This window comes from Phoca vitulina, unplaced genomic scaffold (genome assembly GCF_004348235.1).
Source record: "Phoca vitulina isolate PV1807 unplaced genomic scaffold, GSC_HSeal_1.0 scaffold21, whole genome shotgun sequence".
Lineage (NCBI taxonomy): Eukaryota > Metazoa > Chordata > Mammalia > Carnivora > Phocidae > Phoca > Phoca vitulina.
This window is the reverse complement of record NW_022589724.1, coordinates 22,872,918-23,157,169: the sequence shown is the minus strand read 5'-3', so window position 1 is coordinate 23,157,169 and position 284,252 is coordinate 22,872,918. Positions and strand designations below refer to the sequence as shown.

The 284,252-nt window shown below is 51.6% G+C and overlaps 4 protein-coding genes and 1 pseudogene across 5 annotated transcripts in view; 3 read left to right on the top strand and 2 right to left on the bottom strand.

Moving 5' to 3' along the window:
- Nucleotides 1–7,245, top strand: part of NR5A1 (nuclear receptor subfamily 5 group A member 1) — a 19,733-nt gene extending 12,488 nt beyond the window's left edge. Inside the window, exon 6 of the mRNA XM_032418838.1 lies at nucleotides 6,998–7,245. Within this exon, the coding sequence (XP_032274729.1) occupies nucleotides 6,998–7,245 (248 nt within the window). The remainder of the gene's footprint in view (nucleotides 1–6,997) is intronic.
- Nucleotides 7,246–13,151: 5,906 nt separating this feature from the next.
- ADGRD2 (adhesion G protein-coupled receptor D2) lies at nucleotides 13,152–26,851 on the bottom strand. The gene is made up of 16 exons (XM_032419003.1): nucleotides 26,776–26,851; nucleotides 26,138–26,261; nucleotides 25,603–25,708; nucleotides 23,017–23,072; nucleotides 22,273–22,399; nucleotides 20,973–21,076; nucleotides 20,676–20,778; nucleotides 20,249–20,402; nucleotides 19,600–19,733; nucleotides 19,399–19,514; nucleotides 18,430–18,550; nucleotides 14,614–14,655; nucleotides 14,444–14,497; nucleotides 14,247–14,361; nucleotides 13,607–13,665; nucleotides 13,152–13,289 (listed from the first exon to the last, which is right to left on the bottom strand). Exons 1-16 carry the CDS (start codon nucleotides 26,849–26,851, stop codon nucleotides 13,152–13,154), a joined length of 1,629 nt encoding a protein of 542 aa, XP_032274894.1.
- Nucleotides 26,852–59,633: 32,782 nt separating this feature from the next.
- On the top strand, nucleotides 59,634–119,850 carry PSMB7 (proteasome 20S subunit beta 7). The gene is made up of 8 exons (XM_032418306.1): nucleotides 59,634–59,773; nucleotides 60,216–60,309; nucleotides 61,113–61,210; nucleotides 62,648–62,788; nucleotides 70,314–70,429; nucleotides 90,979–91,037; nucleotides 116,526–116,677; nucleotides 119,548–119,850. The coding sequence occupies exons 1-8, from the start codon at nucleotides 59,712–59,714 to the stop codon at nucleotides 119,657–119,659; spliced, it is 834 nt and encodes a 277-aa protein (XP_032274197.1). The 5' UTR covers nucleotides 59,634–59,711; the 3' UTR covers nucleotides 119,660–119,850.
- Nucleotides 119,851–122,377: 2,527 nt separating this feature from the next.
- On the bottom strand, nucleotides 122,378–205,106 carry NEK6 (NIMA related kinase 6). Of its 2 annotated transcripts, none has more exons than XM_032418416.1 (10): nucleotides 205,070–205,106; nucleotides 165,912–166,029; nucleotides 155,546–155,686; nucleotides 154,352–154,414; nucleotides 149,357–149,467; nucleotides 145,074–145,182; nucleotides 144,642–144,749; nucleotides 133,724–133,818; nucleotides 125,609–125,722; nucleotides 122,378–122,488 (listed from the first exon to the last, which is right to left on the bottom strand). In XM_032418416.1, exons 2-10 carry the CDS (start codon nucleotides 165,999–166,001, stop codon nucleotides 122,378–122,380), a joined length of 942 nt encoding a protein of 313 aa, XP_032274307.1. In that variant the 5' UTR covers nucleotides 166,002–166,029; nucleotides 205,070–205,106. The 2 variants fall into 2 exon arrangements, with proteins under 2 accessions (XP_032274307.1, XP_032274308.1); XM_032418417.1 differs by lacking the exon at nucleotides 205,070–205,106 and adding an exon at nucleotides 175,575–175,665.
- On the top strand, nucleotides 134,659–135,733 carry LOC116641051 (annotated as a pseudogene).
- Nucleotides 205,107–284,252: the final 79,146 nt, after the last annotated feature.

Sequence of the window (284,252 nt, the reverse complement as noted above, 5' to 3'; positions counted from 1 at the left end):
GGCAGAGGGTGAGCCCAGTCCACCAGCCCCACTCCCCGAGTCAGGGGTCTCCCTCTCATTGCCCTCCTGACGCACCCAGCCCGTCCCGCTCCAGCCTCCACGCTCCTCGGGGCTCTCCTCAGGCTGCCCTCCTGTCCTCCCTCACCTAGCGAGCCATCTGTGCCTTCCCCGGGTCCAGCAATGCTGTGAACATGAACGTGTCCTTGCTGCCAGGTGGCTCCCAGTCCGGTATAGGCCTCCACCTAGTGCTGCCAGGGCGGGGACAGAGATGGGGGACCCGGAGTGGGTAACAAGAGCTTTGCCTAGAAGGCTTCCTGGAAGAGGGACATCTGAGCAGGGCCTTGGAAGATGAGTAGGAGTTTGCTGGAAGGATAAATCTTTTGGCAGAGATGTAGATGGGATGGCAGGTCAGAACAGAAGGGCATGAATGCCTCATCACTTGGAGAGGGAGCAGGATTCGGATGTCGTCTTTGTGGTAGATGACCTCATAGCCCCAGTCTGGCAAGGGAGCGCCTGCCTGAGAGTGGGAAGAGCTGGGCGAGATGGGGGGTAATTAATGAAGAGTTGACCATGGGAAGCCCAGGCCTCAGGCTTTGGCCATGTGACTGGGTGCCTGGGCCAGTCTCCTGACTCCCGCACAGCAGGCTGGTAGCTGGAGGGCTTCTATGCAAGGCTACGAGGCTTGGTAGAGGACAACCCTGGTTCGTCGAGACAGAATCTTGGGCAGCCAGTTAGGAGATGTGGCCTGGAGCCCGTGGAGGGACCTCAGGGGCCCAGGCCGGGCTGGCTTCAGCTGGGGGAAGCTCCCTCCTTCTTCCCTCCAGTGGTACCCACCTCCCAACCTTGTGTCTGTGAGCTGTCAGGCTCTGGGAACTGGCTCAGGCCAAAGCCATGGTGGTGTGTGGTTTGGGGGTGTGGAGACTCCAGGAGTTATGTGCATGGTCGTGCCTTTGCATTTGTGCCTTTGTTTTCACACATGTGCAGACTATGAACTTTCACAGGCTTTTTACATGTCACGTTGTAGAAACAATCTGTATGTAATTGGGGAGTGATGCGAGATTTGGAGACATGAAGGATTTGGAGCGCACATAGAATTGGAGTGTGGGGCCCGTGATGGTCAGGGTGGTTTCTTGACATGACCCCCATCAAGAGGTCTCCAGGGAGGCCCAGAGGAGGGGTGGGTGGAAGGTGGGCTGCCAACCACCAGCCTTCTTGGCCAGGCCTCCCCGTAGAGCAGGTGCCATGTTTTGGCTTTCTAGACCCTCCCAGGGCCCGAGGCACACCCCTGTAGCCCCTGCCCCTCTTCCAACAAAGTCCTGGGCGCTGGGAACTGCCAGGCCCAGTACAGCTCTGGCCTCCAGCAGGCGATAAATCCAGGACTTCTCCTTGTATGGGGCGTAAGGATAGCAGAGCCGAGGCCAGCCCTCTTCCCCCGCTCCGGGTGAGTGGCCATGCTCCGAAGCCTCAGTGCCGGCCCCTCCTTCTTGCTAGTCTTCCTCCTGTTTGCCAGAGTGGGTAACTGGGGCCTGAGAGACAGGGACTCTCTCCAGTGCTTGGCTGGCATAGGCTGGAGGGGCCGGATGCAGGAGAGAGAGAGCGTGCATATATATGCGTGTGTGTTCACACGTGTGAGGCAGGGAGGGACAGTGGTTAGGAATGGCGCGTAGGGACGGACCGCCTGCATTCTAAATCCGGACTCTCTCTCTGGCTGTGTGCCCTTGAGCAAGTCACTCCCCTCTCTGAGCCTCTATTTTCCCATTTGTAAGATGACCATCATAATAATCTTTAATTCGCTATGAGGATTTCATGAGGGAATTCCCCCAAAGTGCTCAGTGCACGGTCTGGCCCCTTGGAATGTGCATCAGTGTTGTTTCTCTCCATCATTACCACCAGTGAGCAAATGAGCAAATGAATGAATGAAGTGAATGAATGATCAAGTCAGTCTCTGTCTTAATGGCTTCTGTGTCTGGCACAGTGCCTTATCGCAGGGAGGCGGGTCTGGCCGAGTTGGGTGGGGGGACGTCCAGCCCAGCAGGTTAGAAACTAACTCTAGTGAGGCCGAGTCTGGGAGGGGAGGAGGAGGAGGAGGAGGCCCCTGTGCTGGGGCCTGCCTGAGCTCCTGGGAGAACAGTAAGACAGGAGGCCAGGTGAGGTACAGGGGCTGTTGGGTGACAGGTTCCAGGTTCCAGGAGGAGCCTGAGCAGGCCAGTGTGATCAGGGTTGGACCAAAGAGAAGAAACCACCCACACCTAAGATATCAAGGAAGGCTTCTTGGAGGAGGGGCTTCTGAGCTGGGCCTTGCAGTATGAGTAGGAGTGTTCTAGGTGAAACAAAGCAAGCGGCAGCAAAGGGCTGTGCAAAGGGATGGGGAATCCTGGAAGTCTGCTGTGGTTGTGGGTCAGGGAGGGGCTGAGCTGAGGAAGGCCTCGAATGCCAGGCCAAGGACCTTGACCCTTCCCTTGGGAAGGCTTTTCAGCTGGAGTAACATGATCACATTTGCATTTTAGCAAGGTCCTTCTAGCTGCAGCATGGGAGAAGGATGGCAGGTGGCAGCCCATAGCCCTGCAAGAGGCTAGCCCCGGGGCTGGAGTGAAGTGGGCAAGTTTGGGCAAGATGAGGGGGAAGATCTGCCCAGAGTCTGGAAGGGCGATAGGGCTCTCCCATGTTCCCCGCCGCCAGGCCCCAAGAATAGGTCCCCAAGGGATCTGGAGCCCAGAGAGGGACGGCCACTTGCCCTTGGACCTCCAGCTGGCACGCTGGGCATCACCTCCTTGGGCTGGGCAGCCTCATGCCCTGTGACGACTGTCCCCCCACTCCCCCCACCCCATCGCCTGCAGCCCCCTCAGCGCCTCCTGCCCGCCTGCCTCCGCAGAAGGGTGCCATTTGGTGTCTAAATAGCCGTCTCCCTGCAGGCGTGGAGGCAGGTAAGGAGGTTTAATTAAAATTAGTGCCTCTCTCCTGGCAATCGCGGTGTTTATGAAGATGGGCCCGGCTGGCATTGTTCCGGAGAGGACTTAATCGAAGCTTAATGGATTGACCTAACATTCGATTTCCTGACTCCCATTGAGGCGGCCGCCGCAGCATTCCCTTAAGCGTTTGCAATTTACCCACTGCTCCGCGCCAACAAAAGGCGGCCTGAATAGCAGCCCCACTCGAGGGGCCATTGTGCGCGGGGGCGCCTGCCTGAGTCACCGCTATTGGGACAACATTCTTTATGCCTCGCTGGAATGAAAGGATTATTCAAATATTCAATTAAACCGTGAAAAGGGGGCTTTTCTGAGAACCTGGGGGCCCCCAGCTCCGCAGCGCTAGCAGGCTGCTCTCCGAGGTGGGGGTGCCATCTCCCAGCCCCCTCCCGCCTCCCACCTCCAGGATTGCTGGAGCTGAGCAGGCTGGGGGGACACGCCGGGCTTTTCTCCCCCATGCCCATCTCCAGCCTGCGGTGTCCCGGGGCCCAGAGCTCGGCAACACAGATCAGGTCCGGTTCTTGGGCACCCTGTGAGGTGGAGATTCGTCTGCCCCCATTTTGCAGATGACGGGAAACAGCTCAGGGGAAGGGCCTTGCCCAAGGTCACCCAGTTGGTGGTGGAGCTGGGATTTGAACCCCCGACATATTAAGGGGGCACCTCCAGGTCTGTGTGTCCCCTGCTCCCGTGTCCAACGGAAGAAAAGCATGGTGTTCATGCTCTGTCACACCCGTTATCCCACAAGCTTCACGACAGTCCCTTTGGGGGGGGGTGTGTGCAGGGAGGTGGGAGAGGGGGCATGACTTGACAGTGGTCTCCTCCAGGGTGAGGAGGAAGAGGAGTCTGGAGTCCAGAGTGGCCTCGGAAACCTAGGATCCCAGGGGTGGGGGCCCTTGGACAGGACTCCTGGATTGGACGAAACAAAGTTTTCATGTCCTGTCTCTCAGGAATTGACGTCCAAGCCTGACCCCGCCTGTGCTTACCCACCGGGCTTTGGAGCCAGGAGACCTGGATTTGCATCCAGACTCTGGCACCTGCTGGGTGTCCCAGGCACACCCCACTGTCCCTGCGCCTGGGGGATGCCCTTTCCCGCCTGCCTGGGTGTCTGTGGGGATTAATTGAGCCATGCACGATGCCCGGCGGGTACCTGGGAAACTGGGTGCGCTACACTATAGTCATCAGGGCTTAACTGGTGACTGCTTCCTCCCCCCAGCCCTGTAGCCCACCGCATGGGGGCGGCGGGGGTCTCCAGTCTGCAGAGAGCTGAGAGATCCAGAGAGCTGCTAAGAGTGGGGGCTGTCCCTGAGCGCTGTCCTTGTTCCGTACCCACCCCCTGCACTCCACCCCATTGTCCCTGGTACGGCGCTGCGGTGCTCTGGAGAACAGTAAATCCTGGTAAAGCCGAGGCTCTGGTCCTCCCAGCCCCCTCCCACTCCTGCCTCTACTGCAGCATCCTAGCCCATCCTCCTCCACTCCCAGCTGTTTCCTCTGGGCCCCCTTACTGCTGTGTGGCCTTGAGCTGGTCCCTACTCTTCTCTGGACCCCCAGCCTCCTACAGTGCATTGCCAGAAGGCAATGTCAGGAGAATTGCCCAGCCTGGGCTGGAGGTAGAGGGCAGGGGGCAGTGGGGAGAGGTGGGGGTGGGAGGTGAAGGTAGACAGGACCCTATAGGATGAAAAGAGGTTGGGACAGGGATGGGGTCAGTAGTCACCTCTTGTGCCTAGGAGGCCAGCTTCGGAGAGGGTGGGGGCTTCCTGTGACCTTTGAGTGTGTCTGGAGTAGTCCAGGCTAAGGAGCAGGGCTGCAATGCACAGTTGAACAGGTTGTTCACTGCACAAGGGCACCTAGGCAGATGATGAATAGGGGCTGACTTCCAGCTTGTATGCCCCTTGCCATACTGTCTCTGTGTACAAGGGGGAACTTTTTCGTAATTGGCACAAAGGTGCCTTAAGGGCTCATGGTGATCCTGAGGGAGGCAAGGAAGAAAATGACCCTGGCTCACTTACTGAAGGGGGGTGAGGGGGCCAGGGGTGGGGGTGGAGGACTGGGGCCAGATCCTGCCATACGCCTTGGGCCCAGCTCAGGTTTCCCTAAATCCAACTTTGGACAACACAGGCCTCAGCAGGCGCACCGGGGGCGGCTGGGGATCAGGGTTGCCAGGAGCATCAAGCCCTCCTGGCGCAGTGGGTGTTAAGAGGGATTAGAAGGGCCAAGGGCTGCACATGCTGGGCTCCAGACTCCCCCGCAGCCACAGAGGGGAAGTGGACGGATGACCACTCCCTGAACCACCGGATGCTATATCGCAGGCCAGGCTGGGCTGGATTTGGGGGTGGGGGACCGGTTCCGTAGATTCCTGCTGAACCTCAACTGCCAGGCAGGGCACCAGCTGGGGGTGCTGCCCAGGAGCTGAGAGACACCTGCCAAGCAGTGATGAGGACCTGAGTGACAAATTGACCCTCTCTGGGTGCCCCTGGGGTCCAGACACCTGGCCCCCAAGCTCTTAGCCCTGCAAGGTGAGCATGCGCCATTCACAGAGGAAGAAGGCCTCGCAGGCCAGGAGGGGCCAGGGCACAAAGCCGCAGCTCCTAACTGGTGGGCCTAGGATTTGAACCCCAATCGGCCTCATTCCAAAGACATTTTATTTTTCATGTCTTCACTGGACCTCCACTGGGCGTGCAGGAAGCACTGGTCACACTCCTCTGTCCCCGGCACAAGTGATCACCGGTCCATGCAGAGCTGACTGCCGTCGTCCCTCCCACAGGCAGCCACGCCTTGACGTTTAACTTGGATTCCCTGTTTTTCCCTGTTCTTACATAATGCGCATGCTTCTGTACAAGCATTTTTAGTTTATGTAGACGACTTTGCCTTGTGGATCTCATTCTGGATCTTCCTTTTCTGTTTTTTTCCACTGAGCTCTATGCTTTTAAAGATCTGTCCGTTTGCTCTGTGGTATGTCTGCTCCACTGCGTGTGTCTACCTCGCGGGACCCCCTTGGGAGCACCTCCCTAGATGCTGCTTAGTGAGCGTCCTCGTCCCCCACGGCCCCACGAGGGAATCTCCTTGCGGTACTAGAGGCTCTTGATCGGTCACAGGGTAGACCAAAGGAGTGCCTGTCGCTCTCTAGAATAGGGCCACCAGTGCATGAGCCTGGCAGCTGGGAGATGGGACCTTTGCAATCACAGCGTGCCTGCAGCTGATGCTGCTCATGGTGACCACTGTGGGGATGATGGCAACAGGATGGTTTTTTTTTGTTTGTTTGTTTTAAGTAGGTTCCACGCCCAGCGTGGAGCCCAACGTGGGGCTTGAACTCATGACCCTGAGATCAAGACCTGAACGGAGCTCAAGAGTTGGATGCTTAACTGACTGAGCCACCCAGGTGTCCCCAGGAAGGTTTTGACCCTGGGGCTGGGGATGGTGTTGATCACGGTGGGGTGAGAGTAGGGGTAATAATGGTGACATACTGGCCTTCTTATGTGCCAGACACTGTTCTCCACGCACTTTCCACCGACCAAGTCCCTGAATTCTCCCGACAATCTTGTGAAGTAGGTACTCCTGTCACTGTTTCGCAGGAAATTGAGAAGTTGAATCACATGCCCAGGGAGATAGCTGCTGAGGTTGGGGTGGTTTTGGAGGTGATGGAGGTGTTCCTCATGACCAGTGGGATAGTGGCAGTGGCAATAATGATGGTGACAGGTAATCGTGCTTGGGTGGGTGATGGTGGCGGCGGCCGTGTTTGGGATACCTGCAGAGAGGTCGGCGTTGGTGACCGCCGCTGACAGTTGGGTGGATGGTGGCGGCGGTGGCCACATGTGGGGGGGACACGGGGCGGTCAATATCGGTGACTGCTGCTGGTGGCCGTGCTCCTCAGCCCCGGTGATGGTGGTTCCGGTGGCGACGGGAGGCCCGGCCATGTCCTTGACGGTGGGAGCGCCCCGTCTTTGGTGCTTCTGGGGGACGTTGGTGTTGGTGTTGCGGGTGACCGCGGCCGATGTGATGGGCCGCTGGTGGTGACAGAGCTCCTCCCTTTGCAGATGTGAAGTTCATGAATAACCACAGCCTGGTGAAGGACGCTCAGGAGAAGGCCAATGCCGCCTTGCTCGATTACACCCTGTGTCACTACCCGCACTGCGGGGACAAGTTCCAGCAGCTGCTGCTATGCTTGGTGGAGGTGCGCGCACTGAGCGTGCAGGCCAGGGAGTACCTGTACCACAAGCACCTGGGCAACGAGATGCCCCGCAACAACCTGCTCATCGAGATGCTGCAAGCCAAGCAGACTTGAGCCTGGGCTGGGTGGGGCCGGGCCTGGGGCCAGGCTGGGGGTCGCAGCCACCCCCACGGCCCTCCAGATGGTTGAGTTTATTCTGCGACCCAGGAGCCCCACCCTGTAAGGCCCTCTGCCCCTGCGCTCTCTGAAGCCCCGTGTTTGGGAAGCTGGGTGAGGGGGGATGGGGCCTGGCTGAGGTAGGGTGGCCCCACGGGCACCTGCCTGCCACTCAGAGGGCCCCAAGAAGGCGGCTGCTAAGCACCCCTCCCCCTCCCCTTGCTCCCAGCTGTCTGTCCTGGAGTCTGGAAGCACAGGTCCAGGGAGGAGGTTTGGGATTCCCTGGTGGGCCTCCACGTCCCTTGGGTCAGAAGTCGTCCCTTTCCCCTCTCCGGGGAACGGAAGCAGAGAGACGTTGAGGGGGCATCAACTGGGGGAGAAGAGAGGGTCTCCAGAACCCTCTCCCAGAGACCAGGAGGGAAGCCCTCTGTTTTGTGAACTAGGAGTCACTGAGTTTGCAAAGTTGGTCAGGCACTGTGGGGCCTAGAGGACACTAGGGGGCGGGTTAGGACCAAGCCCTCCTCCCTAGCCCTTACACCCCATCTGACTTGTGCAGGGGAGAACTCTGACATGCTATCTGAAAAGAATTTCACTACAATCCGCTCTCTCTATCCCTCTCCCATCGGAGGAGAAGTTTCTATCCCTCTGCCACCAGGGAGCTAGAACGTTCTAGCCCCACCCACAGTTGGCCAGCCCAGGCTGGTATGTATCTGCAAAGGCTGTAGTCAAGAGGTTTGTGGGTTTGTGGGTTTGATTTGTTTTTTAATCTAGTACTCTAGATATCTTTGAAAGGCGTGTATGTGGTGGGGCAGGGAATGGATTTGAGGATTGAGGCTGGGACTTGGGGATTAGCCCCAAGTACAGCCCATGGTTTCCCTCCAAACACCCGCATGCCAAGTACCCCATGGGTGGTGTGGGACCGTTGTTTCAATCCAGAGAGGAGTTGTTGCTTGCCCCTGCTTCGATGAACAGCAGGGTGTCCTGTCGGGGCTCGGAGTCTCTGTGTGTAGGAACATGGGTGAACTTGAGGAGGGTGTATGGGTCTCCAGATGGGGGACATTGCTGATAAGCCCCTTCCTCATTGGCCCCATCCCACTGGGTCCCTTGCTGCAAACCCTTGAAGCTGGGTCTCAGCTCCCTGGCCTCCTCCTGCCCTGTGTCCTGAAGGACACTCTCCAGGGCCAGGAGCTAGGGGGAGGCCTTGGCTGTCCTCTGTCCCCGGGCTGGGCATCCACTGTCTTTCCTGCTTTCACGTTGCCATTGCAGCTTGTGCTGAGCCTGCCCAGTTGGAGGTGACTGGGCGTCCATTCTCCCTTGCCTTCCACCGCCCTGTCTCAGTGCCCACCCCTGCCCACTGAAATGTGTGCCCCTGCCAAGGCCAGAGACCCGCAGCCCCAAAATGAGAAGTGCCCTTAAGAATCTCCCCAGCCCTTGCAGCCCTGGAATAAATTTTGCAATTAGTTTCCAGCTACCTTTGCCTATTTACATTCTGGGGCCAAAGCAGAACCTCCAAGGTGGGTTTGGGTGGTCTAGGGCTGGGCGATGCTCTGATAGGGATGGACGTGACAGATAAGCTTTGGTTCAAAACCTGGGACCAGAGTGGGGGTATACCAGGCACCGTTGGGGAGCCTGTGGGCCCCACATCATCCCTGGGACCTTGTCATACCCAGGAGGCCTGGGAGATGCTTGTGTCTTCCTGGGCCTCAGCCGGAGTTCCACCCTGGCCGTGCATCTCAACCGCCATCTTGGGCAGAAGGGAGCAATGATTTCATGAGCACCTACTGTGTGCGGTCCCTTATGTCCCTGTCCCTACGGTAGCCCGGTCAGGCAGGGCTTAGGATCCAGGAGAGGCACTTGGCAGGTGCCCCTCAGTCAGTGATCTGCAGGGGCAGATTCAAGCCCGGGTCCTCCTGACTTGGGAGCACCGGCCTTTCCTCTTGGTCCATCTGGTGGCCCCGGGCCTGGCCCCTCTCCCTGAATCTCTTGCCTCCCCCGCTGGGAGGCAGCAGTGAGCGCGGCTGCTTTCTGAGGCGAGCTGCCTCTGCTCTAGATGTCCTCCAGGGCTTCACTGGCTTTGTCCTGTTTTGTTGTCCCATCTGCTCCTCAAAGCCACTTCGGTAGGTGGCAGCTCCAGATTACAGATGAGGAAACTGAGGTCTGGAGGGGTGAAGTGGCCTGTCCAAGGTCCCACATCAAGAAGGGGCAGAGCCATCACGCCAACCTCCATCATCCCGACCGACCTGACTAGTTCACCCCTGGGGCCACTCTCGGACCACTTCATGCCTCTGTGCACGACAGAAAAAAGATGCCCCCCCGCCAGGCACACAGCTTGGCAGTGGCTTTTATGCAAAGAAGAAGTGTCCTTTTCCCGCCTGGCACCTTCAGAAGTGAAGCAGATGCTCGGGTTCCTGCCTCTGGGGAGCTTCCAGTCTCGCAGGAGGCCTCTCAGTCATTTCGTAATCCTGTGTGATCCATCACATAAGAGCCAGCGAAGAGGAGGAAGGGATTGATTCTGCCCCTGGGGCGACAGGAAGTCTTCTCGGCAGAGGTGTCATCCAAGCTGGGTTTTAAAGGATGTCCAGGGGTTTGCCAGCTAAGACAAGAGTTGGGGGCAGTGTGGGCAGGTGGCTGGGGACCTAAGCGAAGTTATTTGGGCTGGAGAGTAAAGAGAGGGGGTGGTGGGAGGAAGGGTATGGAGTAGGAGGAGGGGAGACTGGAAAGGACTCCTTGGTGGCCACTCCTGGACCTCCCCCCCCCCCCGCACCCCCGCCAGTCCACATGACCACATGATTAGTCGGCGGGGAGGCAGGCCTCCCCTGGAGGTGAGGGGAAGGAGTCAGAGGACACTGCAAATGCAGGCAGGAGAGACCAAGTGGCCGCCCAATTCAGAGCCACCTTCTTGCTTCCCCGTGTCGTGGCGCCCCTCCTCCGGCTCCGTGGCAGCAGACAGCCAGGCTGAGTGCCTTGTTCTCTGGAACCTCAGCGGTGGTCCCCAGCCTGGCATCCTCTCTATGGCACTGCTGGGCCTTCCCAGAGCAGGCGGACCGCTGCTGCCTCCCCCACTGCCCAAACCTGCCGGCCTCCGTCTCTGCTGGGGGTCTTCAAAGCCCTACACATCTCCTCTACACAGTGGGCTCTGTGTGCCCCCAGTCCCCTGCACATCCTTCTCTGAAGACAGCCGACATTCCTACTATGTGCTGGGCCCAGGGAATAGCACACAAGACTGCACTTACCCTCTTGTTGCCTGTGGGGTGGGGCTTGATGGCCCCCGTTCTGCAGATGAGGGGCTTCGGAAGGTTCGACAGCCCCCATCCCCAGAATGAAATACCCAGCCCCCTGCCCTTGCCTGATGGGTCAACCCCTGGATAGATTTTGTCCCAGACAAGCCAGGTGGGGCCCAGAGTGGAAGCGACACATAAGGCTATGGGGAGAACTGGGTGCAACTTGTCCCTGGCTGGGTCTCGGGGCTTCTCATGTAACCCTGCCCCGCCTCCACTCACGTGCGCCTCCTCCAGGGAGGCTGCTCTGATGCTCCCCGGCTGTGCCACATCCTCTGGCTCCGGCAGCCTCTGGGCCAGCCTGAGGTCAGCAGGACAGTGTGAGCAGTCCCCGGGCCCCTCCTTCGCCTGGCTTCCACCTCAGGACCCACCCTAGTGCCCTAACACATCACCACCGCTGCTCCCCTCGGCCCTGAAACCAGCTCTACCTAAGAAGGGACCCGGACTCCCAGAAGAATCTTGCCCCCTGCCACAGAGTCAGTGGTGGCCGGACCTGGTCCCGTAGCCAGAGTCTGAGTTGGGGTCTCCCCGCAGCATGACCCGTCGTACCTGGAGCCAGTCCCACCTACCCTGATGCCTTCTCTGAGCGGTCTTTTCTGGGTGACTCCACCTCACTGTGACTGCCACCCCTTGGCCCCCAGACTACCAGCTGGGGAGGCCTTCTCTGAGCCTCAGTTTCTTCCTCTGTTACAACAGGGGCAACGGTGGTCACGGGGCTGAGGTGAGGACGCACAGCTCTAAGGCAATCAAGGGCTCAGTACCAGCCAGGTACACAGTAGGCACTAATAAGTGTTGGCTGCACCTACCCTGTTAATGAAACTGGGGTTGTCTTGAGTCCCAAAGACAAAGTGGCCGCTTCCCTTGTCCCATCCTCCTCCCAGGGACTCCCCAGGCCAGGGTGACCCCCAGGGAGGAACGGGTCACAGTAGTACTATTTATTACGAGAGCTACCACGGGGCTGTCAGAACTTCCAGGCAGGCGGGCAAGGTGTGGGGGGGACAATCTTGGACAAAGTTCGGGGGCTGGGCGGGGGGGGGGGGGCGCAGCAGCATTGGCACCATGCCAGGGCGAGGCTGAGGCAGAGGCTGCTATCTGTCCCGCAGGGGCCCCCGGTGGGACCTTTCAGAGGTCCCCACGCAGAGCCTGGAGGAAGGTCCGCTCGCACTGTCTAGAAACCTGGGAGGAAGGTGCCGGGCTGACCTGGTGGAGAATCGTGGTGGGGGCCCCTGGAGGGGACTGGGAACTGAGGCTGGGGGAAGCCCTGGGGGGGCGGATTCTGGCCCCGGGGGGCCCTGGGCAGTCTTCCCCATCCCCTCTCTGAGCTTCAGTTTCTCTCCAACACCTGATGCCCAGAGGCTTTCGGGAAGGGCGGTGGCTGCCTCGTGAGGGACCTCGTGCTCGGGCCACCTGAGAAGGTCGCGGGCTGCGGAGGGGGAGGGGGGCTAGGGCGTCCGGAGGGAGGGCGAGGCAGGTTGGGGGTGCGGAGGGTGGGGCCGGCCGCGGGCCGAGGTGGAAGAGGCTCCGTTGCTACGATCGGCCTTAGCAACGCACCCATTCAGCAGAGACAAAGGCGCTGTCACTTGAGCGCGGAGGCGCCGCTGCCGCTCTTGTTCCCACCGGCGCCGCGCCTGCGGGGGTGGGGGGAGGGGCGGGGGGGCGCGGGGCGGGGGCGGCTGGGGGCCCGCGGGAGCCGGGGCGCCGTCGGCCCTGCGGCAGGCCCACCGCGCGCTGGCCTGCAGGGGGCGCCCCCGGCCTACGTTGCAGAAGGGGGTGCTGAGGCTCCCGGGACTGGGACACCAGGCAGGGGAGGAGGCCCGCGGGAGCCTGGGCTCCTACAGACTTGGGTTTCGAATGTGCCTCCGTTTACACCTATGTGACTGCCCCGGTGCCTCACTTTCCCCATCGGCACGATGGGAGGATAGTGTCCCCAGGTCCCCAGATGAAAGGTGTCAGCCAACGCAGGGCTTTAGCCCAGAGCCCAGCCCCGGTTCGAGCCGCACAAACGGGCCTCCTGCCCACGCTGGGAAGGATCCCCCGGTTTGAGGCGGGGCAGTGGCCGGCAGCCCCTCCTACAGTCAGCTGTGTTCGAAGACTTGGGGGACTCAGGCGGAGAGAGGCTGACAGTGGCCAGAGGGCCCTCGGCTCCCCTCGGGCCAGGCTGAGCTCCCCAGACTCAGTCCTCTCCCTGAGCAGGGACTGGGGTGGCCCCAGCTTTGCCGCGCTGCCCACAGGCCCCCATCAGCCCTCCACTTGGGGGAACTGAGCCTGCGAGGAAAGCACTTGCTTCTCACCAGGTTTGGAAGTCGTTTCAGCCCACGAGGCATCAGGATAGGGACTCTGGGAGGGGTGCGGGCAGGAGGGGGGGCCCTGGGGGGCCAGATGGAGTGGGTGCACAGAGGAAGGCAGGCTCCTAGCTCACTGCCCCTCCCGCAGCACCGGCTCTGCGAAGGGGTCCCAAATCTATCCGGAGTGTGCCTCTCCCAAAGAGCACTGCACTTTGCTGACAGGCCCCCAGTGTGCTAATGGGGGACTTTCGGCACCGACAAGGAGCAGAACAAGAGGAAGGGCCCCGCAAGTAGTGGGAGGTCAGGTGCGCTCGCTTCTCAGATCACTTCCATCCCGGTGCAGTGGGGCTGAGGGGGGCGTCCAGGTGCCAAGGGGCAAAGGGGAACCCGCTGGGGTGGGAGCTGTACCTGACGCCTTGAACGCTGTCAGCTCCACACCCTGAGGACGGAGGAGGTCGTCAGGGGAGGGGTCCCCCACTCCTTCCATTCCCCCTTGCCCTGGGGACCCTGGGCGACCTTGGTGATGACTCCTCCACCCCCAGTGGCCTTGGCATTCAGGTTTTGCCCGTGCGTAGTCAGCACCTCCGGGCGGTTCCCAGTGCCCTACCACCTGGTAACTGAGGAATAGGGCCCCTTGGATCCCCAGAGGAAGCCCCCCTACCCCAACCCTCCCCTGGTCCCTGTGGTTTCCCCCACCCTGTGGGACATACTTGCTAGCCCCCTGGCAAGACCCTGCCACCCCTGTCCCAGCCTCACCGGTCTCTCAGGTTCTGCAATGGAGGAGAAGGTTGTGGGGATTCTGGGGCTGTGGGTCCCTACAGGAGAAAAACACTGGAGTAGGTGAACTTTTCGGAGGTTGAGGCAGGAAGCTCTCTCTCTGCTCTCCTGCCCTGGACAGGACCTCGTTATCAAAGACCCTAAGGATCCACTCAAAGGTTTACTCCACAGATTAATGATGAAGAAACTAAGGCCCAGAGGGGGAAGGTAACATGCCCAAGGGCACACAGCCGGTGAACTAGGAGCTGGGACTGAAACTCCTGGACTGGCCTTGAAGTCATTTAGCCCATGCTCTGTCTCAGGGCCCCAAACCTCATCTATTCACCTGGCTTTGGGAACCCCAACCCCCCTTTGCATGGAGACCCAAGGGAGGTGGCCCTGGGCAAGCCCTGCTTCGGGGCCAGGCAGCTGGGGCCCTTGTTCCCTGGTGGTGGTGGAAAAAAATAAGCCATTTCTAAGCCATCCCCCAGGCTCCGTGCTTGCAGAATTCTCTGGGCCTCAGTCTCTTTGTCTTTCGGATGGGCCAATAGGATCTGCCATCGCCTTCCCAGCTTTACCTGAGCACTGGGGAAACTGAGGCTCTGGGTAGTACTCAGAGTGGGGGCTGGTGTGGCCTTACCTCTAACAGCCAAATGTCTTCGGGCTGGAACCAAAGCTACAGGGTTGTCCTGCGCCACCTCCCAGGGACCCAGGAACCTCAGGCGGGACCCTGGGCCCATGGGGCTGGAGCAGGCCTGAAAGGAAGCGGTGTGGGCACTGGAATCCTGGTGGTGAGTGGGACCTCCCGCCCCAGGATCCCCACCTGCCCGCACCCACCGTGAAGGCCTCTGTTGTCTTTTTCTCCGTCATCCTCTGCAGGGCGCTCCAGACCTGGGGGTTGGGCATCAGGGTCAGGCCTAGGACCCTCCCCCTGACCCCCAGCCACAGGGGCCCTGCGAGTTAGTCCTGCCCACCCCACCCCCCAGCAGCCGGTGTCCCCAACTCACCTCCCCATTGTAGGCAGCATAAACCAGGAAGATGTATGGCCCCTGAGGATAGACCCAGCATGTGGGTGGGTGTCACTCCCCCCTTGGCCCTGTGGCCACAACAGAGACACACCCAGAGATACCCAGAGATATTGAGAGACACAGGCTGATGAACACAAATCCTGCCCTGCCCCTCTCCTGCACTTGGGAGGGGACATCTGTGACATTCTATGGCAGAGAGAACCAGAAGGGGCCTTTCCCCACTCGACCCCATGCCTTCAGCCTCTGGCCACCAGACAGCCTCTCTGCCCTCTTGTCGCTCTGCATCCCCCCACCCCTACTTGCCCCATCCTCACAGCCTCATCATGGCTGCAAGAGTGGGTGGTGGTGGTGGGGGGACACCTTCCTAAAATCAAGGCTAAATCAAGTCCTGGGACAGCAGACGTGTGAATGCATGCTGATTTGTGCCTCTAGCCGAGTGTCTCTCTGACCCTCTGTCTCTTCACCTGGAAAGCGGAAGCCCGGACTCAGCTCCTGCTGTGTGTGAAGGACTCAGCACGGTGGCTGGGTCGTAGCTGGCTCTTCCTGCCCACACACGTGAGGACCAAGAGGGCCTGGCCACTCACAAAGTACCATCACACTTGGGGTGACAATCCTCATAGCAGCTCCATGCTGGGGCAGTGTGGATTAATTCTTCCTGTTTGTTGGAGAGGGACTGTGGGGCCTGGGGCAGGGGACAGAGCAATGAGTCCCAGGCCAAAGTGTGACCCAGCAGGTGGAATTTGGAGCCTAGGCCTTCCTCAGATTCTACCTGGACAGGCAATAGCCCCTGCCCTGAGGCTCAGACTGGAGGACACAGGTTGGTGTCCAGCGGGCCTCCTGGAGGCCTTCTAGCTTCAGCCTCAGAGCCTGACTGCTCCCCCTGGTTCTTAGGCCCCAACTGGGTTGATACCACCCTCCACCCTAAGACAGGCCCTGGTGCCCCCCAGGCCTCTCCTCCCCCCAGCCAGCCTGTCTCCCCTCTGCAGCCTTTTACCCGCTCCTCCCACCCGAACAAAGGCAGCTTTTCAAACTCCACCCCAACCCCACCAGCACCTACCTGCCTAACATTCTCCGAGGCTCCCTGGCACCTCTGAGATCACATCTGAGCTCCTTACAACAGCTCTGGGGACCTCATCTGGCCGCCACCCCTCCTCTTGTCCCATTCTCACCGGCTCATGTGTCCCCACTTCATGTGTCCATTGGATCCCACCATGCTCCCCTGACCTAAAACATTCCTCTCTCTCATTGAGTTTGGGTATTGGCCGATAATCACTTCCTCCAGGAAGCACCCTTTCTGCCTCCCCATGAGTGGCTCCTCTGTCCCCAGCCTGCCCCCACGTTCCCTCAGCCTCTCGGCCTCCGTCATGCCATGCTGTGGGTGTGTGGCTCAGTTCTGGGATCCTGCGCACTAGCAGGCTCTCTCCAGCACGTGGCCCAGCGCGGGCCCCCAGAGCCTGAAGGAAACAAATCCGCGCCTGCTCATGGTGCTCCTGGTGGGTGCCACGTGTGGTGCTTTGCCCTTTGCAAATGTCACCTCACTTGAACCCCACAAGGATCCCATGGAGATGGAGAGTAGGATCCCCTGTATAGAGACGTGGAAGCTGAGGCTTGTTTCAACTTGTCCGGGCCTCCCAACAGGACTCCCTCCGCCCCAGGAACCAGAGCTGGTTAGAAGTGCGGCTCAGCTCTCCCGTCACAAAACCCTGCCCAGGAGCCACAAGGAGACACATCAGCCCTGAAGAGTGGCTGAGGCCCAGCCGAGTTCAGTCCCTCTGCCCCAGGCCGGCTCCAGGGAAGGAGGGCGGTCCTGAGGGCAGGTCCTGCCCAGCTGATGCCCCACAGTGACAGAGGGACACCTGGAGGTGAGCGGGGTGAGGAAGACAGGGAGGGACGGCAGGTGGAGGGAAGACAGAGGAGAGGAAAGGCCAGGCGTGGGGAGGGACCCAGAGAAGGCAGCCTGACTGGGGGACCTGCGTGGAGATGGTCCCGGGAACGTCGGGGCGGGCCCAGGTCACGCGCCATCTGACCCCACAAGGCAGCCTCTTCCCTCCTGCACCAGGAGACCTCGGCAAGGAAGGTCTGCGGCTGACTGAGAGGGGGAGAGGGGTCATGCTCAAGGACAAAAGCCAGCAGGGGTGGGGGGGTCAGGGGTCAACAGAAAGGGAGACACAGAGGGAGGGCCATGCCAGAGGAGGAGGGGACAGAGAAGGAACCGCAGAGAAAATTCAGAGAAGAGATGAAGAAGCGAGACAAGGGGAGCAGAAAGGATGGGGAGGGGGTCGGAGGGAGGGGGACGAGAGGTGGCACTGGTTCTGCGGCCACAGCGCTGCCCACCGGAGGGCCACCACAGGGATGACCGCAGTGGTCACCATGGCAATGGCCTGCTGCTGCCCCGGCCACTGCTGCAGGGGGTGGGGGCACCCCAGGCAGAGTCGCAGCCTAACCCGACAGGGCCCACATTTGAACCCAGGATGCTCTGGAAGCGCGGGGCTTGAGGAAGGGCTGCTCTGTGTCCGGGAAGGGGTGCGGTGCTGCCCTCCGTCCCCCACTGCTCAGGCCCACACAGGTCTCTGGGAGCCGTGCTTCTTTGGGAGTAGCTGGAAGCCCCGTTTTTCTTCATTTTCTGGGCCCCTCTCTGGGCATGGCCTCCACGCTCCCCCAGCAGCGGCCCCTTCTTTCCTCTCTCCACTCCCATGCCTGGCTGAGAGTGGCGCGTCCCCACGGCCCAGGGCGAGAAGGCGACGTGGACCGGGACCTGGTAGTCACCACCCTCGGCACCCTTCCTCGATCCCTGCTGCCCTCCCCCCCCAACACTTCACACCTGGCCTTGGCCATGGTCAGCTCTACAAGAACACGGCATTTTGCAGCCTCTGTTCCTGCTCTGTCCCCCCTGCCTGGAACAGTGCCTGGTGCCTGGCACCTCCTAGGCATTCGACAAATATCACGAGGATGGATGAATGACTGGCCCCTTCATCCCAGGAGAGGCGAGCAGGTCCCCAGGAGGAGCTCTGGGACACATGGACCCCGGGCAGAATTTGTACCTCATTTCCTGAGCTTGCTTTGTCCACCCGAGCCACTCCCTTTCTCAGCCCTGACAGGAGCTGGGAGGAGTAGGGGCGGGCAGCAGAAGAGCTGCTGCGGGGCGCAAGGGAGGCTGAGGGGAAGGGCAGGGCCAGAGAGGCCCTGCTTGGACCCACCTCCCTCCCAGAACTCAGGCCCCTGGGTTGTGCCTGTCTGTGTCTATATCTGGGTCCCCCCACGGGACCGCAAACCCCCTGGGCACCGGGGCCTGACCCCTCTCCGTGGCTCCCGGACACAGGCCCCTAGAGGCCCGCGGGAGGCCTGCTGCAGCGCCACTGGGACCGCCTCATTCATGTGGGCTGAGCGTCGTCCCCCTGAGCAAGTCCTCTCTAACTGCTGCCCTCACCAGTGCAGCGCCTAACGCTGCCCCACAGCGGGCCACCCACTGAGCCCGAGGGGACAGGTCACGGGTGTCTGAGGCCTCAAGTAGCTCTTGCACCAGCCAGGAGCCTGGACCCTCTGCCACACCCCTGAGTGTCTGGACCTCAGCTCCCTCGACTGTAAACTGTGGGCACAAAATCCTCCCTGATGTGCTGCTTCTTTGATTCGAGGCTTGGTTCCCACTCTTGCCCTCACCCTCCTGCCTCTTGACAACGTCCCCTGGTCGCTGTCAGTGACTCCCATGACGGAGAGGACACTCCTTGCCCGTCTCCTGACAAACCAGTCACTCCCTCTGAGCTCCACGGCATGTCAGAGCCCAGGGCCTGGAAGTACCTGAAAGGAATTGAGGCCCACGGCGGCGTAGGCCCAGCCTGGGCTGAGGTGCACCAGCACGCCGACCAGCCAGGTCAGGCCCAGGACGGGCAGCAGGACCAGCACCGGCTTCACCGTGGCCCTGCAGGAGAGCAGGCAGGGCTGAGGGAGGCCGGGGTGGCCTGGGAGCCCCTGCAGGCTACTGGGCAGGGCAGCACGTGGGAGGCGTATGGAGAGGGGTCGGAGTGGCCGACCGGGGTCCTCTGCTCAGGACTTAGGTGTAGCCGGAATCTTCAGCCGGACTTGGCTGTCCCTTCTCAAACCCAGAAATGGTTGGCACTGGTGAGATGGGGTCCCAGTCCCAATCCTGGCTCAGAGGAAGGGTGTCGCAGCTGTTCAGAGGGAGGGCTAAGGCGTAGGCAGTGGATCCAGGGGGCCTGGAGTCCAAAGTCTTCCTTTCTTAGGGACCCCTGGGGCTCCCTGGCTTTTCGGGGACCCACTGGCTTGGGTTGCCAAGGATGGGGTGGGGGAAAGCAAGGGCAAGGGGATCCTCCTTTCAGCAGGACATGGCCCTGGAGAGTGAGGGGAGTTCCTGCAGGGGTGGGGACCTAAATCCTCACTCTGAACCCGAACTTCTGGGGACCGCCTGATCTGGGGGTCTCCCCTACCTTGTCCCTACCAGGCCATCCGTGCCATCAGTAGACGGCGAGCTCCCAGGAAAGCGGCTCGTGTCTACATGGCCTCCCACTCGTCGACACTTAGGACTGATTACCATCCCGCAGGTGACACGCGTGGGCACATGCTCACCCACGTCCACACACATGAGTGTGCGTGCACACACGAGCAGGGACGCATGTGCACACTTATGCTCAGGGATAGCTTTGCATCCGTGAATGCACATGGCCTCAGGTCCACATCCTGCTGCCACGGACTCCCATAGGCTCCCATCTGATGAGCCTCCCATCCGCTCCCCCCACTTCCGGGCCTCACCATGTCTGGATCCTGACCTGCTCCTGCAGGCAGGGCTGTGGGCTTAGCATGCGGGCACGGCGGCGGGCACTGGCCACAGTGACCATGACCACGCGGACCAGGATGCAAGTGTTGGCCTGGAGAGCGGGCGTCAGCGGGTGAAAGGGCCTCCCCCTTCCCCAGCGTGACCCGCCCTGCCTCCCCCCAGGCCTCCCTGCTCACAGTCAGCACGAAGAGCACAGGGCCCACAAAGGCCCAGATGGTGTCTGTGTGTACGTTGAGCCAGCAGTGCCCGGCGGCCACGTAGTCATGGGGGGACATGGCCAGGGTGACGGCCACAATGGCCACAGGCACACCTAGGAGAAGAATGAGTGCCCTCGGGACCACGCCTCGCAGCCTGTCCTCTCGCGGACCTGGCCCTACCCCAGAGCTGCCGCCCATAGCTGTCCCACGGCAGCAGGCGCCCTGGTGGGCACGGGAAGATCTGGGCAGGGGGCTGGGTGGACCTGATCCTCCGGGGGTGGCCTCGGAGCCCCGAAGGGCTGGGGAGCGGGACATCTGGGATGGAGCTGAGAGCTTAGGGATGGGAATCAGTGGAGAAGGAGGGCAGTGACTGGCATGCGGGTCAGCGGGCCACGGATCAGGGAGGTGGCGCTAGCAGTCGGGAGTTGACGTGGTTGGAGAGGAAGACGATGAAGAGGGGCTGGGGCTGGGCAACACTGGGGGGTGACAGAGCTGAGCAACTTGAGCTTGCGTCAGAGATGGGTGCTGGGTGCCTGGTGGAGATGGGGATCGGGCGGTGCTGAACAGCAAGAGGCCGCACGAGGCAGAGTTGAGAACAGAGCGGGAGCAGAGAGCCGAGGGGCCTCACCCCAGCCTGTGGTGTAGTAGAGCGTCATCCTGGGGCCCGGGCGCATGCTCACGACCACCACCTTGCTCCACAGCAGGAGGCCCTCCACCAGCATCCAGGAGAATGCGACCAAAAAGAGGAGATGCATGACAGCTGTGACGGCCACACATGCCACCTGTGGGTGGGAGGGTGGCCGAGCCCCACCAAGGCCAGCTGTGGGTGCAGCCCTGCTCTGGGTCCCATGCCCGTGCCTGGCATCGCCAACCCAAGGAGGTATCAGTGGGGAAGGTCTCTGGGCATTGCCCTGGGCCCACCTTCACCATTCTGGGCCTTTTTTCATCTCTGGGCCATGCTCCCCCCAGGAAATGGAGCCAAGTGAAGATGTGGGGGGCAACCTAGAAAAGGCTGGTCCCCCCTGAGCTCACAAGCACATCTGCTGGGTGCCCACCTTGTTGGCCTTTGCCCACTCGCTGGCCATGAGGAAGCCCTCGGCAGAGGCCAGGGAGAAGATGAGGTTCTTGTGGACCGTGGCTCGCTCTGACTTGGGGACCCTGGATAGGCAGGAGTCCGTCACAAGGACACCAGCACCAGCCCCCACCCGCTATCAGCCTCTGCCTGCTCGGGTCCCCGTGGGTGAGCTAATGAAGACAGAGACGGCAGCTCCACGGGGGGCCCACAGCCCTAAGGGAGACCCTGGACCAGGGTCTTCTGGGACGAGGATGGACACGCCCGGAGCTCGTCTCACCCGGCTGCCAGGAAGAGCAAGAAGGTGGTGACCAGGGCGCAGAAGGACACACCGCAACCCACAAATGAGAGCGTCCTCAGCAGTGACTCCTCCTCGGCGCTCCTCTGCGGGAGGGCCGAAGACCCCGGAGGACAGTAGCCTTGTCACCGCCCTGACCTGAGCAGACCAGGCCTCACCCTGTCCCGGTCCAGCAAGGCTCCCCGAGCCTCCTTGTCTGCAGTGAAGCAGGGATGGCAACAGCCCCAGGCAGCAGGGCCAGGCTTACATACAGCAGGCACTTAATAAGACAGCATTTTCATGTCCTCTCCTGCTAGCTCTCCCTAACCTGGCCCGGATCAGTCCAGCTTTCACTGATTCTACAGCTCCTGAGAGCACTGGATGGGAGGTGACACCCCCCCACACACACTGGGGTGGGGGGGCGTGGAGCTGACAGGCAAACATGGCCCCGCTCTGGTTTCACAGCGTGAATCTGTCTGAGAGCGAGTTTCTCTAGTGTGCTCCCCAACACGCCAAGGGACCCTGGCATTCCTGAGCCTCTGGCCCTGTTGTCACTCAGTCTCTTAGCAAGTGACCCCTCCGAGTCCCTTGCCAGCTCTAGTGAGCACACCTGTCCTGCTCTCCTCCCGGAACTGGGTGTAAATGCTGGGGCCTCCCAGGGGCCTCCCTTGGTTCGGTCTCCTGTTCTGACCTCATCTCAGCCACGGCTTTACCTGCAGGCTCTTCATCTCCCGCTGAGCCCTCTCCTGCCCCGTCGCCCTCGGCCCCGTGGCCGGCCCCACCCCGTCACCCTCCTGTGCCCTCGCTGAGATGCCTCCCTCATCCCCCAGTTACCCAGGCCTTTGTCCCGGACCACCTCCTCCTTCCTCAGTCCCGTCTCCTCCATCTGCCCGCTGTCCCCTCAGGCCGGGCCCCTGTGCTCTGCCCCGCAGACCCCTCGCTGCTCTTTGCCCCTCCAGCTCACTCCTGGCACCAGAGGGCGCCCTCGGGGCAAATCCAACGCCCGTGGAACGTGCTCCTGTTGGTCCCCTACCCAGTGCATGAGCATCCTGGGCTCTGGGATCTGACCCCCTCACTTGTCCCTCCGTCTTTTTCCACTCCTGGGCTTGGCACCGGGAGCTCCAGACACAGCGAAGTTCTGGAATGTGCCCAGTCTGCCTGCCATTTCTAGTCTCCTTGCCTTTGCTCAGACTGACTCTCTGCTGCGAATGCCTTTCTGTTCCACTCTTGGTCATCATTTAAGACTTGGTTCTGACATCACCTCCCCACTGCCTCCGCCCAACGCTACCTCCCTGGGACTCACCTGGACGTCATACACCTGCAACAGGACAGCAAAGTTCGTGCTGTGATTGCAGAAGCAGGCAGTCGAGTCCTCGTACACGGTGGCCACAGAGCAGCCAGTAGGGGCCCACGAGCCCCCTGTGTCTGGGCTGGGGGAGGGCAGGGAACAGAAGGGCTCTTGAAATGGGGTGGGGGTGGGGGTAGCTGGCAAGCCGGGGAAAGCCTCTCTCCAAAGCTTGGGGCCCATCACTGCTCTGCCTCCAACCAGCTTTGTGACCTTGGGCAAGCCTTAGTTTCCCATCTGTAAAATGCACTTAACACTCTCAGGGATGATAGGGGGCCATGGGGCCAATACCAGTGATTACAACTGATTAATTGCGTTAATTACTAAGCGACAGTGATTGATGTTCAGCTAAGGATCCAGGGCAGGGAGCTGGGGCTCAGCTCTGAACCCTCCTCTGCTCCTTCACATGCCCGAGGGCCCTGGCCTTGGATATATCATCAAATCTAACACCTATTTGACAGATGGGTCTCTTCCTAGGCACCCCACAGAGTGTGCTCGCATATCTCCCATGACGGGGAGCTTACTTCCTCCTGGGTAACAGATTCTCTTGCTCCAGCTTGTGCTGGGGCTGGGGAGGGGCCTGAGGCAAGACAGGTGGTGATTGGAGACCAAAAACACACCTCATCCTCAAGCAGAATGGATGGCTTAAAAAAAACAAACACCAAATTGCCTTAAAGAAAGAACTTGGAAATGGAAACTCACCCACTACTGAAGTTCCAGAAAGCACAGACAGGCTCCACCAGTTTCTGCGGGAAGGCCTGAGGGCAGGAAACAGGAACAGAGCAGGTGTGCGAACGAGTATGGGGAGGAGAGACCAGGAGGATGCAGGGGGATGTTGAGGCCTCTGAGTTGGAGGGACCAGGGGTTGCCCAGCGTGGGTCATGGGTGAAGAAGCGGGGAAAAAAGGCCAGTGGGGAGGCAGAGGGGAGGGAAGGGCGGGAGGCTTGCTGCTAACATCATGTATAATATTGAAATACTGGGAACAAGCTAAATGCCCATCCTTTGGGGAGCGGTTAAACCACCATGACATCCCTCTTGGGATGCTCTGCACCTGGTAAGATGAACAGACAGGTCTCTATCTACTGGCAGGGAAAGAGCTCCGTTATACATTGCTCAATAAAGAAAAAAGCTGCACATCATCATGCATAATATGAACTTATTTATGTAAAAAAAAAAAAAATATATATATGGTCTATATAATTGTGAACACTCACACAAAAGGTCTGGGATTAAATGCACAGCTAATTTAACCATGGCTAGGTCTCAGTTTGAATGTGTCATAATGAACATATTAGTACTTTTGTAATTAAACAATGACAACAACATAGATTTTATAAGATGTCATTAAGCAACCGGTGGTACCAGCCCCAGTCCAGGCAGGGAAAGTGACCTGAGCTCAGGACTTGGGCTATGTGTCCCGACTGGAAAGGGTAACAGCAATGTCACCTCACTAGAATATGAGACTCTGTGTCATGTTTTTCATGTCCTTTATTGTGACTGATCTTCATAGCAACCTAGGAGACAGGTATAAATTCATGTAATTTCAAATGAGGAAACTGAGCTTAAGAGAGGGACATTAATCTGCTCAAGATCACACAGCACAGAGCTGAGGGTGGGTCCTGACTTGCTCATGCTCTTTCCACCACTCTGTGATGATGCCTCTCGAGGGTGTAGTATTTCTTTTTTTTTTTTTTAAAGATTTTTTATTTATTTATCTGAGAGAGAGAATGGGAGACAGAGAGCATGAGGGGGGAGGATCAGAGGGAGAAGCAGACTCCCCGCTGAGCAGGGAGTCCGATGCGGGACTCGACCCCGGGACTCCAGGATCATGACCTGAGCTGAAGGCAGTTGCTTAACCAACTGAGCCACCCAGGCGCCCGAGGGTGTAGTATTTCTTGGGTTGACTGAATTATCATCCAGTGTATTCATTCATCTGTAATATTTTTCCTAGGTCTCCGATCCTATGGTAGGTGCTGGGAACACAAAGAAAACCTGTTATTTGCTTTTAAAATGGATGATTGTTGGGGCACCTGGGTGGCTCAGTTGGTTAAGCATCTGACTTTAGCTCAGGTCATGACCTCAGGGTCCTGGGATCGAGCCCCACATTGGGCTCCCTGCTCCGCAGGAAGCCTGCTTCTCCCTCTCCCGCTCCCCCTGCTTGTGTTCCCTCTCTCGCTGTGTGTCTCTCTCTGTCAAATAAATAAATAAAATCTTCAAAAAAAAAAAAAAAGAGGAGCAAACTATTGAAACAGGCAACAATATGGATGATTCTCAAAAACCCCAGCTGACAAAAGATGCTAGAGCACAGCATACACTATGATTCCATTTATGGGAAACACTAGAAAAGACAGAATCTACAGTCACAAGAAGCAGATCAGTGATTCCCTGGTATGAAAGGGGAGGAAGATTGCCTGGCATGGGGGCCAAAGAAGCCCTTTGGGAAGGTGGAAACAGTCTTTACCTTGGTTAGGGCAGAGGTCCCTGAGTGTATATGCTGGTCAAAACCCATCAAGTTGTATACTTAAAATGGACCTTTTAGTGTATGGAAATTTATCTGCTTCAATCAAATTGATTTTTACAATCTTGGTTTGACACACCAAAGACTGATAAACTGTGGGGTATGTGTACATGTGTGTACGTGTCTAGGATTCGTGGTTGTGGGCAAAGCTGACTTTAGCTTTCTCTGAAACTAATGTTTCAAAAGCAGGAAGGAATTTGTGTATTTCATGTAATGAAATTAAGCAACATTTCTTGGCGATCTTTCCCTGTCAGGTTATAGAAAAAGACCTGTTCCTTGCATAACCCTAGCGGGTTATTCCAGTGCGTAGCTGCACGTGGCTTTTTGCGCAGTCCCCCTTGGTGGGCACTTCGACTGTTCCAGATCTCAGGAGCACGTTGCCATGCAGACCTCTGCACATCTCCCTGGATGTTCCAATGAGAACTACCAGTGTTTCGAGTCATGCACATGTATAATGAAATCTCAGCTCTGCCGCTTACAAGCTGGGGCCCATCACAGCCCCTCTGCCAAGCTCACTTTTTGCCTCTGTCGAATGGGCAGTTGGAGAATTACATGAACGTTGCTTATTTAAGGCACCCAGCATAAAGGGAGTGTGGAATAAACTACTTCTCTTTCCGTTCCCTTGAAGACAATGGGGTAGCTTATGAATGGGTGTTTTTCTTGAACATTTTTAGATCTTGGTTTAAATGAATGAATATTGGGGTAGGGGGCATCAAACCAGGATAAGTGTAGTGGGGTGGCAGTTCCCAGAAGCCGCCCCCCCCCAGTACCTGGGCCTGGTGCTGTAGGTGAAAGGTCACGGCCGTGCTGACCTCCCCGGTTTCATCCCATACCTCAGAGGAGATGATGGCTGAGCCCACCTGGGTGCTTAGAAACCTGCGGGGAGAAAGGGAGCTTTTAAGGGCACCAGCTGGCTGTGTGGGAGAGGTCCTGGACGGCCTGGAGAGGGGGAGATGATACCCTTTGTGTCCAAAGAAACATCAGGAAATGTCCTGTGCTTGGAATTAGGGCACATGGGTTCCAGTTTTGCTTTGGGGACTTGCTAGTAAATTCAGTAAGCCCTGTCTTCTGATTGAGTCTCAGTACTGAAGCCAGGACCCCAGACCGTCGTCAAGCCAGGTTCCAGGGGCACGCCTTTGGCAGGCCCAGAGAGATTGTGTGTGTTGGGGAAGGGAAGGGTTTGGTCCTGGCTGCTAAAGGCAGATGTACCTATCAGAATGAGGGCTCTGGGATGAGATGGAGGCCTGGCCTTCTCTGGGGAGGGGATCCAGACCCTCAGCAGCCTACTGGGTGGGGCCCACTCACCTCTGCGTCTTGCTTGCCTCTTCTGAGCTGTGAGAGGCCTGGGGCTCTAGGCCAGGCTCCCCTAGGGTGTGCTGGAAGACACTCGAGCTGAACCAGCTGTGGATCACGGTGACTCTGGAGAGGCCTGGATGAGGGGGAGGGGGCCCAAGACCCCACCCTGTGACTGAGCAAGTGCCACGGGTTGGCCCCGAGGGAGCTGCTCTGCCCACCTTACAGATAGGGAAACTGAGTCTCGTGGAGATTAACTGCCTTCCCAAAGATCACACAGTTAATAAGTGGTAGAACTGGAATTCCAACCAGCCATGGTTCATGCACTTAACCAGACAGCTCTAAGGCTTTTGGCTCCATGTCCTGATTTCCAGCCCTGGGTGGCAGCAAGGGTGGAGGCTCCCTCCACCACCCACTTCCAAGAGGAAATGCGTGGAGTTCAGTGGAGGAGACTCAGTGAACACCTACTATGTGACAAGTGCTTTTAACCTCATAACAACCCACAAGGCAAGTACAAAGAGGACAGTCTTACAGATAAGGAAACAGGCTCTGAACTGTGAGGTGACTTATTCCAAGTAGCAGAGTTAGCAACACAAGGGCTGACCCAGACCCCAAGAGGGACCCACTCCCCACCCGTCCCCCTTACCCACCTTTCCCGAGGAGCTGCTTCACTTCACTTGCGGGGATGCGGATGTGGCCGGGCCCCTCCGGATGCCCATGGGGCATCGTGAACACATAGCCCTCTTTGCTGGCCTCCTTCAAGTGTAGGCTCTGCACCTCCAGACCTGGGATCAAACGGGGCTGGGTGGCTGGACCTCCAGAGGGAGGTCTTTCTGCTGAGCTGGCCCCCGCCAGCAGGGTCCGCCTCCCCTCTCCCGGCCACAGGTCCAGGCCACTAATCCAGCTCAGAGAGGCTCAGCACCTCGCCCAAGGTAAGTCTGACTTCTTCAAGTCCAGGGCAGAGGATCACTGAGAGGCAGGTCCCTGGGGGCCAGGAACCAAATATCAATGTGCCCCCAGAAACTACTGGGTGCCCAAAGGACACAGTTTTTGCCAAAGGTCCACCATATGCGCCCCAGTCAATCTACAAACACTCACTGAGTGTGTACTTGGGTCTGGCCTGAGATGCAGAAATGACTCAGAAATGGTCCTGGCACTCAGGGGGCTTCAGGAGGAATGAGGTCATTACCACAAATGCAACAAGAGAAAAGTTCAAGCCGCCGGGGTGACAGCGGAAGGAGGAACTGACTGTCAGGAGAGAGCTAAAACCAGGCAAGGCTTCCTGGAGAAGTTGATGCTCCAGCAAGGTTCTGAAGGATAGATAGGAGTTTGCCAGGAGGTCAAGGGAGAGGGCATCTGGAGGGAGGGCAGGGCTCGGGCAAAGGCAGGAAACAGAATGGAAGTGATGGAGGCTGAGAAGAGACGTCTGAGCCCTGGCCCCACGCAGGGCCCAGCCGTGTGGGATGGGTGGCTAAGCAGGCTCACCGGCTCGCCGGCGCTCGATGTGCAGTCGGGGCCGCTCAGAGGTCAGCACGGGCCTCAGCAGGGGCGCCAGGCGCTGTACACTTGCCACCAGGGCCATGGGGCTGCCGACCACCTGGGAGGAGCCGCATCTCAGCTCCCTCCCGCTCCGCACCCTGCTGCCCCCCACTCTGCCCGCTGTGGTGAACGCATTCCCAGCGATCAGTCGGTGAAGCGGCCTCCCTGCTGCAGATGCTCAGTGGCTCCTCAGGGCCTCCAGGATCAAGTCCTGGGTCCTCGGGCTGGTGTTGAGGCCTGGCCCGATGGGCCTCCTCTGACCTCTCCGAGCCTCTCCTGAGCCACAGCATCACCTAGTCCAGGCGAAGGCCTCCCAGTGCTCTGTGCCTACTGGCTGGTCGTTGGCCAACTGGGCACACTCTGAAGGGGGCTTCGTGCCTCCCCCTTCTTTGGTCTCAGTGCTAGACCCACAGAAGGCGCTCAGCCTTTAGATTCCAAAAGAGAAGCCATGTGGGGGGTGAGGCCCAGGCATGGGCGGGCGAGGGCGTGCAGTAATGGGGCAACTTCTCTGGAGAGCAGCTCTCTTGTTCTCCTGAGCATCTGGGCTGTTTTGGAAGACAAGATGGCTGAACACCCAGCATAGAAGACCTCCCTCTTAAGGGGGTCACCAGGTTCTTGGATATGGGGGAGGTCCTTATGGATTAGTGGCTCTTATTTCCAACTGCAGAAATTATTACTCAAGAGTGGTTGTGTGTGGAAGTTCAACTTCTATAATAGACAAAAAAGGAGCTTCTGGGGTTCCTGGGTGGCTCAGTTGGTTAAAGTGTCTGCCTTCAGCTCAGGTCAGGATCCCAGAGTCCCCAGGTCAAGTCCCACATCAGGCTCCCTCCTCAGGGAGCCTGCTTCTCCCTCTCCCTCTGCTGCTCCCCCTGCTTGTGCTCTCTCTCTCAAATAAATAAATAAATAAAATCTTTTTTTTTTTTTTTTAAGAGGAGCTTCTTTTGATGGATGGAGAGCTAGAGCGCAGCAATGGGTACTGACTGGCCCATGGCCACACAAGCTGGGGGGAAGGATGGAGCTGGAGCCCAGGCCCCCCGCCCGCCTCCCCCAGCCCTGCCAGCCTCACCTCGCTGACTGAGAGCCACGCTCCAGCCAACTGCTCCTCCAGGACCAGGCTGGCCACAGACACAATGCCCCGGCCTAGCTGCTCCCAGGGCCCACTTAAGGGCTCTGGCTCCCCAGCCCCGAGGGCTGTCACCCTCTTCAGGAAGTGCACGACGGCCAGCAATGCAGCAGGCCCCAGGGGAGCTGCCTCCTTTGCCAGGACTCTCTCCAGGATACCCAGGAAGCTGGAGGCCTCAGCCGGCGACAGGTGTCCATGGACTTCAGAGAGAGGGTCCGGGAGGAGCTGTGGGTAGAGAAGCCACTTACAGCTGGTCTGGCTGTTAGGAGAGACCTCCCAGGGGCCCCGCTTGGGCCCCACTAGGGTCTTCTTGGTGGGCACATGTCAAACGTATCATAAGCCCCCGGCTCTCAAGGGCTCCAAAATAGGAAATATGAACAACCTTAATTGCTGAAAACATGTTAGGTGGGTGTCCCCTTTATAGGTGAGGAAACTGAGGTGCAGGGAGGTGACCCATAGTGTCCCCAGACTCTTCAGCCCCCTGGAAGGGGGGCTCACCACAATGGTGTTGGCCAAGGCATTGACTCGGCTGATAACATCCTGGCCAGGCCATGACTGGGCGTCCTGCAGCCGCTGATAAGTCTCTGCAAAGGAGAGGATGGATGCCAGGCTGGGTCTCGAGCGACATGGCCCAGGGGTGCCCCATCCACCATTTGCTGCCCAGGGAGGAAGAGCATATTGGCAGCTGTATTTCTGGAGCCTTACAGTGTTCTAGATGGGGAAACTGAGTCATACAATGGCAAAATCACTTGCCCAAGGACACACAGCTGGGATTCACCTCCGGGTCTGTCTGGCCCCACAGTCCTGTGGTTTGGACTCTGTGGAGGCCCTGAGACTTTAAGAATATTCTGAATTCCCTGTTTGTACCAACTGCTCCCCCCCCCCCCCCCCCCGGCCTACACTGGTCCATACCCGGCTTCCCCTTCAGCAGGGCCCCAGGCACTGCCAGGGCGCACCTGTCCGGTAGCAACAGAGGAAGGGCCGTGGTTGAAGGCAGAGCAAAGAGCCCTCGGTACGGGATCCTGGGTTCCACGTAGGGCACTCCTCTGAGGGCACTGGCAGGGATGGGACAGGTGTCAGGGATGTACCTGGCTCCCAAGCAGCCCCTGTGACCCACCGGCCTGTTCGGGCCTTGAAGGCACCTGTACACCGTAGGGGGCCAGGACGCACAGCCCCCGAGTTAGGGGGCAACGTGGGAACCCGGGTGAAAGGCGCTGTAGCCAGCACAAGGCCGGTCAAGGAGGCTACGCGGTGACCCCACTCACTCAGGCTACTGAGACTGGGCATTTGGGGAGGGCGTGACCAGAGCTGGGCGTGGCCAGGTTCGCAAGAGGTGGGCTGGGTCTCGAGCTCAGAAGGCAGCTTACAGGAGCCAGGGGGCGGGGCGTTGAGCGGAACGGTGGGGCGGGGCCTAGCAGCCAGTGGGCGGGGCGGGCCGTACCGGGACAGAGAAGGCGCACCCGCAGGGCCGGCAGCAGCGACGGCGTGACGTCCAGGGCGCCCAGGTCCCAGCGGAAGAGCAGGCCGCCGGGGGGCGCCGCACAGGCCCGCGCCCGGCGCAGCTGCGCGGGGCTCAGCGCCCGAGCCCACAGGTGGAAGCCGGTGAGGTTGCCGCTGAAGGCATCGCGCGCCGAGAAGCCGCCGCCCAGAGAGTCCTGATCCTGGCCCAGCACGAGGATGCCGCCCGCTGGTACCGGGTGGCCCGCGCCCAGTCCCCGCGCCCCGGCGCGCCGCCACCCGTCGGCAAACAGCGCCCAGCTCCCGCCGCGCTGCTCCCACGTGGCGCACAAGTGGTGCCAGCGGCCGTCGGCGCGGAAGGCGGCGAGGAAGGGCGCGTGGTGGCCGCGCACCACCAGGGCCGCGTGCACGGCGCCGCCCGGCTCGGCGAAGGCGCGCAGCTGCAGGGCGTTGGGCAGCGCCGGCGCCGCGAGGGAGAAGAGCGCGGCCGTGTCGGGCGAGGCGGCGTCCCACTGCACGTGCGCGCACGCGGTCAGCGCCCCCAGCGCGGGCAGGGGCGTCCGCAGCCGCGCCGCCTTGTCCGCAGTCCGCTCCCTGAACACTAGCGCGGCCGTGGTGAGCGCGCCTGCGGGGACATGCAGGCCGGGACCTCAGTGTCCCCAGCTGCACACAGCCTCTGGCTACCCATTGGCGCAGCTGCAGGGCCCCTTCTAGGCTTTGGGGTATCTCCCTCTCTCGGGAAGGAAGAAATGGGGGCTCCAGGGCCCATACCCAGGCTGTCAACCCTCTATTTTAGTCCAGGACAAGGGAACCTGGAGATGCGACGGGGACTTCTGGGCTCCACCCAAGAGGACTGTCACTGTGGGCTCCCTCTCTGGAGGTCGCCAAAGCCTCTGCCCCCTACCTCCTCCTCCCAGGCCCTGGGCCCACACTCACGTCTTTTCGGGGGTCTCCGAAGAAGGGCCTCTTTTTGGCCCACCCAGATGGGGTTGGGCAGCCGTGGAGCAAGGACCTCAGGTGGGGGCGCGAGTGCCAGGTGGCCAAACCTCTGCTCACAGGACTCTTGAGCCTGCCACCAGCTCAGCTGCTGCCCTGGAGACTTGCACACCCCATCTGTAGTCTCCACCACCTCACTGGGGCCCACTGGAGCTGCAGGGTCAGAGAAGAGACAGTGTGGGAGAGCAGTGTGTGCCCATGTGACCCTTGGAGTGGGGCTGGCTGTGGACATTGAACTAGGACTTATTCAGGGCTGAATGCTCTGTGACCTGGCAGGTCTAGTCCCTTTGCTGAGCCTGTTTTGTCATCTGTATGGTGGCAAGAATAAGATGGACACAAGTGAAACCTTCAGCCCAGGGCCCGGGATGATGGGGTTGAACTAAATGGCATCTTTCTCCTTCCTTTGCCTTAGAGGCCAGTGCACCAGGTGGACCACAGGCTGGCTGAGCTGGGGGAAGGGGAAGCCCCTCTGGGGCCCTCATACCAACCTGTCACCCAGGAGCTCCTTGATTCAGCTGGTGAGTTGGAGGGGGTCCCAGAGAGACTCCTTATCTGAGAAAGAAGAGGACAGGTCAGGGCTGGGTCAGGTCAGTTATTGAATACCTACTGTGTGCTCCGGCAGGATGCATTGGAAGCTGCAAGCTCTGGAGTCAGACCTGGGTTCAAGTCCCCCCCCAGAGTGGATCTTAGGCAGGGCGTTTCACTGCCTTGAGCCTGTCCAGTCCCCCGGCCCCTCCCCCCACTGTGTGAGGAATAAACAAGCTGATGAGGAAATGTAAAAGGTGCAGCACCAGTGGATGCTTTTATTCTATTATTATTGCTAAGGGCTTATCTCATGTGACCTTCGCAATGACCTCAGAGGTGCCCACTTGGAACCCAGCAGCTTTGAGTCCCCATGGCCGCCTCCCCCCAGCCCCCCCTCCCCCACCATCCCCCAGGTTCAGGTACCAGGAGGTAGAAGACGCAGTAGCACCAGGAGGCCATTCTGGATCCAGCAGGGGCAGGTGAGGGACAGCAAGGGTCACAGATGTGGCCACTGTGGACTGAAGAAGGAAAGAAGCAAAGGAAAGGAGCTCAGCGTCCTGCCTTACTACCCCCTCTGTCTCCTACGGGGTCATCTTCCCCCATGTTTGGCTCCCGGAACCTTACTGGGCTGGGAGCCCAGGATGGGCTGGGCACATCTACTTGACATTTACTTGCACAAAAGGATGGTCTCCAGGAGCCCCTTCTAGTACCACAGCTGGGGAACGCTGTAGCCCTGGTGAGCTGGGAACGGCTGGGGGGTGGGGAGGGAAGGCAGCAGCCCCAACCTGGCCAGAGAGAGGCAGAAACAGAGCACGGGATCCCTGTTAGGCTTCCTTGTGTTCTTTTGGGCTCAGAGCTTGGCATTCAAGGCTCTGCTTCACGAAGTCTCTGCTTCATGAGGCCTCTGCTGAGCTCGCTGGCCTCACCGGTCTCACTATCCACCTCCCCCCACCCCCGTGCAGTCACCTGTCCCCTGTCCCCCAAGTTGCTCCCATTTCTCCGGGCAGCATCTCTTCTAAGACCTTTGAGTGCATCTCCCTCTTGCCTGGACTGGCTTCCCACTTCCTCAGCACCTCCCGGGGGACCGGTCTCTGATCACTGCCTCCACCCCGCACCGATGGCAGGCCTGCCATGGCCACGCGCTGTAGTGAGTTGAGGATACCCGAATCGTGGGTGGTTTGGGGGTCACTCTTAGCAGTCTGGGGGGCTTCAGGCTTCCTGGGTCTCTATCCCAACAGTGACCAAGCACCAATGGGTCCCAGAAAACACTGGAGAACAAAGAATGCTCCTCTGTGGCCTGCCAGCTGGCCTCATGCCATCTGGACGTCTGGAGCCATCACCAGTGATAATTCATACCCTTTCCCCCTTTCCAGATAAAGGGCCTAAGTGTGAAAATCAAACACATCCCCACACAGGAATACATGGGGGTTCACACTTGGGATTCTGAAATGCACTTTATTGTCACTTTCCCCCTTTTTATTTATATATTTATTTTAATTAAGTAGGCTCCACACCCAAGGTGGGGCTTGAACCCACCACCCCGAGATCAAGAGTTGCATGCTGTACCCACGGAGCCAGCCAGGCGCCCCACTTTTCCTTTTTTAAACAGCACCTGACCCCCCCCCCCCACCTTCTGGGTGGGGAATGGTAGGAGTCTGGTCCAAGACTGAGCCTTGGTCCCTAGCATGTGCTAGGCACATAGTATGGGCTCATTAAATGCTAGCCGCCTCACTCCCCTGTTCACGTTTGCCTGTATTTGCCCCCCACAAACTCCTTGCCCCACCTTCCTTGCTCACCATACACTCGTTGGCACCCAAGAGAGAGATGCGAAGTCCGGGACGACACTGCGTGTCCCTCCTCCGCGAGGGGCCAGTGGGGAAATCCCTCCTAGGCTGATGGGCCAGGACAAGCGCCCCCCCCCCCCTTCACCCGCGCTGATCCCTTCCCTGTTCAGAGCCGAGCTCCTCACCTGCTGCGTCTGGCCTGGCGCCTACGGCCGGCTCACCCGCTGCGAAGTGTCTCAGGGACGAGGTCCCGCGGCTGCATCTCTGCGCTAGCTCTGTGCGTCGCACGGAAACCCGCGGGGGCGGGGCGGTGCCGGGGCGGAACTAGGAGACCCCGCCCCTCGGCCCCAGCCGCTTAGAGTCAGGGACCCCCGCCCTCCTGCGCGCGCCGGACTGGCCAGGCGCCCGAGCGGTGGCCGCGCACGCACGTGGGGTGCACCCGCTGGGAGTTCCTCAGTTCCTGGACCGGACCTGCTATGCTTCTCCCCACGACTCGCAGGTGAAGTCACTCGATTAGAAGGGGCCACCTTGTGAGGCTTGGATTCCAAATAAACTTGGACTTCCCCAACCCCACCTCCGCCTGGACGGTGGGAAAGGAAGGAGCATTCAGTACCCGGAGCTGGCCCCCTACAGGCCTCCTCTCCTTTACCTTTAACCCACTGTGAGGAGGGGCCGTCATACCCATTTTCCAGATAAGGACTGAGGGCTCTCTCCAAGTTAGGCAGCCAGTGAGGGGCAGAGCCCAGCCTTGAATCTGGGTCTTTGGGTCTTCATCCAGGACATTCAAAAGGTAAGGGCAAGGTGGGCCGGGGAGGCCCTCTGTGTGTGAGGTGGGGGTGAATTAAACTGAAAAGGTTTTGGCCCCTGAGGGCAGAGCCTGGGCCTGGTGGTGGGGCCGGGAGCAGAGGGAGGCTAAGGGGAAGGGAAAGGGGACGCAGAGGCGGAGCTCCCAGTAGGAGGGGTCTGCGGCTGGGACTGGAGGCACTCTTTTTTTCTTTTAATATTTTATTTATTTATTTGACAGAGAGAGAGCAGAGGCAGGGGGAGCGGCAGGCAGAGGGAGAGGGAGAAGCAGGCTCCTAGCTGAGCAAGGAGTCCCACGCGGGGCTCGATCCCAGGACCCTGGGACCAGGCCCCGAGCCGAAGGCAGACGCTTAACCTACTGAGCCACTCAGGCGCCCCTGGAGGCACTCTCTTGCATCCCTAGCGGGGCTTCCTGCTTAGGAGGGAGATCAGACAGATCCAAGTTCATCTTGACTGACTCAAGGGACGTTGGCTAATTTCTCTGAGCCTCAGTTTCCCCATCTGTAACACGTGGATAATAGTGCACAAGTCAAGGGGCTGCTGTGTGATTTAGGTGACGTTGTCGAAGCCTGTGGCTTGTACCAGGCGTGTATAGTACGTTTATCATTCTTGTCAAAACTTCCCTTACAGGGCGCCTGGGTGGCTCAGTTGGTTAAGCGACTGCCTTTGGTTCAGGTCATGATCCTGGAGACCCAGGACGGGTCTGCATCGGGCTCCCTGCTCAGCGGGGAGCCTGCTTCTCCCTCTGACCCTCCCCCCTCTTGTGCTCTCTCTCTCATTCTCTCTCTCAAATAAATAAATAAAATCTTAAAAAAAAAAACAACGAAAAACGTCGCTTACAGTTGTTCCAAAAGCTTGCTGGCAACACAATGGTTTATGGGCTTTTTCCCCAATTTTTTTTCTTTTTAAAGATTTTATTCATTTATTTGACACACACAGAGAGATAGTGAGAGCAGGAACACAAGCAGGGGGAGCAGGAGAGGGAGAAGCAGGCTTCCTACGGAGCGGGGAGCCAGAACCCTGGGATCATGACCCTAGCCGAAGGCAGACGCTTAACGACTGAGCCACCCAGGTGCCCCCCAATTTTTTCTATTGTAGTAAAATACATAGAACAAAGTTTACCATCTTATGATGGTTTTTATTTCTATTTTGTAAATATTTTATTTATTTATTTGAGGGAGAGAGCATGAGAGAGCTTGGTGGGGGGCAGGAAGCAGGCTCCCTGCTGAGCTTGATCCCAGGACTCTGGGATCTCTACCTGAGCTGAGGGCAGGCAGACGTTTTACCCACTGAGCCACCCAGCCACCCCATATGATGGTTTATTTTTAAAAGAAAAGGGAAGGGAATCAAACTGGTTGTTATATTGGTGTTCAGTGTGCTCTTCTAGCTTTCCCCAGGTTTGAGAATTTTCAAAATGAAATTGGGAGATAGGAGGTCCCCATTGGAGCAGAGTTCTGAGCATTTCCCAGGTTCCTGGGCCTACAGAATGTCTACAGGACTTAGCTGTCCCTTGTCTTTGTGGCCCACCCACACCCTGCCCAGGATGGAGCCCTTGCTGCCTGGCCCTGGTGGGCCCTCCCACATTTGCTCTCTCATTCAAGACAGGGACACTTGAGGGTCCCATTTTTACATATGTGCTAACTGAGCCCAGAGAGAACACAGGGCTCCACACAGCAAGGAAGAGGTGAACTCCAGGTCTGCCTCTTTCTCTCTGTGGGTGGGGTGGATCTACCCCAATTCTCCTAGCCTCCTTTGTATGCCTCGCCTTCCCGTCCCAACCCCAATCTCTCCCCTGTCGCCTGAGTTACAACCTTCCCAGCCTTGGTAACACCCCTGCCTGGGGGCTCTGGGCCAACTCCCTTCCTTCAGTGGGGTCACATTTCCTAAGAGTCACTCCTGGAGATGGCTTCACTCCTGGAGATGGCTAAGTACGGGGCTAAGGGGGTGGGGAGGTGTTGGGGGGGGCCTCCATGGACCCTCAGCTGTTTGGGCCCTGTTCTAGCCTAATCTCTCCGCCCCAGAGCCTGGGTATTGTCCGACTGGCAGCCTAGAGCCATTCATCGTGCCTGTGGCGGTGGTTCTGACAGGCCTCTTGTCTCCCTAGATAGGGCCTGGAGGCTGTGAGTGAGTGATAGCCATGGGGTTGCTGGGCTCGTTGTCTGTGTAGATGGGGTGGGGAGCCAGGGCGGCAGCCAGGGCTGTGCTTGTCCTGGGGCCTGGTCCTGCCCTGTCCGCTCAGCTAAGTTGTCCATAGTGCAAGCATAGGAATTTTGGAAGGAGGAGTTGGCCACTGGGACATTGTCACTTTGGGGTTGCCACAGACCCAACAGAATTGGAACTTGGCCATCAACCAACTTTTCTGTGACCTGGGCAAGTCTCTGTACCCTGTGTCTTCTCACACAGAAGGTAGGGAATCACCCGCTCTTCTCAGGGACATAAAGGGTGGCTGGGAGGGGAGATGTGTGAGTATCAGGGTTGGGGGAGCCCCACACCCTGACCCAGTTGTCAGTTTTCTCTGGTGGTGACTGGCTCCGGCTCGGTAGATAAGAGTCCCTTCCCCTACCCCCACCCCTGCATACCTTGATTCCAGAGACACTGGATGTGCCCGAAACCAGCCTGCCTCCCCTCTTGCCCACTCCAGCCCCTTCTCCACTCAGCAGGCAGAACGAGCTCTGTGAAATTTCCATCTGCTCCTGTCCCTCCCCTGCTCAAAACCTTTCTGTGGCTCCCTGGTGCTCCAGGAAAGTCCAAGGTCCGCATGTGGCTAACACGATCCTTCTCTGTCCCCTGTCCTCCCTCACTGTGCCTCTTCCCCATCACACTCCATAGCCCAGCCTATAGCCAGAGGGAACATCTGTCTGTTCACACCCCCTGGCCTTCACACATGCTGTTCCCTTTGCCTAGGAATAGCCAGGAGCCCCCCTCTTCCAAGTCCTTTGTGGCTCATTTCTACTCATTTTTCAGGTCTCAGCTTAGACCTTCTAGGATGCCTTCCCTGCCCCCAACATTAAACTGTTTCAGGAACCCCAGATCCCTATAAATGCTGGGGAACTGTCTGCCTGTCCGTTCCTCCTCGCCACCGCCCCTTTCCTTCCCCGTCCCCCGCCACCCCCCAGCGCCAGGGACAGGGCCTGACAGAGTGAGCACTTGCATTTGTTGAAGGACTGACGGAATGATCTAACAGATCTAGGCACATGCAGACAGACCCTTGTGACTCTAAGGTTGGGGTGTGTGTGCCTGGGGGGTTGGTATGGGGGGCTCTGGGAAGAGGATTCTGCTTAGTGGACCCCATGCCTGCCACCCACACCACTGATTATGGCCACAGGAGAGAGAAGCAACTACTTCTTGCCAAGCTGATTCCAGCCCCTCTCACTCCTCCTATTCCTCTCCCCACCTGTCCCCACCTGTCACTGGGGCAGCTCCAGAAGCCAGAGGCAGCTGATGTAGAGGCCTTGAGCTGGGAGTCAAGGCCAGCCCCACCCTCCATTCCAGGCCCCTCTCTGTGACCAACAAGCATAGGGACCCAAATGACCATGTCTCTGCTCTTGGTCTTGGTTCCCCTCTTGGGTAAAGTTGGGCTTCTTACCCCAATTTAGAGAGAATGGTCATGCCTATCTGTGACATGCCTGGCCTGGAGCCTGGCACACAGCAGGTGCTCAATAAATACCTATTTGTATTAGGGGAAACCAAGAACCAGAGGGGGAAGTGACCTGTGGTCACATAGCAAATCCATGGCATAGCTTAAACCTCCACTTTCCTTACGCAGCCCCTCCCCCACCCCCACCATCGCTTTTCTCCAAGCTTAAAAATACTTTTGCCTCCATCTGACATGACAATGAGTGCTAGCAGGTGCAGAGTTTCTTTTGGGGGGTGATGAAGTGTTCTAAAATTGATTGTGGTGATGGTTGCATCATTGTGTGAATGTCCTAAAAAACATTAAGTTGTGTACTTTAAATGAGTGAGTTGCATGGAATGTGAATTACATTCCAGTAAACTGTAATTTTAAAAAATAACTGTAGTGTGCAAGAAAAAGTGCCAGACAGAAGAACTGCCTCTTAGTAGCTGCACGGACTTTTGAGCCCAGTTCCCTTGCTCTGTGACTTGGATCCTATTCCCCGCTCTGCCTTCCTCCCAGGAATTTGTAGGATCAAATGAAAAAGTAGAAGTTGTAACATTCCCAGAGTTGAAACTGGTATCAACAGTATGGCCATTTCTATAAAAATGAATCTCTCACTCTCAAAAATGCCTGGATAAAGAAAGGAACAAATACTTTACAAAAGAGGAAAAACAAAGTGAAAAATACATGGGGAACAATGTTCCTCCTCAATGTTAATCAAAGGAGTGAAAACAAAAGCAACTTTAAGGTATCATTTTAAAATGGTAAAACTCTGTGCTGGCACAGTTGTGGTGAAATTGATACATCCAAGTACTGTTACACCGTGTAGAATAGCACAATCCTCTTGGAAATCAAGAGAGTGATATATTAAGAGCACCAAAGGGGCGCCGAGGTGGCACAGTTAGTTAAGTGTCTGTCTCTTGGTTTCGGCTCATGTCGTGATCTCAGGGTCTTGGGATCAAGCCCCCTGTCAGGCTCTGTGCCCGGTGCGGAGTCTGCTTAAGATTCTCTCTCCAGGGCGCCTGGGTGGCCGAGTTGGTTAAGCATCTGCCTTCAGCTCAGAGCCTGCTTCTCCTTCTCCCTCTGCTGCTCCCCCTTCTTGTACTCTCTCTCTCTGTCAAATAAAGAAATAAAATCTTAAAAATAAATAAATAAATAAATAAATCATGGGGATGTAATGTACAGCATGGCGACTCTAATTAATAATACTGTAGTGCATGTTTGAAAGTTGCTGAGAGAATAGATCTTAAAAGTTCTCAACATAAGAAAAGAAATTCCTGTATGTATGGTGTGATGAATGTTAACTAGACTTATGGTGGTGATCATTTTGCAATCTAGACAAATATTTAATCACTATGCTGTACACCTGAAACTAATATGTTTTTTAAAAAAGAAAGAAAAAAGTAGGAAGCAAAAATTGTGTCATATAATTGTAACTAAGTACAACTCTATGTAGACTGGTAAATATTGCTGGTGACTGACATAGCATTTGTGTCCTTCTCCTTTGTTTTCAAAATGCTCTTTCTCAGCCTTGCAGCTGTGGGTAGTCATGTTACCACTAAGATGTAAACCAAAGTCTTCTGGCAGAATTCAGAGAAATAGTTTGCTTTTTCTGATAAAAGAGATTGTTACTGTTTTCACCATTCTCTCCTCCTAATCTTTTTTTAAAAATCTCTTCTGTCTTGAATGCAGCTGAGGTGCCTGGAGCTGCAGCAGCGACCTTGTGACCATGAGGATGAAAGCATGTCAGAAGGCAATCTATTAAGGATGATAGGAACAGCAAGATTGAAATACCATGGGTCCATGACATTATTGTGCTGCCTCCCAACCTAGAGACCACCTACTGCCAGTCTTTTGTTATATAAGGAAAATAAGCCCCCATTTATTTAAAGCGCTGTTGTTGTTAGCTGCAGCTGAGAGCATTCTCAACTGGTACATGGACAAAGACATGAAAATACACTGGATGGCATACGAGATTTGGAGGTAGACAAACAGATTCATTTCTCCCACTCTGTTAGTGTATCTGTGATCTCAGGCAAAGCCACTTCACCTCTGAGCCTCAATTTCCTCAGCAATAAAATGGAGCTAATGACACCCACCTGTTGGTGTCATTCTAGCCTTGAAAAAAAATTTTTTTTAAGATTTTATTTATTTATTTGAGAGAGAGAATGAGATAGAGAGAGCATGAGCGGGGGAGGGTCAGAGGGAGAAGCAGACTCCCCGCTGAGCGGGGAGCCCAATGCGGGACTCAATCCCAGGACTCCAGGATCATGACCTGAGCCGAAGGCAATCGCTTAACCAACTGAGCCACCCAGGCGCCCTAGCCTTGAAATTTTTAAGGCTAGAATGACATGGCAGATTTGGAAGTGCTTAGTGAACAGCAAAGACAAATTTGGGTTTAGTCTTATCAAACTAAAAGTCAGAACTATTGCAAAAACAATAAATGAGCTATTGTGTTAGGAAGGGGAATTGGTCATGAATTTTTTCTTTTTCTTTCTTTATTAGTATTATCTTTTTTGTTCCAGGTATTCTTCAAGGCTGCTCTGGCTCGCTCTCTGTCTTCCGGGCAGTGACCCCCACCTTGGAGTGGAAGGGTCTGGACCTGAGACAGAGGGCTGTTTTCCGGTCCCGTGTGAAGGTGGCGGTAGGTGGAGCTCGAGGCTCATGGCAGAGCTGGGCCAGAGCGCTGGGCTCTTCACCTGGTCCTGGCAGGCGGGCGGGCACTGGGGAGGCTCAGCATCAGCGGCTGTGACTCGAGGTAAAAATAATCAGGGAAGGACAGCTGCTTCCTTGTCAGCAACCAAGAGGGAAATAAAGCTCATGTCCCCTCCAGCGAAAACCTGCTCTCCAGGTCCCCTGGCTCCTGCCGCAAACTGCTCGGCGTCTGTGTGCCAATCCAATTTGAACGCCTGCGACTCACCCCAGAGAGGGCTTATTTTAACTTCATCAAGCGCAGAGAGAAACATCCGGACTAGAGTAAATGGGAGGAAGGAGCAGCTGCTTGGGGGCCCAGGCTGGGAATGGGGTCCAGGGCTTCTGCCCTTCTTGTGGTTGGACTTGGGGTCCCCTCGTCCTAATCTGGTTCAACAATTACCCATGTGGTTAATTCAGCCAAGGCTCAGTGAGTAGCATCTAGTGGGTGTTCCCTGAAATCAAGGGGGTAAGTTAACACCTCGGCCCCACTCAGAAGTTCCTCTCTGATGTCCTCAGCCTCCTCTCTTGTTCCCTCTCTTCTCCAGCACCCCCTCTGGGGCTGTGCCAGGCTTTTCATGAAGGCCCAGACTTGTGTTCTCTCACACCTTCATGCCTTTGCACGCCACGCCTTCCCCCTGAACTGCCTTTCCTGTTTCTTTGCCTGGTGGATGTCCACAAGTTCTAGAGAGTTCCTAGGCATTCCTCAAGACTCAGCTCAGTATCACTGGCTGCTTCCCCACCCCTCCAGGCAGATCGAGTTGTCCTCTGTGGGTCCCCGCAGGATTTTGTTCATTCTTCTGTTTTAACAAGGGACTGGGATGTCTTCCTGCCTTCCTTCCTTCCCCTTCTATCCCTCTCTCCTTCCCTGTCTCCAACAAACACATTGAGCCTCTCCTCTCCACCAGGCCCTGTGCTGGCTGCTTGGGGCAGATGCGAATCCCTGCCCTCAAGTGGCGTCCGTGCGGACGGTTGTCAGCATGACGAGAGGTGATTCGTGGGCTGTGGGGACAGGCCAGCAACATGGCTGCCCAGAAACAGCAACCTCCCGATGACAAAGAATCGCATTTGTTTGTGTCTCTTTTTTCCCTCCGTTGTTGTTGTTGTTGTTGTTTTAAATCAAGGGACAAGCACAGGAGACATTGCTGACTTCCACTGCAATTACTGGAGACTCACATTTTTAGTGTATTCATTTTTCTAAATTTTAAATGGTAATACATATCAAATAAACAGTAAATTAAATTTAAAAAATTGAGCTAATAATAAAAGCAATTTTAAAATTAAGGTTTACTTTTTCCTGGCTCAGTCTTGAAGGCCTGCCTCCCCAGGGGGGCATTTATTCAGCCTGTGCAGTTAGGTTAGGTTAGGAGCAGAGTGTCCTGGGCTCCGCTGGGATGAAGAGCCTGCGTCCTGCTGCGTCCCTGCTCTGGGGTAGGACCCTGGGGGTTGTTGACCTGTGACCCCCATGGCCAAGCCTGGGCGGGGAGTCAGCTGTGCAGGGACCGGGCTCTGGGCTGGATAGAGGTGGTCTGTTTTTGCATGTTTGGTAATTCGGAATATCTGGAAGATTAATTGTTTCTTAGGCCTCATTGGAATGTTCTGGCATCCAGGAGAGTATGTGGTACATCCCAGGCTCAGTCTTTGTGGGGCCTGGCGGGGGAGGGGGTATGTGCAGATAATGGGTGGGGAAGGTGGGTGCTGCTGAGGTAGGCCCTTTTGGAGGATAGGTAGATGGGGTGAGAGGCAGAAGATGGGATCCTAGGTGTGTGAGGGGTTGGCAGGGAGGGAGAGACGACAAGCCAGGAGATAGAAATGAGAGAATTGGTGTGGTGGCTCAGAGAGGTAAAGGAACTCACCCAAGGCCACACAGCTGGAGGGGGCTTTGACCTCAGCTCTGTCTGACTCCAATACTCACACTCATCTTCCATGAGTGACTGGCAGGGCTAGCTTGAGACATGATCCCTGGGGTTGACCTTGGAGTCCTCCACACCTTTGCCCTCTTGACTCCACTCACAGTGGCCTCCAGATGGACCTCCTTGCAAGAGGTCGACTGACCCCAGTGGGTTCTTTCATGATCTCCACTGGATGGGGAAGCAGGTCTGTTAAGACAGAACTACTACAGAGTAGGGTGGAGAGTGCCCAGCCCGGGAGTCAGATGAACTGGGATGCCCTGCATGCTAGCTGTAGTGGGCACCCATCACTTCCCACGTCTTTAGGGGAATCCTCCTTCCCCACCATTCATGTGATCCCTCACTGACTGCCTCTCCTCAAAAGCAAGCAACAAACCACACAAAACACACCAACAGTAGGGTCGGGCCATGGTTTGGCCATTTCTCTGGTCATGTGTGTATGTGACACCAGCTGTGCCATTCCAAGCTCTGCCTCAGATGTCTTGTGGAGTGAAGAGAGCAAGGGTCCTGGCTCTGGGGTTTCTGAGTAGGAACAATGTGAAATCAGAACTGCTTGTGGCCAGGTATCATGGGGTTAAGTTTAGCTGCATCTAACAAAAATTCTAAATAAAAGCAGTTTAAACATGCAAGGGTTTGTTTGTTTATCACGGAAAAGAAGTCTGGTGGTGGCCCGTCCAGAGCTCATATTACTGGCATGGACACCCAGCCTCACCTCATGGCCCAAAATGGTTACCAGAGCTCCAGCCGTTACACCCATGTTTTAGGCAACAAGGAGGAGGAAAGTGGGGAAGGGCAAGAGAGGTGCTCCTTCCAGCTGAGTCAGCTTGCCTTCCCTTAGGCAACCTTCCCCAAAGTACCATAGAATACTTCCATTTACATATCACTGGTCACAAGGGAGAAATGTTATTTATCACCTGAGCATTTTACCGTCCAAATAAAACCAGGCTTTCCTCTCTGCCACAGGCTACATTTCCTGTCCTTTCTGTCCGCAGTGGGAGGGGATAAAACGGAGCCGAGAGGAGGGCACTAAGGAGATGGGAGACAGAAAGGAACAACCACACAGAGAGGGAGGGAGGAAGGGAGAGAAAGATAGTGCGAGAGGCAGAGAGGCAGAGGGGGATGAGGACCTCACTGAGCCCCATCCCCGGCCTTTCCAGCCTCCTGCATCAACACCTGCTCTCCTTTTCCTCAAGTCAGGTCGAACCGAGTTTCTGTCTCTTGTAACTGGAAGAGTATGCTGACCTTGAGCAAGGATTGACCTTTTTGGAGCCTTGATTTCTTTCTTCTGAGAAATGGGGATCCTATTGCCCACCAGGTGGAGCTGTGACAGAGACACGTGGTGACAACTAGCTGCCAGGCGACCGCCGCGCAGGGAGCGCTGCCCAAGCAGCCTGGTGCCCTGGCGGACCTGCTGTTCCTCCTGGTACTTGCTCCTGTCCTGCTCCAGCGATTCTGCTCCACCATCGCGGGGGGTTTACGTGGAAACTGCCTCCTGTCTGACCCAGGGAGCTGGCCAGGCTCGGGTGACTTTTCTGGACACCTGAGTAGTGGGGTGAGGACTGGAGAAGCCGAAAACTGGAGAGAAGGATGGGGCAGAGCTGAAGAAGTGCCAGGAGCAGAGACGCGGCCATGGGCACCTGGTTGTCTGAGCGCGGGTCAGACCCTGACGCCGGCAGTGCGGGGGGGCCAGCCCACCGGGAACCCATTTTCAGGTTGGACACTGAGGTCGACCTGGTCCAGGCCCCTTTCCCACTCCTTCTGGGAACAGCACCTGAGTTTTGGGGAGCCCCCTTCCATGGTTAGCCCCTGTGGTGTTGGGAGGGGCTGACCCCCTCCATTCTCCACTGTGGTATTTGTTTTCTGTTGCTGCCACAGCAGATTACACCGATGTAGCGGCTCAAAACCACACCAGTCCGCGACCTCACAGTTCTGTAGGTCAGAAGTCCAGGTTGGCTCAACTGGCTCCTCTGCCTAGGCCAAAATCAAGGTGTTGGCTGGGCTGCATTTTTTTCTGGAGGTTCTGTGGGTCAATCACTTGCAAGCCCATTCAGAGTGTTGGCCAGATTCTGTTCCTGTGGTTGTGGGGCTGAGGTCCCCATTTCCTTGCTGGCTGTCTTCAGAGGCTGGGCTTTGTCCTAGCAGCTGGCCACTGTCCTTATGCTTCTCACGTGGCCCCTCCAGCAAAGCAGGGCAAGTCCCTCTCCTGCTTCATGTCTTGCCAACTTCCCTTTCCTTGTCCTCCTCTTCTGCCTTCCTCTTCGGTCCCATCTCCTTTCTACTGTTTCTTCTTTCCTCTTCTGCTTTTAAGGTCTCCTGCGGTTACATTGGGCCACCTGGATAATCCAGTGCAATCTTATTTTAAGGTTAGCCAATTAATGCCCTTAATTACATCTGCAAAGTCTACATATCAGAGTAACAGAACCAACTGGATATATGTATATGTATAATATGGAGAGAAAGAGACAGAAGGACAAATTTTTTTTTTTAAAGAGTTGGCTTGTAGAGGATTATAGAGGCTTGGTAAGTCCAAGATCTGCAGGGTAGGCTGGCAGGCTGGAGACCCAGGAGAGAGTCGTAATTCAAGTCCAAAGGAAGTCTACTCGCAGAATTCCTTCTTGCTTTGAGGAGGTCAGTCTTTTGTTCTATTAAGCCCTTCGCCTGATTTGACGAGGCCCACCCACATTACAGAGGGAAATCTGCTTTATTCGAAGTCCACTGCTTTAAATGTGAATCGCATCCCACAACACCTTTATAAAAACATCCCAAATAATGTTTTACCCAACATCTGGGTAAAAGTTGACACATAAAATTACTATCATATAACAAGTAGTACCTAGGGTAGTGCTTAGTTGAATAACCAACAATGGAAATCAGGTGCGGGGGGCGGGGATCTTTAGAATTCTGCCTCCCACAGGTGGACAAATAACCTAGGTTCATCCAGTCAGAGTATTATTCCATGTCCCTGGCCAAGGAGATTCATTGTAGAATGGACACATGACCCAGGTTAATCCCTGGGTCTTCTATGAGAACCGCTGGGAGAGTCATGCTCTTCCAAGTGGGGCAGCCAGCCTGGGAGAATGGTGCTCATCTCTGCCATACTTTAGGGAAAAGTCAAGTGAAATCAAAGCCAAGCAAGTAGAGAGCAAAACCAAGAGCAGGAAAGAATTCTTGAGTCCATCTTTGTCTACTGAATCCTGTTGTCTCTGAAGTCAGCACTGATCAGTTTTGCTAAAAACCAATTCTCCAAAGCCAGTTCCCCACAAATCAATTAACAAATGATTCCATCGCTAAAGAAATGGGCAATTTGACAAATGAATCAAATGTATCCGTTAAACAAAAATTATTTCTTTTGGGGCGCTTGGGTGACTCAGTCATTTAAGCGTCTGCCTTCGGCTTGGGTCATGATCCCGGGGTCCTGGGGTCGGGCCCCGCGTTGGGCTCCCTGCTCAGTGGAGAGCCTGCTTCTCCCTCTCCCTCTGCCCCTCCCCCGCACTCATGCTCTTGCTCTCTCTCTCTCTCTCGCTCCCTCGTTCTATCTCAGGTAAATAAATAAAATCTTTTTTAAAAATTATTTCTTTTAACTAGGGCTTAGAAGCAAGTCCATGACCTCCGTAGCAGAGAATTAGCTCCTGCAACCTGCTGGACTCTAGTGGGGACTGAGCACCTGACCGTGGGACATCCAGTAACTATGGGATTGAGCTGGTATTTCTGTCTCCAAGTCATAAGGTCAGCTGGGTGCAGGAGTACCTCGTCACATATGAAAATAGTACATCGGTGTCTGGGCCCAACCTGGTCCAGAGGACTGCGTTCTATGACTTTGAGGCCCAGGCCTGGATGTCACCAGGTCTGCTGTAGATACCTCTTCCTCTCCTCCCCCTTCAGGCCTCAAATCCCAGCCTCCTGCCTCCCTCTTATAAGGACCCTGTGAATACCCTGGACCCACCTGGATAATCCAGGATAATCTTCCCATTTCAAGATCCTTAACTTTATCACATCTGCAAAGTTCCTGTTACCATGTAAGGTGACCTCTTCACAGGTTCTGGGGGTTCGGGCGGTGGCAACTTTGGGGGGCTGTTACGGAGCCTACCACATTCATTCGTCAGTTTCACTCATCCACCCAGGGGTTCATTGACCAGCCGGAGCCGTGCTGGAGAGGGTAAAGAGCTCCTCGCCAGGGAAAATCAGAGGCTACCGTGTCCTGCCCCAACCCCAGGTCCTCCAGCTGCAGCTCCTTTCCACTTGATCTCAAGGCTTGGCCATGGCCCTACTTTGGACGTGGGCATACACTTGCAGGTCACGGGGCTCGTGCCTCTCTCGGTTGGAGACTGAAATAAACATAGTCTGCTTCTGATCCAGCAACGCTCACAGAGCATCTGTTATGTGCCTGGCACTTCATTTGCTTTTGCCAATCTGTGGGCTGGGCTTCTTATGTCCTTTGTGGGCATGGGAGACCCAGAGAAGCTTGCCCAAGGTCACACAGACTGGAAAAGTAGCAGATTGGAAATGAGGTCTGGGGGACTCAGAGGCTGCCTCCTCTGTCTTCAGGAAGCCATAGACGGGCCTCAAGGATGGCAGCTTCTCCTTCCCTGGGCCCCCAAATTTAGAGTTCTAGCTCAGTTCCCTCTGAGTTCAGCAGGAGTTGGCTGGTGGCCCTTGGGAACAGAAGACGTTAGGTCTCCAGGGCTGGGGGCCCCCGCTGCCACCCGGCCCGCAAACTGCTGTCACCTTTTAATAGATTTCTCAGGGAGTGAGTAATTTGTTGCTGGTGCCGGCTTGGCATTCAGCAGGAAGTCCCTGCAGGCCTGGAAGGTCAACATGGAGCCCCTCAAAGGCGACCGCTGGAGGAGGATAGCGGGTCACCGCTGCCCGCTCAGCACAGCCGTGCCGCCAATTACCGCCCGACCTGCTTCCTGCCGCAGACATGCCCAGGGCCAGCGCTTTGAACGCTCGCAGGGAGGCCAGCTTCCAGTAAACAACCCAGGGCAGCGGGCAGATTGACAGCACAAATGCGGGAGGCCGGCCGGCCACTGGTGCCGCTCACCGCTCCTGCTGGCAGATGGACAGGACCACAGGCCCCCGGGGGTCCTCCCAGTCTGGGGCTCGGGGGGCCATCAGTATGTCTGAGCCTCACGGCTGGGTAGACAGGCTCCTGCCATGTCCAGGGGGACTTCAAGGTCATCGTTTCTGGGCCACCGAGATGACTTTTTCTGGGTGGGGAAATGAGCCTGGTCTGGGACCCCTTCCCTGGCCACCAGCCTGGGAGCGGGGATTTGGAGAAAGAACCTGCAGAGAGACAGCAGGGTCCTGCTTCTTTCCCTCTCCCAAGGAAAGCCTCAGAAATATTTGGGAGTGCAAAGGTGGGACTGCCAGCCTTTCTACCACCATTTTATTTGGCAGTTAAAAGAAAGGAGGTGGGCTCACGGCACGATTCCATTTATGTGAAGTTCTAGAAGGTGCGGGCATTAGGAAGTGATGGCCTCTATAAGGGATTGACTGGAAGTAGCACGAGGGAGCTTTCTGGGGGTGGTGGGAATGTTCATAGCCTGGTTGGGGTGCTGGTTACACATTTATCAAAACCCACCCAGCTGTATCCTTCAAACCTAGTTATTTTACTGGAGGCACACCACTCTTCCACAAGAAAAAAAGTAGGATAAAGAAGAAGAGGGGGATGCAAATGCCTGGGGAGGACCTGGGGTTGTGTGCACGCACACCCTCCTGCATGCACACATTCCTCCCTAAAATCGGAGCATTAGTCCCACCTTTTCCTCAGTGAGGTTGCGAAAGAACACACGGGGTTTTCTTCGTCTTTGTATTACAATGAATATCCTTCCATGTGCCAGAAAACAGAGAGGGACTTGAATTGGTGGGGAGCCAGTTGGAAGGGGCTCCAATGGCCAAATTTGGGACAACGGAAGATCAAAATGATGAATAACATGAATAGATTATGACACAGAATTTAAAAGTCCTTGAATGTGAGAAAAAAAAAAGAATTTAAAAAAACAGAGGGTACAGGATAAGGGAAAAGGATTCCTAACAGAATAGCATCAACTAGGGGGACATCTGGGTGGCTCTGTCGGTTGAGCGGCCGACTCTTGGTTGCGGCTGAGGTCATGATCTCAGGGTCCTGAGATGGAGCCCCGAGTCAGGCTCTGCGCTCGGTGGGGAGTCTGCTTCAGATTCTCTCTCTCTCTGCCCCTCCCCCTGCTCTCTCTCTTTTTCGAAAATGAATAAATAAATCTTAGAAAAAGAAGAGTGTCAACTAGGAAGTGATGGAAACAGAAAGTGGCATCTCACAGTGAACACCGTAATAAGTGATTGGGGCAAAAATCATCAGCAGGTGCTAGCACCGCTGGGAATAGGCTATACACTCAGTCTCGAAGAATGACCCACAAATGAACATTTTAATTATGTAGAGAAAATAATCGTTTTGCAAATGGAGAAATCTGACAGACACCACTTTACCCAAATAGTTAAGACCACTAATCTCAGGACAAGCCAGGATCTCCTGTGCCCTGAGAAAGGACACCATCACTTATGAGGAATTCCTGCCAGAAAACCTTCCAAAATCATCAGACAAGTCCACGCTGAAGAACATGAGAGACTGTTCCAGATTGAAGGGGCCAAAGAGTCACAGGGACCAATTCAATGGAGATCCCTGATCTGATCCAGATCACAAAAATCATAAAGGTGATATTGGGGATATTTGAATGTGTGGATTAATTTTAGATAATTATATTGCAACCTCATTAAATTATCTGCATGTGACAATGATATTATGGTTTTGTTTTTCTTCCTCCCCAACCTTATTAGGGAATAATTGACAAGTATAAATGTGTACATCTAAAGTGTACAGCATGATGATTTCATTTTATGTACAACAGGATGATTACGTACATCAAGAAAATTAACACACCCATCATCTCTCATAGTTAACATGTGCCCATGTTCAGAATGCTTCTCACACTCTCTGCAACTTTCAAGTATACGAAAAATGTCTACATATGTACCTCTCCCCAAGGAATAACTAGAATACTTAGCTTGCAACTCATCAAGTATTTATACCCATTGACAGGGTGCCTAGTGCTGTTCTGGGTGCTGAAATAGAAGGAAAAGAAGACCTGCTCTCAGTCCCAAGGGACCCCCGACCTCATAGCGGGACCACAGCTATATTTGCAGGCTCTAAGCCAATCCCCAGTCCCAGATGAGACTGGGGCCCCCAGCTATCCAAAGCTATCTGCTCTGTTGTGGAGGTTGAGACTAATCCACTGGTCTCTAAACTTCTTAATTGCTTGCTCCTTTATCTACAATGTGACTTCCACTCGGGGAGAAATTATGAAAAATAAAAATCTAACTTGACAATACATCTAATATTCTCAAGGATGTGTTTTTTTTCCTCCAGTCTTATTGAGTTGTAATAACATATAACATTGTATGAGTTTAAGGTATACGACATAATGATTTGATATATGCATATATTGAGAAATGATTACCACAGTTCATTAACATCCATCACCTTATGTAGTCACAAATCTTTTTTATCTTTTTTAAAAAAAAATTTTATTTATTTATTTGACAGAGAGAGACACAGCGAGAGAGGGAACACAAACAGGGGGAGTGTGAGAGGGAGAGGCAGGCTTCCCGTGGAGCAGGGAGCCCGACATGGGGCTTGATCCCAGGATCCTGGGATCATGACCTGAGCCGAAGGCAGACGCTTTAATGACTGAGCCACCCAGGTGCCCCCATTTTTATCTTGTGATGAGAATTTTTTTAAAAGATTTTATTTATTCATGAGAGACGGAGAGAGAGAGAAAGAGAGAGGGAGGCAGAGAGAGAAGCAGGCTCCCCAAGGGGCAGGGAGCCCGATGCGGGACTCGATCCCAGGACCCTGGGATCATGACCTGAGCTGAAGGCAGACGCTTAACCATCTGAGCCACCCAGGCACACCATGATGAGAATTTTTAAGATTTACTCTCTAGGCAGCTTTCAAATATAGAATACAGTACTGCTAACTATAGTCACCATGCTGTATATTACATCCTCAGAACTTATTTATCTTTTTTTTGTAGTTGGCATACAATGTCATTAGCATCAAATATTAGTTTTAGGTGTGCAACCTATTGATTTGACAATTCTATACATTACTCAATGCTCACCAAGGTACCGTAGCACCATCTGTCACTATACGATATTGTTATAATATTATTGACTCAGTTCTCTACGCTGGACTTTTCATCTCCATGACTTATTTATTTTATAACTGTAAGTTTGTATTTCTTAATCCCCATCACCTATTTAACCTATCCCCCCACACCCCTCCCCTCTGGCAACCACCATTTTGTTCTCTGTATTTAAGAGTCTGTTTTTTGTTTGTGTTTGTTTTGTTTTTTAGATTTCACATATAAGTGAAATTGTATGCTATTTGTCTTTCTTGTCTAACTTATTTCACTTAGCATAATGCCCTTTGGGTCCATCCATGTTGTCATAAATGGCAAGATTTCATTCTTTTTTTTATGGATGAGTAATATTCCATTGAATATATATACTACACCTTCTTTATCCATTCATCTACTGATGGACACTTGGGCTGCCTCTGTATCTTGGCTATTGTAAATAATGCTGCAATAACTATAGAGATGCATGTATCTTTTTGAATTAGTGTTTTCATTTTCTTTGGGTGAATACCCAGTAGTGGAATTACTGGGTCATATGGTATTTCTAGGTATTGTGGTTTTGTAGGAGAATGCCCATGTTTTTGGGAGAATCCTGCTGAAATATTTGGGGGACAATCAGTGTGTGATAACTTGACTGGCTCCTGGATCACAAAAATCATAATGGATGGGTTTCTTTTTAATTTTTAAAGATTTTAAAATAATCTCTATTCCCAATGTGGGGCTTGAAGTCATGACCCCAAGATCAAGAGTCCCACACTCTACTGATTGAACCAGTCAAGTGCCCTCATAATGGTTTCCCCCATAATGGGGAAATTTGAAAGTGGACTGAATATTTGATAGGAATACTGAATCCATACAATGGTGTTGTGATATGTAGGAGAATGTCCTTGTTTTGAGGAGATTCATGCTCTAGTATTTAGGGGTGGAACATTGTGTAAAATTGTGTAACTTTCAATTGATTCAGCAGAGAGAGAGACAGCGAGACAGAGAGAGGGAGGGAAGGTGGGAGAATGGTTCATTGTGTTACTCTCGCAACTTTCTGAAGTTTTGAAACACTTCAAGATAAAAGCTGGGGAAAAATAATGACTGTGTAGAGAATTTAAAAAAAAAATGTAGGAGGCACAAAGAGGAAAGTGAGAATGATCTGATATTCCAGTGAGGAACTATCACTATTAGTAATATGATTCTTTTAAAATATATAATATATGCATATATATTATAAATTTAGAACCATACACATTCTGCTCGCTTCTCTTTCTTCTGTCATTAAACATGCATTGAAAAACACATTCTTGGGGCTCCTGGGTGGCTCAGTCGTTAAGGGTCTGCCTTCAGCTCAGATCATGATCCCAGGGTCCTGGGATCGACCCCGCATCGGGCTCCCTGCTCCGCGGGAAACCTGCTTCTCCCTCTCCCACTCCCCCTGCTTGTGTTCCCTCTCTCACTGTGTTTCTCACTGTCAAATAAATAAATAAATAAAATCTTTTAAAAAACCCCACATTCTTTTTTTTTTTTTTTAATTTTATTTATTTATTTGACAGAGAGAGACACAGCGAGAGAGGGAACACAAGCAGGGGGAGTGGGAGAGGGAGAAGCAGGCTTCCCGCGGAGCAGGGAGCCCGATGCGGGGCTCGATCCCAGGATCCTGGGATCATGACCTGAGCCGAAGGCAGACGCTTAACGACTGAGCCACCCAGGTGCCCCAAAAAACCCCACATTCTTAATGCCTCTTATAGTCTGTCATAAAATATTCAGCCACTCTCCTGTTGACATTAAAGCGGTTTCCAGATTCTCATTTCCATATTGCTATATATTATAATATATAGAATCCATTATAATATCCAATATGTGTAATCCATTATCCAATATATATCCGACATATAAGACATTATAAAATTCACTATAATCAAATAATGCCACAATGAACATCTTTACACACCACTGTCTGTTTGAGGATACGAGTCTGAGGAGGGGAACTTGGGGCTCAAATGTTCTGAACATTTTCAAGGATCTTGAACTTAAAAAAAAACCCAGCTTTACTGAGGTATGATCGATACACCAGAAAAAAATTGTGTAAGGTTTAATATACACTGTTGGTTGAGTTTGGACATATAGATGCATACGCCATGATGCCATCAGCACAATCAAGGTAATGAACGTATCCGTCACCTCCAGTAGTTTCCTTGTGTGCTTTTTTTCTTATGGGTGTGTGTGTCCCAAGAACACTTACCACGAGAGCTACCTTCCCAACAACTCTTGAAGCACACAATACTGCGTTGTGAACTCTAGGCACTATGTTGTACAGGATTCTAAACTATTTTGGCAAATGGCTTTTCAGAAAGCTTATACCACTCTACACTCCTGCTGGCAAACTACAAAAGTGCTCATGTTGGCACATCATTGTTAAAGTGAGTATTCTTATTAGGAAAAATGTCTTTGCTAGATTTGGTAGTAACAACAGTACAGTCAGTGAGAATGGTCCCATGGATGCGTTTTGGTCCTTCTCTTGCTCGACTGTCCTTGGGACTCTCCCTCCATCTCCAGCCCTCTCCCCCATCTTGGCGGCTGGGACATTATTCTCCCCTGCCTGTGCCATCCCTGCCTCCCTGCCTGTGCCATCCCTCCCCGCTTTGCACGTGCCTAATCTTGACTTGCCTGATAAATTACTGTCTGTGGCCTCTGTTCTTGGCTCCTCTCTCCCTCTACCCACCCTCCTGTGGCATATTATCCACACTGGGGACTTGCACGACCTTCTCAAGAACACTTGCACCTCTCCCCAGCCCTGACCTCCAATGCAAGATGTCCCAAAGGGACCCACATGGACCTTCCTGCTACCATCTATCCTGACCCCCAAGTCAGAGCCCTGGAGAACATCGACACCTCCTCTCACCCCCACTCTTCACATCCAACCTCTGACCACATCCTGTCTATCCAACCTTCTGTGATATCTCCTGAAACTGTTCTCTTCTTGGAGCCATCACTGCCATCACCCAAGTTCAGGCCACCTTCCTCTCCTCCCTGCTCCATGGCTGTAGTTCCCTCTCTGCTCTCTGACTTCTGGTCTCTCCCTGTCCATCCATCCTCTGACCAGCTGCCAGGTTGATGATGTGATCACATCATCCCCTTGATTAATGCTCCAGGATGGGCTCCCAGGTCCTGCCTGCCTTGGTGCCTGAAGAGTGTCCAGCGTCCCCACCCCCAACTCCTCTCATTTAGTGCTTCCCCACCCGCCTAGCTGTTTCATGCCTACACCTGTCTGCTCAGCCTGGAGCACCTGTTCTCTTCTTCCTGCCACCCCAGCTAGCCAGCTCCACTCATCTTTGGAGTTTTGTCTACAATCCCAAGTTTTCTTTAAAGGACTTACTGATGCTTTTCCTCCCCTGGGGGAGCTGCCCCCTCTCTCTCTTTGTACCTCTTTGTACCCCATGCAGCTCCTATCAGAAACTTCTGGTCTTTTAACTTTCTTATTTATTTCCGTATTCATTTTTCTTGAGGGCAGAGTCTTTGTGTTCCTGTGCCTAGCACAGTGCCAGACACAGAATGAATGAATGCACTAGCATTTGCCTAGCTGTGGAAAGGTGTGGCAGGTCTAGAACTATGGAGAAGATGCAGAGTGGGATGTGCCTGGGAGACACACAGTGTCCACTTTCAGAGGTGGACACCGCAAGGCTTAGCTGGGGAAAGTATCCATCAGCTGTGGTCCAGCAGCCTTCAGGATGCCTTGTTTGGGCAATACTCTCCGCTCAAACTCTCTGTCAAGTGGGCAGCCCATTCTCCCAAGAGAGGACATGCTGCTTCTCTGCTTGCAAGCCTTCCGTGCCCTCAGGACAGGCCCAGGCTTCTGAGCCAGTCTACAAGTCCCTCATGATTGGAGCCCACTCAGCTCACTACCCTCACCTCTCCCACCCCACCCCTGCCCTGCAGCCACACCCACCTACCTGCTCTTCTGCAGACCTGGCAAGTCCTACCGTTCATCCACATCTTTGTACAGGCTGTCCTTTTATCTGGAAAGCTCTTCTCTCTGCCGTCTTCCTCAAAGATCTGGTGTCATCTTCACCTCCTCTAGGAGACCTGCCCTCACCAACCAGGTATTCACGTCTACCTGAATCTTCTGTAATGAAAACAATCCCACTTTCTGCAGCCCACCCTCCAGGGACCCAAGCCTCAGCCTTGACTCTTCCTCACTGTGTGTCCCTAGTCCTTCTGAGTTTCAGTTTCTCTTTTGGTTCCTCCCCATTCAGGGCATCCCACCTGTGATTCCCAACCTCATGGGTTATTATGAGAACCAGATACATTGAAAGGAGAGGCCAGGGTTAAGAACAAATGAACAGGACAAGCCTGGGTTCAAATTCTGTTTCTCCTAACCAGCTGCATGACCTTGGGCCAGGCACCTCCAGTCTCCCAGCTGACAGTTCCCCACCGGAGAGCTGGAAATCTAGCAGCACTACCAGGGTGGTTGGGAGGATTCATGGGGTTGTGGAAGGTACAGCGCTTAACAGAGCACCTGGCGCGTGGACAGCTCTCTGTGGGTGTCAATCATAATGGTTAAACCAGATAGAGAAAGGGCTGGTAAATTCTAACGTGCTATGGAAGTGGGACGTAGTCTCATGATTTCCCAGAGACTCGCGCAAACCCTAGATAGGAAAAAGCCCCACTCCTGCTCACCATCAGCTGGGGTCACTAAACTCAGGACTCCTCTCATTTTCTGGGGATAGGTAGTTAAACACTCATCCCAGGCCCTGCTTACAGCAATTGGGATTCTGTGGGTCTCGTCGCCCCCAAATCTGCTAAGTGCCCCAGGGAGTCTGGAGACGGTGGTGGGAATCCACACTGAGACACGACCATGTGCCGCACTGTGCCCTCCCACCGAAGCTGTGTTTCTGTGGCTGGGAGGCGAGGCTCGGCCCCTGGGTGCTCTGCCAGCAACCCCTGAAGCCTGGAGCAGCTGCTCGAATTCATGCAAAGGAAGGCGCCCAGGTTTGCCCTGTCTATTTATAGCTTATTTATGAGGAAGGAAAAACAAGGGCCCAGTTGCCTTAGCAACCAGGAGCATCATGGGCTGCTTTCTCTGCAGTGGGAAATTGGCCAAGTCTCCTTGTGGGGGCACCCCTGGATGTGTGTGTTATCCCAACAGAGGACAGGGGTGAACCTTCTAAGACCTGTCCCACGCTGGATTCCTAGCAGCCTACAGGTTGCGGGGAGGGAGCTTGCCAGGCCCTTGGAAACCCCTCCCTGATGCAGAGGGCCGTGCACAGCTGAATTCTCTGTGGAAAGGCACACTCTGGTCTCTTGGTCTCGGTGCTGACTCCTGTCCTCTGGGTGCCCACCCTGCTGCCTCAGACCCTCTTGGGAGCTCTTTCCTGGCTGTGCTTTGGTACATGTCCCTTAGGGCATTTAGGGCAGGTAACTGAAGTTATAGTTTCCAGACCAGTGCCCCTTAAGGCTGTGATCTGGCCCAGAGCCTGGTACCGAGGAGGGGCTTAATAAATACTGAATGAAAGAATGAATGAATGAAGTGCTTTCATTTATGGTGTGTGTCCTTACTCAGTATGCCCAAGGTAAGGGACACACTGTATGTAATGTTCTCTCATTTTACAGACCAGGAAACTGAGATTCAGACAGATGAAGAGACCAGCCCACAATCACACAGGTGGGAAATAGCCGGGCTGGATGAGAGTCCTTGAGGAGGAAACCTTGCTTTTGCTCTGGCAAAGCCCCAGGGAACACGGGAACTTGGGTTTCAGCTGGGCCATAATTGTTGGGCGCCGGGGAAGGGCAACATGGTGCTGTGGCTGGTCTGGGGCTGAGAGGCATGTGGTTTGAATTTTGACTCTGCCACTTATCAGCTGTGTGACCTTGAATCATTGACTTTCCCTCTGTGGGCCTCAGTTGCTTCATCTGTAAAGTGGGGCAATGATGCCTGGTTCTTGGGGACTGGTAACTTCTGGAGGGCAGGCACCATGTCTGTCTCTTGATCATCTGTTTTTCCGGTGTTGGCACAATCTTAGGTGCCTAAGATGATCATGATTTCCTGTATATAAAGTAGATTGGGTGCTCTCAGGGAAGGTTGGTTGCTACTCCATTATTAGGGAACTGAGGCACAGAGAGCTTGGTGGTTCCCCTGAGATCACACAGCCAAATCCAGAGCAGAGGTGGTTGCTTTACTGGTCTGTCAGGTTTGCCTGGGACAAACCATTGCTGGGGATTAAATGGGACTGTGTCCGGGCCCTGGGGAGGGCATTCTGGACTGGGCTGCAGTCCCAGGGGGAAGGAGTCATGTTGGACAGGGAGGCTGAAGCAGGGGGTCTCTGAGTACCAGGGGACCTAGAGCTGCAGGTACTGAGCTGGAGGTGCTGAGGCCCCGTCCTAGGCTGTGTGGAGTTTGCCTGGCTTTGGGCTGGGCTTCTGAAGGTCCCGGGCTGCCTGGAGGCTCTCCGTCGCCCTCTGCTGGGCCACCTCTGGAGGCTCGAAGACCGGCAGTGCCACCTCTTCAGTTGTCTGGGTGTGAAACCCGTACCTAAGAGATCCAGGTAAGAAGAGGAATGCCCCAGGACAAACCGAGATCACAGATCATTTCCACATCCTTCCCTGGCTCCTCCTGCTCCCACGCAGACGCTATGGCAAAACACAGGCGCCCTGCCCCCACCCTCTGGGAGCTGCAGGCTGCTATGCTTCCTTGGCTGCCATCATATTCATCACTGTTTCCTGAAAACAATGCACACCCAGGGTTTTTTGTTTGGTTTTGTTTGTTCCATACCCCAAGCCCTCGCTCATATTCTGTCCCTCCTGCCTTCTCATTCCATGAGTGCGCTCTGTCCTTCTGAGCCTCTAGGCTTTTGGGGGCTTCTCTTCTCCCCGCAACCATTTCATGGTTTTGGAGGCTAAAGTCTGAAATCAAGGTGTTGGCAAGATTAGCTCCTTCTGAGGGCTGTGCCAGGCCTCTCGCCTGGTGGGTCTGGCGGCTTGCTGCCAATCATTGGCATTCCTTGGCATCTCTGCCTTCATGTCCACATAGCTCTTGCTGTGTGAATGTCTGTCGGCAAATTTCCCCTTTTTATAAGGACAACAGTCATACAGATTAGGATCTACCGTAATGACCTCATTTTAATTCTATCGCTTCTGTAAAACCCTATCTCCAAATAAGGTCACATTCTGAGGTACTGGGCGTTGTGACTTCAACATAAGAATTTTAGCGTGGCACAATTCAGCCCCTAACACGAGAAGAATTACATCCGGTCCATCTTGTGTTCATTCCCTTGGGGCTGAACCCAGTACAGGAGTGAGAGAGTTTGATGAATGTTACAGAAGAAGTTCTTCATCCTCAGTTTATTTGCTGACCTCCACAGTGCCCAGGACATTTCAAACTATGACCTGTCCTGTCTAGGTCTTATGGACATGAGTCTCTGTCATCAGGAAATGGACTTCTCTAGAGCAGAGCCTAGATCTTCTTACTTTTGACATTCACCAAAGGAGACACTCAGACTTTTCCATCAGTAGATTCCTGTGGAAGCAGGTAGGTGAGGCTTTACTTTCCTAATTCTGCACAAAAGACCCAGAAAAGTAATGAAAGAGAATTTAACTTTTGACAAATATTTATTGAACACACAGTTGTGACAGACTCTGTAACTTCATTCCACCATTACTGAGGCTGTCGCTTACTTGCTATGAAATGAATGTATTAACATTAATAACTATTTATTGAAAAGCTGCTATATATCCTGGGATACACGCTTTTCATGGACAATTTTCAATTCTCACAGCAGCCTTTTACAAATGGAAATAAAATGAACCTAACATAAAGTTCACCATTTAAAAATGTGCAGTTCAGTGGGTTTTAGTTTATTCACAATGTCATGCAACCATTACCACAGCCTAATTCCAGAACATTTTCATCACCTCAAAAAGAGACTTCGTGCCCATCGGTCACTCCCAATTTTTTCCTCCCCTGATTTCCTAGCAATCACTAATCTAGTTTCTAACTCTATGGATTTGCCTAGTATGGATTTCAGAGAAACAGAACCATACTATACTCAGTTTTTTGGTTTTTTTTTGTGCCTAGTGTCTTTCACTTAGCACAATATTTTCAAGGTTCACTCCTGTTGTAGCATGTATCAATGCTTCCTTCCTTTTTATGGTCGAGTAATATTCTGTTGTGTGGACGTACCACATTTTGCTTATCCATACATCAGCTGATGGACATTTGGGTTGTTTCCATTATTTGGTTATGCTGAATAAGGCTGCTATGAATATCTATGTACAAGTTTTTGTGAACATATGCTTTTGATTCTCTTGGGTATATACTTTAGAGACAAATTGCTGGGTCTATGTTTAACTTTCTGGGCAACTACCAAATGGTTTCCCACCAGGCATATGTGAGGGTTCCAGGTTCCCCACATCACCACCAACTCTTGTTATTTTCTGTCTTTCTTGATTATAGCCATCCTAGTGGGTGTGCACTGGTATCGCATTGTGGTTTTCATTTGCATTTCCCTAATGACTAATGATGTTGAGCATCTTCTCACGTGCTTCTTTTCTCAGAAGCCTTTTGAGGTAGCTCTTTTCTCCATTTGGCGGCAGGGGAAGGAGATTGAGAGTTGAGAGGACTTGCTCAGTGCGAGGAGGCGGTGGGCCTGTGCCTGGAACTTGGTCGTGTCTGTCTCCTAAGCCCCATGGAGTCTAATTAACAGGAGAAAACAGTTCTGGTCTGGTCCACAGGAGTCCGGTCTCCCATGCGACCAACTGGGACAAGTCCTTTCCCCGCTCCGGGCGTTAGTTACTCCTCCGCGCCACTTGGGGCGAAATACTCCAAGCACGTGTGGGCTCCTCTAGGAGCCCATAACTCTAAGATTAGTGGCCCTGGCGCGGAGTTTGCCCCGCCCCTCCAGCCCAGGTCGCCGCAGGCGCCGGAAGTGCTCGGCTCTCTTTGCTCGTTTCTGCCGGCGCTCAGGCGGAAATACTTTCTCGGGAAGATGGCGGCTGTGTCAGTCTACGAGCGGCCGGTTGGAGGTTTCTCTTTTGATAACTGTCGCAGGTGCGGCCATGCCCGGGGCCAGGTTCCGGGCGGGAGTGGGAGTGCGGTGCCGGGGTCGGAGCTGGGCCGCGGTCTGATCTGGGAAGTCCAAACGAAGGCTGAACGGCGGGGCCTGCGGCCCGTGCCTCGCGGCCCGTGTGACTCAGGGGAATGAGGGCCTGAGAGTGGGTTTCTCTTGAGGCCGAGCCCGCCCTTCCCCTTGCCCAGCGCACCCTACCAGTCTCCGTCTCTGTCTCCTGAGGCGAGATGCGGCCCCTCTCCGACGCTGTGCACGCCGAAAAACGCGACAGTAGTCCTGATCTTGGGGGGACTCAGTGAACGGATGGGCTTGAAAGCGAATAGTAGCTTTTCTTTTCCTGAGTTCCCTATTAGACACTCTTGGTGCCAGTGCCGCGCGATGTGGTCCTGCCCTCCCATGCTTCATTCTCTGCTTTTCTTTCAGAAATGCCGTCTTGGAAGCCGATTTTGCGAAGAAAGGGTACAGGCTTCCAGCGGCCCGGAAAACTGGCACGACCATCGCGGGGGTGGTCTATAAGGTAAGCCGGCACAGGCCAGGAGCAGCAGTGACTGAACTGATTACAGGAACCAGGCCACTTGGCCTCCTTTTACTTCTCCGAGCTCTGTCAGGAAGGGCTCATGTTTCAGAATACGTCGGGAGAGGTCCTTCAGGATTTGTCGGGAGGTTTTGTGTGCTTACCAACAGTTTGTATTCTTTGCTCACTTTTTAGAATTTTGGCAGGAGATCAGTACTTTTCTGTCTTGAGATACTACGTTGGGAACCAGGGTTATATTGCTGGGAAAACACAAGATTTCGGATCAGACAGGTCTAACCATTTAACTTGGATGCTGCTTCCAACTTTGGGCAAGTCACTTTCCTTCTCACAGCCACACTTCACCGTCCATCAAATGGACCGAATAACTCCTGCCTTAAATTGTTGAAAGGGTCGAAAGAGATAATGGTTATTGTTGTTAAAGAGTGATGTCTTTTAAAAAGAAATCGACAGAGGTGGCTATTCTAATGGGAGGATTTCTGCATCTTAATCCAGATTTTCCTCATATTAGGTCTGTGATTTGTAAGGAATTCACTGAATCTGTGAGCCTCATTTGAAAACAGGAATGATAATTCCTACCACCTACTTGGCATTCAACCTATAACGTTAATTAACAAGGCTTTTCTTGAATTCTGAAAGTATAGCACAATATTTTTGGTAGGAGTTTCAGTGGGGGGTGGAGGTTTGGGGAAAACGGGGGATGGCCAACATTGTTTTTCCTAAACTAGAGTAGAGAGCTGTGGTTTATATATGTGAAATTGTTTTAAGTGTATTTTTTTTTAAAATAGGATGGCATAGTTCTTGGAGCAGATACAAGGGCAACTGAAGGGATGGTTGTTGCGGATAAGAACTGTTCAAAAATACACTTCATATCTCCTAACATTTAGTAAGTATCAGTTAGTTTGAATAGCTCTTATATTTTCAAACATGTCAGGGTTAAAATGGAATTTACTTTGTTGTTCACTAAAACCTGTTGTTTAACTTGTATTTTCTTTTTTATCTCCCTTAAGTGATATTTTCATCTGCCTGTCACCTAAGCTGGTCATCTGCAAGTTCTCCCTTGCTTTAGTCTTTAATTCTCTTGGTCTCCAGTTCTGCTTTCTGTGTGCCTCTTGAAACCATTCCCTCCGCTAAAGCCTTAGTTCACATTCTTGTTTCTCATCTGGACTATTGCAGTTGTCATTTAAATGATCTCTCTGCCTTTGGTCTCTTTATTATCTGCCCTTTTGCTATATTGGATTTTGTAAAACAGATCTGATTATGTCCCTTTCCTCTTTAAAAATGTATATATTTTTTTAAACATATGATTATGCTTTTTTTTTTAAGATTTTTTTTTTATTTATTTGAGAGAGAGAGCATGAGAGGGGAGAGGTCAGAGGGAGAAGCAGACTCCCCGCTAAGCAGGGAGCCCTATGTGGGACTCGATCCTGGGACTCCACGATCACAACCTGAGCTGAAGGCAGTTGCTTAAACAGCTGAGCCGTCCAGGTGCCCTAAAAATATTTCAAGAGACTTCACATTTCCACACTGCTTTCAGAATAAAATTGGAACTCTGTAGCATGATATTTAAGATTTTGCCCAGTGTCAGAAAAATTTACCTTTTCACCTTATTTAGCTGCCATCCCCCTGTGTTCCAGTTACACCCGGACTGTTCCTGTTCCTCTCATCTCCAAGCTCTTTCACCTTTGCTTTTGCCAGTCCCTCTGCCTAGAATTACCCTTTCCTCTTTGTTTATACGGTGTTGTTTTATTCTTTCAAATCCAGCTCACGTGAGACCTCTTCTCTAAGATCAGAATTAATTGCTGTCTCTCCTGTTTCCCATAGCGTTTTGTACCTATGCTGCTATATCATATTATACGAGGTATTAGAATTTTTGCCTACTTTTGTCTCCTTCACTCAACTTTGAAATCAAGTGCTAGGATCGTGTCATATTTTCTTTATTCTCAGCACTTTGTCATGACTGGTACCTGGTAGTAATTATTTGGTAAATGTTAAATTACAAGGCTTTTAACATGCCTTGCTCTTTGGTACAACTTGAATATATTTTTAGGATTAGTAAAACGCAGACTCTGTTAGAAGCACAGAAGCGAATGATTTGAAATGTTCTATTGGGGCACAGAAAATCTGTTTACATAGGACTAGATGCATATTCTCAGTTTCATGTTTATTTAAGATTGGTTAGACAGGGTAGTTACAGTGCAGAATATACTCAGAAACATCTCTCTGTGTACCTGAACTTAGTGGAAGTTATCCAAGAAGCTCCACTTCTAATTGACCCCTTTGGTAATTGAATTTCAGCTAAGTTTCTGATTGTATTTTTTAGTTGCTGTGGTGCTGGGACAGCTGCAGACACAGACATGACAACACAGCTCATTTCTTCCAATTTGGAGCTCCACTCCCTCTCCACTGGCCGCCTTCCCAGAGTTGTGACAGCCAATCGGATGCTGAAGCAGATGCTTTTCAGGTAAGGTTCCAGATGGGGATTTGTTTGTTTGTTTCTTTTTTTTTTGTAATTTTATTTAAATCAATTATCATATAGTGTGTTATTAGTTTCACAGGTAGAGTTCAGTGATTCATCAGTTGCATATAACACCCGGTGCTCATTACGTCATGTGCCCTCCTTAATGCCCATCACCCAGTTGCCCCATCCCCCTACCCACCACCATTCCAGCAACCCTCAGTTTGTTTCCTAGAGTTAAGAGTCTCTTATGGTTTGTCTCCTCTCTGATTTTGTCTTATTCTAGTTTTCCCTCCCTTCCCCTAGATCCTCTGTTTTGTTTCTTAAATTCCACATGAGTGAAATCATAATTGTCTTTCTCTGATTGACTTACTTCACTTAGCATAATACCCTCTAGTTCCATCCATGTCATTGCAAATGGCAAGATTTCTTTCTTTTTTTTTTTTTTTTTTTTTTGATGGCTGAGTAATATCCCATTGTATACATATACCACATCTTTTTTATCCATTCATCTGTTGATGGACGTCTGGGTTCTTTCCATAGTTTGGGTACTGTGGACATTGCTGCTATAAACATTGGGGTGGAGGTGCTGCTTCGGAACACTACGTTTGTTCCAGGATGGGGATTTCTGTAGTATCTTTTTCTCCTATCTTAGATTTTCAGCTGAGGGGATCCTGGAAGCTAGAGAAAAAGCATTCAGAAATACCATTTTATTCTAGAAATCAGTTGTTACCATTTTAATATCAGAAGGCTTTTGATGATGTATTTGAATTTTTGGGATCTAGTTTTTTTTTTTTTCTTCAAGATTTTATTTATTTATTTGACAGAGAGAGAGAGATAGCAAGAGCAGGAACACAAGCGGGGGAGTGGGAGAGGGAGAAGCAGGCTTCCCATGGAGCAGGAAGCCCGATGCGGGGCTCAATCCCAGGACCCTGGAATCACGACCTGAGCCAAAGGCAGACGCTCAGTGACTGAGCCACCTAAGCGCCCCAGGATCTGTTTTTTTTTTCCCCCTATGAATAAATCACATGTGACCACAGTCATTTCTGGAAGCATAGGGCATTACTGGATTAAAAATTTTTTTTATTTATAGTAAGAAAGTTAGAACTGGACAGAACCTTTGGTTCATCTTGTGAACACACATAGACAAAAACAATTGTCTTTCTTCTCCCTCTTTTAGGGGCAAAATAACAGTGAAATGAAAAATTGTATTTGTAGTTGACTGTGAGTGGATATGATAACATTAATATTAACGCACATTTATTTTTCTCTTTGTGCCAGACCCTGTGCTTAGTTCTTTATGCACGATCTCATTTTACCCTTTGATAGAGAGGCCCCTCTGAGATAGGGGCTGTTAACATCTCCAATATTTTTTTTTTTTAAGGGTTCCCAAGTCTTTTTTTTTTTTTAAGATTTTATTTATTCATTTGACAGAGAGGGAGAGCACAAGTAGGCAGAGCGGCAGGGAGAGGGAGAAGCAGGCTGTCCGCTGAGCAGGGAGCTGGACGAGGGGCTTGATCCCAGGACCCTGAGATCATGCCCTGAGCCGAAGGCAGCCGCTTAACCGACTGAGCCATCCAGGCGCCCCAACATCTCCAATATTTAAGTGAAGCTGAGGTTTACAGAGGTGTAGTTGCCTGCCTGATCTGGCCTTCACACCCTGCTGACTTCCACCCACAGTGCTCTTAGTTGGGTCTCCCTTTCATCCTTAATCAGATCATCACTTTACATTTGTGTAGTTTTCCTCTTTTTCAGATTCTAAGTCTGTTTTCTGATTTGCTCCTTGTAGAGAGAAGAGGGGCAGTGTATTAGAGCAGAACCAGGAAATAGCCTGGACATTCAGTGGTGGGTTAGAATATTGGTTTCTCCTTTTGGGACCTGCATTATCTTTAACAGATTCTCTCCTTTTCCTTCTTTGTAGATTTGTAGAATCTAGAATCATGGTGCTTTTTTTTTTTTTTTTTTTGTAGTTGACTGGAGACCTTTATTATTCTGGTTCTCATCATTCATTAAGCAACCTAGAGAAAACATTTTCTTTATCTCTGTCCCAAGCAGCAGCAGCTGCAGCCAGGCCTGTGAGATTAGAGGGAAGCAGGAATAGAAAGCCAGCATTGTAAACTGGTGGTACACAAGCCGTATTCAGCTTGTAGAGAAATTGTATTTGGGCTGCATAGTGTTTTTTTAAAAAACAGTGGCCAATAATTATAAATTGGGAGATTGGAATAAAAAATCTGGATTTCTGGCTTTGAAATTTTTTTTTAATTATTTCCTGGCTTCATTTGAAAAAATTCATAAAGAGGGTGGGATAATAGGTGGCAGTAATCTTCTGGAACTGAGTGGCAGATGTTGCCTTTAGAAGGGGGGAGCATGTGCTCCTGTCAGTTTCTGCCTGGTTTGCCTTCCTTCCGGCCTGGCTCTTGCCTTTCTGTGAGCTTGCTGGTCTTCATCTGTGAGTCTGGCACGGCCCTAGGCTCTCAACAAGTGGATCTGAGGCAGTGTAGCTGTGCAGCCAGGTCTGTAGCCTAGTTCCCACTTTACAGCTGAGAAGACCAGGACTCAGAGGAGTCTATGGGCGGGAAGCCTAGTCGTATCTACCTAACGCGTGCTCTGGCTGTACTGAGCCCTTCTGTGGGTGATTGCCATGTATTTATGTGCATGGTCATCATCCTAATCCTGGAGAATTACTGCGTATCAAACAAATTCTCCCAATACAGCGTGAGAACTTGCTAAAGCACATCTGTTGTCAAGATTTCCGAAGACATTCGTGAATTTGATTTTAAATTTAAAGCTCCCTCTGGTGGTTTTTGTGGTGCATTACATTTAAAGCAATTTTTAAACTTGTAAAATTGCGTTAAATAGCAAATTTTCAAGATTTCTTCCAGTGTCATTTAAAACATCTACCTAAACCTCACAGGTCTTTCTGTTAATCTCTTTTTAGAGTGTTATAGGAATTCTAAATTCACTTTTTTCAGTGTTTTATTATTTTTAGTTTAACATACTTTATAAAAATTAAATTTTATCACAGTTTTGAGAGGAACATTTTATTTATTTATTTATTTTTATTTTTTTATTTTTTTTAAAGATTTTCTTTATTTATTTGACAGAGAGAGACACAGTGAGAGAGGGAACACAAGCAGGGGGAGTGGGAGAGGGAGAAGCAGGCTTCCCGCTGAGCAGGGAGCCTGATGCGGGGCTTGATCCCAGGACTCTGGGATAATGACCTGAGCCGAAGGCAGACGCTTAACGACTGAGCCACCCAGGCGCCCCGAGAGGAACATTTTAAAATTTAACCAGGATGATTGTGGTTCATTATGTGTCTTCTGACATTTCTGTTGAGTTACATAAAATGTAAACGTGGTATAAGGGAAAAAAGCATAGGATTTCACTTTATTTTTTTCACCCCCCCCTTTTTTTTTAAAAGATTTTATTTATTTATTAGAGAGAGGGAGGGAGAGTGAGCACGAGCGTGGTGAAGGGCCGAGGGAGAAGCAGACTCTCCGCTGAGCAGGGAGCCCGATGGGGGGCTTGATCCCAGGACGCTGGGATCTTGACCTGAGCAGAAGGCAGATGCTTAACCGACTGAGCCACCTGGGCGTCCCAGGATTTCACTTTAGAAGTTTGGTTCAGGTCTCATCTAAAGCACTTAGAGTTGTGTGACCTTGGGCAGTTCACCTTACCTTTCTTAGCCTCAGTTTCTTTCTCAATAAGATGAGGATAATAGTTTTTTTTTTTTTTAAGATTTTATTTATTTATTTGAGAGAGAGAAAGTGTGCGTGAGAGAGAGAGAGCACAAGCAGAGGGTAGGGGCAGAGGGAGAGGGAGAAGCAGGCTCCCCGCTGAGCAGGGAGCCTGATGCGGGGCTCGATCCCAGGACCCTGAGATCATGACCCGAGCCGAAGGCAGATGCTCAACCGACTGAGCCACCCAGGCGCCCCGAGGATAATAGTTTCTGACTCTCTGACTTTTGAGGAGGAAATGAATAAAGAAGCAAGGCTTATGACAATGCCCGGTACAGGGCCTAATGCACAGTTAGGTCCCCCTAAATTCAGAGGCTGAAAAAGAGAACAAGGTGTATTCATCTTGCTTTTACTGTTCCATTTTTCCCCAAATAATCCATTTCCATGTCTGTGAATCAGTAAGAAAAGGGGGTTTGATAAACAGAAGTGGACATGTTTTCCTTTATGTCAGCAGTACTTTTATTTTACGTTTGCGATGGCTGGATGTAGAAGATGTACGTGTTACTTGTTCCCTCTGAGCATGAGCCTCCTAGTCGAGTCTAATAGAAATCTTTGTAGTTTCTTATTCTGTATTCCAGAAACTCCTTGAAAATATAGAGCCTCTTTATTTATTATAATTGTGCTTTTATTTTCTATGAAAGTAATGTATATTCATTGTAAAAAATTTGGAAAATACTGAAAAGCCCAAAGAAAAAATAAAAATTTTTCAGTTCAGGGAAAATCATGTTTTGGTCAGGTATCTATACTTCTAGTCTTTTAAGTTGTTGGCTCACTCATTCATTGAATCCTTCTTTGCTTCCTTCCTTGTTACTAGTACACGTTCTCAGTAAAACCTAAGATAGAAGACGGGGATAAACTAAAAAAATACAAATATTATCTGAGTTCCTACCACCCATAAGCAGTTGGTTCTAGCAGGTTACTATATGCCTTTCAAGCTTTTTTCCATTTACTAATACATAGTTTGTTCTGTAAAAATGGGATCATAGTTGTACATTCTATCCTGGAATACAACCTGTTGTTTTCATCTACCAGTGTGTGTCGAATAGTTTCCATTTGGAGCATTTCAAAATGAAAATCATCTTTTAAAAAATTATTGTAAAAGTAATGTGTGATCATTATAAAAATTTCCAACACTGTGGAAATGTGAAAAGAAGGAAGTAAATGTCACCTGATGTTTTGTTACTTAGACACATACATTGTAAATCTTTGAGAACTATTTTTCAGGCCTTTTATATTATGACATTTGCTCATTTATGTATTTACAACAGTGGAATCCTGTGTGTTGTTTTGTAACTGACCCTGTTCACATAATAGTATATTGTTAATGTTGTTCCCATTAGTAGAAGAGCTCAGCATCCAGAGTTTCTACCTTGAGCTCATAGAGGAGTTCTGGAGACCTGTGACCCTCCTGATGTAGTAAAAAACCTGTATGTACACTTGTTATGAGTGAGGGTTCCACAGTGTTAATCAGTTTTTCAAAGGGGTGTGTGACCTATAAAAGTTAAAGAACCACTGATCAATATCAATTTTTGGTGGTATCACAGTATTCCATTCTCTAGATGTACCATAATTTAACCAATTTTGAACTTTAACAGTATTGCTTGTTTTAAGGTATCATAAGGTATCCCATGAACCCTTTGGAACATAGGACCTTTAGGTACTTGTGTGATTAATTCCTCATGCTGTATTCTAAAATAAATTCCTAGAAATGGAATTATTGAGCCAAAGGTATGCACATTTAACATTTTGATACATATTGCCAAACCCACCCTTGAGAAATGTTGCACTGAGTTGCACTACCATCAGTGGTGTATGAGAAAATATCCCGTGATCTGGATGATCTAGAGCATAGCTAGGTCAGTTTATTTAGCTAGTTCTCTGTTTCTACTTTTTTGGCATCGTAAACGGTATTGCAGTAAACAACCTTGTGCATCCATTTCTGCATATTTGTCTGATTATATCCTTAGAATTTGATTCCTGGAAGTAGAGTTTCTGGATCTAAGGAATATAATAACTTCCAAAATATCTTAGATTCTTTTGAAAGCATCAAACAGGTTATGTTTTAGCTTGCAAGGAAACTAGCTGATTATTAGTGATTTTATTTAAACAGCCTGTCTGGCAGGCAGTTGGTGTAGTGGGTCAGGCCCTGGACTGGGGTGGGAGTGGTGGGTTTGGTGATTCCCACTGCTCATCCCAGAGCCCTGTGACCTAGTCTTGACCCTGCTACTACCTCATGTGGCTTAGGACCAGTTTCTTTTCCTCTTTCTGGGTCTCTGTTTTCTTTTGAGACTGTTTCTAGAATCCTTTCCTGCTCTTTACTTTTTCACTTATAACTGGAAGATCTTTCCTTCCTTCCTCTTTCTTCCTTTCCTTCTTTCCTTCCTTCCTTTCTTTTCTTTCTTTCTTTGTTTTGATTTTAATTTTTTAAAGTAATTCCTGTACCCAACATGGGGCTCAAAACCACAACCCCAAGATCAAGAGTTGCATGCCCTACTGACTGATCCAGCCAGGCAGCATTAGGATATTCTTTGTGAAAGGGCAATTTGGTAGTCAGGGATGGGGGAAATAATTGGACTTGACTATTCTGGTTACCATGAGTGCTCCCTGATGAGTAGTTATGTCTCAGACAGTCTACAGTTAGGACTTTGATTGGTTTTTGTGTTTATTTCTCTCAATTTTAATGATTATATCATTAGGCAAATTCATTATGTGTTGGTTTCATTTTTCTTTCCAAAGAGCTAAAGCCTCGGGGTGGAGGACTTTAAATCCAGCTTGTTTATTTAGCATAGCGATTCTAATGGTAAAAAATGGAACCAAATACAGGGAAAGCAATCTGTAGAAGTAGAAACCCAACTAGGTGAGGGATCCAAAGAACAAATACATGCACAATTAAACAGAGGTAGGGTGGGGTGGAGAATGTATTCCCATCCCTGTTCCTGAAGAGGCATTGCTTCATCCTGTGGGCAGTAGGAATGTGTTTTAGAGGCTATTGTGGAGTTATTTTATCATTCACTTCCCTGCATAATGAAATATTTTTCTTTTACTCAATAAGAACTCACATCTATGATTATAATTTTGTGAATTTATTCAAAAGAGAAGGTGTTTTGACATGAGCCATTGTCCTGTGAGGCTATGATGAGGTGAGGTTGAGAATTTGAACAGCTTGAGTTTAGCAGCTCCTCAGTGTTCACTTTGAAAGTAGTTGATTTACTGATCCCTGAGAGGTGTGATGGGAAGGGTGCTGATAAATTTTGGAGTAAGCCAAGCTCAGTTGTGAGAGATCGGGCTGGCACTTAATGTCTTTGGGTTGCTTTTCTCTAAAGTGAGAACAGTTCTCTTTCTTTTTTTTCCCCCCCAAAGATTTATTTATTTATTTGAGAGAGAGAGAATTTGAAGCAGATTCTGCACTGAGCGTGGAGCCTGATGCAGAGTTCGATCTCATGAGCCTGAAATCATGACCTGAGCCAAATCCAAGAGTCAGACACTTAACCGAATGTGCTACCCAGGCGCCCTAAGAACGATTCTCTTTTAAAGGGAGCTGTATGACTGAGGAAATAGGCATGTTGGAGGGCCTCACAGGATTGAGTCATTATGGGCTGATAGTGGATGTCTCAACTTATGTTGCTTCTGCTCTGCATTTTGTTCCCATCAAAACAGTAACCACTTCATGAAATAGTAGCAGTGTAAGAAAAGTCTTTTGTTGTCTGACTTCTCAAACAGCTTTTGGTTAAGTTACAGTGATACAATGTAGACTCATTTTTTTTTTTTTTTCTTATACATACTCTGATCACCAGGTATCAAGGTTACATTGGTGCAGCCCTAGTTTTGGGGGGAGTAGATGTTACTGGACCTCACCTCTACAGCATCTATCCTCATGGATCAACTGATAAGTTGCCTTATGTCACCATGGGTGAGTGTAAAATTTCCCTGATGTTTCAGAATCCTCTTATTTACCAAGGTGGTCTCCTAAAGAGCTGGTCTATTTCCTGTTAGAGGAGCCAGGGCAATATAGTGCTTTGATTCATTCTACATATATTTATTGATTTCCTCCTATGGATTAGGCCCTGTTGTAAGTGCTTGGGATACAGCAGTGAACAAAATTTAAAGATTCTTGCCTGCAAGGAGTTTGTATTTTAGTGAGGATAGACAGACAATTGCAACAACTACTATAAATATATTAATGTTAGAAAGTGATAAATACTAGGAGAAAAAAGTAATGCAGGTGATACTGTACTACAGTTACGCAAGATAACTACTTTTCGGGAAAACTGGATCATGGGTATATAGAAACTCAGTGTATTATTTCTTACATCTGCCTGTGAATTTACCATTATCTCAAAACAAAAAGTTAGAAAAATTAATGCAGGCTAAGGGGATGTCGGAGTGTTGGGGTGGAAGGCAGATTATAATGTTAAATAGGATGGTTCAGGTAGGTCTCGAGGTGAGGTTTCAGTGGAGGGAAACTAGAGTGGAGGCCTCATAGCAGGAACATGCATATAGGACGTGCATTGAATTTTTTTTTTTTTTTAATGCTAGAGTGACTGGGGCCCCTCTTAATTTCTGAGATCAAAGGCATTTAATTCCTTTCTGAACCTTGATTGCCTCACCTGTGGAATGGTGTCAATAGTATTTACTGTATATGCCAGGTTGTAATAATTAGAAATAATGTATATAAAGAATCTGGCCCTCTGCCTGGCCTGTAATAGTAGTTACTCTTTTCAGACCAGCTTTTTGCATTGGTACTTTAGTTCTCAATGCTAGACAAGAGTTTTTTTTTTTTTTTAATATTTTGTTTATTTATTTGAGAGAGAGAGAGAGCACGCCCATGAGCAGGGGGCTGGGGGAGAAGCAGGGATCATGACCTGAGCCGAGCTTAATCGACTGAGCCACCCAGCCACCCCAAGAGTTTTGTTTTTTTTTTTTTAATGACCACCGAAAAAAGGAGTGAGAAAATGGGGATTTTCAAATTCTTACTTTTATGTTAAATTTCTGAGTCGGATTGTTTAGGTACAGAAATTTGAACAGGTCATGTATAGCTGGTATTTTTCCAGCTGTTGTTTACCTCTTACATTTTTTGTCTTGGTACCTTGGCTCTGAAGAGCTAGGAGACTGTTGCCTTGAATAGTTTGGAAATTGCCAGTTTGAGACCTTGCTGTTCCATAGTGTCATCTAGCCTCTTAGAAGGTTTTTATACAACAGATGTTCCCTGTTTGTTGGGGAGAGTGATTTACCCCCAGATACCATATGGATGAGTCTTTGTAATTATTTTAAAATGAAGATACTTACAGTAATTTTAGAATTATTCTGAACTGCTTTATTCAAATATATTTGTTATCTTCATCAGAGTACTGTTTTTATTTCTCCTTGTCTGATTGATGCCTTTAAATGGTGGGAAGGGTGAAGTAGCTTTTTCTATTTAGTGGTTTCATTTCTTTTTTTTTTAAGTGAAAAAAATTTTACACTAGCAGAAAAGTAACCATAATGTGCAATGAACAGTCATATATGCTCTTTACTCATATTTGTCAGTGAACATTTTACCACTCTTGCTCTCGCTTGCTCATACATTATTATTGTTCTTATTCTTAGTTTTTTGTGTGGAATCATTTGAGAGTAAGTAGGAAGGAACAGACACCATTACCTTCCACCTCTAAATCCTTTATGATGTTCTCTTACGTTACCTTGATAAATGATCACATTCAGGAAATTTAATATCATTACAAAGCAGGTTCATTTTTAAGAAGGGAAAATTGAATTGGTTTCTTTTGCCTTTGAACTGTAGTAATTTGTCTTCTGAGCACAATCCTGAATTTAGGAAAAGTTGTTGACAGCAGGCCGTCAGGCAACCCCACATTGTGTTCTCTCCTGGCCAACAGCGATCTTGCTGTTCCAAGTCTACTGTGAGTCCAGGGTGATGGTTCCACAGCCTTGAGTTCATAGCACGCTTGTGTTTAGAAATCATTGCTCTACACAGTCTAGTTTTGTTATCATAAAAGACCGGATTAAGGAGGAGATATCTGTAACATTTGATTTTAATACACAAGTAAATAATTATTTTGAGCTTTAGTTTGTTCATCTGTTCATTTATTTATCAACTCTTTCTTGCCTTCTGTGTCTAGGCACTGTGGCAGGCTCCGCAGATAGAGATGAATGCGTGGATCCTTGCCCTCAATATCCTCACACTGTAGTGAGGGAGCCAGATGTACAAACTGACAAGGGCAGTAGGTACAAAGGCCAGTGGAGGCCCGGGGAGAAATGATTACATCGAAATGGGAGGATTTCAGGAAAAGCTTCACTTCACATGAACGGAGTCTTAAAAGAAGCATAAGTTACTTTTCGTTCATTTATCAAATACTTATTTAGCATTCCCTATGGGCTAGGCATTGTGCTAGGTGCTGGGAATAGAGTGGTCAGCACAGCACCTGCCCTCAGAACTTACAGCCTCATGTGGGAGACAGGAATTAAAGTAAGTATACATTCATCTAAAAGAATGCACTGTGCTAAGTGCCCTGGAGAAAAAGAACAGTAATAAGAGAGAGGAACAGGAAGGACTATGTGGATAATGGCTGTTTGGGACGTCCTTGCTGAGCAAGTGACATTAAAACATTTTCTAATGAAAGTAATTTACGAACATGACAAAACGTTCAAGTGGGAATATTACATGAAAAATAAGTGTTTTTCATATCCCTCCTCCAAACTAACCACTCTTAAGTTTGTTGTTTTTTCCAGAAAATGTTTTATGAAATACCATATAGCTCTGTCAGTCTGTGCCTATTAAAACTACACAAATGAAGTCATACTGTGCACGCTTTTCCTTTATTGTTAACTTGTTTTGAAGAAGTTCTTTACCAGCACATGTAGATCTGTATTGTAATAACAGTTACATAGAAGTGCGTTATATGGCTGTATCATGATTTACTGACCCATTCTATTGATGGATATTTTGGTTATCAAATTTTTGCAACAAAGGTGTCTTGGTTTACTTAGGTCTAAGTACAGACTTCAGATAAATTCCTAGTGGAATATCAGGATTAGGGTATGTGTGTGTGTTGCTCAGAATTCTCTGTTGCAAAGCAATAGAATTAATGATTTAAGAAAAGAGGACTATGTTGTAAAGGATAGTAGGTGGCTTACGGAATAGCTGGGAGGGCAAACGCTGGCTTTGGGGCCCAGAGCAGTGTCAGAACTCATGCTGCAGAGTAGGCCACGGCAGGCGAGTACAGAGTGTTCCAGACTGCAGTCCTGCCCCAGCTGGAGCTGGCTTACTGCTGGGGTGCTGGGGCCTGGTGCTGGGGCCTGCTCAGCCTCTCTGATGGTTTCAGGAACCCAGTCTGCCTGCCGTCCCTTTCACCACTGCCAGAGCGTTCCTTATAGGGGAGGGTGATTGGTGAAGCTCAGTCATTCACTCCTAAAGTGCTGGGATTCCCCGGACATAGGAAGGAAGTCATACTATATATACTGCCACTGGTCAGCCCAAGAAAGTGACCGAGGGCCCTGTAGTGCATTCTGCTTTTTGAGAGCTATTGCCACATTGCCCTCCAAAAAGATTGTACTAGCTTATATTTCTACCAAGAGAATATGAGGATGCCTTTCTCTTAACAACCTTACCAACACTGGGTATTTGTGCCAGTCTGATGGGTGAAAGATGGGAAGAGGGAACACGTAAGCCGAGACCTGAAAGGTAGGTAGGAATTAGCCAGGAATTCCTCGGCCCTGCTCCCTGTCCCCAGGGAACGACTTCAAGCCCTGTGTGCATGAGGGTCTGGTGTGGCTGAGGAACTGAAGGGCCAGAGTTGGTTGGTTGGGTGAGGCCAATGCACTGGGTGGGGGTAGTGTTCAATGCAGGGGTGCAGCCGAAGCAAAGGCGTTCTGGAGGGTGGAGCAGAGGTATGACGAGAAAGCGAGGCTGGAGAGGGTCCTAGTGATACAGGCCCAGTTGTTTGGATTTTGTCCTTGAGGTTCCCATCTAAAGTTTTCATGCCAGAGAAGGATGGGATGAGATTTGCTTGTTAGAGCAGTCTTACGGCTGTAGGAAGGAGGATTGGCATGGGGGAGTCTGGAGGCAGAGAGGGAGATTGCGTCTGGCCAGAAATATTGACGGTGTGGCTGGGTCCCGTGACAATAGGGACGGCTCCTGTCATAGAGAGCACTTGGAAATGAACCGGCCATTAGGCCAGATCCCAGGTGTCCTCTCCTGACTTCTCAGTATCAGTCCCTTCCTGAGTCTTGACTACAGAGGCCCAGTTAACTCCTTCACATGGGGCCATTGCCCTGCCAGTTGGACTCTAGGCCTCTTTTCCTGCTTTGTTTCCTGTCCCTCCCCTAGGCCTTTGTGGCAACAGTGGCACCTGTACCTCTCACCCTCCCCTGGGCAGACTCCACCCCACTGTTGTAGTGCTGCCTTCTGCCCCAAGTGTTCCTGCTCCTCAGCTGGGGTCTAGCCCAGAAGCCATTCGCTCGTGACTGCCCCAGGCTGAGTTAGCAGGTCCCTGTCCGGGACATAGGTGTGAAACAGGATTCCAGGATTCCTGCCTTGTCTGCACTCCACTTGCCCCAGCTCTCGTCCCTCCCGCATGTGTGAACATTTGAGATCTCAGAGAATAGAATCTGTCTTACCTCCAGTCTCACAGAGTCCTGTGTGACTTGGTGAATATTTGACGGTGAAATAATTTTCTGGTTTGCTTACTTGCTTGTGTCAAAGAGTATCTGAAACTTAGCCTTAGAAACCTTAGCTACTGGTTATTTTTGGTGACCTAACAGTTTACAGTACCCTTGGAATAGAGTTGGTTTAGATTGTGTTCCATTTGGGGGGCCCCAGGTTAGCTGAGAGAGAATAGCACAGAGCATTGCGTATGTGGTAGGCCTTTTTTTTTTCTTTAAAGCTAAATATTATTTCAGATTTAAAGCATATTATGGAGCATCTCTGCCAGAGCCTGCTAGTGCTGTCACATTATTTTCAGTTAAAATTCTATGTAAGGGATGCTATGGTTGCTATTTTATTGATGAGAAACCTGAAGTTAGAGAAATTTATAGTAACTTGCTTGTTCTTGCTCTCTCTGTAAATGGCAAAGCTGGGATCTGAACTCTTCCAGCCCAAGCGAGCCCCTGTACAACACAGCTGCTTTGATTTTCTCATCTTACAGATGTTACTTCATTAAGCTATTAAGCCTTGCTTCTGAATACTGAAAATATTTGTACAAATTCCCAAAGGGCATTTATTTGTTTTGCGTATTTTTGACTGCCTATGTGCAGATTTTCTATCCTGCATATTAAAAATAGTATTTACTGAAACAGCTTTGTAGTATCAAAGGAAAAATTTAAAAATTATACAGTTTTACCATCCAAGACAACACGATTTTTATTTTTTGATTTTTTCCAATCCAAGTCCATTGTGAAGAGCTTTACCAGAGAATGTAAAATAAAGTACAGGTTTTGTATTGCCCTGGCTCTGTGTCTGTCATTTTTTAAGTTTCTTTTAGCCACCGTGGACCTTTGAGCAGGGCTTGCGTGCATCTTTCCCTAGGGCAGTGACTGTGCTGGGCTGACTTCTTCCTAACCAGGCAGTTCTTCTGGCTTCCAGTTGATGCTTTCTTCCTTCTTTCCCTCCCTCCCTCCTTTCCTTGGTTCCTTTTTTTGTTTTTTTTTTTTGAGGGAATAGGGAGCTGAATGGCAATCCACAATTGCCATTTGGTGGATTTTGTTTTAATTCATGTTATAGTTGACCCTTGAATAGCAGGGGCAAGAGGTGCATTACCCCTGCGCCATCGAAAAATTCACATGTAACTTTTGACTCTCCAAAAACTTAAGTACTAATAGCCTACTGGTGACCGGAGGCCTTACTGATAACATAAACATTCCGTTGATGCATACTTTATGTGTTCTATGTATTATATACTGTATTCTTTTAATAAAGTAAGGTGAAGAAAAGAAAACATTATTAAGAAAATCATAAAGAGAAAATACATTTATAGTACTGTACCGTATCGAAAAAAAATGCACATATAAGTGGACCTGTGCAGTTCAAACTTGTTATTCTGGGTAAGCGTGTAAACCAAATTTAAAGCTATAGATAGAATAGAAGGCCTTCCTAAACGAAACATTCCCATGGAGAATTAGCATTCACTGTGGGATTACGGCTTTCCTTAAGTGTAGCATAAGTGAGAAAATGAATATTTCATGTAAATTCTCATGTTTTAGTTAAATTATGGGTTTTTTTATTACGAGAAATAACAAAATTTTGTAATTAATCTTTGTTTTTCTGAGTGATTTGACAGTAAGAGCTGGAAGCTACAAATTACCCGTAAGACGAGGGTGTCTAAATTTTGTCTACCCATGGGCCCATACTGGCGACTAGCCAGGTGCCTGAAGGCTACTCTTAATTTACTTTGGATAGAAGACACCTGTCTTGTGCATCTTTAACATGCTGGCACAGCTCATTGAGCACAGGGTCCAGGAGCCTCCTCTCTGAGGGCTTGGCTGCCTCAGGATTTACTTGGGAGAAGAATGTATCAAATTTCTTGTGGTGTGACCCTTGGATACCTTCTGTCCTAAATCCTTTTTTGTGGACATGGTGTTGACCATAATGATAGCAGCATTCATCCAGCAGCTGTTGTGAGATGCTTTATAGATTTAATCTTTGCAACATTGCAAGGTGGGTACTACCATCCCTATCTTACAGATGTGGAAATTGAGGCTCAGAGAGGGGTGCTGCGATCATACAGCCAGGGTGTGCATGAGCTGGTAGGGGAACGGCGGCCTCCTTGACTTTCCTCCTTCGGCTGTGTTATTGGTGTGAATGGTGTGTGGCATGTGGTCCAGACCAAATTTCATTTGGTCCATTCTCAAAAAAGAAGAAAGGGCCCCTTAGGTTTTATTTAATTATTTCTTTTTTAAGAGAGTAATTTGCAAGAGACTGCAGGTGATTGATTAGAGTGATTGTTGAAAGCCAGGCAGGATTCTTTGATTTTTCTTTATTAAGAAAGGGAAAAGGGCTTTGGTTGTATGTTTTATAGACAAAATGTGGGCTCTTTTAATTCTCAGATTAATTAGCTTATTCTTTTAACTTGCCAGCTTTTCTTTATTAGGCACACTAAAGTAGTGTCAGGAGAAGCTTGGGGACCATCTTTTGCTATTAGTTTGGCAGTGTTCCTTGTAGCAGCATTGGCAAGGTATATAAAATTTTTATTTTTGCCCACTTATTCACATAAGAATTAATATGAATAAAATTTCAAGCATGACATTCCTGGAAATGAGGCCCTTGGACAATTTAGGAATACCAACTTAAGGAATAAACATTGGTATGCATCATTAGGGAAGACTTAGGGTCACTGCCAAGGCCATCCAGGTAAAATTTGATCTCCAAATAAACTGGCTGTATGTTTTCCTAATTACGGGAATATACCTCTTAAGCCCCAGTTTACAGAGCCTCCTAGCAATTAAAAAGATTTGGGACAGAGTAGGAAGCATACTGGATGTCTCACCTTGTGGGCAAAAAAAGAATCTTGGAATTAAGTTGGAACATCGGTAGGGAATTCAGACCTGCCATTTTCTCCATATTTTTAGACTAAAGTGCGACCTTTGTGCAGACATTTTGATATCTCCACAAGACTTGACTTTGAAAATTTTCCTGCTCTGGATCAAATTTTCCTGCTCTGGATCAAACTACAAGATGGTAGATGTTTCTTCCATGGTCATTTTCAACTCTGAAATCAGCTGTGAACTCAGCATCACTGTATGTGGTCCATAGGCCTACATAAAAGCCTTCTCAGAGGGCATGTGGACTTCAGCATGGCTCTAGCATCGCTGGAAATTATTTTTCCTAATAGTGTGGGCCGCATGACTGTGTGCAGGAGTTCCACAAGCATGGGTCTCCATCAATACTAGAGTGATGCTCAGAGCCTATTTTCTGTGGGTCAGGGGCTGTGCAATGGAGGGTACACTATTCTGGTGGGGGCTTTGTCCACACAGCTAGTGACTACTCAGAGTGGGGTTTCTGTAACCACCTGAAGCATAAGCTAGAATCCTAAAAAAAGATGGGAGCCCTGGCTCCATCCTAGTCCTCCTTGACCAGGGCTGGTCACTTAACTTTTCTGAACCTCAAATCCCTCATTTTGAAAAAGAAACAGAATTTTTTTTTTTTTTTTGACTTGGGAAGGTCCCAGGGTTCTTGGGGTGCTGCAGTGTCATGTTGTGTGAGAACACACTATAAAAAACCATGTGCTTTTTTGTGCATTAGTTCTTGACGTCATTTTTCCAGGTAGTGTGGCATAGTAAAAAGAGCTGGTTTTTGGGGTCCAACTGGGTTCAGATCTAAGTCCAACACATATTAGCTTTTTTTTTTTTTTTAATTTTTTTATTGTTATGTTAATCCCCATACATTACATCATTAGTTTTAGATATAGTGTTCCATGATTCATTGTTTGTGCATAACACCCAGTGCTCCATGCAGAACGTGCCCTCCTCAATACCCATCACCAGGCTAACCCATCCTCCCAACCCCCTCCCCTCTAGAACCCTCAGTTTGTTTTACATATATTAGCTTTTGACCATGAGCACTGATTTCATCTGTAGAATGGGGCTTAGAGGAGCTCTCCCATGGGAAACCATAGATAAAAAATTCTTTGTATGTAGCACAGTGAAGATACTTAATGCATGATTTTTTTTTTTTTTAATATATGCATGATTTTTTTTTTTTTAATATTTATTTATTTGACACAGAGCACAAGCAGGGGGAGCGGCAGGCAGAGGGAGAAGCAGACTCCCTGCTGAGCAGGGAGCCCGATGTGGGACTCGATCCCAGGGCCCTGGGATCATGACCTGAGCTGAAGGCAGACGCTTAACTGACTGAGCCACCCAGGCGCCCAGTGCATGATTTTTTGATCACTTTGGTGCTAATACATTCCCTGTGTGCAGTTCTGTGTACTAAGACTTCCCTGGAAGTTTTTCCTGCTCTGATTAAGTATGATGCATTTCAGAAGATTTAAAATGTGCAATGCATGGGTTTTATATTTTAACATTTACTCTGCTGTGGAATGCCAGGAAACGAAACAACCGGAAACCAAAAATTCACGAAAGTTGGATTATGCATCTTGATTCCTGGTTGCTGTGAAGGTGGTACTAAGCCAATAGATGGTGCCGTTATGTTAGAAAATGAGAAAATATTTACTTCTAAAATTCATCATGGTGTTGCAGGGAATGTAATCTAACCAGCCCTCGCCAGTTCTTAATCTGTTCTGATTAGAGTGACTTTGTTCTTGATTCCATGTAAAAAAATATTTAATGTCTCTTGTGGGTAAAATTGAATTAATATGTAGGGTGCTGTTCTTCCTCTTTTTTTCTGCTCTGAGATTTTTACCATGAAGTCTTTTCTGACTTGAGTTCAGTCCTTAGTCTACAACCAGGTAAAAGCCCTTGCCAGACGTACTTTTTAGAACAGTTAAATGCAGCCCTTTCAGTTTTAAGTTCTATGCTTTAGACCCCACTGCAGAGAGAGGGAGGCTAACTAATTCATCTCTACCTGCTCTTGTTCTAGAATTGGGCCAGAATTGGCCCTGCTACAGACAGGTGCCTTTTGTACTCTTAGAACCTAGTGTTCGATTTTGACTTGCTTATTAGACTAAGTGGAAAGTCATTTTATGCATCAGAAGACTTCTCACTGTGGAGTTCATAGAGCGAGGGATTCGCTGTCAGCCGTAACTACCGTGACTAGCTGTGTGACTCTGGGTAGGTTCCTTCGCTTGTCTGAACTTAATTTTTTTCAGTCTACAAAATGGAGATAATACCAGCTAGTCCACAGATGGATTCAGTGAGCAAAATCTAGGTACCAGTGCTTTGCACATTTTTCTCAGTATGTAGGATTTCCTGTCGTTTGCACACAGGTCTGTGGACAAGATAAATCTTTACTGATGATTAAGGCTGGGTATGTTTTATAAGTTATTAAACTCTGTGGTCCTTTGTCCTTGAGGGTTCTGAGGGGCATGAAAACTTGAGAAAGGCCCGCAAAGTGGAATAAACTGCAATTTGGGAAGTTACTTTGAAATGTGGACCAGAGCAAAGGCCTTTGAAAGACCTGTCAGTTCGGACTGCCTTGAGCTCCCGCAGCAGGAGGGAGACGTGTGTGCCCTATGCTCATAGTGCTGAATGTCGGGGTCCCGGGGGAGCCTAGTGACTGATGAAGAGAGGCCTATTTTAAGGTAATTCTCATCCCCTGTCTTATCGCCTAAGCATAGGGTTAGGTGACTCTTTTGTTGGAAGGAGAACACTTTTCTGTCCTCATACCTTGTGGAGTTTCTTAAAAATACATTAATAAAACTTTTACTTTTTAGGCCAGGATGCCCTGATTTGTTAGTCTTTGCTTAAGAATAAGTGTTTATAACCTGTCAGGTCGGTGAGACATTGCAGTTAAAATTATAGGAAAGACTCCAGGGCGCCTGGGTGGCTCAGTGGGGTAGGCATTTGAGGTTAGGCATCTGACTTCGGCTCAGGTTGTGATCCTCAGGGTTGTGGGATCGAGCCCGCGGGGAGTCTCCTTCTCCTGAAGCCCCTCCCCCCTCATGCTCTCTCTCTCTCTTTCTCAAATAAGTAAAATCTTTTTTTTTTTTAAAGATTTTATTTATTTATTTGACAGAGAGAGACACAGCGAGAGAGGGAACACAAGCAGGAGGAGTGGGAGAGGGAGAAGCAGGCTTCCCGCCGAGCAGGGAGCCCGATGCGGGGCTCGATTCCAGGACTCTGGGATCATGACCTGAGCTGAAGGCAGACACTTAACGACTGAGGCACCCAGGTGCCCCTCAAATAAGTAAAATCTTTAAAAAATATAAGAAAAATCCCTGTTTTCTTCAAGTGGTGTTTTAGATTATTTGCTTTGGGCAAAATTAACTCCTTTTTGACTATATTTAGAAAAGGAACTGCATTTTTTTTGGAAATTAGTTTTTGAGTGCAAATGTCATTGGATGCTTTAAAATTCTATTTCTAAGCGTATTAAATGGAATGATTTTTTTTTATTCATTGGGAATAAAAGGTAGGCTCTTTGACATTGAGGTACATTTGCTGATGAAAAGGAAGCATTCTTCCCCCTCACGAGGGGTTTAAACGTAATAGTGCTTACTCAGGAGTGAAAACATCAAATTAAACTGTTTATGCTGACAAAGGACAAATCTGGATTTCAGCAACCCATGCAAGATTGTCTGATTGCTTGGGCTGCCTCGCCTTGAAGCTTTTGGCCAGGACTTGTAATGAAATGCATGCATACAATTAAACCATTTCAAGTCGGTGTCTGAGTCTTCCCCAAGCGATGAGAGGTGCTCCACTGCTCTCTAGTGGCTGAACGTGGTCCCCTGGCACCAACATTGCTTTATATTCATAAATCAGCTCTTCACACATTGGCAGTGTTGGCCTCCAGAGCAGGCCCCAACACCAGGAGGCTAGTCCTCGTAGACAGGAACGGAGTGAAAAATGATCCCAATCCATGGGTCTCTGGAAAGCACCAAATTTTACCCAGGATGAGTGGCCAGTTGACTAACAATGAGCACGTGTGAGTAAGCACTCTGTCAGGGAGAGCTGACACTGATGGATTCGAATATTCAGTGTGTTACTCTCTTATCGCTGCATACATCTCACACCTTGGCAGGCCCCAGTGGCAAACTGGTCCTTGGGTACTTCAAATGGACCTCTCCTTAGCAGAAGGAGCAGCTTTTTTCCCTGAAAAGATCTGGTTAAATTGGTTTGGGGAAAAGCAATAGAAATCCATTTCCTGCTGCCTGTCAGAACTTCGTGACTTTGAGAAAAGAAATTTTGAAGCCCTCTGTTTCCATTAAAACTGCCAGCCCTGGAACTTGTTGAGAATGATGATATAAAATAGCTCCTGGAGGACAGGGACTTTGTCTTAGAGTAATTACAATAGCTAGCTTTTATTGAGCTTTTACTGTGTGCCAGACATTCTGCTTTCCGCTTTCCGTGCGTCATGTCCTGCAAGTTGCCCAGCCACCCAGTGAGTGTCATGGTCCCCGTTGTACCTGGGGGGGGGGGGCTGAGGCTGGCGCAGCGGGCGGCTGTAGTACGGCTTCCGGCAGACGGTCACCTTGTGCTCGAGGTGGTCGTGCCTCCTGGGGTGGCTTTCGGGGCTCGGAGCGCCTCAGTGGTATGCCAGAGGAAGGCCACGGATTGTGCCCCCGCCACACAGCAGTGTGTGCCCAGAGCCTACGCTCATAAATTGGGCACACTTGGAAGGAATGAGTGGGCAGTTGCCCTTCCAAAGCCTGGAGCCACAAGGCCTAGGTGTGACTCTTGGCTTCACTGCTTACTGACCCTACTGCCTTCCCTCGCTGAGCCTCGTTTCCTTGTCTGTAAAATGAAGAAATACTTACCTCTCTTGAGTTCAGGGCCTGGGACCTGAAAGGCTCCCAATAAATGCTTTCTTTCCCCTTTTCCAGTCTGGGAGTTTGTGAGCAGAGACATTATTAGGAAAAGCAGATTTCTACCTGCTGGCTTTCAGTTCCTTCTAGGAGTTTGACTTAGAGCAGTGGGCTTTAGAAAATTATTTTAGTCTTTTATTGTTTCTTCAGCATGTCTAAAAACACACATTCTAGAATTGCTCAGTTTGATTTGGTACTTGAGTGAACACTATAAAAACATAGTTGATGTTTTTTTTTAAACTCTTCTGTCCTCAAGCCATATTAATGCAGTGTTTTTGAATATATGGAACAGGTAAAAGTGATATTTTAGATGGTAAAATTTTTTTGATACATTTCAGATTTTGTCCTGAGTTGGGTTGTTCTCTCCGAAAAAGTTAAGTTCAAACTGAACTACTAGTGCTGATAAGCTAACCAAGATCAGAAGTACCTTCAGGGGTTTTAGAAAATGGAGACTAATTTCAGTGTTCTTTTTTATTTAAAGATTTTTTTTGAACGTGGGCCTATTTTAAAATAAATACTCAGAACAGATAGTTGAGTGGTATTGCTAAACAGTGAATGACATCTGTTTAATCATTTAGAACATTTAACTAAAATCCCAATCTCATTTGAATTTCCAAGCAAAACAATACAAATTAACCATACCCAGATGTGTGCTAATCATTCTCCTGAAATCTGAAGAAAAAGCAATTTAGTAAGCATGCTTTTTTTGTGTGTGTGGTGGGGAGCTAAGAAAATATAGCTGTTTCCATGCTTACTTGTTAATCTTGATTTCAAGCATTTGACTTTGCTACTTAAGAGGCAACACGGTGGAATGGAAGGAACATCAGACGCTTTAAATTCAGAATGATCTGGGTTCAGTCTCAGATTTGCTAATCATTGGTTATGTGATCTGGGCAAGTTCCTTACCTCCGAGACTGTCTCCCTTTTGTAAGATGGGACTTCTCGGACCTGCCATGTCTGAAAAGCAGACAAAACCAATGGGACTCTGCTTTGACATGTCTTTTTTTTAAGATTTTATTTATTTGACAGAGACACAGCGAGAGAGGGAATGGGAGAGGGAGAAGCAGGCTCCCCACAGAGCAGGGAGCCCGATGCGGGGCTCGATCCCAGGACCCTGGAATCATGACCTGAGCCCAAGGCAGACGCTTAACGACTGAGCCATCCAGGCGCCCCTGCTTTAACATTTCTTAAACACCGTGTGTAACTGTGTTTGTTGTGGTCTCTTTAGTAATTTGTGTGCCACAGCGTAGGCTTCTGGAGAAGTGGGATCTGGCTTGGGGCTGATCTGCTCAAAGCACTTCATTATTAAGATGCTTTTACCTTTCAGACCGTCCTAAGGAAGCCCTCCTAAGGACAGTGGTAGAGGGACATGGTGTGTAGGTTTGTGGTGATTGATTGCTGTCGTTCCTTGGAACTATTGACCTGTGCATGGCTTGACCTTCAGGCCCCTGTATACAAATTTCAGGAATGAGCTGCGCGCCGCTGCCATTAGCAGCACCACCGGGATGGCTGGCAAGGTCTCGGGTCTTTGCTTTTTCGTTTTAATTTTTTCATCCCTGTACCATGTCAAATTCTTACTCTCTCCAAGTTTATGCTTTAAAAAATTGCAGGTAGGGGCGCCTGGGTGGCTCAGTCGTTAAGCGTCTGCCTTCGGCTCAGGTCATGATCCCAGGGTCCTGGGATCGAGCCCCACATCGGGCTCTCCGCTCAGCAGGGAGCCTGCTTCTCCCTCTCCCACTCCCCCTGCTTGTGTTCCCTCTCTCGCTGTGTCTCTCTCTGTCAAATAAATAAATAAAATCTTAAAAAAAAAAAAAATGCAGGTAATGCGTGGTCTTTTGAAGAAAAATAAGAAAATACGAATAAACAAAATAGTACCACCCAGATAGAAGCATAATATTTTGACTTATGGGTTTTTTTTTAAGATTTTATTTATTTATTTGACAGAGAGAGACACAGCGAGAGAGGGAACACAAGCAGGGGGACTGGGAGAGGGAGAAGCAGGCTTCCCGGGGAGCAGGGAGCCTGATGTGGGGCTCGATCCCAGGACGCTGGGATCATGACCTGAGCTGAAGGCAGACGCTTAACGACTGAACCACCCAGGCGCCCCTTGACTTAACGGTTTTTCCAGATTTGTAGAATCTGTATCCTCTAAGGTTAGGTGTTAATATTGCTTTGGAACATGTTTTTCTCCTATTGAATATTTGAACATGGACGTCTTCTCATTGCCAAAAAAGTATTGTCATGTTTAATGACCGTATATATATATTTTATTATTTTTCCTGTCATCTGATTGTTGGACCTTTACATTTACCTCTAGTTTTTTTCTTTTTTCTTTTTTGCTAATCTAAACAGTGATCTTTTTATATGCATAATTTGGGTACTTACCCATTTATTTCTTTAAAATGACTCTCTAGCAGTGGAATTGCTGGGGGGAGATGTATACCTTTATGCTTTCTGATTAATGTTTCTAAATTACCATTAGAAAAGTTCTATTTATTTTTGCTTCTACAAGTGTTGTTAGATTACCCTTTTCTTTTTTAAAAGATTTTATTTATTTATTTGACAGAGAGACAGTGAGAGAGGGAACACAAGCAGGGGGAGTGGAAGAGGGAGAAGCAGGCTTCCCGCTGAGCAGGGAGTCTGATGCGGGGCTCGATCCCAGGACCCAGGGATCGTGACCTGAGCCAAAGGCAGACGCTTAACGACTGAGCCACCCAGGCGCCCCAAGATTACCCTTTTCACTACACCTTTGTCAGCCCTGGGTATTATTTTTCTTAATCTTTGTTAATGTAAAAGGCAAAAAAAAAAGGTTATTTAATTTAAATTCATATTTCTTTGATTACGAGGGACCTTGAACAGCATTTCTAAATGTGTACAGGCCGGTGCCTTTTTTCCTTTTTGTCAACTGCTGTGTCCTTTTTTCTGTTGCCAGATTGGCATATCTATGACTTTTTTTAGTTATTAATGTCCTACATGCTGCACATATTTTTCTGAGTTTCAGGGCTTATATTTTACATTGTTTACAGGAGTTGGTCTTCCCCCCCCCGCTTAAGCTGGTGGCCTGCTATTAATAAGAGCAGATACTTCATTTTAAAAGATTGGCTGGAGCTGTGGCCCCTCATGGCATTTTTGCCTGGGACCCCCTTCTCCTGGAGGTTAGCAGTGTGGACGGCCCCCACTGTCATCTTGAAGTGAGTCAGGCCCTGACAGTCAGAGATGGGGCGCAGACCTGCTTTCTGGGACCCCGCAGGTTATCTGTTGTGGGAGGAATTCTTTGAATGGCCACCAAACGGGGGCAGCCAGGCTGAGGCGGTGCCCAGCTGGTGGCCGCAGCGGGTCGGGGAGTGCGGGGCGGTTCCTGGCCCCCTCGGGTGGAAGAGGGCTGCGTTGTGTCTCCTTCCCCCGTCCCTGTCTCTCTGCACGGATCGGCTGGTGTGGGGTTTGGGAGTGCGGAGTGGTGGGGCGGGGAGGAGGTGGGCAGCGAGCTAGGGAAGGACGGTGGGTGCGGGAGGTGAGCCGGTGGATAGCTAGGTAGCCACCACTGTGTCCTGCACCGTCATCTTTCTAAATGCTGGTCACTGATTGCACCTCGTTTTTCTGTTTCAAAGAGCTTTGTTCCGAAGCAACACTGGCTACTCAGCAACTGTGGGTGGGCTGAAAAAGGCACACTTGGTGGAGGTTGCTAAGGAGCAGCTGCATGAAAACTACTGATGAGATGAGGTTGTGGTGGTAAAATGCAGGAACCCACAGAGGGCATTTTACTCCTGTGGTACCACAGAGGTTTGGACCGGACTAGGACTTATAATAGGACATGGTTTTGTGGGTTTAAAGCCTTTTTTTCTTTTTGAACATTGAACTTGATGTACACTTGAGTTTGTCTTCTATTCATCCCAGTATGGTAAATTAGGCAATGAATGTTCTTTTCCACTTTATCAAGGCATTTACTGCTATCATCACGCCTTCAGGGCCAGCTCAGAGTTTTCCCCAGCTCCTTCATTTGGACAGTTGTCCTGAAATCAGCCCAGCTTAATTCAGCAGCTCCTATTTAGGGCTCGCTGTGTGCCCGAGACTACAGATATGAAAGGATGGACATGTTGCAGAGAGGAGAGTAATAAACGTGTGGTGGGGGGGTTGGTCAGGGAAGGCTTGTGGGAAGAAGTGATCTCTCAGCTGGGGTTCGAAGGGTGGCTAGGAGTTCTGTGGACTGCCAAGGGAGCAAAGGGCATAGCCCGTGCCGAGGTGGGATTGGCTTGAAATGGTATAATTTAGGAAATTATTGTCAGTTTTATGTTGGTGGGGGGTCAAGTGTGAGGAGGGGGTCGAGGGAGACAGAGACCGGGTCATGGAAGGTCATGCATGTCTGCTCTGAACTATTGTGGCATGAGAGAGTGACTCTCCAGTCACACCTGAGGTAGGACTCCTGCCCTGCACTTCTTAGTTCTGTAATGCTAGACAAGAAGCTTCAGTGGGATGACTAAATGGCCTAACATGATGTATGGCGCGGAGTGGGTGCTCAACAAAATGCTTTGGTTTCTTCCTCCTTGGCTGCCTTCTCCTCCCTACCATTAGATAAGCTTTTTGAGGGCAGGCCTCACACCCCTTCTTCCTAGAGCCCGTCCTGCATTTGTGGAAAGCATATTCCCACTGACATCCATTTCCTTCCCCTGACATGCCTGCCGTCTAAGCAGAGGCCCTCGTACACCGTCTCCTGGCTTTTCTGTTCATTTATTCCTTAATGGGAAACCAGGGACTGCTGACGAATTGTCTAAGGTGACTTTGTTTTTGGAATAGAGAATCAGGGTAAATGTTCCTTCAGAAGACTTTTTGCCTTGGTTTTGGGTTCGAAAGTGCCAGGTTGGTTTAAGTCAGTGCTGAAATCATGGAATGTCTCAGGCATTATTTTGGCGTAAACATGGGATATAATATCTAAACATTTTGTAGGTCTCATGGCTGCTGTACTAGTGTGGCATTAGTCAGGTGGTTTACTGTATACGGTTTTAAATGGCACTGAAACAAAATCCAGGAAACCTCAGGGAAATTATTAAAGAATACTGGTCTCGTCAAGTTTACCTTCCCTGTTCCTTTTTAATGGCCAACTCCTGTTCCTTCTCCCAGTTGCACTGCCTTGAAATTATGTGAGGATTGGCATCTTGTTCTTTGGCCACTTTGGGCAATTGCAGTCATATTTGAAATTCTGATTTCAGTGTTAAAATAGACACACTTTCAGGGTTTCCTGGAAACCTGTTGACAAGTCAGTGCTTCTCCATCTCCTAGCACTTCCACCTATGTCTGAGAAGGGGGCGCCAGAGTCCTCCTTTCCTGAAAAGCTGGGAGCAGGAGCTAATTTGCAAGTGATTTAGAAATTGTTTTTAATGTCGAATTTCCCTTTCTTTTCAAGTTTATTTGGAATCTGCTTATCTTTGATCTCAGGAGCAGCAGAATCAGGCAGTTTAGCAAGCTTCTGCTTTCCAGAAAACTTCTAACCCTGTGCACGTGCCGAATAGGTTGCAGTGTGGGTACTGGGGGGTGGTGGGAAAGGGGAAGCAGCAGTACAATGTAAATAAAGATTCCGGTGTCCTTTCTGTGTTTACCTGGCCTGCACCTTCCAGCTCTTTAAAAAAAAAAAAAATCAGTCTCTGATAGTATGAGAAGCATCCCCACACTGGAGAGATACTTTTTGTTCCGAGAGTTTAGATTTAATACATAATTTCCCCTTACAGAAATTTTGTCTGTAGCATTGTTTCTAAGCAGGAAAAAAAGATTTTTTTGATAAAGGAAGAATTATATTGGGAGGAAAATATTTTTCATTCCTTAAAATATCGAATGAAGCTAAGCAGAAGGAAATATATGTGCCCAGGAAAAATAAGAATAAAATTAACTTATTTACACTGAACTGCGAAAGAAAGGATGGCCCCAGAGAAAAAAACAGGGCTACTAATTTTTAAGGAAAAATGTCTTTTATGGTAAATTTGGTTTTCTCTTTTAAAATAATTGATTACAGTTTTCCACAAAGTTGTTAGCTCTTAGGTTACCCACCTTCCCCTGTCTTTTTTTAATGTTTATTTCAGGCCTCTGGTACATTTACCCTTGGCTCTTCAGAGGGAGATTCTTGGACCAGATTGGATAAGGCAAGCCTGCTGTTGGGCGCTCTGCAGGAGCATTTTGTATCTAGAAGTATTTTTTTCTGAGCTTTCCTTATTTGCAATTTTCTTGTTTCTTCGTGACAGCTGTCCTTTGTTTTCCACACAGAACCAGCTTGTTTTTTACTAAGTCTGAGACTAGTTCTCACCTGTGCCTTAGAACAGAAACTTGGGTTACTTTTTCCTCTTGATCCCTGAATCTCAGAGTAAATGTGTGACTCACGAAATATTGGTGGACTTTGACTCTATTTTCAGATTTTCAGGGACATGTTTATTAACGAAATTCAAAGGTTTGGCTGGCTTTGGTGAATTTGCTGTCGCTTATATGCTGGTTTTATTTGGGTGCACACTCGTTTTATAGCTGTTTAAGTTCAGTCTCCTTTCCAGAGAGTTTTTAGTATCTCTTTAGATTCCCCCCCTTTTTTTAAAGGAGAAAAAAATGGTAAGAGGGGAGAATGGGGTTGCCTTTTGCTCCCAAGCCTAAATGAATAGTCATTGCTTGTAATCCCGGTCTACACTTGACGCTTCCTACTGCTTTAGATGTGATGTATCCGGTGCTGTGAAGGTAATGATCCTCATCCACAGCAATATTCCATAACAGGAGTATCTGTCATATTCATCGGGATTACCATGTTCATTGATTTGTGTCTGTAAATCTGCTGTTTCTACCCTTTAAATTTGATCTATAATTGGACCTCCTTAAATGGTTCAGATAAGGTAGTCTGTATTTTCTCAGTACAGCGTGGCTGTCAGCTTCTCCTTTTTCATTATACATTCAGCAGACTTGATAAAATCAGCAGGACACCTCATTTGAAACTGTTTAATCGCTGCCTTTTTCCTTTGCTAAAACCATTGAGGTGGTCAAGCGATGTACACAAATCATTTTAAATAGAAAATATGGTTTTCTCTGTGACCCAGCTAAATAGATAGTGTTATGCAAAACAAGTTAAAAAGTAATAAATGCCAAAAAAATCTTCTAATTGGAGTAAAAAATTGTGGGCAACTCCATCCTCTCTCCAAAAGTAGAGTATCCTGAAATATTGCCAGGACCCTGTAAAGACAAGATGATGGTTTTCTAAAGATTCTCTGGTTTCTGAACAAAGCAAGTTTAAATTTTCAAATAGTGCTGAGCTGCCTTTTACATCCATTCAAAGGGAGCCCACACTTATTTGTAACGCCTTTATATCCTACTTTTGTAGGGAGAAATCTGCTGTCTGTTAATATCTATGCAGCATAACCTTTCAGCCATTTGCTATTGTGGTAATAAATTTTTGTTTCTTTGTCATTTTGTCTACTCAGCTGTTACTCTTCAAAGTACGAACTAAAAATAATAGCTCCAAATAAATGCCACATAATAAAGTGTTTTACAGTTGAAGCTGGAATAACCTGGTGGCTGCAGCTTGCAGTCCTATTACCATTGCTGGGGCTGTAGTTTCTTCCCTGAGTGTCAAGGTGACTCTGCCAGGGCCAGCTCATTAAAACAATCTATCCTTTCTAACTGGCGTGGTATTTAGCGCTGTGCCCAGCAGCCTGCCAAGGCCCAGTTGTGGAGCACAAGACTCCCGGCATAGCATGTATGAAATTATGTGGCATTCACTTTTTGAAAAAATACAAATTCTCCGTAACCTCATTTTCCTGCTTCAGCATTTTATTGTGAATAATTTACAGTTACTCCTGTCAGTAGTGAATGTAGGGCCAGTTGCAGGCTTACCCGAGACAGTGGTAAGTGTGACTTCAGGCTTTTGAGGAGCATTGTTTACCTGGTTTATGTGGCCCCATAGGATTAATATTTACACTGTGCTCGAGTGGGACACTGGGCGTGTTTTGCCATTTTTACTGCCCCGAAGTAAACTTGAGAGGGAGAAGCTGGGAGTCGATAAATACACTAAAGATGCATCTTTTTCTTTCAGGTTCTGGCTCCTTGGCAGCAATGGCTGTGTTTGAAGATAAGTTTAGGCCAGATATGGAGGTATGTAAGTCCCTGCAGTTTTATTCTCTGTCACATGTTTCTCCAGCTCTGTGTCGGACATTTACAAATGGATTGCCGATTCCTCCAAAGCTTGCACAGCACTCTTGTTAGTTGGCATGCTCTTTGCACAGGTAACTGCGTTTGCTGAGAAGACCAGTTGGTTGGGGAACTTCATTCATGCTGTGCCCTCCCCCAGGCTTGGGGAGCCAGCACTGCTCAGCTTTTTGTTCTGGCCTTTGGGCTGTCTGGGGATCTTCTTGGCTGTAGATGCTGCTTCAACGTGGAATGTTTGCTTGGGCACTCAGCTTTCTGTGTCACGGTATCTCAAAACGACGAGTTTTTTTGTTTTCTCACTGAGAATAGAGAAACTATGTATGTCTTTGCATGTCATACAGACCTGGTCTGAAAATGGGGCAGCTTAAAAAGCCCCTGTAGATTGTTCTGCATCTGGAAGAAGATGGGGACAAGGTCGTATGTATGTGTAGTGGACTGTTCTCAGAGGGTGACGGATCTAGTGTCTCAAATATATTTGTAAGAGATCCTTTATTATATTTTCTTTGGTGGTGGGGGGGGTGGTACCTTCTGAATGGCCTTCCACCTGTCTGCTTTAGTGGTAGATGTACCCCCCATTAAGCAACCTCCCCACCCCCCAGATCTCCAGGAACAAACCCACAGGTCTTCCATTGTCACTTCCGAAGGAGCGTTCAATATGCTCAGGTACTTCATGGTACCACATTATTCCTCTGCTGTGCTTTATCCCTGCTGCTCAGCCAGCTTGTGGGCACAGAGGTCCTGAAGTCAGCCTTCATTATCTGCTCTTGGTTTTTTGATAGCTGTTAATTTTGTGATGGTGCGTAGCAACTTGTTTTCAACAATCAGTAGGCTGTTTGTGAGTGGTTTACCCTATTCTTTAATATGTAGGCATCTGCTGTTTCTGCCTTTGCAGTATTGTTTTGTTTAGATACCAGAGGATGTCTCTGGGAATTACTTTTTGACAATGCTTTATGCGTAATCATCTTTGGAGGAGATTGCATATTTAAACATTTTTGTTCTTCCATCAGCTCATTGTCTTCAGAGCACCAGCTGTCGTTGGAACTCTGAAGCTCTCTCTGCCCTTTAGGTTTGGACCAAGTGCCCTGAGAGCCAGAGGATGTAGGGTTGTGGATGCTGCCCAACCAGGACAGGGGTCTCTTGCCAGAAGCCTCTCTGCCCTTGGTACATGAGGTTAGCACACATAAGTGACTTGGTCACTGATGGCTAGATTGCTCTCCTTTCTTGGACATCTGCCAGAATTAAAACCTATGACTAAATAAAGATAGGATTTAGCTAGGTGTTTTGTAGTAAAAATAATAGTGTCTTGCTCCAATTAAAAATAGTAAACAGGTCCAAGTATCAACTATAAATGAGATTAGGATTCTGTTCTCATTTCTCAATGTGAAAATTTATTCCCATATCAGCATTATTTTCTATTTGGGGTTCTTAAGCACAGAGAAAAAATAAGATGTACTAGGTCACTTAAAAAGAAAAAGAAAAAAAGGTTTCCCAGTCTTCAGACTAAAGGAGAGAAGTTCCCAAGGCTTCACAAATCCATTAGAACTAATGAAGGTATGGGGAGAAAGACTGACGATTTTTGTTTAGAAAATCGCCTCAGTAATGTCAGGCCCTCCTTTAAACCACATTAATCTTTTCAAATTTTCTTGAAAGCTTTGTCTATTTCCAATTGATTGGAACCTCCATATGTTAGAGAAAAATGAGAATTGCAGAAAAAGTTGAAAGCATGAGGTATATTAAAAGTGACTTAACACTCTGCTAAAGTAATTTTACATTATTCAGAGTTTAGATTTGAAGTGATTCAAAGGCCATGAATTTAATATTGATGTGATTCGAGGGAGTAAAGGGAAATGTGATCATCCCTTCAATAAAATTTGTGGTATCATCAGTCTGAAGAATGTGTTCCTTAGATCAATTTTAAATGCAACTCAGACCGCTTGATGTTCTGTATCAGCTGTGAGACCTTGAAATAGCCTGGCCAAATTCCCATTTCAGATTGATTAATTAATTTTACAATTTCACGTGACTGGTTTTGGTCACGGAAGTTGAAACTTGACGCAGACTGACAGTGAACAAAATCACTCTCATAAAGAAGGTAGTACCTGCTGCTTCGGTGAAGGGACTTTAAACGGAAGGCAAATAATAGTATAACAACTGTCAGGAGATAATACTTAAAAAATCTAAAGGGTTGTTGATAGACACCAAAAGAATTTATTGTAAAGACCAGGCCGCTAACTACTGGCCACCTTGCTTTTTTGGGGAGAATTGATTAAACGATGCACTTTCAATGGGAGGCTGAGCCTGGCCGGCGAAGTTGAGAGGATGAGTTTTAATGACTTCTTTGTTGTGAAAGAGAATCTGGCAAGGTGTCATTTCTGGCTCTGCATCTGCATAGAACTTGTGGAGACATTTTGGTTTCAGATTTCCCAACTTTATTTTCCTTCTTTCCAGGAAGGCTTTCTGTCTTCCTGTGACAAGAAGCCCTCCATGAATTTTCTTTCTCGCCTCTTTTGAGCCTGCAGGTTGGATGGCTAAATCTGCTTATTTCCTTCCAGTATGAGAAAGGGTTCTGGACATGTCTCACACACGAACCCAGGAGAGCACTCTGCCTCTTACATCTTACGTGGATTGCCAGGACAGTAGCTTCTACACACTTCACAGAGAACTGCGTAAGAAAGGGGCAGTTCCAGGCTATCATAATTACGTATTCTTTGCCAAACAGTGATTTTTAGTCCAGACTCATTTAATAAACTCTTGGCTTTATTGTTAAAACAAATCAATTAGAGTTAGCTCATAGTACACCCCCCTTTTCTTTCCTTCCTTTCTTCCTGCCTGCCTTCCTTCCTTCCTGCCTGCCTCCCTCCCACAAACCTGTGCCTTGGAAGTGCTGCTCCTAGACTGCAGTATTTATGGAATGAAAGTCCCTGTCTCCTTAAAAACCTTTACTGTGTTCTCATTATCTTTAGCTTCATAGTCCAGTATGGTAGCCAGCAACCACATGTAGCTATTGAGCATTTGAAATGTGTCTGGTCTGACTTGAGAGTGCTGTAAGTAGAAAATGCACACCAGATTTTAAAGACTTAGTACAAAAAAATTTTAAAAATATATTTCATTGGGGCACTTGGGTGGCATAGTCGGTTAAGTGTCCAATTCTTGGTTTTGGCTCAGGTCATGATCTTGGGATTGTGAGATTGAGCCCTGCATTGGGCTCTGTGCTCAGCGGGGAGTCTGCTTGGGATTCTCTCTCCTTCTCCCTTTGCCCCTCCCCACCATGGGCACGCATGCATGCATGCTCTCTCTTTAAAATAAATAAATCTTTAGAAAATATGTATATATTTCATTAATGTGTGTATTCATTGCATATTGAAATAGTACTACTTTAAGTGTATTGGGTTAAATAACAAATTATTAAAATTTAATTTCACTTTATTTATTTTTAAGATTTTACTTATTCACTTGTGATAGAGCTTGTGTGAGCACGAGTAGGGGGAGGGGCAGAGGGAGAGGAGAGAGAGAGAATCTCTTGCAGACTCCACACTGAGCATGGAGCCTGATGTGGGACTTGATCTCACAACCTGAGCTGAAACCAAGAGGCGGACCCTTAACTGACTGAGCCACCCAGGCACCCCTATTTTTACTTTTTCAAATGTAGCTACTAGAAAATTTAAAACTCTGTATGTTGTTCACATATTTCTACTGGACAGGCTAGGATAGTATTGTTTCTTGAACTTGTCATTTGCATATCACATTTAAGGTTTCTGCCATATCCAGGTGACACCTGTACTATTATTTTTCTTGAGAAATTTTTAAAAAATTAATTCACTATTTTATAAATTGAGATAGCACTTACATGTAATAAAATGCACGGATCTTAACTCTACAGTTAGATAGATCTTGGCATTTGTAATTCATTTCTTTTGTCAGTTCCCTTTCTCTTCTTCCCTACAATCACTTCAGTTCACCTTTTTAAGTTAAATTCAGTTTTTTTTTTTTTTTTTTTTTTAAAGATTTTATTTATTTATTTGACAGAGAGAGAGATAGCGAGAGCAGGAACACAAGCAGGGGGAGTGGGAGAAGCAGGCTTCCCGCCGAGCAGGGAGCCCGATGTGGGACTCGATCCCAGGACTCTGGGATCATGACCTGAGCCGAAGGCAGACGCTTAACGACTGAGCCACCCAGGCGCCCTAAATTCAGTTTTTAAATATAGTTTAGATCTATGAAATCCTGGGTTTGGTGCGTTGTTTTTTTTTCTCCCTGAGACACATGAAATTGAGTGCACACTATAAATATAAATAAAAAATGTATTCATGTATCACCCATCTTGTGCAAGCCCAGGGGTATGAGTATTAGACTTTGGGAAACCTAGGGCTACATCGCACTCCCCCACAGCCCTTGTTGCCAGCTTGCTGTTGTTGGATACAGGGTGTACTTGCTTGGCATTGAATCCTCACTGCCCGTGTCGGCCGGCAATGCCCTCAGTTGCTTCTTCATTTATTTGTGTCCTTGTCCTCCATTGTACACACGTGTCCCATTGTTTTATGGCTGTTTTGGGGGGCATCTCCCTCACTTGCCCTTGATAGAGGGAGACCCTTGTGGGCAGAGGCCATGAAATCATCTCTGTTTTTCAGCTCATGTTCAGTATGTGTTTGTTGAGTTGAGACAGGATAACCCTGTGCTTTATAAAGCAAAATCTGAGTCATCAAAAACCACCGGGGAAATGGAGGGGACTTTCTCTTCTTCTGATTTGGAAAGTGCTGAACGTTTTTCTGAGATAACAGAGGAAGATAATTACTACACTTCTCAAGTAATATACCGCATTGGGTCAGAGTCAACAGAGCAAACACCCCATTAAGTACACAGGCAACACAAAGATGGAGCAAAGGGCAAATGCTCATTGGGAAATTATAAGCCAAAAAGCAGAACAGTGAAACCCAGCTGGGATTCATGAATGGCTAAGACAGGCCTCTGCTGTTTCAGGTTATCTGAGCCAATGACTTGCCTCAGGTAAAAGCCCTGGTTCAGGGTTGCAGAGAAACTGCCAGCTAACCATGTGAGTTTAAGGGACCTTACAGTCTTTACGAATCCTCACCCGGTTGTGACCTGGCACTGCTTCAGTGGTCTTGGAATTTTCATTTTGTTGTTTCTCTCCTTACTGTTAGCCTGGAAGTCCTCCTAGGGCAGGAACTGTGCTGCCGCCTCCTTCCTCTTTGCTTACCCCTAGCAGGCTACTGCTTGGATAAAAAGGTGTCAAAAGCAACTTTACTTAGTCGTTCCCAGATTAACCCTCCTTTGTTACAGTTTGATAACTTCACCTTTACTGTTGATGATACTCAGCTGTGATAGAAATGAAGGCATAACAAATTGTATTACTTCTGATAAATCTCCCGCTTTATTTTTATCAGCAAAGTTGCTTATTTGCTATGTGTTAGAAGAGTGTATTTTGAAATGTGTGAGTTGACCTAATGACAAGGGGTCAGTTATATTAGAGGTTTTTTTTTTTGGTGATGCTGGATTGCACAGAGCCATTCCCCCAGATTTTTTTTTTCCTATTGTTAAAGCTGGTATAAGAATTAAGCCCCTGATCCTGGTTATTACCCACAGGCTAGCTAGACAGGAAACTAGCGTAACCACACTGTGGCCTTTTGAGTCCATTTTCCAGTTAAGTATAAGGAATTTGACCAAAATACCTGGAAATATGAGGGTATCTTGAAAATTGCTAAAATTGCTCACATAAAAACAGATTTGATTTTAGGGCAGGGAGGGAATTAAGGGAATCCACCAGATAACTTAGTTTAGTCTTCCTTCCATCCTGTTCCTTTGTAAGAAGGAATGTTTTCATTTGGCCCAGTGAGAAGTGTAAACTCTCGAAGATTATAATTCATTAAAACGGGTAGAAGATTAATATTTTGTCTGTCAAGATCAATACTGTCCCCTCTTTGCACTAATTGTCAGAATAGCGTGTGAGGGCCGCTGAAGGGTAGTGGTGTGCGGCAGGACCCTCACATCACAGGGAAACGATTCAAAGGCAAACTGTCCTGCACCCTCTGGTATCGACTTGCAAATTAGCATCTGGAATCTAATTAAACAAGCTTAATGAAAGTAGCAGCTGAATGCTGCTGGAAAAGACAATCAGCTTTTTTCCCCCTCTCTGATACATATTCTGTACTATTGAAGTTGGTCACCAAACACATCGTGTGAGCACAGTTAAAAAAAATTAGCATTTATTTGAAGAATAGAAACTGTTTTTCATTCTGTTATGCATTTGGCATGCTCTGGCGTCCCATGAGAGCCATGCCACAGCAGATAGTGCACAATATTTAGAAATCCATGACAGGCAATAATAGCAACTTGAAAAATTCTTTTGCTAGAATCTCAAGTTGAGAGCTGCCAAAAGCGGAGAGGATCAGATCTGCAGTGGCAGCTGCTGTGCCCTACAGTTAGAATTCTAGACTTTGAAGATGCTCAACTTAAAGAAATGAAGACTGCAGGCTTAGCCAGTTTTTGCAGGTTTCTAGAGCTCTGGCTCCCTGCCTTTTGAAGATGAGTTGCCGAAGCTTCTCCCACTGCCTGAGGCGTGCTAACACCAGCAGGGTCTTTTTTTTTTCTCCTAGTCTTAGTGTGTCTTCAGTTGTAAGTAGCACATGCTTAGTCAGTGCCAACTGTGATGGTCCTTTCTCTGGTCACAATACCGAGGGATGAGCTCTTACCCTCTACCCTTCAGAGAGAAGCCACGAAGATAGATGGTGACGTATACAAGTGCCACTTCAGCCGGCTGATTTATGGAGTCCTATTTCATCGCTCGGCAAGTGCTGGCCTCTAGAGAAGCCCTTATAGATTGCTAAAGATGTGAGCAGCTCTCGCCCTAAAGGCTTGTGGTTACCTCACAGACGTGATGCCAAACACCTAGCTACCGAAGAAACAATTAATCTGTCATCGCAGGCAGCTATAGATCCACTTTAAATAATGAAAGAATTCATACCAATATGGTGTCCTGACAGCAAATCTTAGAAGTAACTGTAGTGGGGTTTTTTTTTGTTTTTAAGTCTGGTAGTAGCAAGACACTGAAGTTATAGATTCATTTGTGCTTTGCGAGACGGACCGTAGTGTAAGAGAGCTGCATTATTTTGATTAAAAGGAAGAATTTGTTCAGCTTGGCACGGAGACTGGTCCCGAAGGAAAATACAGAGCATGGGTTCAGTGTGGTCAGGTGGAAAGGGGAATGGGAGCTTAGGAGCTAAAGGATCGGGCTGTGAGTCTGGTTCCACTGTCCTCGTGGCATGACTCAGGGCGAGCCACGGCCCAAGACTGTTTGTCTAGAAGATGGGGATCCAGAGACCTGCCTGGAGGTTGCTGTCAGGATTAGATGTGGTCTGTAAAACACCTTATATGGTGGCTCACACAAAATTGGCTCTAAAATATGGCAGCTGCATCTGTTTTTCAGTTCATCAGTAGCAGGATACAAACATCCCATAGCAACGACTAATACGACCATTTGTACTTGCATCAGGCTTGGAGATTATAGCATCATACAGATAGGACTCTTCTTTTCCATCCGAAAGCTTAAAATCCGAGACAGACTTATGTAGAGGTCATAATGACAGTAGAGGAAGCCTGTTTGACACATGCCAGAGGCCATGGAAGTATTTGCCTTTTTGCTGGGATGGGGGAAGAGGTATTGAAGATACAGTAATCGTGGTAGCCGGTGCTTGTTGGGTGCTGGTGCACTGCGCCGGACTCTCTAGCTTTCTCGGCGTTCTCTCCTTTACTCTTCAGTAACTGTGTGGGGCCTGTACTTTGTTAGCCCCACTTTGTGGAGAAGAACAGGAGGCTGTGGGGAGGTCAGATAGATACCTTGCCCCAGGTCACACAGCTTGCCAGCGATGGAGGCACTGTTTGCCTCCTGCTCGGTCTGGCTTTAGAGCCCTCCAGTGTGATCCGTCACTGTGCCACTCTGCCTCTTTGCTGGGCTTCCGGCTCTCTGACAACAGAGGGGGCAAGACCTCTTATTCCAGGTGAGCTAAGGTCTGGGCTGTCTGGGCTGTTCCTTTTGTCTGATGACGTCTCGTGTAGACGTCCGGAAGCCAAACAAATGTCAGCGCAGGTGCACACACCTCGTCGGTGAGCCCAGTGATTGCAAGGAGCCCAGGAATAGAAAGACGCAAGAAGTTAGAAATACACAGAGATACTGGGAGATATAAAAAAGTCACTTGGCTATGAAAAATACTGTTTTCTTCTCTTTGAATTCATCAGACCTTTTCCTTTTAACCCTCCTTCACCCCAAATACCTTTTGATTGGTTCCCCCCCAGAGTTTTCAGATATTCACAAGAGAGCTGTTTTCTCTATGTAGCTAATGTTCAGATGGCATAGACCTCTTCAAATTTAGTAATGAGACCAAGAACTCCTTAAATATTGGTGAATGGCATTTGTCCATTTGAGGCAAATCATGAATAACTTGAACAAAAATAAAAAAAAAATAAGCAAGACTATCATATTTGAATAATGAGGTGCTCTTTTTTTCCCCCCAACTGCCAAAACTTTTTAATCTTCGTCAACAATTGTTCTGTCCTCCGTCTTATTTAGGTTGCATCTGTGTGACTCTGAGCTCAGGAGCCCTGACAAGCGGCATATGAATTCTGTATTCATTAGTGATCTTGATCCAAATGCCTCTGTCCCTGCCACGGGGGCTCAGGTGTGGAAGCTGCTGGCTAATCCCACCAGCTGACATTCAGAGGTTTAATGACTCCATAGGAAGGTGACCACTCGCTGGGAGGGTTGCTGGCGAAACCCACACAACAGACAATGGAGATCAAGGAGGACTATCAGTGTTGAGCCGAAGCACCTTCCTGTGTGACTTGAACCCTGTTGGCATCAAACGGAGTTTTAAGTAAATGCAAAAAAAAAAACAAAACACAACAAACAAAAAAAACCTGACCTTCGATAGCTCTCATAAACAATGGTTTTTCTGTCTGTATTGATACTGATGGTGTTTAAGGCTGTTTTTGTTGTTGCACTTTAATGGGTGTCAGCTTAATGAGCTGAACTTGACGCACTTTTCCTAATTTTTAGATTTTAAGGTTATGTTTATCTGGTTGCTACATCTGTTTAGGTATCTTTGTATGTCTGGGAAAAAATACATAGTTAGAGCTAAAATTCTTTCTTATTAAATGGTTTTTTGAGGATCTGTGCTGACATTTGTGCTTATTGTGATCTCTAGCTTTGAAAAAATACTATTAGAAAGTGAGTTCTTTGACTTGTGACATGTCACAGGATGTTTTGATTCGTCTAGTGTAAAATTTTCATGTTGGTTGCCTTTTTTTAAATAGTAGCTTCATCAAGATATAATTTATATCTGTAGAACTCAGCTACTCTAAGTGTACAGCTCAGTGGTTTTTAGTATATTCTCAGAGTTGCACAACTATCACCACAGTCAATTTCAGGACATTCTCATCACCCTCAGAAGAAACCCCGTACTCATTAGTAGTCACTCCCCATCTATCTTCAGCCTTCCTAGCCCTGGGCAACAACTAGTCTCCTCCCTTTGTCTCCATAGACTTGCCATTTCTGGACATTTCATGTAATAGGAATCATAGCAATATGTGGTCTTTGGTGACTAGCTCCTTTAACGTATAATATTTTCATAATATTTCATCCATGTTGTAGCATGTGTTGTTACTTCATTCCTTTTTATGGTTTAATAATATTTCATTGTGTGGACATACCACCTTTTATTTACCCATTCATTAGTTGATGGACATTTGGATTGTTTTCGCTATTTTGAATAATGATGCTGTGAACATTTGTGTACAAGTTTTTGTGTGGACATGCATTGTCATTTCTCTTGTCAATCCCTTGGAGTGGGGTTGCTGGGTCATATGGTAACTCTGTGTTTAACCTTTTGAGGGTCTGGTTTCCGAAGTGACCGGGTCACTAGATGTGCGTTAGATATAGTAAGTTGCGTCTTTATTGTTGGATCAAAAACATGTATTACTTTTCCTCAATAATTTTCTCTCTGGTTGTATTTAAAGTAGTAGGTTTTTTTTAAGATTTTATTTATTTGTTTGTTTATTTGAGAGAGAGTGAGAGTGCAAGCGTGAGCCGGGGGAAGAGCAGAGGGAGAGGGACAAGCAGACTCTGTGCTCAGCTCGATCCCATGACCCTGAGATCATGACCTGAGCTGAAATCAAGAATCGGACGCTTAACTGACTGAGCCACCCATGCGCCCCAGCATTAGTTTTTTTCTTTTTTTTTTTTAAGAGATGTCAGAACCCAAAATTATAATCCCGGGGGCCCAGTGTAGGATTTTTCTTAAGTAGTGATTTCCAGTGGTGTTAAACAGTTAATTTTAGAAATGAACAGGTACTGAGGTTGGCGTTATGATTCCATGGGTGATTCGGAGCATCACTTTTAACCTTTAGAATAGATGATGATGATAAGACCCTGTTGATGGTTAGAGCTTTTCACCAGACCCGATATTTTGAGTTGTCCCGCATTTACAAAGTGAGTTTTTTCTCCTGAGTTGGAGCCCACTTAGTGAGCCAACTTTGGAGAGGCAGGAAAGGACTTCTTGAGTTAAAGTTTATTCCCTTGGATCTTTTCCTTTTTTGATGTTTTCTAAGGCAGATGGGAGTTTTCTTTGGTCTTTCTCCTGATAATTCAAGAGCAGGACTTTGCTCCCTCTATACAGAGTTTGGAATTTCACAAGTAATTGCTTCTTTCTCTCTGATTCTGTAGGACTCCTTCATCTTCCTGACTTAGGAATGGCCACTTCAGTGTCCGTTCGTCTGGCTGAGTCTTGTGTGTCTTCCGTATCTCTCTGTCTTCAGACCCTCAGTTAATGGTGTTGGCTGACTATTGTTTCAACTCTTGCCATTTTATTCTGCCTCTGATACAAGTTGAAGTTCAAAGTGGGGTATTTTGGGGAAGGGGCAAAGAAAATTTTAGAAAGTGTCTTAATTCTTCCCATTTAGTTTCAGGAAATAAAAGGGGATTAGATGGGAGGAGACCCAGCAAGAAAGGTATGGTTTACCAAAATCTCCAGTGAGCTAGGAATGGATTCCTCTTAGAATTCAAGTGTCAGCAGATCTGAGGGAATTGACCCGGTGTAAAATTCGAAGTCCTCTCCCGCCAGGTCTTTGCGGCACGCTGGAAGGACTACAGACGCTACGCTGCCATAGTCACCGGCTTGGGCAATTCTTTGTTGGTTTTTCTGCCACAAATCTTTCTCTGCAGAATTTTTTTTCACTCTATGCTATGTACACACTGAATTTCATTTTCTTGTAAAGTCAATATGTAATCAATCAGCAGGTACTTATTGGGTACCAGCTGAATGCGAGGCATTGCACTATTCTCGGTGCTGCGATCCAGAGGTGGTATTGCAGGAGGCCATTCTGTATGACGGTGGAAATTCCTTATACAGCTATGGGCAAAGTAGATTGAAAAGGAGGGATTATTTTACTCTGTGGTAGATAGGTAATTATTTATGATGCATTTCTTTGGAGCAGGTGTTCCCATTTGAAATGTTTTCACTTTACATATTTCCTATAACTGAGAAAGGGGGAAATACTCCATGTAGGAGAAATATTTCACAAAGTATATTGCTTGCTGCACCTGTGGCAAAGAGCCAGCAGGCAAAATGTAACTTCTTTGTGACCAGCAACTCTTTAATCAGAGAGAGGCAAGAGCTAGATTCCAGTGTTGAATAGAAATAAATGTTTGGTGACTTTCAACTATATGGGTAGAATTAAAAGGAAGTTAGTTTTGTTAATAATATAATATTCTACATCACAATATCAAAGAGAAAATGAACTTCTTTATCCATCTCTTACCACATTGGTCATAGTGGTAGGGGTCTCAGGGACATAATTTAAGACACTAAAAATGTCCCCTTTATCTGCGTTGCCTTTTTCTGTTACTCAAGCAAGCCAGGCCGAGACTGGACTGCCACAGCTCCTTGGGAAAAGAAATAAAAGATACGCTTTTATTATTCACTGATTTCATTACATCCTGGAACTCTTATTTTGTAAAAATTTTGAATCATAACCACTTATTGAACAGTGGCTTTCAGGAGAAGAAGGACCCCCCCCTCCCCCGCCGAATTTCACTGTCAGAAGTAAGGCTCTGTATCAGGAATCCAAGAGGTCGTCTGTGGTTAGAGGCTGGCAGCTCTTAAACAATGGATTTCCACTTTCTCGTATAGAGGTTAGAGAAATACAAGAAATGAAATATAGGACTGAGTGTTATTGGATGGTAGCTTAGGATCTTATAAGTTTTGCCTTGGCAGGTAATTTGGCATAAATTGTTAATGTAAATCTGGGTTAGTGGTGAAGATGTTATTTTAGTAAAAAAGATAAACTGCTGATTAATTCAGCATAGAACTCAATTACAAATTGAAAGTGTCTCTGCGGGACTCCCGGACCCTAAAGACAGCAGATGTTGAATTGATACTCCAGCATATTTCACAGTGGTATGAAATATTAACATGGTTTATTGTATTTGTGTGGGGTGTGATACCAGAAAGGGGGGGTGGTGGGCACATGGGTGTGCACAGCAGCCACACGTCACACGTTGGCTAACACACGCTCACGTGTGATGAAGAATCGTAGGGAAGTTGCTTCTTTTTTTAAAATGAAATAGCTCTGTGGAAAAATTAAGTGTAAAATACCACTTGGGGCTAAATATTTAAATGTGGTGCCTGTGGTCGTTTATGTTCTACCTGTAAATGAACATAAAATAAAAATGGTAAACTTATGTAAGATATTTAAGTGTTAAATGGGACCACTGCTGCAAGAAAAGGGGGAACTTGAGCATTTGATCTGTATTTCAATAACTGTCAGCTTTCATGGGCTGGGAAGTTTTCCTGGGCTGCTGTACTATTTTTACCTTCTGATCTAGAACATATGGTAATTTAATAATGCCCCTGTAATTTGCACAGGCAGAGAAGTTTTGTTTCACAGTTTTCATAGATCTGTATCAACTCAAGGGGGGGAAAAGTCGGCAAATACGATGTATCAGAAGATCTGAATAAATGGAACTGCCAATATTTGAAGGGTTTAGCAATTTTTAAGAGGCGTGAGAATAAAGTTGGCTTAGATGAGATATTTCAAAGCCATTACTACAATTATGACAGGTTTTTTTTTTTCTTTTTTGCATCACAGCCTCGTCTAGATTTTGCTAGCTGAAGTAAAAACTGTTCCAAAAATAGCCAAATGATTATGGTCAGAAGGAACATAGCCTGGATACCTTCTGCTGTTATAAAGGCTTTAAAAAATGGTGCTTTCTCAAAAACATCAAAATTGGCAAAGGCAGAAGGGCAGCGGGCGAAGAAACCAGAAGTTTCTTGGTACCTACATCACCAGAAGAACATCTTTTATATCCCCATTGAGTCTCCATGAGAGCCTTTATAAACTGTTGAGAGGTGGTATCATTCAGAGATGTGAGGGGTGGCCTTCTGTTCCATTCACCTCAGTTGTACTGATCTCCACCTGGGTGCCAAGGTCTGTGCCTGGTTATGAGCCATGGTCCCTCCCTTGGTAACATTTACGACTTAGTGGGGTGGACCGGCCTACCAGCACCTATTGAAAGTGCAGTGTGAAAAGCACAAGAAGGTACATCTGTTGGGGGGCGCAGAGGTAATACAGAAGGGAATTATGGAATCTGTCTGGGGACTTTCAGATGGCCTCAAAGCGCACGTGACTCCTCCCTTGAATTTTTTTTGTCCTAGGGTTTGAGGAAGGGGTGGGACAGGGAGGCTGCAGCAAAGGAGAGACCAGGGGGCATCACATCATGTACAGAGGTGCGGGGCTGGGGCGGGGTCGGGGGGAGCTCCTGCTTTTTTTCTCAGTGTGTAACCCTGGAAGTTTGGACAGCTGAACATATTCGGAAATAGGAAAACGAAACTCCAGACGGTGTCCAGAGTTGTCTGGGTGGTCATTTCCTGAGTCGGAGTGGCCTTCTAATTAGCATCCACTCTTCAGTGTGGGATAAGGCCGAGCTTAGCATCCCTGTCCCTCCGTGTGAATATTTAGGTTAGAAAGCTGCCACGTTCCATTAGAGGTGGTTGTGTTTCGGCCGTGGGTGCAGGAGCCATGCAGACTTTTCAGATGTCCTTTGAGATTTCCGTTGCAGTGTGATTGGGAGGTGCTGGTACTTAGTGTGTTGTGCATGGTGGGATGTGAGCTTACCTGCTGTAATGAGATCCCAGCCGCATACCTCAGGAAGGGAGTTAAAGTTTTAACCTAAACAGATGATGTTACTTGTGGGTTTCTCTGAGGTCATTTAGACTACTCTCCCCTAACCCTGAAATGGTGTAGGAACAAAAATAAGAAAATGATGCGAAGTTGTGCTAAATTGACATTTTAAAATTCCACCCAGTAGTACAGATTTTGGAAACTCTCTGCAGCTGCCAGTGTACAGAGCCCAGTCACACCTGGAATGGTTGTCACCCTGTCATCATGTCGGAATCTAGTTTTTCTAAACTTGGAACTGTGACGATACCAGGAGATCGAAAAGATTTAAGGGCACATTTAACTCTGATTCCTTGACAAATACATTGGTTTCTTTTAACTCAGATAAATTGAATTGGGGTGACAGCAGCATAAACAGGGCGTGATGGAAAGTGCATGCATGGGCTTTGAAGAGGTCTGGGCGTGAGGATTGATTTTTGCCTCTGGTGTAACCCCAGTTTATAAAACCCTAAGCCTCATTCGCAACGTGGGCTTAAGTCAGTACTTGAGAGGATTGTTAGTAAATTGTACTCAGGCTTAACAAAAGTTCTCTTATCATCTGACTACTTCTTGCCCCAAAATGTCAGAAGAAAATTAAAGCGCACTTGCCTTTCTTGGTCAGTTTTAGTTAAGATTTACAATCAACAAATGGCCTGATGGGAAAATTCAGTTAAATGGTATCTTCTTTATTGATATACAAGGTGGTCGAAAAACAATTTGACTCATCCTGTTTGCTGAGAGGTTTTATCCATGTATTGTAGGGAAATGCAAACATTTGAATGTGGTACTGATGCAGTGAATTGATGGGCTATTGCTTTGGGGTTTGATGAGTGTACATTCTACATCAGAGAGATCCATCAGCATGTTCTTAGTTTTACCAAATGTTAACAAGCATGATGAATTGATGGAATGATTGAGTAGCATTATGTAAGCGGTATACTTGCAAATTTGAAGAATTTTAGAGGTCAGCTACTTTAAAAAGGTAAACCCATGAGTGGGTTCATCTGTTACACCTAAGGACTAGACGAGCATCATTAGTGATTTTGGAAACTAGTTATATGGAGGCTCTGTTGTCTTGAGTGAAAAAACAAAAAACCATGGGCTTTTGAGTCAGACAGAACTCTGTAGAATCTCAGACTTTCCAGTTGTTGGCCGTGTGCCTTTGGGTTAGTCATTTTCCCTCTCTGAGCCTTTGTTTCCTGGATTTGTAAAATGGACATAATGGGTCATTCCTACCTTAAAGGGTTATTTGGAATAGTGAGTGGAAGAAGTGGAAGAATGTACTTGGCACAGGGCCTGCACACAGTAACCTAAGTTCTTTTTCTGCCTTCTTGTAGGATATAATTTCTAATGAAATATAGTAAGTGAAAATGTGCCACTTAGTACGGTCCTTATTGGCATGGCAGTAAATTCTGTATGAAACGTGTTCATGTGAACACAGGGTTTTATGGCATCATTTTGAATTTCATTTTTAGTATAGGGGCTACTCTCATAATTGATTTGCTTTGAGTTGGGGGTTGAAAAAACAGTACTGAGTTATGATCAGGTGCCCCTTGTGTTGGTAGTTCTGCAAGAGTTAGTCTTTTGGTAATGGTGTTTGTGAATGTGAGAGAAAGGGGAGAATTGGATCAGGTTAGCACCCATCATGGATTTCCTGCATACCAGCACTGTGCTAGCAGTTTCTGTGGTGCATAGAGGGCTTTGTTTAATCCTCATGACCACCCCGGTGCCACATGGTTTCAGGCCTCTTCTGCAGATGAGGAAATTGGGACTTAAAAATGTTGACTTTACAACCAGGGTCACATAGTTCCTGAGTAACAGGACTTGGATCTCCTAGATCTTCGTTCTCTTCAATTCTTTTGCTTCTGCTGCCTCCTCCCTCCTCCCCCCAGCCCCACCACTGCAGTCATATTGTGAATATATCCATCAGCTCCAGAAGTTTCTTTGTGCCCCTTTGGGAGGCACCCCCGTTCTTCACAAGAACCTTAAGTAACTGAGGGGGCATCTGAAGGCTGCGTGTGTGCCTGGGATCCCAGGAAGAGGTGACCAGCCAGAGGCCTCATGGAGAAGTGTCCAAGTTGGTAGCACCTCACGATCTCCACTCCCCTCCTTCCCCCTCTCCCCCCCATCTGCTCTCTGCTTGTCTGCTTTACTTAGGTCTGTTCACTTCTACTTTCTCATAACTTTACTTTGCAATGGCCAAAACCCTCATGAGCACGATTTTCCCTTAGAATTTCCTTACATTCTTTTGGCTCTTGCCCCCATAGTTAACCAACCCCTTACATTCTTTCTACCACACTCCAGAGGCAGACAGGCATAGGTTGAGAGCCCCTGCCACCAATGAAATGGCATTTACAAGTTGGCACATGTTTTGGGTTTTTCCAAAACAGCAGCTTCCACTGGCTCTGCTCTGCCTTTATCTTGTCCCTTTTTGGTGACACCCGTTAGAGCGCCTACCGCACAACCTTACCAGTGTCTGGAACATGTAATTAAGTTAATCATTGCCTCCTATCAACCTACCAGAAAAACAGCTGCCCAGAAGTTATAAAAGGCCTTTCTGTGATGGCTGGGTTTGTTGAGAATTGGGTCAGTGCCTGGGACTGATGCTGGACGTCCAGGCGGCACCTTCCACCTCCCGTCTCCTGCACTCCCACCTGACCCTCGCTCCCTCCTTGCCGCACGGGCCTCCCAGTCCTGTTGATGGTCCTCCTGCCCGCCCCTGCTGGCCCTCCACCGTCTCCCTGGGAACATTGTAATCCCCTGCTCTCCTCTCATCTGCCTTGGGCCTTTCCTCCTCTCCTGCCTCCAGGTTACAGTTTCATAAAGCACAAATCTAACTACCTCATTCGCCAGCTTAAAATTCTCCACTTGCTCCCATGCAGGGCTCCCTGTATGGCCGATGAGGTTCTCTGGTATTCATTCAGCCGCACCTTTCTCCTTCCCGTCGTCACGGTTTTACTCCTTCTGTCACTTCTGCCCCTTGGCTTGGCTGCCATATACTTGTATGTCACGGTTCAGCCTCGTCTTCATCACCTGTGCCCCATGAGATCTCTGTACCCCTCTAGTTCTACCATCAGGCCTGCCTCTTAAGACCTCTTACCACATTGTAGTGAGCTTTTCTTCCTGTTTCCCTTCTGGACTCCACACTCTTCGGGGCAAGGTCTTTGTCTGTTGGGACCTTATTCCCAGCGATGAGCAGTGTCTGCAGAGCACATTAGGATCAGAGCATTAGTACATGTTTGCTGAACTAAGCTGGCCTGTACATTTCTTTCAGGGGTTTTGTATCATGTGAAACTTGCTTCATATGTGGCTTTAAACTTCCTCAAACAAAGGTGCTCTATACTTCCATGGATCTCCTCCTAGTCCTTTCTAATCCTTGTGAGGCTGTAGAAGCAGGTTCGTGCAGTGTAACCTAGTGCCCACAATAACCTTCCCACACGTCCCCTGCCCTCAGCCCTGCTTTCTGTCCTCCAGATGTGAGTGTGGCTCTTCTTTTTCATCTCTGTTGTGACCCAAGGAACACATTTACTTCATTTCCCCCCCTCTGTTTTCACCTCCAGGAATTTATTGGCAGAGTTATCACTGACCGCTGGAGAGAGAGAAATATTATGAAGATCTTATTACTACCTGGGGCAGCTTGGTTTTCATTTGGAGGATTGTTGAGCATATTTCTTACTCTTTCTTTAAACCTAGTCCTGTTTTTTTCTCTGATTATATTTGATTCACTGCAGCCTTGGAAATATATATTTGTATACACATATGCTGTGAACGCTGATTTCTTCTTCTTGCGGAAAGCAATATGTTCCTGTCTCTCTTGGTCCTTTTCCCTCTGGAAGCTTAGGTGTTTTTCCTTCCATTCAGTGTCTCAGAATCCAGCAAGACCTCTTACCCACCACCAGTTTTCCTGTGGCAGGGTACGAAGATGGGCTTCGGTGAGACAGGGCCCTACCCCGGCACTGATCCCCAACTCCCACTCAGACCCAGCCGTGCGCCCTCAGTGCGTCAGCCAGCCATTCTAGAGCCTCAGTTTCCTCTGCTCACAGGCGGTGAGGAGGTTTAAATAAGTAACATAAGCATTTGGCACAGACCCAGAGGATGTGGTTGGGTGTCCCCTGTTCTCTCACACCCTGGCCTCTTTCCTTCTGCCGTAGAACTTGCTCACAATTCTGTTTGTAAAGTCCATGTGTCAGGGACATACCTGTCCCCTTATTCCTCCTAACAGCCCCTGGACAGAGGCATTGTCTCTGTTCTTCCAGCGGGCAGCCCATGGCTCCTGGAGCTCAGCACTGTGTCCATCAGTGCCCCAGCTATGCTGCTCTTTTCTTTTTCTGTGGCAGCTGTTTCTGGCCCATCGTGGCTCTGTAGCCTCAGCCGTCTCCTCTCCTGGCCCTGAGTTATGATCAGGCTTTTGCATCCTTCTGTGATCTGGCACGGGCCAAGCTGGCAGTGGCGTGGTTGGCAGTTCCTTGACCGTGAACACCCTCTCCTGTCCCTTCTGAAAACCCCTTAGATCACTCCTGCACACGCAGCAGGTTTGCCCTTCTTTATTTGCATCGCCCAGATCCTGGGTGCCAGAAGCTATAGGGGATGGAAGTGGCAGTGCCCTCTAGACCTTAAAGACACAGTCACTACTTCACTCCCCACTCTGGGCACACTGAGCACCAGCTGCACCTCAGTTACACCTCACGGTTCCCAGGTGTTCACACCGGCAGGCCGTGTTTACCCAGACCGCTCAAGCCAAAACCAAAACTCAGACACCTTCGCTTTTGTCACATAGCCCAGTCTGAAAAAATATTAAATTAACCTTTCCCACTGTAAAATATGTGGCCACACATGGGATACATCACGTCTGTTCCAGAGTGCAGGAAGCATTCTGCTTGCGGGGGGAATGTTTTAAACACTTTTTTGAGCTCTTTAAATTTTATTCAACCATCAGCCACGAATGACTCCTTCAGGCCGCATCAGTGGCGTAGGCAGAACCTCAGCGTGTCCACAGGCCACTACGGGACACTGTGTTTAAACCTTCCTCGCAAGCGTTTACCTGTCTTGGAGTGCTCTTGGTCCCTGCTCCCCAGCTGGGGCTGGTGCACTTTTGGAACTACGCCTTTTGGTATGATCCGTCTTGTAACTCGTTTCACCTTTCAATTTGGCAAAGCCAGGAATGCATTTGAGGTTGATGGTTCATGTTTTCATTTGTTGACATCCACGCCAAGCCACATGCTAGCTGCCTGGGGTACAAGAAGGGAGATGGGGTGGTTTGGGTCCTCTTGTTAGAGCCCAAACTCTTTGTCACACCCAGACTTCTAATCTGCTCTGCTGCAGATCATCAGAGCAATAGTATTTTTTTGCTATTTCAAATCAAAGTGACAAAAGATAATGCAGGGTTTTCAAGATGAATTTGGACTGCTTCCGTTCTCGTTGGCTAAAACTCTTAGTTTTTAGTAAAGGAGCAAACCATTGTGAACTAAATGGTCATTGCAGATTTCATAGCAACTAGGAGAACTGATGGGAGCTGTGAGAGGGTCCGGCTGTGGTGCTGCCCCCATCTCTCTTGCCCTGGAGCGGAGGGCTGAGAGCACTGTCCCCTGACTCCCGGTATGACGGTGGGACGGAAGGCAGAGGGATGCATCTGCAGTGCCCCAGAGGACAGTAGAGCCAGGGGAGCTCTGTCCTTCATGAAAAAGGCTGTTTCTTCTTTTTTCAGCTCCTTTAATGCCAGCGCCTCAGCTGCATACATGGGCTATATTTTCCAGCCAATAACCAATTTTATTTCTTTTTAATTTCTTTAAAAAATTTTAGATACAAGTCAATTGTTTTAAATGACTTGCCATACACACGTATTTTCACATTCCAAAGCTGTACCTAAAATAGTATGTTAGGTTTTCCATCAAATGCATATTTAATGTTTTGCCTGCCCCTAATGTAAGTAAAACACTGTTGAGAATGCATAACTGAATGGTGGAACATGGAGGGTTTATTGAAAGAGTATTAATTTGATGCTGAACTATCCAGAGTGCCCATTGGTTGGGGCACCTACATTTTACTCTGGTGACATTCCCCATCTAAAAATCACTTAAGTGAGAGGAGAAATTCAATTGTAGCTGTAGACAAGAATAATGTGGAAAAGTTTCTTTGCAGTACTATTTTGGACCTGCACCATAGTGGATGCCGAGGTAATCTATCAGTTTGTGAGTGTCTACAAAATGCAACTCTCTAGATAACAGGTTTAAAGTAAAGATTTAATACAGTCTCCATCTCCTATGATGTTGCAGTGACAGTTTAAAACTCATTCTCTAAATCTCAGCAGACTTTATAGCTAGCAGTGGGCCAATATAAAGTTTAATAGCATTACAACACATAAATCATCTTTTAAAGATGCTACTAGTAGCTCCAATATTAAATGCAGACAATCGCCTGTGTTATAAATAATTTATCAAACACCATTTCAGATTAGCCTTCCATGCTGAGTTATTTATTTTAGCCTTTTCTGTACGATTCCTAAGGCACTTTTTGAAAGATCCATTACTGGTCAGTTTAATGAACTTGGGGGTCTGTTTTGTCCCCTCAAGCACTCGGGTACAGCTGTGGTGACCATTACATGGCCGACGTGGACCTCTTTGTGCCTTTTACAAGTGCTGCCCATTTGTCATGTAGCGGTAAATGGAGCTGCACATTGGAGTCCAGGGACACATTGCGCGATGCAGTGATGGAGACAAACAGATAGCTCTATAAAGTGCTGCTTGTCACAGCTGACGTGCACTCCAGTACATCACTCTTATTGTAATCTCATTTAAGAAGCAGGGGTGGCCCGGGGGACTGATATTCCCAGTTAGTTTGGTCTTTGTAGCCATAAAGCAGGAAGTGCTCCTTTTATATTCTCTGAACTTTTAGGGAGTGTGCTTTTTGCTTGGATTAATTATTATAGGAACTTCTTTGACAGAACTGTGTGCAGATTTGTCAGCATGTTTGTCTGGACCTTCTCCTGGCCTGGGGTTGGGTACGGGCAGTCACCGCTTCGAGATAAATTTTGTGTCAGTGCTTCCAGGAGCCCTTTGGCTTGCTTTCTTAAATGAGTTACCTTTTATTAAGCAACAGCTCTGTGCCAGGCACTATAATAGGTGCTTTCTGTACCTTATTGCTAATTCTTGCAGCAGTCCTTTGGGAAATCCTAATTTATCATCACTGTCCTACAGGGGAGGAGAGTGAATTCGGAGAGGTGAAGTGACTTGCCCAAGGTTGCACAGCAGTAAGTAGGAAACGGGATTCAGACCCAGTCTGCCTCCACATCTGCCAGATTAACTTTTAATCACTAGGCGGTGATATTTTGGCTGAGTGTCTCAAGGTAAAAGGAAGCAGCCATTGGGCCAGAGGGCCATTTTTCTGGTAGCCAAGATGAGTCCTGCTGGTCCGTGTGCACACTGAATCCAAGTTCCCTTGTGACTCGCAGCGTAAATCCATAGCAGCTGGCCGGGGGAGGACGCCAGCCTGGCAGTGGGCAACAGCGTGGCACCTGGGTCTGCTCAGCTGGGGCCACGGGCTCTGCAGGGCCCTCGTCAGAGCCCCTCGGTAGCAGCTGTCCCCCGGGCAGATGCTGCTCAGAACTTGGGTCACCCCGCAGCTTCCAGAAAAGGGAGGTGCAATTTCCCTAGGAAGAAGGAATCCTAAAGGAAGGAACAATGCTTCCTGCATTTATTGTGGGCCAGAGACAGATAAAAATGTGGTGTTTTCCCCATCTCTTGCGTTCAGTTGGTGGTTCTTCTCGATGGTTTTCTTAAATATTTGGGAGAACGTGTTAAAGACAAGAGTTGTTTAATTGTGAAACTCCACTATAAAGAAAACACAGTATGAATATGCCCAGTAGCATATTTGCATATGAGTCTAGAATTCTGAGTGTGGAAATACGCTGGTAAAAGATAGTGTTTGGCATACGAAGCATTTCCTGGAACATAGTAGGTGTCTCTGAATATTTGTTGAAGACATTAACTATGTAAGTAATGGGTAGACAGTAGAGCCTTGGTAAATTTTCACTGTTTGCCTTTTGAGGGTTTTTGCTAGGGGTGGGATATGCGAAATAAGACATGGGTTTTGTTTTTAAGATTTATTTATTTATTTGAGAGAGAGAGAGAGAGAGAGTGAGTGCTAGCAGGCGGGGGAGGAGCAGAGGGAGAAGGAGAGAGAATCTCAGGCAGACTCCCTGTTGAGTGCAGAGCCCGGCGCAGGGCTTGATCTCATGACCTGGATATCATGACCTGAGCTGAAATCGAGTTGTACACTTAACCAACTGAACCACCCAGGGGTCCCAAGACATGGGTTTTTAATATTGATCTCTGCCATATTACATTGTAGAAATGTTTAAGTGGTGTCTATGGGCAATTTGGGACACTCAGTGCTGCCCCCACCTCTGTTACGGAAAAGACAGTTGGAGGAACCGCCCATTGGCCCAAAGACTAATTGGCAACCACCGTCCACTTGCCCAGGTTCTGAAGATCCTAGGTGATTGAGGAGTGACATACCCTGAATCAGGGAACTGCTGTCCACTGTCCCCAACTCACTAAGGAGCCCCCAGCTGAGACAGGTTACTTGTGAGCTGGTGTGGTGCTGTGGCATTCTGGCTCTGGAGCCCAGTGGACCTGTTTTACGGTTTACTAGCTTGGTGACCTTGGGTAAGTCATTCACTCTCTCAGCTATAGTTTCTGACAGTACTAACTTCAGAAGATGGTTGAGGGCAGAGGTAAAAATGATAATCAGTATGCCTAACTCAGTACTTGGCACATTGCGGTAGGTGCTCAATAAGGTTCATTCAGTTTCATAACATTGAGTCCTGTGTCTATGAGATGAGGGTGGGATTGGAAAAACGATCAGAGACTTGTTGAGATTTTCTTCCTTAAGGAATCGGTGGGGAGGAAAGGAATTTAAAAGGTGTGTTTTCCCAATTTTTAAAAGCCTTTTACACTTAACAGCACATAACGATAATTTTATGAATAAATCAAGCTATACATAATACAAAATTTTTGTACATTTTTAATTTTTATAAGTTCATCTATTCACATTACAGAATATTTGCAAAATAGGGGAAGATTCGCCTGTGATCTGTGCACTGTCGGTATCTGTGTGCCCAGTTTCATTGACGGATATTAGATATGCATGTCTGAGATCATGTGTGTATCTCCGTTTCCTCGGCGTCTTCTTCCATCTCCGTCCCCAAACATAGAACGATTTGGGAAATTTCAGTCTGCAGTCCTAAGTGCAGCCAGCAGGGTTTGTGACATCTACTAGGTACTGTTGGCTGGCTCAAGGCACCAGCAGCAGTGATGTCAAAGCAAAGAAGATCATTAAACAGAGAAGGGAAAGGAAGAGGAGAGGGTAGGGTGGGTGAGGAGCAGGGGAATAAGGAGGGTGCCCCTACACACGCACGCGCGCACACACACACATGCGTGTGTGTGTGCGCAAATCTAGAATCTTTAAATAAGAGAAACAAGTTAGAGTGAGGCTGTGTCCGTTAAGTTACGGTTGGGTTTTGTCTGTATGGTAGCAGCCATCTCCTCTAAGATGGTTTCTTTGCTTCCACCTTCACTGGCTTTTGGCCCCTTGGGCGCCCCAAGAGAGAATTCCTGATTGGAGGATCCTGTTTGAATGAGTTCTCACGGGGCTGTATGTGCACAAGAGAATAACCAGCTCCGTTGACCCAACGTAGGTGCCACTCAGAAAGTGAAAAAACCTGGTAAGTTAAAGATCAGATTAACCCCCTAGCTCCTACTGCTGGGTTGCCGAGGATCCCACTTCCAGCAGAGCCGTCTCGATCCTTCTCCGAGTCTGTAGAGGGCGCTCATGTCACTGGAATCCCACTTCCTGGCTTAGGGCAGGCAGAGGAGCAGGAACCCTGAGTGGCTCAGATCTTCTCACAACAGAAAGTCAGCAAATCTGCCCTTTGATGATCTCAGGCTGGACTTTGGGGCGGGGAGTCATGTTTCTCAAAGAGTGGTAGATGAGCTCTTTAGTTCAGCTTGCATATTTGTGGACTCTAAAGCACTGGCGAATGGGGAAAGGGCAGCACTCTCTTCCTTGGGAGAATGGTTCATTTTTTTCCTTGTTGCCTAAAGAGCTTGTACGTGGTGCTCCCCAGTCCCCCCTGCTGCTCCACTACCTGCGTTCGGTTTTACTGCCCTGCTTTGTGCGTGCCTGGTGCATGGCCTGCCTTGCAGCCCCCTCCCTGAAGCGTCGCTGACCCCGCCAGTGTTTCCACAGCTCCCTCTCACACCGCATTGTAGTTACGTGGGGCTGATACCCCTACTGGACTCTCAGCCCCTACAGGGCAGAGACCTTGGGGCCTCATCCCTCTCTGTAGCTCTACCTCCTAGCATAGGACCCGACATATGAAAGGCCTTCTTGAATCAGAAATGAATGAATCCACCTTTTCACAAGTAACTGTTGTTGACTTAGACTTGCTTCTAAAAGGAGAAGTACAAGAGAGAATGATTCAAGGGAAGGAATCACTGTAAGTGAACATGTAGGCTCTTTAGTAGAAGGCAAAAGATTCTCTTGGACAAGAGGTCCCATCCTTGGCTTTGCCACCATTTTGCTAGAACTGTAACGTTTTGGTGTTAGTTTTTCCCCCTGATACGACATCTTCATTATGTCACCTGAAAGCAGGTTCTAACCATTATTGAACATTTTTGATCAGGGGTTAGCAAACTATAACCTGTGGGCCAAATGTGGCTCTCCACCTATTTTTGTTGATAAAGTTTTTTTGGCATACAGCCACATGCATGTGCTTATATATTGTCTGTGGCTGTTCTGTGCTACTGTGACTGAGTTGAGTAGTTATGACAGAGACAGTATATCTAACAAAGCCTAAGATGTTTAGTACCCAGCCCTTTACAAGAAAAGTTTACTGGCCCCTGTTTTAGATGATAAATTGCTCCCTGTCGGCCCAGAGTCCTCAGTCATGCAGTGATTATCTGATGTGAAGCAGCGTTTTGAAAGAAGGGATGCATGCAGAAAGGGTTTAAAAGACCTGGTTCCTGCACTTACTAGCTGAGGAACCTTCGGCAGGTTGTTCTGGTACTTTGAGACCTTTTCTTCATCTATCAAACGGGCATTGAAAACGTCTGCCTCACCCGTGATTCTGCGCACTGCTCGTGAGAGCACTTCGTGGATGTCAAGAGCCGCCCTCCCAGCGACTGTGGCCGTGATCGTTGCCATTCTCTTTCTCAGGAGGAGGAAGCCAAGAAGCTGGTGAGTGAAGCCATTGCAGCTGGCATCTTCAACGACCTGGGATCTGGAAGTAACATTGATCTCTGTGTCATCAGCAAGAGCAAGCTGGACTTCCTCCGCCCGTACTCAGTGCCCAACAAGAAGGGGACTAGGTAAGTGAAGGAGACGAAATTCTGCCTGTGTCCCCCGATTCCCGCAGCCACGCCTGATCTCTCCATGGCATTTAGACAAGGTTTTCTTGATTGTTACCCGGTGAAGTAAGGCCAGTGTCCCCAAGCCGGCCTTACACACAGACTTTCGAGTCCTTATTTGCTTTATGATTTGGGTTGCTGTCAGGTATAGAAGAGTGATTTTACTTGTAAAATGTTGATGGGAGAGGTAGAGCAGGGCCCAAAAGAGAGTCCTAGCCTGGGGGTTTGTGGGGAGAGATTCGAATCACCTGCTATTCTTTCTCTAGTCTCTTAAAGAATCCCCTGAATTACCGTATGAAATTCCATGAGAAGCATTTTTCAGGGAAACCAGCCCGTAGCTTTTCTCAGAGTGGTCTAGGAGTCCCGAGCGGTTATAAACTAGGGGTTAGGAGTCTTTAAAGTTAGCCTGGGGTGCTCCCTGGTGCCTCCTGCTCTCCAGGGAGCCGTGCTGTTCCACCCGGGGCATATGCCGAGCAGGCCCTGTGTCTCAGTGGCGTGGCCCAGGCTCAGAGAGGGGACAGGGTTCTAGCCGGTTTGCTGACTAGAACTGGAAGGTTTCCAGCCCTCGTGACTGGTGTGTGCAGATGAGCTGCTCATTTGCAGTCTCGCATGGTTGTACAGCTGTTTGGCCATCCTCTGGCTCCTGACCTCTTCCGCGGGCCTGACAGCTCAAGATGGGGCTCCCGAGCTCTGCTTCCAGCTGCACTCATGTGAATGTGGCACAGCAGGATTTACAAACTCCACCACTTCCCGTGCAGCCCCATAGCGAGGCCAGAGTGTAGCAAGCACATCACCTTCTGGAATGCTTCCTTTAACTCTCACTGCATATACCCACATTCCAAATCAGGAGTAATTCCAAGGAAAGAGTAGAACATTGAGAGCCAGCACTGCACTCAGCACTGTGGGAACTCAGTGTGCTCGCAGCAGGTAGGGTGGCGCAGCGGCAGAGAGTTCTGGCTCGGGCTGGGGAGAGGTCATTGCCTGGCATGGTGACTTTGGGCCCGTTAGTCTCCTAGTCTTTGAAATGATGGAGCTAGGTAGGTGAACAACCCGTGGCGTACCTGGGCTTTGAGCTGGAAAGGAAACCACCTTTCAGGCCTGGGGCTCTGCTGGGGGAGCTCCCTGACGCCTGGGTCCCCCATTACACGCAAGATGCCGCAGGAGCTGAGAGTTCAGGGAGGAGGACGTGGTTACGCTCCATCCAGACAGAACAGATCCTGGGTGAGGATTCTGGAAGCCACATTTGAGCCACTGAAAAGTAGTATTTGTGTAGGACAGGAACCTGTGTTCAGCAGTAGCGCATCTTAATTCTTTGGGACATTGTCCGTCATCTGTAAAAGAGACTGTAAACCCACAAGAAGAGACACAGAACGACCCTGTTGGCTAGTTCTGAAGATTCAGTGAGCTGGTATGAGGGGCTCGGCCCGTGGCAGGTGTGCGCTGGGCCCCGCGGCAACGCCGCACACTCTGGAACCTCACCGTCCTCTTTCCTGCCAGAGGCTGACCGGTGGGGCGCTGCCTGGGGTAGGGGAACCTTTCCCAGAGTGGGCAGTCAGGCTGGGGGCAGAGATTCGGCCTGGGCGTGTGTGGACCCAGCCCTGCACCTTCCTGTTGGCTGCTCTGCTGCCAGCCTGCCACAGCCCTGCTTTGGAGAAGCCCTCCCTGCCTGCCGACACCAGGATGGTGAGGCTCTTGGGTGTCTGAGCCTCCCCCAGATGTGGCGGTTCAGATGAGTTGGGCACACAGGAGTCGCTTGGGGCATCGGGCTCCAAGACGACCAAGCTGCCAAGGGTCCAGTCTGGGGGAAGGAGCCAGATCTTCACACCTGCAGGGGAGGGGCGGGGCACACCTTGAGAAGGTGCTGCTGCTGAGTGTGGTGGGGCCCGATGGCTGAGCGGAAATGAGGCCAGCCGTTTGCTGCACGAGCTCCTGGATTTCTGCAGAACTCGGACGTCGCCCACTTTTTCCTGCTTCCTACTCCCTGCTCCCTGTTTGAGCACCAGTGCCCATTTGAGGGGCTGATTTTAAGGAGCACGTGGTCACGGCATAGCTAACAGCCTTCTGTTAGTCCGCGCCAGATTGACAGAAGTAATGTCCCAGCTGGGGAAGGACCAGAGGAACAGTTGGATTTGTACTGCTGTTTGACGATATTGTAATTCCTGGCCCCAGTGTGAGAATTAGCAGCTCAGGTGTGGCTCTTACAGCTGCTTGTGCTCAGAGAAACCACTGTCAAGAGTCACTCCGAGAGAAGGTGTGGGGCGTGACCTTGGGGACCCGCTGCAGGGAGCAGCTAACCCTTCTCAAGGCTCGAGAGTGTAGTCTAGAGTGACAAGACCAGGGTCTGGCTGCAGGTCATTTTTATACTGTTTCTGCTTCCACGTGTTTTTAATGTTTAAGGTAACAATTAAGTCATCCTTGTTTCTACACAAGAGAAGGGTGATGACAGCCTAACAAAAGGGTCCACTTCCTGCTGATACTGAAGGGTGCTTTTGGGGAGTTGAAGCTCGAAGGCAAATGACCAAGTGCTTTCCAGCATCTTCTGGGGAGGGTGAGGTGGAGAAGGAAATGTGAGGGCCCATTAAGTGCCAGGTGCTCTATCTGAGTGCTTTTAGGGTGCACATCTACCAGGTGCCCCTATTTTGTAGCCCTGGAGCACTGGGGAGAGTGAGCCTTGGGGCACTTGAGTCCCCCCAAGGTCACAGAGCTGGGAATCAGGAGAGCCAGGCTCTGAGTCCAGTCTGCTTGCTGCCTTGCCTGAGTACTTGTCCCTCTCTCCAGGCCTCTGTTGGGCCCCTTGAGGGGATCCTAACTCTGCTTTTTTCTCCCACTAGGTTTGGCCGGTACAGGTGTGAGAAAGGGACCACTGCAGTCCTCACTGAAAAAGTCACCGCCCTGGAAATCGAGGTGCTGGAAGAAACAGTTCAAACAATGGACACTTCCTGAATGGTGTCCATGGAGTACCTGGGCTTCGAGCAGGATGGGAATCACCCTGATGGGCTGATTAGTGCTCTACAGGATGGGGGGTGGGGGGCAGTGGCGGCTCCCCCATAAGACCTTCATTTGGTGCAGTGTCTGCTGAATGAGACCCAATAAAAAAATGAAAACCGGATTGAATGGCTGAGGTCTGGAGGTTGTGTGGTTCTTTGGCCACTAAGGCTCATCGATGTGCCCCTCCCCCCTTCAGGATATTAATCCCTCCCCCAGTGCACGTCTGCGTTCACACAGGTGTTAAGAGCAACGTAACCCTCCTCCTAAAAGCAGGTGAGGCCTCGTCTGTCGCGGAAGTCAGATGAACCTTTCTACCCACCCCCTGTGCTAACTTTTTCTCTTTGTTCGGGGTGGTCCCAGGTTTTCTTGTTTTGTGTTGCTTTTTTAGAGTGAAGGCAGCGCAACCTTTTACCTCAGCAGCCAAGTAGGAAACAAGGAGAGACCTCAGTTCTAAGTACTAGGACAAAGCAGGTAGGTGGACGGCTGGCTTCGCCGCAGCCGCGTAGAACTGCGTGAACTGCTCGTTGGCCAGTTTCACAGAAGTCGCAGGAGTGCTTGGGGCTTTACCGTTTGTGGTAATTAGGATACCGTCATTTCACAAGCACTCAGGCCTGGTGAACGGCTGAAATTTCACGCCTCCAGAGGGTCCTGGTGAGCAGAGTTGCTCTCATGGTGTTGAACAGAGGCGGTGTGCAGAGAGCAAGTTCATCCGCGTCTGTGGCTGATTCTGCCACGGGTGACACGGTAGAGGCTCTGAGAGCCGTAAGCAGAGTATGGGCAAAAAAATCTGTGTGGAATCAGAAAAACTTTTAGTGGCAAGTGCTAGGCAGGAGATAGGGCCTTGACTGTCCCCCAGAGATAGCATGGCTGGGGTACACGGCAAAGAGTCCCAGCACCATGATCTTCCAGAGTGAACACACTCTTGGGGCAGCCGCCCTTGTTAAATCGCAAGGAGTGGGGTAGGGAGAACAATGGAATTATTTAGGGCAGCGTCCTGGCCGACGATTATCAAAATTATCTGGGGAGCTTAAAAAAATTCCAAGATTACTCAGAATGTCTGGGGCCTGAGAAATTGTGTTTTTAAAGGCGCCTGGGGAAATTGTGCTGTCACATGAAGCTGTTTTAAAGTTGTGAACTGTACTCACTCACAGAAGTGACCCCTCTTACCCCATTTTATTTCAAACATGGAGAACAAGTACAAAGCAAAGGTTGCATCTGAAGAAAATGTCTCAAACCCGACAGGGTTACAGTAGAACAGAGTTCACACATGGAAACAGAGCAGTGGCCCAGCCCAAGTCCTTTATCCCCAGGGAGGCCTGGGCCCCTGGTCAGCAAGTTGGCAGCAATCAATCAGAGCACCTGACCGGAATGCTGCGTGGGCGGGCATGTCTCTATCTGGAGGGCTGAACTGTCACCAAGTCGATGGGTGACAACTTAGACCATTTGAGGATTAACTTGAGTAGAAAAGCAGAATTCAAACTATTTCCTTCAGAGCTTGAGTTTTCCTTAAGTTCACATTTATAAATTAGTTTTCACAGTTAATCCTATTTGGGAACAAGAAATAAATGAACATAGTTCTGGTTTCCTATGCATATAATGTAGCTGTACGTTAATTCTTGACTTACATGGTCCATGGACTTCAGTTTTGTGAAGGGGTGGGTGAGTGGCTACCATTTTTGGATCATCTGCAATGTGCTGGGTCACTTGCCTATTTTATTTCCAATTCTGCCAGCAAGGCTGAAGGTAGATACTATTAGTCCCATTTTACAGATGAGAAAACTAAGGCTCAGAGAGGCTGAGAGAGTCGCCCGGGGTCATGGTAGGCAGTTGCAGAACCAGAACCTGGTACAGAGGACGGCCTGAGGGCATGGTTTATATTTCTATTTTTGGTATCCCGTGCTTCCTTCCCACAGAGGAGAACGCCTAACACTATTAAATGAACTGCCAGCCTTCCAGCAGGTGGTGGAGGGAGGGCTTGAGGTGCCTGGGACCGAGCAGGTGCTCAGGAGGGGAGGGCTGAGCGGGGCTGCACAGAAAACACCCCTGGCTCACGAAATACCGGTTGCCTTCTGAAACTCTGTGCCAGATGCTGGGTTCTCCTCATCGTCATTCATCATGTTATAAACGTAGATAAAAATATTAGGAAAATCTCCACTCTACTTTAAAAAAATTATTTCCATTTTATGCTTTTACAACAGAGCAAGCACACAGCTTGATTTTTTTGAAAAGATTCTAAGAGCTAAACTGAACTTGCTATAACCAATTTGAAAGGCTCACGACAAGTCACACAGTCTCCTGCAATTCTCCTGTTCTTATAAACCTTGACAGGTCACTGAAGGAATTATCCTAAAGATTCACATTACAATCCAGATACAAGGGGTACGTCGGTGGCTCGCCGAACCACTCGCCCTTGGTAACAAGCCAGCTGAGATTGTCCACAAACAGTTTAAAGAAAGGACTTTCGAATGTGACCACCAGTGACCCTGTGACCAGTGCCCCTCCCCCCAGCTGCTCTGCATTCAGCACCTGCTGTGAAGCCCGGGGTCCCCTCTGGGGAACCCGCCGAACCCTCTTGTCTTAGTTGATGATCTAGGCTACCAGGCGGCCACTTCGGAGAGAAGACTCAAGTAAGGCAAAGTGGTGCGGCTCTGAGAAGGCGTGCTGCGTCCACGTTCAGGTGCTGGAAGTCCACACGTGCATCTGTTTGGCGACCTGGTGCACATAGCCGATGTCGGGTCTCTGGTTGGGGTCGGGGTAGATGCACATGCTGACCAGTTCTCGTAACTGTAAGGGCGAGAACGGCGTGTTATTTTTCAGGAGACAGCCTCGTGGAGGCCCCCGCGCCCTCACGGCTACGGAGGGGAGGCCCGGCACGCGGGTGAGCGACGGGTGGGCAGTCACAGCCAGCACCGGTGCTAGGCCCGTCTGGCCGCAAGGCCACACCTTGAGACCCCGTGAGTGGCTCTGTCCAAACAGTTGTGAACTTCCAGCTGCCCACACGTGTGTGTGCGTGCGTGCGCGCATGCTGTCAGTCATGCAGATACCCAAACCAGAGGACAAAACTCAAGGCAAGGGCTTATTGATCATAATAAATGCATTAACATGCAGCAGGGCTGCAGTCTGCCCACCCCCTGGCCTCTTTATTGTGCGCATGAAAGACGGAGCTTTTAATTATACAGACACTGAAGGCTGCTCCCGCCTCGGGCTGGGGGAGGGGCGCCTTGAGCCTCTGATCGCCTCCGTTCTTCTGATAGCCAGAGTGCCAATTATTTTAATGGTAATTAAAATAATGACCTTAAAAAGCCTACATCTTCACTTGCATCACTGGGCTCACTGCAATTTTTTCATTTAAATACCTGGTGCTGGAGGGGCTGGCCGGCCCTGCGGGGTGGGGGTGGGGGGGCAGCAGCAGAGAGAGGGTTGGTCCTGAATGAGAGGGCTCACGTGGACTCGGTGACCATGCTCAGGAGTCTGGGGAGGGTGGAGGGGTCAGGTGGGGGCCCCCAGGCTACTGTCCACGCTCCGTGTTTCACACCTGAGCTGCTTCAGGCTGCAAACGAGGTTTCCCTGGGTCAGACGTGAGCTTCCCTCCAACCTGTGTGCTGCCTTTTTGGGATTCCACTGCTTTATAAGCACTGGGAAGCCCCTGGACAGGCAGCTGCGGCTGGGCCCGTGGCCGGCCTGAACACTCCTGGAGTCTGAGGTTGCCCGTGATGAGACAATACTTTTAGGAACCTTACAGTATTCAGGGGAAGGCAGCAGTAGTTGGACAAGTTCATGGACCCAAGAAAAACGGATGAAGGTAAAGTCACTGTGACTCCCAATTACTCAGTGAGTAGATTGCGCAGTTGGCAGTAAGAGCATGTTTGAAAACTTCAGAAACGAAGAGAAAAACAATAAAGTGCCTTTTATACCCCTTTCTAAGAGGCGATGTAAACTTCAAAAGTGAGGTGTGCTGAGCAACTCCAGTGCTAAGAAGCACCTCTCACTTCCTAACACACAGCCTAGAAACACTGAATGTAACTGGTGAAAGCGGGATGCTCTGGGGAGTACGAGGTCACAGAGTTGGAGTGACTGACTCGAGAGAGAAGGGGGCTGAGGGCTTTATGCAGATTCATTTCATTTCAGCTTCTATTAGGCAGAGATTACGGTTCCCATTTATAGGTAGGAAACGGGCACAGAGAAGTTTTGATTTGCTCCAAGTTCCAAGTCTGTGCTTCTTTAAAAAGGTGAGAAAAGAAAAACTAAATGCAGCTATTAACTGGTTAAGAGATCTATTAGCTTGACCTTTCCTGCCAACTTCCACTCCAGAGCATAAGTACTTCCTTCGAGGAGACACAGAAGAACTTTGTAAGCCGCTGAGGCAAAAGCCATGACAGAGCGTGCACTGAACAACCCTCTAGGAATGTGTCCTCCCCACCCTCACTCTCCGTCCTCTGGGAGTCTGCGAAGCCAGTGAGCGTGGCGGTAAGTACGAAGGCTGCCAAGAGAAGGGTGGCTGATGACCCTTTTGGTTGGCCTGCCTAGACACAGCGTGAGGACACACTGGGAGACCCGGTCTCTGCAGCCCAAGCCCCTCGTGGACAATGGCTGCTCCTTCCAGGGCCTTCAGAGCCTTAAGGATTGGGACTGCAGCAAGCTGCCCAGGGGGCGCCTCAGCGCAGCTGGACCACTGGCTACTGAGGAGGATGGCACAGTGGCTGGGTGCAGGATCTCTGGGTTCAAATCCTGCCTTCACCACTTGTGAGTTACGTGACTTTGGGCAAGTTACGTTAACCTATCTGTGTCTCAGTTTCCTCGGTAAAATGGAGGTGGGGGAGGACTCAACGGTGGGTCACAAATGTGAGCTGTTACCCTGCCACAGTAGCCTGTGGTCCTGCAGGGTGGGCCCAGGGAGGTCTCGGAGTCCCCTCCACATCCGCTAGGGTGGCCCCTGACAGACCATTGATGGTTGGCACAGAGTGTTTACCGGGAGCCACGCCCTTTGTTACAGCTGGTGGCTCCTTTTGGTGGCTTTGGGGTCAATGTCAGCCTGGTGCTAAGCTGAGCACGTCACATGCATGAGCTAATCCTTACACTGACCCTGGGAGACAGCCTCTAGGATTATCCCCATGTTACAGATGAGGAGACTGAGGCTCCGAAAAGTTCACTGACTCACCCAAGAACAGGGAAGGGAGTATATTAAATGTACACATTTGCCTGCACCCTTAGTCATGCTGTGTGGTAAGCCTGTCGTTTCGTCTGCGCATTTTATTCACAGAGGTGAAATTTAGCCCTATTTTCCAGAAGACGGCACTGAGGAAGGGGATATGCAAACACAGCTGGTTCCTGGCATGGACCCAATGCCAGACCTGTCCGTCTGTGTCCAGAACCCTTGCACCCAGAGCAGAATGTTGCAAGTAAGAGCCCAAGGTGTGACTTAGGTCCGGGCCAGCAAGGAGCCCAGTCCGCTCGCTGGGGTTTCCTGTCACGGGATCGAGTGGCAGCCGGCAGGGGGTAGGGCAAGCCAAGGCCCCGCCACCTCCTGCCTCCGAGTCTGACACCACATGGGGCCCATGTCTGGGACCTGCAGCGGCCAGCCTCACACTCAAGCACCGGGTTGGGAGCCAAAGGGGCAGAAATGAGCCAACGGGGCCTCACTGGCCAGCTTTGGTGGTTTCTGGGCCAGGGGGCGGGACACGTCCTGCCGCAGGGGGCCCATGCTGGTGTCTGAGACCTCTTTAGTAACATTCATCTACTTCCCTCCACCCCCAAACCCTGGGTCACTTTCCCACACATCTTCCCTTCTCCACCCAGTTAAGTGCACCCAAGTTCAAGCCCACAGCTGTGGCATTTTGGAAATGCCTCTCCTCTCAAGCCACTGCCGGCCATTAAGCTCCCCAGGCCTGGGGGCGGCAAACTCACCTTCTCAGAGTAATGTTCTCCAGGGAGAGGCGGGTAGTCACATTGCTCGATCTTCTGGCAGAGGGAGAAGAGGTTCATTTTATCTCCATAGAAGGGGCTCTGGAGAGCTGCCATCTGCAAGGGGAGGGGGGATGAGAAACATGAGTCTGCAGCCTTGAGGTCCAGGGGCAAAAGGGACCACTCCAGATTGGGGTGGGGTCCTTCTCTGGTCCTTGGCGGAGACTGTCCAGCAGGATTCCCTGAAAACCCTGCGGGAGCTGGGATACAGCACAGTAGCAGTTTTAACATGATCCTTGTCCTAAAAGCAAATTAAATGACAACAAGGCTTCAGTGACAAAACTTTAAAGGCAACGGGGGTGGGGGAGGGGTTGGAGCTGAATACGGAGGGCCAGCCGCGTGCGGGCACACCCACCTCACGCCCCAGCCCTCCGGGACGGATTCTGGTCGTGTGCACACGGCAGATGGGGAAACAGGCTCTGCTCACTGGGACTCGTGCCTCGGCCCAGCAAGCTCTCTCTGGTGCATTGTCTTAGATTTCTAAGAAGCAATCCCGAAGACACCCATGGGAGGATGTCTAAGTAATGATGCACTGAGGAAATTACTTACCCAAGGACTAGCATTTTGGGGGGTGGGGTGGAGAGGTGAGGCCTTTCATTTTTGCTTTTCATTCTGGCTGTTGTCACTAGCCCATCACAGAGCTGCTGTCTGAGGGCCTGGAGTTCGGGGCAGCGGCCCGGGCTCTCTGTAGAAGCCCGACGCCCAGACGGCGGGGAGGGGGCCTGAAGCTCTGGGGCCGAGGGGCAGCATGTGCCTGGCGCCGCAGCCTGCCTGAATCCCACTTCTGCACTCTCTTGCTGTGTGTCTGGCCTCGGCTGTCTTAGCCCGAAAGATGGAAAAGGTTCCACCTGCAGTGCTCTGGGGAGGCTCGGCCGGCACGGGAGGCGCCACAAGCCGGGCTGTCACCACCCCGATGAGGCCAGTGGCGCTGGCTCTACCCGGGGGCACTGGGAAGAGAGAGGACTGTGATGGTGGTCGGCGAAGGGGGGATGGTCCCCCCCAGTCGGGGAGCTGCCGGGCTTCCCCTTTCTGGAGGGTATCCGGACTCCCCGGCCCATCCCTCAGGGCACTGCTCGGGGTTCGCGGGAGCTCGGGGCGGCTGCGTCGGGTGGGCTGAGCCGCAGCCCAGCACAGTGCCCGCCGGCCCCATCTGCTGATTAATCCGTAATGGCATTCAAGTGCTGCTTGTCACTCCCGCTCACTGTTGCCTGCCGCCAAGACGGCCCAACGCCCCCTGCTAATGAAGTGCCGTCGGGTAATTGCGCCTGGCTGTCCGTTTGGCCTCGGTTCCCTTCGAGGAGCCAGGCTGCCAAGGCCACTCCACAGACTCCTTGGCCAGGGGCTCCCAGGCTACCTGAGCAATCCTCACTTGTCCTCAGGCCCCGGAGGGCAGGCCAGCGAGCCCTAACTCAGGGCAGGGAGAAGGCCGTGGGTGTTGGGTCTGCGGATGCCCCTGGCTTTAGTGTCCGGGTCTGTCCCCGTCCTCTGTTCGCCCCTGTGGACAGGTCTGGTGGCCCCAGGAGCAGGGCCTGTCTCCATCAGGAGGGCCCAGGGAGCTTCTGAGCCCAGGCGGCGTCCGTGGGTTTACAGAAGGCCTCTGGGGAGACAGCACGGTGTGGCCTGGAGACTGGTTTCCTCTGGCCCCGGCCCAGGAGTCCACCCGGGGAAGCACCTGCGGGCCCAGGCGCCTGTGCCATGCCCAGTGCTTTCAGGGGGGCGTTCGGGGCCAGCCCCACTGCTCCTCCTCACCTCTCCTCCTGTGACCAGGGGCGCCAAGCCCCTGGAGGAGGGCTGCAGCGAGTGGCCCGGCACTTGGCCGGGAAGGAGGAGCCTGTGGAGGCCCTGCCCACCGCGGGCCGCCAGCCTGACAGGGAGCCGGCTCGACCGAGTGTGCAAAATGGCATCGCTCGGGTGATGCATTTCCAATGGTTAAAATGAGAGCCTCGGGTGCAAAGGGTTAATTGGGCAGTTTCAAAAGGACATCTGTTGCCACAGCAGAGAGCAGCTGAGGCTCCAGGGCGGTCACTCGGGGTGAGCTGGGTGCCCTCCGAGTCGCGGCTGGATGATTAAGATGGATTTTCCTGGAAAGTGTTTCTGTTCAGAGTAGAAAGAACATTTAAAATGTTGGCCCACTGACACAGGTTCTGGTTTTTCATGTGTCGGACCTGGGAGACTGGCTAATCCTTTTAACAAGCCGTTCTGATTTGTGCAAACCTTGCTGTTTAGGGTTCCAAAGGGGCCCCAGAAATTGGTGGGGGGCAAGCCCCAAGCCAGCATCCCCTTCAGAGCATCCCTCCCTCCCTCCCTTGCGGGACGCTCCCACACTGTCCTGAACAGGGTCAGCAGAGGGCTCCCTGCCAACAGCGCCTTCTCCATCCACGACGGCAGATTCCAGCTGCCAGCCATGGGCCTTCCACCCAGATCAGGGCACTGGGCTGTGACGGAACCTGTGGGGCTGCTCGAGGTGCTGGGATTAGAACGATTACCCTGAATGCTGAGATCCTGGCACTGGCGACCAGGCGACCACCCACTTCTGCCTGGTCGATGTGGCGGCGGACTCGCCGTTTGGGGCTGATCCCGTTGGCCTCGTCAGAACTGCAAGAGCCGTGGCGTTCAGCCCTGCTCCTCAAATGCAGAACTTTTCCTCTCTGGCGTTATCGGGATGACACACAGCCAGGAAGTGGGAGAGTGTGGCCACTCGCCGCCGCCAAGAGTGCTCAGAGAAACTGGTGTGTGATCTGAGATGTCAGAGGGAGAAGGGGACTCTGACTTCAGAGGTGACAGCAACTGCCTTTGACTTCTGCCCTGTCAGGGCCTCAGACACTCATCTTGTCACCTAGTATCTCCCGAGCACATCCCGGAGTGAAAGCTGCACCCAGGGGCCAATCACCAGTGGTCTGCAGCCCTGTTCCCCCACGAGCCAAAGGGCACCCATACTCTTCTCTGGGTTCAGCCAGAATTCCAAACAGGATTCTGTACAAGGGGCAGGTGATCCTTAGTCTAGGTCCCCCGCTGCTTTCTTGCTGGCTCTCAGTCTCCCGAGGCTGCTGTGGAAGGTCCCCTGCCGAGGATCCTGGGGCTGGCATTGGACGAGCCAATTCTTCAGCTTTGTGCTCAGAGCTGAGCTCACGTGTAAATAAATAAATTCTGCAGAGCCCGCGCTGTGGGCTGGGCGCCTCCGTGGGGTGTGCTGGGTAATGAAAACAAAGCCCCGGGCCTTCTAACACGGTGTCTCCGCTGGAGGCTCCTGCCACCGGAGGGGGGGGGCACACTGTAGTCGCTTGGGGCTCCTCACCGCCTGGCCTTCATCTCCCAGGGGCTCTGGACCGAGGTCCACGGTCCCCTTCTCCACCGCAGTCGCACCTACCCCAGTGTGGAGTCCTGCCCTGTGGCTGCCCAGGGCCTGGCACTTGTCCACAGGGGGGTGGGCCCTGCCAGGCAGCCTGGGGACCAGTGCCCATCTTGGCCACTTCCTTGCTTTGTGACCCTGGGGAGTCTCTCCACCTCCCTGAGCCCATTTCCTCCCTTATAATGAGGCTGGGACTGGCCTCATGTGATTCTCGTGATTCACCCCAACGTCCAGGGCAGTGCTGCTCCCAGCTGCTGAGCCATCTGGCCTGTTCCTCCTCATGCTGACCTCTTTGAGACAGGTCCCAGTGGGCACCCCCCCGGGGGGGCACGAGCCAGGTGAAGTGCTTTGTGGCAGCTCCTCACTAGCCATGGGTCAACATCAGCATCTTCAGGTGAGCTCAGGAGGTCCTCAGTGGATACCTGGCTGCCCAGGTGATAGGGGGTACGGTGGGCTGAATAAAGGCCCCCAGAGATGCCTGCATCTTCATCCTTGACACCTGTGAATGTGTTACCTTCAATGGCAAAAAGGATTCAGCAGGTGTGACCCATTTAAGGACCCCGGGTGGGAAACGGGTCTGGGTGGTCCAGGTGGGTCTTAAATGTGATCACGAGTGTCCTCGTCAGAGGGAGGCCAAGGGAGACTAACTATGCAGGAGGACGTGTGTCGCCAGAGCGGTATGAGGAGGGGGTCACGAGCCTCTCCATTTTCCACGGAAGAGGCAAGGAAGTGGATTCTCCCTAGAACCTGCAGAAGGAACCAGCCCCGCCAACGCCTTGCCTTTTGTCCACTGAAATGGATTTTGGACTTGTGGCCGTCAGAACCGTAAGCGAATAATTTTATGTTGTACGAAGCCGTCAACTTTGTGATAACCTGTTACAGCAGCCAGAGGGGACACAGGGGGCTTCTGAGACTTGGGGCCCAGGCCGGGGCTCGGGGAAGGGCAGGCCTGTGCGCAGGGGGCAGGTTTTCTCTGGCTCCGCGCCGTCACTTCAGGCCACCCTGGCTCAGGTGGGTCCCCCCCGGGCCGCACTGAATCGGCGGAGGTGCTCTGGAAGGGGGTGTGTGGGTGGGGAGCCTCTGTGACAGCTCTTCAGGCTGGCGGCGCTTCTGGAACACACCACAGGCTGTGTAGCGGGAGCTCCAGTCGTGTCTGCGGGATGCTTCCTCCCAATTACCGAGCCCTGGGCCCAGATGCATCTCCCTCCCTGTCTGCTGGGGAAACATCCGCTCCCCGCAGGGCTGGGGGGCCGGGGAGAGGGGTGGTGGCCCCCCGCAGAGCCCCTGCTGCCTGGCATCCTCCGAGGGCCACGCGGGCCCTCTTCTGTGGGAGGCCCAGGGCCCTCGGGTGGAGATCCGTGCCCACTGCCCCCGAGGACGACCATGCCCGAAGGACCTGACGGATTTCACCGACTTCCCATGGCCAGGACGTCCCGCTCTGGCTGCGAGCCGCAGGGCCCCACACGCTGCCAACAAATAAATCAGCTCGGCTGAACCAGAGCCTGATGCTCGGAAGGCATGAGCGCAGACACTGTCTGGTTGAGACACGTGCTTGGTGCCGCATACGAGACGCAGAGGACGGCCTCCCCGGACCATCGAGCCGGGCGCTGCGGGTCCCGGGCGGGCATCTGCCTCTGGGAGCCGAGACAAAGGCTCGGGCAGGGCGCAGGGTCGCTCTGTGCCGCAGGCTTGGCATGAGCACGGGGACCTAGCTGCCATCCTCCCCCCCCGGGGGGGGGGGGCACGGCCGCCGTCACACGCAGGTCTCACACCCTGCTCGGCCCGCGTGTCTGTCTGTGTTTGGAGACCCTCAGGGTTCACCCAGGCAGGAAGCGGCTTCCGGAAACCCCAAACCCGGAATGGAAAAATAAGAGGAACCAGCCATCTGGCCCGGAGACAACATCCAGGAGGGCAGAAGGACAGAGCCGAGTCCTCCACGGAAACGGAGGCCAAGCTGCACGTCGGCTTCCCGCTGGCCAGAGCAAAAAGGGAAATGTGGCCGGTTGTGGGGGCCTCGCTGCCAGAGGTAGGTGGCAGGTACCCGGCAGCCAGGGGGTAGTGGTGGGCGTCAGCGACCTGCCTGCCATTGCCGGAGGGCTTTCTCTGAGCCACACTCCGCTCATGTTCGTGCGCACTGGGGCAAGGGAAGCTCCCGGAGGGAGATGCTGACTGGCCCCCAGGCCTTTTATGGGGTGAGGGGGGAGCAGAGCCTTGAACTCAGGTCCTTCCGACCAAAGTGGGCCCGCACTCTCTCACCCGAATTACTGCAGCCATGCGAGTTAGCCTGCGTGCCCCCATGCACACACACTGCGATTCAAAATTGCACCCCCCCGACCCCTCCCACGCCGAGGGCATCTGCTTGGGCCTGGGGAGACCAGGAGCGGCATTCTCTCCCCCCGAGGACTGACACCCAGGTGGACGATGCCCAGGTAGTAGGGGGTTGGAATCCCCTCCTCAGACCCCAGGCCTGGGCAGGGGGGCAGGGTGGCAGGGCTGTTGAAGCTGGAGCACTGAGCCTGGGGAGGGCTGGGGTGGCGTATGACCTGGGCTTGGCTTTGTCACTGGCCTTAGCAGCCCCGGTGGCCATGGTGTTCACCTGGACTTGGAGATGGCTGGAGAGACCCCGAAGTCATGATTCATCTTGGGGGACAGACCCCAGTACCAGAGCTTCTGTGTGACTCTGGAGGTTTGCCCACCTGGTTTTAATTCCTTCTCAGCAAAACGAAACCAAACCAGCCCTCTGGGGCTGTTATGAATGTGCAGCCACGTGGGACACCGACTACAAGCAGGTTTCTTTCCTGTCATCCTTGCTGAGAACCGTGCTGACTTTCATCTCTTTTCTCTTGTTGCCAAAGATGCTGATTTCCCTCCAGATTCCCTCCCGCACCCACCATCCTTCCCTAGCTCGCTGCCCACCTCCTCCCCGCCCCACCACTCCGCACTCCCAAACCCCACACCACCCGGTCCGTGCAGAGACAGGGACGGGGGAAGGAGACACAACGCAGCCCTCTTCCACCCGAGGGGGCCAGGAACCGCCCCGCACTCCCCGACGCACTGCGGCCACCAGCTGGGCACCGCCTCAGCCTGGCTGCCCCCGTTTGGTGGCTATTCAAAGAATTCCTCCCACAACAGATAACCTGCGGGGTCCCAGAAAGCAGGTCTGCACCCCATCTCTGACTGTCAGGGCCTGACTCACTTCAAGATGACAGTGGGGGCCGTCCACACTGCTGACCTCCAGGAGAAGGGGGTCCCAGCCACAGATGCCACCTGGCTTCCTCTGTGATCACTAGGCCACTTTAAAATGCAATGCCTGCTCTTACTCGCAACAGAGATGCTGCGAACTTTAAACCTTGCAAAGGGATCCGTTTTGACCTCGAAGTCTCACACAGTAATGCGGGGGGGGGGGGGGGGGAGAGACCTTGGCCACCAAAGACCCTGGCCACAGGAGCCACCGGAGGCCCCATGTGGGTCAGCAGTGGGCAGCTTATTCCTTCAGTTTATACCCGAGCACTGTGAGCTCCATTCCCAGAGTCCACAGTCCCAAGGAAGCAAAGAAGCCAGTCTCTGTGAGCCCCAAACGCCCCCGGGGGGGCCCCTTGGCACTATCTTGAGCATCGCTGCCCTAACAGTTGGGCCACGTCAGCTTGACAATAAGCCTCTTTAGCTTATCCGCTCCAAACCAGACCCCACACGGGCTCAAGTCAGCTCCAGGGAAAGCAGAAAAATAATCAAGGTTCCAGTTTTAAAAGCAAACCGTGCTTGGTGTCTCATGGCCCTTGGAGGATTTTTCAAAGCCTTTCATGTCTGTTCTTCCATTTATCCAGACGGGGACGGTGCGGAATAGGGACTATTCCCATTTTACAGATGGGGAGGCAGGCTCAGCAAGGTGGACAGAATCCCAGAGCTGCCCAGGACTAGGTGGTCCAGGCCAGGGTGCTGGAGGCTGGGGCCGCCGGCTCAAAGATACTGGAGGGCTCAGGCCTCCCCCCCTCCCCTGGCGGCTGCAACAGTGTCATAGCTTAGGAATGGCTTGTGCTCCCAGACCTCCGGGGGGGCCGGTCACAACATGCTCATGCCGTCTCCTGTCTGAGCCTGCCAAGACTTAGAAATATGCCTGTCCCTCCATCCAGACTGGCCAGAAATGGCCATCTGGTGGCTCCATTTCACAGCTCAGGGGAGGGGACAGTGGTCTTTAGTGAGGCCCGTTTTGCTGAGCCTGGAAGAGCATGGACACCCTCTGTGAGGAGCATGACAGAAGCACGGGCCAGAGCTGACCCCTTCTGTCCCTAGGGCCCTGCATGAGGCCTGATGCACGGGTGAATGACAGACAGTGGACGAGAGCACCCTGGTTACCAGGGAAACTGGGGCAGCCAGACCCCCTGTCTGTGCCCCCTCCGTCACGCAGGCAGACTGGACCCTGTTTCTCATCCGTCTCCCTTTGCAGATCGGAGCTGCCCAAGAGTGACGCGGTGCCCAGTCTGCCACCGGCCACACCTCTAACAAGCTCCTCCAGCCCGACGTTGTTAATCAGGCAGACGTCGGGCCGAGCGGGGTGAGGCCAGGACCCAGATGGAGCTGGTGCCACCCGTGGCTGGACGTCACCCATCCCTGCGGTCCCACCTGGGGCTGGTGGGGTGAGTCCCACCCGGGCTGGGCCCCTGCCAAGCACACCCCACTGAAAGCCGCTGAGCTGCGAGCCAGACACTCACCTCGTACAGCAGACAGCCCAGAGACCAGATGTCAGACTTGAAGTTGTAGCCGTTCTCGTGGATCCTCTCCGGTGACATGTAGTAAGGCGTCCCCACTGAAACACAGGACGGGGGTGGGTGGGTGCTTACGCTGCGTGCAGAGAAGGATGTGAGGGGGAGGGAAAGGCGTGGGCGTTGGGGAGATCGGGCCTCGGGCTCCCTCTCCTCCTCTCCCCGGCTCAGTCAGATGAGAGGGCTAGGCCAGACTGGAGCTCCCATACTGGGGAGGGCACTAAAAGCCCCTGGGGACAGTGCCGGCCCCAGACCTGAGATTTGGTCTGGGGGCTGGGCAGCTGGGGATACATGTTTCTGCCAAGTGTCCAGGGGAGTGGGATGCAGTGGCCAGGCTCTGGGAAGCAAATGATCAACTGTCCTTTCAGGTGGGTGCTTGCATCCTAGAAGAGCCCAGATAAGGCTCTCAACAGTGGGAAAAAACCAACCCCTGTTAACACTGACCGAAGCTCATCACATGTGTTAGCTCATCTGTGTCCCTAACAGTCCCCCGGCGAGGCACACCCCCTTTACAGATGGGGAAACGGAGGCTCAGGAAGGCGGCAGGACTGAGGTTCAAAACCAGATCTCTGGGCTCTAGAGAGTGAGCTCTTAGCTGCCACCGACCGGCATGTCCGGACTTGGGGTTGGCCAAGATTTCTTACATCAAACCAAGGACAGAAAAGATAGTAACCATAAATGAAAAGACTGATAAATTGGGGCTTCATTAAAATTAGGAACTTCAGTTCCCCAAAAGACCCATTCAGAGAATCGAGAGGCAAGCCACAGGCGGGGAGAAAATAGTCTCCACACATACGCCCAACAATGGCCCCAAATGCAGGATAGATTTTAAAACTTCTGTAAATCATTAAGTAAAAGACAGCTTTTCCATCTGGGCTGCCGACATGTCATCCAGACTGAGGAAGACCCGGAAACTTCAGGGCCACGTGAGCACGGCCACGGCCACATCGGCAAGCCCCGGAAGCACCCCGGAGGCCGGAGTAGTGCTGGTGGCACGCATCACCACAGGATCAACTTCGACAAACATCACCCAGGTTACTTTGGAAAAGTTGGTATGAGACCTTACCACTTAAAGAGAAACCAGAGCTTCTGCCCAACCGTCAACCTTGATAAACTGTGGACCTTGGTCAGTGAGCAGACACGGGTAAATGCCGCCAAAAACAAGACTGGAGCTGCTCCTATCACTGATGTGGTGCGATCGGGCTACTACAAAGTTTTGGGAAAGGGAAAACTCCCAAAACAGCCTGTCATCGTGAAGGCCAAATTCTTCAGTAGAAGAACAGAGGAGAAGATTAAGGGTATCGGGAGCGCCTGCGTTCTAGTAGCTTGAAGCCACGTTTGGGGGGGTTCATTAAATGCTAACAAGTGCTTTTCTCAAAAACAAAACAAAAACCCAACCCCCCCCAAATCTGCAGAAGACTTAAAAGGGCACTTCACAAAAGAGGAACATCCAAGCAGCCAGAAAGCACATGAAACGATCTTCTTCTCATTAGTCATCAGGGCAAATTAAAAGCACACTGAGTTACTACCACCCACCCACCTGAATGGTTAAAGTTAAAAAGACTGCTATCAACCAACTCAGGGATGTGCGGAGAAACTGGAACCCTCATGCGTTGCTGATGCGTCCCCACCCTGGAAAACCATGCACCACAGCATCTACTACAGCCGAAAACACTGCCGACACCATAACCTGGCAGGTCCGCTCCCAGGGAGATGCCTGAGAAAACCGAGCGCTTCTGTCCATCAAGAGACGTGATCAAGAATGTGCAAAAGGCTTTACTCATAATAGCCAAAAACTGGAAACAACAGTAGAAGTGGCCTATTCACACGATGGAATACTATGCAGCAACAAACAAGAACAAACCTCGGGTACACGCCCGCCACCAAATGGATCCATCTCACAGGCATGATGCTGAGTGAAAGCTGGGCACACACTATCTGATCCCATTTTTATCAAGAACAGGACATGTATGTATGTCCCATCTCAGTTAAAAAGCAGAGGGGGCACACTTTTGATGATCTGGAACTGTACAGAGAGGAGAGGATTTCCTGAGAGGAGGTGAGCTCCCCGTTAGCAGAGGCATGTGCATTGCAGCAGAGGGGCTGCTTTGGCAGGGCTGAGAAGGGGCCCAGAGTCTGGATTTGTAAACAGATCTGTGGTCTGAGACTCTGAGCTCAGTCTATTTGGAGGATGACTGCTCTGGATACTTTTAGATCAGACTTTGAAGACTGTTACACAGACAGCATTTTCACCGGCCTGCGGAGACCATACGAATGTGATGGTGGTTGCTGCTGGTCCAGCCAAAGTCAGGAGCCGGAGTTCAGCTCGGCGGAGGCTGAGCCCGAGATGCGGCTTATGACCTAGGAAGGAGGGAGGTGCTGCACCACGAAACGCATGGGCTCCTGGGGGAGAACAGGCCTTTCAGTGAGCTGGAAAACAACAGGCACCCCAAAGCAGGGGCCCAGGCTTCAGAAGTTCGTGGGCCAAAGACGTCTTGGGGCAACTTTAGTTCTGCCAAGTCAGGGTGTTTTAAAAGTACAAAACCCCACCTACCATTCAATGGTGTCACTATTCTTTTAAAAAGAGAAGACAGTTGAACACCAGCATAAGTGGAAAAACTCATAATCTCAAACTCAAGGACAGTCCTTTGCATTGAAAAGTTTAGCTGTTTGAAAGCTCTATTACCTTCCTGTGCGTCTCGTCTCATTAGAGACGGGTGGGAAGCAGTTTCGGCCAACCTGTAGAGGCTGTGAACGGAGGTGGGAAGGCCTGCTCTGGGCTTGACCTCCCTGGGGCAGGACCTTGTTTACCAAAGGGTCCCAGTGCCCTGCCTAGGACCAGGTCACAGGGGGCACCTTCTAAGCACCTACTCACTATGTCGATGAATCTGTACGCATCTTATCACTGTTAACACCATTTTCTTGCAGCCTAGCGCACCGTCCACTTAATGTGCTACCCCCAGAGGGACTCCCTGATTGTTGCTCTATGTGGACACCAACCGCCATTTGATGGCAATAATCCCCAACAAGGACAGCAGCCATCACTTAAATACATGTTGGAAGGATGTGTCATCCTATCAGCAGGCTGTTATCCAGCGGAAAGGGTTGTCAGTCAACATATGAATCCATGTGGGATTCTGTAAACAAATTGCACCTTCAAGGAGCAACCCCTTGAATATTCTGGTCATGAGGCAGCCAAATAAACGGGCAAGTACGAAATGGATGACTTGTTACATGAAACCACAGGATGGAATCCAAACAGCTCTCAGCAGCTCTCGACCACACTGTACGTGACTCTGGTACCCAGGATGCTGCAGATGGAGGTCAGAGGTCCCATCCTCAGCGAGGGACAGCAATGTCTGCCGCTGGCTACCCTGCACACCTACCCACCGGCCCAGCCCCTCGGGACTGGGAGCACAGGCTGGCCCTGACGCCTCTCGCCACCATGTCTTGTCCTCTGCTCATGTGAGACCCACCTGGGCCTCTCGAGGAGGAACTCGGGGACAGATGACCTGTGGAGTGGCCAGGCCCACCAGAAGATGGTGAGTGCCTGGCCGCTGCTGGAGTCCCTCACACGGCTACCCCAGCCCAACCCCACCTGCTCTTCAGTTCACCTCTGTGTCTTTGCACCTGCTGATCCCCTTGCCTCCAAGGGGGCTCCTTTGTGGTCTAGTTCAGCTGCCCCCCCATACCCCCTCCCCCCGGCCAGGAAGAGCCAGCTGCTCAGTGAGGCCTGGACATTTGGTTTATCCCTTCTCTTCTGTTACCACTTTCTCCCTCTGCTGGGGCTCCAGATCCCTCTCAGGCCTGTGTGTGGTGAAAGCCTTGGGGAACGCGGGGAAAGAAGGGTCAAGGAACACCACCACCCCTCCTCCTCCGTGCTCCCCCCAAACATCAACGCCTCCATGGCTCTTTCTGCTTTTACCCCCATTTCCACAGTGCAAGGGAAAGGCAAACACCCAAAGGTGCTGTGGACCTTCTCCTAAGATGCCAGTGCTGCAGGTACCATCCATCCATCCTTCTATCCAACTGTCCGTCCATCCAGCCAGCCAGCCATCCACCCACCCACCCATCATCACCCATCGTCTGCTTATCTATCCATCCATCAGTCTGTCCATCCATCCAGCTGTCCATCCGTTTATCCGTCCTTCTGCATCCAATGTTGACTGAGCGTTGATGTCATGCTGGGCCCTCCCAGGAGTGGGCCCATCAGGAAGGAGTGAGTTGTCAGTCCCCGGAAGTGTCCAGAAGGACACAGAGAAAGACTGGACTGACCTGGAGCTGCAGCTGAATCACTTGGATGAGCCTGTTGAAAATCTGGCCCCTGGCCCCCCCAGACCTGTGGGCTCAGCATCTCCAGGGCTGGCACTCAGACACCGCCTCTCTCGCGAGCTCCCCGAAGAGGCTGACGCATGTCACAGTCTGTGGAGCTGGGCAAAGCCTCCCCCAACCCCCCACCCGACAGCTTTAGAGCTCAGACAGCTGTGGCACAAAGGAACGTACGCAGCGTTAACTGAGGGAAACCTGGCCTGTCCACGCCAGGCACTGGGTCCTCGTGTCCCCACCCCTAGGCAGATGCTCCAGGTCCCTGGACCCCGCCTGCGAGCCTTAGAGTTGGGGTGCTCGGCGTTCTGCCACCTACCCCTGGGAATCTGTCTGTGAAACCTGCTTTCCAGCCCGACAACAGATACTCAAACATTATGAAGCCTAATGCACAACTTGCATGAGTTTTCAAGATAAAATGAGACACTTCAAAGAAATTCCAAGCTTGCAGCAGGCCCTGGAGGATGTATCCCCAAGCCCCAGGGGAGCAGCGATTCTGGGGAAGAGTGGGAGAAGCTGACAAGAGGAGGGGCCCCCTGAAGGCCTCACCCGGCTCGGGCCCTAGTCCTGCCCCAGGGGCCCCGGGGCGCTGCCCGGCCAAGCAGCAGCACAGACTCCGGAGATGCTCCGGCAGGCCAAGCCCCTTCTCGCGGCCTCCCCACTGGATCCTTGGCCCGCCAGCTCCCAGGCCGGCCCCCACCCTCACTCCCCGCAGCGGGGGACGGAGCTGGCATATGAAACAGAAGCCTAACAATCCCCGACCTTCCCGGCACCGTCTTTGCCTAGAACTCCCGGATTTCAAACCGGGTGGATATTAGAGGAGGATGTGGGACCTCAAAGCGGAGGCTGATTAAAGGGGCCGCATCCCGGAGACGCACCACTCCTGTCAAAACAAACTTTGCTGCGTCTGGAGATGCTCACCGTGTTTGAAACGTGTTCATTAGACGTGAAAAAGGCAGGGATTTCACACGAAGGGGAGGCTGGCGTCTGTGGGCTGCACTTCTTGCCCACATGGCGGTTTTGAAAATGGCTGGAGAAACGTGGGGTCCCCGCCCGACACGCCCCACCCCAGGTGAGCCTGGGGGCTGGGACCCGGTGTGCAATCCGAGCGGCACAGGCGGGGCGCGCAGACTTCCACCAGTCAGCAGGAGAGCACTGAAATTCTCTCCCAGCCTCAGTTTCCCCGCTGGTGCAACAGACGGCTTGCACTGGAGGGTCCCCAGAGTCCTCCCCTTCACCCTTTGGAGCCTTGGTTTCCCTCCCTGGAAAACAGGGACAGTGCAACTGACCCCACATGTGCAGGGGGAAGGGCTCTGGGAAGCCCCGCAGAGCCCCAGGGGGAGAGGTGGGCTGTGGACAGGGGGGCTGAGGTGGCAAAGGGAGCAGGGGAACAACGCAGGAGGGAGCCAAAACCAGATTCTGGAACCTGAGCGGCTTCCTCGGGGCTGGGCCTGGGGATCTGCACTTTTGTCTGTGATCTGTCCTATGAAACTCCCCGCTCCCAACGTCCAACCAGGCCCCCCATCCTGAGGGGGCTCCCCTCCTCTCCGCCCCCAGCTGCTGCCCCACCTCACTGGCTTGGACCACCGACTGGCCTAACCTCCCTGTCCTGCCCTTCCCCCCACCCTTCCTCTGCCCCCCAAGCCAGACTGGCTGCTCATCCCCCATGGAGAAGGCCGGGTCCTCAGCTGGGCATGCGAGGCCTCCCCAGACTGGCCCTGCTCCCCCCCCAACACTGCACGCGCGCACACACACACACACACACACACACACCCTACCAGGGTCGCCTGTGTCACCACGCACCGGCAGGTCCTCCTCAAACCACAAGCCACCCCCGTGCAGGGCTACACACAGCCCTCAGGGGAATCCCCGCCCTCGAGAAAACACCGCACTGTGCTCGGCGTGGGCTTAATTTCAGATTGTTACATCTGTACGAGTATCTGGCTACGTCCAGTTCCCACGCTGAGGGTCTCCAGCGGAGGTGCACATCGGGTCACACAACGCTCCAGCTTTGTGCAGCACCCCGTTATGCACGTATCAGTGTCTCTCCCAAGAAGGCCCGGGGGCGGGGGGTCTTGGATGGGAAAGTGCATGGCCATGCCCCTCACCGCCTCGTGGCTCTGGCTGGAGCGTCCTGCAGGGCCTCGCACGGCAAAGGTGCTCATCTCGCAGCACCTGGGGCTTCCTCCTCTGTTAAGTGACTGGGGTGATCCCCACTCCCAGGGAGGCCGCAGCTCTAGTCGCCAGAGTACCTGCGACGTGATTCTTAGAACTGTGCTAGGCTGGTGGTGAAGACTCTAAATGGATTCTCCCCCCCAGACCGTAAGTTCCAGAAAGCAGGGGCCTTCCTGGGGGAGCGGCCTGGGGCCTGGCACGAGTCCTGCTAAGTGGATGAGTGGACACACAGGTGAGCTGTGGTTTGTTTCCTAGCCAGGGTCCATTCTTCCTGTGCTGGCCCCTGGAGACCCTCTCCTTCCCTCTCTGGCGTCAGCTCACCTAGGAACAGTTTGTGCCCTAAAAATGCCATGAGTGTGGCAGACAAGCCAGGTGCCCCTCGCCAGCCAGGTGTGACCACCCAGGACCTCCACCAGGTCAGCGTTCAGAACCTGGATCTACCTGCTAAAGCAGGCTTTCTGGGCCAAAGATTCCCCAGCGTCCTGGGCCTCTGGGATGGGCAGGCGTAGGCCCAGGGAACACATCTGCATGGCGCTCTGTGCCCCCACTGATGGATCCCCTGGGGCGCTTGGCGGTGAGGACCGTGTGCCCACTCAGCAAATGCTCCCCAGGGCCCACCCAGTGCCGAGCGTGGGCACACTCCCAGGAGGCTCCATCCTTCCCTGCTGCCCAGGACAAGCCCCCAAGTCCCAGGCAGCCCCTGCTGGGAGGTAGATGGGCTCCCCATCCCCCCTGAATGGCTGGGCCCCCGGCGAGCTCATCAGGACCCAAGCCCACCTCCCAGCACGCTGTGACTGTGCCCGGAGGGGAGCTGACACCCCAGGGGGCTCTCGTCCCTGCCAGCCAGGTGACCACGGGGATGTGGAATCTCTCCCTCTGAGCCTCAGCGTCCTCATCTGTCAAATGGAGATCAGAAACCTTGTTGGAGGGGCGCCTGGGTGGTTCAGCCGTTAAGAGTCTGCCTTCGGCTCAGGTCATGACCCCAGGGTCCTGGGATTGAGCCTCACGTCGGGCTCCCTGCTCGGTGGGAAGCCTGCTTCTCCCTCTCCCACTCCCCCTGCTTGTGTTCCCTCTCTTGCTGTGTCTCTCTCTGTCAAATAAAATAAATAAAATCTTAAAAAAAAAAAAAAGAGAAGAAACCTTGTTGGGATGACTTTTTAAAAAGCAGAATGTCTTCCCAACATCCTTTAAGCCTTGTCTTCTTTGCCAAGTCACCTCTTTGGTGAGGTCAGTGACCACAGAAAACCGAAGTCAAGGGCAGCCCTGGGAGGGGCAAACGCAGCCCCAGGCCCCCAGCGGGTCCCGGGCTCGGCAGGGCAGAGTTTAGAGATGGGGAGCCCAGCACCTCGCGTGTACACAGTGGGCCCTCGGGAGACAGTGCTGCCCACCCCCTTACCAGGCCACCCTGGGACTGACTGTCCCTGTCCCCCGACCAGTCTGGGGGCCTCCTAAAAGCAGGGAAGGCTGCATAATCTCATCCCTAGCGTCCAGCCCAGGGCCGGGGCGGTCGGCTCGGGAAGGGAGAAGGAAGGAAGCTATGCCCCGTGGTCAGGCCAGGGCTTGACAGCCTGGGGAAGCCAGCGTGCTCGGACCACTGTACCCGACAGGGGCTGCCCCCGATCGGACCTGTTCCGCAGCCCCCGAGAGGCCCGGCACTGCCCACCCCTGAGCCCAGCCTGCGGCCGCCCTGCCTCTGCTCCCGAACAAGCAGGGCCTGCTCTCCCAGCCCTACCATTTGTCTTGCGGCTGCCGCCATTGCTCGGAGCGAGACACTTGCTTGTAGCTTGTGAGCTGTGTATAGGCAAATCTTTCATTTTTCTTTCATTACGCCGGCGTGTACTGTCACTTAATTTTTATGTATGCAATCCTTCCTGACAAATATGATCTGCTGCCTGGTAATTCGTCTGACGCTCATTCTGTTCCGAGCTCTAATTACGGCTCCTATTCCTGACACCGAGGCAGCCGCTCTGCCACCGCTGGGTACCGCACCTGTCAGCCCGGCCATGGCATGACTAACGCCCTTTCATGCCAGCCTCGTGTTAGCAAATACAGAGGCGGGGAGGGGGCTGGGGGAGGGAGAGGCAGGAGGGGATGGGATTTGCATAAACCTTGTGGGGGGGGGGGGGGGGGGTCAGCGGCCTTGGCCACAGGACAGGAGGTGGTTGCCGGGGCAACGTGGCTGTCCCCACAGCATCCCCACATAGTAGGTGCGCAGATGCGGTGGATGCATAATTCATGGCCACGCACAGGGTGCAAAGGAGCCCTGAGCCCGAGTCCTTACGGAGTCACAATACAATGGCAATTAGTTCAATCTCTTGCCCGACCAAATGTGTGCAGAAGACTGCAGACCCTCACAGTGGAGAGGGGGCCTTTCCTCCTGCGTCTGGGGGACTCGGGTCCTGGGTCTCAGCTCTGCCCTGTGCCTGTGGTGGAGCCCGGCCCGCGGGCCTGAGAGCCGGTCCTGGGCGCAGGGCCTCGCTGTGTCAGCTCGGGGCGTCTCCTGGACACGGGCACAAGGCCCCCCAGGAGGGCTCCTTCCATCCATCACTCAGCCCGGCCGCTGCTCGGAGGCCTCGGGAAGAGCCCGGCCTAGCGAGCAGCCTTTTCCCAAGTTCCAATTCCTTCTCATTAATATAATAAGTGCACCAGTCCAAGTCGATCAACTCACCCTGTCGGACGAGCCCGTATTTCTGCCCGTTCCTGATGCTGTGATCCTAACCGGCTCTGACGAGCGCCGCAGCCTCCTTGGTGGAGGGACCTGACTGACAGGGGACGGAGCCAGGGGCTTGAACTCTGCTCTTTGACAGTTGCCCTTGAATTTCTGACCTTTTGAAGCCCTTAAACCAGAGCGGTACACAGTCCCAAACTCACTGAAACACTTTGATTTTCCTAAGGAAGGGTCTGAGGGGACCGGGGAAGCCAAGGCTTCCTCGCAGCACGGCCGGCTGGGGGCTGCAGAGCGAGAGCCAGCACCACCCTCCAAGGCCCAGCCGCCGTCTTCCGGAGAAGTCTGGGCTCCGGAGGAGAGGCCCGGGTTCGAGTCCTGGCTCTGCCACTACGTAACTCACGTGAATCACTCGAGCTCCCCGGGTTCCAGATTCCTCGGATCCAACGGACCCTCGCGGCTACTGGAGGTGTGAGTACAGTGTCGTCAGCTCGGGGGAGGGCGGGTCCTGCGCGTCCTTTCAAACCCCGCCCCCACACTCAGACACACGCACACTGGTGTGCGCACACTCTCGCACATGCACTCGGGCACACGCATGCACACTCGCTCACTCCAGCAAGCGGCTCGGAGCCGTCGATTCCCAGTTAGCGCATTTCTCCTGATTCCGTGCTTCGCCCCGAGAGCCTCCAAGCCCTCGGGACCTGTATGAACAGTGACAGATTCCACCAGGAAAGTGTGTCTTCCAGAAAGCACCTCCGCTGTCACCAGAAGCGGTTGTTGGTACTTACGGCATGCTGCAGGTACTCGGGGAGAGCACGGGGGACCCGTGGGCTGGGGCCGCGGAGGGTGGAGTGGTTTCTGAGCGAGGCGGTCAGAGAGCCGGGAACGGGCCGGTGGGGGAAGCAGGACGCCCCTGTCATATCTGAGTCTTTCCCACCCGGCCCTGGTTAAATGCTGATACGCCCTGCTGTCACGCACGGGGGACCCTACTTCCACGTTCCCCTGGGGGCTCTGCTGGTTTCTGTATTCTGATCAAATGCAAACTCCTCATTCTCCACCATTCTATGAGTCACACCCAGTCACGTACCCGGTGTATGGATTCTGAACCGGGCATCGCTTCAGGTAACCTGAAACCCACACCTGCCCAAGTGTGTTCCCAAGTCCAGCCCTCGGGGGCTCCTGAACGGTGCCAGCCCGCCAAGCTTGGGCACTTAGGCCCCCCCCACCCGCAGCACCCCTGTGCGCCCCTGCGTGCCCTGCCCTCTGTCCCCTCCTACTGGGTGAGAACCTCGTCCCTGCAGCTTCAAAACTGCCTGTTTAAAAGCCAAAAACTGGAAATAGCTCCAATGTCCCCCACCAGGAGAAGCGGACCAAGTCCCATGCGGGGGAACATGACACAGCAACGAGAAAGACAGACGGCCGCCTTGTATGACAACAGAGCTACACAAAATGGGCTCCGCCATCCTTTCTGGAAGGGGCGTGGAGCAGTGTGAGGATGCAGCGGAGCCCCATCCAAGGCTTCTCAGGGCCTCAGTTTACCCCCTCTGGGTCACTATCGTGAAGAGGTAAATAAAGTCTGGGACTCAGGAAGGCATTTTCCTGCATTAACGAACCAAAGGCTCTGTGCGGAGAATGTCCGCACCTCCCCACGCGGTCACCCAGGACCTCCAGCAGCTGCTGGGACGTCTGGACAGGCCTCCTTACCTAGGGAGTGGGCTGCGGTGGTCTCAGAGCTGAAGAAGCGTCCCAAGCCAAGGTCACCAAGCTTCACGACACCCGTGGCCGTGATGAACACATTGGCGGGCTTGATGTCTGCCGAGGAAGGAGAAGGCAGTTGGTGTGGGGCTAGGAGGTCGGGGGGGTGGGGCGGGACAGGCAGCACTGAGCACCGTGCCGGTCCTCAGGGTATCCGAGAGTGGGCACGTGTGTGAGGCCCTGAGCTGGACTCACTGACGCCCCTCAGGACGGGCAAGATGCACGACAGCCACCTGGCTGGGTAACACGATGTGGTTTGACGTCCTCGTGGATGTCCCCAGAGCCAGAGAGAGCAGAGGCAACGTGGCATCCCGGGCCCCAGGGGCGCCTGGCCTCCCGCTGGCTCCGGGCCCCACAGCCCGGGGAGGGCCCGGCACGTACCTCGGTGCATCACTCGGCGCGAGTGCATGTGTTCCACGGCGCTGCACAGCTGGGCAAAGTACTTCCACACCGTCCTCTCGGGGATGAGCCGCTTCTGCTTCTTAAAGTACTGGGGGGGGGGGGGGGGAGACACACAGGCCTGGGTGACGGGCCGCAGGGCAGGGCCCCTGTCCTGTCCCCAGTGGTAGCCGGCACCCGGCACGGGCTGGGTGGGTGGGCTGCTGAACCAACAGTAAGTTTGGGACAAAGGGGGCCGTGTTCCCATCTGTGCTTCAGCCCAAACTGCCCTCCACGGTCCCCTGTCTGCCCCCGGCCCCGCGCTGACCTCCCGGAGGCTGGGGCAGGCCGGGCCCTGAGTGCGTGTCCTGGATGGCTCTGCGGACTACACCCTGAAGGCTGCTCGCGATCACACTTGTTCGGGCATTTTCTGGACACACGCCCGTCTCCTCCCACGGCTCTGCCCCGAGCCCCAGCCTGGCCCACACCGCGGGCACCCGATGCCCGGGGGTGAAGTCGAAGGCGCCCCGTCCCTGGGAACCAGCAAATCTCAGGGCATGCGATCGTTCACAAAGGCAGCAGGGACCTCGAGGAAATGGCTTGACATTCTTCACTGGAGTCCCAGTTTCGACAGGCCATTAATTGACTTCATTGCCCGAAAAAACATATTTGATGCTCCAGAAAACCAAACCAGACCCCCAAAACCACCCAAGCTGCACTGAGTGCGCTGTAAGTAACCAAAGGCCCTGGAAGGAGCGAACCAAGAACAGGTCATCGTCCACGTCCCTTCCGGGGAGTCTCCTGTGCGCCGGGCCCGAGGCCGGGAACCTGAGGACCAGGTTGTTGTCCAGAGGCTTTTGCCTCAGAACCACCATCATTTCCAAAGCAGCCAGGGGCGAAGCTGTTGGCCCACTGGTCCGGGCAGCCACTCTGTGCACGGAAGACTGGGGCTGACCCAGGACGCATGCCTGGCCTGGGGAAGGGAGTGCGGAGTGGAACACAGGACCTGGGGTGACGTGCTGAGCGCCGGCCACGTGCAGCCACCTTGCTGGGCCCTCAGCAGGGTGACGGCACCCATCTTACAGATGAGGAAACCAAGGGCCACTCAGGAGCCGGTAAGGGGCAGCCACAGCCGGAACAACCCCGGGCCTTCCGCCTACAAAGGCCAAGCTCTTAACCCTAATTAACTTCAAATGACACCAGTAACCACCAGATGAGCGACTGAGCTTAGAGAGGTTCAGGAACTTGCCCAAGGTCACCCCGCCAGAGCGCCAGAGCTGGGACCGGATCCGGGCACCTCCGACCATGGGACAGTCCTAGCTGGAAGCCCGTGGCCTGGCAGGAAAGCCCCATGAGGCTCTCCCGAGGCTCCATTCTGGGAGAGGGACCTCACGGATGAGCGAGGCTACAGCCCAGACCGCTAGCATGGGATCCCCCCCCCCCCCCCCCCCCCCCCCCGCCACCCCAGGTGGTGGGCTGGGCTGCAGTGTTATTTACGCTGTGATGTTGGTTAATCCTCATTACAGCTTTTAAGCTCGGCTGTGAATGGTGATTTTCTAAATGTCACGTCCTGTAAGCGCCATGTGACATTTAGCGGGAAGGCGCGGAGTCTCTGGTGGGTTTTGGGGAGGCGGCAACTCTCAGCTTCACTGTCCATCATAAATGACGCTGGCACCGTGGCGGTGGTGGCACTGGTTGGCCTGAGGCGGCAGGCCCCTGGGACGCAGGGTCTACTGCTCAGCAGCCTCCAGGCTAGCCCAATGGGGTGACCATGGTGCAGCGGCAGCCGGGGCCCTAGCAAGGCCCCCATATCCCCCTCAAGCCCAGAGGCAGCCGGAGAGTTAGGAAGGCCAGGGAAGCTGAGCTCCTACCAAGCCCCAGGCACTGGGTAAGTATATTACAGATGGGGAAACTGAGGCATAGGGACCGGCCCAAGGGAGGAGGGTCGAGCAGGGGTGTGACTGCAGACCGAGGGTCTCTCTTCTGCCCTGCCTTGCCTCTCCCGCTTGCTGGGGGCAGCACCCAGCCAGGCCCTGCAGGTGAAGGGCCTGGAGCTGCAGCAGAGGGAAGAGGAGGAGGCAGGAAGGGGCAAGGGCCGCATGACCGTGGGAGCGGGGGCACCGTGCCAGGAGAACAGGGCTCCTGAGATGGGGCCAGGAAGCCAGGATCTGCCCCAGAAACCCCGTGGGTGAGCGACCGACTTGAGCCCTGGGCTGGTGTGGGCCCCGAGGAGGCCAGGGAAGTGCACAGAGGGGCACCGCACCCCAGGCCAGGCACAAGGTGCTGGCCACTCATGCGCTCCCTCCTCTCTTTTCCCTGGAAGGAGCCTGCACCCAGCCCCGCGGCTCCCACAGTCCCCAGTGCATCCCCAGGACAGAGATGGAAGCAGAGCTTTGTGGACAAGGGGTTTGATTTGCCCAGTTTCCCCTACACCCCACTGCTTAACCCCAGTCCCCACTCTGTGGACTGAGAGGCTGCAAGGAGTCTGGGGTCTGCAGGGGCTTTAGGGGGCAGCACCCTCGCCGTGGGCCACACTCCAGGGCCCTTCCTCTGTCTCCCCTCCACCTCCTGTGCACTGCCTCCGTCCCCAGCCCCCAGCCCTCCTCTACTGAGCATCTAGCCTTTCTTCTAGAACACAGTGCTGACCATGCCTACTCCCCACCGTGAGTCCTAGGAAGCTCCTTGCCGACCTTAGGGCAAGGTCTCAAATCCTGGGGCTGGACGGTGAGGCCCTGGGTGACCTGACTACCTCGCCTCCCCCCTCAACCCCTGCCTCCACCTCGACCAGGGCTTTGTGGACCCTGGACTGTTCATCCCACTGGGCTCTTGCACAAGCTGTTCTGCCCCTAGACTGCTGCTCTCTCCTTGTAGGTCTCAGCTCAGGTGTTACCTCCTCCAGGGAGCCTTCCCGGGCTCCCACAGGCCCTGAGCTTGGCTCGCTCACACTGGCTTGGGACTGTCCATTTATGGGTCTGCCCTCCTGTTAGAAGGCGAGCTCCCTGCGGGCAGCACCCACGCTGAGGTCTCAGCACGGGGGCCGGCGCACAGAGCGTGTGGGATGCGTGCATGTTCGGCAGGAGAACAACAGGAAGGAGAATGGCGGTGGGGGCTGGGGGAGAAGGAGGAACTGAGACATGATAGAGCACATCTGTTCCCACCAGGGATCTGTGTGGAGATTAACATCCCTGCAAACACATTAATATGTCAACGAAAATATAAAAGCAGGTGATAACAGCTCAAGTAATGCCGCTTCCCAACGACGCCCCAATTCCTAGGAGCCAAATTTCAGAAGAGCAAGCGCGGAGCAATTGCTCAATCCCCAGCGCCTGGTGGAAAAGACGGAGAATCCATGTCTGGCCCTGTTTGCAAGTGTTGCTGGGAGCAAGGTGGGGGCTCCAGCGTAGCTGGCCTCGCTCAGAAGCAGACAGACTGGGCTGGGGGAGCGAGGCAGTGGGGGCCCACAACGGCCAGCATGCAGACTGGTCAAGCCAGCAGGGGAGCAGGGTCTTGGGCTTAGGGGTCCACACAGAGGCTGTGCAGCCTCAGGCTGGTGAATAAACCTCTCTGAGCTTTGCTATCTGAGGACAGTGTGCACTTAGTGAATGATGTGTGTGCTCAACATGGTTGTGGCTCAGAGGAGGTGCTCCATCAGTGGAGCTTGATGGTTCCTGAGTCCAGACTCACAGTGGGGGCCTGGTCCTGGGCCCCAGGAGGAGGGGCACTGGGGGCAGAGCAGTACGGGGGCTGCCGCGGGACGCAGAGCAAGAGCCAGACCTGGCGAGGCACTCAGCCTCTCAGAGACGTCCGGTCTTGGCCATTACATGGGAATGAAGGGATCCCTCAAGTGCTGGAGGGGCCCCAGGGAGATCTTTCGGGTTGCCGATGTCTGGAGGGTCCCAGGCCGGGAAACAGAGCTGGGCCACACAGACATGGCTCTGTCCCCCAGGTTACTGGGTATCCTTGGGTAAGTCTCTTAGCCTTTTTGGGCTCAGTTTTTCCTTTGGGAAGTCGGATGCACAACACATTTTCCCAGATTCTGTGAGCTGGGGTTCTGACCTAACACAGGGTTCTGTCCCCGTTCCTTCTGTGAGGCAGAAGTGACAGACTGTGGGCAGGCTGGGGCGCTGGGGACGCCAGAGGGGTGCTTTCTGTCCATGGCTGGGCCTCTCCCAGAAAATGGGCATGGAGCTCGAGGGGGCACTCGCCAGGCTGAGGGGCTGCCTGACCCTGGGCTCCCTGGGTCCTCGCACCCCCCCAGACCTGGCCTGCCTGCCAGGCACCCTCACCTTGATCATCTGCGAGAGATCCCCCGCGTCGGCCAGCTCCAGGACAATGTTCAGCTCGTTGTCCTCAATAAACGAGTCCAAATACTTGATGATGTTGGGATGGTTCAGTTGCTGTCCAAAGGGAAAGACAGGGAGACAGAACCAGTGAGGGACAGTCCAGCCCCGCGCCTGCGCCGTGCTGGCTCCCAGCTGGCCCGTTAGCGGGGCTCATACTGCAGAGGGCTGTGTCACCTGGGAGTCAGGCAGGTCTGGGCCACACTGGGAAAGCCCTTCTGCATCTCTGAGTCTCAGTGTCCTCATCTGTACAATGGGCGTAATGTGCTGAAGGGCAGTAGTGAGGACTGGATGGGCCGAGACCGCTGAAATGTCTAACGTGGAGACTGCCCTGAGCTGCGACTCCATGGGACAGGACCCTGCTCCTCCTCTCCCTCACCACCCGCGACCCTCCAGGGTAGGGCCGGGCCCCCACCGCTCTAGCGCTGTGCTCAGCAGGCCTGCAGCTGGTGCTCCCCAGCGTGTCCATCTCCCTTCTTCCTCCCCACCCTCAATTTGACACACCCTTGTGAAATCTGGAAAGACCCCAAGCATTCCTGGCACGAGAGCCGCCCCGAGTGCTCTGCTCCGCGCCGAAGCCCGGCCTCTGGCCCGACCACCACGGCGCGTGTGTTTGCCAGGCGGAACAGCACCCCACCGGCTGGCTGAGAGGGAACAGACCCTGGCAGCTGCTTATAATGCAGACTGTTCCCACCAAAATGATTCCAGGGTCTGGGAAAGCAGAGGAGACTCAAACATTCTGCCAGAGCTTGGTCGGCCAAGTCCACAGGGGCGCCCGTCAGCCGACAAGCAGAGGCCACTCTAGTGCACACTTTCTAGAAGGCCTCTAAGTTGCTGTGAGGGGGACGTGTGTTTATGCTGTGCCAACCTATGCCCGTCTTTGGATTCTAAAATGAGGGGGGAACCTTGGCAGAGATCACATGGCTATGCCATCCCCCATTTATTCTTTTCCCCAAGCCAGCTCTGGATGGCAGGCACCCCTCAATCAGACCCCCAGGAGCCACAGACGGCCTGTCACTGGCCATGTGTGTCCTTCAGCTCCACCCTACCTGCCCGAGTCCTCAGGCCCCTGCTCTCGGTGTGGGTTCACCGGCTTCCACCGCCAGCCCCCCGCTCCCCGCCGCCAGCCAGCACCAGCCCATCTCGAAGGGCTGTCCTGCTGGGCTGCCCAGCAAACGTTGTAATTCTAGTTTCAGCTTCTACATTTAGGTCTATGATCCATTTCAAATACACCTTTATGTTCAGTGTGAGGTAGGGGTCAAGGCTCACTTCCGTCCATTTGGACATCCAGTGTTCCCAGCACCTGGAATTGAAAGTCTTTCTTTCATCCACTGAATTGTTTTGGTGCCTTTGTCAAAAAATCACCTAGCCCAGATTTTGTTTTGACGTCTCCCTGGAGCTAACACTGCCCATCACACCAGCTGCCCTCAGCACACATCACGTTCCAGATGTATTTTTCATTTACAAGATATCGAAGCAAATGGAATGCCGGCACTTCATAAAGCTGAAGATGCTTTACAATCGTGAATGCACGTTATGAAGTGTCAGCATTGTTGTTATAAACACAAGTCCTCCCCCCCCCTTCACCCCCCTCCCTGGACCTCACCTCATGACTTCCCTGGGAAACCTCACACCCTTCTCAGCGTGTGCTCCCAGAGACCGGCCAAGGTCACCAGCAGGCTGGGCATCACTGTTTTGCAGATGACTTGGAAAAATTGGAGGGGGTTTGGGTGGGAATTAAAGCTTCAGTCAAGGGGGCTGTTCCCTCCAGGTGCGGGCTCCTGGGGAGAAGAAGGGGAGGCTTCTCTCCCTGCTCTTACGGCAATTCTGAGGAGGAGAGGTGAAGCAAAGGCTCCCTCGAATATCTGGCCAGGGTACAAAGGCACAGATGGGGGCCAAAAGGTCAGCTGGGGGAAATCCCCAAAGCCTGGCGAGGGAAGGGGTTGACTCTGGGACCGGGCTGGGCCCAGAGCCTGGTCTAGTAACCATAGACCGCTGTCCACCCAGAGTCCCCTTCTCAGCCTGTAGTCTGTTGGTGGGCCCAGGTGTGTCTTTTTTTTTTTTTTTTTAAGATTTGTTTATTTGAGCAAGAGAGAGAGAGGGAGCGTGCACACGCACAAACAGGAGGGGCAGAGGGAGAGGGAGAGAGAATCTCAAGCACAGAGCCCCACGCAGGGTTCGATCTCACAATCCTGAGATCACAACCTGAGCTGAGACCAAGAGTCAGACGCTTAACCAACTGAGCCACCCAGGTGCCCCTCAGGTGTGTCTTAAAGTGGACACACTTGGGCCAAAATGTAAGAAGTGCTCCAAAGATGCCGAGTGGTTGGGTTCTGCGGTTTGCGAGTGGGGGAGGGGTGGCTGCTTTGGCTTCATGTATCTGGGGTTCAGGGAAGCCACGCCTCTAGATTCATCTCCAGTGCAGCTTGCCCGGCAGCATCGGCCAGCCTCTCGCTCTCCTGTGTCCCCACGATCCACACCCAGCCCTCTCTCCCACAATCCAGAGCTCCGCAGAGCGGGGCTGTCCCCGCAGCTCCAGGCCAGGCCTGACGGTGGTGGTGGCTGCCGAGGGCTGGACGATGGCCGGAGGGAAGGCAGGAGAGGTGACAGTAGTGGGCTCAGGTTCCCTCTTCGAATCTCTGTCCCCCCTGTGGCCCCTCTGGGACCCGCTACAGCAGTCTGTCCAGGATGTTTCCCCTGCCGACTGCATCCTTGAGTCCAGGGCTCAGGGGTGCTCCCAGCTGTGCTGACCATGCGAATACATGATCGCTGCCTGTCGTCCGATAGGGCCCACCTCCCTGCCCCACTGGGAGGTTTTGGGGTTCGGGTCCTGGCGTGAATGATGTGAAACGGTGTCGCCTCGTGACCCCTCCGAGAACTGTTTCCCTTTGTTTTGCCAGAAACACCTCGTGCCCGGGGAACATCCTGCTGACCTCCCGTGGGCAGGTTGGGGAGCTGGGTAAGGGCTGGCGTCGAGCGGCAGATGTTATAACCGTGATGACAAGGGCTGCCCGTGACGAGCACGTACCACACGCAGATGCGACACTGAGCCCTTCCAACCCAACTTCTCACGAATTCCCCCGACAGCCGAGGCCAGTACTGATATCATCACCCCCTTTTACGGACGAGGAAATGGGAGGTCCCGAGCGGTCCACAGCTGGCCCACACCACACAGCTAGAGAGTGAGGAGTGTGCCCACCTCTCAAGCCATGGTCAACGGCACGTGGCTACGCGGCAGCCCGAGGAAGGGACAGAGCCCCCCCTTCCCCCCCGGCAGGCCCAGGTCACACCAAGCTTGGCCCCTTTCACTGGAGCCCAGAGACCCGGAACAAGCTGGCTCAGAACGTGCGCACACATCATTCCTTCCCCACCGTGATCGGCACACGTGCATTCTTGGCCACCAAAGGGGAGAGAGGGTGGGTGACTGGGACAGCCAGTCCCCAGGGCTAGGTAATCGGAGTCCTGAGATCACACCTGGGGCCCAAAGTTGACTGTCACGTAAAATTTTAAAAATGTTATTTGAAGGGAATTTTTGGACCTACGATAGTTAGAGTTGAGGACACTTCCCGATAATCCTCCCTGCGAGCCCTCATGGCCAGGGTCCCCTCCCAGCAAGTGCTCACGAGTCACATGGGGCCCCATGCCCCCTGCTCTCAGCCCCTTCAGGGGCTCCCCTGCTGTTCCCACGTTCAAGTCCCACCTCCTGAGTGTGGCGCCCGAGGCCTAACTGCACACGATCAGGACCCCTGCAGCAGGCTCCTGTCGGCCTTCCAGATTCTGGGACGGGACCCTGGCCTCTGTGGGGCTTCTCCGGCACTCCCTGGGCCCGGGTCGGCCAGCCTCACTCCCACAGCCCCCCAGACCGGGCTGCTGGCCTGCTCCTCACTGCCTCGGAGGGGACCGGGCCTGAGAGCCCAGGGCGGACCCCGCAGTGCAAACCGCTAATCTGGAATCCTGCGGTAGGGGTCCGTGTCCTCGCCACCAGCAGCCTCACTGTGCGGGAAGCTGCGGAGCCAGCCCTCCGCCTCACGGAGAGGGCGAACACCGAGGGAGTGCCTGCTAGGCGCTCTACTGGGCCAGGTACTATTTCATCTCTTCAGATACTATTTAATCTTCTCTAACTGCCCATATCCCGTGCGGCAGGTACTCTCACCACCAAGCAGATGGGCAAACGGAGGCTCCGGGAGGCTCAGTCACTTGCTTAAGGTCACACAGCTTGTAAATGAAGACATGAGGATTTGAACTCAGGCTCCTGGGCCTCCGAAACCCGTACCATTCCTCCTCCTCCATCACCTCTGAGACCCCAGGCAGAATCCCAAGCCTGGGGAACAGGGAGGGATCTCCAGGAGGGAGCAGCCCTAGGCTGAGGCTGAATCTCGTCCAGAAAGTTCTATTGTCTCTGACTATGGGGAGACCCATGAGGAAGCTGGCAGGGAGGGGGAAGGAAAGACCATCCCCCACCCCAAGGTGCCCTGGTAGGTCTGTCCTTTGTACAAGCCCCTCCAGTTGTGCATCCTGCCTCCTCTCTGGGGGGGCCTGGGAAGAGCCCAACAGGATGACAACCCGGGTCCCTTGGGCACCAGGAACCTGGGCCGCACACCTGGCTGTGCATCCTCTCCAGCGTCCCAGGCTGGCCTTGCTGAGTCACCCAGGTGAGTGGAGCATCTCCTGGGTGGCGGCGACTTGGTGCCCTCAGGGGAAGGACTTTGGTGCCGGGCACTGCCGTCCATAAACACAACCAATGTGGGGCCGGGACAGGCAGTCTGGGGGTGCCGTGAGCGCTGGGCGGCCGTGAGGTGGGGTCCACGCCCACCCAACTGTGAGAAAACAAATGAGCCACTACCCTCAAAAGGCTGTTGTCTCTGAATCTAACAGGCTACGGGCTGTGAAGGCCCTGAGGTGGCCCGGTCTGGGGACCTCCTGCTCAGCCCAGGCGCTCACCTTCAGGAGGCCGATCTCCTTAACGCAGTCCTGCCTGGCTTTGGCGTCCATCATCTCAAATATCTTGGGCGGGAGGAAAAAGAGAAAGAGTGGTTAAAACCCAGCTCCCAGAGCCCCCACTGGGAGCCACAAGCACTGGAACTCCCAAAACCCATCATGGCACAAAAAGGCAGGACAGAGGGGCGCCTGGGTGGCTCAGTCATTAAGCGTCTGCCTTCGGCTCAGGTCATGATCCCAGGGTCCTGGGATCGAGCCCCGCATCGGGCTCCCTGCTCGGCGGGAAGCCTGCTTCTCCCTCTCCCACTCCCCCTGCTTGTGTTCCCTCTCTCGCTGTGTCTCTCTCTGTCAAATAAATAAATAAAATCTTAAAAAAAAAAAAAGGGCAGGACAAAGAGAGCCAGGCGAGGCCCTCCTCGGAAGACAAATGGGCCTGTTCCCAGCGGAGGGGCCCGTCCCTCCTCCAGCGACCTGGACCCGCCTGTGCGGTTTGCAGACCAGCAAGGAAACCATCGTGCGGGTCCACTGGCTGGCTCCCCCGCTCGTGGCTGCATCTGCGTCACCTTCTCTCTCCCTGGCCTCCTCAGCCCAGGCTGTTCATCTCATTCTTAAAGGACAAATGAGCAAACTGAGGAATCGGGAAGCTCTGCGGGAGGATTTAAAGCTACTTCCTGAGGCAAAGCCCCGTTCAAATGGGCCCAGTGGCTCTCACTGAAACGCTTCCTGGCTGGACTCTACGGCTGATGACGCACCTGCTTGAGCCCCTTCCTTCGTTTAGGAGGAACACGGAGGCCAGCAAAGGCTCTCAAGCCCAGAGGCGACCAGCAAGTGCAGGGCCCAGGGTGAGTGGGTGCAGGTCTAAGTCTGAGCTCCCCCTCAGCTCGTTCGGTGGGCCCGGTGAGATAGATACACCTCTGCAGCTTTCCTCGTCTGAAAAATGGGGTGACCACCCTCACCCACAGGACCGTTCTCAAGGCACGACCCAGTATACAATGGTGTTCAGTGCATGCTCATTTTCCTTTTCCTTTATGGCTTGCATGAGCTTTTGTCATCAGGAGCCCATCTAATCCTTCCCACGGCCCAGAGAGCTGGGTCCTGACTGCAGAGGAAGGGGAGCAGAAGGAAGGGGCAGGAACGGGCCCAGGGCCACAGTGTTGAGACACAGAAGGCTCTGACCCCACGGGGGCGCTGACTCACCTGCACCTTCTTCAGAGCCACCGTCTTCCTGTCCAGCAGGCAGGTGGCCTTGTACACCTCGCTGAACTGTCCTCGGCCTATCTTCTTCTCGATCTGGAAGTCGGCCAGCGAGCAGCGAAAAGACAGGGGGTTTGGGTGCCTCTGGAGAATGGGGACAGAGGACATCAGTGGCCAGCCAGGCTGCAGTGAGGGGCCAGGATGTGGGCAGCCGGGGCCCCTTCCAGAACCTAGCAACCCCAGCAGCGCTCCTCCAAGGTGAAGGAGGGACTGTGACTGCCAACCTCACTGTCAGAGACTCCACGCCACGACACCCCCACTCTGCAGATGGGAAACCGAGGCCACGGGTTTCCACCATCTCTCATTACCTGATCGTTCATTAGTCTGCTTGTTTCTATCTCCTACTCCCAGAAAGGCAGCTCCCCGGGGCCAGGGCCTTGCTGGTTCTGCTCACTTCTGAATCCCTTGCGCCCAGGTCGGAGCCAGCAAATAGAGCAGGTGCAATTAAGGGGTGAAGGGAGTGACCCGTCAAGGTCACACAACAAGGGGGAGGCCCTGCTGGGTCTTCCCAGCCCCAACCCTCCCCCTGCAAGTCGTCATCAGATGTGGCAACTTCCCCTCCTGGGGCTCCCATCTCGAACTTGAGAAAACTGAGCATCCATCTGCAGCCTTACCATTCTGAGCCCTTGTTTGGATAAACAGCCCCCTTCACGGTGACATGAGGAATCCAGACACTTCACGCTGACTCTCCAGGGGCCAACGCTGAAACCCACCACGGAGAGTAGGGCCTGCCCCGGGATGGAGCTGCCCGGTGAGGTACCCCCTTACCGTCCCCACAACACAAGTGCAACGTGCCCTGGGGAGAAGGAGAGGAAGGGGTGCCCACTCGGGCCCTGGAACGTGGGGGAGGAGGGGAGGAGGCCACGGCTCTGGTCTGCCCCGCGTCCGCCTGGCAAAGTGGGCCCTCCTCCTGTTACAGCCCCCACCCCCCACTCCGGGGCAGGGGATCGCTGCCGCTGGGGACCCTCCGGGCTGGGTGCTAGTGCGGGGACAGGCTCTCGCGTGTAGTATGGGTACAGAAACATCTGCGGAGTTCATTGGGGGAAGTGGGGGTGGGATGAGAAACACTGAGGGCCCCACTGAAGCAGGAAGGACAAGTGTGAATTTCCCAATGTGAAAAGGCCTCTTGCAGACTTGGGCCGGAAGCACGCACGGGGGTGAAAGATGAGGTCTTTTATTGGGCTGCGTTCTGGAACTCTCCTTCACCCGAATACCAACCTGTAGACAAAGAAGCCCTGGCAGGAGCCTGGGGAGCCCTGTGTGAGTGGCATCCTATTGAGGATGTCTGTTCTTAATCAACTTCCATGTTTTCCTTCTTTGTCTTTACTACACGAATGTGTTCCGTTTAAACCGTGAAATGGGCACGGATGAGGGAAAACACACGCCATCACGGTAAGGTTCAGTAAAGTTAAAAACCCAATAACTAAAGTCCTCACCCCACGACCACCTACGAAGGCTTTAAGACCCCACGTGACCCGACCACCCAGGCTCCTCACACCTCTGCGATCCTGCTGCTTTATTACTTTCTCCCGCTCACTTTGCTCCTTCCACACTGACCAACCTCTTTTGCTCTCACTGGGCCTTCTGCCTGGACCGTCCCTCGAAGCCTCGCCGTTTCTGTCCCTCCCACACTTCCGGCTCGTCTTCCTTCTTCATTGCTACCTTCTAGCGTTCCAAATCCCGTATTTTACGTCGTGACCTGTCCGTCTCCCGACCACCGGCAGGTACGCCCAGCAACACGGTGCCTCGCATGCGGCAGGCACTCAATAAACATTTGTCGAGTGGGTAAATATTCACATCTATGGAGATGGCGCACTTTTTAAACACCCAGAATTGTGTGAACACATTACTCTGAGACTTGCTTTTCCCTCTCTCAGTAACTGATGGACATTGTCAATTGACAGGGATTTAAATAACCCCAGACCACAGTAAGCTTGTTTCCTGTATAGCTGTTGTCGCTATAAATAATGTTGCAATAAGTATCCTTATATATATTTCCTTACGCATATTTCCTGGGTCCCTGGCTGGTGATCTGGGGCAGTTACCCAAGCCACTCTGCCCCACTTTCCTGTCTGCAAGGCGGAGAGGTATAGAAGCATGCCTGTTTCATAGGGTCGCTGTAAGGATCACGTGAGATTGCTGAGGTTTCCCCCCCACACACACACACATACAGTAGGTGCTCAGTGGTCCTTATGACTGACAGGCGGGGTCTGGAGCAGGGGAGAGGGGCCCTGAGCAGCTACTCCTCACTCCCACTCTCGGCCTTTCTGAACCTGCCCAGATCCAGCCCTATGCCAAGGAAACCCCGCTGCCAGGAGTGAGTGATGGAAGTCTGAGCCTCACAGCCTGCTGCCTCCTTCCCTCAGCAAGGTAAGGGTTAGGCCAACCTTGACTCTGAAGTCTTGAGGCATAATTACCCACCCTGGGGAGGGATTTGAAGCCGCTCCCTACTGGGGGCTTAGCAGGAGGGAGGGCTGGTGGAGAAGGAAGACCACATTCTCATCCACCGCATACCAGCGTCTGTCAAGCGAGTTCCTTAGTAACAGCAATTAACCTCCCTATATACTAAGCACCCACGTAAGAAGAGCGAGCATTTATTGAGCACTTACTGTTTGCCGGGCACCGTGTAGAACGCTTCCCATGACCCGGTGAGTAGGTATCACCATTATCCCCACATTTCAGGAAACTGAGGCTCAGAGGGGAGGCAGTGGCCGGCTCCAAACCTCACAGTGAGTAATGGGAGGGATCTGAACCCGGGACTGGGGACTCTGGAGTCTCCACCCGTTGAGCTCTACCAGGTGGTCTCCCAACTCAGATTCTTCCTCTGCTTTTCCTTCAAGACCCCATGACTAGCCAGGTCTATGCTACCTGATTCAGCTGGCTTCTTTCTTCCAGGCACCTGAGACCCTGCCCCCCAAACACGGGCCTCTCCAAAAACACGCCCCTGTCTTTGTCCCCTCCGTGTCCCCTGAGCGGAGGCTCTGACCTGCCCTGAGCGAGAGCTCGGGGCATGTTTGTCAAATGACACGAAGGAACGTGCTCCCAACGGCCTGGTGTGCTGTGGGCCTTTGGGATGCAGCCACTGTCCCTTCGGAGTGCAGCCGAAATGCCACCCCCTCAGAAGAAGGTGACTTCCTCACACCCGCACGGATGGCGCGTGCCCGTGAAGCTGACAGCACGGCCGCGGGCTAGTAGGCGCCCACCACGCGGCAGTCACCCGCTAGCTGCTTACACAGGTTTTGTGGCTGCGATCTCCTAACAGCCTTGGAAAGCAAGGCTTTTCATCCCACATCATAAAGAAGGGAACTGAGGCACAGTCACACAGCTGGTCCGTGGGGAGCTGAGACCTGAACTCCCTGCCGATCTCAAGCCAGCTGCGCTGAGAGGCGCCCTGGGCAGGGCCCCTCCCCTCTCAGGGCCTCAGTTTCCCCCCCGGGACAGTGAAGCATTTGGAGGACGTGATCTCCTAGGGTCCCTGCTGTGCAAACACTGGGCTTTTCACTGTCACTAGTGGCTGGAGTCCCTTGTCCACCCCAGAAATGTGCCCCCAAAGGCCACGCTGCCCCGAGGAAACTCCCCGAGGCTGGGGGGAGGATGGGGGGCGACATCCCAGCTGGCATCCTGAGACTCCAGTGGCACTTCTGCATATGCGATGACCCAGATTTGCATTTCCTGTCACAACCCATGCGACCTAATTAGAGGAACGAGCTCCTGGGGGGGGGGGGGGAAGGTTCCTCCGGCAGCAGCACCTCGTGGGAGGGGGACAGCCTGGGCAGGTTTGGGGACACAGCACCCTCACAGGGGTCAGCATGGGGTCCTGTCCCCCCCGATGCCCTCTGTTCAGGCGGGGGGCAGCGCAGGACACAGGGCGCAGTGCCTGAGCCAGGAGGGCCCAGACTCCGAAGTAACTCAGGGGCTGGGAGTGCAAGAGGAAAAGGTGAACGGAGTTCTGGTCCCTAAGGCCAGGCCTCTCTCCACTGCCACCTCCAAGGGCTTCCTCCCCTCCCGGGTCAGCCCTCAGCGAGCTCCACTCTGGCCCCTGCAGCCGAGTGAGTCCGTCCACAACAGGGGGACGTTAGCAATATCAGCCCCGGGATTTCTCTGAGGATTCCAGGACGTGATGCTGGTGCCAAGGGTCCCGGGAGCTCTGAGCTGCCCGGCAAACTCGGGGCTGGCCCCGAGCAGCTCGCGCTACACCGCTCAAAGGCAGTAATCCTGATGGCCTTTCTGAAAACTGCTCATCTCATAGTCCTCACTGGCCCCTGTTCCGCCTGGAACCCCATGCTGGCTCCTGGGAAAATTAGCATCAGCCCAGGGGGAGCGGAGGGGTGACCGCCGCTCCGGCTCCCTCAGCTGAGACACTGACATGGGGGGGGGGGGGGGAGCAGAGGCCTGGGTTCAAATCCCAGATCTGCCACGTGCTGGCTGGGGGCTGTGGACAAGCACTCTGCCTCAGTTTCCTCACGCATACAATTAAGGTGATCACAGGGCCTCCTTCCGAGGGCTGCTGGGGGGTAAGTAAGTTACTGAATGAAGACACCTGGGAGACGCTGTATGGTGTTACTGTCATTAGGGGTATCAGCGTCGCTCAGTCTGCAGGGCGAGGACCAGGGCTGCACCTGCCTCCCAGGGGGCTGGGGACGAGCCGAGATGGGGAGTTCTCAGCGGCTGTACCACCGTCCCCACCATCCCCACCATCCCCACCCCACTGAGGGTCTGCACTGGGGCTCTTGTCAGCTCTGGGCTCTTTGGCTGTGAAAACTGAAATGAATTTTGAAGTCAAAGAATAAGACCGATCACACCCATGACGTCAGATGCCATGTTGGGGGTTTGAAGTATTCCATCTTGCTTAGTCTTCACGGCCCCATTTTACAGATGAGGAAGCGGAGGCTCAGAGAGGTCATCGACCCGTCACCTGACTGCAGTAAAGCCCCTGTGGCCTTCTGATGTCACTGTCCCCTGCACGGGTCATCCAGGACTGTTTGCCAAGGGACTGCGCTAGACAACAGGCTTGCCTTGCCTCCCCGTCTAGGGTGGGCCACTCGCAGGGCAAATGCTGCTGGAAGCCATTTCTGACTCCTCAGCCCCATTCCGCAGGGTGAGAGCCCCTCAGTGCTCCCCCAGAGGAGGAGCAGGTGGGTGGAGAAGCTGGGAGGTGGCGGGAGTGATGCTGACCACACTCCGCTGCCAGCCACAGTGGGGGGAATGAGGGGGTCCGCACTGCCCCGTGGTGGGGGAGAGGCCATCTCAGCGAGAGGAGGAGCCTCAGGGAGCAACTGCTCAGACAGCAGAGGCTCGGCAGAACAAGGGGCCAAGGAGAGGGCCAAGGTCCCCAGGTCACCTCTATCCCCAATCCCACCCCCCCTGCCAAGAAATGCTGCCAGGCTTCTCAGGTCAAGGCTGGAAAAGGGGGGGGGGGTTGTGTGCTGGTGAACCACCCCAGAAACCTCCGAGAAACCCAAGCTCTCTTCTCCAAGTCAGATCAAATTAGGCCACAAACACCTCCCACCCTGTGCTAATTTGAGTTTAAAATGTTTGAACCACAATAAGCCTCAGCCATCGACAAATCCCCCCTTTAAAAAAAAAAAAAAAAAAACAGGAGCATAAAATTACATGTTAAAAGAATAAAAATGCATCCGCCCAATTAATTTTCTGAAATCTCATTAAAAAATTTAGCCTGACTAAGTCAGAGTTCTGACCTGAATTTTAATCATCTTTACACTGAATGGGTCTTTTTTTCCCTGATATTTGCAATGCATCATTAATTTTAAGGCAACTGTTTCTGTGATTTTAAAAAGCATACTTGATCAGAATGACATTTCCTGTAAACGAATTTCACCTTTAAAGACATCTGACACCGTGTGTGGGGAGTTCTAATGGATTCGGTGTATGTGTTTACGGTGATGTGTTTTAAATCTGTGTTACACAAAAGAAAGGCAGGGTTTACAGAGAGTCTATATTGTCAGGCTCTTTACGAGGCCGACCCCGCTCAGGTCTCCACAATCTGGCTAATTTCAAACCCAAAGCTCATCTTCCCTCTCGCAGACCTGGTGGCAGGAAGGGGTGCTGTGGGGCCACGGGACATGGAGAGACTCCTGGCTCTGCCCCTCAAGAGCAAAACATACGCGGTATTTATCTTGGTTTCCTCCCCTGCAAATCGAGTTCTGAATAAGACCTACCTAGCTCCTAGTTGGTAGGAGGATGGGATGAGGTAAGTGCCAGGTAGCGCACTGTTGGCATGACCACCACCACGACCGTCCCAACCTGGAAGTCTACACTCAGCTCCCAGGGCCATCAGCACATGGGAACAGTGAGCAAGATGGCCAAAACACAGGAATCACCTGGTAACAAAGCATAGGATCGCCTCAATTGCAGTGGGTCCCTCAGGACAATTCCCGCTGACTGAGCTCAGAGGAAGCTGAGCTTAAACATACATAAGAGAATCTGGAACCAACTCCAGTGACTAGCAAGCCAAGACTTGAAAGGTGAAAGCCGTAAAGAGCATCAGCCATGCCGCCAGAAGTCTGGATACATCCTCTACTCGGCTCTCCCTCATCCCTTCAGTTACCAAGTACAGTTGGTTTTCTCCCTGCAAGTCTCTGGAATCTTCTCTCCCCGTGTCCAGCCGTTTAAGACCATGGCACCATCTCACCGGGGGAAAAGCAGTGGCCTCGTCTCCTCCTATCTGCACCCTACCTGTGCCTTGAGCACCAGCAACCAGTGATCTTTCTAAAATGCAAGCTCCCTTGTCCACCTAAAACCACGAATGGGCTCACCCATCACTCACTATAGACTCAGTTCCAGATGACGCAGCCTTTCATAAGCACCAGCCGTTCTCCCATCCAAACACTGGTAGTTAAACACTTGCCTAACCTGACTGGTCCTGCACCTTCAGGCCTGGCTCCTTCCTCTTCCTGGGACATCCTCCTCTCCCTGTCTTGCCCTAAATCATGGCCAGCCCACCTGTCATCTCTCTAGAACTTTCCCTGTCCCACCCCACCCTCTGGGCTCCCTCAGCGTCCGCCCGTCCCTCTGTGGGGCCTTCCACCTCGCACACGGTCTATACCCACTTCTGTGTGGGGCTTCTCAGCAGACCCAAGGCAGAAACGAGACAAGCATTTGCTGAATTTACAACACGTCAGCAAACACTTCTTGAATTTTAATAGCTGTTAATATTTGGTCATTAAATCTTACCAGTTATAACTACCAACATTGCTTTGGGAAGATTTTCATAAAGATTTTGGCCTGTGTGATTCAGATCTGGAAGCAGCCGTCCCACCCCCTGAAAAGTAAGGCGCATTCCTCTTTCTCTGAATACGGCCCAATATAACTGAACTTGGCACGCCCCAAGCAGGTTTGCAAAGACTTTCCAGATGGAAGACACATTAACCAGGGCTTTCTCAGACAAGAGCACCTTTCTCCTCCTTGGAAATTCACGTGGTTCTTAGTGGGTCAGCTCTGTTTCATTCCTGATGAAAACGCTCAGCAGCAAACTGGTAAAATCATAAAGCATGGGGGCATCAGAACTCTTTCTCTCGATTGCATGCATGCATTCATTCATTCATTTGAAACCTCAATGATTTCACATGTGACTCCACCACGTTCAAGCAAACGTATTTTAGTAAGAGGACAGCTCTCACAGCTAGAAAGCTCCCTGAAATGACAAACCACTAGCCTTGGGGCACAGAAACTTAACAAAACCAGTTTGAGTGGTTGCTAAGTTGTTCCTTCTACACTGCGGGTATTTCAGCTCTGGGCTCCTGAGCCACGAACACGAAAATGAAGGTTAAAAGAGAAGAATGAAATCCATGACACCCATATTTTCCCTAACACCCACAATGTCAGACGCCATGCTGGGGGTTTAAAGTATTCCACCTCACTTAGTCTTCACAGCCCCATTTTACAGATGAAGAAGTGGAGGCTCAGCTCATTTACCCGTCGTTGCCTGGCTGGTGAGGGCTGGAGTCGGGATCGGAGCTCCCCCCGCCTGGTCTAGAACACAGTATTCTCGCCATCGCGGGCCCTGGCTCCTTCTCCTAAGGATGATTTCAGGGCAACAGCAGGGCCTCCTGCCATCACGGAATATGGCTCTGCTGTCAATTTCAGGTGTTCCTATGTCCCGAAACAGGCAAGATTCGGGCCGCGATGTCTCCCCAGGCGGTGTTTAAATACCAGCGCTTCGTGAGTGGAGGAGAGAGGATGCACCTGCCTGGCCTCATTCCCGCCCTGACCCGGGGCAGTGCCGGTGTCTACACGGCTTGTGCACCCCGGCTTGGCGTCCCCGGCCAGATGCTGGTGGGACGGAAGGCCCCTTTGCCGACGGCTGCCGCCCAACGACGAGTAATCGTGTCTAATCCACTCCAACATGTGTGACCAGACGCCCGGACACCGCCGCCTCGCCTTGTTCGTGAAATAATTACGGGGCTCTCTCTTCTGCCAAATGAGGCTGTAATTAACCCTAATTGCTCAAAATGCAACTGGCTAATTCTGGGAGATTAATCAAGGGGGACTCAATTGTTAGTGAATGACTTAATATGACAAATTGCTGCATTACCCGAGGAGGCCCCACTGCCCCCAGCCATCAGTGAGCTGTCCTGGTGGACTCGGCACCAGCAGTGGCCATGGGCCTTTGGGCTTTCTGGGGTCTGCCTCCCCAAATTCCACCTGGGAAATGGGCCCGTGTCCCCTCCAGTAACCGGAGTGGAGAGTACAAATAGTGCAGATGCCCTAGGACACTCTATGTGGGGGGTGTGTGTGCACGTGCGTGCAGACACACGAGTGCACGCTCGCACACACACACACACACACACACACACACACACTAGTAGACACCGTGTCTACTAGTTCACATGTCTCACCTCTTCGTGAATCTGTAAAATTGCTCCTTCCCTTGGGCTGATGGAGCCCCACACAGGGAGCATGGCTTGATGAGAACTCAGGTGTAGAAGGATCTCAGACTCATCGGCCTCCTTGGCCAGGCACCTTTGTGCAGTACACACCCGCACAACTGCACATGGAAGCCCTGGCCAAGCAGGTCAAACAGCAGAGTCCACCTGATGTCCTCCAACAGGAAGCAGGCACTTAGAGGCTGTGACGAGCCTTCCGGGGCTCGAGAAGGTAGCTGTCTCTGAGTCTCCCCTTGATTCGGGTCTCATAGCTTTGGGGACAAAGCCAACCCTGGACATGACTTTGCATCATACCGGGCTGTCCACAAGGCCCTGCAGCACCTGGCCCAGGTGACCTGCCCAGCCTGCCCCCTCCAGGCCTCTGCATGCCAATTCCTAAAGGAGGCCTCTCTGGCCATCCAGTTTGGATCATGTACCTTCTGGAGCTCCATGGGCCCCTGAGTTTCTTCTGCCCTGTTTCCTACCTTTCTCTCCCATGAGGCTGTGTGCTTTCTAAGAGCAGACCTGTGTCTGTCTCACACACAGCCATGTCGGGGTGTATTACATGTATCTGCAGTTCACTGACTCCCCTGGCATTGAGGGGCTCCTCTGGGCCTGGCCTGGGATGATGGGACCGGTAAAGCCCCACCCCCAGATCTTCTGTTTAGGAAGGGAGGCAGACTTGGGAACCAGTTCCCCAGCGGAATGCCATGGTCAGAGCCCAGCGCCTGAGCCACACAGCGGGGGGAGTGGGGTGGGACAGGGAGGCTCCCTAGAAGGAGCCGCATTTGGACCGAGGCCTGGACGAGGAGTCAGGGAGGGCACTCCAGGCCCAGGGAACAGCATATGCAAAGGCACAGAGTATGCGGGCAGCTGGGAACCCCAGAAGCCACCTTCAGAAAAGCTGCGGGGGGCTGCCTGGCTCTCCGAGGATCTGCACAGGGTGAGGTAGGTGTAAGGAAACCAGTGTCCTGAGGCTCTGCGGGTTCTAGATAAGAGGCTGAAGAGGGCCAGGACGCAGCTAAAACCAAAAAGGGAAGCCAGCTTCAGCTGAGAGTAAGGAAGCACTTTGTGACTGCATGCACAGGCTGCCCGTGCCCCCCGGAGCCCCTCACTCTCTCCTCTCTCCTCTCACATGGCCTTTCTAACCAGCCCTGATCCCGCAGACATAAAGCTATTCCATTCACACGGAAATCCCGGAGTCCGGCACAGAGAAGGCTTCTCCGAGTGCTGCTGAGTGAAATCAGGGCTGACCAGGTTGGTAGTGAGCCCCACTCCCACCCCGGAAGCATTCACGAAGTGACTCCGTCGGGGGCGGGGGGGGGGCGGGGAGGGCTTCCTCCAGTGGCTGGGATGAAGCAGCCTCAGGGACCCAGCTCCCTGCTGAGTCCCCAGTGCTCTGCAGACAAAGACAAAGGGCTCACCTGTGAGTCCGGGGGGTGTGCAGGCCCTGGGCTGTGGCAGAGGCTGTTCGGGCTTCCTCCATGGGCCATGTGGCTGGGCTGTCCGGCCATCCTGCATGCCAGCCTCCCGGGGCACGGGCTGCAAAAGGAAACGCGGGCTTTCTTACACACACGCCTATTCACCTTCTCCCCTCCATGTCACCAGGCTGGACGAGGCACTTCCGTTGACCCCATCTTCCAGCGGGGGTACAGAGCAACCACCCAGCTCAGAAGCCGCAGGGCTAGGACTCCAGGCCCCACAGGACACACCTTCCCTCCATTTCCCGTCTGACAAGGTTGCGAGGATCATCCCCACTGGACAGAGGGGGAAACGGGCTCTGCGCAGGGAAAAGTCTAAAGGCGGCGCCCCCAGCCAACAAGGGAGGGGCCGGATTCCACTCCACAAGAGCTGGGCTCCAAAGCCTTGTTCTTTCCACATTATTGTCCTCCGTGCCTCCCGGGGGCAGTTACAAAGCCCTGTCCCCCGTGATCACCCCCACAAAAACCCAGACTGACCGCCTGGGTGGTCAGGAGAGAGACCGTGTGTCAGCCTGCATGCAGGAGCTGCAGGAAGGACCCAACATCTCCATCCTTGCTGGGCCCTGGTACACCAAACCCGGGGAAGGCCAAGGCCATGGGTTCCCCTCACAGCGCTGCGTAGACCTCCAGGCAGGCGCAGAGCCCTCTGCACAAGGGAGCAGTCCCCTGTGCCCCCCAGGGTTTGGGCTGCCACGTCAGAGGCCCCTAGGAGAGTCAAGGATGCCAGCCACCAGTTGTCATGGTAACCACAGCAGCGGTCCCTGATAAAGCACCCACTCTGTTCCCTGGGCCTGAGCTAAATGTCATCTAAGAAGCACTCCCAACACCACTTCCCCTGGTGTCACAGGCAGCCTCTGCCAGCCTCACTAGTGGAGGGCTGCCTCTGGGGCACGGCCCAAGGCAGAGCGAGGTACAGCCGGAGGTGAGAGCCGGCACCTGGCCACTACGATCCTCCCGGACGCAAGGGGCAAAGCCCTCCCCCTTGGAAGGAAAGCCTTTCCTGCGGCCACAAGCATTTCTGCAGCAGCTTCCATGCCCAGGGCCAGGCCGGGGCTCCCACAGCACTGCGGAGAATGACAGGGCCTGATGCACGGGAGGTAGGTCCCTGTCATAGTGCAGGCGTGTGGTGAGGGCCCCCGCCCCGGCTGTCCCCCGGACTCCACACCCCAAACAGAGCCCCTCAGGACCGGCCCAGGCTATCGCAGCAGCTTTGTCTATACCCTCCGGAGCCAGAGTCGAGTCCCTAGGAATTGGTGGCCCCTGGACAGCCCTTAATCAATGACCAAGGGGTCCGGTATGAAGTGCCCTTGCCCGGGTCAGGACACTCGGGCACTCCGAGGTGTGACTCACACTCCAGAGCCCTGGGTGGAGCCAGCGGGTCCGAGATCACACCCCTGCTCGTTGGCCTCCCCCACTCCCTTACGGTTTTCTCACTCTCAGGGTCTGCGTCTGGAGAACCAACCAGAGACATCACTTTCTCCCTAGACGGACTCTCTCAGTCTTTAACCTGGTCACCTACACCCCAGCCAAACCCCAACCTGAGAGCCCCCCCGCCCCGGTCCAGTGGCTCAGCAAGCTCCGTTGCACACACCTCCCAAGTCCACACCCACCCTCATTAACACAGCGGCGCCTGCGCGGTGGGAAAGGAGTCTCTTCCTTCTTCCCCACTGTAGATTCTTCCAGCTACAGGGGGTGAGCATCCAGCCCTCCAGGCTCAGGGATGTCTGCGATGCCTTTTGAGCTATCAAAGCATGTCCACCAAGCCCCAAATGACCCACTGAGCTTGACTCTCCAGTTGTGTCTCCCTCGGAACGAGGCCACGTGGAGCAGATGGACCGGACTCAGGCTCGCAGGGGAGCCCTCCGCAGCGGGGAGTCGTGCAGGGTGGGCGCCGCGTCCTGCCAAGCACGGCCCATGCTGTCCCCTGGCTGTGAAGCTGCCAACACTGAGCCAGGTTCGACCCCCAAACATGGCATTTTATGTAGAGATTTTTTGCTCTCTTTTTTCCCCCCCGTCTTGAATCGGCGGCAGGAGGAGGGCGCTGTGGGGGTGTGTCCGTACTTCTGAGCCCTCTCCCCCCGCCATCCTCCCTGACTCTGTCCCAGTGTGAGACTCTCCTCCCACCTGGGCCCCCCAGTGCCTGTGCCCTGTTCACCAGCCCTCCTCCGCGTGCGCCACGGAGGCTTCCTGAAATGCACATGGGACCACGGCCCCCTCGGCGTCTCACCACCATCTGTGCCTGAGCTCCCACACCGGAGCGCACACCCCCAGGGTGACACAGTGAGGACTGGTAGGAAAAGCCCCAGGATAAACACACAAACACGAGCGGCTTCCCGAGGCAGCACTGTTACTCAGTGGGGAAACGTGTGCGCCGATGAACCGGATTCGGAGGGAACAGAATGTAAAATGCGCATGCATTTTAAGATAAAACCGGTGACTCCTGTAGGCTTGGCAGCTGCTGCGGGCTGCATCCCCAGACCCCTCGGGGTGACATGTTCACCGTCCTCTGCCCTTAGGGAGACCTCCAGGGAAAGGCTGGAGAAGAACTGTCTTCAGCAAAAAGGTTCTGTCTTTATCTCTGTAAGTGTCAGAGCGGCCCAGAGGCAAGGCCCACACGTGCACCTGCCCACCTGCCCACCTGCCGACGGACTTCACGTGGACTGCTGACCACGGCATGTGCATCTCTACATCTCCCTCCCTGCATCCGACCCCACCCAGCCTTTTGGGGCCAGTGGGCCTGGGTTTGCATCTTGGCCCTGTCACTCACCAGCTGGGAGCCTGGGCAAGTCACACTGGGCAGAGGCTTAGCAGGTGTCTGCCAAGGTCATCCCCACTTGCCCTGTGCGGTATTAGCGGCACCCTCCGAACATCTGTGCCCGGAGGCAGCAGACTACACACTCAGGAGCCCACCCCAGACCTCACACAGGGCTCCAGGAGCACTGCCGAGGGGTCCCTGGCCTCATCAGAAATAACAGTAATGATAATGATAAGTCAACAGTTGTGTGCTCTGATTATGCTAGGCCTTGCTCTGTACACTTCACCTCTTCGCCCATCTCATTTAACAGACCCTGTCTCTCATGGGATAGGATCTATTATTGTCCCATTTTACAGAAGAGAAAACTGAGGCACGAGGAGGTTAAGAGATTTGCCCAGATCCATGGCAGTGGAGCCAGGACTCAAACCCCTGGTGGCATCTTTGCCCAAAACCACCTCCCTGCACTCCTCACAGGCTCTCAGTGGCAATTCCTCATCTTCCTTTCCTTATACACAAGGTGGAGAACTTCCTACGTCATCTCCCCACTGAACAAGCCCCTTCCCTCAAAAACAGGGAGTGGGCAGGGGTGATCCCTAGGCTGGAGGGCCACAGGGGGCCATTACCCACTGCAGGGGCCCCATGGACAGGAGCCCCCAGAGTCCGTGCCCTTTGGGACAGCACAACGGCGATGCAGCTCTGCTGTCCATGGTACCTTTTCTGCCAGTGCCCTGGAGCTTTGGTAAATGACTGTTCCTAAGAGCTGTTCTATTTTTTTTTTTTTTTTAAGATTTTATTTATTTGACAGAGAGAGACACAGCGAGAGAGGGAACACAAGCAGGGGGAGTGGGAGAGGGAGAAGCAGGCTTCCCGCGGAGCAGGGAGCCCGATGCGGGGCTCAATCCCAGGACCCTGGGATCATGACCCGAGCCGAAGGCAGACGCTTAACAACTGAGCCACCTAAGAGTTGTTCTATCCAGAACCTAATGGAAGGGCTGCACCATGTCCTCCCCAGTGAGGAAGAGGGGACTTTGTTCCAGGAAAGCAGCAGCCAAGGAGGATTCTGCAAGTCACAGGCTCCTGAGTGTCAGAGAGGGACACTGCAAAGGGGAAGGAGGCAGGGAGGGGAAGGAGGAGGGGAGAGGAAGGGTGGCGATGAGGAGGTGGGAGGAGGGAGGGAGAGGACAGAAGGAGCGTGGCGGGAGGGAGGGAGGCAGAAAGGGAAGGTGGGGATGGTTGGGAGGAAGGCAATGAAGGTTCTCTGAACATTTCCAGTGGGCCAGATCTTTCCCATGCATCCTGGGGCTCTTGGTAGACCCATTTTATAGATGAGGAAACAGGCTCAGAGAGGGGAAGCTCAAGGTCATGGGGCTAGATTTGCTCTCAATGACTCCAAAGCCCCTCCTGGGTCCAAGGTAGTCCCTGCCTCTTGCTCTCCAGGGGTGCTGCATTTTCAGAGACTTTGCATTCTGTCTGTCTATACCTCCATGGAAGCCCAACCCCTTTACTGAAGATTCCTGCCCCAAACTGCTTCTTAGTGGGTGTGGATGCAGAAAGACCAAGGCAGAGATTCAGACTGACAGAGCGCAGGGAAAGCCCTTCAGCACACATGTGCATCCCCGGGTTGCACAGGGAGCTAGCAGCCTGTGCCTGGTGGCTCCTGCCAAGTCGAACAACAATGAGGCCCAAGCTGCCAAGCCCGAGTCAGGGGCCAAAAATGCATGGAATGTGAAACCTGGACACAGGCCGCACTGAGGGCCACCTAAAAGAGGGCCTTTCTTCTGTGGGGAGCAAGGGCCCCGCGTTTCTGAGGCGCTGTGGGTGCACAGTGCGGCTCCCAGCCTGGGTTCCCCATGCGTGCGTGTCCACCAGGTGCCCAGGGACCACATCAGGATGCGCCTAAGGGTTCAGCGAGGCCTGCCGGGGAGCCAGGTGCCTCGGTTCAAATCCTGGCCTGGCTTCATTTAACCATGCAGTGACTCAGTTTCCTCATCTGGAAAATGGGGTATCTAATATAGATGTTCCTCTTAGGCTCACTGAGAGGACCGAATGTGTTTACAGATGAAAACTCCTTACAGCAGAGCCTGACACATGTGAAGGTCCTCGGAGACTCTGTCATTAGCACTAACCCTCACTGGGCGGACGAGTGGCGGACACGGGGACTGGTGCTCAGAGAAGGGTGGGGACTTGCCCAGGGTCACACAGCTGGTAAGCGACAGAGCCGGGGCTGTTGGCCCCCAGATCATGCTCCATCTGCCTCACTGCATGTCCTCTTTGGGACCACTCTGGAACAAATGCCTTCATCGCTAATGTGAACTGTGGCTACCTTTCTTTGCAAAGCCCCCTGACACTCTCCTCCCGGCCTGGCCTTCAGGCGAAGCTCCTACTAATGCGGGGCTTGGGTTTCATCTGAGCACTCCCTGGAAGGGACTGGCTCCTGGGCTGGGCTGAGCAAGGAGGTTTCTCCAGTGGCCTTTCTGTCCCCTGGCCCTTGCCTCCCAATTTCTGGAAACTTCATCTAGAGGAGTCATGTCCCTCCTGTCCCTACTGCCCAAATGACACACCTCATGGAGGCTGGCAGCCCACGGAGGCCCTTACCCTCTCCCTGAAAGACGACTCAAGACCCCAGGAAGGCTCAGGGCAAGGACCTGGCTTGGGGCAGGTTTGGGGGTCTATGCACGTGAGGCTCTGTATGTTGGGGGTCTTGTGGTGGTGCATTCATATTCTGTGGGGGGGCAAGTATTTGTTCAGGTCTTACTTTGTTCTCAAACCCTGAGGTGGAAACGGCGTGTCCTGCCTGCCCTCTCCCAGGCATGTGCGCGTACGTCCGCGCGTGGTCAGGGTTCTCCCGACGGCCGCAGGCTTTGAGCCCGGCCACACTGTCGCTCCGTCAACCAAGGCAGGCGTGCTGCTGCCCCTGCCTCCCCTGGACGCTGCAGCCTGGGCCAGTTTGCCTGAGGAAGGCCCCTTCTCAGTCCTTCCAGGGCCGTGAACAGCTTTAAGGGTTGTTTTCCCAAAGCAGGAAACTAGCTCGGTGACTTGACGCCCTCCCCCCGCAGTTCTCTTTCCTCCCCCGGTGAGTGACCCAATACTGGCACCAGGTGTGGGCACCAGGGGCTATTTCCGCTTGGCCAGCAGGCCCCTGGTGGCAGAAGCCTAGGACAGGTGTCGCAGGCCAGCCCTGCCCAACGCACCCCTTCAGGCCCCTTCGCATGTGGAGATCTGAGGCCCGGCAAGGAGATGCCACAGATCCTGGTGCTGCTGGCGGGGTCAAGGCTGGACCAGCTTCGGCCTCACACAACATCCACATCGGGCGCCTCCCCTGAGCTGAGTGATCGGAGTGCCTCCCCAGCAGCCCAAGAGATGCCATCAGTCCCATTCCGCAGATGAGGCAAGAGGCCCTGAGGAGAGGGCGCCTGGGTGGCTCAGTTGGTTAAGCGACTGCCTTCAGCTCAGGTCATGATCCCAGGGTCCTGGGATCGAGTCCCACATCGGGCTCCCAGCTCAGCGGGGAGCCTGCTTCTCCCTCTGACCCTCTCCTCTCTCATGCTGTTCCTCTCTCGCTCGCTCTCTAATAAATAAATAAATAAAATCTTTAAAAAAAAAAAAAAAAAAAAAGAGGCCCTGAGGAGAAACGGCACTTGCCAGAGTCTACACATCGGAGAACGCTGCCATTTAAACCTGCTTCCCGGACCAGCAAGGCTGTGAGCAAACCAAAGAAACTCCACCGATTTCATGACCCAGTTTACAAGGGCCTGGGGCTGGAAGGAATGTCCTGCCGGTGCAGACGGGCTGGGGGGGAGGGCAGGGTCCTAGCCCTAATGCAGGACACACCGTGTACGCAGCAGGCTCGCGCCAGGGGCTGGGCAGGCCTTGTTCCCTCGTGGCCACCCTAGGTGGGGGCTGCTATGATCCACACGGCTAGAAGAGGATACGGAAGTTCAGACTGGCTAAGGGATGGGCCCAAGGTCACACAGCAGGCCACGGGCAGAACTGCCACTTGAAACCAAGTCTGTCGGACTCCCCCGGTCCTTACTGCCTTGGAAGAGTGAATGAATGAATGAATTCTGGCCCAGAGGTTTGGCTCTGGCCGCTGGGTCCTCCCCCCACCCCGGCCCCGCTTCTCTTCTGGTCTGGGGATAAGCAGACGTTACCCATTCATCATTGGACGAGAGGCAGCCAGATCTCAGGCCAGAGTCATGGGGGCCTGGGAGCCATAGGGGATGAGCCACAGACGGTGTCTGGTTTCCGGGCTGGTCCTACTTCCCCTCCCCACCCCCGAAGCCACACATGCTGCTCAGATTCCTCAGCTTCAGGACCAGTAGGAGCCTGTCTTCTCTAAGACATGGGACCATGACCAGCCCCGTCCTTCCAGGGCCTCTTCACAGGGTGGGCACGAATCCCGATCTGCCGCTCCCCGCCCAAAGCTCCCCAGGACAAGGCCCGTGTGCCTGCACAAGGCATTCCAAGTTCTGCCCAGCCAGCACGGGCCTGCCCTCCTGCATTTCCCAACTCCTCCACCCCACCCGAGGCCCCTGAGCAGAGGGCCCTCCCCTTCCCAACCACACACCCCTGTGGGGATCCTTGGACTGTCACGGGCAAAGTCGCACACATACATCAGGACCAGATCCTGGGTCCTGCTCAGGCTCGACGCTTCCTTTGGGGTCCTGGGCAAGTCCCGCCTGGGCTGTCTCCCTCCATAAAGAAGAAACAGACCCCGAAGAGTGGGCATGCGGGGGCAGTTGGGCAGTACCCAGGCTCCCCCCTCCCCCATCTGCTGGTGTCCGCACAGTGGGGTTCTTCCTGAAGCCCACGGTTTGGGCACCAACTGCTTCCTAGGTCACCCCCTCTTCCTCCTCTGTGGGCCTTCTGAGCAGGAGCCCATCTCTGCGGTCATCTCTAAACCGTCAGTGTCTCGCCCGGGGCCTGGCAGGGGGAGCTGACTGCATACACTTCTGATCAGTCAGGGGTAGAGGGCCAGTGGTTCCTCCCCTGAGCCTGGAGCCCCAAGCAAGGAATGCGCACCCTCATGTTGCAGGGTTCTCATGGTCTCAGCTCGGGCAGAAATCCAGTCATTCAAAACACACCTCCCCTCCCACTGCACGGCTGGCCAGAGCCTTTTTTATTTTTTTTTTAAAGATTTTATATATTTATTTGACAGAGAGAGACACAGCTAGAGACGGAACACAAGTGGGAGAGGAAGAAGCAGGCTTCCTGCGGAGCAGGGAGCCCAATGTGGGGCTTGATCCCAGGACTCTGGGATCATGACCTGAGCCGAAGGCAGACGCTTAACGACTGAGCCACCCAGGCGCTCCTGCCAGAGCCTTTTTTAAAACTGAGAAGGTTCCTAAGCACCTTTCATTTCCTCCTGCTCGGATAATAAAACTCAATTCAGGAAGAAAAAAAATACAGGAGCTGTAAACATCTCATCTTTCAGGTAAAGGAGCAAGGAGGCCATGGGTTTTTGTCTGGGAAGGTGTCTGGCTCCAGGACCCGGTGAAGGCCATGCTTCATCCCACCCACTTGGAAGAGGACGATACCCAGCACTTCCTCTGTGCCAAGGAGTTAAATGCAGTGCCTCGGCACACCCCTGCCGGGATGTCTGCCATGACCCCATTTTACAGAAGAAGAAACCGAGGCACAGATAAGTGACCCACCAAACCCCTGGCTCTAGTAGATGATAAGCCCTGTGTTTGAACCCAGATCTAACTCTCTCCAAAGTCTGGGTTTTAATCTCATGTGCTTGGGGCAAGCCTTGGAGACTGGAGCCGGAGGAAGCTGGGATCTCACCCTGCTAGGAGCTTCAGACCCTTTAGGCAGTCCCAGCCATGCCGAGGACCCCTACCCCTCAGATAAATGAACTCATTCTCTCCTCAAGGCCTTAGCAGACTCTACTCCCCCTCCCCCGAATGAACGCCCCCCCCGTCACCCCCCCCCCCCCCCCCGCCGCCCCCCCGGGCCCCCCCCCCCCCCCCCCCCCCCGCGCGGCCCCCCCCCCCCCCCCCCCGTCAGTGACTCCCTGGCTCCACAGTGTTTGTCCCCGTGTTGTCACTGCTTGCTCATGTTTTTCTCTCCCCAGCTGGAGATTTCCTTGAAGGTAGAGACCAAACCACTCAGCTCTGTGGCCCCAGCAGGCCACAAAGGGAGGGCCAGGTAGAAGGCTGCAGACCCAGTCTGTAAACACCAGAGGCCGGGAAGGAGAAGCCTGGGGGCCCCCAGGCCAGCTCATTCAGGGGCCACAGGGAACGGGCAGTTTCAGGGAGAAATTCCTCTACCCCCATATCCTGACTCAGACCATGGCTACAGCCCTGACAACCAGTAACGGAAGGAGGAAAGCCAGTGGAACAGCCCCAGCTTCAGTGTTGGTAAAAAGTTCGCCCCAGGCCCCAGGAGGATGAACGACCACAAGGGGATAGCTACTCCTGGTGGGAGAACCTTCCGTGGAGAACTCGCTGCTCAGACATCAGAAATGAGCCCAGGCAGCTAAAATTCATCCCAGAGGCGGGAAAAAAATTGCCTTTTCTGCTTCCCTCATAACCTCAGGAGTTCTGGCAAAGCCCGTGATCACTCAGTGTGAAACCCATTGTTGGCAACGGCCCGCACCCCCCACCTGGGCAGCGACAAATGTCATGCCAGGCTGACGGCGCTGACCCGCTGGCAACCCCCACCAGGCAGACGATCGAGGGGGCAGCGGCGGCAGAGGCTCAGCCAGGTCAGGTGCCCCAGGAGCCCAGGCTCCAGAAGCTTCTCTCGCCGGCCTCCCTGCCACTCGCCGGGCACAGCCTCGGGGCAAAGGTGGCGGCAGGAAAGAGTGAGGGGTTCCCCGCAGCCGGAGGCAGGACAAAGGCCAGTACCTTGCAAAGTGGCTCCTGAGAGGCTCGGGAGAAGGGCTGCTCAGCTCGGGGTAGAGGGTGGATGTGCGGTGCAGGGGCCTCTGGGGACCTGGGTGGCCTCCGTGTGCCAGGGCGGCTGAAGGAAGAGGGGCCGGCCCTGTCTCGGTACGGGACTTCCCCTGCCCAAGACTCCCATCCCCAGTCACTGCCAAAAGGAAACTCCCCCACCACGCGCTGCCCCAAAAATAGCTCCACCGTCGCCTCTGTGGTGACTGGAACTTGTCACAGCCACCAGGGAGCCCTATGCTCACCAGGGACGGGAATCTGATGGCAGCAGCCACCGGTCTAGGAGAAAACATAGGTGTGCCCCACACCAGCAGGATTGGAACGCCATCAGAATCCACTCTGGGGTCGCCCAGTCCTGCTCCCCCATTCTACCTTCCAGGAAACTGAGGCTGGAGGATTAGAGACTTGCTAGGGCCATGAGCACAGCCATGGCAGCATCTGGCCGGGACCCAGCCTCCTTAACCCATCCCATACCCCACGCTGCTCAGGCAAAGGGGTTTGCTGTTCAGACGCTTTATGAACCGCTTGCCCCCAACCCAGAAGCAGGTACCCTGACAGCAGATGGCAGGATTAAGCCAGTCTGGGCTTCGGGAGCGACACGGTGTCCTTCCTGTGTCCCTTGTACTCCATCCCCGCCCATCCCTACTGGGGCCCCAGCAAATGCTAAGAAGTATAAAAGTTCTTGCTGTCCCTTTAAAAGCCTAACCCTTTCTAGTCTCTTCCTTTGTAAGCTGAGCCGCAGATATTTGTTGCCTGACAGATGAGAGCTGTGGAAGGCAGCCGTAGTGGGTTCGAGTCCTGGCTCTGCCATGTCCCAGCTCCTGAGCCCCGTGTTACCACTCTGGGCTGCTAGTCGGGGCTGTGACGTCACATGAATCAAAAGTATGTAGCCGGGGGCCTGGCACATAACGGACACCCAACCAATGGAACTGCTGCTGATTATTATTACATCCTCATTCACGCCCCATACTCTCCCAACAAGACCACAGATCCAGGAACCAGGACTCAGGGTCTTCCTACCTTCCCTTCCTTCCATAGGTCTTCCCAGCTGCTCTCCGTGCAGGGCCTGGGCTGATGGCCGCTAACCCTGAGATGACTCAGACAAAAACTCCCTTGCTCTTCTTGTCTCCCCAGGAGAGAACCCCCGAACACAGAGACAGATCCAGAAACCAGAAAAGAACATGAAATGTGCCCGCAGGAAAAGGACTGACGGATTCTCACTTTGGGCCAGGCAAGGTCCCGGACAGCTTCTTACAACAGGTAGAGGCTGAGGTGGCCTACGTGGATGGGCAGGTTTAGGAGCAGAGGGGAATGGAACTCTGGCGGACGACACAGCGGGATCAAAGCCGGGGAGGCCCTCGGACCTGCGCATGCACGGGAGGAAGTCGGGAAGGCTCCAGGCTGGCCCTAGCCCTCGGTCTCCGAAAAGCAGTCCCGTGGCCAACACCTGCGTCCTCCTCCAAAACAAGAGCCACCTCTACCCTAGGCGAACAGCCCCCTCCCCTCAGTGCCCCATCTGCAGCCCGAGCGCTGGGACTGACACAGGCATATGGCAGCTGAGGCCCCAGAGGACACACCGAGCCAGATCCTGGCACCGCGGCTCGGCCACCTGCCAGCATACCTTCCCCGCCGCCCGGGGCCAACTGTCAGGCGTATGCCAGGTGCTGGCCCCCTGGGTGGCCGCCGCTGGGCCCAGGCCAGCCTTCCCGGGGCCTGCGGGGTGGACTCCCCACCCAGGCCCTGGTGCACGCGGCACGCCTCGAGGACGGTCCTTCATGACCCGGCTAGGTGGGTGTCATCAGCCTTGACTCACAGAGGAAGCTCCCGACCGGCCGGGTCAGGCCTCCGAGTTGGGTGCCTTCTGTCTAAACCTTGTTTTTCTTCTGCTTCTGGGCTCCTGCCTGCTGGAGAGGAATTCTCTTCAGGGCAGAGACCTGCCTCTGGGGACTCGTGTGCTCCTGCCCCTCGGGACGCAGCACAGCACCCAGGGAAAACAGATACAGGCCGGGCGAGCCAACCCCAGGGAGCCTTCCACTTCCCCCTGGGCCTGAGAGGGGGCAAGAAACTTCCAGAAGTCTAAGTCGGCTCTGGTCAGCCTCCACGCCCTCCAGCGCTCCCGGTCACTGCCCGGCTGTCCGCCCCGGACGTGGACGAGAGGGCAGAGCGGTGCAGAGGGCCACGGACAGGCATCCCCACCCCTCCGTCCGCTGCAGGGCCCTTGGGGCCTCCCGAACCAGCCCGCGCCTCCAGCACCATGTCCACGAGGCCGAGCTCCACTTCTGCAGCCGGCCCTGCGCCCTGGGGCAGAGTGACTGGCCAGCAGGCAAGCACAGCTTCTGGGGCCCCACCAGGGCGGTGCCTGTATCTTCCTGCGTTGTGTCCCCCCAGGACCCTCACGGACCCAAGCAGGGCCTGGGAAGTGCAAGGCCACTTGTAACTGCTGCGGGATTTCTGCTCTGAGCTGTGGCGAGTGGTGTGGTGGCTGGGGGGGGAGGTCCTCAGGACCCCTCAGGGACTCTCACAGGACCGCGTGACCCTGGGGAAATCAGAGCATGTGTCTGGACCTCAGTTTCCCCACCTACAGCATAGTGGGTCGGCACCACAGTCTGGGGGGGGGGGGAGGGCGGCTCTTTCTGCGCTGACCTTTTGTAGGAGACTGACGGAGAACTTGCTGGTGCCCCGCAGCTGAGCTCAGGGATCCCGTATCTAATCATGTGCGCATTCCTGGGAAGAAAACCAGATCTTCTGGGTCTAGAATTACAGAGGGGACACTCTGTCTGGCTTTAGAAGACTTTCAGAAGCCCCCTGAACACCACCCGTCCCCTTCACAACAAGCCACAGCACATGGGGGCGCGGCTCAGAGGCCTCCCCGGCTCCCAGACACGGAACCACCGAGGCGACGTATGTATGTGGGGGTCCCGCAGAGAGTACCCCCTACGTGCCGGGGCCTGGGCCAGATCCCTCAGGAGTGTTGGCAGCTTGTGCACTCATCAAGCAACACTGCGAGGCAGACAGTGCGTCCATCTGACAGTTGAGGAGACTGAGGCTCAGAGGCCTGTGACTTGCCGGAGGAGTCCCAGCTGGAGGGAGGCAGCCCCTGGATGAAAACACAGGCCCGAGTCCTCGCTCACCTGGACATCCTCTGCAGTGCACACACCGGGTTCCTGCCCTCGGGGAAAAAGCAAATGTGGTGGAGGAGGGGGGACCAGAGCAAAGTGCTTCTCTGTGTTGCAAAATCACAAAAGGTGCCATTGCTTCTAACTTGAGTTAATCAAGGGGGCTTCAGGGAGGTGGTGGCTCTGGGTCCCCCTGGGACCAGACGGCCAGGCAGTAAGGAGGTGGAGGCAGCCCAGCACAGGCTCTGGAGAGAGCCCAAAGTTCAAGTCCTGCATTGACCTGCCGGACCACACGAGCTCAGGCCAGTCCCGAAGTCACCTCTTTGCTGTTCCCTCTTCTGTAAACAGGGGGCCAGGTGGGACCCGCCTCTTAGGATTGTTAGGCGGGGACCTGCAGGCAAAATACCAGCCTAGGACTCTCAGGACCCAGGTACACACAGGAGCTCAATGATTACCATTATCATCGTAAAAACAGTGCTCATTCAACAGCAAATATTTCTGGCAGCCCACTCTACAAACCGACTGTTCACAATAAGGCCGGGGGACCCCCGTCTCAGGGCCAACCAGGCCCTTGGGCCTGTGGATGTGGCAGGGAGGCACCCATGGCCTCTGGGGGATCCCCCCTTTCAGAAGGGTGGGAGAGGCCACACTGGCCTCCGCTGCATTCTCTCAGAAGCTGGGAAGTGATGGCAAAGCATTTCACCAAGTTACCAGGACGATGAACCTGAGCCGTCCCCCTCCCCCAGCTGTCTCAATAAAATAAATCTTGGCCCGCGGCTGGTGAGAGACCCTATATATTTACGTGACGATCGTGCCTCATGATCACAGAGCTCGTGGTTCCAGCAGGCTGCGTGTGGCAGGGACGCCAGTGGTCCTAGGAGACTCACTATTTTCCGGTGACTTTTATTGTCCATTATATCCCGGCGTTTACAGGGCTCCGCTCCAGGCCTGGCAGGAATATCGCACACGGTGGGACTGGCAGGCCTTAGTATTCCAGGCGCCGTACCGCATGGGTATCTCCAGGTCTCACCCGTCCTGCCCAAGTCTCTGTGTGACACGGAGAACCCAAGAACGCTCCAGGGACGTCAGTGGGACAGGGCTGGGGATGTGTCCGGAGGCACACGTTTCCCCACCAAGCCATTTGCCTGGTTCCGGTCTGCTGTCCCGGGCCGGGGCCACTGCTAATGCTGTGGCCTTCCTTGGGCTTGCAAAGGGTTGGCGGCGGGTGGGGGTGGGGGTGGGGGGTGGGGGGGAGGTGGGGGGGTGGGGGGCGCTGCACTGGAGCCGTTACTGGCTCAGAGGGCCACTTGCTACATTCTCAGGGATTTTGTGAGACAGTTGGTATCACTTTGGTTGCTTGAAATCAAAAAACGGGAGGAAGATTTACACCATGGAATTTGGCAAATACTACAAGTCAGGGCTTTGGACAAGTCCCTCCCTCCACTGCCTCCCAGGGAACCGTTTGTTAAAGACTTACCAGCATCCCCGGGGAGGGGGGACCCAGTGGGCCACTGGGGGACACGTGAACATGAGAGTCAGGTGTGAATCCTAACTTCCTCAACCACTGGCCGTGTGACCTTAGGTAAGTTATTTCACATTTTGAGCCTCGATTTTCTTATCTGTAAAATGGGCACATACCTAAATTCCCAAGGCCATTGTAAGGCTCAGAGCACCTTACGGAAAATTCCCTGTGTGGGGCCTGATATGCATCAGGTGCTTCACAAAGAATAACTTTTGTCACCTACTCATTCAACACTCACTTGCCCCCATCCCCCGCCCCGGCTCGCATGGGCCAACACCTACTCTGTGCCTGACACTATCTGAGAGAAAGGAATATGTAAATGTCCCAGCAGGTGACAAATATCAAGTTCTTCCCATCTGGACAGTTCTTGAATGTCTGTAGAGGGGTTTAGACCTATACGATCTCATGAAGCCACATGACAACTTTCAGGGACGGGCAGAGCAGCATTTTTAAGATGGGGGCTCAGGGTGGGCATTACTTATCCAAGGCCCCTGTCAGGGGGTAGCAAGGTAGGGCTCAGCCCTGAATCCCTTACCTCCTGCTCTAGGCCCACCATGGCACCCATCTCTGAATTCCCAGGCCCAGGCGGACTGGGCCGCTCAGGGTGCCAGGCTGACCTCAGCGTGAGCACACACAGAGGACAGGAGGACTAGGGGGTGAGGCAACATCATCCAGTCTAGCAGCCTGGCTGGTAGTCCTGGCGGCACAGCCTCCTTGCTCCGGGCCCTCCCCTTCTGGGCCCCAGGCTTCCCCTCAAAAGGCTGGGAGGGCTGCAGTAAGCATACTGTTGGTCCTCATCGGCCAGCATCTGGCTTGGCCAAGTATCCCTCTGTTGTCCACAGCCAGAGAGGACTCAGGCATATCAACACCGCCCGTGCCCCAGCTGGGTCCCAGGTAAGCCAGCGCCTTGTGGATGGGAAGGACGAGAGGAATGAGAAGGGGCAGGACCCCGATCCAGCTATACTGGGCTTGCTATCTCACCCTGCTGGGCAGGGCTCATCCACCCATTTCACAGATGAGGAGAGTTAAGTTCAGAGGGCTGACCCTAGGCTGGCGGCATCCAGGGCCCGTGGCTGGGGTCCCCAGCAGAGATCAGGAAGCCACCAAGCCCCGCAGTTCTGACACCCTGGAGGCCCACAGATGGGATGCTCCTGGCCACCATGGGCTCAACCCAGAGGGGCTGGGGAGCACTTTGCTGAAATAGGAGAGTGAGAAAAACGCAAGCAACTCAGATGATTCAAGTAACCTTCGAAACTAGGAGGTGGGCGGAAGTGGGTGGCATTTCTGGTGGATTTCACCTCACTTCCTAGAAGGATGCGTCACCAGCTTTTGCTTAGTCAGTGCTCACACGACTGTCAAGCTGGTGGCAGCAGGGTGGCACCTCCTGGCTCGCTTGTCCCTGGAGCCCTCACAGGCTGACAGGTGGGGGCCGTCCACCTGTCAAGGGAGGGAACTTTTCCATTTCACAGATGGGGAAACTGAGGCCGGGGAGGGGGAAGCGGGTTGGTTCAGGGACACACAGTAGGGATCTAAGTCTTCAAACTCCTTTACCAAGAGCTTAATTTTTCTATTTGGGGAGACAGGAAAGGAGAAACCCTCTGGAGCTTTAAAAGGGGAAAAAAAAAAAAAAAAAAAGGGAGAAAAAAGAACTCACAGCCGAACAGAATTGCAGCAAGGCCCGCAGCCAGCCCAAAGAGGTTTCCAAAATTCTGTGCAGTCTGAATTTTTGCAGGCTGAAGGGTCACGCGATTTCCTTTGCAGAAGGCAGAGTTGAAAAAGTATGACTGAGGGTGAAGGGGGAGGAGGGACATGTCCACGAGACTAGAAGTCATGAGCTTCAGCCTGGCTGCCCCAGTGACTTGCTGGGTGACCACAGACAGATCCTTTGCCCTCTCTGGGCCTCAGTTTACCCTTATTTATTTGCCAAGCCTTGTTCTAATGCACTTAAGTGATGTCAGTCATCTCATTCCTCACAGTACTTTATCATCTCTACTTACAGAAGGGGGTAACTGAGGCATAAGAAGATCAGGCCCGCTGTGCTGGTGGAAGGGCTGGGATCTGGAGCTAGGTGGTGAGTTCCAGAGCCCACACTCCCAACCACAAGGCCCTCTAGCCTGCTGTGTGCTCATCTCCAGCGACCATCCTACTTTTAGGGGCTTTGCACCTGGGGCTTGGCTGCCAGCAGGCCTGTTTCTGGAGACACTGGGCCATCCTCCTCAATCTCGGCTACCACACTGCGCTGTTGTCTTTTCTGTGACCTCTGACTTCTGTTGGCTCAGCAGCCTTGACAGCCACAGCCTGGGGCCTCGGGAGGCTCCCAGGTCACCGTGGCCATCGACCCACCTCTTTGAGCCTCCCTGGGTGCCGGGAGTCCGAGCGGGAGTGGACGGCCCCGCTCTGATGTCCATTTTGGAGTTTTCCACGCAGGTCGGCCTCTGGGACCGCAGGAGGGAGATTGCCATTCAGGCGTCCAAGAAAGAGGGGAAAAAACATCTATTCATAGCCAGACAGAGACCGCTCTGTGGAAACGATGCTACCAACGCGACAGGCAGCCCAGCTGTGTAAGAGATTCCCGAAAAGCCTGACCTGGGAACATCCACGTAGAAGGCTCTAAGGCTTGGGTGGCCACCAAGCTTATAAAATATGCCTGCATGCTCAACTGTGAAATTCCTGAGGGAATAAGGTTCTGACCCAAAACCTGTCTTCCAAAACAAAATTCTTCAGGCAACAGACATTTTTTGGCTTAAGCAAGCAGGCTGCGGATCGGTTTCGCCCCCATCTCTAGAGTAAGGAATACTCATGCCAAGAAGAACAGCCACCGTATCATGTGCCCCTGCCCCAGGCCACACACTGTGCCCAAGACTTGGGTCCACTTGTTCGTTCCCACGAGGAATTACTGTCTCCATTTTGCAGATCAGGAGACTAAGGCTCAGAGAGGTGCAAGTTTGCCCAGCTGGGAGATAACAGATGGGAAGGGTTGAAATCCGGCGCCAGCCTGGAGCATAGAAAGCGGGGGACGGACCCCAGCAGAACCTGCTGTATGCATCCTCAGGAGGAGCCCTGGCCAGACACAAGGTGCAGAGAGAGAGAGCTGTGTGTGTGTGTGGGGGGGGGGGCAGGTGCACACATTCTTCCCTCCACCGGCCTGGGGAGAATTCCCACAGAGGGACAGGTGGGGAAGGGTTGGCCTGACTACAGTTAAAATAACCCTTGAGGCTGCCTCGGTCCTGCCTTTTCAAAGACACCGGAATCCATTAACTGGGAACGTTGTGCTAAGCACCCAGAAAATCCCCCATGCTCTGTGCTTCTTGTGCTCCGTGCGTATGCTCTGCGCATAGTGTGGCCACTTGGCACACGTATGTCGTTGTTGCCACGCTCCCGCGCTGTTCCTGGGAGCAGGAGGAACGCTGAAGCCACTCATTTAAAAGTGCATGTCTCACCAGAGACTTCAGAAAGGCCCCAGGGAACCCACCGGTCCACATCCTATAGCTCAGAGACAGGAAACCGAGGACCGAAGCAGAGAAGTGATGTGTCCAAGGACATTCAATCGTCTGTTCAGCCCATTTTCAAACACATACTCAGACCAGCCTCTGTCCTCAATGGGGCTCCTCGTGTAGAGAGAGGAGTCTCAGAGCAGAACCTACAACCCAGCGTGATCGCTGCTTTGTACGCCCAGGGTGTGGAAACACAGCGAAAGCGATGTGTAAGCTGTCTGGCCCGTCTCAGAACAGGAAGCCGCTCTGAGCAGAGGAGCAGGGCGAGGGCACGCCAGGCAGGGGGTACGGCAGGTGCAGAGGCCTGAAGGCTGGCACACCCAGCAATCACTTGCGGGGCAGAGGCCCAAACGACAGCAGCGGCCTCAGGTCTACGGCAGAGAGGGAGTTTTGGCAGCACGACGAGGGGCGGCGAGCATCTGCACACAGGGCTGGTAAGGGCTGCCAAGCCAGACACCCCTTCCAGTGTTCTTCTACACACCACTCTGCCTCCCACGGTGCCAAGCCCAGGTCTAATTTTACTGAACGCATCATGCGAGGAAGCAGAGCCCCAGATGCGGTTCCAAAGCTACCTGCACCGCACTTGACCTCCCCACGCCTGCCCCGGTCAGCTCAGGTAACTGTCGACACACAGAAGGAAGGAAATGCCTATACCACCTCCCTCTCGAGGGACTACGCTGGGACCCTGTCTCATGAGTGCTGTGAAGTTTACATTCCAGGCTCCAAGATACTCTCTCTTATCTCGCTTGTATTTATTGAGCACCTACTCTGCGCCAGGCTCCGTGCTAGGCACTGGAAGGATTCACAAAAGCGCGTGACAACCTCTAAGCCCCACAGCCGTCCCCTCATCTTTCCGGGCTAGAATCACTACTCCGATTTCACAGGAGGGGAGCCGCGGGGCTCAGAGAGGCCCTGGGACTTGCTTGAGCAAGATCACTGGCTAGGAGGTGTCAGGGCTGGGATGCTAACCCAGAAACATCTGACCTTTTTGCCAAAATAGATAAGGGTCCCTGGAGGAAGAGAAGAGCCTAGATCCTTCCTTCCTGCCACACAGGCAGGCAGCCCTTTATCCACAGAGTAGGCGGACGCTGTGCCGCGGTACCGCCCAGAACTGCGGGGCCCTGTCGTTCCCGGGAGGGGCCCCACTCTGGGCAGGAGCACAGCCAGGGCTGGTGGCTGGTGTTGAGCACTGAGGGGCTCTGGCTTCTGGGGAGTCCTAGCCGGTGCCACCAAAAGACTAAATGCTGATGGCCTGTCTTTCAAAAGGCTCAAGTGGGCCGATCCCCTCATCTCTGGCACCTGCATTAAAGGATAGAAACAAGTCTAGGAGGCAGAGCAAAGGCTCTGGAGCCAGAGTGTAGGGTGGCCAGGTCACCTCCCCTGAGTCAAACGACCTGGCCCTGGCCGGGGTGACGGCTCTCCCACCCTGGACCTGGGTCCTTGTGTGCATCTGTCTCCTGCAGCAGGAATGTCAGCGGGGACCTTGCGACCACAGCAGTCCCTCTTGGGAACCCTGTTTTAACTCAAACAGCTGCAGACACTCCAAAGTACTAACACTTGGCCATGCCTGATGCAGACGGGCCTTCCTCCTCCGCCCCAACCCCCGCCCAGGTCGCCGTCCCCGTGTCCCCACAAAGCTCATGTCTACTTGGAACCTGGGATTGTGGCCTTATTTGGGAATCGGCTCTCGGCAGATGTAATCAAGTGAAGATGAGATCACGCAGGATTCGGGTGACCCGAATCTAATGACTGGTGTCTTCCTAAGAAGAGAAGACACACGGGGAGAAGGCCATGCGATGACAGAGGCAGAGACTGGAGTCCTGCGTTTACAAACGGAGGGACGCCAAGCCTTGCCGGTGGCCGCCAGAAGCAAGGAAAGAGACGTGAATCACGCCCTCCCTCAGAGCCTCCAGAAGGAACCGACCCTGCCGACACCTTGATTTTAGACTTGTGGCTCCAGGAGTGTGAGAGAATAAACCGCTGTCGTAAGCCACCCGGTTTGTGGAAACGAACACGCTCCCACCCCACCCCACCCCACCCCGGGCGTGGCCGGCGCGCACACGCCCCCAGCGCCCCGGGCACTGACTGCAGGCTTCTTCGAAGGCTCCAGGCTCAACTTGGGCTTCTCGTGCTGCAGAGGAAGTAAACCAGCGGTTCCCAGGTCTGGAGATTTCACAGGCCTGTAATGTTTCCCCTAAATTCCGAAGATGGATATAAGGCCGCCAACTTTTTCTGGCATCTACAGTAAAATTTCCATCTATTATCACCATCCTGCATAAAAGAGGACACCTGATGTAAGAAAGGCCTGTCCTTAAATTTTCTCATTTCACCATGGACGGGTGAGGGTTTCACATAGCCCTGGGCCTGGCCTGGATCTGGCATTCGGGAACCAGCAAACTCAAGCTACAGTGCTCTGCTGGGTGATTTGGTTTTTTGTTTGTTTGTTTGTTTGTTTGTTTTCCCCAGTCCTGGCCGAGGAGAAGTGAGGCTGGCCTCCCCCACGCTCCTAGGCGTACGAGAAAGGTTTTCTCCCTCTCAGAAATGTGCCCAGTCTATTCTAGTTAACCTGTGGGTAATTGCAGCTAATCCCCTCCGAGAGCTGGGTGATCTCCCCGCCCCAGGGAGGACGCCTTCCAGGGCAGTCAATGAGGGAGGGTCACCAGGAAAAGAAAATACAAGGGAAAAGCAGGGTAAGGAGACAGAAGCACAGACCCTTCTCTTGAAAAGGAAACCAAATCGTGAAATGACTCGATGTGCAGACATCACGGGCCGGGTGACTCCGGCTCTCTTCAAAAACACCTCGTAAACCCGCGCCCGGCCTTGGAGGGAACGGCCAGATGCCAGGCGCACCCACCAGAAGTCCGTGGCCCTGGGCACATGAAGGTCAGCCCCGCGTCACCCCCACGTCTGCCACGTGGTAACCAGTGAGGTGTGCTGGGAGAGCCGTCCAGGGGACAAAACTCTGCCTGAGCGTGAGGAAGGCTCCTTTTCCAGTAACTCAGGAGCGCCGATCCCCCCTCAGAGGAAGCCCCAGACACTGGAGAAACTTCTGCCTGGAGCGCTAGGGTTAATGGCCGTGCCGGGGCGGCCTCGCCGGGACAGTCTCGGGCACCGGGCGGCCAACCTCAGACGGACGGTAAGGTCTGATGCTGTCGCTTTCCGGGCTAGAGTCCATCTCTCCCTCCCTCCCATTCTGTACACTCAGGCCAGGGGCAGGGTGGGCCCCAGTTCTCAGGAAGCCAGGAAACACACTCTTTTCTGGGCGAAAGGCCCAGATTCCTTGAGCAGTCACAGGACACGCTTTTTCAGAGCTGATCCAAAGCCACAGGCGCGGACTAGAAGTTTCTTTGGGCAGTGTGAACCTTCGGGGACCCAGACAGGCGCACCTGGAGCTCCGGGCTGAGAGCCGGTCTGTGAGCGAGGCCCCCTGCTGGCACCGGACGGGCCTGGGGCTCTGCCTGCTGCCTCGGTTTCCTCTTCACCCCGTCGTCAGTCCTCAGACCTTTCTCGAGAGGCTCCCAGAGCCGAGCGCTGTCCGAGGCGCAAGGCGGAGGAGGTCCTGCCCACCCCCAGAGGTGTCGAGCGGTGGAGAGGTGGATATAGACGTTGGACAGCAATAAGTGCTAGGAGGGCGATGGAGCTGAGCGGGCCGTGCAGATAAGCAGATCCGGCTTCCCACGGTCACTGTGACAATTAGTTCACACTGTGTAGCAAACTGCTTAGCACATGCCCGGCACTCGGGGAAGTCGGATCCTCCTGTCCTCCCACCGCCCAGGAGCAATGGAAGCCAGAAAGAGACGGGCTGGGGTGGCCGCACGGGGACTGAGTGGGTTTGGGGCCCGATCTAGCCCGTTTCCTGGGGAACCAAGGGGCCGCCCAACCCTGGCAGACTCCCTGCTTTTTCTGCATGGGAAAGCTCTGCCTCCAACATCATGCCCCTGATAACGGATCGCAGCCACCTGCTCTCCAGCCAGCAGGTGACTGGCCTTCCTGAATTTGAATCTGGGCTCCTTCCCTTATTCGCTGGGAAACCCCGGCCAAGTTTCACTCATCTCTCTGAGCCTCGCTTTCATGATGTGAACATGGGGAGAAGACCTACCTAAAGGCTCGCTTGTTCAATGAGGTTGTGTAGGCCAAGTGCCCAGCACACAGGAGGAACCCCCCACCCCCATCTCGGCCCAGCACTAAGCGGGGGAGGGGGGGGCTCTAGAGGAGGGATCGGCCCTGGGGCAGGAGCAGGAGTGCAGACCTGGTCTGGGCAGGCCACGTCCAGCCCTGGGGGAGCTTAGCATCTAGAAGAAAAGACCAGACCGAGGGCCCAGAGCTCTAACGGGAGTGGAAGGTCACACACATGGGCAGACCAGCCCCAAGGCTTCTCTGCTGAATGTCTTGGCCACAGTCCTCACCTCTCTGAATCCCAGTATCCCCAGCCGAAATATGGGTTCTGGTGAGGATAAAAATGAGACCCCAGATACGTGAAGTCACCCAGCCAGTATGGGACACATTTATCTCCTTACCCTCATCAGTCCATTCAACATAAAAATATCCGGGCTGCATCCCCAGCAGGTGCTAGGCCCTGCGGTGGGCAGGGGGCTGAGTCCGTTAATGCCGGGCAGAACCCCATCTGCTTTAGAACCACCTGGCTCTATGGGAGGGTGCAAAGCAGTTCCTGGGCTAGCCTAGGCTCACCCTCCTGAGAATCTTGCCTCCGTGGAAAACTTGGCCTGGACAGATCCTGGGAACAGCCAGCTTACGCGGGGGGCACACCCATGATGCCCACCACCACACACCAAACCCGAGGCTGTGAGCCTCCCCCTCACTGCATGGCTAACGTCAGCTGCCAGACGGGCCGACTCCCGGTGGGCAGGGGAAGCTCGGATCCCAGCCCACCCCCCCAACACACACAGACATACATTAGAACTCAGAGCTGGTCGCTTTCACGGCTTTGCCTCTGACTTCGCCAGTTCAATCGATCAATCAGTTGATCAAGGGAGAATCAGAACTCAATCACAGTGACAACACAATTCAATCCCTGGGAAGTGCGTTAGAACCAGGGCTCCTGCAGATTAGTGAGATGGCCTGGAAATTGGGAAATGAAGGTATTTGGCGACAGACACCTTGAACAGGCCAGGCCTCGGCCGATGCACTCCCATTAACTCTGATTTCTCTCGTCCCCAGCAATCAAAACAGCTTCTCTGATAGGGAGGACAGAAATGACAAGTAGAAATCGGATTTAGGGAAAATAACACATGCATGGCACCCTCCCCGCCTTCCCAAAGCAACGCTGCGAGCTTTACATATTTTATCATTTATTCTCACGTTGTCCCCAGCAAGTCGTAGGCGCGTTGGCCTTGCTTTTCACAAGAAAGCCGTGAGGGAGGCTGGGGTTCAGAAGTGAGGGGCCTCCCGCCAGACACCCAGCAGGAAGGGCTAGGGCGGGGGTGGGAGAGTTGGGGGGTGGGGTGTAGAGCCAAAGGTCCTTTCTGGTGAAACTGTGGCCTCAGGCAGCTGAGAGGCTCCAAGACGGTTCACACCATGACACGTCCACACTGCTGCCTCCTCACCAGCCTCCCAGTCTCACCACCACCCTCACCAAACCATTTTCCATACAAGCCACCAGAAACACGGCCCCTCCCGTATCAGACTTCAAAGCTTCCAGATCAAGCCATCACTCCCAGAGCTCAGTATCCAAGGCCACCTTACCTGCCTGACCCCAATCCCAGGTGACACCTGTCACCAACCACATCAGCTCCAGAGAGCCTCTTGTGGGGTCCTGCAACTCCTGCTGCTCACCTCCCAGTGCTCCACCCGGCACGCCCTCTCCACCTGGCTCTCTCCTGCGGATCCTTACAGGTACCAGTGCAGGGGCTTCCGGGGGAGATGGATCTGGGTTCAAAGCATTGCTGTATGACCCTGGATAAGTCATTTTACTTCTCTGAGCCTGGGATTCACTTATAAAACAGAGCTGTTTCAAGGTGAAGCCTAGCTGATGCTAGCATGTGTAAACCCCTGATGGACACTCTGATGAAAAAGTACTCATAGCAATAAGAGGAGGAGCTGCTTTTAAAAAGATAGCGGATAATTCTATACAAAGAATAACCCTATTAAGAGAACTGGCACTGGTGAAGGAGGTGCTGGGCATGGGGTGGGGAGCCTCTAGCCTTGGCAAGGTGGAAGGTCTAGACTCAGGACTTTCCCCTCGGAACACACCCCATGACAGGGCCACTGGGCAGTCAGGGGATGCTTCAATGCGCTGCTGGAAGTCAGTGTTGCTTTGGGATTCTTCCTGCTTTCCCTCCTGCTGTTAGGCCCACCCTATGGCTTCTGTGGCCTTGGCCTCACCCCAAAGCCATGTATCGAGGGCCAACCAAGGAGACTCAAAGGGCAGAGAGCTCATGGTCCCTTCCTTTACCGATGGGGACAGAGAGACTGGGCCCACCCCGCGCCACCCCCCAGTTGGCCATCAGGAAATCACTCCCGACATCCTGACGCAGTTCAAGCCAAGGCAGAAACATTCTTTCTAACCTGCAGCCCCACCTTCTTTGCTCCCTGACACGGGGGTCTCCAGGTAGAATCCCAGATTGCCGACCCCAGGCCCCATCGCCTGTGTGGTCCGCTCTCCTGTGAGAGGCGTCAGGCACTTCCCGCCTGGGACTGTGAGCAGGAAGCAGGGCTGGACCCGCCCCGAGGCCCCTTTCCTCCGGGGCCCAGGCCCTTCAGACCCAAAGAACCATCCATTTGTGAGAGTTTGGTTTTTCTCTTTTTCCTTCCTTTCTCCTCTAAGCAAAACTGCCTGGCGACCTCTCCTGCCTCTGTCCCCAAGGCAGTTCCAAGGGGCCCATCTCGTCCTTGCAGAAGTGATGGCGGTAATTCTGTTAATGGGAAGCAAGACGGATGGTCCGCGGTGCCCAAAGTGCAGGAGGCAAGCCGAATTGGGCCGCCCCCGGGGTGGGGAAGGAAAGTGTTGCCGGAACACACCCTCCTTTGGGGCCTTATTAGGTCTTGAAAGAGCTGCCGCACTCGCTAAAACCTGCTTTTGCCAGCAGAAGCCTCATTTTACAAATATACAACAACAACAAAAACCCGTAAATGGGAAGAAAACCCTGAAGATTAGGCTCCCCTGTTACAGCGAGGCGGCGTGCCCGCTCAGAGCTGAAGTCTTTAGCCTCGTCAACTCTGGGTTTAAATAAATAGGTCTGATGGCCAGCTCACCATTTTGTGAACAAGGAACACGCGGTTTCTTTGCTGCTTAAGGACTGCTTGCTGACAGTGGGATGGGACAGCTCTGGAAACATTTTCTTTTAAACAGTTTGTCTGCGCCGCACCCCGCCCCCCCCCCGCCATGTCAGGAAACCCTATCGCCTGGGTGTCAGTCCGGGGAGGAACCCTTGGCCAGTCCCTTCCCCGGTCCCATGCCCACAGGCCCTCACCACCGAGAATCAGGGGCATCTCAAAAGCAATTTCACTGTGGAAAGGGCGTCCGTTTCCAAAATTACGCAAAAGGCTCCCCCCATCTCCAATTTAGAGTCGAGCCACTGAATTGTTCTTTGGGCTTCGGATGGTCCAAGGACAAAATGAGGATGGACGGTGAAGCTGGCATGAGATAGCCGTGGTTGATGACAGGCTGTCCGGGGCTGTGTGACCTTGCAAGCTGTGGAAACTCTCTGGGCCTCAGCGTCCTCATCCCTACCATGGAGCTAACCTTACCCGCTCACAGCCCTGGAGGAAAGACCTCCAGACCAATCTGAGCATTCCTCTCCACCGCACCCTCCCGCAGTGCCCAGCACTGCCCAGACACATAGTAGGTGCTTGCTGAGCATCTGCTCCTTTGAGCAGAACAGAAGCAGAATGGCTTCTTTTGATGCCTGGAAACACAAAAACATCCATCCACACTAGGACAGAATGGTTTAGGGTGTGTGTGCTCTGGGAGCCGAAGGCCTGGGTTCAAATCCTGACTCAGTCACAGACGCACTGTGTGCCCTTGGGCCACCGACTCAGCTTCACTCAGCCTCGCTTTCCTTGTCTGTAAAATGGGACTAAAGAACCTGCCTCACAGGGTCACCAGGTGGAGTGAGTGAGAGAATACGTGGCCAGGACCTGCCCAGGTTGGCCCTGAGAAGGAGTAGTTCAAAGTCTTGGGGGAGCCTGAGGGAAGATTCCCACATTCCAGCTGGGAAAACCACTTTGTCAAAGACAGTTGAGGCAAAGCAAGCCCCACGGTGCCACTGGGGAGCTGGGATCTAGAACAGGCATCATGTGAACTCTAAGGAGGCTGTGGGAGTATCACCCCAGGAGGGAGCCCCACACCCCAACTCCCTTGCGTTTGTCTCCAACACTCGGACCAGTAACACTGGACATACTCTACTCCTGTCTTGTTTATGCTGGCTCTCCCCAGCCAGAAGGCCAGCTCCGTTTTGCCTCTTCTGTTCATTATGCCTCTTAGAACCGTGCCTGGCTGTGCTAGATTAATGAAGGACCAAACAGAGCAAGCAAGGGAGGAGTTTCAGGGGGCAGCTCTGGGCTGCGTGTGGAGAGGAGCACCTGAGGGCCACAGGTGCCACCAACCTGCAGTCCTCACCCCACACGGTGTCGTTAATTGTCAGTACGATAACAGGTACCTATTGCTGAATGGCTGCTAAGCGCGTGCTTCCCTCACCGGGTCATGAAAACTCCCCCAGAGACAGGAACTGAGACTTCCCCCTCGCTTTGCAAGGGAGAAAACTGAGGCCCCCAGTGGGAAGCAAGAAGCCAAGGAGAGCGATGAGCAGAAGGTAAGGGGCGTGGCTGGCATGCAGGGTGTCCAGGTTAACCCACCACCTCCTCCCTCCATACCTCGGCCTGAGAACAGCCACAGGGCTGGCTGGTCTGGGGAGGGGTAGGGGAGAGCTGCAGCTAGAGCCTCGGGACCTGCTCCCTGCCAAGGAGGGTGTTTGCTCCGAGGCAGGGGCCGACAAGCAGCAGCGGCTAAGGTCTGGCTCCTGGCCCGTCCCCACTCACGTGCAACGGATAGAGTCAGAAGACTCAGCCAGCCAGTGGCCCCAGCACTGGCTTTGGGCGAGGCCTGGGTTCAGTTTCCAAACCATGTGGCTTATGGCTTTGGGCTGGTGGCTTCAATCTCTGAACCTCAGTTATCCTCATCTGAAAAATGGGGCCAGTCCAAAGTTGTTGTGAGGATTGACGAAGGCAACCCGGATAAAGCACTTGGCCACATTGCTGGCACAGAGTAGGTCCTAAATAATAGTTAACTTTCCTGAGTCTCCCTCATTCATGTTTTCAAGAGTAACCAGATGTCCGCATCCTGTGGCTGCCAGCCCACCCGCCCCAACCCCGGCCCTGGTTCAGAGCTAGGAACAGCGTGGGAAGCTGGTGGAATCTGAGCTCCCCGCCCTCTCTGATCCCCAGGGCACCACCTGCTTAGCGTTCTTCCCGAGTGAGTGGGTCAGCAACCTCATCATTTGATTTCTGACCCTAGTCACCCAAGGACAAGAAGTCAGAAGGGATTGGTCTGTCGCAATAACATCAGGCAACTACGTGAAGGATGAAATCGGGGGGCGGGGGGCATTTCCAAGGAGACCCACGTCCACAGTGTGTCCTTGGCAAGAGAGGCCCGGGGTGAGGAGGGAGACCAGACAGCATTCACAGCCCAGGCTGGTGGTCTGCAGAGAGTACCTCACAGTGGAACTTTTCCCCCAAGTAAGATCTGGCCCTAAGCTCTCTGCAATGTGCGCACTGGTGGGAAGAGCCTACAGCCCTAATCAGGGCCGGCTTCGCGGGCATGTGACCAGTGTGGTTTTGTCTCGCCCTGCCCTGCCCTCCAGAGGGAGCCCCGTGCTTGGGGCGTCATGCTCTTGTGTCCACTGTCTTAAAGCCTTCAATTCATCTTTGAATTTGTGCCGTCTAAGTGAAGTCCGGTGGGACGATGATGCATGTGCTGGGCGCTTGGAGCCTGAGCTCATGGGTGGTCCTGTTCCTGACCCCCTACTCCAGTGACCTCTGCCACCCTCCACCCTTGGCGGGGGCCTGGGTACACTCACAGGGGCAAGTGCGCCCCAGGGTAACTGCGCAGGTCTGTACTCGCCCCGTGAGTGTCCCTGTGCCCAAGGCAGCATGGCATTCAATCGCGAAGAAAAGCCACCATGACAGGTAGAAAGAGATGGCAAAGGAAAAAGCTTTTTCCTCTTTTTAAACAAGAGGACCTGCATTTTTATTTTGTGCTGCGCCGCACAAATCACGTAGCCGGCCCTACTTTCTGTTTATATGACCTTCTGACCCCCATCCCCTGGCTTGGAGGCCCCAGGGGACATCCCTAGGCCTCTGCAGAACTAGAAGGCACCATGTGGTCTGAGACGGTCACTGGCCGAAAAGCTTCTCAGAACTCAGCCCTCCCCTCACCCCTGTCCACGGAGCTTCTTTTTTGAATCCCTACCGCTGCTCACTTATTGTCATCTCGTGGACCAGGCCCCATTCCTGGTGCTGGGGACGTGCCGATCGGTGGGACACTGAGCAGTGATGAAACAGGCAGGACTGACGGTGGTGGCGGCACAGCCAGTGGGGGGAGGCTGACCCAGCAGAGCCTCCGGGAGGGCGTGGAAGGAACGGCTCCCCGCACGGAGGGAGTGGGAGTCGGCAGGAGCCCCTCATCTGTAAGGCGGAGACACGGGGGCTTCCTTGCAGGGCTGTCGGAGGCTGGGGGGCTACCACGTCTGAGCTCTGCGGTGTCACACGGCAGGGAGGAGGGAAGGCGCTCGGAAAGGCCGGGGCCCCGGGCACTAACTCAGGGACTGTCTGCAGACAGCTCCCCGAACGACCACAAAACCAGCAGCGAAAAGAATGGCCGAGGGGCGGAAGTGCCACTTCCAGAGCCCCCACCACGTGCCGGGCATGTGGCGTGGTCCTGGGTTAGAGACTTGTTCCTGTGGTTTCTATGCCTGCCCGACATTTCACAGATGCCGCCTTTCTTTCTGTGATTTACAAAGTCCAGTTAGTACCGGGTGGCGGCAGCAGCTCTTCCAATAGGACTGGTCACGGATCGAGCAGAACACACAGTGAATACGAGCTCAGACTGCAGCCAACCCAGGTTTGACCCTGGGCCACCCCAGCTGTGGGGTCTAGGGCAGATCTGACCTGCCCTGGGCCTCAGTGTCCCCTCTGTCACTTGGGATCATTAAGAGTCGCATCCTCGCAGGGTGGATGTGAGGATTAGATGAAATGACATTGGTCAAGGGCACGGCCCGTTGCTATTGTCCTGTAACCCCAAAACCTCAAATCCAAAACCTGAGTGTCGTGTGGCACTTCCCAGGATCGCGTGGGTCTGCTCCCTCCTTTCTAGCATCTGCCCCGACTCTCCTCCAAGACTACTCTCTCCCCCCATTGTCATGGCGCATCAGTCCATAAATATTTAAACAACATGTCATCAGATTATTATAACATATGATCTATAGCACTGATGTGCTGCAGTTCTGCACATTTGGGCTTCGCTTTCAGAATATCGAAACATAAAATATTTATGTATTTAGCCAACCACGAGATCTCACATTCTGTCTCAAAATGCTGGGTGGCGGCAAGACACGGAGCTGAGACGCAACGTGTGAAGGGGATGCCTTGTTCTCACGTCGGTTCCTGGGGCATCTGGATTGTTTCTGGTTCATTCCAGGGCCTGTGAACGGTGGCTGGCTGGGTTTGCCACAGCATGCAGAGGGCCGGGACCAAAAGACGCCATCAAAATGCAGTGAGAATTCAAACCACAAGTACTGTGTCATTTTCATTTGGCATCTCCATGGGCCTGCGCATAGTAGGTGCTCAGTAAACGTGCACAGGGAAATGAATTCACCTGTAGCCCACAGCACCACCCGATGGGCTGGCACCCAGTGGGGATTCAGTAATACCTGCTCTTCTGTTTCATTCCATCCCCAGTGTCCAGCACCAGTCCAGGCACAGAGAAGGACCCAGCAAATGTTGCCAGTGAACAGCAATGGGAGGAATAAATGCGTGACCAGATAAATCACTTAATTAGCTAATAAATTAATGAGGGATAATGACTCCCTGTCTGCTGGTCCAGATTACACAGTGTGAGACCTTCCTCCTGAGAAATAAAGGCTCTCCAGTAACCCGTAGTGGATAGGCAAAGGGGTTTTTCTGGGTAATTAAATATCTCGATTGCTAACATTAGCACATCACAGTGACCATATGTCCCAGAATTTTCAGCACTGTGCAATTTCAAAGATGCCGCCCATAAGCCATTCGAGCATCCAGGAACTTCTTACATACTAGCAACCAAACAAGCATCTTCCAAACAGCCTCTCCTGTCCCCAAATGTCACTAAAATGCTTTTACAGACCACTGCCCTTTTGAGAGTTTGGAAATTGTGGTCATCACGTGCCTAACCGATAGATGGGTGATATCTGAAGGCCTGGGATGTCATAAAAGCATGTGCAAACAAAAGTCGTTAGCTTGGAGTAAAAGTATGTTCTTTGCATAGTTCCCAAATGCTGTGCTGTCACCATCAAGAGTGGGCAGCCCTCATCCTTGTCCTCAGCCTCTGCACGGACAAATATCCAGTCCTCATTTCCTCTTGGGTGAGCTGAGAAGGCTGGCATTTAAAACAAACACAAAAAGCTGCTAAAATTCCTGGGGGAGATGAACAAAGGAAATGCACACACACTGACTCAGGCACACCAAGTCCACACTTGAGATCCTGCTGTAACTAATTCCGGCTGGACTCCGCAGGACCCGCCAAACGTATGGGTGGGCTCCCTGTCCCTGGCTCCCTGTCTGTCTGCCATGTGGTCCTCAATGGTCCTGCCATCTGGGCACCCACCCCCCTGGAGGCCCGCCAAGGCCACACCAGCTAGGGAATACCTGCCCCTTTCAACCCACAACTCCCCATTTTCTGGGCGGGGTAGTCTCTGGAGTCACTTGGGAGAGTTAAACACCTCCCTTTCCCTAAGCAACCCTCAAAAGATTCGCCCTCTAAAAAAAATAGTATACTTGATAGAAAGTGTAGCTTGAAGACACGCACCCACCCATTCCAACCCAAAGCCACTGCTTTACAGGCATCAGGAGCCCCCTCCGCAGGAAAGAAGCAAAGGAAGAGACCTTGATAACGCTCGGAGGTATAAGCCCTTCTATAAGTGTAAGCTCCTCCCCTGGAATAATTTGAGCCTTTATCTAAGAAACCTTCCCTGGACAGAGGCGGGTCAGTTGGGCACAACTCAGCCTTTCACTGCCCACTGGGACGGGCAAAGTTTGCTAACAAATTCAGTAAGTCCACATAAACATTCCTCAAGGATCCTGCCACTTGCCCACTTGAAACTTTCCGTTCATTCAGTAAGTATTAACTAAGCACCTACCATGTGCCAGGCACCGTGCTGGGCACCGGGGACCCAGTGGCAGTCCGCGGACCAAATCTCATCCTCACGGAGCCTACGTTCTAGTCCGGGAGGGAGACAACCTACGGAATCAGGAAGGGGGAAGGGTCCTGAAGAAAAGTAAGGCCAAGCCAGGGAATGGGGAGTGAAGGAGTGAGGGACAGATTTCAATAGGATGGGGATAACAGGGCCTCTTTGGAGAAGTGACTTTTGTGGCGTCCTGAATGAAGGCTGGGGGCAAGTCATGGGAACACTGGGGGGAAAAGGATTTCAGGAAGAGGGGACAGTGGGGAGTATATGCTTGAGGAACAGTAAGGAGGCCACATGGCTGGAGCGGAGTGAGCAAGAGAAAGATGGTTTAGGAGTGGGGTGCCGAGGTAGCAGGAGCCCCTCTGCTCTTGCAAGAAAGACCAAATCTCCCCCAGATCCCCACAGGCCTGGGCAGCCTCTTCACCCACCATCTGCTCCTTGGTAGGGCCTGTTCCTTCCAGCTGCCTGGGAGGCCCTCTCCCAGGCCCTGCGCCTGGGCACCAACTCACAGCCCATACGACAGGCATTTCCAGATGGCAGCCTCTGTCCTCTGACCCTATGGACCAGACCCCAATGCTGCGGCAATTAATTAAGCACCATACATCCTAGAGTCTCTGTGTCTGTTTCTTTGTCGGTAAAATGGGCATAATGATACCTGCATCGGAGAATTGCCGGGAGGATGAAGGGAGCTAATCCACGGGAAGGGTTAGAACGGAATGTAACACACAGTAGGTGCCGGGTACAAAGAATCCACCAAAGGGGTCAAAAACTGAGGAAGGGGCAGAAGTTTCTGGCTTCACACTGCTGGGGGGCTGTAGGACCCCATTCTCGCCCCCAATTCCTCATCCCGCAGCCCCACCCACCCACTCACCCTGCGGTCCACCGGCCCTTCACCCCAGCCCTCTCGGACCTCCAGACCTCCCAACACCCAGCCTGCTCAGAGGCCCCTCCCTCCTGGAAAGCCCTCCTGCTACCCCAGGGAGTGAGTCCCAGGAGATGCCAACTGCAAGCACCCACAGGGGTTCATGACACAACTCCTGTCCTCCCCAGGTGGTGAGAGGTGCGGGGTGGGGCCGTGAGAGGGTCTCCGGGCCAGCTCCCAGAATAACACCTGACCCACAACGCTGGGAGGTATTTCTCCAACAAATGAGTGAACGGACGGCCGCATACCAGCCGGCGCAGGCGGATCTCGTTAACCAAACAGAGTCCACTCCACCTACACAACTATGGACGGGTCTGCGTTTCTGCATCAGACTCTTTGCACACGGCCCAGGCCCACGCACCATGACCAGGGCCTTGGCCTGACAGGTGGGGAAGTGTTCTGATCAGCCACAACCTTGGAAGCTGGTCACTACCTCCCTGGGCCTCAGTCTCCCCATCTGTAAAATGAGAGGCTTTCGTGCCTGTATTTTGAAGCATCAGAACCTTGTAAAAAATTTTCCACATGACATAAAATTAACCATTTTAAAGTGAACAACTCAGTGTCGTTTAGCACATTCACCACCTCTCTGGTCCCGAAACATTTTCATCACTCCAAAGGAAACCCCACACCCATTGAGCGGTTGCTCCTCATGCCTCCTCCCTCAGCCCCTGTTAACCACCAACCTGCTTTCTGTCTCCACAGACTTACAGATTATGGATATTTCATATAAGAAACTTTTCTTAAAATGACTCCCATGCAAACCCTCCTTCTAGAAAACACATAACAGGGTTAGTGCTGTGGCAAGACAGGGTTAGGTCTGCCCAGCCCCCAGCTAGCATCCCTCACCCTCGGTGACCTTCCAGGGAATGCTTTCATCCCAGGCCCCTTCCTTTTGACAATTCTAGTCCTAAAGTTGGGTTTCTAGGGTGAATCACCCCAGCCCCCAAATAGTGTCCAAGAAGCGAGGGCCTCGAGCCTGGGGCTTGTGGCCCATTTTCCAGGTGAGGGAGTAGAGGTGCTGGATTCAAAGGTGGCTCCAGCGCCTGCTGATGCTCCCCACTCACCACACACACCGTGGTGGGGTCTCAGGTGGGAAGAGCTGGCCAAATGCCCACAGAAGTGGCCTCCGGAAGGGCAGCCGCCTCCGTGGGACCTCGCCTCTCCCTCAGGGACAACAAGCCAGCCGGCCAGAACCCCACACAAATGTGCAGGGATGCCCCCAGGCCTCGCTGTGCAGACCCTCCAGGAGGATTTTGCTTGCTCGCTTTTCACCGAGAACTACCTGCCCCCAGGCCCAGGTCTGCAACAGCCGCTTCTGTCAGCACAGACCTCTGATGGGGCCCCGACGCTGTGTAAATAATTAACAAAACATCTGCCTTGCTTAATAACACACTGTGGCTGTCACCGCTCTCCGGGCCTCCCGAGACCCTCCAACTCCAAGAGGAGGCGTCAAAACCTGAGAAGGCTCCCTTTCCGAGCCTCGTGGGGCGCGGGTGGAGGGGAGCACAGAATACTGACTTCCAAACATTTTCCTGAGCCGCCCAGAGCGCCCTGACTTAAGTCCCGCCTCGTTTTACCAAACTGCCATGTCTCTTCCCCGGGCTATTTTGAGGGTCATGATCACAGGGCAGCGCTTCAGTGGCACCTGGAAGAGATCCTGACCCTGCTTTCGGCCCAATTCGGGCCTCAGTACACAGGGGCACTGAAAATGCTCTCGACAGGGAAACAACCTTCCCAGCCTGGTGACCCTGGGCAGGTCCTTAATAATCACACACTTTCTTCACCTCCCATAAAATCTCAGGCAGTGAGCATCAAGCACTTCCGGGGTGCGACCCATGTGCGGAGGGTTTTATATCCATTATCTCCTGTAGTTCTTCCCTCACACATTTGAGGTCCTAATATTGTCTGTTTTCCAGATGGGGAAACTGAGGCTCGGAGAGGTGAATGACTTGCTCGGGACGCCCCACCTCCCTCCATTTGGTGCCAAAGCTCAAGTTCTTAATGTGAATGTGGGTGGAGCCTTCCCCTCCTTGGGCCTCAGTTTCCATTCTGTAAAATGGGCATGTGGCTCTTCTCTGGATGGTGAGCCTACTGGATTTCTCAGGGGCAGCGTGGACTCAACAGAGCTGAAGGTCATTTGCAAGGTAACTCCTGCCCCTTTGCAGATCTCTTCCTGACAACTCCCAGTTTCAAAGACTTTGGGGACAACAAGGAACAAGAGAGGGCCGGCCTGGGGAGAGGGGTCGTGGACAAATTCCAACGCTGCCACTCACCTGCAGCGAGGGACTCACCCCGTTCCCTCAACTACAACTTGGGGACTCTGGGGAGTTCTCCTCTAAGAGGCCAGCTCCGTTCGCCAAGGTCAAGCACTGCCCCTCCCCCAGCCTAATTTTGAAGTGTGAGGCTTAAACAACTCGAGGAAATGCAGGGCGGCAGGCTCTCAACGGCAGCTTCCCTCCCCCTTCCCTCGCAGAAATTCCTTCACACTCTATGGAATTCCTACATAAAGCCCCTTTTTCTTTTCTATGAGGTCACCATCACGCAGATGTCGAGGAGAAAGAAAGAAAGGCTCCATGTGGATCAAGGCCCTTGGAACTGAATGCATTCAGATCCCGGCTGCATCACCTTTCAGTTCTGCAGGCCCCTCACTCATCTGTCCCCCAGAGCCCAGCCAAAGCGGCCGGCTGGGTTTGGGGTGCGGTGATCCCGCTGGTGAATGCCAAGAGGCCTGGCCAGAAGACCGGGCCTTTGCCACCAGACCATCCGAGCAGTAGTCTGTGGAAAAATCCAGAATTGGAGAGAACACAGCAGAGGCTGTGTATGTGGGTCTGCTTCCACACAAGCAAGTCTGTTAGAAGGACAGATGTCAAAATGCTAGATCACACTCCACGGTCAAGTTCCCAAATTGAACGTCACAGGAAATTACACCACCAACTGATTTGCCCCAATGTCCGCTCCTGTCTGGAAGCGGAGTCTGAGAAGGCCGTTGCTTTAATTCAGTTTGGGCCAAAGGAAGGGGCTGTGAGTATGTCACCCAGCTCAGACAGGAATGGGTGAAGCCACTCACTGACCTGATTTTTTCTTTTTATAAAATAAAACATTTTCGGGGCACCTGGCTGGCTCAGTTGGTGGAGCATCTGACTCTCGATCTCGGGGTCATGAGTTCAAGCCCCACAGTGGGCAATGGGCTCACTTAAAATAAATAAATAAATAAATGGCTAAAAAAAATAAAAATAAAAAATAAAGATTTTCCCCAAAGGCCATCTTGTCACTACCCAAGCAAGAGTCAGATATAAGATGGCCAAATACCAAAAAAAACCCTGAGGATCTTTGACCAATCCTGGTCATCAACCACCCACTCGTTTTGAAGCAATTTCACAGACACCCAGGGAGAGAGCACCCCAGATGACCTCCCCACACATACTCCAGGAGCACCCCTGCTCCCTAAAGCTGCACGTTCTGGTCGCCAGCATTCTGGCAACCATCCAAAGTGATAGTCAAGGAATGGTCCGTGGTTATGTGCACACCGCTTCCGAAGAATGACATCAGCAAAAATAAATAAATAAATAAATAAAGATAAAAATGGAGAAACAAGGACTATTTTTACCTCCCCAAATCACAGGCCAGACGGGAGAGAAATCCATCAATGCCAGAAATGTGGTTGAGCCTTCGCACAAGATCTATTATTTCACACCTTAAATTAACGCATCTCAAAGCAATTTGCAAATGTTCATCAATTCGCAGAGCATACTTGGAAGGGAGAAGAAATACCTTTTCCTTCCAACATCAAAGGACCCTTGCAGGGGCAACGCACACCCCCAAACCGCACCCCAGGTCCCACACTAGGTCCTCACACATTACGTTCCTTTCAAGAACCGCGTTGTAGAAACCCGTGATAAGAATGGACATGAACGAGTCAGAGAGACAGGCATGGGGCTAAAAGGGCAAGGGACAAGAAGCCTATGTAGAAATGATCCTGTTGTCAGACATTCAGAACAGGGAGTCAGGGCCCTGGAGGTAAGTCGCCATCACCGGGGGTCAGAACCCACTGGGCTCTTCCTGAGGGCAGAGCCCCAGCAGCCTTCCTCCCCACACGAGCCTGGAGATGCCAACCCGCGTTTCATCTTGGATGACTCACCAGGGTCTTCCACTCTCCCCCCTCTAACTCCCTTGCTTGGTCTGACCCGAGAAGAGGAAGGGGATATTCTTCTCTTTTTGACAATTGTTTTGACACTTCCTTTCTGAAACCAATCTTTGGCACTTCATGAGGAAAGAAAAAAATGTGAACTGCGAACCCTTTCTGTCGGACAGTCCTGGCCCTGGGCGTGGGTCCTCCACAGGAGTGGACAAGGAAGGAGAGCAGCGCCTTCAAGAAGGCCTCTCCCGGAAACCGGGAGCCTGGCAAGGAACCCAGCCGCACAAGGACCCGGAATACAGTGACCACGACTTTCCAGGTCCAGCGGGAAGACTGCGGGCTCCGCTCAGACAAGCCTGAGTTCAACCCCAGGGTCAACCGCACAGCAGTCCGTGATCCCCAGCACATGGTTTCATCTCTCCATGTCCCCGGTTTCCTCACCTGTAAAATGGGCATCAGGAGAGCTCCCGCCTGCCTGTTGCTGAGTGGACTGAGTGAATTAAGGCCCTTAAAGCTTTAGGTACCGTGCCTGGCACATGGTATGCCCTCGATAAACGGTGGCCATTGGCTGTGGTGCTACTTTCACAAAGCTATGCCTGGCATTTCATCTCTCTGAGCCTCAGTTATGTCATCTGTAAAATGGAGATGACAACCCCCTGCCTCATGGGGAAGATTAAAGGAGTAGATGTGTGTGAAAGCACGGAGCACCCGGTCTGTGCACCTTCAGAAGACAAGTGTCACGCCCCCATGCAGAGGACAGGCTTGAAGTCAAGCAGGTGACAGGATTCTGCCTCAACCTCCTCTCAGCAGTCCCAGGACACAGGCTGGACCTCTCTGTCTCTCTGCACAGTAGGTGCTCCCTAAACATGCCTTCCCGTCCCCTTTCCCTGCTCCCTCCTTGCTCAGGGCCACTGGAAATGCCACCTGGCAAAGCCAGGAGCTTCGATTCTTGAAACCTGAACAATCTGAATGGCCCAAAGCCCAGACCAACCTGGGCCACTGCTTCAGTCTGAGACTTTATTTTCTGAAGACAGAAACGACTTTTTAGTCATTTCCGAAGCAGACGGGACTGCAGAGGCTGACAAACCACAGGGACCATTTTAAATCCTGGGCCTTTTCTTCTGGGAAGTTAGGCAAGAACCTTCCCAAATGTTTGCCCGTGGGGCTCTCTGCCAGGGAGTGACTCATCTACAGCTCCCCACAGGCATATTTTATTTGGGGGTGGGGGATGGAGGGAGGGCCTGGCCTTGAGGGGAGAAGGAGAGGCAGCATTTCCAGCAAACCCAGAAGGTGTTTTTTTCTCTCTCATTTTTTTAGGACAAAAAAGAAAAAGAATGTGGATCTTTTTTGTTTCTTCCAGGTTTCATTTGCTAAAAGAAGACGTCCAAAGTTCACTCCGTAAGCTGCTACATTGGGAACAGGCGCTTCCAGCCGGCTCTGCATCCTTTTCAATGAAATTCTTCTTCCATTAACACCACGATTTTTAAATGTGCCTCCAAGATTTGCCTGCGCACGACATTTTCCCCTCAGAAAGGCAAGCTGAGTTTTGAAAACTCAGGGGGAACGAGGGAGCTCAGTATTTCTAAAGTTGGTCTTAAAGCAATTAAGACTTTTGACGGCAGAGATTTTCAACGTTTATAAAGCCCCCCAAAAACCGTCCATCAAAGTTGCAGGACAGACCTTGGAAACCAGTGTCCCAAGCCTGCTGTGATCAATTTGTTACTGTCTTGGGGGCTCATGCTTGGAGCCCAGGCTTAACAAATGAATATATCAGATGAATTTCCATCTACTTAGCAGAGCGGGCAGAGAGAGAGAGACCCTGAGATACACAGACAAGTGTCCTGGGGCCCCTGGCCTTCCCGGGGTCAGGACCGAGCCACCCCCCCACCCAGGCCTGGGGGGGTAAAGTTATAATCTGCCAGGGTCAGAGAGGGGTGAGAACAAAGCCAAGAGACCCAGAGGGGTATTTAGGAAGAACTGAACACGAGTCCTCTAGTACCAGGCCAAGTAGCTCTGCCAGGCCCACCAAAGCCCCAGCCCAGCCTGAGCATCCTGGAGCCCGACACAGGGTCCTGCCAGTGGGCCCCATCAAGGCCTGGCTCGGAGGCCTCCCCCTCTGCCAGGCCCAGCCTGGCTCTGCGGGTCTGACCTCTGCTCTCAGTCACCACACAAGGCCCAGCACCGACCGGGTGCCCACCCCCGGCCTGCTTCTCTCCATGGGCTCCCTGGCATCCGGGCCATCCAGATGCCTGATGGGTGCAAGGGGGGACCCTCAGCCTCCGTAATAAACACGCTCACACACTCCTGGACACAAAATACTCTTTCGTATTCGTACACTTTTGTCCTCGAAGGCTCACAACTGCACACAGAAAACACTTGTGAACACTCACCCACGTGCGCATACATACTCCCTGAACCCACACAACTCCTTCACAAAAATGGGATCCCATGTGAAGCGCTTGGCACACTCCCTGGCAAAGAGTAAACAATAAATGGCTACAAAGGAGCCATGCCCGGGTCCCCCGCACTCATGCACCGCAAACCACGCAACCCAGACCCTCCGACGTGCACACGCACCGTGCCCGCCACGGCACGCACACACTCGGGCGCACACCCCGGGGGACACACAGACACACGCCGCCCACGCACGCTCGGACGCACGGCCGCCGACACGCTGAGACCCGCTGGTTCACTCGCGCCCCGACCTCCCGCGTACGCCCCCGCCCGCTGTCCCCCGCCGAGTCGCGGCCGCGCGCCCGGGCACGCGCACCCCCTCGGCCCGGCTCTGGGTGACGGCCCCGCCGCCCGGCCCCCGCCCCTTCCCGGGCCCGGTCCTGCCGGGGCCCCGGCCCCAGGCCACTCACCGGCACGCGGGCGGCTCGGCTGCCGGCGGGAGGAGCGGCGCACGGCCCGGCGGGCGGCCGGCCGGAGCGGAGGGTCCCACACGAGTCGGCGGCGCGTCCCACACGAGTCGGCGGCGCCGCGGCCGCACGCCCGTCCGCTCGGTTCCGCCGCCGCCTGCGCGGGCCCGCGCGCGCTCCCGCCCCTCCCCACCGCGGGGCCGCGCCGCCCCCTGCGCTCGTGCGCGCTGCCGCCACGCTGGCCCGGGGGGCGCCCCGCGGCTGCCGCAGGGCGGCCGGACCCCTCCGCGCCCCGGAGCCCCTGGGACCGCGAGTGATCAGCCCAGCCGAGCCCCACCCCCCCATTTCAAGGATGGGGAAACTGAGGCCCAAACTTTCATAGCGATTCAGACCCAGCTGACTCCCCTCCACCCCTTCTCGGGTTCTAGACACTTAGGATTAGGGTCCGAAGTCAGCGAACTTGTGGGCCCCTCCCCTGCATCCTTGGGGACCCATCTACTAACATTGCTCCCTTCGCGGCCGCGGTCATACTGGCCAGTCAACTAGCGCTTGCTGTGTGCCTACTGCGTGCGGGCACACATTCAGAAGTAGGCTCCAAGGGTGTCTCCATACGGTGAATGCTGCTCCCTGCCCTCGAAGTGCCAGTGTCTCCTCATCTGGAGCTCCCCTATTCCTGTGGACCCCAAGAGAGTAAGAGTCAATGTGCAGAGGTTTCTGGAAGGCTCTATTAATGAATGCTTAACACCCCTCTAAGGAAACAGAGTCTCCATGGGGCCCTAAAGGCGGCAGCTCAGTTCCCTGCCTCACTTCCTAAGGGAACCCGCACCCCCCCTCCCCCAAGAAGGGACGCGCCTGGCTCATACAGTTCCTGTTTCCACACTGGCTGCTTCTGCTCCACAGGCAAAACTGTGCTGTGTTCCCCCAGGAAGACTGGAACCAGGGACTGACACTGACCGCCTGCCGGCTGTCCAGCTTGGTCACAGCACTGCGCCGGGCACAGAGAGGTTACCCCAGCACTCCGCCTGGCTGTGATCGATAAAATAATGACACCAGTTGAATACCCACCCTGTGCCAGGCTCACAACTGCACAGCCATTCTCTGCAGGAGGCATCATGCTACATTCATGCCCATTTTACAGATGGGACAAATGAGGCTTAGCACAGAAGCTGAGGGAAACAAATTCTCCTGCTCAAAGTCACCCAGTTGGTAAGTGGTTGAGTAGGTAGCTGGACCACAGACTGTCTAATTCCAGTGCCCGTGTGCCTAATCTAGGCAGTCCTACCTCATGAACAGCATAGCTCTGGGCTGCTACTATAAGAGGGGACAGGTGGGGAAGCAGCTGGGCCAGAGGACCCAGCCGAGTCCCAGCCCTTCCACAAACCAACAGGGACAGAATGGGTCATTCGGCACGTTGGTTAGCGGTTCAGTTGGGGACCTACTTACAATCCCAATTCACATGCTATGCATCGCAATAAATATCAGATAGATTGAAGAGGTAACTATAAGAAATAAGCATTGCAAAAAGTCATAAAAATAAATAGAAGTTCTGAGACAGTGTGTTGCAGTGTTACCAGCAGATCGGTGATCTTGACCATATCAATGCAGCAAACATTAGTTTCTTCATTCAGTCACCCGACACACATCTCTGAGCACCTTATGTGGGTCACGCACTATTCTAGGCACTGGGATATGGTTGTGAACCAGATATAGCCCTGACTCCCTTGGGGCTTCAATCTGGGGGTGGGGCGTGTGGGGAAGCAATTGCAAATATCTGACATGGTTGAGATTAATAAGTTTGGTGGAGAAAATAAAACAGGGAAGGAATAGGAGAGCCCAGGGGTGCTTTTTCATAGAGGGGGCTGGAGGAAGGCCTCTCTGATGAGGTGACATTTGAGCAGAGGGGAAGTGATGAGAGGTCTTCTGTATGTAGGACAGGCCCCCGGTTCCAAGAACAGTCCTGGTAAGCTACGGAGCAAGAACCTAAAAGTCCCCTTTGAAGGAAGCTGTGAGAGTAGTGCGAGGAGACCACCAGGAAGAGAAGCACTGGGACCACTGCAGTTTGCAAAGCCCTACCCCAGCCTCATGGAGCCCCCTTTTTAACAGGTACTCCTAATATCCTCATTTTCCAGTTGGGAAACTGAGGCTCAGAGAGGTCAAGCAAAGTGCCCCAGGTCACACAGTACACATCTCTGCAATCAACAGAGATGGGTCTGACTACAGGTGAGCAGACACGAATGCTGCGTGATAAAGAAGGCTCATGCACCCCCTCCTCCTGCCCTCTTAGACTATAATTCAGGAGCTGGCAGGGTGGAGCATTCACCGTTTTCCTGGCCTTTCTCCTCCTCGCCCACTTCCTTCCCTCTAGCCTGGGTCCCAGCCCCAGGTGATACGCTGGGGGAAAAAATCAGGTCGAATTCAGCCGAGACCCTCCAAATTCCCTGCACTACCCCCACTACCCTGGCCAGGGTACGGGGTAGGAGGGAAAGGGTGCAACCTGAGCCCCATTCAACTTTTGTTTTTAACTCAAAGGATTTTTCAGCGAGTCCCCAGATGAGTCACTGTGAAGAGGTGCTTCGCAAAATGACTCCCAGAATTATAATCAACATCTCCCTGAGCACGCCGCCTGACACTTCCTCCCACAGCGGCATTTGTGAATCTAGTCTGGGAGAAAGGCTCTCTCTGTTCACCCCCAAGAGTTTCAGGATTAAGCCTGTGTTGTTTCATTATTTCTCTGCATTAGGGTAAGAGGAGCTACAATTTCTGGCACCTTCTCCGCACCCAGCTCTGCATGAGGCATTTCATTCTCCCAGCGTCCCTTGAAATGGGGGTCATGCTTTCTGTTTTACAGATGAAGAAGCTGAGGCTCAGAGTAGGAAAATGGTTTGAACACAGCTAGGACATGAAGCCGGGTTTGCCATTGTCGTCAGTATTTGGGGAGGGAGCAGTGGGGGACGAGAGGAGGCATGAAAGACTAGAATCAGACCAGGCCCTTTGGACAAAAGGTCTTCTTGCCAGCTTCCCGATGATGGGGACTTTTTGTGGGGGGGACACTCTCTGTTTTCCCAGGAAGTCTCATTTCTGCTTATTGTCTGGGCAAGACTGTTATTAACAGCATCCCTTTTCAGTCCAAAAGTATCTTCGCTCGGGTGATCAACTCTAGGGTCACCCTGGATGTGTGCAAAGGTCACTGTATTGGGGGTTTCAGTTTTTATATTATATTCAATACAAAATGGGGGCCTCTTGTCTGAGAGGCCTTCTCCACATCCTGATGGCTGTGTATCCAAGCAAGAGTTTATGGAGCTTTCCAAGAGCAGCAAACCCAGCTGGCTGGGGAAGGAGTCAGGGCTGTGTGTCAGGACTCCCGCCCTCCCGCCCCAGCTCTGCAGTGTTCTCTCTATGTGACTCTGGGCCAGTTTCCCAGCTGGCAAAGTGAGGGGTGGATCTCCAAAAGTCCTGTCAACTTTGACCTTCTAGGGTTTCCCATTGCCCAATGAATGCTGGGAAAGCAACTAACCATTTTGGCGAGGACCAGGAACTCAGGGAGCCTCCCTCCTCTCCATGCCATCATATGGTTCACTTTTTTAAACAGCATACCTCATTTTGAGCTATTTTAAGTTTTAAAACATTAATTTAATTTTTTTTTTGAAGAGCTGATACCCACAGCTCAAAATTCAAAAGGTGCCAGAAGGATACGTGGGGAAAAGTTTCCTTTCTTCCTTTCCCCTCCAGCTACCTCCTTCCTTTCCCCTTCTTTTCCCTTTATTCCCCTGGAACCAGCACTGCCAAACACACTGTTCCCAGACAGTGTGTTTTGTGTGGGTGGTTATATATGTACGTGTGTGTGTTTTCTCATTTTTTGTACAAATGATGGTCATTGGGCCACACTGCTCTATACCTTGTATTTTCTTCACTCCTTGGAGTGAAGTCAGTCAGCTGGGTCCCGGGCTGGCCATATTTCTCCCCCAGGCATCCAGGCATCCACTTGGCTTTGGGGGCCAAGGGAGAGGCCCCAATTGCCCTTCTGAACCTCCTAGAGCATGTGGCTAAGGTGAGCCTCCTCTGGGCCTGAGGCCTCCCCTGCTTGTCTGGTAGCGCTGGCTGCTCTCAGAGCAGATGGAGGTAAAGGGCCCTCTGGATTTAGGGCCGATGACACCATCACTTCATTAAGAGCTAGTTGCTTTTTTATGACTGTATGGTATTCTAAAATATTTGCATTTAATCCCCATTAAGTTGGCATTTCCTTTGTGTACCAGTCTAAACACTGTGGGAGATAATAGAAGTTTCAGCCATGGCTCTGGCTCTCAGGGACGTACAGTCTGGTTCAGAGACAAGCGAAACAGAAAATACTGGAGGTACAAAGAAGAGCAATTTCTCTAGTGGCCCCCAAATTCATTTGTGAGGTGTGGCTTTGGGGCTCACTTTTTTCCCAGCTCCAGGTATCTGTAGGAAGGAAGCCAGGCCTGGGTTCTTTTGAGACTTGAAAACTCAGCAGTGCAAGTTCAGGCAATCTACTTCTTCCTTCTGGGCCTCAGTGTGCTCATCTGTAAAATGGGGGCAGTCGGCCTCTCTGCAGGATTGTGGTAGTCACAAAGTCATGTTCCTGAAAAGGCTTTGTGAAGAGTGAAACGCCACGCTCCCTGGCCAGAAGGTCTGGGGAGGCTAAGATGCCACTGTAAGGAATCGTACATTAGGGGCGCCTGGGTGGCTCAGTCGTTAAGCGTCTGCCTTTGGCTCAGGTCATGATCCCAGGGTCCTGGGATCGAGCCCCACATCGGGCTCCCTGCGCTGCGGGAAGCCTGCTTCTCCCTCTCCCACTCCCCTTGCTTGTGTTCCTTCTCTCACTATCTCTCTCTGTCAAAAAAAAAAAAAAAAAAAAAAAGGAATCGTACATTAGGTGCAGGGTATCATGGCTCTTCCTGCCCAGAGAGAAGCATCTTATAAGCTTTTTATGCTTTGCTGAACCTGTGATAGGGGCTGTTACACAGTTACCTCCTTCCATCTTTGTCAGTGACACTCACCAACTCTGGGTGTGCTGCAGGCCTGTCGTGGCGGACCCCTCACCCAGAAGAGGCCCCAGAATGTGGACACAGCGTAAGCGAACCATCTTAAATGAAGGCATGGAAGTGCCATTGGGGATTTTCAGTCCTACTCTCAATTGCAGATGGAATTGGTTCAAAGTCAGCCCAGCCAGAGGCAGAGATGCACCCGGTGATGTGGCCACACCCCTGCACCTCCCTGCAGTTCCCTCCACCACCCTCCGTTACCTGCTGCTGTTTCCACGAACAAGTTCAAGTGCCACTGACTCGTGATGAGCACCGAGCATCCCAGCATCATCAATAACAGTGCCCCCTTTGATTCTCCAGAGTGACTTAGATCAGACAATCGATGATAAGGCCACCCCGTTATTCATGTCAAATGGAACAGTTACAGGCCAGGTGAAGAAATCAATCATCACCTCCGCTGGGGACTGAGTCAGGCACTCTGTGATGTAGGCATCAATGTCCCCGATGAGCACGTTTACAGATGAGAAAACGGATGCACGCAGAGGTTAACCAGTTTGTCTAAAACAAAATTTAAGGAAGCATCTGATGGTTCCACAAGCTGCGTTCCAGCTCACTCTGCTCGGAACTCAGTCAGCTGGGTCCCGGGCTGGCCATATTTCTCCCCCAGGCATCCAGGCATCCACTTGGCTTTGGGGGCCAAGGGAGAGGCCCCAATTGCCCTTCTGAACCTCCTAGAGCATGTGGCTAAGGTGAGCCTCCTCTGGGCCTGAGGCCTCCCCTGCTTGTCTGGTAGCGCTGGCTGCTCTCAGAGCAGATGGAGGTAAAGGGCCCTCTGGATTTAGGGCCGATGACACCATCCATCCATCAAGACGTGAAAGGCGTGCTCCAAAGGAGGAGATGGGTATTTGGTTGTTGCATTTCTCAGCCCTGCCCCCAGTTTTCTGGGAACAGGTGTAATTCTTCTAGGCATCAGGACATGCCAGGCTTGTCCTGGGGGCGAGGAGAGGAGGAGGAAACAGATGGAGCCTGGAGACTGGCAAACGAGAATGGGAGCAAGGAGGAAGAAGGCAGGGGCAGGGAATCAGAAAAGGGTTGATAACGTTTATTCGAGAAGATGCTTGTCAGAGTCTGGGCACTGCTACTCCCTCCCACCGCCTCAAACCAGCCCTCCGTACCAGGAATGGGAGCAGCAAGGGGTCAACCCATCACTGGGAAAGAAAATCCATTTTCCCTCATTATATAATATTCTGAGGGAGCTGGTTCTGGAGTAGCCATTGCTGTTTTGGGGTTATTCCCTGAGGCAGGGTGCAGGGGTAGCAGACCCACACCAGAGGAGAGGCAGTGAGTCTGGGGATTCCAAAACCCCTGAAGAAAGAGGCATGTGTGGGCACTGCTTGGCTCAAAACTGCAGGCTTTGTGCTCTGAGTCGAGTTGCTCTGGCAGACCCCTGGGGTAGGCAACCATGTTGACCCCACGCCTTCTGCCCAAAGCCAGTGGCCAAATAACACCACCTGTCCCCCGCACTCAGCCCCCCAGAGCTGGGCTGAGGCCCAGGGGCTTGGCAGAAACCCAGCCTTGGAGCCAATCAGACCAAGGTTCAAAGCCTGGCTTCCCACCTACTAGCCGTATGGCCATGAACCAGGGTCTCCGTTTCCTCAGTGAGCAACTGGAGGTGATGATATCTTTTCACCAGTTCATGATTAGGTGAGGAGACCAAGTCATTACCTGGCTGAAAATAATATTATCAATTGTTGATCAGACTCAAAACCTAGCGCTTTACATTTTACATGTGCCATTTCATTTCAGGATCCCAACAAGCCCATGAAGTGGGTGCTGGTGTTATACCCTTTCACAGATATCCATGCAGCTGACTGTTGACCTCAGTTTCTATGCCTGACCAAAAAAGGCTCAGAGAGGTGAAGTGACTTGCCCAAGGTCATGCAGCCAGGGGAAAAATAGTGAAGCTGCAATTTATAATAGATATGCAGATGCATTGAGCTGGCATAGCTCGCCCCAGACTCTCATCTATACAATAAGCATAATGATATCATGAGTCACTTGCCGCTTCTGGCAAATCCCATACTATATGCTTTTATTTAAAAAAAAAAAAAAAAAAATCCCTGATTTGTAGTGTTTGCCAATTTCCATGGTGTAACCTACTCCCACCATGGCTGATTTAAAGCTACCAACAAGAGCCTTCGCAATTCCCAAATATTTAACCACCAACTCTTAAGAATCAGCGCTCGCCAGCCAGTGCAAACCTGGCTAACACATCGCTGGCCCAATCTATCCCCCTCCCCAGGTTCTATAAAGGGGGGCCCTGGTCTCAGTGCCTTAAGATTCAATTTCCCTCTGCTAGGGAAGAAGGCAGGCAGCCAGTCTGTACTGAGAACCTACCGTGTGCTAGGAACTATGCCATTGCACCCACACCTAGGACTTCCTTTCATCTTTCCAGCAACCCCTCAATGAAGGTGTCAGGATCCCCATTTAATAGGCAAGAAGAGTGAGGTCCCCCAAAAAAGTAACATCCACTGGCCAAGGTCACCCAGAAAGTAGATGGCAGAATCAGGATTCAAGCCTGGTCAGACCCTCCCTCTCTTCCTCCCTCCCTCCTTCCTTCTTCCTTCCTTCCTTCCTTCCTTTCCTTCCTTCCTTCCTTCCCCTCTCTCTCTTTCTTTTTTTCTTTTCCTTCCTCCTTTTCTTTTTTTTTCTTTTCTTTTCTTTTCTTCTCTTTCTACACTCTTTCCACTGAAGCATGCTGTGTCCAAGGAGGTCTGGGTCTGACATGAGCAAGTCATGGCCCTTTTCTGAGTCTCCGTTATCCCATCCATAAGGAGAAGGAATTGCACAAATCAATACCTAATGATCGTTTCAGGCCTAAATGAATCACAGTTTTAAGATTCCAAGTGGGTTCTTAGTGGGGGTGGGGGTGGGAGCTCACATGGACTGAATGAATGCATCCCTGAAGGAAAGAATGGCCTGTGTTAACCAGGGACAGAGGTGGCAGGAAGGCCATACTGCCCATTGTACCTTGGACATGTGTACTTGGAGTCAGTGAAGCGTTGTGGAACCAACTTGGATTTGAACCCCAACCCCTCCACTTCCTGCCCTTGTGATCCTGGGCTCATAGCTTCACCTCTCTGGTTGTTTTTGGTCCTGCTAGTAGTCTGCCCTGTTGTTCTGGAAGCCTAAAGGGGCAAGGAAGGGTCCCCAGTGTGGAAACCTTTGCAGCAAGTAGAAGTGGCAAAAGTCCTCTATCTTTACAAACTACCATGACTCCTTTTCTCCAGCCCCCATCTCCCCAAATGGATTTTAGCAACAGCCAGAGCTCTTTGCTCCCTGGCCTGGAAGCCCAGAGCAGCTGAAAGTGGAGGGGAAGGCCTGAGGTTTCTGTTTCCAGCGAAGGCTGAGCCAAGTCCCTCCCCACTCCCCACCCCCGCCAGTCTGGGCCCACCTCCCTCTGGCCTGCACCGGCTGGCTGGTCTTCTCAGGTTTCTGAAAGCCTGTGTTCCCAGAGGAGGCATTAAGGATGGAGGAATGCAGACCCGGGTGTGACGGTTGAGGGGCTGTGCTGAGAAGCAGTCTGGGGAGAGCCCCCCCACCGGGCCAGCTGCGCCCCAGCCCAGCCCCCACTGGTGAGGAGGAGAAAGGAAGCGGACAGGAAGCCAATCCTGTGGGCTCTCTGAGGAGTTCCTGTGCTCTGGGTTAAGAATTCTGGTGTGGGGATGGGGGAACGCCGGGAGGGCTCAGACCACTTGCAGGGAATGAAGGAATTGGTTAGTCTGGGGGCTCCAGACAACCATGAACAGAGTCCTGGTCAGAGGTGCTTGTTGGTGACCACGAGAGGGAATGAATATTTACTGAGCAACTATTGCTTTCCAGGCGGAGGAAAGCCTCTTCACCCGCAGAACCCAGCCCAGGACCCATCTCAGCAGGGAGTCACATCCAAGAAAAAAAATTGAAGCAAGCAACCAGCAAGCAAATGCATGGGATTAAAAAAAGATTATCCGACCCAAATCCAATTCCCAAACTGCTGCAAGGCAAAGCAGCTCTTGACCGAAGCCCTTCTGGAACACCCCGAGATGGAGACAAACCTCATCAGCCCGTCCTGCAGGAAAACTTCCTAAAGCCGGCGCCAGAGGCGATAGAAGGCCCCCTCTCCAGAGGTTGCTTCTCAGAGCTCCGTGGAGGTCTCTCTCTTCACCTCTGTCTCTCCTTGCTTTCTGCGTGGCCTCTAGTCACCGGGGGGTCATGGATTCTGCTTTCCTGGGGGGGACCTTGGCTTACGGTTGCGTATTACTAACAGCGCCCCCTTGCATGCTCAAGAGGGCCCTGGAAGGCCAGTAAATAATATGGCTTTCCTCCTCACTCCCTGCTGACCTCCAGCTTCAGCCAAGGCCCTGTGGCCAGCCCAGCAGGCTTGCAAGCACAGGACACCCTTGGAAGGCGAGGAAGGGAGAACTTTTATTGTCTTATCTCCTGCACCCCAGAGTCTTCTCGTTTGTTCCATACAGTATTGACCTCACCAATCAGTCGACATTCTCTCGATGAGAAAATGAAGGCCCAGAGCTTAACACCTGCTCAAAGTCAAACACCCAGTGTATCCCAAAGCAGAGACTCAAACTCAGCTCTGCCTGCGTCCAAACCCCGTATGTTTCCCACGAGACCAGGTAGAGTGACTGGCAGGAGAGGATCAGCTTGGCACACCCTTAATTTCCAAGAGAGGAATGAACGAGCTCCCCCGTGCTACATACAGAGACCCTAAGGCCCAGAGAGGGTTGGCGCCTTCCTCGAGATCGCACAGCGCATAAGCAACAGAGCTTGGCTAGAACCAGGCCCCTTAATCCCCAAACATCCCTGAGTTTTTCCTGAGCAGACAAGAAGGCTTGATGCTACTCTGGGAGAAAGCCTGGGTCACCAATATTTCTATCTCCCCCTGTGTTGGTCCCACCTGTACAACTAAGTGTCTGTCTGAATTTCCATGTCCAACAGACTCTCTAGAGGCTCTTGGAGGAGCTCTTCTCCCGGCCTGCCCTTGCTGGCCCCTCTCCCAGAGAAAGGAGCCGGTACCCAGACCCCAAGCCATCCCACTGTCCCAAGGAGGTGTCATAGGCCCGGAGTGGGAGTAGTATTCAGACCACGTGTCAGAGTCACCAGTGTGGAATGCCACATCAGAGGTGTCCTGGCCATGTCACCCAAACTTAGCTTGGTATTTAAGACCCTCTCTTTTCCACCCTCTCCCCTATACATATCCTGTGCTCCAGCCATACCGTTCTAAGCATACCCTGCTTTTTCTAGTCATCAGGCCTTTGCACATGCTGTTCCATCTGCCTGGAGTGCCCTTTCTCCCACCTGTCTGAAGAACTCTTATTCATCTGTCAGGATCCAAGTCAAACGCCCCTTCCCAGGGCATTAATAATCACACGGATGGGTCCTATAGATTATTTACAACCAGTGTCCCTTCTGATTGGCCAGTTACTGTGACAAGCAGGTTTTTAAATATTTAGATTCTCCCCTAGCCTTTCCCTCTGTGAAGTCTTCCCTGGCCCCAGACAGGGTCATCCTTCTATCTCCCAGGGTCCCTGCACATCCCTCTGCTGCCGCCCTTCTCCCACTGGCTGGCACGGTTCTGCGTCCTCCCTAGATGGCAAGTTCCTGGAGGGCAGGGCCCCTGACTGGTCATCGTGGTATCCCCCCAGAGCTGCACCAGGGCCCAAGCAGCCATGCTCGCGCTTTGGGTACAAGTGTTGATCCTTGGAGGTGACTGCTAGGAGCTGGAGGAGCACCAGAACCCTCTGAATAGCCCCCATTTTTGATAGGAGGTGCATCCTATGGGCTCTCACACCCTGTGTGTTCTCACGGCGGCTCACCCCTTCTGTCTGACAAGTATTGGTCCCACTTTACAGATGGAGAAACCAAAGCACAGAGAGGGAAAGACACTTGGCTAAGTAAGAGATGGGCCTGGGATTTGAACCCTGGTCTCAGCCTTAAGTGCCTGCTCTTTACCATGCAGTCTCTGAATCCCAAGCAATCTTGCTTGAGTGAGGGCAGTCTCAGCTTTGGGGATTCTCCCCAGGCTTCCAGACCCATGCTCAGGATAGTGGGGAGCCGATGAGCCCAGACTCACTCCCCGCACCGGCCGTGGCTCCAGGCCAGGAGGGCCACATAAGTGGGACTGACCCTTTGCCCTGAGCGCCCCTTTACAAGCCTCTGGGTCAAGCCTGGCCTTTGGCTGCCCTTGGCATAAATTCCAGATAAGGATTCTAGGAAGCAGTTCTACAAAAGATGTGGGGCTTTCCAGGATGAACCAGAGAGACAAGGCACAAATGACCCTCCCACAAGGTCACATTTGCACTGACTACTTAGAAGATCCTTTCTGTCCCAGATGCCACCCACATGTCCAACTCTTTGTTGCTCTCAAGGGGACTTCAAGGTAGCTTGGTGGAACCAGCCCCAAGCCTTGAGCCATGAGATCTGGCTTCAAATCCTGACCCCAGTGTTTAACTTGCCCTATGACCTTGGCAAGCCACTTTACCTTTCTGACCCTTGCTGGCTTTGTCAGTCAAGGGGTGGTTGGGAAAACTAAATGGGGTAATTAGTACCAAGTGCCTGGCATGGGGCTGAAGTTTCCTCTACAAATGGGGATTGGCTAGGAGCTGAAAATATCCCTGTCCTTCCAGAGAAAGTCCCTGGTCTCCTTCCCTGCCAGTCTCAGTAATCTACAAATTCCCCAGGTGAGATCACCACACCCCCTTCCCTGACATAGCCTGGTTTGACCTTCAGGCTCGTGGGTGGGGAAAGCACAGTCTCTTCTTTCCTCCTCTGTCCAGAACTCTCTCCTTTGAAGCCCATGTGGGAGGCCCTGGGCTTCTTTTAGATGAGATTTTGCTTGGGAGAAAGTCCCTGTACTCCGAAAAACAGAAAGCAGAGTCCTGCCACCTCCACCACCACGTGGTTTGGACAAACTTTTCAGAATTTGGCTGAGCTGCAAACCCGATATATGAAAATTCCAATTTATTGAACACAAAAGTCACACCTGGGGATTCACTGCTGGGTTCATAGAAGTAGCCTGCTCCCCCTGCAACCAACAATGTGAAGTCCCAGCTCCTGAGAATGACAACCTGGTGTTTCTGACATCTACCGACTTCTCCAGCCCCATAGCTGCTGGCATTCCCCGTGTGCTCCAGCTTCATGGGACATCACTCCTGGCCCCCAAAGTCAACCACTGCTTCAAAGCTGCTAATGTGGATGAGGATGGTGGTGACGTGGGGAAGAAAGTCATAAATGGGTGAGTGTGCACCAGGGCTGGACTAGGATAAAGCAATCAAGACGCCCGTGGTGCAAAGTTTAAGGAAATGGTTTGTGGATAAGTTAAACATAGAATTAGCATATGACCCAACAATTCCACTCCCAGGTATATACCCCAAAGAACTGAAAACCAGTGTCCACAGTGGCTCTGGTCACAATAGCCAAAAGGTGGAAACAGTTAAAAGGTCCATCAACAGATGAGTGGATAAAACAAAATGTGGTACATCCATCCAACAGAATATTCTATGGCCATAAAAAGGAAGGAAATACTGATGGTTGAACCTTGAAAACATTCTGCTAAATGAAAGAAGCCAGTAACAAATGACCACACACCGTCTGATGTCCAGAAGAGGCAAATCCATAGAGACAAAAAGCAGATCAGTGGTTGCCAGGGGCCATGGCAGTGGGAGAAGGGGGCTTCCTTTTGGAATGATGAAAATGTTCTGGAACTAGATAATGGTGATTGTTCCACACCTTGTGAATGTAGTAAAAACCACTGAATTGTAGACTTTAAAATAGTTTCAGTGGTGAATTTTATGCTGTATGTATTTCACTGCAATAAAAGAAAAAGGTAAGGAAGAAGTCACTCTTGGGTGCCGACCTGCACTTGTGCACCCTGACCGTGCGCACCTCATCCCATTTCATGCCCTGGGTGTCTCAGCTGCGCACCCTGAACCTGGCCCTGGTGTCCACAGCCTTCTCCACGGAAGAGAGAATTCTGCATTTGCTCTGTCGCTTCTGTGCCCACCACCACCCTGGAGAATCCTTCCTTGGGCAGTCCAGCTCACGGGCTGATACAGAATAAAAACATTTGGTAAAAAGAGGCAGAGATAGGGAATTAGGAGCAGGAATTGCTTGGGAACAGCCAAGAATTACTTACTGGAGAGAAGACAAACTATGGAGAAAGAACACGGAGAGGGGAAGGAAAGAGAAGAATTGCCAGGCTCAGTTTTGTTTTTGTTTTTAATTTTTTTTGAAAGATTTTATTTATTTATTTGACAGAGAGAGACAGAGCGAGAGAGGGAACACAAGCAGGGGGAGTGGGAGAGGGAGAAGCAGGCTTCCCGCCAAGCAGGAGCCCAATGCAAGGCTCAATCCCAGGACCCAGAGATCATGACCTGAGCCGAAGGCAGACCCTTAACTGACTGAGCCACCCAGGCGCCCCAAGATTCCCCAAATGTTAACATTTTACCATGTTTGCTTTATCAATGTCTTATCCCACTATATAAACACATGATACAGATATAGATATCTGGCACATACATACATATATACATATACATGTGGGAGGCATGTTTGGGTGTGCACAAATATACATATATGTGTATTCTTTTTCTCTGAATTATTTATGTGTTTTTTTTGTTTTTTAAAGATTTTATTTTTGGGGTGCCTGAGTGGCTCAGTTGGTTAAACATCCAACCCTTGATTTCAGCTCAGGTCATGATCTTAGGGTCATGAGATCAAGCCTCACATTGGCTCCTCTCTGAGCATAGAGCCTGCTTAAGATTCTCTCCCTCTCTCTCTGCCCCTTCCCACCCCCTTGCATGCACTCTCAAAGAAAGAGGGGCACCTGGGTGGCTCAGTCAGTTAAGTGGCTGCCTTTAGCTCAGCTCATGATCTTGGAGTCCTGGGATCAAACCCCGCTTCAGGCTCCCTGCTCAGCGGCAAGTCTGCTTCTCCCTCTCCCTCTGTGATCTCTTTCACTCTCACTCTCTCTCAAATAAATCAATAAAAATCTTTTTTAAAATGTTTTAAAAAACAAAAATAAAAAAGAAAGATTTTATTTTATTTTATTTTATTTTATTTTATTTTATTTTAAGATTTTTATTTATTTGGCGGGGGGAGGGGTAGAGGGAGAAGGAAAGGGAGAGAGAGAATCCCAAGCAGACTCCTCACTGAGCATAGAGCCTGACACGGGGCTCAATCCCACGACCCTGAGATCATGACCTGCACCGAAACCAAGAGTCGTATGCTTAAAAAAATGAGTCACTCAGGCACCCCTAAAGATTTTATTTTTTAAGCAAACTCTTAAACTTACAACCCCAAGATCAAGAGTCACATCCTCTACTGACTGAGGCAGCCAGGTGCCCCTTCTCTGAGCTATTTGAATGTCAGGTTTACTGACATATACTTTACATATGATAAACGTATCCCTTCTAAGTGTAGGGTTTGCTAAATCTTGAAAATACAGTGGGAGGGCGAGGGAGAGAGAAAATATTGAGCAAACTCTGTGCTGAGCACAGAGCCCTATTCGGGGCTTGATCTCACGACCCCGAGATTATGACCTGAGTCAAAACCAAGTCTGGTGCTTAACTGACCGAACCACCCAGGCGCCCCTGTCTGGCTAGAGGTTTAACAATTTCCTTGACATTTTCAAAGAGCCAGTTTATGGTTTCATTTATTTTTCTCTATTGTTTTTCTGCTTCCTATTCACTGATTTCTACTCTTATCTTTACGATTTCCTTCTTTCTGCTTACTTTGATTTTATTTTTTTATTTTTAATTATGTTAGTCATCATACAGTACATCATTAGTTTTTGATGTAGTGTTCCATGATTCATTGTTTGTGTATAACACCCAGGGCTCCATGCTTTGATTTAAATTTGCTCTGCTCTGTCTAGTTTCTTAAGATCAAAACTGAGATCATTGATTTTGGAACTTTCTTCTTTTCGCATATATTCATTGTTAATACTATAACTTTCCCTCTATTACGCTGCTTTAGCTGCATCACACACTTTGCTATGTTATGTTTTCGCTGTCATTCAGTTCAAAATATTTTCTAATTTTCTTTGTGATTTCTTTCCGCATATTATTTGCTGGTGCATACAGGTATATTAAAAGTTAAAACAAAATCCATAGATGAGAATGATACATAACAACCTCCAGATGGGGCTTATCCCTGGGAGTGAGGGACAGATGGAAATGGGATGGAAAGAGTGGTAGATATTAACAATGCTCACCAACACTTCCGTTCTCTTCATCTTCAGAGCACGTGAGATGATCACACTTCACTGACCCTTTGAAGTTGTATTTGCTCTAGGCAATGAAACGTGAGCAGAAGTGACATATGCCACTTCCAAATGGAAACATCTAAGAGTGAATGTGTGAGTCTTCGTGCTCCCTTCCCTGCATGGTGAGCCCTGAAGTCTCGTGTTGAGATCACAGCATCATAAAATGAGGGAGCAGCCATCAGCCTGGGGTCCTGGGAGACTACAATAAATACAGCTCTCTCCAGTCAATCCTCACTGGATATAGAGAATGAGAGAAAAACAGACCTTTGTTATTTAAAGCTACTGAGGTTTGGGGATTGTTTGTATAACCTAGCCTTTCCTGACTAATAAGGGAGCTTTGACTGGGTAGTTGGGACATGAGTGTTTGTCAGGTAATTTTCTATGATTCCTGTACATTTTAAATATGTAGTTTTTTTCAAGGAAAGCAATATTAGAGGAGGAGAGGAGGTAGAAGAGGAGGAGGAGGCGACTGGGGTGTTGGGCTCCTTTGTTCTACCCCGCAAGGTGTTTCTCCATTTAGACTTTGGGTCTGGGCAGGTCAAGGGAGAGGGGCTTGTCGGTTTCTCCAGCCAGATCATCACCTGGGACAGGTGCTCTCCCTCCCCCTACATCTTCAAACTTGTCACCATCTGGCATGTTCTATATTTATTTACATGTTTATTGTCTCTTACCCCATGGAAGTAAAGTCCTTAAGACCAGGGACTTTATTTATAATGCCAGTGCCTAGAACAGTGTCTGGCACCCAGAAGCAACTCAGTAATAAACTCTGTTTATTTAAATGAACAAATCCAGTTTCCACTGGTCATCCCTGCCCAGAGAGGAGGGATCCGTCTTCTCCCCACTCCACATTGCTTCTCCTTTGCCCTTCCCCCAAAGTGAACACACAATGGAGTCGATGAAAGCATAAGCAGCTCTCTACTCAAGGGCTCAGATATAAATTCCAAAGCCATGGTTCCGTGGAGCACGTGTCTCTGCACCTGCATTTGTCTGTCTGTTTAGGGATGGGATGAGGGCATTGGGGGCTGTGCTCCTTCTGTAGACATCTTCTTCTTTTTTTTAAAAAGATTTTTATTCATTTATTTGAGAGAGAGAGAGAGAGCATGAGCAGTGGGGAGGGGCAGAGGGAGAGGGAGAAGCAGGCTATCCTCTGAGCAGGGAGCCAGATTCGGGACTAGATCCCAGGACCCTGCAATCATGACCCAAGCCGAAGGCAGATGCCTAACCGACTGAGCCACCCAGGTGCCCTGAAGACGGCTTCTGCTCCATTCCCTGCCCAGGTGGGAGTCTGGTGGAGAATGTCCAGAGAGACGTGGATAGATACACCTCCCCACCAAGGCCTTCCCCACAGCCTCAGGGAGGAGCCTGGAGCTTGGCTTTCTCCAGCAGATGCAGGAAACATGGGCCTCCCTACCAAGGCTGTTGAGGGAGCCTTTGGCAGCCCCTGCCTCACGACTCAGCTGAAGAAGTTCCCTGGCCACTTGGGCATGGAGAGGCTCTGGTTCCACCAGCCCACGCAGAAGCCTGAGCTCGTGTAATTAGACATAATGACACATGGCGGGAGCTTCCAGCATCTCATGCTCTAATGACACACCCACCTCCCAGCCCATCTCAGGGACCAGTGAGGCTCTAATTAAGTCTGGCGTCAGCAGGTGGGAGAGCCAAGGGACGAGGAAGCAAGGAGAGAAACTTGGCCTTGGAGTTCATCACCCTGTGTGCCAAGTCCAGTTAGGCTACTTTTTGACTATGAGGCTCTGGGCAAAGCCAATTCCTTTTCCCAAGCTTTCATTTTCTCATCTGTAAAATGGGGCTATAAATTTACACCACACAGGGCTGTTGTGAGGAGTGTGGGTCCTTTCCAGGGACACTGCTGGTGGGACTGGGACTGGACTGGGGCTGGACTGGGGCGAGAATGACCTGCATCTTGGGGAGGGTCTAGGTGCAGAGGAAACCACCACACCTCCAAAGGCCAACTTGACCAAAGCGAAGACATGTACTCTTCTAGTGCATTTGTTCTTCTTTTAAAATAATATCCTATGAATATTTTCTTTCACTGTATCGCATGGGAAATTTTCATTTTAGACTGATTTTTTACAAATCCTTTAAAAAGCCCTTTTCTGTCTTCTCAGCACTTCAGCATTTGGGGGATTCTTTTGCAGATTTTGCTAAATAGGCAACTCCACAAATTGTCCAAATTTGTTGCTTTGCTCAAAATGCATTTCTTTTAATTATATTTTTCGGTTTTGATTTGAATTTTTATTAAAACTGTACATGCCCTCCGTTCTGCAAGACTTACAATGGAGCGTCCTATCTAATCTCTTTGCCCTCAATTCCCAGCCACCAGAGACAACCTCTTTCAACAAGACACAGCAGTTTCTTTGTCATTTACTTTTGTGCTCCCAAATAACATGCTCATGCTGTTTTTTTTTAAATCTTATTTAAATTCATTATTTATTGTTGAAAAACTCTTTATTGAATAAAATGTATAAAATATCAATGTATATACAAAGGGATTTAATGCATAATATATATAATCATCTTTAAAAAGGCAGGATGCAGGGCGCCTGGGTGGCTCAGTTGGTTAAGCGACTGCCTTCGGCTCAGGTCATGATCCTGGAGTCCCCGGATCGAGTCCCGCATCGGGCTCCCTGCTCGGCGGGGAGTCTGCTCCTCCCTCTGACCCTCCCCCCTCTCATGTGCTCTCTCTCTCATTCTCTTTCTCTCAGATAAATAAATAAAATCTTTAAAAAAAATAAAAATAAAAATAAAAAATAAAAAGGCAGGATGCAAATCATTATAATGAGTTCTTTCCATCCCCTTTTATTTCTTTTTTTTTATACTTTCTGTTTGTTTAAGACTGAGCCAGCCAGGCGCCCCATCCCCTTTTATTTATTGATTTTCAGTTTTAGATTTAATCTGCTGCCTTCCTACTTTAGAAAAGAAGAGTTTCCTTCCTGTACAATACTCCCTTTCATGTTTCTCCTGGTAAAATCTTCCTTAGATGATCATATCATACTTTTGCATTAGATAAATATTCAGGGTTTATTTTGTAACAACCTAAATGTTATAGACAGCCCAGACACATGGAGTACTATGATTACATTTACTTTCTTTTTTTTTTAATTTTTAAAGATTTTATTTATGTATTTGAGAGAGAGGAGAGAGAGAGAGAGAGCAAGAGACAGCACGAGCAGGGAGGAGAGGGAGAAGCAGGTTCCCTGCGAGCAGGGAGCCCAACGTGGGGCCTGATCCCAGGACCCTGAGATCATGACCTGAGCCAAAGGCAGACGCTTAACTGACTGAGCCACCCAGGCGCCCCTGTGTTTCTGTTTCTCCTGGGATTATTCATCTTCCTTTTGTTTGCTCACTTGTATTCGGGGCCACCCGATTAACCCCAAGCCCTATACCAGGAGATGTGTCATCAGACAACCCTCTGCTTCCTCCTTTTCTTACAGATACACAACAGTAGTCTCCTTTAACACTTTCACAAAGTTGTGCTGCATGGGATTAAAAAATAATTTTAAGATACTTCAAATTGCAGAAAATATGCAAGAACGGTGTGAAGAACTCCATTTGCCCTGCAATCAGACACCCCATTCACGTTTCACCTGTTGCTGCCATGATGTCACCTACAGAAAATGACACAGCCCAGTATCCCGCGTCCTACCTCTTCAGTTGCTCTGTCCTGCCTTGAGCTTCACACTCTTAATGTTTTAAAGAGAACAGGGCAGTCATTTTGCAGAAGGTTGCTCGATTTGGGTTTATCCGTGTTTCCTGGTAATTATGCCAGGATCGTGCATTTTGGGGACAGGGACATCACAGGAGAGACGCTGTGCTCTCTCCCTGCCCCTCTCAGGTGCTACTCAACATCAGCTTGTTGACACGGGTGGTATTAACTTCAATCAACTCACCATTTGACTGGGTTTCTCCATTGTCAAGGTCTTGTGCTACTTTTGTACAAACGAGCTTCCAGGTGGAGATACTTTAGCACTATGTAAAAATTCCACTCCCTATTTCACTTATGCCCCTAGTTTTAGCATCCCTCAATGTCACCTACCTGAAATCACCATCATCATCACAGTTGCCAAGAGGTGGTTTTCTTCTTCCCTTATTATTTGGCATTCTACCGTAAGGAAAAGCATTCTCTTCTCATTTATTCATTTGTTTGTTCACAGCAGTGTGGACCCATGGATTCCTAGTTTATCTGATGGACTATGATCCACTGCCCTTTTATTTTGGTATTTGAATTACACCAGGTTTGGCCAGAAGAAGCCCCTGCCGCTCTTGTGTCCTTTTGACACGTCCCTTCATTCTCTGGGCACGCCTTCACTTTGTGACACCAGGCTCATCTCGTATTTTCTCTGGCCCCGCCTGGGAGCCAGTCATTCCTCCATAGAGCTTGGTATCTGTCTAGGGGGAGGACGATATCTTGAAAATAAGATCTCGGTGCTAGGTGTGCTTGTTGCTACCAGTGTGTTGCTGCTCCCAGACCTTCTTGATGAGCAGAGGTGGAGAAAACACACACACACACACACGCGCGCGCGCGCGCGCGCGCACACACACTTTAAACCACGCATTCTCGCTGACAGCTCCAATTCCAGCCCGGCACCACGGGGTTCTTCAGTGTCCTCCTTTCGGAATCCATGCCTCCCTTGTCAGTGAGAAATCTGCCTCCTTTAATCCACGGTGGATGATGCAACTGCTCCGTCCCCTGCATACATCTGTCCTCTGACCCCCCAGGCTGTGGTCGCACCCAACTTTAACTCTGGCCTCACAAGGGCGACCACATCGCCCCACCGGCCCCTGCCTGATGATCTTCAGCTGCATGAACTGAGAAAGGAAGGCAGGCAGGGGGAAGAAAGGAAAGAGGGGAGAGTGGGGGAGGCGGGCAGAACGGAAAGCAAGAGAAAATAGGCCGAGAGGCATGGCATGGTTTTTATAGCTTTAGAAGATGTCTGGGATTTTCAGGAATGCTCCCATTGTCTCTACCCCACCTCCCTGATGTAGCCGCTGGAGGGAACTGGAATGAAGGCTCCGGGGAGAGTGGGCTGCACCCCAGTCTGAGCTGCAGATCCCAGAGGTAGAGGAGTCTGAGGGCCCCCGACCCTGTCTTCCCTGGGTCCTTCCAAGGCCTTGCCGATTCATCTCCTGCATATTGTTAAAGACTTTACAAATTTAAAGAAATTTTTTTAAGTCGGAGTGAATGTGGTTAGCTCCATGAGTTGGTGATAGGGCAAACTGGTTCTCTGCTTAACTTAGTTATGGTGAGGACTGGGGGGGTAAAGGTGGTCACTACTCACAGACTCTCGGGTCCCCTCCTCCTCTACCCCCAGTACTTCTGCTCAGCTGTGTTTGAACTACTGGGCCTCACCGTGACCTTCTCAGATGTAGAAAGAAAATTGAGCCTGGATGCAAGCCCAGCTGGGCCTCCAGCTTGCTGGGTGACCCTGGGCAGGCCCCCCTGCCTTCCCTGGGCTTCAGCTTCCCCTTAGGGAAAGGAGACGTTGGCTTCTAAGTTCTGTGCACCTCTGCCTTAGGCGGCGGCACCCACAGCTGGGGACCGGTGGAGTCCTCTTTGGCCACCAGCTCCCAAGGCCAGGGAGAGAGGAGCCAAGCTCCCTTCCTCTGCCAGAGGAATAGTTCGGCTGGCTGGGCCTGGGCCTGTAGCCAAGGGGAAACACAGACAATATGCTGGAGTCACCCTGACCGCCTGGGACAATGGTTGTGCAACTTCCGCCCCCAGGCCTGCAAATAAGACTGTGGCCTCTGGACTTTGAGCTCCAGGCAGCCTTCTCCCCTCCCCCAGGGCCCAGACCTTCCAGTTTAGGGGACAAGGCTGGGGGGAGTGGACAGGGTACTTTCTTAGTCCCAAGGGCAGCCAGGTGGCTCTGGGTTCTGTGAGGAGGGTCTCACCAAGAGGGGTCAGCACGCAAGCCGTGGGAGCCGGTGGAGGAGGCCGGCCAGGGGAGGCTCTGTGTGAAGGCGCGTGGGCCTATGCATGTGAGTGGGTAGAAGCGTGAGTGAGCCGGGCGGTCGGTCCCACAGTCCCGGTCATCGGGGGAGTGATACTGCAGGGTTGTCTGGATGCTGCTCCGAGCCCGTGGAGGCGCATGGGAGTCCAGGTGTTCGGGGGCACCTTGGTGAGCTGCTGTGTGTTAGCCGTTCGCCTGCGTGCACGTTGTGGGACGTGGTGCGGATGGCATATATGTGAGATTATGCACATGGGTGGGATTCCGTGGGGGCCACGTGTGGGTTGCGCGGCTCTGAGTGTGTCCTGATGAGTGTGCATGTGAGTATAAACCCATGTATGTGGGCACGTTGGGGGGTGCTCGTGTCTGCCCGCTGTGGGTACAAATGAGTGCATGTGCTTATGCACGTGTGAGCCCCCATTGCTGAGCCTGTGGTCTCCGTGGCGGTGTGGTGGTTTGCAGACACGTGTGAGTACGGGTGAGTGCACTCGAAGTATGGATGCTCATGCAAGTGCTGGTGTAGGACACGTGTCCCTGGGGACCTGGTCCAGCTCATCACATGCTTCGCCCCATCGTGCCGCACAAACCTGCCAAGGACTCTGCATGCTTCCAGTAAGTCTGCACTCTGAGCCCGTTTCCCCACCTGTGCCATGGAGGGTGAGGTTGGACGGGAGGAGTTATCAGCCTCCTCCTACCTTTGTGGGGGCTTGTGTAAGCACCCCTAAAGTACATGTATAATATGAGGGAATTGAGAGCCCAGAAATCCTAGGATTTACCTTGGCCCCTAGGTGAGTAGGGGAAGTAATAGGGGAAGCCAGGAACCCAGAGCCTGGGATGGGGTACACCCAGGAAGGGCCTATGGCACCTGTTGGAGCCTCCCATCTGACCAGGCCCTGCTGTGGCCTGGAGGCAGGGGGCTGCCTGGAGTGACCTCGACCCAGGGCTCTGGAATGGGAGAAGGGACTAGGGGGATCACGGCCAGCGGACCTCTGGGAGCAGCCCCCAACAGGTCAGGGGCACTGGTTGGGAGGCAGGATGACACCTCTCTACTCACTCAAAGGAATCTGTCCTGGCTTCTTTGCTCCTTATCAAGTGGGGCCCTGGGTGGCTGGGCAGTCATGGAGGAGCCTTCATTCCCCTCAGGGCTGGTTTGAAAATTCAAGGCTTTGGCCCGAGTCCCAGGGATGATCCTGAAGCTGGAGGAAAAGATACACTTTCTGAATGCTGCGGGGGGTGGGGGGCAGCATGGGGTGGCTCACCGCCTTCTTCTCTACGCCAACTCCTAGCAGTTCCTCCCAGCCGCGGCGCAGACAAGCCTTTGTGCAGCATAGTAACGAGACAGCATGGAAGCTTCATGGTACACTCCATCTTTGCTGCAAAGGGCAGTGTTAGCACTAGAAAGTTCTGTTCGCGGGGAGCAGGTTCACTGCAAAGAGCTTGAAGGAGGGGCGCCTGGGTGGCTCAGTCGGTTACGTGGCTGCCTTCGGCTCAGGTCATGATCCCGGGATCCTGGGGTCGAGCCCCGCATCGGGCTCCCTGCTCAGCGGGGAGCCTACTTCTCCCCCTCCCTCTGCCCTGCTCGTGCTCTCTCTCTCTTAGTCTCTCTCTCTCTCTCTCAAATAAACAAATAAAATCTTTAAAAAAAAGTGGGGCGCCTGGGTGGCGCAGATGGTTAAGCATCTGCCTTTGGCTCCTGGGATCGAACCCCACATCGGGCTCGCTGCTGAGCAGGGAGTCTGCTTCTCACTCTCCCTCTGCCTACTGCTTCCTCTGCTTGTACACGCTCTCTCTCAAAAATAAATGGAATCTTAAAAAAAAAAAAAAAGAGCTCGAAGGTGCTAGAGCCCCGTCCAGCCCTGGTGTGATGTGCCCACAGGGCTTGGATTCTGACCCCAACCACCCAGGGCAAGGACTCTGGGTTTGGAGAAGAGGGAGGAGATTCCAGGGAAAGGAAAGTCCTAGATGTCTCCCGCAAAAGTCAGGGCCAGTGTGAGCAGCAGAAAGCACTCTAGGTATTTCGAACAGAGGACGTTTAATGTGGGGGATTGGTCACACAGGAGAGGAAAGGGCTGAAAAGCCAAACAGCAGATGGTAAGACAGTCTAGTTAGGGCACAGCTACTACCACTCCAGGCTCGAGCGACCCACGGAGGCGGTGACGATTCTGCCTGGGGGTGGCTGAATCACGGCCGGGGCCACTGCGGGGCTGGACCACCGAGGAATGGGCGGCTCTGTAGGAGCGAAGACAAGAAGACAGTAGTCAGTGCTGGAAAAATGACACCCTGTCCCCACTAAGCAGAGGGAGGGGGGAGAAATAGCCTGGCTTCTCCCACCCCCCAGTCCCCTCCCAGCACTTCCCATTGGCCCAGCCCAGCGAGAAGCCAGTTGGCAAAGGAGCCTGGGAAGAGCGGTTTGCAGGAGCTGGGCAGCCGCATATGCAAGCAAATGGGCAATGGCCCGCACTTCCCCATGTCGCACTCTGCAGGCGCTGAGAACTCGGGAAAAGCAAAGAAAGACTTGGCACCGTCCCCGGGACTGTGGATATGACGACGTTTTGATAAGAGTTGAATGGACTGCACATACACACACACCTTTCCCGGTGCCACATGCCCCCTGAGTGTGGCTTCATGCCATCCGCACTGCAGCTCAGCAAACTCAGGACGAGGCCCTTGTGCTGTAGTCGAGGAAACCGAGGCTTTCGGAAGGGAAGTGTCTTCTCTCAGGCCCCACAGCTGGAAAACGGCAGAACCAGGGCTCACACCCCCTCAGTGTGACTCCAGGGACCCTGGGCCTGGGAGACAAGTGGGAAGTCTGCTATTAGGCCCTACTGTTGGGAGCAGATGCTGATTATCAGTCTGGGTTGGAGGCACTGGGTAAAAATTCTCTGAAGCCGAGAGGCCTTGGATGGGTTGAGGCCGGCTGGGGAGAGAGCCAGGGATGGCAGATTGGGGAAGAGAGTGTGGTGGTAAAGAGCAGGACTTGGGGGCCCAACAGGCTGGGTCAAATCTGCTCTGCCACATACCAGGGGTGCGACTGGATCTCCGTGCCTCAGTTTCACATCTGTAAAATGGGCATAATAGTGAGGGTAGTCCCTGCTTCACAGGGCTGTGTGAGAACTGAAAGTTGGATAAGTGTTTGCTACTATTACATGTTATTCTTATTTCTGTTTTATAGGTGAGGAATTGAAGCTCTGAGAGGTAGAGCAGATAAACGAAGATGGCACCACTAGGAAGCAGAATATGACCGAGTCTGTGCTGACTCTGTGGCACTCACTCCCACCCTTTCCTTCTCTGTCTGCCCCCCCCCCCCCCAAGACTCCTTCTTTAACTGTGACCCACACAACCCACCCCTGCTGTGATTTGGAGTTGCCCTTCTCCTTCCATCTCCCCTCTGATAAGTCACCTCCTCCTGTCGGCCTCCAGGCTTGGGGATGCCACCAGCTTCCTGCTGTTGCTGATCTCTGGGTTGCAGCCTCATCCCCCACGGGGTTTCTCAGCTCTTCTAATCCTTCTAGCCAGCCCCTGGATTAACTTCCCTCCCTTAGAAACCTAGTGTTTCAGTGTTCCTGCCGAGACCCCGCCTGGTCCAATAGTCCCCATTTGTTGTGGGATTCCTTGGACCAGGAGCTCTTCCCTGTGTTAAAATACAGGTTAGGAACCCTCACCCTACTTGACAGAAGCAGAAGTAGGGCATCTGGAGAGAAGCCATTTGCCTGCAGTCCCACAGTTAGCGAGTGGCAGGGCTGGGGCGCCCAGTCGGGAGGTGGAAATCCAGAGCCGGTGCCTCCCCGCCCGCCGCCTCGCCTGCCGTTGGCCATCCTAACTGCCAGGTGACCGCCCCGATGGTGGCCTCCGGGACTTCTCCATCTGGCCGCTCAGAGACCCGCCTGAGCCTGGCATCTCGGCACGTTCTCTCCAGCGGAAGCCCCCAGTGTCTGCCGAGGGGCCAGCACGTCCCGTGGCCTCCCAGCTCTCTTCCTCCTCCCTCCTGCGCCTCTTCCTGCCAGGCTTTCCCCGGCTCCCTGCCACGCCTGGCGCAACGCTCCCTGCCAGGGCCCTCGATGACTCACCCACACAGAGCTCTCACTTCCTCCTTCGCGTCGGAGGCTCTCGACCCGCTGCAGCTGCAGAAAGAGCCGCGGGTGCTGCTGAGGGCTCCGGGCCCAGACCTGAGGGGCTGGAGTGCTGTCCCTGTGGAGCACGGGGCGGCAGGAGGGCTCCTGGGGCTCCCTGCCAGACGCCGGCCTGCGCCGGACTCTCTCCAAATGGTCAGTCATCTACACAGGCTGGCATACCGGGAGATCGGCCTCGAATTTTTAAGCTGGAATTGTGCCTCTCATACTTACTGATGGCATTGGAGGGACCCATCTTCATTCATTCATTCATTCATTCATTTGTGCATGGGTGCATTCATGCTTTCTTCCCTTCATTCCCTCATTTAACAGATTTGTTAAAATCTGTCCTGGCCTCCTATGTACCAAGTAGTCCCCAGTGGACCAAGAAACCAGGTTCATTCTCTGCCCCTGAAGAGCTCCCAGTTGAGGGGGTGGGAAGTGGGGTTGAGGGGTGGATCTGTAAACAGAAAACCCAAGTAGGATTAAAGAAAACCCAACACAGTAGGGAGGCCTTGGAGATACTTCTGAGATCTCTTCACACAGTTTACCGCTATGTGTACACAGAAATGCCTCCTCATTACAACCTGGTTTCTCTCTCCCTTTAGAGCACTCTATAGCTCCCAGCTGCTCCAGGGAGTGGGCAAGGGCAAGGCTAAAAATTAAGCTTCCCTAAGCCTCCTCGGGGCAGGTGTATTGTACAGCCCCCTAGTCTAAGAGGATGGCACCTGGTTAAATGACCATGCTGTGGAGTCAGACCTGGGTTACACTCCAGGTCATTTTCTGACCACGGGACCTTAAGGAAGTTGGTCAACTCTGAGCCAAACGAAGCTATTGATGACCTCAGCATCATGTTTTTGCAAGAATTCAATGAGATCCTCCATGCAGAGCACCTGCACTCTAACCCTGAAGCGCTCGGTAAAGTCCTGCTGTCACAGTGAATACTACTGTTTACCAGGAGGTTCTGTGGGTTCCTGATCCTGCCCGTGTGTACATGTGTGTGCACGTGTCTATCCAGGGGGTGGTCAGGGAAGGCTTCCCAGAAGAGGTGACACTGGCGCTGTGTCTTAGAGGAGAAAGTGGGGGAAAAGTATTCCAGGGAAAGGGAAAGGCCCGATGCGGTCAGGGTGTGGGGAGTACTTTGGGGCAGGCGAAGGGACCAGGCCAAGAGTGGGCCTGGGCTCCTCGGGCCTCAACGCTGCGGCCTGACTGGGGCCGACTGTTGGGTCTGGGTGGGCGGGGGCTGCCCCAGCTTGGTATCTGAGATGCCGGCAGCTCTCGCACCTCTGCCCCCTCCCGTTTCTGGGCCTCCACTTCCTTCCCCTGCACAGACCACAGAGGCGTTTCAGAGGAAGCTGCTACTTATTTTAGCAGTGATCCCTGGACACCCCCACCCACAGTGCCCCTGCCCCTCTGGGCCCCTGAAAAGGCATCAGGCCATTTTTCTGAGTCACCGCCCAAAGCACTTATGGGTGAGGGCCAGGTCCTGCCCCCCTTCCCTGCAGCAAACCGAGCCCAGTCTCAATGCTGGAAGACATGGGTTCAAGCCCGGCTCTGACGCTAACTTACTGGATGACACCCCAGTCCCTTCACCTTCCAAGCCCTGCGTCCCCACTGGGGCTCTGGGACCAGCCACTGGGCAGGCCCCGCCCTCTGGGCAGAAAGTGGGGTGGGGATGGATGTGTTGCCACACTCCCCTGTTGTCCAGCTGGAAGAACCAGAGACAGAGTCTCGGGCAGATCGAGTTGGGGGTGGGGGGCAGAAGCTTCCACTTTGTAGGTCTGTCTTTAAGAAAAACAGAATCACAAGTACAGATTTACTTATGAAAGTAATTTTCTATTTAGAAAGGACCTACCTGTGCAAGTGAGGAGCCCTGAAACTTTTTTTTTTTTTGGCATCCTACAGATCTGCTTTTGGAGAGGGTCTCCCAAATCCTCAGGAGACAGTGGGGAAACTGAGGCAAAGAGAGAGGCTGTTACTGGCTCTACCCGGTCACACAGCTGGGGACTGGAAGGCTAGGATTTGAACCCAGATTTGTCAGAAATCAATGCCCACATTTTACCCCCTACCCTCACTAGCCCCTCATAAGCCCCTCATAGCCCCATTGGGGTGAGGAGGGCATGAGGGAGGAAGGGAGAGAGACTGAGAACCAGGGCAGGGCAGTTCTGGCGACAGCACAGGACTGTGGCCAAACAGACTCACCTGAGTCCCAGCTCCACCCCTTTCTAGCTGTGTGACCTCTCTGGAGCCTCAGTGTCCTCATCTGTAAAATGGGGTGATGGAGAGCAGTGGTGGGCTCCCTGCAGCAGCTGGCATGTGATGGTTCTATTTCTGCCTTCAGCTGGATCTTCTAAGTCGCCCTGACCCACACTGATAAGGCTAACCCTCGTCTAGCGCTTACCTGGTGCCGGGCATGGCTCTAAGTACAACTACTGAAACATTAAATTTCTAATCCTCACAACAACGTGATGAGGTAGGTGCTCCCGTGTTCCAGATGAGGAAATGGAGGCCCTGCATCCATGCCAGGCTCTGGGCTGGGCATTGGAGATGCAGCTGTGACCCTGGGATGGTCTTTGGTCCTGAGGATCCCGAAGCTGGTGGCCTCAGAGGAGTCAGCACCTTCAGAACCCCAGAAGGATGCCGGGAAGTGTAACATTTGGGGTCTGCAGGAAATCTCAAGGGAGCAGAAGGGAAGGAGCCATTCTTTTTGACCAGAGGCTTCGTGTAGGATGTGGCACTTGGAGCAGAGCCCTATGGATTCCTAAAGGAATTTTCCAAGTTGATCAGAGTGAAGGGGCGTTCCAGGTAGAGGGAACAGCACACGTGCAAAGTCAAGAGGCAGAAGAATGCTTGTGGGGAAGAGGAAGGAACCAGGAGTTAGTAGATTTGGGGGAGTCTGTGGGCCAGGAGTAGTACAGAGGAAGCTGAAGAATTAGCTCCCTGGTTTCTGTCTTCCTTCTTGGGTGCCAACCCGTGAGCAGCGGCTTCAGTCCTGTGGGAGAAGTGTCTGTGAGGGGCAGGCCTGCTTGCGTGCAGGACAAGTGAAGGACGCAGAACCTCAGTCAGAGGCAGTCCCTGACATCAGTCTTTGGGGTGGGAAGCCTATGGCAAGGCCCCAGCATGACCCTTTGCTGCCTCCCCTCCTGCTCTTCTAGCTTTGACAGTTCAGAAGCCTTCCCCAGGGAGGTGAAGCAGGGGAAGATGTGGGCCGTAGGGTCGCCCCACTGACCAGCTTCTCACCTCCTCAACTGATCGACCCCCTGTCCGCCCTGCTGTCCATCCATGAGTCCATACACGCAATGCTTACCTGGAACAGTACTGTTCATGCATGGCCCATGTCCCCTCAGTCCACCCCTGAGGTCCCCTGCTCTGCAGTGACTGTCCTGGCTGCAGGGGGGGAACACCCCCGGTCCCTCCCCCAGCCCCCACGTCTCCACGTCCCTGCCTGGAACTTTCTCTGGTACCACAGAAGCCAATTTCCCACAGGGCACCCAGAAATGCCAGGGCTGGAATGTCCGCAAGGGCAGCCCTCACCCACTGATGGATTGTGGACAGTGACCAAACACTCCAGCTTGCCAGTCACTGTGGAGGGCGACTCTAGGCACATTGCACACTGTGGCTCAGTGGATCCCCAGCGGGACTGAGGCCCAGGCGCCCAGCAAGTAATCTGCTCATGGGTACCCCTTATTGGATTTTCTCCCTTCCCTGTCATACCTTCCCAGTCCCTCACCCCTACTTCCCTAGGTTATCGCCTCCCAGAGAAGCCACCTGCTCCCATCACCCTTCCCATGTCCCCTCCCATTCACCTGTTCATGCATTTGTCCAGACGGCAAATATTCATGGTACCCACTCTACTGGCCCCTTGCTAGATGAGGGGGACACAGCCTTGCCCTCAGGAGCCCATTAACTTGTGTAGAAGGATGCGGGCTCCTGGGGGGGGCACTACTGAGCCCTCAGCTTCCATCGGGCGGGCTGGGGCAAGAGGAGGTAAGTGCTGGGTTAAGCCACTTCCTCATCTAGTCGTGGTTCCCCACCCTTGGCTCTCTCCTGTGTGTAACTTTCCAAGGAAGCTTCTAGCAGCCTGTGTTGTGTCCAGCAGGAAGGAAGGAAGAACAATAGTTAACACTTGTGCTCACTTCACTTGAGCTGCTTTACACATATTAAGCCCATTCATCTTCCCAGCAGCCCTAGGAGGGACTGATACTCTTAATACAAACTCCATTTTACAGATGGGGAAAGTGAGGTACCAAGAGTCTCACTCAAAGTGGTATAGGTAATAAGAAGCAGAGCTGAGATTTTGGTCCAGGCAGTCTGACTTCAGAGCTTGTGGTTTAGCTTCTGTGCTTTGCTGTTTGCAGAAGGAGGGAAGGCGTGAGGGCAGTGGGTTTGATGCAGAAGAAAGGAGTCAAATGCACACGAGGGTCTGGGCAGAGAAGGCAGATCAGCACAAAAAAGAAAAAAAAAAGCCCGGAAACATACTTCCACACTAGTATGCTCTAGCATGCACAAATCCACGAATGCCATGTGCACACAAAGGCAAGCCTACACAAAAATGTGTGTTTAGCTAATTACATACGCATCCATGTAAGTGTGAACATACGTGCCTGCCCTACACACTTAGAGATTTGCATGCATCTGGACATGCCAAGGCCACCACACATACACACACGTTTGCACATGTGAGCAGGCGTTGACACGCATGCGTGTTCACAGACAGATGCACACGCACGCACGGTACATGTTTCTTTGCACCCATGCGCGTGCCCTTACGCACACGGGCCCGCACAAATACAAATTCTTTGCTTAAAGAAAACTTGTGACTGTATTAAAAATGTAGGACACATTGGCCAAATAATTAAAGCAAGGAGCGAGGCAGTGGGACTTCTCGCCGCTCTCTCGGGGCCGCCTGTGCTGGGCTGTGCTCAGCGTGGCTTCATCCTATATATTTGAGGAAGAGGCACTTTATTACAGTAATTTATCACCCCCATAAATGTGGCTCCTCTGTAACGCGGAATAATTTGGGAAGAAATATGTTTTAAAAATTAAAAATGCAGTCGGCGTGCGCCCCGGCCGGTCTGCAGGGACACATCGCCGCACCTCCAGTAACTGCCCGTGTAGCTCTAATACCTACAACTTCCATTATTTAAAGTGTGATTATATTTTTCCTGCTTGGAGCTTTGTCAGCTATAAATAAAAGATAAGGGTGAATAGTTGCGGGGCCTAGTAAGCACTTCCATTATTGGTACTTAAGGGGGCTTGGGGATGGAGGCAACGGGCAGGGTGTGGGGAAGGAAGGGAGGCCATTTGGGGGGTATGGACTGGGCCTGGAAGCCGAGCCGTGGGCATGGGTGGGCCAGGTCCTTTCCCTGGTGGAGTTTTCCACTGGATCCAGAGCGACATGACCCCACGAACCTGGGTTCTCTTGTCCGCCGCCGACCACAGTGAGAGCCACCCACGGAGGTTGCTGCGTGGGGTGGCTCCCTGCATTCCGACCCCCTCCCGTCTCCCCAGGGACTCCGCAGTCATGGGACACCAGGGGAGAAGGGGCCTAAAAGAGAAAGGGATCCATCCGCTTGAAGATGTTTGGTTTTTCACAGCCAAGAGTTGTTGCTTTGAAGCGAGTCCAAACTGTGGTTGCCTGAGAAAGGCTTCACAAGGGAGTGTGTGTGTGTTGGGGGGAGGGAGGTGCCTTTATTAGCCAAAACAGGTCCTTGGCTTTCTGAGCCAGAGAGCTATTCTAATTAAGCAGAGAGTAACTGGGAAGGAAAGGTTACTCCTCTAACAACAGATCGGAAAACAAATGTGTTTGCTTTGTCACAAGGAGAAAAGGAGCGAGGCAAAGCTGAATGAAAAAGAAAACTAGAAATTGTTTCTTTGCCCCGTCTCCCCTGTCTTGCGTGTTTCTCTGAAGTTTTTTTTTCACGTCCTTGAGCCTTGGTTTGCTCATCTGTAAATCAGAGATGACAGTGCCCATTTTCAGGGTTATCGGGGCAATTAAATAAGATAAGATCTGTACAGCGTTGGGACTGGCTGTCGCCATCCCCCATCCCCCAGGTATTCAATAACGTTGATGAAATCAAGCCAGACAGAGATGCGGCGATCACGCTCCTTGGTATTTACCCAGGCGAATTGAAAACTGAGGTCCGCACAAAAGTTTATAGCAGCTTTGTTCATGATTGTCCAAACTTGGAAGCAGCCAAGATGTCCTCCGGGAGGGGAATGGATGCACGAACTGTGGTATAACCAGACAGTGCACTGTTATTCAGTGATAAAAAGAAATGAGCTATGGGAATGGGAAGTTAATGTTTAATGGGTGCGGAGTTTCAGTTTGGGAGAGTCAAGCAGTTCTAGAGATGAGTGGCAGCGTTGGTTGCCCAACAATGTAAATGTACTTAAGACCACCGAACTGTATGCTTAACCACACTTAAAATGGAAACTTTTTATGTTATTTATATTTTACCATAAAAAAAAAGAAATGAGCTATCAGGCTACGAAAAGACATGGAGGAATCTTAAATGCATATTGCTATATGAAAGAAGCCAGGCTGAAAAGGCTGCATATAGTATGATCCCAGCTGTATGATGTTCTGGAAAAGGCAAAACGGTGGAGACAGTAAAAAAGATCAGTGGTTGCCCAGGGTTTGGGGTGGGGAGGAGAGGGAGGGTTGACCAGACTCAGCTCAGAGGATTTTGAAGCCATACTGCATGATTCTGTAATGGTGAATGCATGTCATTACACATTTGCCAAAACCCATAGAATGCACATCACAAAGAGTGAGTCCTAGCGTAGTGAACTCTGGACTTCATCTGACAATAATAGTGCATCGATACGGGCTCATCGAGTGTAGCAAATGTACCACAGTGACAAGATGTTAATAATAGGGTAATGAGTGGGGGATTATATGAGAACTCTGTACTTTCTGCTCCTTTTTAAACCCACAACTGCTCTGAAAATCCAGGTCTAAAAATTTCAAATTCAAGTAAAAAATAAAAACTTAGGATTAAAATTGAAGCTCCAAAAATTAATTTAAAAAATTGGATGGAAGTCAACACTGGCCTTTCCTTCGCACTTGACACCACAGAGAGCAGGCTGGAAGCCTCTTAGCAATCATTCCACCCATTGATTTCCAAACGCTTTGTTTCTTTTTCCAAGCAAAAATGTATGGGGCCCCCCAGGACACTTCAATACACTTCCAAAGCTCACACTATGACCAGGGCAAACCGGATGGGACCAGCAAACAGGTTTGGACCGGCTCAGGCTACATCCTGCCCGCCGGGGCTCCCTGATCATACCTGTCCACCGCTCCCCAGGTCGGCCTGCATTAGCCAGGCTGGATCAGCGGAATTTTTCTGAGCTACAGAGAATGAAGCCGCTGATTCAGACCTTTTGGAGCTGGTCCTAGCTGGTTGCATTTGTCCTAAACCAGCTCAGACCACTTGCAATTGGCTGAAATTAGCCCCAAACCTAGAATCAAGGGGTGTGCCCCCACACAGAGCCCCAAAGGGCAGAGAAGCTGAGATTCCACTTGGAGTGATCAAACAGGGAGTCTGGGCACAGCTCAAGTTGGAACAGACCAGTTGGGACTGATGAGCACATTGCTGCTGAGGCTGGAGCGAGAGCCTCCTCGCCTCCTGCCTCTAGCCCTGGAGTACCTCCCTGGGTACCTGGCTTGGAGGAACAGAGGCCGTTTGGGTTGGGCTGGAGAGAGGCTCAGGCAGGCGAGAGGAGGAGACTCTTCTGAGAAGTTGGGGGGAGAGGGGGTGTGGTGGGGCCCAAGGGAGGGTTTTGTAAAGAAGCAGGACCCTGGAGCCCGTCAGCGAGCTAATGGGCAATGATGTGCAGGGAGAGAGGGGAAAGGGACATAAAGAAGGGTTCAAGTCCTTGAAAAGGTGAGAAACAGCAGGACCCAGGGCACAAGAGGCAAGATCAGCCTCTGAGAGGAGAAGGGTCACCGCCTTTGGGTGTCAGGAGGGAGGCCGCGAAGACCAAGGCAGATCCCATAGGTCCACAAGGTTAGGGGAGACTAGGTAGGCAGTCACGTCTCTTGAAGCCTGTTCTTCCAACGACATTTAGGGCAAGGTCACCTACTGAGAGCGAGGAGGGTGGCAAGGGGGTGGCGAGTTTGAAAAGAGAGAAGATAGAGCACGGTCACCCCAGAGAAGTGAAACACAGAGGGATCCATGGGGCAGCTTGAAGGGCCCATTGGAGGTCCATGGTCATGAATTTCAAGTGAAACCTGGCAGCTCAGTCATGTGATTTTCTCCTGCAATATTCACCGGCGTGCCATGGCCCGGGTCTCCCGAGTCACCAGTGGAATACGATTACGTGATGGTTGGGTTGAACAATACAAGAAGTGAAGCCAGGAGAGAACAACTGGACGGGACCAATGGCAAACGGGAAGGAAGCCCATCGAATGGACAGCAGGTCCCTGAGAATCCCAGAATCATGATAGGGGTGACACTTGAGCAAGGAGACAGGTGTCAGTGTGGGGTGCTTATAGAATGGGAAACTGAGGCCAAGCCAGAGAGGAGACTCATCCAAGGTCACAGAGTTATTTGTGGCCGAGGAAGAAACTTCCAGTTTTTGGTCACTTCTTACATCATTCACTCATGTATTCCATAAGCTCCCAGTGAGTGCCAACTATGGGTCGGGTGCCCCGAACGCTGAGGCCAAAAGGTCCGATTCCTGCTCTCAAAGAATTCACTGCTCATACATACGAAATTAACCCATCACTTACTTAATATAGGAAGTATATATGAAATATTAACATGTACATTTTTGAACAAAACCCAGCACGGTTGTGGCTTCTGTGGAGCTTGAAGTGGAGTGATTTACTAACTGTAGGATCTCGGGCAAGGATCTTGGCTTCGAATCTTTGTGTCTCAGTTTCCTCATCGGTAACATGGGGATCTTAATAGTAGTCGCGTTACAGTGTTAATATGGCGATGAAATGAGTTAATAGCGTATAAAGAGATTTAACGTTGTGTGCTCTCAGTAGTTTAGCTATTTTTGTTCTTTAGTAATTGAAATGCGTGTATAGCCTCGATTCTCAAAGACCAGCTGCAGCAACCACTGTGGGCATCCCACCCATAGTCCCTCGCCACTCACTTTTCCCATACGGGCCGATGGTGTCAGACGCAAGCTCCTGTGATTTTTTTTTTTTTTTTTTTGCCTGAGTGCTTCTTCATCCTGCTGCAGAGTTGGTTAGCATGGGCCAGAAGCCCTGGGCGGTTAACTCGTCCAGGAGCAGCATTTAGCCAAGGGTGCATACGAATGGGAAGGATAAATACCCACCTTCCTTGCCCCTCGGGTCAGATGTCTCTTGGACATATTCTAGCCTGTCATTTCCCCATTGAGACTGAGCCTCAGTTGCCCACAGTGGGAACTTGCTCATTAATACACACACGACAGACTTCCCTTCTCCGTGTCTCTTCCCCATTCCGTGTTGCTATTTCCTGAGATCAGCTTTAAAGCAAACCAGCTGCTTACACTCCATCCTTGTCTCAGGATCTGCTTCCGGGGGAGCCCAACCCAAGACAGTTGGCAATACAAATGGTCCTAGGAAGGAGACTCTCGGGACGAGCTTCTGGAACTGAATCAAGGACCACATTCCTGGTGGGAGTGGAGCGGTGCCAACCTGTCGAGTGCTGAGACCCTCCCCTGACTTGATCTGGAAGCGGTGCAGGGGGAGGAGAATGCCTGGGTTTATCTAGTGGCTCTAGCACTTGACAGATGAGGAGCAGGGGGCCAATGGTAACTCAAAGGATTGCAAAGTTGTTCAGGTGAGGTTAACTGCCATGGGAGCCCTGAAGGAAGAAAATGACAGGCTTAGGTCAGCCCATGATCAACTCAGGGGCCAGTGTGAACGCCGGAAGGCTGCCGGGACAGCACTTAACTGGACCTTTCATTCCCAAAGCTGGGGGGGGCAGGCTGAGCCGAACATCAGACCCAAGATCTGATTGAAAGAGTAGAGAAGGCACACAGGAGGCTAAATTCTCAGCCCCAGCGAGCCTTCTATGTTGAAGTCGGAGAGCTGATAGAGAAAGGCCAGGGCTCTGGAACCTGGAATGGGAATATTCGTGTGGATCTGCTTGATAAACCTGAGCCTCTGGACTGGTCAGTGTGGCCCCTCGTCCTTGCTAGAGCTTCCCCTGGGTGGGAGACCATGCAAAGGCCTCATCTGAGCTGGATGCCTCCCAAGACGATGTGGACTTCTTTACCACAGCCCCTGCTTCTCCTACTTGCCATCCAGACTGATAGCTAAAATCAAGTCTCAACGTGGTCTGAAAGGGTTAGTATTGTTCCTTTAGTAGGAGGAAATGGATTCTCTACCAAAAGAGGTGCAGGGCCTGGCTGTGTCCTGGCAGGAACTAGGAGAACACCCCTTGGGAGTGGGTCTTGAAGGTCCTGTATCAGGGGAGGGAGGATCTAAGGCTTAATGGGGAAATTATTGATCTGGGGAGTACTCTGCTATGACTCAGAACATGAGCTCATCTCCTAGTGCTGTTAGAATGGCTTCCAAAGGCTTCGATATGAAGTCAGTCTATAGTAAGTGTGGGAAAGATGACAAAACTGCCTTGGCCAAGCACGGCGGGAGGGACCCGAGGCTCAGAGAGGTGGACTTGTTAGAATGGACATATTATGTAAGACCAGAGAACTCACCAACGTGCTATGCTTGGTGTACACAGGCAAAAAATGGAGCGCTGGCCGGAGTGCATCTCACGGTGGGCCTCGTGGACCCGCAGACCCACCCGTGGTCGTTTCTCCAATCCCTGAGCAGGTCATTGGGAAGGATATACCCCACAGCTGGCAGGAGCCTCAGTTTGGTTCCTAACCAGTGGTGTAAAAGGCTTCCTCAGGGGGAAGGTGGGGTGGAGGCCCCTAAAACTGCCCCCACCCCAGCCAAGATAGTAAATCAGAGCCACACCACACGCTGGGAGGCTAGCAGAGATTAGAGCCACCCTCAAGGACATAAAGAATGCAGGAGCGCTGGTTCCTATCAGATCCCCATTCCGTTCAGCCGCAGAGCCCCTGTAAAACCGGAAAGGTCATAGCAGACGGTGAATTAGCACAACCTCCCCTAAGTGGTAGCCTCAGTCTCACTGCTGGGCCTGATCACTGCAGCCTCTGGCGCTTAGTAAGCGCCTACTGATCTGCAGGATGTTATCTTCCATCCCTCCCCACCCCCCACCACAGAAGGGGGGGGGGGTAGAAGCACTTCCTATTCACCTGGGTAGAGGGCAGTGTCCCTTCACTGTCTTAGCCCTGCTCGCCCTGTCCCAGAGTTTATGTTAACTCTCCCGCCCTGTCACAATGTAATCTGAAGGGATCGCGATCACCCGAGCTGGGCTGGCTCTGCCCCCATGTTAACCGGAGCAGAAACTACATTTCCCAGAATTCCCTTTCCCGCGGAGCTCTGGGATAGCCCGGGCGCAACACTTGGAGGGAGATTTTTGTAAGATGGAGTTGAAGCCGCCGACGTGCTCATTTTACGCCTGGGAGGTGGGTGCACGGCGTGGGGCGCCCTGGCAGCCCGGCCTGTGCTTACTTAGCGCTGACTTACTTTGTCAGGGGGCAGCCGCCGCGTCTCCAGCTTCTCCACCTGCTGCCCCTCCGCGTGCCAGACCCGGTTCCGGGGGCCGCGGCGGGGGCAGGACAGGACACGTTCCTGCTCTCGCTGAGCCTGTGCTCTCCTGGAGGCCAGCGAGCCGGGTAGAAAGGGCTCCCAAAACCGGTTCTCCGCAGCAACCGGGGACAGTTCGATCTCACTGCCGTGGTGACCGTGACCGATGCCATCCCCAGCCTTTCCATCTCTCTTTCTCCGCCTTCTGGGTTTGCATCTTTTTTTTTTTTTTTTTAAGATTTTATTTATTTATTTGGCAGAGACACAGCGAGAGAGGGAACACAAGCAGGGGGAGTGGGAGAGGGAAAGGGAGAAGCAGGCTCCCCGCTGAGCAGGGAGCCCGAGCAGGGCTTGATCCCTGGGATCATGACCTGAGCCGAAGGCAGACGCCTAACGACTGAGCCAGGCAGGCGCCCTGGGTCTGCTTGAAGACAAGAGTATGCAAAGACACGCTCTGAACCATCAGCCGGGGTTACCACTGAGAAGTGAAATTGGTAAGGAGGGTTTTCCTGCTTTTACACACAACTGAGGCAAAGAGAGGTTACACAGTGTGCCCATGATCACACAGCTGGTCATTCCGTAGCCGAGCTCATGAGGCCTTGTCCCCCTGCCTGCTTCATACATCCCGTTTCTTCCCATGACGAGGACGGGCCCCTGCCCCTCTCATGGCTTCCAGCAGGACCCGGCCTCCAGATTTCCAACTCAGACTTTCCCCCAAAATCCCCTTGTGCCCTCGCTGCCTGCCTTGGCCACGGCTCTGTGATAGGACAGAATTAGAACTTGCCTGGTGGTGGGAGGTGGTAGCAATGGCTGCAGAAGAGAAGTGACTTTCAACTTCTAGGAATTGACTTTGACAATCAGATCAGGCAAGGGGCTGAGTCACTGGCAGGCCCCTCCGGCTTGGTTTTAATCAGGTCAGATGGTGCAGCGCGTGGGGGGCGGGTGGGGTGCAGAGGGCTCGGTTCCACTTCCTGCCGTGGAGGTTCAGGCCCTTCGATGCAGTTTCTGTCTCTGATGGGGAGGACGCGCCCAGCAAGTGTCAATCCGGGCCACCTGGGTGGGCTAAATTTAGGTCTTAGGATGTCAAAGCTGCGAGGACCTAATATCTTGTTTTGCAGATGAACAAAGTGAGATGGAGAGCGGTCGAGAGACTTGCCTGAGTCATAGAGCTGGGGTCACAGCTGGGACTCAAACCCAGGCCTCTCCAAAAGTCACCACACTAACTCCAGAACGGGTGCTCTTTCCAACCGCCCCCCCCCGCGCCGCCCCAACCCCCGCCCCCCCCAACACCCCCCCCCCCCCCCCCCCACCGGGCCGCCCCCCCCCCCCACCCCCCCCCCCCCCCCCGCTGACCTGGGCCACCCTCCTGAGGTCTGCCCCCTCCTCCCCTATGGTGGACACTGCTCCGTGTCTAACACCAAACACTGGTTTGGGAGGCCGACATCTGACTTCTAATTCTGGCCCCACAACTTACTGTATGACCTTAAGCAATGACTTCATTTCTCTTTAAAGTGGGCATAAAGGATGTTGTTGGATTCAAGACACAAATGTTAACACAATTGCCTAGGACATAGGAGATAGTCAATAAATGTTAGTTCTATTTTCTTTATATAATGATTTCCTAGCTGACTTCGGTGGAACCCTGGGCTCTTTGACAATATCTCAGGGGTCCTGGGTGGGTGGGAGTGAAGAAGGAGGCCAAAAAAAGGGGCTTGGAGCTAGCTCCTCACCATCCTTCTTCCCCATTCCCACTGCTATGCATGCATATCTCCCATAAACCAGACCTGTCTTACAGTTTGAGTTCTGCTTGAATTTTTTTTACTGGGCCTGCTACTAAAAATCTGGTCATCCACCACTGCCTGAAGTTTGCAAACTCAGAGAGGACCTACTAGAATCACAGAGAAATAAGAATCATAGTGCTATTTTAACATTTATGCATTTGATAACTGCAGTAGGAAATATTACATTTGATTATTGGTTTCCCGGGGCAGCAGGAGTCTGTGGCCGCCTTGTGGGTTCCCACTCAAGTGCTATGGCCCACTTCCTTCCATGCAGATGGAACCCACATTTCAGTTGACCAATAGGTGCACCTATGATTCATGGAACCCCTTCCCCACTGCAAGGAGGGAGGAAATGTTCACTAATGTGAACAAATCACAGTGGTTCCATCCTTCTTGCCAGTGATCAGTTAGGGCCCAGGTGACAAGACTCTGCCTATGAGGCTGGAGGAGATGTTTATGGGGAAGGAGGCTTCTGGAAAAAGATGTCCCTTTTGATCAAAAACAAAAAGCTACATGGAGAAAAGCTGTCCCCTTCGCCTGCCTGTCTATGTGACTGCCACCTTGCAGCACCCATCTAAGGCCTGGGGACAAAGTGAGCCCCCGAGAGCTCCTGCACTAATCAGCTATTGTTCTAACAGTGCCACTAAACAACCATTCCCCAAACCCAGTGACTGACAGCAGGCATGTCTTCGCATGCTCTCAGGTCACGGGTCAGCAGGTTGACCGTGGCTCAGCTAATTTAGGCGGGGCTGGGCTGGGCCACTCTGCTTCAGGCTGTGGATTGGGTTCCAGTCTCTTCTACCTGTGTTTATTCTGGGGCCCAGGCCGAAGGGGCCTCCTGACAACCAGGGAGAGATCTTCCTGAAACTGTGCTCAGAGGAGAGAAGGGGAGACAGGGAGGCAGCCAGGCAAGCTGAGGCCAGCGTCCGGATGGTAAAGGAGCTCAAGGCCAAACCAACTGGCACAAGCACGTTTAAGGCCTTGGCTCAAGTCATGCCTGGTACATTCCGATAGCTAAAGGAAGCCACAGGCTGGGCCCAACATAGCAGGCTGGGATGTATGCTCAGCCCAGGAGAGAGAAGGCCGGTAAACATCTGCTGACCAATACTATTACTCCAGCCTATCACGGAGGCATGGACCTGAAGATGGCCCTGCCTACTGCAGCTGCCCCGTTGGTAACACAGGCCATTCTGCAGGTGCTCTGTTACCTGCCCCCGAGAACGGCCAATGGAAGCCAGGGTGCGGGGAGGGACTGCATGGCCTCCTAGGGAGAATTAATTGTTAGAAAATGTGGATTCAGAGTAGGCAACAGGGCCTGAGCACAAAAGAGAGTCCCAGATTTGAGGCAGTGGCTGGAAACTGAAAGTCCCCTCATTCCACTGTCCTTGGGAGGTATGTGCCACACCCAAGGGAGAAAGCCATCATGCGGTTTTGAACTAAAAGAACAGCTTCATTGGGGTGCCTGGCTGGTTCAGTCGGTAGAATATGTGACTCTTGATCTTGGGGTTATGAGTTCAAGCCCCATGTTGGGCGTACAGCTTACTTTAAAAAAAAAAAAAAAAAAAAAAGGTAATCTCACCCTCTGTAAAAGAAGAGCTTCATCAACTTATGCATCCCAATTGGGCGTAAACACCTCTACTGCAGGGACTTCCGGACTGACCCTAGAGTGCTTTGTCACAGACCCAGGAGCTGCCTGGGCCCCGGGGCATTGGAGCCCTCAGTAAGGGTCTGAAGCTGGGCCAAGGCCAAGGCAGGGTCTGGGTGGAGCAGAGGACAACGATGGTGCCCAGCAGGCCTCGAGAGGTCCACCACACAAACCGAGGGGCAGAGACCAACAGAAGCGGATGCAGCCCAGTCAGATTCACAGGCCCACGGGAGGCCCCACTTGAGGACAATGGGGTCTATCCTGCGGCAGGTGGGGAGTTTGTGGTGGACTGGAGTTCTGGGCAAGCAGGTGGGCCTGGGCCTGGGGTGATCTCTTTGCACCCATAGGCTGGTGAGACCTGGACAACCTCAGGTCATGGACTGAGGTTCACAAGTTCACGACCCACGTCTGCTGTGTCTCTAAACCCCCGGTGCCCAGCCCCCAGTCAGAAGAGAGTAGGCGGTGCGGAAGTTTGCTCGGTGGGTGGGCAAATAATAACACTAACAGCAAGAAACATAACAACAACAGCTGCTTCTGTCCACAGGATGTAAGGGGTGTCCCAGGAGACCCTAAAAGATACCTGGGGCATTTGACGTCTTTTAGGCCCTGGTGAGTCCCTGCTTCCCTCCCTTTTCGGCCTGGTGTGCCCGACCTGATATCGGGCGGGGCCCTGGGGGAGGGGCTGGGCCACAGGCAGCTCAGCCAGGCTGACCAGGAGCCTCAGTGACCAAGACAGTGGTCAAGTTCGTGGTTTCAACGCCGCTCACAGGCACTCTGGTGCGTGTCCCATATTAGTGAGATGTGTGTGGCAGTGTGATGGGGGGGTCTGAGTGGGCGTGACCACAGGCATCCAGGGGCCTCAGTGGCAGTGGGGAAGCGTGGTGGTGATAGGACAAGAGGGAGGAGGGTGGTGGCCAGTGAGGAGGAGGGGAACTTCGGAGACTTTAGGGAAATCAGATGTGTCGTGGTGACACAGCAGGTGGCCAGCTTGGGCACTCTGCCCACGTGATCTCATGGAGGCTCTTACAACAGCCCTGCTTTGCAGGTTGCCACCATTTCACAGAGGAGGAAGCTGAGACTCCGAGGAAGGAAGCAGCATGGGCCGGAATGCAGAGCAGAGATCAGCCAGTCATCCAAATGACAATGGCCATAGGGACAGGGGATTCAAGCTGATCTCTGAGAGGGTCCCGCTGGGCAGGCAGGTGTGGCAGACCCCCTCTGTGGTCCTCCCGCCTCCGGCTCCTTTTCTGAGACCTGCCCTTCCCCCCCAGGTGGGGCCCCACAGGCCCTGCAAGTACTCTACCTCTCTGCCCCCCTGACGACACCAGGGATGAACGCTGACTCAAGCTGGGCCAATCAGCTTCTCTCTCTTGCAGCTTAGCACTGGGGGGTCAGCAATGCTGGGCTGCCTTTTTGGCTGGTTATTCGAAATGAAACGTAAAGCGGGGTCAACTCGCTGTATTTGAGCCACATGTTCATAAAATGGCAGAGAAAAGACACGATCATAAAGAACCTGAACCCGTGCTCAGGGGAGAGGAGGGGAGACAGGGAGGCAGCCAGGAAGCTGGGGCCAGCGTCCGGATGGCGAAGGCCGAGGAGTCTGAGCAAGCACCCGGACTGCCAGGAGCGCAGGATCCGCAGGTGTGCTGTAAACCAGCCCTCTTACCAACAACAGCAGCGGAGCCCTAATCTGTAGCATTTGCCAACGTCCATGATGTAAGTGTTCCCACCATGGCTGATTTCAAGCCACCAACAAATGTCCCTGGGAAGAGACGGAGCTGGGAAGAGAGCCAACTTCATCCAGCATCACCAACCAGTAAATGGGGATGAGGAGTAGCTGATGGATGCCCGGACAGGTGGCCTGGAGAGATCTTGGGGGCAGGGGGGTCAGGGCAATACACCCGAAGTATCACCAGAGGGACCTGGCATAGGTGGGCAGCTCCCTTTAAAGGAGCCAGGAGAGACAGCAAGTCTCTGGGCTGCCGTGGGCCTGTGTTTGTGCCCCCAGGGGACCGTACTAGTGAGGCCTCCATCAAGGGGATAGCCCAGTTCTCAGAACCCTGACCTGAGGGCAGGACTAGACTAGCAGCAAAGGTGAGGGAGGTTTCATTCATTCATTCATTCATTCATTCATTCAACAAGCAGTTAATGAGCTCTGACCATGTGCCCCGCCCCAGAGTTGCGACAGAGAACAAGGCAGACACTGCTTTTCCCTTCCCTCTGGGAAACTGGAGTCGGGCAGAGGATGTGGGCATGGACACAGGCAGAGAAGGGCTGGATGGGGTGGATGGGGGCACAGGGACCTGGGAAGCTCAAAGAAGGAGCATCTAACCCTCAATGGGGAGGTAGCATCAAGGAAGGCTGCCCAAGGGAAGGGTCTGCAAGTTGAGGGCTGCAGGAAGCATGGAGGAAGGGGCGTGGGGTGGGGGTAGGGAGAAGGTTCTAGGCAGGGGAACAGCCTGTGCCAAGACCCAGAGGTGGAAGGACTGAGCGTCATTCAGTCTGGTGGGAGGGTGGGAAGAAAATGAGAGTTGACCGGGAGTAGTTAGAAGCCATTAGAGGCTTTGAAGCTGAGGGACACTGTGATCAGTTTACCCACCCACCCCCAAGATCATTCTGGCTGCTCTGGAGGCAAAAGGGGGTCAGGGAGACCAGCTACAAATGTCCCAGCAAGAGTCAAGTGGGGCTCAAGCAGAAGAGAAGGGAGACTGAGTCAAAACATATTTCGGAGGTGGCTGGGTGAATGTAGGGGATGAGAAACAAGGATCAAGGATCATCAAGGACCCTGGCAAGATGGTTGGTCTGAAAAACGGACGGTGGCGCCATTTATCAAGGTGGGGTGGGGGGCTGGGAAAGGAATGAGTTGATGTGAGGGAAGCTTATTGTGTGGGTTATTCTGCCATTTTTGACCCTAAGCTTTTTCATTCCATTGGGGAGCTGCCCACCTTGAGAGTCTTGGTAGGAGTAGAGGGCAAAGCCCACTGCAAAATGTAAATGCAGAGCCCCTTGCTCAAAAATTATTATGAATTTCAAGATGGTGAAAGGACTCATACTAAGGAGTTCAGAGCATTAGGCAGTGTTTGTGGCTGTGGATAGCTTTCCTATTGAATCCTTCCAAGTATATTATTACCTATTTATATTATGTATCTGATTATTATCATTATTATAATTTAATACTATTGTTCTTAAAATTACCATTTGCAACTCATTGAGCTGGGCACTTTACATTCAGTATCAACATCATTGTTATTGTTATTTTAAAAATAAGAAGAGCTAATATTTATCGAAGGCCTGTACTAGACCAGACACTGTGCTAAATGATTTGCATACATTATCTTATTTCACAAATAAAGAAATTGAAGTTCAGAGCAGTTAAAAAACTTTCCCTTAGGGTGTCTAGGTGGCTCAGTCGATTAAGCATCTGCCTTCAGCTCAGGTCATGATCCCAGGGTCCTGGGATCGAGTCCTGCATCAGGCTCCTTGCTCAGCAGGGGTCTGCTTCTCCCTCTGCCTTCTCTGCCTGCCACTCCCCCTGCTTGGGCTCTCTCTCTGACAAATAAATAAATAAAATCTTAAAAAAAAAAAAACTTTCCCATGATTACATGACGAATACATGATGGAGACAGTTTACAATCTCAGATCTGTCTGAATCAAGCCTATGATATTATCCATTATTCTATAAAACTATTTTTCAAATGTTCCTGATAATAAAGATGATCATCTCACATTTGTTTAAAAATACAGAGTTCCAGGATCCTCCCTTAGAGAACCTGGCTTAGTAGCTCTGAATTAGGATTCAGGTCTCTATATTTTGATCCCTAGAAGATTTTTATTGTCAGGCAAGCTTGGGAAACACTGCTGTGATACCTAGTGATAGGATTGTGGCAAATGCTTCTGTTGTTGACAATTATTCATTCCCTTCCTTGTAAGAGGATCATACAGCCACACCGTTGCCCTACCTCCTGGTAGGCAGAGGTTTAGTTCTCAGCACCACTGCTAGGCTTGGCAGTGTGAATTGCTCTGACCACTGGAAAGTGAGCAACGTGACATCCAAATGTCTAGCACAAACTTTGAACACAGTGGCATGGTTCAGCTTGCTCTCTTGCACTTCTGTCCTCCGCCATGAAAACAACCTGTCCCAGAGAAGGGGCTATTTCTTCAGCCTGGGTTCCAGAACAAGAAGTCATGTGAAGCAGTACTAACTTGCCGTCATGGTGAGAAATAAAGATTTGTTGTTGTAAGCCTTTGAGATTTGGGGAAGTTGTTTGTTACACAGCACAGCTGATGAATACAATATTTATTTACAATATTATATAATAACAGTGACATCTATTGAGGACTTTTTATGTGTGAAGCATTTTATTTATATATTTTGTCTCTAATCATAGCAAAAATAAATTGGAAGCTAGGGATTATTATCTCCACTTTAGACACCAGGAAACTAAAGCTCAAAGAGGTGAGGTAACTTGTCTAAAGTCAGGAGCGGTGACGACACTGTCTGCTTCCCAAACTCTTCACTCACGAGTGAACCTTCTTGCCCCTCCCCTCCCCCTCCTCCTCTTTCCCACCTCTCTCCTCTGCTTTCTGCCACCATCAGTCTCAAGTGCAACCTGTTGGCAGAAATAGACATATGCAATATTTAATTCACTTTAATTAAAATATATTTTAGTGGATTTTTTTTCTGGGACATAACTCATTTTGATGGGAACCCATTGGATTTTAATGGGAAACCTATTAGAGGAACATATTGTGATCTTTAATGAAGCTGGGCTGTGTGGAGAACCACCTACAGGTAATTAGAAACCCTCCAGGCCCTTGGGGAATAAGGTGAGATGAACTTCAGTTTGTTTAAGACAATTAATGCAGACAATGATCTGGGAACGAATTAAATGGTCCTTGATTAGGAGCAGCTGTGCAGGTGGCGTCCTCAGGAAAATGGGACATGCAAGTGGGGCTTTTAAGAAAGAGTGATTATTAATGCTTATCTGTTTATATTGGCAGCTAGCACTTCACCAGGCTGTCGGTTTGATCGAGTGGCTCCATCTCCCCCCCCCCCCCACCTCTTCATGCTCTCTTTCTTCATTGATAACTTCTGGGTCTGCCAGGTGTCTCAAGGGACCTGCTTGCCTCTGCTAGCCGATGGGTGCATCCACATTGGCAGGTTGGGAGCCCCCCCCAACTCCCACAAGTGTATGCTTCCATATTGATGGGCACTTCTACACTGGTGGGATTGGGAACCTCTGTATTCTCAAATATGGTTGTTCCTACAGTAGTTAGAATAGGAACATCTATGCTTTTTCACTTGCACGTGTTGTATTTGCAGCTCTAAGAGCCACTGTACTCCTAAAAGGATGCATTGCCCCAAGTCTGGAATAGCCTTATCCCTGCTGGAATACTGAGGAAATCCACACTGAAAGAAATAATAAGCACTGCACTGACCGTAAGTACTCTTGTACTAGAGATGAGCACATTTCCCCTTTGCCTTGATTGAGGGCCTCTGCACATGCAGGGAGGATGCATCTTCACTAGAAGAGTGGAAAGGCTGCCTGGAAGAAGAGACATCTAAATTGGGTCCTGGTGGGAGTTAGCAAGAGTTCACTTCTATATTGACAGGAATGGAGCTTACAGCTGTGGGTGCTTCTACATCCATTAGAACGAAAGCATCTGCAGTGGTTGGGCTGGGAATGTCCCCAGGGACAGGAATGGGTATGATTATCTTGAAAGAAAAACTGGTGGGTCTATATTGGCAAGGAAGGGTGCTTCACACAGGTACATATGGGGCGTTTCTACACTCACATGAATAGGAAGCCCTACATTTGCTAGAACGAGTGCCTCTGTAGATGGGCATGTCTACGTTAGCAAGGATGGGCACTTCTATGCTGGCAGGGGTAATTCCTAGAAAAGAATGGAACTTTTGCATTGAAAGGAATGGCTGTCTCTTCGTTGGTGAAGGTGGGCACTTCTACACTGATCTCTGACATTTCCTGACTCCTGACCAGTAAAACCAGAGTGATTCCACTGACTTTTCCGAAGTCCCAGACCATTCCCTCAACTCCCAGCCCAGGGCTACTTTGTCCAGAGGTGGAGGAGGCAGTCACACCGTGGGTGCCATGGGGCAGGGAGAGACAATGGAGAGAGGAAGCAGGACCACTGGTTACCTACCTGCCCAGGAGTGGATTAGGAAGGGAAGAACCCAGAGTAGGTTCCAAGCAACTTTCTGGTACTCAGAACCAGTGAGGCCAGGGAGGGTGGCAGCCAGGACCCCCCACCAACACCAGGCAGCCCCGAGCCCCTTCCCCAATCCCCTCACAGCTCAAGCTTCTGGCAGGGGCTGCTGTGAGATTCCCCATGCAACCCTGACACGGGGCTGTAGCTAAAACATTGGTCTGGCAGTTTTCCCTCTTTAAGTTGAAGTGTGATGTTGGCAGGCAGTGAGCTGTGGTGGCAGGCTGCCAGAGGGAGCATGTGTTGGAAATCCTTGTTCCACGTTGCAGCAATCTGGGGCTCCCCCACCCACAAACTGCTCCAGAGCCAGCCAGCCACGGGGGCCAGAGCCTCCCACTGATGGGGAGCAGCCACCAAGAATAGGGAATGATGAGGAACAGAGGCTTAGAGAAACCAGGGATAGAGGAAGATGTGAATAGAAATGGAGCCACAGAGAGACATAGCCACAGAACCACAGCCAAAGACAGACACAGAGAGATCCATGGAGACCCAAGGTCAGAGAGATCCAAGGAAGACAGAATTGAAAGAAATTAAGAAGCATAGGAGATTGGATAAAAATGACAGACTGGGTCCAGTCCTCTCTCCCCAAATCTCCAGTTATAACAGAAAAAATATATGTATTGATGTAAGTGTATAAACTATTGTAACAGTTGTAGAAAACAAGAAAGTTCTCAGTGGATCAGAAACTTTGTGGAATTCCTGAAAGATGGAAAGTAGACAGGCCTGAATTGACAGAGGAGCCCATAGCCCAAAACACACAAGGAAAACATCACTGTGCAAGATGGGCTGGTTCCAGGAATGCTCCAAGCTCAGAGTCAACAGGACCACAGGATACACAGAGCAGCAGGGGACCAGTGCAATCATGAGAGTGAGCGATTGAGAAGCTGCATGTGAAGCAGCCAGGCTGGCCTATTCCTGACCAACTCCCCCTCCCCACCCCCTATTGCTCATGCTGAGCAGCTAATGGCAGGGGAGTTTACCCATAAGCCAGAGCAATGAGTGGACATATTTAGGTCTAAGAGTCAAGGACATGCCCTGGGGAATCTAGTGACACACTGGGAAGTGGGAAGAAGACCAGCTTCCATCACATACCACTGACAACACTTCTCCACAGTGATTACCAGAGACAAACTCTTGCGGTCAAAACCATCCTTCAGAGACAGGCAGATAGAGCAAATCACCGAAGAAAACCAAGAATGCCAAAGCATTTCAGGAAAATCAACACTGTGAAAGAGGGGAATCAAATTTAACCAACAGAAGACCTTAAACTCAAGGGAATAGACTTAAGGGGGCAAACACAAACAAAAAGTAGACTTTAAAGTAGTATAATTACCATCCCTAGGGAGATTGGAGAAGCTATCATACCCATAAATTGAGAACAGGCTGTTACTAAAATGAATCACTAAGAGATCTTGAAAATTTAAAATAATTGTTCAAATTTAAAACTCAGTAGGTTGGCTGAATAGTACAAAATATAGCTAAAGGGAAAGTTGGAATAAATTTAAAGACATGCAGCCCCTATGCCACACCTAGGTGTAAGCTTAGAGAAACTTTTTCATGTGTGTAAGGAATTATGTGAGTGTTCACTGCAGAATTGTTTGATGCAATTAGAAAAAATTGGAAACAGCCCATAAGCTAACAGAGAATGGATAAAAAAAATTGTGGTTTGGTCACATTACAGAATCTTATGCAACAGGTAAAACAAATTACCTACAGCTACATGTATCCACAGGGATCAATTTTAAAAATATAATGCTGAGTGACTAAAAAGCAATTGCAGAATGGTAGATTGGTACAATATCTATTATATAAAGTTAAAACATGAAAACAATAGTATACACCTTTTCTATGCATTCAGTATAACATTGATGGTTATATTTCAAGAAAATTTACATTAAAATTGGAAAATGTCTATCTGAAATACATAGAGAACTGTTACAATGTGATAATAAGACAAACAATCCAATAATAATGGAGAAAAGATTTGAACAGAAATTCCAAAAAGGAAGATATATGAATGCAATAATCACATTAAAAATCCCCAGCTTTATTAGTCACTAGAGAAATACAAAGTAAAATAATAATGACGAACCACCATACACTAAAGTTAAAAAGACTGGCAATACCAAGTGTTGGCAAGGATATGGAGAAACTGGAACTCTCATAGGTTGCTGGTGGGCATGCAAAACAGCACAGCCAATTGGAAAACAGTATGTTAACATGAAGTTAAGAACACACTTACCCTGTAACGTAGCAATTTTACTTTCATGTATTTACCCAAGAGAAATTAAAACATATGTCCACCCAAAGATCTGAACACAAATGTTCATAGTTGCATTATCCAGAATAGCCCTAAACTGGAAGTAATTCCAATGTTCATCAACTGGTGAATGGGTAAATGAATTGTTGTATATTCATACTTGGGAATACTACTCAGCAATAAAAAGTAATTAAACATTGATAATGCATGCAAAAACATGGCTGAATCTCAAAAATATTATGCTAAGTGAAATAAACCAAACATAAAAGAATATGCACATCTGATCCCATATATGTAATTCTAAAAAAGGCAAATCTATAGAACAGAAAGAGGTTGTTGTCTAGGGCCAGGGTAGAAGCAGGTGATCAACTGCCAAAGGGCACATGAAAATTTTTTTGGGTGATGGAATTCTTTTATATCTTGACTGTGATGGTGGTTACACAATTTCATACAAATACCAAAATTCATCAAATGGCACACTTAAAAATACGTGAATTATATAGTATACAAATAATACCTTAATAAAAAGTTAATTTAAAAATCATAAAGACCAAATTCAACATAGTTGTTACCTATGGACAGAAAAGAAGGGGAATGGAATTGGGAAGAGAACACAAAGAGCTTCAACTTTATTGACAATATTTAATTGCTTAAAAATAGAAATATAAAGCAAATATGGCAAAATGTTAAAACTGGGTAGTGTGTACTAGTGTGTTTGTTATATTATTTAGTCTTTATACTTTTAAATGTATTTTATGTTGAAATATTTCTAAATTGTTTTTGAAATCATGAATTAGTGAGTTAAAAATAAGCTGAGGGAGGGGCGCCTGGGTGGCTCAGCTGGTTAAGCATCTGCCTTTGGCTCGGGTCATGATCCCAGGGTCCTGGGATCAAGCCCCGCATTGGGCTCCCTGCTCAGCGAGAAGCCTGCATCTCCCTCTCCCACTCCCCCTGCTTGTGTTCCTGCTTTCACTATCTTTCTCTCTGTCAAATAAAAAAAAATAAGCTGAGGGATGGGGCAGTTGGCTGGGTGGCTCCATTGGGTGGCTCAGTTGATTAAATGTCTGAGTCTTGGTTTCAGCTTAAGTAATGATCTCATGGGTCATGAGATCAAGCCCTGTGCTGGGCTCTGTGCTCATCAGGGAATCTGCTTGAGGATTGTCTCCCTCTGCCACTCCCCCCACTCGTGAATATGATCTCTCTCTCTCTCCCTCTCTCCAAAATAAAAAAATAAATCTTTAAAAAAAAAATAAGCTGAGGGATTCTCTTAAGACTGTGGTGTAAAATGACTGAGAGATATGGAGAATGAAAAAATAGTTAAATGATATAGAAACTAGATACAGAAATTTCAACATTTTTCTAGTCAGAGTTTCATAAGCAGAAGATGGAGAGAGAAAGATAATCAATCAATCAATAGGAGAACATTTCCCAAAACTGGAAGCAGTCAAGAGTCTTAAAGTTGAGAGGATCAATCAAATGCTAAGCAACATAAATGGAGGGAGAAAGATTCATTCCTGACACACAGTGATAAGATTTCAGAAGGAAAAGTCTTAAAAGGTAGAGAGGGGATAGCACTGCTTATTCTCAGAGGAATAAGATTCAGATTGGCAAATGATTTCTATTTGGCAACACTGGAAAACAATGGACAAAGAGCTTCAAATTTCTAGAGAAAATTGTTTTGATCCTAAGATCCTGTGCATAACTCAACTAGCCTTCAAGAGTGAGTGGGGGAGGGATCAAAGATATTTTGGACAGAGTCTCTCTGAACGAATATATTATTCACAGACTCTCTAAAAGAATTACTCAAGAATGTACTGCCATAAAAGAGAAAGAAAATGAAAAAAAGACCAAAAAAGACATGGGGTATGGGAAATAGTGATTTAAAAAAAACACAGTAAAACTTTGTTGTTGAGTCTAATTTTGAATGCATAATCCAACAGCAGCAGCAACAGCAATGACAACAGTAACAACCCAGGAACTCACACTCCAGGTGATCTCAATGTGTAATGTATTCAGGAGTGGGGATGGGGTGTGAGAGTGTTTTTTTTTAACTAGTTCAAGGAGAGGATATAGATCCTGAGGATCTCTAGACATATAAAGTGCAAGTTTAAATATGTGTTTAAAGAAGATTTCTCTTTCTGAGTAGGATATAGTGGTTATGGCAGGCCAGGCCCTCACTACATTAACTAGGGGAAAAAAGAGATAAATTGCAAAATCATAGTATTAAAACCATCACAGAGCTGGTAATGAGGAGTAGATGAGCTAAAATCCAGAGCAGGAGGAGCCCTTCCTAGAGGAGTTGGTGATCAGCCTTGGGAGCATCTCCCAATTCTAGGCTTGGCCTGAGGATCTTGTTTGCCTCAAGCTGAGAGGTGCTACTGAAGCAAAGAGAACACAGCAAAGCTTTTGCTGGTCTTGTAGGACCAGTGTGATGGGTGGAAACTGTAGAAGTTCACAATGCAGTGTCCCCACAGAAGAGTTTTTGAGGTCTGTGCTGTGTGGGAGGCTGACTGGCTGGACCAGAAACTTCTAAAACATGATATGAAATCTGTGGTTTCACAGTACGTGGTCCCACTAGAGAAAGGAGATGACCTCAGCACTGGTGCTTTCTCCATCAAGAGGTCAAACCTCCAAAGAGAGGAATGGGATCTCTCAGTCACTTAGGGATGAGGAGACAGAAACCTTCCAGTCTCTCAATCAAAAGCCTAGAAGGGCCATATCCAAAAAACATGAATAAATCAGAGATAGGCTGAGACTTACTAAAAGTGCAACTCAGCCCTCATCCAACTTAAGTCCTCATTGTATTGAACTGATCAGCTTCCATCTTATTTGTCTAACAGAGGAATGGGTAAACCTTCATCTTGAGTATCTATGATTCTTTTATACATAGTGTGTGTCATAACATTTTTTAAAAATTGCTAAACATGTATAGGGGCAGGGAAATGTGGCCAATAATCAACAGGAAAAAATAAACAATAGAAGAAAACCCATAGATTGATGAGATACTGAAATTATAAGACAAGGAATTATTAAGCTATGATTAACGTTTTAAACTAAATCATTGAAAAAATGGACAAGATGAATGAAAAGATGAAGAATTTCAAGATAATTGAAATTTATAAAAATAATCAAATGAGCATTCTAAAATAAAAATCTGGGGGCACCTAGGTGGCTCAGTCGGTTCAGCATCTGATTCTTGATTTCAGCTTGGGTCATGATCTCGGGGTCATGAGATCAAGCCCCACATGCTCGGTATAGAGTCTGCTTGTCCCTCTCCCTCTGCTCCTCCCCTTGCTCACACACTCTCTCTCTCCCAAATAAATAAAAACTTAAAATAAATAAAATAAAACAAAAATATGAAAATTGAAATTAAAAACTCATTAAATGGGCTCAACAGCAGTTTAGACACAGCTGAAGAGGTCATTAGTGGAGTGGAAAATAGGTCAGAAGAAAATATTCAGATAGAAGCATGGAGAGAAGGAAAGAATGCAATACACAGAAAAGAGACAAAGACATCTGAGATACAATGGAAACAGGGAGTCTCTTTCCCTTTTATCTGTTATAATTGTGTAATTGTAGTTTAAGAAGGAGAGGAAAGAAGAAATGAGGCAGAAAAGATATTTGGAGAGATAACGCCTGAGAACTTTTCAAAACTGGAAAGGCAATAACCCCTAAATACAGGAAGTTCAGCAAACTACAAGGAGATTAAAACAAGGAAACATGTCTAAGGGCATAGAAATCATCTTAAAAAGGAAAGAGACACAGAAGGGGAAGAGATACATTACCACATTCCCATCAAAGAATTATAGTAAGACAGCTGACTTTTCAATAGCAACCACAGAAGCCAGAGGACAATGGCATGAAATCTTTAAAGTGTAGAAAGAAAAAAAAAAAAAAAAGCCTGTCAACATAGAATGCTATACACAACAAAAGTAGCCTTTAAAACTGACATTTAGAATAAGTAAAAGTTGATGGGGCGCCTGGGTGGCTCAGTCGTTGAGCGTCTGCCTTCGGCTCAGGTCATGATCCCAGGGTCCTGGGATCAAGCCCCGCATCGGGCTCCCTGCTTGGCGGGAAGCCTGCTTCTCCCTCTCCCACTCCCCCTGCTTGTGTTCCCTCTCTCACTATCTCTCTCTCTGTCAAATAAATAAATCTTAAAAAAAAAAAAAAGTAAAAGTTGAAAAATTCATTGCCAGAACATTTGCAGTATAAGAACCACTAAAGAAAAGTCTTCAGTCTAAAGAAAGCTTTCTCAGATTAGAGAAATGAGCCCAGATGGGTGCATGGAACTGCAGGAAAGAATGAAGAATGAAGAAACTAGATAAGCATAAGACTAAAAACTGCTTATAAGAACAATGAGGCAAATGTGTTGTGAACTTATAAACTATGTAAAAGTAAAATATATGACAATACCAAAAAGATCATGAAGTGGTAAATAGAGTTAAACTGCTGTGATATTCTTACATCTTTCAGAAAGTGGGAAAAGGGTTAACTTAAGACCTGAAGCTGGGGGACAATATCAAATTATCTAATATATATATATAACTGAAATCCCAGAAGTAAAAGAGAGAGGAAAACCAGGTCAAAAGAAATATTTGAAGTGATAACAACTGAGAATTTCCCCAAATTAATAAAAGACACCAAACCACATATCCAAGAAGCTCAGAACACAGAAGGAGGATAACATTTTTTTAATAGAGAGAGTTACATCATTTTCAAACTGCTGAAAATTAAAGATGACTAGAAAAACCTTAAATCTTATAGGCAGCCAGAGATAAAAAGCACATTACATTACAAAAGAACAAATATGGAACTATAGCAGACTTCTCCCCAAAACTACATAAGCCAGTATCCCTTAGAGTGTCATCATTAAAGTTTTGAAAGAAAAATAGCTATCAACTTGGAATTATCTACCTGGTGAAAATATCTTTCAAATATTCAGGAGAAATTAAGACTATCCCTCTTTAGGGGCGCCTGGCTGGTGCAGTAAGTTAAGCATCTGACTCTTGGTTTCAGCTCGGGTCATGATCTCGGGGTCATGAGATCGAACCCCATGTCAGGTTCTATACTCAGCACAGAGTCTGCTTAAGATTCTCTCTCCCTCTCCCTGTAAAATAAATAAATAAATCTTTAAAAAAAAAAAAACTAAACCTCTTTGAAGATAATAAAAGTAGAAAATCCAAGAGGAAAACTATTATAAACTAATAAGAGAATTTAGTAAAGAGGCAATTATAAGAACAACATACAAAAATCAATAGCTTTCTGAGCCATTGGTACTAACCAATTACAACATTTCAGAGGGAAAATCCCACTCATGATAGTATCAAAAAATATAAAGTGCCCAGGAATAAACTTATCAAGAAACGTGTTAGCCTCTATGAAGAAAAGTACACAATTTTATTGATGTAAATAAAGGAAGACTTAAAGAAAGACACACAGCATCCCAAAAGGGGAAGACTTTATATCACACACACAAAAAATCCATTTTCCCCGGGGTGCCTGGGTGGCTCAGTCATTAGGCATCTGCCTTCAGCTCAGGTCATGATCCCAGGGTCCTGGGATTGAGCCCCACATCGGGATCCCTACTCTGTGGGAAGCCTGCTTCTCCCTCTCCCACTCCCCCGCTTGTGTTCCCTCTCTTGCTGTCTTTCTCTGTCAAATAAAAAAATAAAATCTTAAAAAAAAAAAAATTTCCCCAAATCAGTTTGTAAATCCAATGCAATACCAATTAAAATTCTAATGGAATTTTGGGGTGCCTTGGTGGCTCAGTCAGTTAAGTGTCTGATTCTGGATTTCATCTCAGGTCATGATCTCAGGGTTGTGAGATTGAGCCCCCCATTGGGCTCCATGCTGGGCATAGAGCCTGCTTAAGATTCTCTTTTTCCCTCTCCCTCTGCCCCTCCCCCATCTCTCCCTCTTTAAAAAAAAATCTTTTTTTTCTAAAGATTTTATTTATTTATTTGACAGAGAGAGAGAGAGAGAGAGTACAAGCAGGGGGAGCAGCAGAGGGAGAGGGAGAAGCAGGCTCCCCACTGAGCAAGAAGCCTAATGCAGGGCTCGATCCCAGGACTCTGGTATAATGACCCGAGCCGAAGGTAGACCCTTAACCAACTGAGCCACCCAGGCACCCCTAAAAAAAAGATTCTAATGGAATTTTTCCAGCTGATTCTAAAGTTCCTTGGAGGAGGAAATATGTACATGGACAGCCAAGAAACTTTATAAAGAGAACAATGGAGACTTTAACTATAAGCTATCCAAATACAAAGTTATAGTTATTAAAACATTATGGTATTGATGAGGAAAGATATGAATGGACCAATGAAACACATGGGATTTTGAAAACAATTATAGAAGTTTTAGAAGAAAAAGTAAAAGAATATTTTCAGAATCTCATGGCAGGAAAACCTTCATTAAAAAACAACCCCCCCCCCCACGCACACACACAAAACAACAAAGAGTAAACCTAAAAGGAAAAGATAGATATGGAAAAACATATATACAATTTCTGTATGTATCCTAAGGGCTAGACTGGAATTGGCAAATAGCAAACATCTTATGGCTTACTGCTTTTTCACCTGTGGCAGACATCATTAATCAATCTCAGAACAATTTCCTGCTGAACCTATACAAGTTTTTACAGTTCTCTCCAATAGAGTACTTTGGACAGCCACCACCAGTTCGTTATACACTTAGCATAAAAAATGAAACCATCTGATGCCCCAGGGATATACAATTCTTCCCTGTGGCTGTGACCTATAGGGGTATTCATGAGCTTCTCAGGGTAAAAGGCTTTTGTCAGCACATCCTCCTGGAGTACAGCTCCCTCAGAGCTCTCCTTGGTGCTGAAAATTAGTCTGCATTTCCCTGTAGGTGCCTGGATCCTGCCACTTCCCACCCTGCCACCATTGTTCACATGAACCAAATTTCCCTTAGCTGCCAGAGATGCACCTTGTGAATAAACAGCACCCAGACTATGCTAAGGATGAGAAAAGAACAGTTTGGAAGTAACTAATTCTGAAAGGGAAGTGTTAGAATTTGTTATGAGGCATGATCTAACCAAACAAGAACCCAGGTAATTGTGGGATATAGAATCAGAGAAGATGTGGTGAACATTAGAGCATCTTGCAAACCATGAGTGAAGGTGTTTGGGGGGGGAAGTGAGAATCTAATGTTTTCAACCTGAAGCCCACCTGAGACAGAGTGAGGATGAAGCAGGTCTCAGAGACAGGAAATCACAACCAAATTCAGGTACTGGGAAGGGTGAGTGACAAAGAATTATATGGACCTCCATTAAATTCAATTGAAAAGATCTTTGCTGGTTAATGGATATTTCTTTGTCATGTGACTCAAAGCCCCAACCCTCTAATCATATGGCTTAACTTTCTGGAATGGTCAGTCTCCATCCTGAGTCATCTCATTAGCATACACTTTCTTGGGGTCTACCACAAGTCACCTAATTAGCATAAACCATCAGGTGTGGTCTGAGGGGCCTATCATGAATAACAAAGACACTCCTATTACCCAGAAAATTCCAAGGATTTGGTGGTCACCTCCCAGGAAGCAAGGACAAAGGCCAGCCAAATTCTTTATTACACTCTGTCAGTACCTTTGCAATTGTCCTTATATTTAGCTCTCCTTAATTTACCCAATTTGAGGGTGCCATCTCTTCTCCACTGTGACCCTGGCACCCTGACTAGTACAACAAATGAAACTAAAATTAAATACATCCCTTCTAGCACTTCCATTGGCAAGAACTTAGTGACATGGCCATACCTAGCTGCAAAGGAGCCTGGGGAATGTAGTCTGTAGCTGTGTGTCCATGTGCCCACCTAAAACTCTGCTACAATGGCAGAAAGAAAGGGTGTGTTTGAGGGAGTAAATAGTAGTCTGTCACACTGTCCAGTCATTTTTTAAAAATTATTATTTTTTTAAAAGATTTTATTTATTTATTTATTTATTTATTTATTTATTTATTTGAGAGAGAGAGAGAAAGAAAGAGAGAGAGAATGTGAGTGGGGTTAGGGACAGAGGGAGAGGGAGAGAGAGATTCCCAGGCAGACTCCATGCTGAGCATGAGGCCCGATGTGGGGCTCGATCCCATGACCCTGAGATCATGACCTGAGTCAAAATAGAGAGTCAGATGCTCAACCGACTGAGCTACCCAGGTGCCCCTAGGCATTTTGAACATCTTAAAATCTTTGCCAGCTTGATAGGCAAAAGGTAGTATTTTGTCATTATAATTTGCATTTTTTGTTTACTAGAAAGGAAGAACATGTTTTCATTTCCTGTTGACTATTTGTCTTTATTGTACTGTGATTTATTTTTCAGGTCTTTGGTCCATTTTTCCATTGACTTTTTAGAGAGTTTTATTGATCAAATGAACTCTTTTAGGCTTAAAGATAATTCTTTTTTTGTCAAAGGAACTTAAAAAAAAACCCTAGTTCAAAACTGAAATGAAGAAAGTGATAGAAAAATCACAAAAAAAGACAGACTTCATTGAGCCTCATGTAAGGTAACTCTTCTCTGGTGACTTATTCCTGGTGGATTCACAGGCACTTTACCTTGGTCTCTCTTCTAGTTTGGGTCTCCACATGGCCATTTTATGTGCCATTGTCTGGGAGCAGGCAAATTAAGCATAGTGCTATGTTTTCTTCTTTCCAGAGGTTCAAATCTGTTCAGGTTGGAAGAAGGTGTTTCTAATTTCTAGCGTGTTTCTCAAGCACAGGAGACCATCTTCACTGTAGAGGTCCAGTGAGTGTTGGCTCCTTTGGTGGGGGTTCTCAAGCTGACCACTTCTGGAGAATTCTCATTAGCTCAGTCACCAGGCTGTGACTTCACAAAATATGACTCTAATATCTTAGTTTGTGTCCCCTCCAAAATAGAGCCCAAGTCGAGGACTTGGGAACCAAGAGTTTCATGGTGAGGTAATATCACAAAACTGGAGCAAGGGAGAAGGGGGAAGGAGACAGGGGGAGGAAATGCCAGGGAAGGGTGTGTGTTGGACTGGGCAAGCGACAGGCAGTCTGCTGGGAAATCTCTAAGGAAATGTGTAGAATGCACCTGAAACTTGTCTCTCGAAAGGACAGTGGACAGAGATATTTGTCCTCTGGCTCCCCTCCCCCTATTGGCAGAAGCTGACCACAGGACTGTTAACTCCCTGAGACTTCCCAGCTGCCTTGGAAAATCCCTAAGTGGCCACCATAGCTGCAGCTGAACTTAGAGGTGGGTCAAGCGGATATGGTGTGGGCCACAAATAGCATGGCTATGTTGCATTTTTTCAGTATGTAAATACCTCAACCACATACTAAGAAAAATACACATGTTGTATTTTGGGTAGGGCCATTCCGAAAGCTGATGGGACTTCAGCAATATGGGCTGGTGGGGAAGGGCTAGCAGCTGGACCACATGGAAAGGGTCTCCAGGTGGCACAGAGTGAATCAAACTCAGATGGGGAGTGGGACAAAGGGTGTGAGGACATGGAGCTCCAGGCTCCAGGTTTGACAGGTTGCAGCCCTGCCTGCAGGTGGGCTGAGGCTGCTGATACAGCACTCAAGGGCTGGATAGGCTGACCCCAAGGAGAGACCAGTGTTCCCAACCATGCCCCATCAGAACAAAGTATCCACAAGCAGGCAAAGGGGTAGATTCGAGGCTGTGTTCATCTTAGTGGTGTTTATTATAAGCAATCTGAAAAAAACAAGCTGGGCAATCAGAAGGCATCGGTTACAAATTATGATACAGCCATTAAAAATAAAGCCAATTTGCATGAATTGCAGAAGACAAAGGACAAATTGAACTGCACTGGACAAAATCCAGACTGTGGGAAACTCTACAGGCCAAACAGCCAGCGTCCTCAACAGACATATTTTAAGGAAAAGAACAGGGAGGAGGGGAACCTATAGATTAAAAGCACTTATTTTTTTTCAAAGACTTATTTATTTATTTTAGAGAGAAAGAGAGAGACAGCTCTGGGCTGGGGGGGGGGGGGGGGAAGGGGCAGAGGGAATTGGAAAGAGAATCTCAAGGGGATTCTTGATTAAAAGCACTTAAATGACATAGGAAGTTTTTTTTAATTGCCAACTGAACTATGGTGTCTAAGTGTTTCCACTTGGATGATAAAACCACAGAGAAATGCAAAGGAGTGATTGACATAAAAATAAGGATAGTGGTTATTTTGGGGTGTAAGGAAGCAGTTGTGGCCCAGCGGGGTGCAGGGAGGCATTAGGGAGGCTGGCCAAGTTCTCTGTCTTGAACCAGGTGGTGGTCACAATGGTGTTTATTATAATTCATTAAGCTGTACATTTGTCTTGCTGTGGCTTCTGTCTTTATGTTTTATTTTATATTTAAAAGGTGGGTTTTTTTCCTAACCTTTGTTTCCTTTTACCTTTCTGTATTGTCTGAATCTTACACAGTGAACCTTTTTGTTTCCAATGAATCATTTCAATAACTATTACTTTTAGTTCTTTAAAGCCGATTTTATTTTAGGGGGAAAAAAGAATAAAGCACATACGGTCACCATGCCAACCCCGTGCCACCTGTCCCCAAGTCCCAACCAGCCCTCAACTTGGCTGTGTGGTTCTCACAGGCACATCCTCACCCCCAGCAGCTCATAGTGGCCCATGTTCATGGAACACTCACCCAGGGCCTCCCCCTCAGGCACTGGCTTCTCTACTCCTCATGTCTGCACCGACAGGAGCTCCAGGGTGTTGGGAGGGTGGCACGTCCAGAGCATGGAAGCTGTGCACCACCTCCATCCATACCTGCAAACACAAGCAAAGTATTTTCCTGGCAGAGGTTATAGGCGCAGTCAGTACGGATTTCTCCTGGGAGTCCAGCAGTGCCCTGGGAGAGTGTCTGAGGCTGGACCGAAGAGCCGGCCTCCAGTGGGGACAACAGCCTCTGGCTGGCCTTGGTCAGACCCGGCCAGCTCCCTAGATTCTGTCAGGCGAGCGGAGTTATCCCTGGAGACTCAGCTCAGAGTAGGCCTTTATCTGAGTGAGGGTCAAGACCGGGAGGAAGGCCCTGGGTCTCCTCCCAGGCTGCAGAGCCTGCTGGGGCCTGGAGGTTGGAGTTGGGGGGCGGGGGCTCACAGGAGCCGCAGACTCATTATCCTCCCCAAACCTGCTCAACCTCCAGGTTCCCCAAATGGGTGGGCAGAACTGCCACCCTCCCGCACCGAGCCCCGACCAGGACAGAGTAAGGACACAGCTTTGCTCTTCCTTCCCCATCCTCCCCCTCCCAGGTGCCACCCATTCCACCACCTACATCTCCCAAGTTCCCCATTTCTCTCCACCCCTGAGCCGCTTTCCTTGCCCGGGCCTCTCTGCTCAGCTGATGGTTCCTCTGTGGTTCTATGGCGGGTGGCGCGTACTTTGCCAGGACACTGCCGTGGTGAGAGTGTGTTGCCTGCAGGCGCCTTGCCAAGCACTCTGTCCTCACAACCCCATGAGGTGGATGCTATTATTAGCCCCACTTTACAGATGAGGACACTGAGGCCCAGACCTCTCACGTCCGTTGCCCCATTATGGCAGCTGTCACGTGCTGCGGTGAGGCTAGGATTCGAACCCAGGCCGCCTGGATCCAGTTGTGGAGACTGAGAAGGAGGGCTCTGGCATCAGCTGGGGCTGGGCTGGAATCTCCCAGATTCTTACCTAGAATCTTCCAGGTAAGTTGGAATCTTATCTAGGAGCTTTCAGGCTGTGTGACCTGAGGACATTCACATCGTCTCCTGAGTCCTAGTTTTTCCATCTGTAAAATGGAGATGCTGATCTTACCTCGGGTTGTGGAGAAGGTAAGATGAAATAATGCGCTTAAAGTTTGATGGAGGGTAGCTACTATCTCATTGCCCACGGCGCTTCCCTCTTCCAATCTTTCCTCCCAAGTCCCACCCACCACCCAGCAGGCTGAGTAATTTTTCTTTTTTTAAAAAATCAGCTCTTAAAAAAAAAAATGCCATCTTGATCCCATTATTCCCTGGCTAAAACCCTCCACATGGTTCCAAGGCTCCTCATTGCTACAAGATAAATCCTCTCTCTTTATCCCAGAATTAAAGGCCTCCCTGATGTGGCTTCTGATGTTCTGTCCCCTGTGCATCTCCTCTGCCTCTTCTGCCCTGGATTCTCCCTCTCACGTCCCACACTTCATCACCCTGGCCTTTTCCCTTACCTCCCAGGCTCCTCACACACCCTCTCCTCTGCACAAGCAGCTCCTGACTCCTGGAACACAATTCTCCACTGGGTCCGCTTGGCACTCTCCAGCTCCGCCCTTAAGACTCAAGCTGAATGTTACCACCTCTGTGGCTCCCCTTCTCTGCTGAGGTGAATTAGAGGTGAATTAGCCCACACTCTCCCCTCCGCCCTTGCCTAGCAATGCCTTTATTGTTATTCTTACAATGCAACGTGGAGTTATGGCTTCGGTCTCCTCTACTAGAATATAAGCTCTTTGAGGCAGAGACCTATGCAGATGAGCCACGTCCAGTTTGAGGTTGGGAGTCCCAAGTGGCCCTACTCCTGGGCCCCGAGATCCTCTTCAGCTTTTCCATCTGCTTCCCTAGAGGACAGAGAAGCACCTGCTGAGGGAGGAAGCCTTGGCACCAAGGGTCAGCAGTGCCCCTCATTGGAAGATGCCTTTTGGAGGGATCTGCCCAGCTCACAATGGCTCTTTTCTCCAGACTGCTCTCCTGTCCAGTGGTGGACCAGCTTCCTTGGACACAGCCGATCAGACTATAGGCAGTAGCCCCAAATGGTCCAGTCTCAGCACAGATTCAGATTCAAAGACACAAAATATAGCCATTAAATAGGGAATTAAAAAGAATTCCAAGGGCGCTTGGCTGACTTAGTCAGAAGAGCATGTGACCCTTGACCTCGGGGTCATCAGTTTAAGTCCCACATTTGGTGCAGAGATTACTTAATTAATAAATAAACTAAAAAAAAAAAAATAATTCCAGCCTTTACCTGAATTTTAAGAACAATAAAGGAATCCAGACTAGAATTCACAGCGGCACTCCTCACCTGTCCTTCTCTCCTCCCCACCCCCACTAGCACCTGTTCCACCACCTTTCACACACCAAATCCCCGGATGCCCCTTAGGTTTCTCTTTTTCTCTCCTCCCTGCTTCCCATTTCTTTATCATGTAGATTGTCTTCACCTCTCATCTCTCACCTTTCCTTCCTTCTCTCTGCTCCCATCCTCTATACCCATTCTTCTGATTCTTCAAACTTGGGATCTGGGAACCAGGTTGACAAATGGTGGTTGGAGAGCAGCGTCGAGGGTAAGGAATGTACCTGACATTGGCACATCAATAAATACTATCCCCAACATGTACACAGGGCACTTGGCACTTTCTTCTGTTATTCTTTTATTCCGGACACAAGTCTCATGCACAATTTGCATATCATTACCATATTTATCCTCAGGTCTTGCAGCAATCCTGTCACACCTATCTTTTCCCAATCCTGGCCTGCCTTTTACAGTTCACAAAGCACTTTTATGTTCCCTGTCTCACTAGAACTTCATGATAACCCTGGGAAGGTGGAGACTAATATTTTCCCCATTTTACAGATAGAAAAACCGAAAGAAGCTGAATCACCTGCCCAAGGTGCCACTGGCAGGATTTGAATCCAGATCTTCCTGAGTCTAGGTACGGCTCTTAAACACTACTCTCCTTGTCTTTTAAACTACGTCTTCCTTCAGCTGATGCTGAGACCATCATATTCATATTAAGATACGCACATATATACCCACACAATCACACCCATCTACATAGAAACATATCTAGATTCACACACATCCATACACTCCCAACAGGCAGACGGTGCATGCCCACCCAGGGGCAAGCACAACACCCAGGCACACGTGTCCGCACACGGAAGCATAGTTTCCAGCAACACAGGTGTGTGTGCACCACTGGAAAATCTTCATTAATATGGACAAGGGTGAGGTTAACCCCACTGCTCCCCCTGCGGTCCTCCATGGCCCTGAACTCCCCCCAGACCCTCCAGTCACCGTGGCCTGTCCCTGCCTGAGCCCCTCCACCCCCTTCTCCTCCTGCACATTCTTTCATTGTGCCCTTTCCTGAACTCAGCTCTGCCACCAGGATCTGCTGGGACCTCGTTATTTTTACAGCTGCAGGGAGCAAACTCTCAGAGAGAAGGGAAGGCTTTGCTAAGAGGGTGGATGCCAACGTTCAGAGTCACTGCCAGCCCAGCCTAGAGGGGCAAAGGTTCCCCTGTCCAGCTGAGATGGTGGCTGTGGTCAGCCTGGACCAGCTCCGAGGCCTGCCAGAGGGATCTTCTCTGCCACCGCTGCCAACTCTCCCCTCAGGGCTGGGGATGCCCTGGGATGGCTCTGGGTTTTGCGCCCAGAAAGGTCTCTAGCCCAGTAGCCAGGAGAAGGGGACTGTGCATCAGTGAGGATGTGGGCAGAGCCCTGGAATTCTCCCTGTTTCACTTGCCCTTACAGGGCAGGGAGCTCCAGGGCTCGGTTCATTCATGTAGGTCAGAGGACCTGCAGGGTGGTTCATAGCACCAGGAGACAGGAGGGGAGGGCTAGTTCTGGGAATCTTTACATGAGGGGAGAAGTGTGTTGGGGGGGAGAGGCAGGGAGCGGCTTAGGGATAAATGGAGGGAAGCAGAGAGCACCTTATTATGGGTAGAGTCTCCTGTTGGATGCAGAGGCAAGGGAAGAGCACCTCCTGAAGACGATTTCATCTCACCATCTTGCTTCCACTTCCATAAACCTGCCAAGAAGGACTCTGGATTCTTTCTGCTAACTTCCATCCCAGGCGCTGCAATCAGTTGAACTGAAATGGCATCTTTCCTGCCTCACATCTGGCTGTAAAGGCCCAGTGTGGCATCAGATGTTCTCCTTCTGAGGTCCCCCTCTTGTTGCCCTGCCTCTCAGACCCACACCTAGCCTCCCTGGCCCCAGGGCCTCCACCAAGTGTTGTCCACCAGAGTGGACACCTCTGAGTCCCTGGCTCTGCAAGGAGAGGCTCCTGGGACAGCCTGGAGGCACCTTTCTGGCACAGGGTCGGGGAGAGGCCTCTGGGGGCTCCCCCAACACACCCACCTGCTCTCTGCTGCAGAGCAAGGGCCGTTATTGATTTTAGCAAAGTTTAGCAAAGAACTCATTTTTTCATTTTCCAGCCCAGAATGCCCCACTTGTGGAGTTAATTCCCCATCCTGACAGGCTACTGCCAGCCAGATTCAAGAGTTTTGCTGAATACCCACTGGGCACCACTGTTTCCATCACAGGGTTAATTAGTCCCCACGAGCCTCAGCAAAGGGGAGGCTGCTTGGGCTGGGAGTCCAGAGACCCAGATGTCGATTCTGAAACTGCCAATGACTATCTGGGTGAGCTCTAGTAGACAAGGCCCTTTCCCCTCTCTGGGCCTCAGTTTTCCCACCTGCAAAATGAGCAGCTGAACCTGGACAATCCCCAAAGTCCTTGCCGGCTGGCTCAAGCTCTCCATGACATTCTGTGATACGGACATTTCTATAACCACCAACCACAGTCGCGGATGACGTTCTAAGTCATTCCATGACATTTACAGCCATCTTACAGCATTCGATGATGACATGGAAGGTTGGTCCTTGACATTTGATGACATTTACAACCATCTACAGCATTCTGTGACATCTCTTGACATTTACAACAATCTATGACATTTACAAGAATTCACGATATCCTGTGACATTGACATTCCAGAGCATTTTACGACATTCCTAGACATTCAACAGCATTCTATGGCATTCTAGCCATGATATTCTGTGGCATTCTGTGACATTCTAAATTTATACCATGTCAGTTTGTCTCTCTTCTGAGGGGCCTCCCTGACATAGCCAGTGAAGCCATATCCCCCCTTCAAGATCCTCCCCCAAATCTGCTCTTATCCAGGGTGCATGACCCCTCTGTGGCCAGAGGTCACTGAACTTGGGTCTCTAGAGCCATCTGGCCACTGTCCTGACGTGGGCTTTGGGGTTGGGGGGAGGGCAATCTCTCCAGCAACAGTCATCTCCTTGAGAGGTTTTGCTCCCAAAGAGATTCTTCTCTTACCCCACCATCAGAATGTTCCAATTAATGGCTCCTTCCTTTAGGATAAGGGAGTCTCCTCTGCATAACATTAAGCTTAAGCATTCCAGATATTTGAAAAACTTTGACCTATGGGAATGGCAATTTTATATGGTTCAACCTAATGCAACAGAAAGAATGTGGGTTTGGGAATCAGTCCTGGGACAAACACCAGCGCTGTTTTGTTTAGCTGTGAAACCCAGGCAAACTTATCAGACCTCACTTTCCTCATCCATAAATATAAATAAGAACTTTTTATTCAAGGGGTTGGTGGAGGATTCAATGGAATAATGCAGGTATAGTGTAAGGCCAAAGATCTGGAACAGAATAAGAAGGCCTCAAAGATCATCTTCCTTCTCCTTTGTCTCCTTCCCCTGAAACAATAGGAAAAGAATTCATGGGTGAGGTGGCACAAGTCGAAAAAGAAGACCTACGTTTCGGTCTTGACCCAGCTACCTCCTCACTGTGTACCCTTGAGACAGGGATTCTGTTCTGTGGACCTCAGCTTTCCCATCTGTAAAATGGGGTGGGAAACAGATCAACTTGAGGACCTGATGGCCTGGGCTTCTCTGGCTGAGGAGGGGAAGGTGATAGAACAAGGAATCCTGAATTCTGGTGGGGCAAGCATTAGGGAGCAATGGGTCCCCATAGGCTATGAGGACAGGACACTGGCAAGCGGAAGGAGCAGGGCAGACCCAAAGGAAGAAACATTTCTTTCTAAGCATTGTGAGATAACAGTCTTGGTGGTAATGCTGCTTCTCCAGTGTTTTAGGAGAATGGCCCCACAATCTCCACCTGAGGGAGAGGACAGGTACCCCACCTGGTGGGTGGTACCGTCTCCAGCCCCGCAGGCCCCTGAGTGGCGGGAAGGACTCGGGGCTGGTGCTGAAACCTTAAGAGACTGCGCCCCCTGGTGGCCAGACTCTGTCATTGCAGTACAGGGCTCCAAGTCCAGGAGGCTGACTCACCTGCTGACCAGTGGCTTGGTCCTAGCAGGGCAAATTTCTTTTTGAGAGGACATTGGGAGAGGGGCTTGGAAAGTTGGGGCAAGCCTGTAAGGCGGAAGACTGGTAAAGACTCTTAGTAACCTTTTCAAGAAAGTTTAGTGAGCATCTAATGTGTGCCAAGCCGAGCGTTGCGCTCTCCTGCTTAGGGCTGAATAAGACAAAGCCCTTGCTCTACGAGGAGCTTACAGGGCTCCTGGGCTGACCGAGGACCTACTGTGAACATGAACCCAGTTCTTATCTCTGGACTCTTCACGGTAATCCTGGGAGGTGAGAATTAATCCCCATTTTATAGGAAAGGAAACTGAGAGCTGAGACCACATAGCTGTAGGGGGCAGAGCTGGGGTTCATTCTTAGATCTAGATGATTCTCAGGCTTCCCACCGCATGAGGTTTGTGTAGTAGGAAGAGCCCATCCCAGGCAAGCTTCTCATCCCAGGTAGCCTTCTTTGGGAAACGGGGCCTGGGAGGTGCCAGTGGGTTCGGCAAGGGAGGGAGTGTCCGGACGCCCATGCCCTGCATCCAATGGGACTGCCTTCCAGAGTGGGGGATGCTCAGCGTCCGGGAGCCTGGGCATTGTTCTCATTGTCTTGGTCTTCTCTTTGTCTGAGGAGCATCCGGGGCTCGCTCCTCCCCTGGCGGAGATGGGGGCCAGCTGCCTGGAGAGTCTGCCGCCGCTCATTAGAGCCCTCACAAATGCCTCTCTCACGGGACTCCCCACCCCAGGGTCTGAGGGAGAGTTTGACACGAATCTAAAAATAGCTGCTGTTTTGTTCCTTTGTTGGAGGGGAGGGGCTGGCAGAGGGGCTCCGGCTCCCCCTAATGACCTGCCCACAAAGAACAAAGCCTTTTCTCTGGATTTGCTCTGCTTCCGCAGCTCCCCGGCCTCCCCAGCTCCTGGAGTTGGACGGTGAATGGTGGTCCTGCTGGCAGAGGCAGGGCCAGGGCCCAGGCCGCTGAGCCAGACAACCTAGGCCCCAACAGCACACAGCGTGCAGGGAGACCCGTGGGCAGGGCTCCGGGCGGGGAGGGGTCTGCACGTGTCATGTGACATCGCGCGTGACGTCACACCCCACGGCACAACTGATAGAGGGACAACAATCACTGTGTGTGGCTTATCGTAGGCAGGTGACTCTGTGGGATTGTGTGCGACCGAGCTGGAGACTGGCAGGTGGCAGGTGACTGTGCAGGTGACAGCGACTAACCCAACGTCAGGAAGCCATAGCAGCCCCCGTAGCCCATGGCAAGCCTGGCCCAGCTTCTAGCTCCCTGTCTTTCTGGGCAGCTGGTGGGGCCTCCTTCTTCAGGTTTCTCTTGCCCATGCTTCCTGTTCGCTTCCTCTTACCTCCCGCTGCCTTGCTCCCCAGGCATCTCTCTGCATCTGGGCCAACGGTGGTGGCGTACTTGACTCTCTGGGCTTCCGCAGATGCGGCCGCCCACCACCCAACGCTGGGAGAAAGGCCGGACCAGAAGTAAGCACGCCACACTCCTGCTGAGTCCCGCCCGGGGAAAGGAGGCAGAAGTGGGACTTGGGGACCAGCCAGGAGGCTCTCAGCTTCACCTTCAATGTTTGGGTTCACTTCTCAAAGGGAGAACACATGCATATATTTAACAGCAGAGTTTTAAAAAGAATTGAAGCAGACATGACAAAAAAGTTATTTGTTGTTAATCTGGCTGGTGATTTTGAGTGATTATTATGCTATTTTTTTGACTTCTCTGAATTTTTAATCTCTCAAAATAATTAAACAAAAGCAATACGTGCACGTAATAGAGTTTGTTATACACAAAAGTTAAAGCTGAGTGCTTTACGTGATTATCTCACTGAATGTTTCCCATATTCCTAGGAAGGGGCTATTATTTGCATCCCCCATTTTATAGATGGGGACACTGAGGCTCAGAGGCCCTGTGGCAGGTCTGCTGGCTTTTACCCCAACTTCCACACTGCATGGAAGCTCAGGAAAGCCTTGAGTTTCCCCTCTGCTGGATCACCTGGCACTGAGGGGATGAGGCCCATGTTCTATGTATTAGTTATCTATTCTGTGCAATAAATCATCCCCAAATGCAATGGTTTAAGATGACAGTAATCATTTAATATCTCTCACAGTTTCTCCGAGTCAGGAATCTAGGACCAGGCTGGGCTGGGAATTCCTGCTTAGTTATCCTGAGTATTCAGTAAGATGTCGAGGGGCTGCACTCATCTGAAGGTTGGACTGGGGCTGCAGGGTCCACTTGCAAGCTGATTAACTCAAATTTCTGACAAGCTGGTGAGACCTGTCAGTCCCTCTTTATGTGGGCCTCTCCTCAAGGCATCTGGAGCTTCCTCACAGCATGGGGCCTGGGATCCAAGAGTGAGCACCCCAGGAGAACCAGGCAGAAGCTATATTGTCTTTTATGACTTGGTCTTGAACTTACATAGCATCACTTCCATGGTATTCTACTGGCCAAAAGGGTCAGTGTAAGGAAGGACTATCTAGAACTGTGCAGGGTTTGAGATTTTACCCTAATTGCATGCTAGGAAGTTGGCTTGCCTCTGCTTCTTGCTGGCAGAAAACATGCGACAGATCAGAAGAAGTTTGTTACTCACAGCAATAGCGATAGCCAGAATTATAATAACAGAGCCCCAATGGCCACAGATTAGCATGAAGAGGGCTAGAAATCACCTGCACATGCACTGAGTTGTGTTATAGGAGAGCCACTCTGATTAGGGGACCCAAATCTCTTACCATGGGCAGTAGCATGCCTGCTCTTCACCCTGCAGGGGGACATTATGTCTGTCTTCCAGGGGGTTTGCCACACAAACATCCATGACAACGGAGCCCAAAACAAAAGACAGTCAGTGCCTTGCTCACAAATGATGCTAAAATGTGAGATCTCTGTCTTAGTCAGCTGGGGCTGCCATCACACAATATCATAGACTGGGTGACTTAAACAACAGAACTTGATTTCTCACAGTTTCAGAGACTGGAAAGTCCAAGATCAAGGTGTTGGCCAATTTGGTAGCTGGTGAGAGTTCTCCTGTTGGCTTGCAGATGGCCACCTTCCACTGTGTCCTCACATAGCAGAGAGAGAGAGAGAGAAGGAGAGAGGAGGAGAGAGGGAAATCTCTTATAAGGCCATTGGTCCTACGGGATTAGGGCCCCAACCTGACGACCTCCTTTAACCTAAATTAACTCCCAAAAGCCCTATATCCAAATATAGTCACATTGGAGGTTGGGGCTCTCACATGCGAATTTTGGAGGCACACAATTCAGTCCATAACTAGCTCCAGGAGAACTGTCTCCCAACAGGGACTACCCAAGAAGGTGAACAGTCATCTTGGACGCTGGCTACCATAGCTCAAGTTTTGTAGCGGCATCCTCAAGTAATCTCTTCCTGAGGCAAAAAATGGGGAGTGGAAGCCATAGCCTCTTTGTTATTAGTGATAACATCCTTTAACAAACACCCTTAACTAACTGACACCCCTCCTCCAAAAGATCCCAAAAGATAGGAACTGGGACCCTCATCTCTTCCCTGCCTTTCTCTCCCACCTCCATCTTTGAGGCAAGCTTTCCCCAATGTCACATTGCTCCTCCCGGCTCTAGCCATGTGGCTCTATCTTTAATAGATAAATAGGAATGACAGGAAGTTGACTACTGTGTGGTTGTGAAATCCTATTTTTGAATGTCTGAAGCTGAATTTGTCTTTCTCTTTTTATTTCTTCTGGAGCATTCCTAATTCCCCCAAGGCAGATGGATGTTCCCTGACCAACCATTGCCAAGATCAGAAATTTTTTAAAGAGCGGGGTGCTTGGGTGGCGCAGTTGGTTAATCATCTGACTATTGGTTTCGGCTCAGGTCCTGATCTCAGGGTCATGAGATTGAGCTCCTCGTCAAGCCCCGTGTCTGGCTCCATGCTCAGCGCCAAGTCTGCTTGGGATTCTCTCTCCCTCTCCTTCTCCCTCTGTCCCTCCCACCCCCCAGTGCTCTCGCTCACTCTCTCTCTCTCAAATAAATAAATAAATCTTAAAAAAGAATTTTTTTAAAAAGCACATTGATAATTTTCAAACCACTAAGCCAGTTTACACACAGAATCGTTCAGAAACACAAGTGGGATTATCTAATACATATTGTTTTAAATTTTACTTTTTAGGGGCACCTGGGTGGCTCAGATGGTTAAGCGTCTGCCTTCGGCTCAGGTCATGATCCCAGGGTCCCAGGATCGAGTCCCGCATCGGGCTCCCTGCTAGGCGGGGAGCCTGCTTCTTCCTCTGCCTCTGCCTCTCTCTCTCTCTTTCTCTCTCTCTCTGACTCTCATGAATAAATAAATAAAACATTAACAAAAAAAATTTTTACTTTTTATATTAGAAAATATAGATTCTATGTCAGTAGTACAGATCTACTTTTTCAACAGTGCCACAGTATTCAGAGTATATATCTATACCACATTTTATTCAACATTTATATACCACATTTTATTCAACCATAATTCTTCTGAAAGACATTTAAGTTGTTTCTAAATATTTCTGTATGACTGTAGTGCTTTAGGGAATAAACTTACAAATATATTTTTGCATGTATGTGCTAGTAATTTTGTAGGATCGATTTTTACAAGTGGAATTACTGGGATGTAGAATACACATACTTTATATTTTGATAGATACATGAGTGTGGTCATTTCCCCACACCCACACCATCATTGATTATCATTTGCTTTTTTTTTTTTTTTTAAAGATTTTATTTATTTGACAGAGAGAGACACAGGGAGAGAGGGAACACAAGCAGGGGGAGTGGGAGAGGGAGAAGCAGGCTTCCCGCAGAGCAGGGAGCCCGACGTGGGGCTCGATCCCAGGACCCTGGGATCATGACCCGAGCCGAAGGCAGACGCTTAACGACTGAGCCACCCAGGTGCCCCTCATCTGCTTTTTAGTTTAGTAAATCTGTTGGGCAAAAAGTGGTTTCCTCACATGTTTTAATTTTCATTGTTATTAGTGAGCTTAAGCTTTCTTCATCATTTACTGGCCATTGGTAATATTTCTTTCTAGCCCATTTTACCACTGGATTGCTGTTATTTTCTTATTGGTTTGCAGCAACTTTTTATATGTCATAGACATTACCCTTTGTCTACAATATAAATTTAGATACTTATCTCCAGTCAACTTGTTCGTCTTTTAAATTTCTTTGATCCCTTTCATGGATCAAATTTTATTTTCATGGAGTTGGATCTGTTTATCATTTGCTTTATAACTTCTGGGTTTCATGTTTTTCTTGCACAAACCCTTTATGGGATAAGGATATTAACCCTTTCAGTAAGCCTGGGTCTTCCCCTCTGAACCTTGTCTGATGCTACATGTAATTTGAGCTATTGAGGCTGCAGCCAAAAGAGGTCACCTCCCCCTAGCCTGACACTAAAAAGGGGGGCCTCCCAAAGGGTGATGATGGAGGCAGCGAGGCCCCCCCCTCCCCAGTGATGTTTGTTAAACAAAACAAGCTGAACTCCCAGGAGCAGGTCTCTTTGGAAAGGCAAAGCTTCTTAAGAGGCCCCAGGGGGAGCCTGGGAGGAGCCACTCTGGATCCTTGGCTGCCTGGGAGCCTGTAGGAGGAGCCCGCACCTGCAACTATCAGGCTTCCTCCCTGTTGTACCTCTGCCAGCACACACTCATAGACACTCACAATCAGTGCCACCCAAAACCACCAAACACACCCATGAACATACAGAAACACAGTAAAAACTACACGTGTGTGCATACCCCCATGGACATAGCTGCCATGTGTCCCCATTCATAAATGGTAACATGTGCACACATAGGGATGCCCACATGTACAAAGCACATGTACATGTGTGCACAGCTGCACAGAAATGTGCACGCAGGTCCTTCCAGGTACGCTCTAATAAGAGATGCAGTATGCGCATGCGCACACCACCCAGCTGCATGCACCTGCCGTCTCAGTCAGAATCTCAGCAAGAGGCAGTTGGCACACTCAAACAAAACCAGCAAAATGTAATAAAGGGGCCATTCACAAAGGTGAGGGTAGGGTAAAGGGAAACCGGTGCAATAGTGATGCACCTGGGGGCTAACAATAGCAGGGAGCCAGGTTGCAGACCCTGGCCTGAAGGGTCAGGGGACAGGGCCATGTGGGAGTTGGTGAGAGCTGTAGCTTTGCAGAGGACTGGCCAGAAGAAATTGCAGCGTTCAGATCCTCCGACCACAACCACAGCTGAGCCGCAGCTTGGTGGGGAAGGAGCCAACCTGTCCAGCCCACCGCCCTCCGATCTGCTGGCCAGGCTTCCCAGTGGCCGAACCCAACCAGAAGCCAGACAGGAGTCTGGCTGATGTGCTCCCAGGATCAGGGTTCTTGGGGGGCATGAAGCAGGCTGGGGAGCAAATCTAGAGGGACAGAGTATATCTGACATCTGTGCACGTATGGTGATGCCCACACGCAGGGCATGAGGGCGCACGCACACGCAGAGGTGCACAAGGCGCACGGGTTCTCATGTGCACTTAACCGCCCTGTGCACGGAAGCTCAAACAGCCACGGACCCACACAGGCCTGAGAAGAAGGCTGAAAGCGACACCCTGGTCCTGGCCTAGGCCTGAGGCAAGCTCCTCCCCCTTTCTCTCCCCCTCCCCCCTCCTTCCCTACCCCTCACTTCAAGCCCAGAGCCAGCTCTTTGCTGAGCTCTTTGTTAGTCTTGGCAAAGACCGAATCCCAGCCGGACAATGGGCCAGCCAGGCCTGCACAAATCACCAGCTCTTTGGGAGCCTTTCAAGGCCTGGCCTGCCTGAGTGACAGCTGAATTGGGTCGAGATCGGGCGGGGGGGGGGGGGGGGGGGAGGCACTCCTGGAGGCAGGCCCTACAACCAATGAGCTGGGCGGTCTCCAGGCTCCCGCCTGACTCCCAACCCCCCAACAGGCTCCCCTTCTATACCACTGACTCCTGCACAGGGGCATCTGACCCAAGCCAGGGAAACTGGGGCCCCTCACTTCTCTCAAAACCTTACTCTCCACCCACATCTAGCCCACCCCCAAATCCTATCCATTTTACCTCCTAAACCCCACCACTGCTAACACCCCAGTCCTAGTCCTGGTCTCCTCATCTTTGGCCTGGATGCCTGCCCAGTAGCTCCCTGCCTCCAGGGAGCTGCTACTCCCAGCCACAGGAACTTTTTTGAAATGTAAATCAAATCGTTTTCCTCTCCTGCTTAAGATCCTTCAATGACTCTCATAACCCCCCTCCAGACAAAGTGCCAACTCAGCCGCCCCCCGTCTTACACCATCTGGTCCCTGACCCCATTCCCAGACTCATGGCTCACTATCTGCCCCCTCCCCCTCCCCATGCTCCCAGTTCTCTGGGTGTGCTGAACCCTCTCCTTCCCCTGGGCCTTTGCACATGTTGTTCTCTCTGCCAAGAAACCTTTACCCCGAGTACTCCATCGTCTGAATCCTCCCAGAAGAAAGCTCCTCCAGCTAACTGTGGGATAGAATCAAGTCGGGGTTTTTCCCTTCCAGCCCCTCATGGAGAGATGCTTTTGTAAAATACAAGAAATATGAGCCATTACAAAAAGACAAAATTAGAAAACAAAGTGAGGAATAACCAACTTGGGAAATAACAGTTTCTTGTAAAGTTAAATATCCACTTACCACAGGACCTAACAATCCTCACTCCCCGGTATGCACCCAAGAGAAATGAAAACGTATGTGCCCACAAAACCTGTATGAGCATATTTACAGTGGTTTTATTTATAATCATGCCAAACTGGAAACAACTCCAATGTCCCTCAATGATGACTAGATAAATCAACTGTGGTACATCTATGCATTGGAATACTAGTCTGCAACAAACAGAGAAGAACCACTGACACTCAGCATGGATGACTTTCAGATGCATTATGCGAAGTGAAAGGAGCCAAGCTCAAAAGGCCACATTCTGTACAATCCCATCTATATGACATTCTGGAAAAAACAAACTAGAGTGATAGAAAACCCGTCAGTGGTTTCCAGGGCTGGGTTTTGGGGAGATGGGCACTGATGACAAAGGAGCACGGAGGAAATTTGGGGGATGAAGGAAATGTTCCATATCTTGATTGTTGTGGTAGTTACAGGACTATACATATTTGTCAAAATTCACAGAACGATACAGTCAAAAGGGTGGGTTTCACTGTGTGTACATTAGCTCTAATAGATCTGACTTAAAAAAAAGAGGCAAACTCAAACTCCATTTTTCTTATCGTGGCAAAATCTACATAATGTAAAATTGACTGTTTTAACCCTTTTTGAGTGTACAGTTGTGCTCAAGTTCATTCACACGTACAACTGTGTTGTACAAATAACACCACCTTCCATCTCCAGAACTTTTCTCATCTTGCAAAACTGAAACTCTGTCCCCATTAAACATCAACTCCCCATTCCCTCTCCCTCAGTCCCTGGCAACCACCATTCTGTTTCTGTCTCTATGAATCTGACTATTCTAGGTGCCTCACATAAGTGGAATCCTACAGTATTTTTCTTCTTGTGTCTGGCTTATTCCACTCAGCACAATGTCCTCAAGGTACATCCATGTTAAGGCGGGTGTCAGAATTTCTTTCCTTTTTAAGGCTGAATAATATTCCATTATGTGTATATACCACATTTACTTTGTCCATTCATGCATCAATGGACATTTGGGTTGTTTCCACCCTTTGGCTATTGTGAACAATGCTGTTACAAATATTGGTGTACAAATACAAGACCTATTTAAAAAATTATTAGATTCAACACACATAAAACTACTTTGTCCATTTGCCAAGCACTTACTCTCAATTTTGTTATCCATCTCCCTAGTCTGCCTTGTAAGTAGCAAAGTTGGCCTGGTCCCTGGGCCAACCGGACTCTACTCTTCCTGAGCCCCCAATGATCCCCCACAACTCCCTGGCTGTGTCACACCCACTGGGATGGCCTGTTTGGGATGCGGGGCTTCCTGAGGTAAGACTAGGTTTGAGTCTTCTTTTTTTTAAGATTATTTATTTATTTATTTGAGAGAGAGAGAGTACGAGCAGGGGGAGGGGCAGAGGGACAAGAAGACTCCCCATTGAGCAGGGAGCCTGACGCGGGGCTTGATCCCAGGACCCTGAGATCATGATCTGAGCTGAAGGCAGACGCTTAACCCACTGAGCCACCCAGGTGCCCCCGTCTAAGTCTTCTAATTGCAGCCTCTAACTAGCCCCTCACTGGGGTTGGGGTCATGCCCAGGAAAGGGACTCAGAGAAACTACAGCCAAGTGCAATCCTGCCTGGGGGCCAATGGGGAAGCAGGGGCTTGAACCCACATCTGACCGGCTCCAGGTTTGTGTTCTCTGCTGTAAGGCACACACAGTAATGAGTTAGAGGCAGAACTCAAGGCCTGCCCCTCTGCAGCTGTCACGCTCAGGAATTTTTTGGCTAGCAGAGACTTCCACTCATTTCCAAGGTCAAGATGGGGTCACTCAGGCAAGAAGTACTAGGTTGTCTGCCTTGCAGAGGTGTTACCCGGAGCTGGGTTCTCCTGGTGGGTGTTGAGCCAAAAGACACAACTAAGCCAAAGAACAGGAAAAGGGAGGGTTTTACTTGCAACAAGTGAGGGAGAACACTGGGGATATTTGCCAAAGCCATGGCTCCTCAAACAGGGAAGTCAGCATGGAATTGGGGCAAAAGTCATCTGAAGGTGACAGAGTCCAGGTCAGGTCTCTGGCTTTATTCGGTCCGGCACCTGAGTGCTCAGAGGGGTTTAGATCCTGCAAAAATAAGTCAAGAATGCGCACCAGGTCAGTCTTTACTTTTGAACCAGCATTGGGCGTTTTACCACTGATTTATTGTCCCTGATACGATTAGGCTATCTCCTGGCCTGATGGTGGCTGTTCACTCGTACATTCTTCTGTTCCTTTAAAATCATTATCTACTGGGGTCTATTCTTCTGCAATTTCAACATATCCCAGAAGTTCTGCAAGAAATGTGCTTTGGGCAAGTAGTGCTGGTCAGGCAGAGATCACAAGATGGCCAGGGGCCCCAGATGACTTCTCTTATGTCTCAGCTTTCTTTTTCCTGTGACCACTAACTTTGCTTACCTTGGCTCCTGGGCTGTGGGCTGGGATATACACGCAAGCCATGGACGATCATGGATGCTAATACGTGTTTGTGCACACATGTGTATACACGTAACCTCGGTATGGGGGTTCAGTATGTGTGTGTGTGAGTTCCAGATAACTCAAATTTTGATTTTTTTGAAAGAACAATCATCTCTTTTCAAAGACCAAGGGTCAGGGTAGGAGGTTTTAAAGCATGGTAGGAGCATAAATCTCTCTCCTAGTGGTGGCCCTCGCACCTGAGCTTCCAGAGGATCATAGAAAGTTTTCTTTTTAAGCTGCAATTTAGACACCCAACCATGCTGACATACACATAAACACACAACACTCAATGCATAACCCCAGGCTGGCCCATAAACACCTGCTTAGATGTACACATAAACCCAGAGACAACCACATACCCATAGACACACATAAAACAAATAATAATTGCCGGTTTCCTATGATCCAGGCATGGCACTAAGTACTTTACATTCACTGCTTTACTTAATCACTTTGTCAAAATCAACCAATATGGGCATTATAAATTTCATCCCCATTTTACAGATGATGAAAATAAAGCTCAGAAAATTCTCACTTCACTTCCCAAGGTCACAGAGCTAGGAAGTGGCTGAGCCAGAATTTGAACGTCAGTGAGTTAAAGTCTGAAACCAGAGTGCATAATCATTAGACTATTTGCTAACACAACCGCATACGTCACATACTCGTGAATTCACATAGATCACATGTACTGACACCTTGATTCACACCTATAGGCACACGTATGCACATGGATCCCCACATATGGCATACTTGTGCACAAAGACACACATACACATACAAACATATAGTCAGATACCAGCAGACTCACAGCCACACATTTTTTTAAAGATTTTATTTATTTATTTATTTCAGAGAGAGAGAGCACTCGGGTGTGCGAGAGAGCACAATGGGGGGAGTGGGAGGGGCAGAGGGGGAGGGAGAAGCAGACTTTCCACTGAGCAGGGATCCCCTACATGGGGCTCAATCCCAGGACCCTGAGATCATGACCTGAGCTGAAGGCAGACGCTTAACCCACTGAGCCACCCAGGCGCCCCAGCCACGTATTTTAATGTAGATCACGTGCAGTCACACACACTGAGCTTACTGACATGAGTTTGCACAGAGCTGAGTCTAAGACTTAGCTAGGTTCTGGCATAGACTTCCCGCCCCTCCTTGCCTGCCCCACCCCCTCTTGGCAGATAAGTGCTTGGGGGTTGGGCAGTGCTGCATGGAGCCCTGCCAGTTGGTGGCTCAGATCCTCTGGGGACAGGCTCCTGCCTCCTGCTTCCATCTACCGGGTAAGCAGAGCCACCCTTGGGGCCAGCATCACAAAGCACCACACCTGGGCCCCACCCGGGAGAGGCTGAACTCGGGGAAACTTCCAGGTGGCCGCCACAGTGGCGGTCCCCAGCCCCAGCCCACAGCTCCTGCTGCTTGCAACTCTCTCTCCAGCCACAGGTGTGGATTATGGAGGCAATGACCCCCAACTCTCCTGCCTCACCTTCCATTCATCCCCCCAAGACATTCCACACCCCAGTGCACGTGGGGTCCCTGGGAACACAGAGCAGCAATACCTACCCAGGCTGGAAGTCAAGGAAAGCTCCCTGAAGGAAGAGGTTTCTAAGCTGAGTTCTTAACCTGAAGGTGGAATGGACATTAGCGGGTGAGTCCGAGCAGAGGAGAGCTTTAGCCAGAGGGCTGCATGTGCCAAGTCCCAGAAGTGAGAGAGAATAACACCTTCGGGGACTTGCGATTGATTCATAATGACTGAAGGGGAATGAAAAGGATTGCAGAGTGATCAAAAGCCTCGGTGAGAGGATGTTTTGTGCACTGGGAGGCTGGGACTCCCTTGGGGGGCAGAGGTGAGCTCAGGACTACAAAGGCCTTGGGCAGCTGCCAGAGCGGCCACTAATTCAGGCCTCCCTTCTGTGGCCACCAGACCACGGAGCATAGCCATGAATGCTCTCGGACCCAGAGCACTGGCTCACTGTCCTAGGGCCGCCTGGCAGCCCCGGACTTGCTCAGACGATTTGATGGCCACGTCTCATACTCATGAGCCAAGCTAGTGACTCTTCTGGGTGGGTATTACTAGTCCCATTTTACAAGTGAGGAAACAGTCTTTGCAGAGGTAACTTTGTAAAGCAAGAGAATGATCTGTCCAGAGCTAGCCACAAGGAGAAAGATTCCTCCGGGATGGTTGGGAAAGCAGCCTGGGAGGCCTGTGCTGTTATCTAGGTGAAGATGGGGGTGGGGGTGAAGGGGGGTGGGTAAGAGAGAGTTAGTGGGGCTGAGGAGCCTAAGAAAGGGGCCTCAGAGACCAAGGCTTGACTCTCTGTGTGGGAGTGGGTCTTCTGTCTTTGGAGTGACCTCAAAGGCACTTCTTTGCTTTGCTTCATGCCACACCCAGCTTCAGCCCCCTCCCTGAAAGTCCAGAGACTCCCCACCTACATGTCCATGTAGATAGTCTTAAATAAATCTAAGAATTCTAGAAAATTCCATTAATTTGTATGTCCCAAGTAATTTCCCTGTGAGTGGGGTTTATGGCTGTAACTGTGGTGATTACACTCCTAATGAGACAAACCCTACAGCCCCCTCTGCCCAGCTTCCAGCTCAGCCTCCTCCTGAGCTGGGCCCTTGGCCCACAGGGGGTCAATGACCCCTTTCCATTAGAGGGTGAATGAAGGACTAGGAGTTACACAGACCAGACTTTTCATCCTGGTTCTGCCCCAGAACCAGCTCTGTGGGCTCGGACAAGTCTCTTCCCCTCTCTGGGCCTTAGTTTCATCACCTGTAAGAAAGGGGCTGATTGTAACTACCTCAAGGTAGTTCATTATAAGACTGTAGAGATTTAATGAACAAATGTATGGAAATGACCAAGCACCATGCCTGGCTCTTCCTAAAGTCTCTAAAAATGGATGGTGGTTTTTTAGGGGGCTCCATATTTTCCAGGGGAAATAATCTGAATTCTATAGCTCATAATTTGAAACTCTTCTAAAGCAGACCTCAGCCCAGCTCCTCAGCCTTATCTTTCCCACAGAACATGGCAGGGCTCAGCAGTGGGGCTCAGGGAGCAGGAGGTGCTAGACGTCAA

Bases quoted from the DNA above. Each gene is read 5' to 3' on its own strand.
- ADGRD2 (XM_032419003.1), bottom strand. From the start codon at position 26,851: ATGCCCCATGGGCATCCGGAGGGGCCCGGCCACATCCGCATCCCCGCA. The intron at 20,779-20,972 runs GTGAGACGAGCT...CTGCCTATCCAG, and splicing joins TTGCTCTTCCTGGCAGCCGG to GGTCCCCAAGTCAGAGCGAG. The intron at 20,403-20,675 runs GTGGGCACCCAG...TCCCACCCACAG, and splicing joins AGTGGGCAAAGGCCAACAAG to GTGGCATGTGTGGCCGTCAC.
- PSMB7 (XM_032418306.1), top strand. From the start codon at position 59,712: ATGGCGGCTGTGTCAGTCTACGAGCGGCCGGTTGGAGGTTTCTCTTTT. The intron at 59,774-60,215 runs GTGCGGCCATGC...CTTTTCTTTCAG, and splicing joins TCTTTTGATAACTGTCGCAG to AAATGCCGTCTTGGAAGCCG. The intron at 60,310-61,112 runs GTAAGCCGGCAC...TTTTTAAAATAG, and splicing joins TCGCGGGGGTGGTCTATAAG to GATGGCATAGTTCTTGGAGC.
- NEK6 (XM_032418416.1), bottom strand. From the start codon at position 166,001: ATGGCCGGACAGCCCAGCCACATGGCCCATGGAGGAAGCCCGAACAGC. The intron at 149,468-154,351 runs GTGAGCGCCTGG...CCCTTTGGACAG, and splicing joins AGGAGATCGGCCTCCTGAAG to CAACTGAACCATCCCAACAT. The intron at 145,183-149,356 runs GTGAGGGTGCCT...CCCCCCCCCCAG, and splicing joins ATCTCTCGCAGATGATCAAG to TACTTTAAGAAGCAGAAGCG.